The following is a 242,281-nucleotide window of genomic DNA, read 5'->3' as shown; positions in this document are numbered from 1 at the left end:
TGTGCACTGTTGTAAATCTGTATGAATCAACAACAATAATCCTTTTGTATTCACCAATCGTTATTGCATTGGTATGCCTTCAAGCTGAGGGACTGGTTATGTCACCTGACTACGTGAAAGTCACTGCATTGTTTAGTAAAACTGCTCTAAGCTAAAATATAAGAGCAGGTTCACAGAGGGTTGTGTTAAGAGTTCATCACAGTCATAGTCAGTTTTCTGCCACATCTGTAGATCATAATGAGTCTTTTTGAAATCTTTGTGCCTTAAATTTATGCTCCTCCATTCCAATGAATTAGGCCCCTTCTGAAAACCCTTTGGCTAACAGATCAAACCCTGTGTAACACCGCTACTAGTTCTTTCTTTGTCTCTATGTTTACGACATCGTGTACATGGGTTTATTCCTACATGGATGCTTGACTCTGTGACCAAGTATGCATTTCTTAGAATAGTTTTTGAGAGGACGTAGACAGATTCTGTTAATGCATTTTGACCAAGACAGCGTTCAATCGTCTAGTCTCGCTCCTCACTCGTCTGCCTTGTGCCAGAGCTCTGTGACTCATTGACGTAGACTCTAAACAACAAGAGGACTAGACAATCGTGTCATCAAATAGCTGAAAGCGACTTTTCTAACCAGTGCAGGTTTTCAGACATCAAAGGAAGATCAGACAAAACAAACAACATGTGTTGACTTCAAGCTCTCACCTTGAAGTCTTCCAACCTGCTGTTCGGTTGACACCACAGAGATTTAGTGACTTCATAAATATTCTGCATGGAAAGATCCATAGTGGCATTATCATCATCATCATCAAAGTATACACAGTTTAAGTGGCATGAAAGGCCTTTACTGATCATTTACATATGAGTTGACCCAAATTATATCCTGAATTCAAACTGACTGCAGTAACTGAGACAGTCTAGTGTAGAGAGTATATGTGGATTTGCGAAAAAGAGATTCATTATAACATTTGTTTGGATATTTTTTGAAAAAAGTGTAACTTGGAATGTGAGAAAGTCACTGTAAAACAAAAAGCAAAGCAAAAAAAAAAAAAAAAAAAAAGGTTTCTAAAGGTTTCTCTGTGTATTTGTAGGCTTACTGGCATTTCTTTATCGGTTTAGTGTTGCTTTGTGCTAATGTTGTGGAATCGATAATTTCATAGGTCTAATCTAGTCATTCATTGTTCCTGTAGCCCATTACTCATTCAGGAATAATCGAGAAACATTAGCCTGCAAATTTAGCCTCCCTCTTTGTGGTGCCCTTAAAGGAATAGAGTGACATTTTTGCACAAAGAAAGAACAGCAAATAAACAGCTAGCACAATTAAAACTCTCTGATTAACTTTGTAAATTTTATGTGAAAACTGTAATGGTAAAATGAAAATTTTAGATTTTTGTTCCAGAATTATTTCTTGATGTGGTGCGGTGTCTTTTAAGTTACATCTTCCTGTTTTTACACTAAGCTAAGCTAAGCTAAGCTAACTACCTGCCATCTCTAGTTTAATACTTAATTGACATGAGAGTTGTATCAGTCCTAAATCCATCCCTGCTTGAAAACAAATAGCAAGTAAGCATGTTTCCTAAAATGTCAGTCTATCCCTTTAATAAACTGCATTCGTTAGGAGTGTTATTAATTAGACTAGCATACAATTTAAACAGAAGGGTGGATCCATTTTAAACCAATTGGACACAACAGATACAGGAGTTTATTTGTAATGTACACTGGTTTGTCATTCAAGAAAACTTAACAAAATATCTTTGGTGTTAGACAGCTGTGAATGCTCAGAGAAACCTTACCATATTTTGTGTGACATGTGCCTTTAATTGTGGCTAGTATCACAACCTAGACATGTAAAATCAGGGATAATGAGACATTGAGACCGACCAGATGGTTAAAGATAGCTGTTTTTCTGAAGCGACTAATTTAGTTTACTCTGGGTCATCACTGGCAAAGCTGAGCATTTCTGAGCTTCCTCTAAACTCAACAGAGTGGGTGTTGATTGTAAAGGTGTCCACCAGGAAACTGCCGTCTTTTACCACCTGGTCCCCTTTAAACACTGAAGGTGTTGTATCCTTGTACAGTCAACAAACATAAGCCTGTAGCTTATGACCTGGTTCAATTGATCTGTGAAATGGATTCAGTAACTTTTGTAGAGCAGTGCAATTCATGACTGTGAGTGGCTACTTTGGCTCCGTTTAAAAGTCAAAGACAGCCGTTCTCCATGCAGACCACCTTTTTTAAAAATGAAATGTTGAGAAGTTAAGTAGTGTGACCCAGTGTGACTTTGTCCCCTATCTTTGTTTCCTTCCTGGGATGTAACTGAAGTAATGAAAGGAACTGAAAAGATTTCATAGGTTGAGCCAGGTCTTTTCTAAACCAGAGATCAGTGAACCTTCCTAGTCTTGCGATGCATGCACATCTTTTATTATGGATTTTGGAGACATTCAGTAGCTTTGAACACGTTGGGGGAAAAAAAGACATAAGTTTAGTTTTATAATCAGTGTTACTTTGTCTCATTTCTCCTAAACCCAAGACTGGCTGTAGTCGTTGGTGATGAGTAACTTCTCCTGACAACTATCAGCTTAGAGTGGGTGACACATGGGAAACTTTTACCTTTTAGAAAATGTCTCCAGAAACAGTTGAACACAAGTCATGAAACAGTTTTTTTTCCTCTCTCTCTCTCTCTTTTTTTCCAAGTTAATTTTCCTCTTTCAAATGTATTATCGGTGTCAGTTTCACTATCACTAATCTGTTAGGACTTTTGCTTTTACTTGGTGTTTACACTGCAGCCGTTTTTATCCGGTAAGCATTCTCTGCAGTGCATCGACAAACAGCTCGAGTGAAAGTCACCTCTATATTGTCAATAGAGCATCAGCAGTATGGAGTTGCTTTGTATTGTAAAAAAAAAAAAAAAACAACAACAAAAAAACTAAAACATGATGGAAAAAAGAAGGGAGGGTGGCATACTGTATATAATGATGTCATTATTTGTCTGAGAAAAGATTTGTACTATTGTTTCAAATGTGCACTTATCCTGATATTTTCTTTTTTGCTGTTTAATATCAGTTAAATGCTAGCGCTCTTGATAATAAACTTAATGATGTGTGGAAAAAATAGCAGGGTCGAGTCACACAAAGCTGTCATTAATGATGAAATGTCCTTAGTGCTACAGAACTTGAAAAATAATGTTACATGACAGAGGTGGTGAGATTTTTATTTCTTTTAACCTGGCAGGAAAAATCCACCTTAAAATTCAATCTCTAATACAATATCTAATACTAATACTTCCATACAAAATCTACAGGTATTTAAATTACACCTGTAGGTTTGGTCACTAATATAAATAGGTTTTTTCGGCATTCATAGAGAACAGAAGTAATAATTAATTATGATAAGGTTTTACAGTTCATATTGTATTTTTGCAGTAGAATGTTTAAGCATTTGGAGCATAGAGTCCATTGTAGCCGACTGAAAGCAGCAATTTTTAAACATCGTGTTTCAAGCCCACAGGACTTGAGAGTTTGATGTTAAAAACAGTTTGGGTTCACTTGTGGTCTTGGGAAACAGTAACTTTACAACAACAAAAAAAGAACATAAAGTCGTGCCCACTGATGTGTTTTTTTTTTTGTTTTTTTTTTTGAAGGCTTTAAACCACATCTCACAGTCTTCATCCACAAATGAATTTTGCCCAATCAAGGCTCTGCTCCTCTGAAGAGGACTGTGAGATTCAATATAAGCTTTAAAAAAAGGTATATTGGATCTTCTTCCATCAGCATGTACCACAGTGATTTGCCCCTTGCAGCACCTCAAGTATGTTAACAACATTTTATGGTGGATTTTTCCTTTTTTAAGATAATAAATGTATCTTGTACATTGGTCCCTGAACTTCATATATAGAGACCCAAAACATAGCTTTTTTTCAGTCACTTCATTGATGGATAATAACAAGTGTTGATTTTAGATTTTTTTTTTTAAGTTGGTGTCTTTTCTTTTGTTAAGAAAGGAGGGTTCTGGTGCTGAGACCAGTTCCCCCTGAACTAACAAAAATAGCCACATGCAAGTTTGCTGCATTGAAGGTGTTAGTGCCGCGACATCTACAAAGCTCCTACCTTCATATTTCCTCTCATATATCACATTGGTGACGATGGATATTTGCATCCGTGGCTTAAAACTGCTTGTTGTGGATTTTAATTTGTGCCTCCAAACACGTTATGTTTGACTTTTTTTTTTTTCTTTTAAATGCTGAGTGATTTTTTTAGGAGGCATGACTAACAAACCATAATGCTAGACCAAGGCTTGTACTATAGTGGAAAATGTAAATTTAGAAAAATGAAGGACTGTTGGGCTGACCGTTAGGGGTCAATGAAGAAGAAGAAGAATTGGTGCTAGGGAAGCATTTCTGCAATGAAGATTTCACTTGTAAGGAGCTCCTATAACTGACCGGTTGTGACGTTGTTATCCTACAGTATCTTGGTGTTTTCCAGTTGCCTGCAATGGGAACTCAAAACATGTCGAGCACAGATAAGATAATGACAGAAAAATAAGAAATTGTGTCTTGGTCTTGTATCTAACCTCTGGAAAACACTGATAATGTGGTCATTTAGAAAGTTGTGTCAATAGAAGTCGGTATGAAAACCATTTGGGATCCCAAAGCAAAGTTTAAGAAAAGGACCAGCATGCTAATATTTTCCTCCAACGATCATTGTGTGTACATTTTGATTCATCCTGAGAATGCAAGGTGTCATACAGGGTACCTATACTAGAAATAACTCCCAGGGATCCCAAATGGTGCAATTAAGACCACTGCTGAGGACTTCTAAGTTTTACTTCTTAAGACGCAACTCACACTTATATCTTGGTTTGTTGTATTGGTGTGACACTGTCCTTAATGCAATCCTCTGTCCTCAGCACATTAGAACAGTACTACAGTGTACATCAGGCAATGTGGTAGTCCAAAGTCGAATTACGCTACCAAATTTTTTAAAACTGTAACTTACATAAGCAAATTATTGCCACTAACATGAAGTGTTTATATTCTGTTGGCACATTTCAGAAACAGGTGCTATGAGATTGTTCATAAAACTTGCTCTGAAATGTGTTTTCTTTCAGTTCTCTGGTCTGTCAGACGCAGATAGAGGAATTGGATTTGTAGCTTCAGATATTTTGGATCTTTCCAGCATCACCACGATAAATAGACTGTTAGAACTGAAGAGTGAAATAGATTTTGACTGGGAGTTTTTTTTGTGGTTTACATGAAATATGTATTGGCAGCTGTTCACATACTTAAAATGTCCTGTCAGTTGATAAGGTTACTGATAGTTGTAGGGTTATGTTCTCATGATATCTTTGTGTGTTGAGGGTTTTTTCTTTTCTTGCAGTCTGCTCTTGTGATTGTCTTTGATTGGAGGTGTGCTGTTCTAATGTCCTGGTGAACAGAGTTTATTTTACCCAACATCCAACGGGTTGCAGGATGGATATGGTGTGAATAACATTCATTCTTCCATCACCGAGACGGTCAAATTTGAGCGACACTGAATTAACTTAAGTTGTATTCTTAAAGCTGCAACTCTGTGTTGTGTTGTCTGGTAAATGTGGTTTGGTGATGGAGGGCATAGACCCAGCGTCATCCACAAACCTTGATTATGACTCGGATGTCCCAAAGAGATTCTGTCTTAACAAGAGCAAGTGTTGTATACGCCAATCATACGAGGACAATGCAGGAAGCACAAGAATTAGACGTTAAGTTCAGAAACTTTCAGTCCTAACAACCGTAAGGTAGAACCACAGGGACCATTTTGCATCCCGCCCTCACTCAGCATGTAGTCAAGATGGGATTGCGAGTGGTTCATGTGGAACTGACATAGACAAGATGACCTGATAATTCTCTCGCTGTCATTTGACAGTTCACAGCAGATAACAGCAGTCATATACTATAACAACAACAACAACAACAACAACTAACAAGACACATTGTGTGATGTTCCACAGTGGAGTGAAGACACACAGAGAACCTGTAGATACTTAAAACCAGGGTAGTCAAAAAAGCTGTAAAACCTTGTGTGCACTTTTGGGCATTTTTTTTTTGTTTCCTTTTGTACATACTACTAGCATTTAAGATGTTTGGGTTGACATGTCTGGTTATAGTGCAATATATTTTGTATGCAAGCAGTTTCAATAAATAAAGGTCGATCTTCCTCCGTCAGCTGCGTCTCATCTCTGAGGGTTATTTATTTCAGGGTGTTTACTGCGTGGAAATGTCAAAGCTTAAGAAAGAAGATGCTTTTATAATGCAATGATGCATTATGTCTGCCTTTACATTTACGGTCAAGTCAGTAAAGGTTAATGGACACAGAATTTGAATTAATGAACACCAGAGGTTCTATCCGTCTCACAAAATAGACCTTTTTTTTTTGTGAACAGCAGAAACATACAAGGCTTAAATGCAGCAGACTCTTTAGTGTTGCTAAGTAAACCTCATGTGTTGGCTTTTAGCTGTTTCTCCCACTTGAGAAATAAAGCAACATTAACTTTAAAGTTAAGATGGATGTCAATGAACACTTCCCATTTAATACATGACTAAACAATAGTAATCATGTGGATGTGCCTTAAAGGGATACTTCACCCAAAATCGATTATTCACCAATTTTCTACTCACTGTCATGCCAAGGAAGGGTTTGATCTGATCTGTTGATGTTTGTGCGCGTGATTTGCTGGGAGATGTTCTTCCGTGTTGACATCATACATCCAATGGTTTACAACGACGAACAAACATCTCGCAGTGAATCTCGCACATGCGCACACACATCAACAGAGCCACTGGGAGCTACTGCTGCTACATCAAGGCTAAAAACAGAGATCAAATACATTTTTTCCAAACTACTTTTTCATGTGGCAGCTTCAAGACACTTGGGTCAGTACAGACGAGCAGTATGGAGGTATTTGGATGTTTCATAGTGTGTGTTTTGGACGATTCAAAAGTGAACTCTTATCTGCCGCCATTATATGAAAATCCATTGCCAGCCGGACCCCCCCTTGAACTCCACAGCGTTTTGATGACTGAAAGTTCTCCAAACCCTTCCTTGTCATGACGGTGAGTAGAAAATTGGTGAATTATTGATTTTAGGTGAAGTATCCCTTTAAGTAGGATATTCCTGATGTGTTATTGCGACAGCAAATAAAAGAAGAACAAATACACAATATTAATTTACAAACTGTGCCCTAATTTGGTTTTTAACTGTTGTACCTTGAGCTATTGTACTAGGCAGAAACCCATCTCATGAATTTAAGGTGTAATTATCTGGTACATTATTTTCATTACTGGTGTGCAATGAATCTTGGGATAGGTTGGCATTTGAAGGGGGAAGTCTAGGAACAGGACAGCCTAATTGTGCCGCTGTGATGCATTCAGTCTTCAAATGCCTAACCTCTGAAAAATGCTGCAGCTGAATTGGGACACAGCTATTAACTGCGTGAGTGGGCCCTTTCATGTTACGCAGTCATTTGATCATAAATATTAGATATAAATAAATAAATATAGAAATATAAATTGGTGTACCTTTAATGATTTTAAATCTGTGTGGTGCATTTAGTTCAAGGAGAGTATCACATTAAAGAGTGGTTGGTCTTGAACACTGTTATTGATGTACTTGCCGTCACACCAAAAACAGAAGACAACTCAAAAAAATGATGTCATCATCGTTTATTGTTGCACCTGTGGTGGCCCCAGCGCTCACTTCACTGTCACAACTTTGGACCATTTGTTACAGCTGTGTACGATAAAACACTGTGGACTTGAATAGGATCAGTATGTTCAGTCCATTAGTGAAATGACCACATGAGAATACAGAAAGAGATTGTTTTATGAGGCTCCCCTGTGGAGCCATTCACTGACAATCAAGAGCCAAGGCCAAACTGTTTCGCTCCCCTACTGCTTCTGAAATTGGACAAGGAAAAACTCTTTAATTCATTTGAGAGGAGAGCATATAAGCGTCCTGGATGATTGGATGTTAAAGATGTTAGGGACATCAAGGACACCTCAGTCTTGGATTCAAATGACAATTCAAGACAAATTAAAAGCAATCTGCTGCTTAGTAGGCTACTGAAGGCTGATTAGTCATTACACTGTTACATGAAAATGACAGTTCACTCTTGTTGACTGGCACTGGAAAAAGAGACAAACTTTCATTGTGCAATTGTTGTAACATGAGTTGTTGCCCAGGCATCTTTGGAAATATGTGTTAAGGCGGGTTAAGATTGAAGCACTAATGTAAGACCAACATAGAGGAGGTTATGAGCTGCATAAAGCTGCAGAGCTTGGTGATAATTCTCTTTCCGTGAACACCAGTGACCACTGTCACGTTACTCAATCATTTACTGAACAGTAAAGGTGATGCATTCCAGTAAATGCCAAATGAATCATCTAACCACGCTGTCTCAACCATCAAACTTTCACACATTCACATAAATGTGATAATAAGGACAAGTGAGATCAACATGCGTCAGGGTCCAAGCAGCAAGGCTCAAGAACACAGGGTGTGTAAAGCAAATTATTTATTTACAGATTAAATTAAAATTAACAAGATTAACAAACTTATTTTTCTCAAAATACAAAAACTGAGAAAAAAAAAACTAAACTAAACTAGGGCCCTATTAACTTAAACTGAAGACAACAGCAAGTGCAAATGACACCGGCTAGCCACAGAGACAAACAATTAATTTGATACTGCAAATAAATTTAATATGAACAAAGATTTAAGGCGGGGAACTATAAATATTCAAAATAACTGCAAACCATATATCAAACTTAGAGGTCTAGAGGTCAAAATAATTACATCTCAAAGAAAAGGCAGTCTCCCCTCTGGCACCTCCAAATTGGCCTCCTCCACTTCCTGCCCTGCCCCTATATGAGGCCATCTTGAATGGCGCTGCTTCCCTAATGGAACTGGGGAGAGCTGGCTAAAACCATGCAAAAGAAGAAAAAGATGGTGAGCTTTTATTCAAACAAAGACAAAAGATTAGCTGACTAAATACCTGCATGAATACGCAGGTGTCAGGTGTTCATGCTAATGTAGTATTGTGTGACACAAAAAGCTTAAATCTATGTGATCTATGTGATGATGATGACGTTCAACGTCAGTGTTGTAAACTCTATGCGCAGGCCAATATGCTTAAAAGGAAATTCAATAAGTGTACAGAGGATGTAAAGATAGCCTTGTTTAGATCATATTGTACTACACTGTACACAGCACACTTGTGGTGCAAGTACAGTGCTGCAAAAATGAGAAAACTGTTGGTAGCTTACAATGATGCATTTCGAATATTACTTAGGCGCCCAAGATGGACAAGCGCGAGTCATATGTTTGTATCTTGCAATGTATCTACCTTTCATGCTCTTTTAAGAAATTACATGTACAGGTTCAGGTGTCGACTTAACCAGTCAAGCAATAGCATCATAGTTGCACTAGTTACACACAGTGATACAAAATACTTGTCAGGTCTCTGGAGACACTGGAACAGGTGTCTGTATGTGTTTTAAATTTATGATGGTGTTTTTTTATCTTGTATTGTATGTGTTTTTGTATTGTCTCCCCATAATGGACCTGAGTCCGTAATAAAAGATTATCTATCTTAAATATAAAGGAGAGATTTGAAAATAACACATCATGGATTTTTCTGTGTTTGTCATTTATAGTTTCTGTTAAAATAGATTTACAAGATTTGCTTCAAAGTTCTAGAAAGACTTAATTGTTCTTACTCTGTCAGTCCTCTGATTGGTCGTCTTTGTCAGCAGCACTTAAAAAATGTTAATGCAATACTGTGATCAGGTATTGTTGTCATTGTCACATTGCTGACGATTGTCTTTTTTGTCTTTTTGGGAACAAGGAAAAAAGCAATATAATCTAGAAATGGAAAGAAGAGGGGACTTTACCACTTCTTCAAAGGTAGGAGGTTACCAATCTGTCACTGTCTTTGGTTTCATGGTGCTGGTCAATCTAACTAAATTACATGTTTACACTTGTTCTTGTTAAGTGAGCTGAACTGTTTAACTGTGGATTACAAATGATAGTATGACGATACTGAAAGCAAACACAGTTTATTGACACATGTCAAATAATTTCCTGTATGACAGATTATGAAAAATTATTTTTGCCCCTTTTTTGGAATAAATATCTGAGCCATTTTTCACAAGCCATAGATCCTTTTCAGCATTATCAGGAGAGAATGAACTTTACATGACCTGTTTCTGTCTCAGCAACAAACTCACATGGGATGTCGCAACAGATCTCTGTTGTTTCTGTCGGTTTTGGTCTGATTTGATTTCACTGCTGCAGATGTTGCGTTCCAAATTTTGTTATGTTTTGAACAAGCATCACGACCTTGCCTATTCAGGAGACAGGACATGTATACCATGTCATGCCACTGGTTCTGCTTGTAATGCATGGACAACTATTTTCAAACATCTCTCTGAGGCATTAAACATAGTACTGACACCGTGTGCAGACATGGCCATCTTTGGAATATGTCCACGCAGTAAAATAATTATGAGCTAACAAAAGACACAATTTGTCCCAAAGTATCTCTATGCTCTTCTTGAATCTGGATCAAATTAAAGTTTAATTGGAGTGGGGAGAAAAAAATGACAAAAAAAATGCTAACGTTCAGTAAGATGAACAAATAAATCTCTTTCAAAAAAGAAATTACATTGTGAAAATCCAGTGGAGAACTGAGCAGGGTAGTGAAGGAGTCGTCAGCTTCCTGTATACTCGTGGTAAAATGTTTGAACAGTGGTTAAAATGAATTCCAGCTTCTCAGTTCTTTGTGGTTCAAAGAAAGTAGATTTCCCCCTGGCAACTGAGAAAGAGTCTCTCTTCAGTACAGCTAAAAAAAAACCTACAACAGTCATTCATTTAGTAATTGTGCGCTGTGCTTCATGCCAAGCTTGTTGGGAGTGTCCAGTTTGAAGGTGGGCGGCACTGAGGGAATACTGAAGTCAGTATAGGTCTTGTTCAGGGATCTCTGACCTGTTTCATCTGAGAGCTGCTTTGATAAATAAAATGCACCGATAGCTCCTATTGTCTTATATTTGAATAAATATAAACAACAAACTCAAATTCATCTCTAAAGCAAATCACATTAATACAATAATCTAACAAATCTGTTACTTACATCAGACAGAAAATCATTGTTAACTTTTGTGTCGATAGCCTGAGTCATGATTTTGTCGAACCTGAACACACGAACATCATTACAAATAAGCTTTCCTAAATATAGAAAAGAGAGAGAGAGAAAAGTAAGTCCTTTGTAGTCGATCCAGTGATGGTTGTCAGTTCATCCAGTGGCAACAACCAGAAGCTAAATAATAGTAATAATAATAATGGGCAAATTATTACATGGCAACATATTTCTGGTTTGAATTTAGTTTTTTCGTTTTTTTTTTTCAGGATTTTCTTTTTATATATCTGTTGTGTCATCCAGAAGACATCAATCACTGCATGTTGTCTATCTGATGTAACCAAACTTGACAGTTGAACTCATTTGACTGACAGCTGACAAATCATTATTTTGTGTTGAAGAGCAGTGGGTGTGTCTGTGTGTTGGATTTAGTGAAGTTGTGTTGTTTAAAGTTTGTTCTATGCGTCCATGGCTTGTGCAGATATTCTCTGAGGATGTTTGGGTAAACGATGGGTTGAGCCACTGGTAACTCATGTTAGACATCCCGTGGTGTAGGAACTGAGTCCTGCATGGACCCCCTACAAGGCCTTTCATGTAAATGAGAAAAATGGGTTTTGTCCTTTGACAGCAGCGGTCGACTACTTCTCCACTTGGCGTGTACTTTAAGCCTTGCAACTTTATAGACCATTGAGTTGTACACAGAGCCAAATAACACAGGGGAACCTCAGAAGAGAATAAAAGCTCCACTTTAATCTTCGACTTCTTTCACTTGTTATATAACTTGTGTCAATAGTGGAAAGGTTTCAAGAGTGATACCTTTCTCTGGAAGCCTCTGCAAACAGGTGGTGTGCTTTGGACTTGACCACTGTTCAGATTCTTGCCATTTTTGTCAGCCTGAGCCTCACTCACTGCTGGTTCTATGCAGGTTTGATGTCAAGAGAAAATTAGTTAAGGTAAATTAGAAGAGTAAATAAGAAAACCCAGAGTCAACGCTTATATTTCACAGTGTAATACTTATATTTAACCACATGGGGGAGCTGTGGAACTGTCTCCATCACTGCTTCCCCTACACGTAGCAGAGAGAAAGAAAGAAAGAAAGAGAGAGGGAGGAGGAGAAAGCCTGGGCACATATTGAAAATTCATGACATGCACTTCTCAACTTCTGCAAGATACACAGCAACTACAATAAGCTCAAAGCTGAGAACTCGGTCCTTCCTGACTATTTTATCAGTTTGTATTTCTGTTCAGCTCCGTGTCTGTGTGTGCGTCTCTCACTCTGTGTCATCATTTAAATATACATTTCAGGCACAGATGTGGCTTTAACAACACTGAAAAAGACACTTCAAGAAAAAATGAGATCTCTGCTCCAACAGTTCTTCTGCTCGGTGTAAAGACGCCGTAATGAGCCGGGAATGAACTGATGTGGGTAGCTCTCTGTATATTGGCCCTTAATTATGTTTTATCTTGACGTCTCTTTATCTCCCTTCACCATCTCATTTTCCATCAACTCATCCTGAAATTGCTGTTTTAAATTCTGCTACGTCTTTCTATCCTTCCCTCTCCCTCTCTCCAGTCTTTCTTTGTCTCTCAGTGTCTGACCTAGTTTTGGACAAGCTTCTTACACACACACACGCAGACAGACACACACACACACACACATACACATACACACACACACACACACACAAAACCAGCGTTCCTGCAGGTGCTTAAAATCCTTGAAAATTGGTTGAATTTCGATGTGGTGTTTTTGAGGTCTGGAGATGTCTGGAATTTTGATTTGTGAGCTTGAAATGACTGGAATTGATCAAGGTCATGAAACAGCACTTTCAGACAATATTGCTTATGGCCGGCAGTGTTTCATTCCCATCATGCATGATGGCAAACTCTTCTCTTCTCTTCTCTTCTCTTCTCTTCTCTTCTCTTCTCTTCTCTTCTCTTCTGCTGTTTGTACTTGCAGTGTGATGCAGAGTAGGGCTGGCATGTTGCCCCAGACCAGACCAAAATACTCACGCACTCATGCACACACACGTACACACACAGTGACACACCACCCAAAACAGTCACATACATAAACAGACACACACACACACACACACACACACACACACACACACACACACACACACACACACACACACACACACACACACACACACACACACACACACACACACACACACACACACCAAAACACAGAACCCACACCTTCTTCACCATCTTCATATATTATTTCTAATACACTTGGTATGCCCTCTGATCACGGGGAGGAAAACATGCAGGCTTTTGTGTGGGAGGACTTTTTAAAGGAGAGGACAGTGATGTCATAGGAACCACAGCTACAGCTACTGCTACTGCACATGCTGAGTGAGAAGTTTCAACCATCTGGTCAATCATTATTCATAGCGAGGCGTAAACAGTAAAACGTGCCGCTGGGCATGAGTTGCAGCAAGTGCATGACAGAGAACGAGGATGGTGGGCTGCTAAACTGTTATTAACACGCTTGTGCGTCGGGTGATCTGAGGCAGGGGTGACATGGAGGGATAAAGACACAAAAGCAAAGGTGATAAGTGCAGTTTGTGGAGGGATTATAAAGACCACCTGGATTTTCATTTCATTTATTAGTTTATTTCATAGGGACAGTGCAGTGAAGAACTGTACAGTGTGAAGTATTTTTAGGGAACATTTGTCAGCACTAGTTTGCTGCCTTGTGCTGCCTCTCTGCATACAAGCTTGTTTCAGAAGAGCTGCACAAGGCAACCAAATTACAGAGCGGCGTGCGAACCGAGCAGTCCTGCAGTGAGTAACCATCAATAAACTGCACACACTCACGTGACCAGTCTGTGCTTTATGTGACATATAGACACCAAAGGCAAAAAAGACCATGTCGATGTGGAGTTCTCAGTCATTGCTGCCGAGGAGGCCGGAGTTTGGAGGATACAGAGGAGGAGTTGTGTGCACATCCAGTCCTATATTTAGGCCCAGTGCAGCAAAGCAGATACAGTGACGGAAAAAGCAGAGAGGAACCGCACAGTGGATTATAGCTGCTGAACTTTAATGGACTCAACAGTTCAGGTCATATCAAGCAAGTGGTAAATCAAGTCCACGGGCGAGTAAACTGAAGAGTTAAAGGGGGAAAAAACACATGTCCTCTGAACTTCAGGTTTGCAGTGTCTTTATTGTTTGGTAAAGCAGAGAAATAACAAGATTTCTCTGTCAAAGAAGGTAAATTGCTATAGGTTAAGTCATGACAGGTAGACATGGTTGAAACAAACCAAACTTGGAGCACAGTTGTTTGAACAGGAGGAAATGGGGCAGAAACAACAGCATGATAGTCCCAAAAAATAATTAATACAAGAAAAAAATTAATGTTTTCCAATTGTTAGGCCCTGTAAAAGGATAAAGATGGCCCCAAAAGGAAAATCGCAAATGAACTGGTTGGACATAATCAAATGTTTCTGGTTTTAGTTGATGATTCTTTATTGAAATTGCAAAACACAACAAAGGCAAAGGCTTTGTATGCAGAGGCATAGATAGACAATTTTAGAAACCACAGAAATCCCATCCCATTAAATCTCTTTCTAATTACTTTAAGAAAGCGACATGCACAGCCAATACAGCCAATACTAAAAGATCTTTTGAACAAGTAAATATTCAAAATTTATCAGATAATAATCTTCACTGGAGTTTTGACCTCTTTGAATCCATCAAAATAACAACAACAACAACAACAACCTCAGCTGGGCCGATGAATTCATCCCCTGTATTTATGCAGCTTTACAGGAACCTGATGACACTGTCCAACATCAGCATCAGCCTTAAACATACAATATGGTTTGATTTCTACTGGCCGTTCTCCTGATGAAGACCTGGCAGCCTCAGAGTCATGTCGGCTCAATCCAGCAAAATTTGGCGTTTTAACCCAATGTGTGCATTTGTCAGTGAAAACAGAGCCTCTGGGTTGGACCTTAGTTTTTTTTTTTTTTTTTTTTTTTTTTAGATTTTTCATCAGAGGATTCTTATAGCCTGGGTTTACATGCAGATTGTACTGGGTTTTAGAGCCTAATTCTGCTACTTTCAGAATAAAAATCCTTGTATTTTACTAATTTAGGCAAACAATCAACTGAATACAAAATTGAATTCAGATTCAGAAAATAAATCATCAGGGGATAGGATACACATGTGTTTTGGGGAATCTAATGACCTCAGCATTTCTTTAAAAAAAATCCTGGATACAGCCACTCACGTAGCACCATGTGTTCCTGCACAGCCTGGATCTGAACAAAGGAGCCTCATGAGTCAGTGAGCTGCATGTACGAACCTCACTGTCACAGCTTTGAATCAGAGGAGCCTTTCACACGTCTCGCAGAGTGCGAACAGATTAAACACAACACACCTTTTTATGGACTGTGAGGTTCTGAGGGTTCTGACTCATGAGAACATGGAGAACATCACAGCTGATGTCAGAGCAGAGACTTCTCCTCATCTCAGCTGTGTGTGTGTCACTGTGGTTTCCTTCAACCTCAATCTGATCACATGTCATGTCAAACACCCTTTAAAGGCATTTCATTCATTTTCAAGCTGTTGCCAAGTCACTGCTTCACATTAAATGACACACATTTTTGGATGTGTGTGTGTGTGTGTGTGTGTGTGTGTTGGACCACAAGGTTTATTTTGTCAGATCCTGCAATATAAATAGCCCCACTTGTTATGTAGGAACATTTTTTTTCAGTGAACATCTCAGTGAGACTTGTCTTGCACAGCCTCATTCAGTGTGTGTGTGTGTGTGTGTGTGTGTGTGTGTGTGTGTGTGTGTGTGCTCTCTCCCTCTCTCCCTCCCTCCCTCCACCTCTGCCTGGCTGTCAGCTTGCCTCGACCACGTAGCAGCTTCCTGGCAGCAGCAGCGGCTTGTGTCTACTCTCCCTCTCTCTGGCACACACACACTCTCTCTCTCTCCCTGGCTGTCTCCCTCTCTCACTCTCTCTCTCTCTCTCACACACACACACACACTCACTCAGTATCAGTAGCCTATGTAGAACCACGTAGCACCAGCTTTGGATTTTAACCACCACCACCAGCAGCAGCAGCAGCGGCAGCAGCAGCCGGAGCTGGAGCGGCTATGGATCTGTTTGAATTCGACTTTTTCAGAGACTGGGAGCTGGAACAACCATGGTGAGTCCTGCACGCGCTGCTTTATTATTATGATTATCTCCCGTGTTTATTCTTAATTGAACGCTTGTGTGTGTTTTGATGTGGCGGGTTGTTATTATTATTTTTATTATTATTTAAAGAGGGATGAGGGGATGGCATCCCATAATCAAGGCTGCGTTTTCTCTTTTTTGGGGGGATGAGGAGGCAGTCAAAGTGAGTCCCGGAGAAAACCGTGCAAACCGTCTTTCTTTGTCACCGGAAAGCTGCCGTTGTTGTTGCTTGAGACGAACCGGGAGGCATGCACACGTAGCCTGCACACACACACATACACTATACACACACACACACACACACACACACACACACACACACACACACACACACACACACACACACACACACACACACACGCCACACGGAGAGCAAGCGAAACACCGGCTTTCCACAGTGTGATTGTGATCATTAAGGAATGTTTGATTTGAACGTGAGACCGCACCGGGTTATTCTGTGGCAGAGCGGGGACGCTGCTGACTGACTGACTGACACTGTTGTAGCTACAGAGGCTGGAATTAAAAAAAGCTGAATGAATCAAACCGTCATGTTAAGAGAGGACAGAAGTTTAGTGTTTTCTGCCTTCGTGTTGATTTAACCTGACGGTCAGACGCAGATGGGAACATGCAGGTGAACAGAGTTGGAGTTCAGCCTCCGCCTTCAGCTGCACAGGTGGAGGGGCTCGGACGGGTTTGGACACACACACACACACACACACACACACACACACACACACACACACAGACACAAGATGAAGGAGTGAAGTTGTGTTGTGTTGGTGGTGCATCTGTGTGCTGGAGCTGTGCACTGGTTATTTAACGCTGGCTTCATTTGTGTCATGATGTTGACGGGGGTGGGGGGGGGTGAAGGGCTTTGAGCTTGACCTGGACACTCAGTCCTGCATGTTGGTGACAGTTGCTACTGAAGCAGTTGATCAACAGAAAATGAATCAGCAGCCACAGCAATAATTGTCTGTTTAAAAAAAGAAGAAGAAGAAAAAAAGAAAATCTTAAACACTTTATTTTCAGTGCTTCCCTGATGTGAGGATTTGCAGCCTCTCTCTGTTTTATATCAGAGTAAATGGCATATTGAATGTATTTGACTGGTGGTTGGACTTCAACAGGACATTTGAAGACTGAGGAGTCGGAGTGATGAGGGCCTCCGTGGGAAATCCAGGCCGGTTATACATCTCAGATGTTGGCTGGTAAATGACAACAAGATCTAGTTTTATACAGTGTAACCACTCTACAGATTTAAGAGACAGGTTAGTTTTCAAATGTAGAATACCCTAACTAGTCCATGTCTTGGCTGTAATGATTATAATAAGAATACTGATAATAAAGAAAATGTATAAGTAGGCTAATTATTATTATAAAAAATATCTATTCAGCCCTTGTTTATATATTTTTAAATGCAAAATACCAACATTGGTATAGGCCTTAAAATCCTGTAAACAATAACAGTGGCATTTCATAGACTTAATGTATATCAATGACACACTAATCTGTAACAGAGCTCAACTGACATGTTGGCTGATATAAGCTTATTCTATATTGCAGATGTAGTGATATCAGTGTATGTGGCAGCTAGTGGATGACAAGTAAACCCAGCACAGAATGTATTTGATGTGATTTAGACAAAGAGCAGTGACAAGCAGAGAAAGTGTGTTGCTCAATAAATATATCGTTATTAGATCCCAGCTCCCAAAATATCAACATCAGTATCAGCCTCAAATATTCTGTAGGGTTCAGGGTAGCATCTGCAATAAAAAGCAATGACTAATAAAATGTAGTAAATGTAATTGCAGTCCCTAATCCATACATTACAATCCTCAGAGAGGTGATTTGATATGCAGCACAGCACATAAGAACAAAGACTCACATGGAGAGAGGTGCTGAAGCCTTTTAACAGGAGGGAGGGGATGGGAGGGGAGTGGGGGGGGGTTGAAAAGAGGACGGTGAGGCTGTCATCTGAAAGAAGTTAAATATAATTGTGGCTCTCTGCGTGGTTTGGAATTTATTACAACGCTGATTTTGTGCAGAATTTCGGGGACGTGCTGATGTTGTTTTAGAGCAGTGTTCTGCAAGTGCAGTGCAGCTGTTCAAATGCTTATCTGCTCAGTCTCAGCCTGAGGATGTGTGAAAGTGATAGAAGGTGATGTGAAGTCCAGGCATCCTCAGGAAACCTTTATGGAATCATAAAGAAAAGGAATTTATATAAAAGCACCATCAGACATGTTTAACTACACGCTGGATTACTCCTGTAGTGGAAATCTGTCTTTCTCACATAAGGCCACAATATAGCACAGTGAACGGCGTCTCCAGCTCAACTTTGTATTATAGAGGGAGCACGATAACTTGGCAACGGCGTTGTTGTTTTGAATCCTTATTCCAGTGGGGAGACTGTGAGCGGTAAAGTGACACACACTGCTGTCCCTCAGCAGCCGCCATGGAAGGGCCCTGGAGCAAGGTACTTAACCCCCCACTGCTGGAGTGGAGCTGCTCAGGGCTCAACAACAAGCTCAGGGTGTCTACACATGTAACCCTCCCCCTGCCACCACTCCATCACGCTGCCGCTGTCAGATGGTCCTTATGGGAAATTGGGCTCACTCACAGAAATATGCTTTATTACCAAAAAGGAAACACAGACATGTGGAGCTGATTAAAAAAAAAAAGAATAATAAAAAGAGCTGCTGATGGTTTGATGAAGGGGTAGGTGAAACCTGATTGGGCAGGACTGATTATGTTGAAAAGCCCTTAATTGCCTATGTGCATGTAGAATTCAGCAAAATGGCAAAACATACTTTAGAAAAAGAGGTGATTCTGATTCAGCCTGTTAACACCATGTCTTTATTATCTCTGGGTGTGTTAGGGTCATGACCCCTCCAGTAAACCTGAGGGGTCATGAGGTTGTTCTCAGGAATAAAGGAGGAAAATATACTTATTCTGCACAATTATTATCTGTTTCAGAGACGTTTTCTGAATCTTTGCTCTTTACACGTGTAAAATATTGAGTGGTTTCATATCAACAGTCAAACAAAACAACCTGAGCTCACTAAAGAAAATCACTTTTTGGCAAAACTCCTCCAAACTTATTGACATACAGTATGCAACCTGTCACATGGGGCTTACAATGATCTTCAAGTAATATTCTTAAAGGTGTACAGAAATGGCCCGTTTGTCCTGTTTGTCGCGCCGAGTTGTCACGAGTTGCCGCACGAGTTTACCCGAGTAAGGAAAATGAATTTGATTGGTTGTTATCGAGCGTGCGGGATATTCAAAGCTTGGGGCGAGCCCGAGCTCCGTGTGTGTGTGTGTGTGTCTCAGACGTTTGATTGACGGATGACGGATCCAATATCAGTGGCTGGTGAATTGTGAGCAGGCTGACGTATAATCCGTGCGTCTGCATTATCCAATGCGAAAAAAAAATACCACACTTTCATCCCGGATTTACTCAAAAATAGAATTTTGCACAAAGTTTGGCCTACATCGTCTGATAGATGAGTTATTACACGAATTTTATGACCCAGAGTGGGCTTAAATTCAATTTTCTTTTCTGTACAGCTTTAATCGTTAAAAGTAGTTAAAAAATGGTCAGTGTAACTTCTCAGAGGTCAAGGTCATGTCCTTAAATTTCATCTCCAGGTACAGATTCTCAATATATTATCATAGATGACACAGAGAAGCTGCATGCAGAGGTTTGGCATTTTCCTTTAAGGACACGTGAAAACAATTGTTGTCATGATGTGATTTATTGTTAATGCCAAATGTCTGTCAGTCAATCAGTCTGGTCTGTGTGACCTATTGACCCTCAGAGGCTGACCTGCCATAGGGTGTCAGTATGGGTCACGTCAAACCTCTCTGTTGTCAGTGGCTGCATCTTCTGCTTCTTCTTAACTTTCTGAACCCAACAATGGAAACATCACATGTGTGCAGAGGTGAGACAGTCGGCAGGGTTTTTTCTCCTGACGCTTTTTTCTTTTCATGCTGTTCCCTCCCCGTACCTCTATCACTTTCTGTATGTGCAAACAAGTGCCACACCATAAAAGCCTTTGAGGAGAGACTGTCTGAAAGTGTGCGCTGTTATCCCCCGTCTGAACGATCCATTGTGTCGAGACTACAAAGAAGTCTCATTTCAAAGTCAGATTTCTTGAGGAGAGATCGTGGTGGAAGAAGAAGAAGAAGAAGAAGAAGAAGTAGGTTGTAGCCAGGGGAGGAGATGACAGCAGCACTGTCAAGTGTAGCCACTTGGAACAGGTACACCTTCGCCTTCAGACACAGTTGGACATCGCCTGGTACAATACTGTTCATTTCAAGCATATTCAACCTCTAAACCAGCCAGACACAAATAATAAAATAAGTCAAATGTTTCAGCCGGGGTCCAGGCCAAAGACAATACGGTGTAATGAATGTGGTCGGTTATGGAGCCAGTGCAGCGCATGATGCTCGGTTGTTAACCAGTGTCTCCTACCAACAGCGCTGTGAAGCCGCTTTGATGTATCTGGCAGCTCAGTGTTAATAAATGTTAGAATGGACATATCTGTCCAAGATTATAAGAAGAAAAACAGCACTAAAAGATGAGAACCAGGCTGAAGAGAAAGTTATTTTCAAATGGGCCTTTTTTCCCCAAATTTTTTTTTACAATGCATTACACAGGCATAAAAGGGCGACACACACCTTCAATAGAAACCATGAAAATCATTGCGATTGGAGTTAAAAGTCTGTCACTCGCCATTGAAATGCGGCTCCTGTTTGACAGTGGATTTTCCCTTTAAGGCAAAAAATGAGAGAGAAAACAATCTTGAAGCTCCCCACGCCTTTGTTAAGTCTGAACGAATCCAACACTGTAGGTCTCCTCCTCCTCCTCCTCCTGAAGAAATATCCTTTCATCTCTTCTCCTCTTTGTTGCTCTTTCTCCCTCCTCCTCCTCCTCCTCCACCTCCTCCTCCTCCTCCTTCTCCCATCTCACTCCTTGTTTCATTCTCTCACTCGGAGATCTGAGGGCTTTGTATGATTGTAATGGGCCTGGCATTGAAGGTTGCGTACTCCTCACTGTAATTGCCTATCATGTAGCTGGCTAATCATGGTGGTGGAATCTGGGGGAGATCGCTTTGAATGTTAATTGACACTGATGGTGATTGGTTGAACAATTTAAGTAGTTAATTAGGGAATTGATTACACATATCGTCAGCATGGGATCTATTGATTTTGAAACTTATATCTAACTGATTCGAATATTATCATCACTGGATCTTTGATTTGTTTGAATCTTTTGACGCAGCTTTCATTCTTTCTTTCTTTTTTTTTTTTTTGGGGGGGGGGGGGGGGGGGGGGGGGGGCATTTTTTGCCTTTATCTGATAGTACAGTTGAGAGAGACAGGAAACAGGGAGGCAGAGAGAGGGGGAATAATGCAGTAAAGGGCCATCCGATGCAGAATTTGAACCGGGGTCGACCGCAGCGAGGACTGCCTCTGCATATGGGGCGCCTGCTACACTGCACCACACGACACCCCTTAAAATAAATTCCTAAAACTTGGGTTAAAACTGTTCAGCGTTGTCGTCAAGATGCGGTTCAGACCATAAAGAACTCAGCCTGAGGTTTAGGAGAAGACGGTGACAGTCAATTTATAGCGGGTGCTTTCCAACATTCGTCCGCCATTCAATCTGCCCGTCAATCGGCTAAGTCACACGTGCGAGCTCGCGCACAATCACTCGTCGCAATGCTGAAATTTCCATCCTCGCGCCACTTGATGATACTTCACACCAAAATCATCAGTGACTCAGAGGCTGTGAAAGGAAGCTGTGTGTCATCCCCAAAACTGCCAAGAATTCACAAACAATCGCTCCAAAACTCACAGCAGATAACGCTGAAGGAAGTCCTCTGTCTGGAGAAAATCCATTTGATCCCATACTGGTGGTGCAATTATCCCTCAGGGCTGTAAAACGGGAGCGCTGTGGGCAGGTGTGAAGAAGCTGGCAGAAATCAGTCAGATCATCTGGAGCTCTTACTTCTGGATTTATTGTCAGGCTTGTTGGAAACTGAAGCCCTGATTCCTCAAAAGACCCAAGACAAACATGGATCAATTAGCACCCTGTTTAGTTTGCATTATGTAACGAAAAAAACAACTATCTTTTCATTCCACAATTAACACACATGCAAATCACAAAATTATAATTGAAATGCTGTATGTAACTATGCACGTAACTTAAACCATTTAGATCTCAATCAAAACAATAAAAAAAAAACGCTGCTGGTTGATGTCATGAAATACCGTTAGACCGTGGGAGTTGTTGTCTTCACCAGCTCCAGCTTCGTAGTGGCTGTAAAGTAAATAAATCAAACAAACCTGGGGAATATACCCATTCAAAAGCTGTTTCACATTAAATTCTGTGAACATGAGACGTCAGGGACAGGGCCATAACTTTGTTTTGATTGTCTCTCTCATAACTTATGAATCAGGATGTTCTTAACAGCAGGTGGACTATATCCAAGGAGGTTTCGGCCACTCTATAACAAATGAAGGGAAACCAGTAGAAAGGCCCATAAAGCAGTTTCACTTTAAAACCTTCTAGTGGTGCAGCGGCTCACCTGGTAGAAAGCCTAACACAAAGGCTTAGTCCTGCCTTCGGTCTTCAAGTCGTCTCCCCTGACAGTCCTGTCACTCTCTCATTGTAGCTATCTGATCTGATGCCCCCCCCCCCCCCCCCCCCCCCCCCCCCCCCCCAAAAAAAAAAAACAAAAACAAAAAAACTCATCAGTGTTTAATCAGCTCAAGTAGCCTAGATAATAACCCTGAGAGTCCCGACCAGAATGCAGCGCATCATGTGGGAGAGGGAAACAAAACAGTAAGTTCAATGCAGCCTGTCAAAACCAAAACAACTGAGCTCAAAGACACCAAAACAACCCAGTGAGTTGAGAAATTCCCTGTGGGTTTATTACTGAAATTGACAATTTTCACATCACTGTTATTTAATCCTGGTTTTTTAAAACACTGATTAAAGCAGCTTTGGCTCTAATGTATTACAGAAATATTTATTCAAATCTGTGCCAGGCAGTAATTGTGAGGACTTGTCACCGATCCACTGCAGACCGAGACTGGATTTTTTTCTTTGCCGCAAAGGGTGTAATACTATACAGATGGGCCTTTCCAGTTGTGTATACATTTTAACAAGGAAGTCTAAAGTCGTGATGAGATGGCAACTTAAAATGTCCTCAGTTTCTTGAAGGACTTCGATTGAGTGTTGATTAGAATATGGCACAAGATCACAAACAATCAGCCAGAGCTCCACATCTGTGACGTATTTGTCTACCAAAGAGAAGCTGGAGAGGAGGTGAACCATTCTCTACTGTGTTGCTCTACATGCAGTTTTTTGCATTCTTACAGGTGTGTCCTCGAAGGTATCTGTCATCATCACTTACTGCTGACAGCTTCTTATTCCCACATTTTTTTTTTTTACTATCAGAAGCTTTTAGAGATCCTGAACATGCTATAGTGAAGCAGGACAAACCGGGCTGTCAGTTATCAAAGTGGTGGCAGAGATAATAAAATGTCTCAATTTGCAGAAATCCTTAGAAATCATAATGAAGCCTTTCAGCTAATTGTTCAACAGATGATCCAAGTAAACCATTTCGTGACACTGATGGTACAAAGACAGGTTCTACTGTTGGATGAATAAATCAGTGAAGACATTTTAGGTTTTGCACATGCTCCATATTATGAGCGAAGACATCTGTTTGGTTGCTTAAGTGTCGTATAAGAAAGTAAAATAGTATCCATCTGGATACAATCCCCGGCAGAACATTTGTCTTTATCAGTGAAATTTTGCCCAACCGAGATGCAAGAAGCGTGCGGCCCCTCTCCTCCCCACCACTCCTCAGGATGAGGAGAAATGAGCGATTGCACGCAGACTTTCATTAAACTCTTCATCAAAGTCACGACAATGGCCATCTGGTCCACGGGCTTTGTTTTTCAATTTTGTATTTCTTCATCAATACAGCAGTAATGGAAGATTTCCCGTCAAGAAGGTCTTCATCAGCTCAGACACGTTATGCCTTTGTTGTGGAGGGAAATAAATCAGGAAATGGGACTGAAAATATCTGCATGTTAGACTTCAGTTCTGCTTTCCGGAATTAATCTCCATTTACTAACGTTTAACATTGACTCAAACCATTGTCAGATATGCTCCTGTACAGCCATAGACACAAACAAAATGAACTTTGAGTTCAGGTTTTTTAAGAGGACAAAGAATTGACTTGTACTCGTTATAATAAATCGCCCCTCAAGTTCAAGATATTGATAGATTTTCTGGTCAAACCCTTGAAAATCTTTTGTCTAATTTGTCAGTTCATCATAAAAATATCCAAACATTAGGACATAAAGATTAAAGCCGTTCGCTGTGCATGTTTTCTTTTTACTGAATTATGGCTACACTATTCATTGAAGATCTGCTCCTCTTCACTATTTTACAGTAGCTGCTTTTTTTCTATCGTCTGCTCCTTTAGAGAGGCCAAGTTCAAACCAGGAATCCAGGTGTGAAACTCTAAAGATTATCAACCTGGTATCACATCATGAGCAGTAGCTTTTGACACCCTATAATAATGATAATAAAAAAAATCAAAACCACATTGACATACATACAAACTCTTAACCAACAGCATAATCTCCATCTAAAGCATGAAAACGCATCAACTCATATTTAATTTCAGACTAACCCATCCAGCACAAACATTAACCTTTACAATATCCTACCTCAGCCTTGGGCTCCAGCTGCGGCAAAGTCACACCAGAGCAGAGAGGTGTTCAGCAGACAAACAAAAACAATATGTTGGATTTTAGCATTTAGTATTTAAGATGCACCGAGAGGCTGAAATGTCCAGAAACCTGCAGTCTGCCATCTGTCTTATTTGAATACTGCGACTTCTTCAGGGGTGTCGAAGGTCTTGGAGGCTTGATCAGCCATAATTTGCACCTCAGCAGGACACTGTAACGCATATGTTCTGTTATAAACTGCTCCCAGAGCTTCAAATTCACCTTGTCTAATGTTAACATGGGCCTTGTAGAAGAAATTATGAAATCTAATGAGCAGCTAAGGACATGGACTGGGATCTAGTACGGTAACCAGCCCTGAGAGAACTTTACTGGAGCAGCCACCTCCTCTCTCTTATTCTAACATCACGACTGTGGAGACTTTTAAAAGTGGCAGAACTTAATTATTAGCAACATTCATGTGAACACTGGTTGAGATTGATCACACACTTTCCCAAATAGGTTTTAGACATGATTATTACTGCACACTACACTGTCTCACCTTAAGATTCCTCACCGAGTCAGGCGGAACGGACTCCGCAGAGGTCCACACGGACTCAAAGCGGATGGCATGTCTGCGCAAAGGTTTTTACGAACACGAGACTCTGTTTATGCACACCGGTGCCACACAAAAGACTGCGCCATGACAGAAAGTGTAAACAGTGAGCAAAGATTGTGGGTAATGTTGGAAATTGGCATGATTGGGCAGTGGTACGCTTGACTATGAAAGACTATGAAACCTCAGACGACTCCAGAAGTGCCACGCGGAGTCCGGTCCGCTCACACTACGCCCGACTCTGTGGGGACTTTTAAGTTGAGCCATGTCATTGATAATAACCCAAGAAGCCACAGGGCTCAGTAAAGTATAATATAACAATAAGACACATGACACATGATTTGATTTACATCCAGTTAATAAATCAGATTTCCATTAATGTGAAAAATGTCAAGCCTTTTCTTAGATCGTCATGCATTTTCATTATGTTATTTATTGGAAAGAGAGAAGGGAAGCTCTCTGTTGTGGTTTTATTAAAGGATTAAAACTATTTTTTTTATCTTTAATAAAATGTCAAATAGATGATGGAATTAGAATAGAAACAACATGAATTGACATAGTAAATTACTGTGACATAAGAGACATTGGTGAGTGCCGCTGATGAATGCGTCCCTGAGCTGCGGTATCTTTATTAAAAACACATATAGAACAGAAGAGGCAGTGTAAAGCTGCTAAAACATTATCACGTCAGCTGCTGCAGCTCCATTGTGTCAACCAAATAAGCGGAAATGGAGCTAGTTGCACTGTTTAAAGACATTACTTTCCTATTAATGATGTGCACAAATTGCAATTGCCTTGTCAATAGATGTGACTAAAAGCCTTGTAACTACTAATTAGACTATAAAGCAGAATAGTGTACATAACTGTACTAGATCTTCCCCATGGGAGCAGATCACCAGCTGCTGTTCCAATATTGGCAGAGTCATTGTGTTCAGTGTTTCCCACCTTTTAATGCTCATATTTATCTGTGTAGTTATTGCTCCTGAGTCATTTCTTATGCCTTCTCAAAAATGACTTTTGGGGTAGTTTTCTTTATCAGACAACCCACAGAGGAGAGATAAGGGGAAGGTGAGCTGCTGTGGAGTTTTTCAACCACAGTCAAACCCACAGCACCAAGCTCACAACTGATAGGGAAATGATCAGATCCCTGTCAGCACCTATATAGACTGTAGCTCATCGCAATCATGTGGGGTGTGGAGGGGATGAAAAAATATCAAATGCATATTTTATTATTTGTGTTGATTCAGTGATACGTTTATTTCATTAGCAAACATTTGCATCAGATAATATTCATTTATTTGCTGTGAGAATTGAATTAGTAAAAGGTTAATTAGTTAATGAAGAGGTTGCTTGAAATCACATTCCCTATTATTATATTAGAGCTAATTAAGGATTAGTTAATCAAGTGTGTGTGCGTGTTTGGTTTTTTGTCCTTTTTAAACTAGTGGGGGTGAAACATTTGAAATCCACATTAAGGTGTTTGTTTTACTTGACTTATTTTACTGCCTGTTTGTGTCTGTAGACTCGTTGTATTACAGTTAGAACTCTAAAACAACATGCAGCACTACAATCTTTGTCATCACAGGTGTTGTTGTAAAGCTCCGTCTCCTGCTGTTAATCTTATGAGATCCAAACATAGTCATCATTTGGAGTTCGGTGCAGTCAGGCGCTGCCAAGATGACGACAGCAGGACAGCTCACTCCTTCACTCCATCACCGAGGCTTTGTCCATCATCACATACAGTCTGTGATTTACACCCAAATACAAAATCTCATTGTATGATGACAGTTTCTGGCAATGTGATGAGCTCTGACACACTGGTTTAGCTTTCTGTTTATAGAATTATGTCCAAAGTGCCCAGCATTATTAAATGTAATATTACAAAACATCTGTAACAGCTGTTTTCTCAAAACAAGTATCTTCTTTGTTTTTGTCCTTAGTAGCACTTACACGTATAGTCCAAGCTTTCCAGTTTTATTCTTATTCTAAAGGTTTATATGAAGGTGTTGGTTCATATATAATTCACAGCCTGATTTATAGGCTACAACATATTATTCTTAAAACATGTCTAAAATTGATTTTCTATGAATTATGACAGCATTTTTGTGATTTATAGAGTGAAAAAGAAATATTCAAAACCCCTCTCTGTAAAACTATAAAATTTGCAAACTGAAACAAGGACTTGGAACCTGAACTGTTCAGATTTTTGTTCTGGGAATGTATGCAAATGTGTGCATATTTAATTATGCATTATACTATATTTGCATATTTAAACATCATTTAAAAAAGGACTGTGACACTTTAAAAAAAAATTCTACATGTAAACCATCAACAGCGGAAGTTTCATGGTGATATTTATTAGTTAGACTTTCATTTTTCACCTGTAGTGCCTTGCTGTAATTGGTGATTAGTTTAATTACCGGCAGCATGATATTATATCATCTCACTGTGAGTTCATTTTCTACAGCATTGACCTACTGTCCAGACACAACTGGAGGTACACAGTCACCTGAGCTCCGTGTATTTCTGTAGATGATGTACGGTGCTATGATACTGCTTTAAGAACAATAAGCTTGTAATCCAAATAAGAGTTATGATAATCACTGTCATCAGGACACAGCCGTAAATTTGACTTTTTACTGCCGCACCTTATTAAAAAAACAGAATTCAATCATATATGCAATAAAAGTCGTGACTGGGCAAAGCATATCAGCAGGAGACTGTGTGTATGTGTTTTTGTATGTGTGTGTGTAGTGTGTGTATTTGTCTGTGTGTTGGAAGGTTTAGAGAAAGAGAGAGCACAAGAGAGCGAGAGACTTGGCAGTCAACACTAGGTAGCTCCTGCCCTTGTACCCCCAAGATACCAAGACAATACACACACACATACACACACGCACACACATACACACACACATCTCAGGTCCCGAGGTTGGCAGAGCCATCTGCCAAGAGGAGCATGGTGCTGAGGAATGATAACGCATGCACACAAAAACACTCACACACACAGTCTTTTTTTGAGACACACACACACACACACACACACACACACACACACACACACACACACACACACACACACACACACACACACACACACACACACACACACACACACACAGTCTGCCTTGAACCCAGTGTGCTAGTAGTTCTCTCCCCTCTGCTGTAGTTGGCACCGGCCATGTTGCTGATACCTACTTTGTGTATATCTGTGTGTGAGCACTTGAAGGTGGCGGAGAGCCGACATCATTCTTCCTCTACACAGACATATTGGAAACGCGTCTATGTGGCTGTTAGTGGGGGGTTCACCCTGCTGAACCTAAAACGTTTTAGCAGCTTTGTTCTGTCCAACATCAATATGTAAAAACATGAAGACACTGGGATGTTTCCAGCAGAGCCCTGCAAAAGGTCCACTTCAGTACACGTCCTGAACCCAGAAAGCTCACTACTGGGCCATCAACCATACCCATAATTATCTTTAAATCAAACACAGATCCAACTGCACCCCGCAAAAAATGCAGAACACAGGGTGAGCAGCTAGGGAAACTGTTTTCCATGTTTCCAATATATTATGTTCTCTTGCATTTCCACTCACTCTGACCAGCTGTTGGCAGCGGCACACACTCTGCCCACAGCGTGCACCGAGGACACTGAGGTCATGTTCGCTGGATTTCTTTCTTTTCTTGGGAATTTAGGAGTTTTAGCAACCTGGTTTCCATTTTACAGTTACTGGGAACCTCACACAAGGTTGTTTTTTAATTGGTTAATTCTAGTGTAGACCCCATTCGACCTTTATCACATTAAAGTTGACAAAATAAATGAGGTGTTCATTATTTCTGCACTGGACCTTTTATTCTGGCCTTGCAACACATCCTTGAAATTAATTTTAGACCTAATAGAACTACTATCTATTGGTCAAAGCAAAATACTACATCACTGTTTCTAAAATCCTGACTTTTGTTTATTGACTATTCATTTATTATTGAAATATTAATTTAAGAACAAATAGCAACTGACTGTCTTTCTTTACTCTAGTGTGCTGGACTGTTTCTTTTATTTTAAAGTGCATCTCCAAACCTAGGTAATTGCTTGTTGATGAATGTAAGACTTTTTTTTTTTTTAAAGAAATGGTTACTGGTAACTGAAGCGTTACTTGAATAAATGTGAAAAAAATATAGCCCACACAAAGCCAATAATTAGATTCGGCAGTTAAAGCAGAAGTAAGCGATCCGGTCGTTTTGGCTAACTTCCTGTCAGCCGATGGAGTTAGCAGTCCCCGCCCTCGTCCCTACGTCACCACATTCACGCGCATCCCTTGGCTGCACACACAGAGAGGACCGGCCCTTTATGCCGTTCTCTCTCCTCATTGGATAAAGGTTGTAGGATACAAGGAAAGTTTTCTCCTCGGCTTACAGCAGAGCAGAGTGACTGACAGACCCGTGTTTCGGACCAAACACTCTATGTAAGTGATTGCTGTCCGAAGATATAACTATTTAAGACTTATATTAACACAAACATTCAGCTTACTTCTGCTTTAAGACAATATTCAGTGTCCTGTCTGTTACCTCTGTATAGCCAAAAGGCACTGTCTGGATTGTGTTTATCTCCATGTCAGACAAATCAATACGTAATACACTTAATGTTACAACATAACAGGCAAATATGGAAAGATTGTGTACATGGGAACATTTCACTGAAGCCTATCAATCGAAAATACCTATAAATAACTCCCAACAGGGCTTCACAATTTGGTGTGTATGTGTGTGAGAGTGTGTGAATATGGCACACGGAGACAGACGGAGTGCCAGTGAACCTCACAGGACAGTAGATTAAACACTGAATTCAAAATTAAACAGAAATAATAAAAGTGAATTTGAAAGCAGAGAGACTCAGAGGAAGTGAGAGCGAGACAGAGACGGAGAGGGCTAATGACGTAGCTTTTCTAGCCGAGGCCAATTTACTGTGAGGTTTCTAAAGGTCATCTCCTACACGGAGGCCTGTCTATGACAAATTACATTATTTACACCGGGTAGAAAGAGGCAGTGAGACCCGGAGACGCACAGAGAGAGTACAAGGAGAGTGTGTGTGTTTGACTGTAATTGGTCTACACTGTTAACATGAGAACCCTAAAGACATTTGCTAACACTTTGCCTAATGATGCTCTTATCAAAGCACAACACCTGCATTTTGACATGGAGCTGTTATGTCCTCCGTACCATTATGTGATGTTTCACTGCAACATTTTAATGTTTTCATTTTTTGGTGCTATATAGCAGGATGTGTGCATGTACATTCAGTGCAGCGCTGCAGAGGCAAAGTGTATGTTAAATTGAGCATTTAAAAAAAGGGGAGATTTTCTTTGTTATTTGCACCAGTTTTATTGTCATCTCCCACTGGTTTCTATAATACCTCAGCTTTGTAACAGGCTGCCAGTTTATTAAAGTTGTCTAATTTGCTGCTATAAACACTTGATGACATGCAGGTAAGTCATTTCGGGGAAAACCCCCCCCCCGTTGAGCTAAGGAAGTGATGTGTTTAACGTTTCCCATTTGTTTGGCTGAAACTGAAGAAGAAGTGGGTAATTAGCATGAGCAGCAAGGCTGGACAGACGGAAACAAAAATAATGCCACTACCAAAAAAAAAAAAGCCTTTTTTGAGTGACAAGTGAACCTGGAAAGTGTAGTTTAGAAACTCTTTGACTGACAACTGATCCATGCTACTGCTAAAGATGAACAGACCCCCACCCCCACACCAAAACCTTAAAGGTGTACAGAAAAGAAAATTGAATTTGAGCCCACTTTGGGTCATAAAATTAATGTGATAACTCATCTTTCAGACGTTGTAGGCCAAACTTTGTGCAAAATTCTATTTTTGAGTAAATCCGGGATGAAAGTGTGTATTTTTTTTTTCGCATTGGATAATGCAGGCGCACGGATTATACGTCAGCCTGTACACGATTCACCAGCCACTGATATTGGATCCGTCATCCGTCATTCAAACGTCTGAGACACGCACACACACACGGAGCTCGGGCTCGCCCCAAGCTTTGAATATCCCGCCCGCTCGATAACGACCAATCAAATTCGTTTTCCTCACTCGGGTAAACTCGTGTTGCAGCTCGTGACAACTCGGCGCGACAAACAGGACAAACGGCCATTTCTGTACACCTTTAAGCTTTTCAAGATGCTGCTGCAATAAGTTGGACTGTATATGGAGAGCAAGATATTAAATATAACTGTGTTATTTTGCACAAACAATTTAGATTGTTTCTTTATTTTCACAGCACTCACCAAAGTCTGTCTACTACACAGTGAAATGGAGACATTTCAGTGGTTTTTATTTCCCCTGAAGGGGGAGACCCAGCTCCCCAAAGACCAGCTTAGTGTGTGTGTGTGTGTGTGTGTGTGTGTGTGTGTGTGTGTGTGTGTGTGTGTGTGTGTGTGTGTGTGTGTGTGTGTGTGTGTGTGTGTGTGTGTGTGTGTGTGTGTGTGTGTGTGTGTGTGTGTGTGTGTGTGTGTGTGTGTGTGTGTCCTGGGCTATCCATACAGGGGGAAGAGCCAAAGGGATTTGTAGTTAAATGGTTTGGGACTTGGGAATGAACAGAAATATTAATATTTAGATTTAACTTTTCTGAAAGGAAATGTCTAAATGAATAAGACTTAATATTTAATTTAGGTCCCATAGCAAGTGCTCAAAACGGTGTTTATATTATTAGATCAACCTTGTCTTTATTTGAAGTGGCAGCAACTGCTGTCTGTCTGTTGGCAGAAAACGTGTCACGATGCCTCGGCCAACCCGACTGACGAGGGAATTCTACACAATTTAATGTGTAAAAACAAAATAAAAGGTAAATATTAACAATGTTGTTTCAATTGACTATTTTGCGTGTGTACAGATGAAGCAGATACAGTGCAGCTCCAATATAGTACCATTCTCCAAATAAAGCCAAACACTGGCAATGAAGTATGAAGTTTTTACATGGATTCTATCTATCTCTCTGATACGAAAGATATCTAAAATAATAATGTTGTGACTAAATGAGGGACCTAATAGTTGTCTGTGATTTTGAAACTTTAAAAGGAACTGTGCAAGATTTTTACCTTAATTAAAAATAAAGTTGTGTGTTGCGTACGGGGGTGAAAACAAGTTTCCTTGCAAAGGACAAATAAAGCTGAATCTGAATCTGAATCTGAATCTGAAACAGCTTCAGAGTAATTGTGATGGTTAAATGGCTTGTTACGGGGAGATAGGGTGTATGAGCCAATATTATGTTAAAGAAAGTTGAGAGTTTTACTGTAGATTACAGTGTGTTTTATATTGGTTTTGGTTGTGTTATGACATTATTGCCTTTTATTGCATAGATGTCAAATTTACCACAGCACCTGAAGTAGGTGCTGCTCATGCGTACAGCGTTAGGCGCTGCACATGCGCATTGTTTTGTTATGAAGGACTTGTGAAAAGTACAAGACATGGATTAGCAGAGTGGTAATAGGTACAGGGAAATACGTTTTTTTGACCACCACTTTCAGATGTTACCGTTACGTTAAGATGTTGTGGACCGTTGTGAAAACCAAGAGAATCTTGGAATGGTGTGTATTAATGGAAATACCTGGATTCTGCAACGAGAAATAAAACAACGAAACTACGATCTGACTCTCCGGTGGTTTGTTAGTAGTTAAGGAACACAAGACAGTAACATACGAGTCGAGCTAGCTGTACCAGCCTATTGCTAATAAATTGAGTGGCTGTGGAATTAAAATCTACGTTTGCCACTACATCGGGTCTCTGCCTTCCACCTAGCATCTCTTACAAGGTCAGCTCCTCTGACCCGGTGTGCAGCGGGGGGAGGAGGGTTAGTGGTGAATTTTTACGACAGTGAAAATATGCACTCGAAAACTTGCATAGTTCCCCTTTAAGAGATGTGACTGTTCTCTTGTAGAAAAATATTATGTAGCAGGCCAAAACTCCATCAGGTAGGCTGTAATCATAATTTGCATGAACAAATACATTTAATAAGGCTCAGAGTGGGAAAAAGCAGCTAGCCTCTAATGTTGTTGTTCTAGTTTGCATGTTAGAACAATAGTAACCAAATGTGGCAGATTGTTGCTTTCCAGCTCATGTAAAGCTGAATGTCAGACTAAACTGTACTGAATACAATATTCAGCGCACGTTACCTGTTGGCACGAGGCTCAGTAGCTCACTTACCATTTCAAAGGCTGCCCTGTTTCTCCCAGCAGGAGAAAAATCATTCCTGACCTCACCACAGCATCACAAGAAGAGTCATCAAAGTTTAGTAAATAAGACTGGTAATAACTTTTTATTCAGTGCTCAAAGTTTATTATTAAGAGTATCCCAGTCCTCATTTTCTCCTCCACTGCTCCTCTGTGTCCTCTGTCTCTGTCACTCCTGCTCCACTCCAGGACATTTATTACCTCTTTATCAACTAATTCATAATTATCCTGTCTCTCCCTCTGCCTTTTTCATCAGCGTCTTCCCTCTCTTTCCTTTTTCTGTTAACCTTTTCCTATCTCGCTCACCCCTCTTCCTCTCTGTGCCTCGGCCCTGCTTCCTTCAGAGGCCCGCTAATACATTTGTTATCAACCTACTCCCTAATTAACATGCCCCCTCTCTGTCTGAGTCTCTCCTATCTCTATTACTCTGTCAAGATGTCTTCTTCACTCTCCCCTATTTCATTCTGAATTTCTCCTCTTCCCACATCCTCTCATTCTTGTCTTTTTCATTTTTTTTTTTTTTGAATAGATGAATTTCAGGATGCCTCCTCATCCTCACTTCTGAGGCTCTATTATCTACAAGCAGACAATTTGTCTGCCTGAAAGCCAGCAGGACACAGAGATCCATTTTCTGTGTGAATGTGCGAGCTCATGTATCTCCATCGCTCTCAGCTGCTCTTGCTTCAGCAGTGTGTCTCAGGATGTCTATGCTGTGTTTTTTCTCTGTGTGCGTGGTCTCAGGGTCCTTGGCAGGCTCCTATTCTGGGTTCATGGGGTGTCTGAGTGATGCCCATTAGCATTCGCTTTAAATGTTGCCCTATAACATCGGCTCCTCAGTGGAGTTGCTCCCCGGGTCCTGCATCTTGCCCTTGAAAGAAAAGGAAAACCTCATTTGTTTTGTATGTTTGAAGCTGGAAATCGGCTTCCGGCAACCTACAAGTAACATATCTCGTAGAGAAATTACTTTCATATCCTTCTTACCGGCGCCAGTGTTTCGAACAATGCTGGAAAAAAGAATGCTGCCTCCCCAAAACCTCTCCACCTCCAAGCATGCACACACAGCCACACATGCCGCCAAAACAAAATTCCCCAGCTTATTCAGCACATGTAATTTAATCTCTGTGTCACTGCTGACATGTTTGCATTTGTCATGTGCAGGTTTGACTTGAAGTGGCAGAAATGTCTCAGTGCAAGTAGTGTGACAGCTGCTGTTACACTGTGAAACACCTTCATTCTGCATGTAGCAGAACAAAGTAAATTTGTGTAATAGGTGTAGTAGTGCTAGGGAATCCATGTTAGTATGTAAAAAGATGTAGAGCAGAGGGGATCTGAGAGGTGGACTGGTGAATGGTTGAATCAGTATATGCAATTCTGATGTCCTATAGTTTCAAAATCATTTTATTATTATTATTTTTTTTTTTTTTTTAATACATTGGCTCTAGGTGATTCTGTAGATTGTAAGTATTTAACATCAGTGTTTTTATTTTTTGCTAATGATTATTTGTTCTTTCCAATCAATATTTCCCATGCAGCATATACAATCTTGTTAGGGAACATGGTGTTAGAGCTGCAAGCATCAGCCTAATAGTTGGACTGACTTGTATTCAAACCATGTGCTCAGCAAGTCACGGAAAGAGGGCGCTGTGACTGAAAAACAGTAAATCCCGACACAATGCAGGGCTTGAACTTCTCTCATGCTCTTCTTTTGTTTTCTTTTTGTTCTTTGTACAACCAATTCTGTCATGTTTTGTGTGTCCTGAGTGCAACACCATCAAAGGGGGAAGGAGAGACTCTCTGAAAGTGTGTGTCCTTATTCCCATTTGAGATACCAAAGATATGTGACAGACTCAGAGTTTGAAGAGAGGGATGAGGGAGGCAGTGATGATGCAGCTGGATGAGGCTGTAGTTGGACTCTTTACTTTTCCCTTTATGCTGATTGGATGAGATGTTTACTGTATTCCAAATGTGCATACTGAGCCCTTTACGTTTTCGTTTATTTTGTTGTGCAAAGTAGTTGCATTCTATATGATGCACACCATGGTCGTCTTCTACAGTAGGAACAGTTGTAAAATGTGACCTGGTGGTCTGTTGCATAATTATTATTGATGTTTATTGGTGCACACTATTTTGTTATCCCAGAATATTGTGTATAATTATGTAAAATCCCAACTACAGGGCTGCTAGGCTCAGTAAAGAAGATGAAAAAAAAGAAAACCTTAGTTGAGGCTCATTAACCTGTAGATAGATGGCTGTGGGTTGGTGAGGACAGACTGCAAGCTGTAAGCCTTCACCCTGCCCATACAGCCAGTGGAGAAAATGGCTAACAGGGAGCTCAATCAATACGCTAAGTGTGTGTGTGAGAGAGAGTGTCTGGCTCGTGTGTGACCGTGTGCTATTTGCATTATCTGTGTATGTGCATGTGCATCTGTAACCATGCCCAGGCTGTCAGGCGTATTGATCCCGAGGTGTTGTTTTGTGTATCTGATGCATCTGCTGTGTTTTAGTTTCATTAAGTTTGGCTCCCACACACAAACGATGACAGATGAAGTCGGCTGAAGTGTGATTGATCGGCGTGGTTTTTAAAAGCAGTCCAAGGGGCATTTTTTAACTGTTGGAAATTGGTTGCTGATGCATTTTGGGTAGTGTGTGGTGGTATGAGTTTCTTTGAGCTCCAAGTATCCACAAACACTCGCAACAAAACGCAAAACACACAACACAATAATATCTATGGGTCATTGGTCTCCTGAGGTGAATTTGATGTTGATGAAATTAATTCTTAATCTAGCAACATTTGCTGATAAATGTATATTGACATCAGTTCTACCCAGTACATACAATACGTCTGACTACCTAACTATAAATAATTTAAAAGACTAAAACATGAAGTGAATTGTCAGAGTAGTTTATGTAGTTATACTGTAGCATATAGACTTCACTCCAATATGGAAGACACATGGCAAAAGATTGATGTTGTATTTCAGTCAGATTTCAGGCAGAGAGTGTATAAAAACTAAGTGTAGTAGTGGAGAGGGGGTGATGAACCTTTTATTTCACTTGTTAAAAAGGAAAGACACTCTGTAGTCTCATTAACACCCCCTTCATTTTGACTAAAAGAGAGACAGCAGGACATTTGTATAATTGATACTTGATTCGCACCAAAATGTGTATTAAGAATAAACAAATGTATGCATTTGGAGTTTAAAATTATGTATAACCCCATTCAATAATATCATAATGTTAAAAGGAGAATACAATTTGATTTTCACTCCCTCTGCCCATGATGACTAAACAGGTCTAATGTGTAATTTGGCTATAGATAAATAATCATTCACTCCCAACATCTTCATATTTTTGGGCAAACACAAGTAGTGTTTGTTATGAGGCATTTGCACATCATTAGATATATAGTTATACACATGTCTCCAGGCTCTCGGGGGGATATTGTGAAACAGCGGGGGGAGAATAATAAGGATAATAAACCTGAGCAAAAACAATAGAGTCTCAGACCCTGTGGGGCTTGAACCTCAAAAGATAGAACGAAATAAAGAAACCAGGTCAAATTGTTAATGCTACTGTAAATAACAACACATAAACACAAGGCCTAACATACATACCACCTCCCACAAGTCCTCAGACATAAACACATAATTCCCACCATCTCTCTTTACGCTGCTAATTCAATCCTTCCTCCTCCACTCTTTGTGCTTCTTTATTCTTTTCATTTCTCTCAGGTTTCCTTCCTCTATCGCTCTTGTTCTCTGAGTATAATCACCATGTTATCAGGGTAAATCCTTCAGTCTGAAGTCTATAGGCTTCATGGGGATTTGTAATATTTTCCTCATTTATTTTAGAATATCATGCTTTAGTTATTTTAGTCAGAGATAATGTTCGACTCTCCTATTTCGAGAGACTAAAAGGGGATCTCTATAATGTTACTCAGCACTGTGCTGAGACTCCAGCTGTAATTACTTTCTGATTATTTTTTCCCCCTTTATCATCTTGGTGAATTTTCAGAAGTTGTTAGCGGGCCCTAAAAAGTCAAGAATTCCATTTTTTAGATAATGTTAAATGCATGCTTTTCACTCTCTTAACGCTTGACAGTTTTACACAGCTGATGTGGGCTTTGTATAATTGATGGTCCGTTGGTGATGCAGGGAAAAGTAGCAGATAAATCACAACTCGTAAATGTTCCTGCTGGTTGTTGCTGAAAATAAATATGAATTGTGAGAGCTTCAGTCTCGACAAAGGGGCCATCATTGCCATTTTGTCTTCTCTGGTTCCACCTGTGCTTCATCACTGAGAGAAACGGTGACCCGTGGTTGGTCCGGTGAAAAGGCCAGGGCTGTTGTTTAGCAGCTGCTTGATTCACTGCTGATTTGCCGCCTTTAGGAACCTCCGAGATGTGTGGGATACTTCCCTGTTCACTCAATGACTGGCTCATCGAGTTTGATATTTACACTGATAATCTCAGGTGTGAAAGTGAGGATAATGCCTTGTTTGTGACATTTGATAAGCCTACCTTCACTTTTCTTTTTTATTCATAGATACTTTTAGCAATGACCCGGTGTACATCAAGAGATTAGTTTTCATTCATCCATAGGCTACTCTACTGTATGACAGTCAAGTCAAAGACAGATAACGAACTTAGGAAATATACATGTTTGCTTTGATACAACTGATATGTTTATGCTTTATAAATGAACCTAGAGCCAGGAGACGGTTTGCTTACCTCAGTATATGTGTTTTGTTTAATTTATACAAAAAAACTCCTCTGTTAAAACCGCAGATTGTGCCTTTATGTGTTTAATTATTTCCTGACTAAGATCAAAACATGTTTTTTAGTAAAATAAGAACATGTTTGGATCTCAGTCAGGATAACTGTTGGTAACATTAGGTGGTTGTTTTGGCCAAGTTAAGCTTACACTGTCTTGGCTCCAGCATTTTTATTTAACAGACATATGTCAGTGTTCATCTGACCTTCTAAAAAAACACCTTTCTTTAAAATCTTAAGTATTGATCAATTTAAATACCATAAAAAAATATATATATGAAATCTGATTACTTCAGCTGGATGTTTACTGACCATAGGCTGGACATATAGATTGATGCCTATCCTATGTGATGCCATAGCCTATGTAAGTTTCTGAAGAGTGATCATTAAGCCCAGCTGTTTCCATTGGTGGTAACTGCCAAACTGTTTGCTAATCCAAAAAAAATGGTCATTGTTAGCACAGCCAGACATCTGGGCATCTTGCTCCAAGGCTAACCCCTTGGCTAATGCATTTGCTGACTAATTAGCGAGTAAGCAAGCTATAGTGAGTGTGGACACCGATGTCTGCTAATCAGTGTTATATGAATAAAGAAATACTAAGATTTACTCTTGTTGAAATACAGAAGCACCAGCATTATCGCCTCTTTTCTTTCTTTTTATTTGTCCGACATTTAATCGTTCAAAAGGCACCAACACCACAAAAATGGCTGAGAGGTCAGGTCCAGTAACTTAAATGTCATGAATGAGTAGATATGCTTTAGAGAACAAACCAGGCTGTTTACATTTTTTTTAATATCAGCTGTAACCATAGCCCATTTGTTTGTGGCAGGATTGACTTTTGGAGCCGGCCTCAAGTGGCTATTTGAGGAACTGCAGTTCCTCTCTGTTGGCTTCATCCCTCCGTCCCAGAGGACGTGCTTGGGGCTGACAAACTGATCTTTCAGTCTGAACTAGTGCACTGGTGTATTTTTTTCCTCTGGAGCTGGCTGTGTCATTGTGTAAAGCCACATCACCATGAGCCAGCCCGCCTGTGCCTGGGAAGGGATAACAACTGAAAACAGATTCCAGGTCTGCCCTGACGTTTTCACACTGACAGAACACAAAGTCCTTGTCTGTCTGAATCTGTTGAAGAACGAGGCTTCTCAAAACATCATATCCCCGGTGTGGCGACCAGGTACGTGGGTGGCCTTGATGATCTGCCATGCAGTACGAAGTGACCTAGAAAACAACGGCTATCCTGTCAGGCCCTTTCCTTGAGCCCCTAGGTACAGCTCTGCCTGTCTAGACAAACACACAGAGAGAAAGAAAAAGATTGAATGGTTATTTACTCCTCTGAGATTCATTATTTTAATTGTGTAATGTGGCATAGTACCACACATCTGAGTCACCTCAGCTCATATTTACAGTTCATTCACATCTTGTAAGCAGAATATTTGTCTTGAAAGTTTTTTTTCCTAAGGCCACTAAAAACATTTTGAACCTTGCACTGAGATTTTCTTTTTAAACGTAGATTGCGTGGGAAAGGTCTAAATGCAGAAAAAGAACCTATTGTACAATAGATTTTATATAATTCTAGCTACTTTCCCACACACTGCTGCACTCATGGCATCACTAGGCCTACTATATGTGCACTGCATAGTAACTAATTAAAGAGATTGTAGTAGACCTGGATTGTAGCACTGGCTCTAAATGCAACGTGTTATGCTTATAGGAGCTCAGAGTGGGAGCAGTTTAAGTCTTTGTAGATGAGAAGGATTCTTGTTAATATACAGTAACTTCAGCAGACTACAAAATGTCAGCCTGATAATGGTAGGAATTTGCAAATGTGGAGCAAAAATGAGCATCAGCCACCACAACTGCTCATCTTATGCCATAATGTTAAAGTGCAGGAAAACCAACATAGTATCTGGGACATCCTGACAAAAAGACCAATGTGTGTTTTGTCCTCTCATGTCTGCTCTTCCAAATTCAAGTGCAATAGGCCGTAACTCGCCGCACATCCAGGGGGTGTTCCTGAAAAAGGATTGTCCCTCTGACCCCCTCGGTGTTCCGTTCATGCTCTCAGAAAATTTGGCCTCAGTTAACCTCTTCATTAGCAGGAAAAACTAGCAAGCCATGCTGAATAGATAATAACGTCACTAAACCATCTGTAAAAGCATTTTTGTTTCAACACCACGGATAGACTAGTCACAGAGACACCGTGACACCACGGAGAGCAACATAACTTTAGCAAAAGACTGTCTGTGTGTCTCTTTCTACCAGTTTGACAACTTCTATGATGTGTGCCGTCTCATGGTCCGACTATGATATCTGTGATCATCCAATCTAACAAAGACATCACTGCAGAACACGAAAATATTGTTTATTATGTTTCTGGCGTGAGCTGTAAAAGTCACAGAGCTGAATCTATGTACCACTAGCAGACGTTTATGCTCAGTGTGAGGTATGTCATTTGAGTCCGCAGGTATTGTTCAGTCTTTCCAAAGAACCCATTTTTTTTGGTAAATGACTGCGAGGTTGGGCAAATCTTGGCTGGCGATTTTTCCACTAACAGTCTCATTTCAGGCGCAGACACAGATCCAAACCAGGGCCATGATGTCAAACCTTAACACTAATTCAATAAAACATCTGTAAAAAGTCAGTGGCACAGACATTCGCAAATGTAAACACCTGCTTTCTCTCAAGAAGAGCCTCTTTTGGCACTCTGAGAGGATCTGCTCAAGTGAAGCTCATGGCCAGTTATGGTGCTTACACTCATGCACCTGCTCAACAGCTGGAATATCTGCTGTCACATTTGACGGGGGATGTCAGGTCACACAGGAAGTCTATAACCGTTCCTTTTGTTTAGGATGCCTTCAAATAGAGATTGCTTTTTTTTTCTCTCCAGGAAGCAGAAGCACTAGCGGCACTCAGGAGCCTCTTAAACGTGTCCAGGATTACGGCGCCATCGGAGTATTTCCGAGAGAACATATTAGGGGCTGTGCTCCTGCAGTCATCTGTATGCAAAGTAAACAGCGCCGGTGATAATACAGAACCCTCTGGGCTTTTCTGCAGAGATAGATCTGATCGTGATATAGTGTGTGGAGTGCATTGAATCTGACCTGCTGTTAGGAAAGACAGAATCCACCGGATCAGCAGACTTTACATTCAGCCTAAACAGCTTGCCAACACTATAGACCTGCACCACATTTTGAGTGCACTTGAGAAGTCAACAAACGCCAGCCCTGCTCGGTTTTTATTTGTGTGGATAAGCAGGGTGATACCTGTATCGCCCGCACCCGTCTTACCTGTAAGCACGCTGGGTTCACCGAGCCACTGGCTTTGTGCATTGTGCTCATAACTGCTGAAGTTAGTGCCACCGGGGCTGGACTGCTCTTCCAGGGATAAGACTGAGGATTTCCATATACCTACAGAGAGCGATTAAAGTGCTCACATTAGATCCCTGACAGCTGTCTGTATCAGGTTTTCAACAGCCGGCTGGTCAATCTATCTGCTGTAGGTGGTTATGTGTAAAAGGAAAAAAAAGAGAAAAGAATGGAAAAGAAAGAAACAGTGTTACTGCAGTATGAATTACAAAAGGTGTTGTCATGGATAACAAAGCTAAACTTCCACAGAAAAGGTCATTTGCTTGGATCTGTCTAATTGAAATGACAGTAGTCTGGCCTCTATTTCTTTTCCCAATACAGACACACAAAAACTTCTATTTTGATTACTCTCTACTGTGAGTTTAAACAGCATGACCTTCTGATTTTAGACTTAGATACACAATATGTTATTCTACGTTCAAATATTTTTTTAAGACCAGAAATAGCAATAATTAACCAAACAACAGTAGGGATGATAGCTGGAAAAAATAAGTTAAACTTTTAAACAGCAGATTTTTTTTTGTATATTAACCATGGATCAAATGACTGTGTGAAATGTGAAAGTGCAGCTTGTACCAGTGAACCCACTGCAAATTATCAGCCAAGTCGGCTGCTCTCCTCAGCCGTACTGAGCGTTTTGGCATCATTCAGCTCATTGTTTCAGTTTTATGGCGTGTAACTTTCATGTCTTGGTTCAGTTTCACATCACTCAACTGCTTCTCCTGCCAGCTCTGATGACCCCACCACACACAGACCATGTTAGAGCTTATTTGACTTCACCAGAAAACACTGGGCTTACATTTATCAAGGGGCCACACACACACACACACACACTTTTATTTAAATAATATCCTGAAAGAGGAGTAGCTACACAATTAAGACCTGACAGGACCTTGACTTCTTCAAGCATCACAGTTTTATTTGGTTTATTTTATTAGATTTACCCATGTTTGTGAAATGTCTTTTCAGGTTTTCATGAAAATTACAGAACAGGAACACAGATTTTTGTCTAAAATTGTTATTTACTTAAAATCGTAAAAACAACACATGAATAGACTGCCAAGCTTTTTATTTTAGGCAAATAAGCATGTAGTGACTTCAGTTTCAAATAATGGTGAGGAAGGTTTGTTGTGATATTTAGACAATGTTTTGTTTATGTTTTGTGTAATGTACTGAAACATGTAATCACTAGTTAGTGTGATGACGTTAAAATATGTCAATACATTGATTCTGAACTACTTTAATGTCTCTAATTTACATTGGTTTATTGACTCTGACTCTAGTGCATATAGATATTGCAGTATTGATTTACCAATAGATGAAAAAATATTGATTCTGCGTACTTTTGGTTGAACAAGTAAATGTAAATACATTTCTATAGAGTCAGTGAGTGATGGTTTCTGGTTTTGCCAAATATGCACTAATTGAGTATAGTGAAATGATATTGTCTCAGAGTGCAGTGACAGTGAGTAGCACAGAACAAAGCCACAGCATGGTCAGCTGGTACATGGTTAGTCAGTATACAGCATGTCACACTGCTGCCTTGTAATGTGTGTGTGTGTGTGTGTGTGTGTGTGTGTGTGTGTGTGTGTGTGTGTGTGTGTGTGTGTGTGTGTGTGTGTGTGTGTGTGTGTGTGTGTGTGTGTGTGTGTGTGTGTGTGTGTGTGTGTGTGTGGTGAGACGCTGTTTTTGCAAATGTCCCAAAAAATGAGTGAATGCTATTTCACATAGTTGGCATACATGTAAGGCTGCAGAATAGCGTGCAGCGATTACAGCCAAGACCAAATGGCTCGAGGTAAAATCTCTGTGGTACAGACACCAAGCAGCTGTTAACCCTTCATGTGCCGGGACTGGATAATTGGCTGGAAAAGCCTTTGTCTGAGGGGGAGAGAGAGAGGGAGAGAGGGGGAGAGGGGGAGAGAGAGAGAGAAGAAGGTGGTGTGGAGGCATGTTATGTTTGCAATGTGTGTATCTGTGTGTGTGCGAGCGCTCGCATGTGTGTGCGTGTGTGTCGGTACGCGTGTGTGTCCTTGGGGGTCTCTATCCATCTTTCTCGCTCTCACTCTCTGGTCCGGAGCTTGTTACCATAGCAACATTGAAGAAGAGGTAATGCTGCTGGAGTCCCAAAAATTGTATTATCTTTTTCAGACACACACATGCACATGCACACACACACACACGCAAGCTGCTCCTTCGTCTATGTTGCACATATACAAACTGGCAGGGAGTAGTGAATATGTGTTTGTCTGTGTGTGTGTGTTTATCTGCGTGTGTGTGTGTGTCCAGTACAGCTTGTTCACGCTGGCAGGCAAAAACATGGAGACACACACATGCACAAAGAAAGAGAGAAGGAAAAGCAGGACAGACAGAGTGTTGCTGCAGAGTAGACGAGGTCATGTAAGAACAGCGGGAGAGTTTATTTATGCCACTGAAGGGGGATAATTGGCTTTTACTCATTTATTATTTCTAGTGTTTTCTCTAGCTGTCAGCCTATTGTACAACAGGTAGTTCTGGCTCTGCAAGGCGCCACAAAGAATGGTTTGCTGCCTCGCGACAGGTCTGCCGTAAAAAAAAAAGAAAAGAAAAAAACGAAATAAACGAATAAATAAAAAATACCACAAAACAATCTCTGGCCTTATTTTTGTTTTGTTTTAGTACACGGGGTGGTGCATTAGTATATAATAGCATTTTATTGTGGATTTTATGGGGACAGCTTTTATGTGATGGTTTCAGTTTGCCATTGTTTTCCACTCCCATGCTACAAAATTATCAAGTATATCAAATTGTAAAAGGACTTTTACTCCCATCAGGGTGGAGATTAAGCCTACAAAGAGATTTAAATGTGCACAGCAACCACTGAGAATCAATTGATGGAGCAATGATGAATATGTGTTGAACCAACTGGGAAACAACAGAAAGGAGTTTAGGTATTTAGATTATTTCAGGGACTCAAGATAAACTGCAGATGTGTCCAAATTCACCCTATCCTCCACTCTCAGTCCCTCTAAAAAAAAACAGACATTAGTTTACTTTGTAGTGGCTAGTGAATCTAGATTCCAGCATTGCCATCAACAAGTATTATGTTCATGTAACCTAGTTGCGTTACTGCTACAGTACACTAATCAGTGCTAACAAAGAAAAACAAACGGCTGAGTGTAATTTGAACGGTGTTGATCATGCTGACGAACCTTTGCATCTTTCTGCTCGTTGTTGTGGATTTAATTCTGTCTCCCCAATCTCATCAACTCTGTTTCCAGCTGCAGCTGCTGTCAGTAAAATAGCTGTGACAGACGCCCTGCACCAAACATCTGATAGGCGTCGTTAGCGACTAGCTGATGAACACAGTGGAGCATTTAGCAGCTAAAGAGGCTGATATTTACCTCAAGGGCCGGTGGAGACCAAGTCAGAGCTAAAAGGAGAGTTAATATTGTATATACGTAGATGACTTATATGACCGCTGCTGTGTTTGTTGCATGTACCGTAATTAGACAACTGTGCTTATGTTGTATATCAAGTTTTTAAAAGAGGTGTATGTAAGACATGTTTTGCGCTTGTGCAGGTCTCAGTTAATTATTGCTGGCATAAAACATTAATAAATGCTGGTGTGTGTGTGTGTATCACCTGCTTAAACATAACAGTTGAGGTAAGCTTACATTACACACTATAACATACAAGAGCAGATATGTCAACAAACCCCAGAGTTGACTGATGTGCAACTGAATTCAACATTTGATTTTAAGAGGAAGAACATTTTATGACATGTAATATTATGTACAATAGCCTTTTTTGGTTTTTGTTGGGGTTTTTTGTCACTTAAGAGTTGAATTTGATTTGTTTGTTTGTGCGAAGTTTCAACATGTTGCCTTTGGAGTTAAAACAGAATCCAGTGGTGACCCGCTGGGTTTGTCTGCCTCCAGTTCGTCATGGTGCGTGGTTTCATTCAAGAACTGTCACTTACTTATTGCCCGGTCTTACCACAGCACAATGAGGGAAGCAAACTGTGGTCAGACATCGCAAAGCCTTGTGGGATGCATGCATCTGTTTGCCTTTAAGTCTAATATAGTTTATTCTTGTTTACAGAATTCACTTCAGAATTGATCCATAACACAACATCAGACGAGCTGCAGAATTTCATCCATAATATCAGAGGTTAATGTCTCAGACTCGCCTGTTATGAATATAACGTCAATATCAACTCAATTTTCCATTCCACCTCTGATATTTTAATTTACCTGTTCCTGAGCTGCAGGCAACTCCACACACTTGTGCATGCACACACACACACACTCCTACAAACATATGTATGCATCTATGTACACGCATGTAAATGAGCGAGATTAAAGCATGAGGATTACATGGCTGTCTCTTCAATTAAATTTCCAGAATCATATAATTCCTTGACTGTGAACAGCAGAGGAGGCATGTGGAAAATGTCGCCAGTGCATTTATAGAAGTGACGGGGGGGGGGGGCGGGGGGGGCAACACTGTCACAGGATCCCAGCAGCGATGACAAGCATGTGACATCAGCGATAATGTCGCAGACAGAGATCATAAGCGTGATAATGGCTGTGATTACATTAGTAAAGCTATTATGTTCTAGATGACAGATCTCATTAACATATAAACAGGCTTAAACACTGCATTCACCGTGGAAATTAACAGGCCCACACACACATATACACACAGAGACGGAAATGCACATATATAGCCTATGTGTGTGTGTATAGTATATATGTGAGTGACAGAAATCAAAGCACAAGTATTATATTATGCTCCTATTAACAAGCATAATGCCATTAGACATGGCGACACACACAACTGTAATCAATTACTCATTACACATTACTCACTGAAAAATGAATTAGATTACTTTAGTTGTCACTCAGCAGCAGCAGACACAACATGTCACACCTCTGGTCACTTCGCTGTGATTGCTCAGCTCCAAACGGCTCCCAGTCCTCCACAGCTTTTGTCTTTACCACTTGTACAAATGGAAAACTAGACTCTGCAGTTTAAAAGGCAGGCAGCTGTACAACTTGGAGGGATTATCGGCAGCTCAGCTTAGCCTCAGGGTCTGCACACAAGGCTACAGAGGGCCTGACCTCCGACGTGAGGTTGCGCACCGTCCACCCTTTAATAAACAGGAGACGCTTTCCTCAGGAAACGTGTCGCTAACATTTGCGAAATCAGCTCGTCAAGAAGATGCAAACATTTAAATATGGAATCTTTTGAAATGCCTTGAGTCACATTTTCTCCTTCTACGCACGCACCTCAACCATTTCCCAGTCCGGGCGACCTCATCCCTCCATTCAGCTCCCAGTAAACAACAGCAAACATGTCAGCGATGAAACTACTTCAAATCGTTCCACCACCTGTTACGAATTACATAGGCTACATCTCACTAAATGATGTGTCTCTGCACCAACCTCACTGGTCAGATTTTGTGTGTCATGAACATCTGTAAACACACACAAACAAAAAGGGCAAAGTCTGTGTTCATTTAATCTAAATTTAATTCTCCTAAAATTACCTTTTTCCCCCTTTGAGTCATTTTCTGGAAGTCGTTTATGTTGCTGTGAGGACGAGGATGGTGTCTAATCTTTCTCTGTCTCTTCCTGCCCTTATGATAAACTGCCTGTCTAACATTGTTTTCTTATCACTCTCTCTCCTCCTCTGTGTGTGTGTGTTTAAAGTCGTGTATAGCATGGATGCGTGTGGGTTTGTGCAACGGTTTACCAAGTGTGTATGAGCACACAAACACCACCTAATGAATGTTTTTGTGAAAGATGGTGGGGGATACCAAGTTTGTGTGTGTGTGTGTGTGTGTGTGTGTGTGTGTGTGTGTGTGTGTGTGTGTATGTTTGTGCGTGTGCATGTGTGGATGTGTTTGTTTTAGCCAGACTCTGTCTCCAGAGCTTGGCTCTGAGAGCATTCAGAGGCAAACATTAACGTCACCAGATGCCTCGGTCTGACTCTCTCTCTCTCTCTCTCTGTCCCCCTCCCTCCCCCCTCAGCCTCCCTCTCTCCATCTTTTGTCCTTCCCTCTCTAACCTGTTATCTGATCATTTGCTGTGTGTCTCTTTCTCCTGCTCTGATTTCACAGAATACAGGATGTAGTTAAGTGTGTTCATTCATTATCTAATTAACTAATTTATCCAGCGCTAATTCTTTCTCATCAGCTAATAGTCTGTAGATTAACTATGATGTGTGTGTGTGTGAGGAGGGGGAGGGGAGGTTGTTTTTTGAGTGTTTGTTGAATTATTAACCTCTCATTATCAGGTGAAAGTAAGGACATAAAGAAAGCTCTTATCAGTGATCGGGCTAATCAGGCAATAATCGGTTTTCCTTTGAAATGGCAACAGTGTTTGTCCTCATCCCGTCTTCACTCATTGTGCATCATTTGTGTTTACAACTGTAGAAATGACCTGTAGCCATCCAGCACAAACACATTACTGTGAAATAATTACACTGACATTATTATAATGTTAGGAGTACAGTGTCATCGTTGCCCCTGCCTGCGCATTTCCTCCAATGATAACTGTCATACCATTTTTTTTTTGTTTAGTTTTTTTTGTGTGCTGTTGGAAGTCACTGGGCCTGCTGCCACATGAAAACACCCTTAAGGCAGACTGGGGAGTTACACATCAAAGGCAGAGCGGAAAGAAATCTTGAAATCTGATGATGGGAAGCAGCCCACTGTAGCGTCAAAACATTAGCTCTGCTGGGTGTAATCAGAGTTCACCGACAGCCTGTGAGGAAACCAGGGTGAAGCCAGGAGAGAGAGAGCTCACACTATAATTCAGCTAGCTGCTAATTTACTGATAACTATTAATAAGTCAGTTATAGCTTCTAAAAACAGGACCAGCAGGTTTAAAACCATATTTACAATGTGTTTCTCCCAAGTTTATAATAATAATAACAATTTTCATTATATAAAATTAGGAAAAAAAAAAAAAGAAAAAAAAAGATGAACCACAGGAAAAGTATTTTTTTTTTTTTAATTTAACCTTTATTTACCCAGGCAAGTAAATTAAGAACAAAATTCTTATTTTCAAGTGCAGCCTGAAAAAAAATCCAAAGATTTCAAATTTACTGTAAACCTAACAATGAGAGGCAGGAAACGTCTTGTTGTGTGAGCCTGTTAAAAAATATATTTGATATATGAATATTTTAAACTGAACTGGAGGGTTGAGGATGTTTTTATTTATTTATTTATTTTTTATCAGGCACAAGGATATAGATGATGAAATATCTATACATTTGTGAAGCATATTTTGGGCTTGGTTGATCATCAGCTGTTATGTTAACACGTCAAAAAGAAAAATTCCCTTTGAAATCGGTGGATATGAAGACACTGATTCAATAAAAGGATGATTAAGAACGTTTTTCAAAATGTGCCCTGCAATTGTTTTATGAAGTTTTGAAGAACCCTTACCTGAATAATTTCCACACAGTCCCTTCATGTTCATGTCTTTTGTGAATCTGTTGAGATTTTTATTTATTTATTAGTTTTAACCTTTTTTTTATATATTAGCTTGGGAGGAATTCAGTAGTTTTACTTGATTAGTTATTGGACAATATTATAATATTGTTGTTGTCTTTATTTAAACTTGGAAGTCACAGATGGGTATAATACAATGCTAAACCACATGTGCACTGAAGGTTAAGCAAATCAATTGTCTTTGCAGTGGTGGAAATAATTAAGAATATTTACTCAAAGTATTGCACTTGCACTTGATTCTCCTGGGTGGGTTATGTTCAACTTTTTAGTATCTGCAGATTTTATTCTAATATGATGTCTTGCAAAAAATCTGAGCATGTTGAGTCCACATTTCATCATTGTCTGAAAGATCTGGGCAATTATATCAACAAATTTGTGCAAACTGAGATCATGGCTTAATCCAATATCATGTTTCTGATGATTAATATCATCAGTCATCTGACTAATGTGTTTACATGTTCACCTTGAGCTGCTAATGGCCAGTTAGCAGAAACACTTCGCTGCCCGTCAATGACACAAATTACAAAACATGAAGAGAGATTGGTGGTGCCACAGTTATTTTTATTTTTTTTTGTAAAACTTGTGAAAATCCTTTCCTGCCCTTCATCTGAACATTATTCAGCAGCATCAAATTAATGAAAAGGAAGTACATGCTCCGTGATTAATGAAAACAGTACGAATCTTCACACATTAGCTGTGAATTCTCACACATCTCTGACAATGTAAAGTAGAAAGAAGAATAGGCCGCCATCATTGTGACACGTAGCACAATTGGATCAGAGTAAAAAGATCTAAAATCAAGCTTTTAAAAAATGACCCCTCTCAGGCTTCTACCCTTTGACAAGTGTGCAAAACGCACCTGTCGTAACACACTTGGGATGTAGTGAAGCCAAATAATTCGAATTGCTAAGAGGGCCGCCTTATCTGAAATGTGATCATTGTACAAAGAGCAGTGAGGGGTCATTTCAGAAATTTAGAATGAATTCTGGGACGTGACGGCCGGAGTGGGATGAGATGAGATGGCGTGAGAACGGCCTCTAGAGTCACTAGAGTCTGTGTTTGCTCTGACAATGATTCTACTCCAAAGTGTTTGCACTCGGAAATGTGCCTAAGTGGCCTGTTTTCATTGTATCACACACACTTCAACATCTCACTCTCTGTCTGTCGCCCTCTCTCTCCCTCTCTTTAATCCTTTGTTTCACTGGGCTCCAAAAGCCATTATGTTGGAGTACCTGCGACAATAGAGACACATAATTTGATACATGCACTCTCTCTCTCTCTCTCTCTCTCTCTCTCTCTCTCTCTCTCTCTCTCTCTCTCTCTCTCTCTCTCTCTCTCTCTCTCTCTCTCTCTCTATCACACACACTTTTTGATATTGTGTGAAGTTATTCATATGCTCCTGTCTCCCACATTGCAAAGGCGCTGAAGAAATGGTAACTTAATGTAACTATGACAACCCGATGCGTTGATTTTAAAGAACCACTTTCAAATCCCAGTGTCCTCTGGTTATTGTACACCCTCTTTGCTTTTTAAAATCCCCTCGCTGTTACAGTTTCAGCTTGTCGTACTGAAGTCTCTCTGACTCAGCCACCATAATAAAGTCTGCATTAATAGGAAAGGCCATAGACTCATCAGTGCTCCAGCAGGTGGATCGTTCTAGCCCAAAGGTGACACAGAGCGCGAGGGTCATGCTAATGTGTTGTCAAGGTTGCTATCGGTGACAGGTGTGGCGCCCTGTGACGTAGGGGAGACCGGGGATGGTTGTAATAAAGGGATGGTTGTAACAGCATCACTTTTACCAACAAGGGATAACATTAGAGTGATGTAAACAATCATTTGTTATCACTCCCTCACTGATATTGCATATGAATCTGAATGGCTCTATGAAGAAGTGTGTAGGTTTTACAGCCCAAAAACATTTTTTTAGGTCAGAAACTAATGTTTTAGACCAAATCCAAGTTCTGACTAGTATTGATACCGTTGCCGTTTGAATTAGGTAATTTGTATAAAATGAAAGAGCAGGTTCTTAGGTAAAATGTGAGTCATTTCATCAATGTTTATATCAAACCACCATGCTGGTACAGCTGGTCAAACAATGACTGACAGGGGTGGGGATGGTTGTAACACCTTTTATCTTTGTTGTTTTATTAAGTGTCATTTAGTGTCACCATCTTTCCTGGAATTTTACCCGGATTATGAGCTGCTTCTGACCTCCTGCTGAAGGTTTCCATTCATACACACCCTTCATTGGTATTATCAGAATATGTTCTTTAATACAGCTTTCTAATGGGATCACCACTGTCACTGCTTATTTAGCCGTCAGTGATGGGTTTTTTTTTGTTCATACTGAACCACAGGAAGATGCTTTAGTGTTGGAACATGCACAATAAACTTACATAGATCTATATTTTTTGGTTTGGTCTCAGTTGTTAGTTTTTAATCTCGCTGTTACAATTTACCCCAGGTTGTGTTACAACCTACCCCGGGTAGGTTGTAACACAATTCTGTGATATAGTTTAAGAAGTTCAAGGCACTGCTACTTGTAGTGGACAAATGAGGGTATTCTGTGTCAAAATTTGAGAGCCCTACCATGAACACTATGCAAGTTATAGGAGCTGAGACAAAAAATGTTACAACCATCCCTGGTCTCCCCTAATGATAATGGTAGACATAGCTAGTGACACAACACGATAATCCTCTGAACTGCAGTTTGGTTCTCTGCTTTCATAGACTGCGTACGTCCACAGCTACAGGCTGCACCGTAACGCTGGATGTTGCTGACATTAAAACCTGCAGACTGAACTCAGGGCTTGGAAATGGTCTCAGGGGTAAAATTAAAAAATCATTGGGCCTATACAGTACATTTTAAATCACAGTAAACATGGACCTAGAAAATCAGGCAAAGACAGTTAGCAGCCTCATCTTTTCCATGGAGAATAAAACAATGAAGATCTACACAGTCCACATACGCAGTCTGTAACTGATCATCTTGACTGTGAGAGTTCACATCCATCTGCATCTTTGCGTCACATTTCCCTTTATAAAGTTCACTTCCCTGTGATCAGAGTCCACTTATTGATTTTCATACTTTAGGGAATGAATGTAAATGAGTGTCTTTTTTTAAATGAAGCAGAAAATACAACCAACAACAAAAAAATCTAAAACTCAACAGCTGCGTTTGTCAGACTTGTTATGAAGCACATTTATGTTTAGTAAATAGTGATCTTGTAAGACCCATTCACAGTTGCACTTGAATCAGCTCTGACTTTTAACCTCTGATATTTTTATATTGACTGGATTGTTTTCCTAGGTACAAACACAAGACACAAATAAACAGCAGAAGGATATGTACTTAATGTAAATGAGAGCACTCCGTTCTATCCGTTCTATACGTCTCTGTGTCTTTGTTGTCTCGCCTCTGAAGTGACACGCACGTGAAAACCACAAAGCAGCAGAGTCCTATCTTATTCCTGCTCTGTCCTTGCTCTCGGCCTATTTATCTATCCATCAGTGTCAAATACACAGGTTTGTGTGATGTGCATGAAAACAAAGCTGGAAGGTAACAATGTGCTTGAAGGCTGTGTCTCATTATAATACCTGCTCTTATGTCAAACACACACAAAGATACAAAAGAAGTGATCTCTGATATCCCTCTTCTTACTCTCCATCCTCATACACAAACCTAAAAGCTGTATATTTTCATGTTGATGGCATTCTGGATCTTCAGCTTCTCCTCTTGCCTATCCAGGAATGCCTGCTGATGTTTCTCTGATGTCTAATGCCGTCTGAATGAACACACACACACACACACACACACACACACACATACACATACACACTCACACGAAATGCGTTGTTGAACTGACACTTCAAACAAAGCTTTTGTCTGGTAGCTGACAGCTATTCCTCTCTCCTTCCCCCTCTCCTCCTCTTCCTCCTCCTCTCATTATCCCCCTCACTTCTCCCTGTCATTCCAAAACACTCGTTCTACCCCCTCATCCCCTCACTCTCTCCCACACACACACACTCACACATTGCAAGCAAATTCAAGGGTTTATTCCTAATTGAGCTGCCTGGTTAAATGCAGGTTAAATACAAAGATTGAAAATATGAGGGCCTTTTTATAAAACCACTTGAGCTAAAAGGTATAATAATCAGCTGTGTTTATCCTCTGGATGCAATAGATTAATAACATGATTCATTTTAAAGCAAATTGTGAGAATGACTCCATTACTGGTGCAGGTGTCACTAATAAAAGCGTGGGTTGAACTTTGAAGTAAAACAAAAACAGGATCTCTCGTTAGTTTATCATGTCTGAGAGTTTTGTGAACGTGAACAAAACGTTGCGTGTTCACTTGTGTGTTCCAGGGTTAGAGTTAACCCAGGTATTATACAAGATATGATTTTTAAAAAACCCTATAGAGCTCAGTTTGTGTTTTATTTAGACATTAGTCAGATGTTTAAAGGAGGTGGAGTTATTTTAGTTTCAGAAACTCATCATTTTTCGCTGGCTGTACAGGGTTAAACTGATCCTGGTTCGGTGAAGAGAGAGGATGCTGAGTTCAACTGATGAGAGTGTGTTTGAGATGTGAAGGTTCAAGTGAATGGTTTTACAGTACGGGACGTCTGCTGAGAGTCCTAACCTTCCCGTAATAAACAGATACATCAACATTAAATCAGCAAATTACCTAAAACATAACATGGATGCAGGAGGTTGGAGAGCGGGTTTCAGTAAATGGTGCATGCAGAGAAATGGGAAGTGTCAAATGTATCTGCTGTGTGTAAATATGAATATGATTGGATGGTTACTGATCAATTTGGAGCCATTTCAATGTGAATGAGCAAATGATTGCGAGCAGCTTTTTTTTCTTTATTTAATTCTAAAAGAAACCAATATGTTGCTCCTAAAAGACACCATCCTGGTTCATGTTTTAATAATCCATAAAATAAGATTTGGCTCAGGTAGATTAAAGTAGTTGACCTCAATCTCATGAGTACTTCAACAGAGACTGATAACACTGGTAAAATATGCTAAATCATGTTTTATTTACCAGTTTACTTCAGTTTTACTCATTTTTCTTTTATTAGTTGAAGCCATATCTGCCAGTGGCTTCTTGGCGTCTGTTGGTGACATTTGATTTAATTCTATTTGCTGGTTTTATGTGGTTTGCATGTGCGAATAAGATAAATCACAATAATTAACTAGAAACATTAGAAACAAAAGCATTTAATTTCTGTATTGGTTTGGTTTTGTGTGAAAATCTCATGTTTGAAGTTACCTTTAAATCTTATTGACACACGATGAGGGGTGGATTCAATTTAGCTGCTGCGGTTTCAGTGTCCTGATGGGTTCACTGTCACACAGTCATGAGTTACTGGGACAGTTGAATGCAGCAAACCCCTCGTTATTACTGTTGGTACTGTAGCACCTGTGCTTTTCTGGCTGTGACAAGTTCTAATGTCTGCTGTGAAAAAGGCCCGTGGGAATGTTCACCGCACAAGGTGTTAACGTGCTCACCTCATGCAGATTAGTGGATCTTCTGCATGTTGTTAACCCATCACTGTCCAGTATGCTTCAAATAAATCTAATAAAAGTATTTTTTTTTTGTTACAGAACAACATTTTGAATAAAATGAATTACAATATGATTCACATATTTGCCACAGTTGAAACAAATGCTTTTTATCCTATGAGGAAGAGTATGATCTAAGCTACAGTAGAAGCGTAAAACACCACAGCACGGTGTATATCAAATGTAGAAAAGCTGATTGCAAATGACTAAAACGTACAGACGGCTTTGCTTAAAATGCCTTGATGGATTCAGATGAGTTAAAATATATTTCCAAGCGGTTGCCTTGAACTGTTCTGACAGTAATTCCCATAAGACACAAATGCAGCGTGAGTCCACAAAGTCAGGCTCCAGTAGATTTTCAATGAAGCAGCTCCAGAAACTCTCTTGATGACATATGCAGGCTGAAGCCTTTCTTCCCACTGACGACAGAACATAGAAACTTCAACATGTTCAACTCAATCCACTGACCGGCCTCAACATCTGGCTGCAGATGTGCGGTGTGCCGGAAACAGCTTTCACTTTTTCCTGGACTCAAGTGTGACTGTTCTACAGCTACATTTTCACAATAATGAATGAATGGATACAACAAAGAAAAACCAAATATCTCAGTTTTAGCACAGCTTCCCTGCACATGTTACCATTAGGACACATAAGCTGTGGTGTGAAGCAAAACCTCTCAGTTACACTTTTTTAATTTAAAATATCCTGTTGCCACTTAAAGCTGTTATAGTTAATTTTCCCCACAGTAAACCCAGTGATTAACCTTCATCCATTAGGGAATAGAGGCTGTATATCCACTGGACAGCTGCCAGAGCCTGCTGAGCTGCAGGTTCACTGCCTTGCTAAAGGGCACGGCAGCAGCAGCAGCAGCAGCAGCAGTTGGTGAAGAGTGGAGAGCGCAAAGCTGAAACACTTTGCAGTGAAAGTGAACGAGAGGATGATGAGGCTGTGTTAGAGACACTGGTGTGTGTGTGTGTGTGTGTGTGTGTGTGTGTGTGTGTTTAGTTATCAGGGGAGCACAGCATAGCTTTGCTGAGATTAAATTCCCAGAGCTTACTCTGGCTATCAGCATTACTTCAGGACACACACATACACAAACGCACACTAACATCCGCACCGAAGGAAAGCAGAGTGGTAGGAAAAGGAAGCTGCCATCACTACATTTTCATTCATGGAAAATATCAACATCAACAGTATGCCCACTGCTGATACCACCGCTGCTATTAATCCCCACCTATCCATCCGTCTGTCCATCTTTCTTTATTTCTTTTGAAAAGGAAGTGAGTGTTTTACTATTTTCAGCAGAGCAGAGTAACCAACGTCATCAACATTGCGTTGACGTCACCAAATGTGTGGCTGTGTTTTCAATAATCTTCTGACTATATTCATGATTAATGACAGTGAAATCAGAGTCCTATATTAATCCAAATTCAATGTAGCTACTAGTAGCAAATTCTCATAAGAAGATTGGATGGTAAGATCAACAATCCAAGTTGTTGTCGGTTCATTTTTGCGTGATTGATTCTTTTGACTTATTGAGCAATCATTGCAGCTCTAGATATTGCAAACAATCATATCTGTCCATACAGATATTTCACAAATCAAATTACCAGCACTGACATTGTTAGAGTGAGCCAAGAATGTGTAACCTCAGGAAAACACACAGGCTGCTACCACAGCTGGAAGAATAAACACAGTTAGATTTCTTAATGATCTACTATTTTTAGTTATTCCTTAAATGAGCGATTTGTAGATTGTACTATTACTACTTAACAAGTGTTTGCATTTACAGTTTTTACTTATTAGTCTACTTCATCAGGGCAGACTGGACACGACAGTGACTCAGTGTCAGAAAGTGATAAAACAGTCCAAATGATTAGATGATAGAAATAGAGGCACAACAAAAATTAACATTTGTGCAGGAAAATTTGATGCTGAACACTGACTATGTAGTAATAACAAAACTTAGTTCCAAAATTAATTATTACAATGAGTATAAATCAACTTTTACATTATGTTGTAACTGTTTTCATGTGTATGTCTAGAGTGGAAATGCAAAGATTTTCCTGAAATACAGAAAAAATATTTCTAAATTCAAAATCACTGTAAGCAAATTAACAATGACATCCTCGACACCCATCCACTGAGACTGTGCTCCACCGAATAGATTACAAAATTACATCAGATGAAAACCTCAGATCTGTGTGGGAGGAGACTGTGACAATCCACAAATTCAACATGAAACAAACATAAATGCTGTATTTCCATAATTGTTTCTACATTTTTGTTTTACACCATGCTACGATTGACTGCTGCTTATTTGATTTCATCATTTCATTGAGACCTGTCCTTATGCAGTGGATTAATGGCACCTCGCTGGAGAATCAGCTCCACCCACAGCTTAACAATTGCAATTTGCATAAATTTGATCATTCTTTTGATGATTTTCAGAAATTTTGGTTGAAACATCCACTACATTAGGATGGAAGTCTACCTGCTGTGTTAACCAGTTTCGTACAACCTTAAAAAACCTTGATTTGGATTTGTGACTTTTCTTTTACACCATTCTGTTTCAGCCTGTCGGCGCAGGTAGCTGTAAAGTTTCTTGCTGACCGAGCTGACCACAGCACTATGGTTCCAAAACCTGTAAAGACTAAGAGTTCAGTGAAGTGTAAAAGGATCTGGAGGCAGTCTAACCTGTGTGTGACAGATAGTGCTGCACTCTGTTCCTGCAACAAGCAGGGAAATAAATCCTGGATGTGTTAATTACCTCCTCTGACCTGATTCCCTTCATGTGAATGTCTATTGTGTGACAGACGCAGACAGAGACAGTGATATCTGGCATGGGATTGCAGCACTCTGTGTGTGTGTGTGTGTTTGCGCGTGTGTGTGTGTGTGTGCATGTGTGTCCTGGATACGTGTGTGTTTGCGTGTGTCATAGTGACAGCTCTGTCAGTTATCTCTCTGCACTGACAGGCAATGCACACGTCAACCAGCAGTCCCAGCACATGCAATGATCACATCTACGTACACTGCGTACACACACACACACACTAACACACACACACACACCTAACCTGTCAGTCATTTTGTCTGGTATTCCCTCCGCTCTCTTGTTTTTCGCCCCTCCTCTCTTTCTACTCTACGTTCTTCTCCCCATCCCTCAACCCTGTCTTTCATCATTCTGTTATTTTTTTTCCTTTTTAAGAAACTGTCTGTTGCCCTGAAACTGTGTCTTTTCTTCCTCCCCTGGGTCTGTGTGATTTTTTCTCTCTCTTTTCTGTCGTTGCCTTGCCTCTCCACTCTCTCTCTCCCTCCCACTCACATCTTGCTGATAGATTAAATGTTGGAAGAGAAGTCTGGTAGGGAAAAAGAGAGAGTCTCTTTTAATTGTGTTGATCGCTAATTACCCGGCCTGTCTCATCTCTCGGCAGTGGATGTGGTAAAACACGATGCCCTTCCCTGGGTCAGCAGGCCACAGCTTCATGCATAACTAGACTCACACACACACACACACACAGTCACACACACACTATGCTCACACATTACTTTGTACTTCTTATATTCGAGTAAGTCTGCCAGTTTGTAGATTTCTCGGTAAAAGCTGGTCACTGAGGAAGAGTAGGATGAATTGGTAACTATCCAGTAAAAATGTTTTTTGCAAAAAAAAAAAAAAAAAAAAAAACATGGTTATGTTAGAGAATTACTCTAAAAACCAGGGGTCCACGGCACTCTCTCCCTTCCTCTCAGGCAACTCTCCCTTATTTCCAGCCATTACTATCATTGTTTACTGTCAGCTGTCTCATATTTTAAATGCCACAACAAACAATCCTGCCTCAAATCCACAAGCAATAATTCAGGCTATCAAGACACCACAGTTCATAACAGGACTGTAGAAGATTAAAAGCAAATTTTATTGGGAACCATCCAGTGACATCGTGACAGGACATAAATGCATCTGGCCTTTGTAGCGTGCTGTGGTTCAGTGGGTACAGCATGTCATAAACACTGTGTGGACGAGGAGTTCAATTCCCAGTGGGCTCACCTACGTTAAAAATGAATGCACTCATGAATGAAAGTACCCGTCTAATGGCATATGTTACATCACATAAGCCTCATAGAAATAGGAAAAATTGTACAGGGTTGTCTATATGAGCTCTGGCGGATATTGTATTTGTGGTAACACTGCTTTAATTGACTTAGATCCTTATGTAAATTATGTAAAGGTGACCATTCATTCTTTATTTAGCCTACTTTAATTTCATCTATTGCTTCTGGTTTGATTTTGTTGTTCCAAGTGCCATGAACATAATACCAACTTAATTCTGGGAAATATATGTTTTAGTTACCTTCAATGAGTTAAATGTGTATGCATATCTTAGCATAGACTGGAAGTAGGGGGAACAGCTATAGCCTAGCTCTTACAAAAATGTCCACCAACACCTCTGAAACTCAACAAATTGAACTATATTAGATCTAGATAAAAAGTTATGTGTTAAATAAGATGCTTGTTACACATTATGGTGTCTCTTGTAAATGAGACACCTGTATAAATAAAGGTTAATAAAAAAATAAAAAAATAAATAACATTGTTTTGAAATAACAACAGCATTTGACTCCTGCAAAGAGATAAAATGGCACAATAAAACTGTCCGTATTTTACATTAGAGGAGACATATTATGGAAATGTCACTTTTTGAAGGCTCTTTAAAATATGGGTGTTTGTATACCTTTCGGCCCCCAAAATGTGAGAACTGACAAAAAAATCTGTAATATGCAGATTGAAATCCATGTGGTTTTATGAGCTGTTCCCTCGGTTGTCTGGCAATGATGTAACTTGTTTTCGAATTAGCATAATACCACCCCTACCTGGTACCAGTAGAAGGGGCAAGCAGTGGGTCATTTGCATTTAAAGGGACAGGCACTGAAACCAGCTGTTGTGAACAGGGCTGTTTTGAACGGATGAAAAAAGTGCTTTGGGTATTTTGACCGAAGCATGTCACAGACATCTCTTTAAGACACCTGGGAACTATTTTAATTTGTGGAAAAGGGGCATAATATGTCTCCTTTAAAGTTCTGTTGACTGCATGTAAGAGGAAGTCACAAGTAGCATGCATTTAAAATGAATTTTTATAGGGCTTTTCTAAAATGACTCCTCTAATTTATTCAAAGTAAAAGACGATTGAATAAAATAAACCCAATGTTGAGCTGATTCAAAGAGACTCGTATATAGCCTTCAGTGAAACCGGCAGTACAAACATTGAGCTACAGTATTTACATTTAATAAGGACAGGAATAACTCGGTATATTAGTTTGAGTAGAAGAATAAGGCAGTGCAAGTAATAGTGACTAAACAATACCATAACCAAAGAGGTTTGATAGGTAGCCTATCTAGATATTATTAAACTTGAATAAACTATAGCTTTCTGTTTAACAACTTTGGCATTTTTAGCATTCTTAATGTTTCCCTTTGTTAAATTCTTGTTTTTAGAGAAATATCTTTTCTTGCTGTCACTTTGAAACTAAAGATTCAGTTTTTCTATTTTTTTTTTCTTTCCCCCTTGTTTACGTGTAGCCTAATACATTTTTTAGACAGTGCTGTGACATTATCTACTTTCCTTTACTAGCTACCCGGCCAGTCTAATCACACCTCGGGAGAAGAATCTCAGTCAGTGCTCGATGCAGCTAAAAAAAAATGACTTGTTAGCTCATTAAAAACCAGTGGGTTTCTTCTGTGGCAGGATCCATGTCTGCCTCAGCAGGGGATGCTAACAAGAATTTATCTTTGTGTTTGCAGTCATCTGGAGTCGGAGCGCAGCGCCCTGAAGAGGAGAGAGTGGGAGAGGAGGAATCAGGAGGTCCAGCAGGATGAAGACCTGTTTTCAACTGGATTCAACCTGTTTGGAGAACCATACAAAGTAAGAGCTATTGTATGTCACACAGTTAATCATAATTATTTAAAAGTAATATAAAACTTGTTTTCTTTCCCACAGTTAGATGAGATGATTCATACGTATCGTATACGTTTGAGCATTGAGCTAGCTCGAGTTTATACAATGAGTTTAGCTCAGGCATTGGCAACTCAGGTGGCTGCAGGTTTTTGTTCTAACCAAAGTCTTACCAATCAACTGTCTGAAGACTGTGCTGCTGCTTGGTTGGAACAAAAAGCTGCAGCCACACCGGCCCTTTGTGGAATGAGTTGCCCATGCCTGGTCTAGTGTAAAATGAATGACTGTAAACTTATACAAAGTTATAACTCCACCTAAATCCAAATAAACAGTAAGTTTTACTTATCTTTTTGTGTACAGATAATAAATGTGGCCCGTAACAGTGTTACAGGCCAACAAAGTCTGCGTAAGAACAGTGACAAAGAGATATTTTCTTTTGAGACACTCAGGCTAACATTAACCTCCATTCTCAACTAGCTCATGAGATCATAAATGTATAATTGTCCAAAACATTTCTTAAAAGCTCATTAAACCAAAGCAGCAGTGACAAATTAATTGACCAGTTTCACACATGTAGGCTATGCAAAGTAAAAGGTAAGCTAACTGTTCATCTGCTCATGGCTGACAGAAGCCTGTAAACTCACAGGCACTGTTTGAAACATCCACTCACTCACTAAGTGAATTTGATGTATGAATAAGAAGATGTTCACAACAGTGACCAGGCTGGGCTATCATGTATTGCTGCCTGTCTCTCTTATAAACAAAGGTACTCTATTACAGTGCTGTTAAACCCATCTCGCTAAGAGGATGGCTGCTAACGTATCGGCTAGCTGCAAGCTAATGGGGATCATGATACTCCCACTAGACTAGTATTCTGCCTCCACTGTGCAGCAGCTCATCTCCTCCTTGCCCAGACTAGAGTAACAGGATTTCAAAAGATTATTATTGAAATGCCAGTCTGGATCATATTTTGAAAACAACAGTCCTACTGAGAAGTAAGAACTCATAAAAATGGTATGTAGCCTATACACAAATAAAAAGAATACACAATAGCCTACATGAAAGATGGGTAGTAATTAGTAAATATTGGATGTCTTGTAATCTTGTATTGAATTATTTAGTGCACTTTGCCTCAAATGTGATGGAAATGCTCTGTTTATTCATGCAATAGAGAGAGAGAGAGAGTAATTACTAATCTATCTACTGGCTAATTATGGAGCAGTCAAACATCTGAGTAGTGTCCAAAATACATCTGTTGCTTATCCCTCGGTGAGTCTTAGTCAGTGTGAGAAAGTGAGTTGAGTGGACAAGTTGACAATCTGAACATAACTACACACTTTTTTATACACTTCTTTACACTGAGTGCTGCTTTAGAGTGCTCTCTCTTTGCTGTTTAGGAGACAGTTTTATATTTTGCTGTTAAGTTTTGACTGATCTCTGCTAGAGGAGAACAGAAGTGGACTTACCTGACACCAGAATTTCATTCGAGTAAATGGAGTGAATTTACGACATCTTAATCAGTGAGGACGGACCACTCCCCTCTCATGCTGCCACACTGAGTGATTAAGACCCATATGAAACAATTTTACCTCATGCAAGCAATCAGTTGAAAGGAATTGTTATTGCTAAGCAACAAATATTTTTATGCCTCCAGCTGTGGCCAGGGGACATTATATTTTGGGGCTGTACGTCCTGCCCATTCTCACAAATTCATTATATCAGAAATGTCCAGAGGTAATTTCTTCACTTCTTCACTTGACTGATTCACATTTGGTTGTCAGGTCAAAACACTTTTCGGGCTACAACTCAAGAATTCAGACACTAGTGTTTCACATTTTTCAAATACTGAAATAGTGACACTTATCTTGGTAAGATAATATACTAGGTTTTCACTCCTCACTATATAAATGAGCATGTTGTTGAACTTATAGTACAACCACAAGGCGGCTGTTTGGTAGTGTATTTCACTTAAATGCTGTTTTTGTGGGTGATACTGCTAACGATGGCATATGGATCATTAGCCTATTGTAACCTTTTATTCCCTCATGATCTCCTGTGAGACCTATAGTATAACATGAGGTCCCGCTCTGTTCTGCTCGGAGGTAGATCAGATGCCATCACTTCGCTTCTCCTTAAGCTGAATGTGAACTAGTCATGCATGAAGCCCACGGCCACTCTCCTGCCCCATGTGTATAAAATTGATTTTGGTTTGTTAACTCTCATTTGCTACTGCCGGACACTTCAACACTTGGTTATGCCGCCAAGTGTATCGACCTTGAGACGCGCTGGCTTTGAATTTTGACAGGCTGTGTTTAACTGCTGCTGCGTCTAAATGCAGAGGACACAAGGGCTTCTCACTAAGACGCAGCTCAAGGTTTGGAGGGGTGGGGGGTGCGGTGGGGTGGGGTGACGGCAGTACATGAGAGGTTGTTCTGATAAATCCTTGGTGCCTCCACACTCCAACTAATTGTTTCCAACTAATTAATGGTGCTGAGGTGAGGTCAAGAGGTGCGTGTGTGTGAGGAGAGAGCAAGTATGACTGTGGGCGGCGGGGCTGTGTTATGGGTGATCACTGCTGCTATTTTAATGATGCTGGAGAGAATGATGCATCATTATATTAAATCCAAATAGGAGAATTGGATCTAATTTGTTTCCATTTTTGTAAGTACTGGAAGAACGAACAACATCTTTTCTTCATAGTGTTTTTCATCAAGTAGGAGACAGGTTACAGGTTCATACAGTTAGGTACAGGTAGTTTTGCAATGAAACAGTCTTCACTAAAGCTTTCTTTAGATCTTAATTGTTTTTTTCCTCCTGTAACAACTTCTCCTGTTTGCTTGCTGCTGTATGCCTCAGATCAAAGATTAACCAACAACCAAGAATCTGTTGAAGCACTCAGTTTCAGTTTTCCACAACATTAGCGAGTTAAAACTTAGAAATAATTTCAGCTGTGAGGGCATCTGATGATGAAAGGCCAGAAGATTATCCTAGATCCACCAGAATATAACAGGTTTATTTTAGCGCTAACTTAAGTCTCTCAATATGGATTCTTCTCTACCTTATATCCAAACAAGAATGTCTTTAGATACGTATATTTGCAGGTCCTATTGTTTGCACTTTTTGTGTTGATCCATAGGAAGATATTTGTAGTTTTAAGAACCTAAAAACCATCTCAGTGTAGTTTTTCATCTCGTCTCTCAGGCTTCTCTCTGGCTCTGTGCCCCTCTTCCGATTGGCGGACTATTCTCTGAGTCATCAAATGAAAACCAGCAGATCTCAGATAAACACTGAGAGCAACCAAATCCCCCAAGGTTGGATGGTGGGACAGAAATCTCACTTCATACAATATGCGGGGTAGGGGTAAGGTTAGGAAAAGATATAGTTTTGGCGGATAAACTGATTAGTTTCTGCAGCACATTATTACCTTCACATTGGGCATAGTAAATCTTGTTGTGCCCAATTGCCAAGTGTGGAAGCAGTTCCTATGGATACTAGCTGATACTATCCCATCATGCCTTCATTTGAGGGGACCAAAGTGTTCTGCTCTCATCTTTTACAATCATGAATTTCACAAGGGAACTATAATTGAAGATAAAACTGATACATGTGACTACCTCATTCACATGTTTACATCATCTTCCAGCTCTTTCTATCTAATCTCTTCCCTCCATAGACTTCCACAGTTTATCTTGTGTTGCTGCTAAACCTGACAAATGGCTTTGGCACACCTTGCCACTTTCCTCTACTGATTTATTCGCCACACTAACATTTTAATTTTTTTTTTTTTTCTTTTTGAAGGTGTTTCTTTTCTCCATTGAATTGAGTGGATTTACCGGAGCCAATACACCCTCACTGCACTTCCTTTGTGTCAAAGTGCTGACTGAACTTACAGAAATGCTCCTTTACAGATCTTTATCAGCCCCTCTTCATTATCACACAGGATTTATAGAACTTTTATCCTTTACCCGCACTCTTCTCTTCGTCTTCTACTTTTTTTCTTTTTTCTTTTTTTTTTGCATTTTGTCCCCCATCAATTTCCGTCCCTCTGTACAGTACCTGTGCATTTATCATGTGTCCGTCACTCTGTCTGTCTTTCGGTCTCCCTCTCCACACTGTTCATTTTCTCTGTCAGCTATTAGCTAATCCCTCTTCTAATCCTGTTAAAGAGCGTTATGCTGTTAGCAGCTATTTGGGATGATCTATTCACAGACACACTAACATACACACACACTCACACACACACATAGGTATTCATCCTCTCCTTCTCCTCTGTTTTCCATTTTGCCTCTCTGTAAATGTGTTTTCTGTTCCTCTTCAGCCACCGGATCTTTTATTCATGAGCCTGAGATGGAGAAGAGATGGGCTAATTTATTCACAGCTAACTTTGGCTTGCCACGGTGTGTAGTGTTTGTGTATGTGCGTGCGCACACAAAAAATTACATCTGTTAAGATTATTTGAATGCAGCTCTCTCCTTTCTTGTATGAATCTTTTGTAAATAAGACTTGATTCTTTGCACTGTTTCATTTTTTGGGTACTTTCATGGTTTTCCTGCTTTATTAGAGTGTAAAAATGAAGGATGCAGAGAAATGAGGAGAGACATGGTGGAGGAGATGAACGTTGCCTCCAGTCACATAGATCTGAGTTGAGGTGTTTGTGGCACACGGAGCTGTGAGGATTCGTCAAGTTAAACCCAGGCCAACCTGTGATTTGTAACCATGGCAGAGATGTGCAGTCGGTGGGTGTTCTTCGCACCGCACAAGACCAGTCGAATAAAAAGTTCAACCATTTTTCATCCAACACTTTGTTTCTTCCTCCTCCAGGCTATGAGGGGAGCAGGTTGCAGTGAAAATTATGAAATAGTTCTTTGAAATACATCAGGTGAAAATTTAGGAGTGTCATCTGGATATTGATTTAGTTCATTATTAAAGTAAAAGTTATGCCTCAGCTACCAGATAATCCTGGAAATTTGGTCTGTAAATATTAGAGAAAAGCAGAACCCTCTATAGGAACGGAAGTGTTGGTCAACAGTTGGTGTTAAATCGCTTGGTCAATCCTTCACTGTGGTCCACACTAAATAATCTCATCTATAGATAGATTGTCATTATGTAGCACATTTGGATACAGACGAGTTTTCTTACGGCACCAAAACAAGGCCTACATTTAAATGTGACCATTATTTTGATTTATGATAAGATACCTAAAACTAATGATATTCCCATCAGCTTCGACTGTGCTGTGTTTTTATTGCTGTTTTCTTGCCGAGCTTAAATGGTAAACATGGGGAACGTGCTCAACAGCTTCTTATTAACATTGTTGCTGTGAGCTTCTTAACATGCTGGTATTAGACTTTAGCTCTAAGCGCTGCTGTGCCTCTAAGTGCCTGGAAGTGCTGCCTCTCAGGTCCTGAACACAACTGGCATTAAAATGCGTCTCCAGATGCGTCACAAGTGACCACTCCTGATCTGATCCCACTTCACTGCTCCATATGCAAATAAACACCTACATCGTTCTTTCAAAGACCAAATGTGTGTGTTGTTTTATGCCAGACCAGCAAGACAGCTAGACGGGGAGAGAGAGAGAGAGAGAGACATAGAAAGAGAATGGGGCTACAAGTTAATGCCAGGTTGTGAGAGCTGTTGGCTTTACTTAAGATGCCTGATCTTTTGTCCCTATAATTTAACTTTATGTAGACTCATCAATTATGAATCAATCCAGAAATAATTGGTAGATTATAATTAATACTGGCTTCCATACAATAGTGGCACCTCAGTGCTCCAGCAGCCACAATACAGCAGTTAATCTTGAAATGATATTTACATTGCCTTCACTTGGAAGCAGTCATGTCCAACGCACACACACACACACACACACACACACACACAAGAAGACCTCATGACTCGTTGCCTGTTATTACAGTATTATTTGGTTATAGACAGAAGGTATTTGCCGTGGATAGACAGAACACACCCAGACACAGACAGGGCCGTTGCGGATTTCTGGGCCCCCTGAAAGAATACTAAAGTGGGCCCCTGCCCCCTGACTTTTCCACTTTTTTTCTTAGACTACATATGTATTATCATGTTTTATTAACTTTGTTTTGATGCTAATGCAGCATTACTATGAGTATTAGTCAGGGTCTTATGCAGAATAATTCAGTCATAAAGATCAGACTACTGGGGTATTTTGTGGGCCCCACTGGGCGCTGGGCCCCTAGAATTATCATCACCTTTCTCCCCTATACAACGGCCCTGGACACAGATATACTTGTGCCTTCTGGAGAAGTCAGGGATAAAGGATCTATGGTTCACATTCATTAACTGATACGTGTTTCTTTGATCTGCAAGATGTGAGTGTTTTTTTTTCTTTCCTTCTGATCACAGCATACATACAGTTTGACAATTGATCCTGACAGTCTCACATAGATCTGCATGATTGGTGTCAAATCCCACTACGGTCATCGTTGGGATTATTCATTACCATGTGCATATAACTCTTTGAGAAACATTACCTAAAATTAGTTAATCTCCTCCTCCCTATGAAGATAAATTCATTATTCATGAATTCATTAACCTCTCCAAATACAGGCAATTTCACCCTGTCATGAAAATTAGATAGATTAGAAATCAGTTTCTTATTCACTCCTCATACAGTGTTTCAACCTTTAAACCCACTCTACTGTGTTTGACACTATCACTCCCCGGGTGTACAGGAGGGATTAGCAGAGTGCCACTCATCAACCACCTTGCCTTCACAGACAAGAAAATCTATTGACCGATCTACAGAAGTTATGTCGGATGAAATTACTGGGTCATAGTTACCATTGATCTCACTCAGTGTTTCCAGTGTTCATCATTTGTCTATAATTCATCATGAAATGCCACGATTAAATTATAGGCTGTAGCTCTTGCATAATTCACACTTGCTCATGATTAATAGTTGCACCACAATTTGTATCACAGGTATAAAGGAAATGTCAGAGAACATGATAGAAATCTACTGTCTTCGCCTTTTCCTCCCTTTTTTTTTTTGCATGAATCTGGTTCCATATATAGAGGCTCAGGCTGCTGAAACGACTGCTGATTGCCCTTGTCCTTTCAAAAATGCCAGATGATCAAATCATATAGTTTCATCATTAAAGAGGCTGTCAGTCACTGACACTGACACTCTTGAGCTATTCTGAGGAACATCTCAGTATTACCACCAAGCAGCTGGAGGTGCTACACCGTCATACATCAGCAAGGCCCACACCGTCCTCCAAGCCGTGATTGCTTGAGAATCTGGGGTCAGGCTAATAATGATTCCTGCTCCATTAATTTAACTGCTCCAGCCTGGACTGGACCCTCTTAAGGGTGGCATGTGTTTAATTAATCATCTCGTCCTGATGTCTGGTCAGTGGTCACCCTATCCATCTCTTACTGTTCCTCTCAGGATGAATAAAGAGGGCTTTTCATTAAGTGTGGAGAAATGGAAAAATGGGAGATTTAATTAATACTCTTCTCTCTCTCTCCATCCCTCCTGTCTTTTTGTTCTTCCCTTTTCCCTCTTTCAGACTAATAAAGGTGATGCATTGGCCAGTCGCGTCCAGAACACGCTGGGCTCCTATGAAGAGATGAAAGACCTGTTAACCAGCCACTCCAACCAGAGCCACTTGGTGGGAATCCCCAAAGGCAGCAGCGCCACCAACAACCTGCAGACCCCGACCACTTCAACGACAGAAAGACCCGCCATGGAGTCCCAGCTTTTCAATGAAGCCTTAAGAGGAGGAGCAGGTGGAGGAGGAGGAGGAGGAGGAGGAGGAGCGGGCGGGGGAGGCGGGGGAGGCGGAGGAGGAGGAGGAGGAGGAGGAGCAGAGGCAGGTGGAGACAAGAGGATGGGAAACGCACCTTCATCATCTTCAGCCTCGATGCAACCTCCTGCTTCGACCACGTCGTCATCAAGCACGTCGACAATCCCACACCAGGCTTCGAAGAAGTCGCGGAGCTCCATGGACTGGTCGAGGGGGGGCCACGGACAGAGTAGCCAGGGGCCGGGCCTCGTTCTGGGGTTAGGACAGAACGGCCAGGGGCAAGCTGCAGGAGCTGCCAGCGGGAGAGGGAAAATATCTCTGTTGGAGGAACAGCAAATGCAAAGGCACGAGGAGCTGTTTAGCTCACTTAAAGATGAACTGGGCCTAAAAGAGGATTCAAGCCCCTCTTCTTCCTCTTCATCCTCTTCCTCATCTTCCTCTTCTCGAAGGCACTCTTCCCACCCCTCCAAAACCCTTTCTCTCCCTGGTAAGTCTTTCATAGAAAAAAAGCCTTAATAGGCACAGGATGACAATCTGTACTCTAAATATAAAGCTGCAAGTCACCACTATTTCCAGCTATTTTCCACTATTCCCAGTCTCAGAGCAAAGCCAATGCTGCATTTGTGCAATGTAGTTCTTTATAAATCTACTGAATCAACTGCGTTAGTGTTAATATTGGAATTTAGCTTCCAGAGTTGGCTACTGTGAAGCCATTGTATTTCTTTGTTGACACATCTGTTGATGTTTTTATCAGCTTTGTTGTATTGTCGCTGTCAGAAATGTTTAGTATCCATCTCAGGATTACATGTAGATGCCATGAACATTTTTGTCCCACTCGGTTGCTCATAATTATGATCTAAATTAAATAAAATGGTGGTGAGCGTGGAACAAGCTGCTGGTCATATGAGACAGCTGTCTGTCTTTTCATTTAACTATTATCGAGGGAATGAAAATGAGAATAACAGTCTAACTACTCTTTAAATGTAGCTAGGGATACCTCTGAATGTATTTGATTAAATTTGTCATTCAGACAACAAAAATGAGATTTCGCATATTTTAATATTTATGGAAAAACTTTGTAATTGCAAAATAGACTCTCTCACCTTTTGGGAGGGATTTCTGAAAATTAACATCTGCTTGCGATGATAACCACATCTTGCGGTTGATTTCTAAACCACCCAGCAGCCCATAATTTGTTTTGATTGTGACTGGCTCCATCCATCTGTGAGAGGGATTTTTTTTGGCATTCAACCTTCAGTAGATTTCGTCAGCTCAGAGCAAAGCAATGTTGTGCTACACCAGGTGTTGCTTTGGTGAGATTTGACTTCTCTCCTTGGGTCTCTTCTCCCCTCCTTCTCTTTCACAGATGGTGGCAATTTTCGATCCTCCACCATGGACGGTGGCCATTTCAAGTCTTCCACTAACGCGGAAAATGGTGGACATTTCAAATCCTCCCCGTTTGAAAATGAAGCGGGTTCTCACCTGTCGACATCCTCCTCCCCGCTGGCGTCCACTTCTGTTCTGACGACGCCTACTCCCGGTTTAACCACACCCACGTCTGGACTAACTACACCCACCTTCCCACCTGGTAGCCTATCAGGGAAGCCGGTCGCAGTCCAGCAAAAGCCCACCGCTTATGTTCGACCAATGGACGGCCAGGACCAGGCGCCTAGTGACTCCCCCCAGCTGAAACCCCCCCTCGTGGCCACCGAGGGGTTCAACAGCAGCAGTCAGGCCTACGGCGGAAACTCTGGAAATGTGAAGAATAAACTGCCCAAGCTGAGTCTCAGCCACACAGGGGAGGTAAGACAACAACCTCTGTGACATAAAATGAATGAATGAATGAATGAATGAATGAATGATGAATGAATGAATGAATGAATGAATGAATGAATTAATTAATTAATTAATTAATTAATATTTTCGTGTCATGCCACCATTGTGGCCCATCTCATATGGGATTACAAGACACATTTACTGACAAATCAAAAACTAGACAGTCCGTCCTGTTGGTATTGTCTGCCACACAAGTGCCACACATAAATAAACAACTCAAAAGATTACTTTCAGCTAAATCCTATATCAGCTCCTAAGCAAAGAATTATAAACATAATTTTACTCAACATCAGGCTTTGCAAGTGTATCTGTTGGCTAAAATGAATAATGAGAAATATATATAGAAACTCTTTAAAAAAAATCCAAATACATAATGTATAAACCTTTAAAGAGAAATAGCAATAATTGGAATATACATATATGCTTTCTGTCCAAGAATGACAAGAAGATCAATGTCAGCCTCTACATTCAAGTTAAGCTGCAGCCAGCTCTGAACCAGCTCTGAACCAGCTCTGACCACTGTACTGTAACTTGTGTCACAGCTGGAAGATGCTGTGCAACATCTGTGGAGGGATAAACTGAAAAGTAAAATACATGTTGTTATTTTAACATTTCCATTTTTATGTGATTTTCATGTGTGGAAACGGTCAGCATGTTGCACCTTTGGCCACAACCCAATCAGTGATGCAGCAATAGGTGTATGGTAAAAGCTTTTTGAACAATCCCATCCCTTTTACCTATGTATTTCTAATAACCAAAAATATATATATACTGTATATCAATATATATTCTTTTTTTATTGAATAAGAATTAATGATTTTATATTTCTAAAAATATCCCTATAAAAAAGGTAAAACAGACACAAACTTCAGATGCTGTTATTGTTCTGAGGAAATTTGAAAGCAGTTCATTTTCCGAGGAAAAAAAGGGACTAGAAATAAATGGACTTGCTCAAATAACCTTCTATTCTCCAGGAGTGTTGAGTTTTAGGCGGTTTGACTATGTCATATACTGTATATGGATATTCGGTATAGAGTTATTTATATTCAATATAGTCAAAAAAGAAAAGATCCCTGTGTGCTCAATTTAGAGCTGGTATTCTTGGTCTTTGACCGCTGGCATATTTTCAGTGATAACAGTAGCTCTCTCTTCTTCGAATGTCGTCCTCCGTATGATGGTGTTACGTGAAATTACAGTATGGTGAATATTCACACACTTCTCTAATTGTCAAGTCAAATGAAACTGACTTCACTACCTTCACTCCACCAAGTCTCACTCACTCCCTCAGACTCATTTAACTCTTCAATCTCTCTCTCTCTCCATCTCTCACTTACTTGCCTTTTCGAAACAGCAAGAAACACCAGGCTTGATGATGATGGTGTGTGTGTGTGTGTGTGTGTGTGTGTGTGTGTGTGTGTGTGTGTGTGTGTGTGTGTGTGTGTGTGTGTGTGTGTGTGTGTGTGTGTGTGTGTGTGTGTGCATGCGCTGTGTGAAACTAGTTGACAGGCGAGTAGTCATCCATATCGAGCAAGCCAGCTGTTCCTGTGCTTTGATAGAGCTGGTGTGTGTGTGCGTTTCAGTGTGTGTCTGTGTGTGTGTAGCACTCCAAATGAGCCCGAGATGGAGCTTTGAGCATATGGCACCGAAAAGGAGAAAGCAAGGGAGACAGAGGAGAGAGGGAGGGAATTAAAATATACTTTACTTTCAACACTTTCTGGCGGAGGGTAAGAAGGAGAGAAGTACATTCATGGCCATGAGTGGTTCTCTCTCACTTTGTTTCACCCACATATCCAAGGATGCTTCGTTATCGCCCGCTCACCATTTAGTTTTCACTCCTCTCATATTTATTCACAGAGTTTATTGGAAAGAATGTAAACTCAGTGCGGGCTAAGGAGGAGGAGGGAGGGAAGAGGGGAGAGCGATGATGAGAGATGGGGTGGGGGTAGAAGAGGGAGGAAGGAGGGGTAGAGGAAGACAATGACTGACTGATTACAGCACCTTATCATCGCTGTATTTGTTCTGGTTAGATGAGTTATTGGATGTGTTCTGCAGCTTAAACAGCAAATAGCAGCAAATCAGAGGATTGAACCGAACAGTAAATGAAAGGCTCTGAGAGAATCCTGCAGCTCGTTTCATGCCGGCAAACGAGGCTTAAAGTGTCCACATTTTAGCCTTTGATTAGTGAGTCTGTGAACTGAAAGTTTCGGCAGTCTGGAGGATAACAGCAGCGGTCCTCGAGTGTCACGTGAACGTAAACCCAGGAAAAGGAATTCCTGTGGAGTGAATCAACGTGATTGATTTTCCCTGTAACTGTTTTCAGATTAGTTCAGGTGCCGTGAATGTGTATGAAATACTCAATATTTGGCTCACAGTTGTTAAGTGTTCAGTGGTTTTGTGTGTATGTGTGTGTGTGTGTTCCGTGGTTGTGTGTGTGAGAGACTGTGTGCAATAAGCCTTTTAACTGCTGTGGAAGCTTTCTGTTAGCACTATAGAATTATTGATCTGAGTCCTTTATTCCTGTGTGTATCTGTATGTGCGTGTGTGTGTGAGAGAGAGAGAGAGAGAGAGAGAGAGAGAGAGAGAGAGAGAGAGAGAGAGAGAGAGAGAGAGAGAGAGAGGGGGGGGGGGGGGGTGATAGCACTATTGATCCTTTCCTAACAGGTACAGTAGACTAAATCTACCTCTGGACACACACATGAGCACGTGCACGCACGCACACACACACACACACACACACACACACACACACACACACACAAGCATTCACTTGTCAGCAGCTCAGAGTGAGGGAACATATGAGACTGGGTTGTTGTGATCTATAGTTATGACAGATTTATTTGTCTTGGATTTAAGTTGTATTTTTGTTCTGATCTGCTGGGTCAAATGCATCAAAGCAATTTAAGTAAAATTGAAAACATTAGAATTGCAGGCACAGGCTAATACAAGTTAAAGAGAATGAGCCCCTGAAAATGTATATTCAGTCTAGATATTTCAGCTGCCATCTGATCCTGATTCAGATTATGCGTAAATCCTGCAAACAGAAGGAAAATGTGAGATAACCAACACAGTTTCAATCATGGTAAAAAAAAAAGTAAAGTAAATTACACTGTAGTTTATGCAGAATCTCTCCTATAGTTAGATTGTGATTGAAAATCCGGTTGTCTGGTCCTTTAAAGCAGCATTCGTTTCTGCTTTGGCTGCTTCGATGGACAGTGGAAGAAGCTGTAAATACAACTAAAATGTAGATGTTACATGCCCAAAGTATTTATTTTGGAGTTATGCTTCTGTTCAGATGGTGTATGTGTTGGCCTGATTGAATATCTAACAAATGAAAACTGTAAAAAATCAAAACAATGAGCAAAAAGAGACTAAAATACAATATAGAGGAAACTGTGGCACTGAAATAGTCTGTATAGTATGAAGTAGTACTGTTTGTAGTAGGTTTGTTACTACTGTATGAGAGAGCCCATTCAAATTACATGGGATAATTTCATTCATTGTTGATTGATAGATGCAATGTTAATGTGTCTTCTTAGCAAACCTATGGACAAAAACTCTCTTGAATTGTCTTTCAAAATTCACATAACATGCAAAAATTACCTGTAAAAAGCCCTCAAACTCAAAACTCAAAACATACTCGATAGACAAGTTAAAAATGCTATAAAAACACTCTTTTTCCCTAAAAGGAAAAGAAAAAACAGCCTATAAGAAGGCACCTCACAGACACGTATATTTTTTACTAAACGGAAACACTTGCTTCACATGAGGTCAAGCCGTCACTATGCTTTTAGTGACATTCAACTGCTCTGACTTCCCCCTGTGTTCTCATTCAGGTAAACAACACTCAAGTCAAGTGGATAAACAAGTATATTTGCGAGGCTCTGTGAGTGGGGCTGCAAGAAGGTAAACATGGAGGTGACAGGTGACATTTCCAACACTACTGTGACAAGTTTTATATACATGTAGTTCAAAGTACAGAGCTGATGTAATTTCACAGTGATTTGAGGGCCCGCTGTGGTGTTCCCATCAGGCATGTGTAGAGGTGCATACAGCGCTTCGCCACTAATGTAGCGGTAAATAAGAAGCAGGGTAGACTAAGACCTCCAGTCAGTAATCACCGTGAGGCCAACACCAACCAAATCAATTCCGCTCTCAGAGAAAGCATTCATTTACGCCTTTTTTTGCATGAAAAGATCCTGCCTTTATATAATACACTGACTTGATAAAAAGGAACCTGAGAATATACATTTGTAAATATTGATGTCAGGCTAAGAAGCGGGTTCAGCTGGACCCTTTCTCCACTACGTTGCTGCCTCTTGACCTCTAGACTGTGGTCTGTTGTGTTTCACTAGAAGCTGGTTTCATTTCCTATAAACAGCAGAACGCACTTAGCAGGAATACAGAGCTGAAAAGGTCACATAGTAGCAGTAGCAGTCAGGCAGGATGATACCAGGTTCACATGAAGTTTGAAATATTTCAGTGTCTACATGCAGAAAATGACAATGTGCACATGGCATGGCAAGACATACTGTTCTAGTTTAAACTATGCAAATCATTTGCTTTCAAAAATAATGTCCACATGGTTAGAATTTAACTGACTTATACCATCATTCTCTGTTAAACATCTTGAGCACAATGATACAATTAGGAAAGGAGCCATTGTCACCTGAGCTAGCTTTGAATATTTTAGCTGCTAAGTTTAGTTCTGGTAGGTTAAATATGTAACACAAGCATCTGTGTGACAGAGACTTGAGGCAAAGCAGCTATAAGTGTTGTCGGGAGGTGCCAGGTGATGATGTCACATGCTAATTTGCATATTCATTTGCCACATCAAGCACCTATGACGTATAATAGGCCAGTGCAAATCAGCAGCAGGTGATTTACTGGCAAATGCTTGCAGAGTCATTACATTAAGATCCCTCTGCCGTGGTTAGTTGTAGTCATTTCTAGCTACATTGAACTCACAGCCAAAGTAGCTTACTGTGTATAAGTGAATTCCTCATCAATCTAGACAGCACTTAGTCACCCTGTTATCCTCCAGCTGAGCTAATCAATATATTCATATCAACAGTGGATTAAATGACTATGTGTAATGTTAGAAGGGGTTGCTTGTAGAGATGAACCCGCAGATCATTATCACCACACTCTGCAGTTCCCCCTCAGCTCCATAGATGGGTTTTTATCCTGTTTTATCACTTTCATCTCATTGCTTTGGTTTTAAGAGTCTGCAGCTTTAACGCTCTTACTGTCTGTTCCAGCTGCAGACGGACAAAGTTAGCAACTAGCTGGTCTATGTAGTGGAGCAACTAGGCTACAGTAGCAGTCCTGCTAGATGGCTAGGCTAGATTTTACCGTATTAGTGGTGTGCCAAGACACGGCAGTGCTTGACTCTGCCTGACTCTGGTGGAGTATAGAAACGTCATTGCATGCTGGTTTTTGGAAAACATCCTAAATATTCATAACTGAAAATGTCAGTTTTATAAAAAAGGGGAGGGGTGAGGGTTATGCATGAAAGTATTAAACATACTGGGTTTGGCTCACTTTTGACGCAACCCTCAAGTGGTCATTTGAGAAACTGCAGGTTTTTATCACTTTGATGTTGACTTCATCTTTATTTTCCTGGACATGTTGCTTAATTAAAATGCCAGAGAAGTGACAGTCCTTTTGCCATATTGTCAGAAACAGGACTTTGTCCTGTACAGACGTGTTGGCCATAAAGGCCTTTGTGATAACATGTGAATTGTGTTCACACACAGCATTACAGACTTCATGTTGGGCACAATGGAAAAAAAGAAAAGAAACTGTCCCTGTAACATATAGAAAACAGCACTCCTCTGTTAGCACAGTGGCTTTGTTTGGTCATGTTCGTACAGCGAGGAAGGACAGGGTGAGACGGCTTCAGAAGAACAGAGAGGAAAAGGATAGATGGATGAATGTAAATGTATTTTATTGTGTGTGCCAGTGAATCCTCTTTGATCTGAAGTGAGTGCAGAGTTGAAACCGAGGAGTTGTGGGAGATACTGGAGAGAAAACCACCACAGATAATAGATGCTACACTGAGGGAACAATGTTTCTACTAACGGGCTGAAATGAAGCGGCAGTAGCTGCAGTAGTGAAATATCTAAATTAACATGAGACAGATCCATGGAGAACTGCTCATTGTTTGTTTGTTTTTTAGTGAGCGATGGATTCACAGCCTCTGAATGATTTACTTTATACTGCAGTCAACAAATGCTTAAGGAGGCTTTCCCTGTTTGCACATTCATTACTGTAACAGTGCAGATGGATAGTCAGGCAGACGCAGGGGAATAACGGTAAAATGTGCACGGAGGGGTGTATATAAAATTACAGTCTATAGAAATACCTTCTCCGAGGAAATAAAGAGGAGGAGAGAGGATGTGGTGGGGACGAGGGAAACGGGGATAAAATATTTTCTAGAAGTAGAACTAGAAGAGAGTTATGAGGAGTCTGCCAATGCAGCAAACAGCTGGCCTCATTTGCATAATACCCATCAGACCTCTCTTTCCCTCAGGCTGCCTGTCAACTCACGACCGAGACGTACACGAACACACACACACACACACACACACACACATATGCACACACAACACAACCATTCCCTATAACAGTACTTATATATTTAAGGCAAGTCTGTGTATTATCTAGAAAGCAGTGACGCCCTATCGAGCCTCTCTGAGACTCAGTAAAAGCATTTTTAACACTTTAATTTATTTGATTTTCATAAAGGCGACTAATTGCCTCTGCAGAGAGCAGGGAGATGAAATGATTTAGCTTTTATGCTGATGATAAAATGATCATAAAATCATCTTCTAGACACAAGGAGTACAGTCCAATGAATCAAACTACCCTTGAGTGGCTGCAGTAAGGCAGAGAAGAGGGTGCTTGAGGAGAAATATACTTAAAGCCCAATAGTGTGTGTGTGTGTGTGTGTGTGTGTGTGTGGGGGGGGGGGGTTCTCCCATCAGCAAGGTGCAGTCAGAGTGTCATCACAGCAATAGCTGCCCTGCGATAAGAGAGATCACAGAGGAGAGAGGGCAGCAGCCCAGGCCGTCCCTGTGGGTTTTAAAGTTCAGTGTTATAACACTTAGATCATCATCGGTTTCGTTACAAGATCATCTGGAGATGGGCGTGCTCTGCGATAATGAGTTCCTGTGAATGGCGTTGCGTTAGATAACAACACAGTGATGTCATGTTTCATATGGCAACGTACAAGTGGAAAGAAAGCGAAAAGCATGTCAGCATCAGCCAGAACACTGCTGACGGAGTCAAAAGTACACCACTACATTTCCCTTTACATTTTCACAGATTGCTTTTCACACACACACACACACACACACACTAGTGGTTTTATGATTGCAGTTGCCACAGAGCACTTAGCTATTTAGTGTTGCTGTTTATATCGGACATAATATGATTTCAGATTAACTGTTCGCCCTCAGGATTAACATTATAGCTCTATTTACTGGATTAGCTGCAACGATCAGCATTGATCTGTGGCGTCACTGAGAGGTTGATAGCAGTGAGATGACAGCGCTCTGAGGGACCATTACACTCTAAGTAAATCCCCCCTTTCACACCATCTGAATTAGACATTTTCCAAGAGTCTTTTCACAAAAAAGAGAAAAAAACTTATTTTAAAATTTTCCGGCCGGCACGGTGCTGGTGAGTCTGAGGTCGGCGGTTCAACCCGGGGCAGGGCCAAGCACTCGACACACAGCGGCTCCCGGTGATGGCTGGCCAGGGGTCGCAGCAGTCAATCCCTGCACTTTCACAGCAGCTTCCACATCATCTGCTGGAGTGATCTGGAGGCTCAGTGTGCCAGCAGCAGCATGTACCTGATACCACGGGTTCACACGGCCAAGACTTGAATTCATAGTTTAAAACCCTGAGTGTGTGACATTTTAATAAAAGAATTATGGGCTGTGTGGTAGAAGAAGTGTTCAGTCCCAGTGTAGAAATAGTCTATTGCAAGTTAAAGTATAGGTTACTGCATTCAACATGTTAAGAAACAGCGCAGCGAGTATTATCAGCAGAATGTTATTCAAGTATCAAAAGCTCAAGGTTTATAATATTAAATAAAATAGTTGTTATTGATTTGAACATTCAAGTGTTTGTACTTGAATCAAATAACGCAAATTACACTAATGACCAGACATACAGTTAGATAAATTAAACAAGAAGTCTTTGCATAAAAAGTCTAATTTTATAAAATTGTAATGTACTGTAGTGTCAAAAATCAAAACCTATTGAGCCTATTGTCTGGCTATTTTGAATAGAAAACATTGATCTGTTATGTCTATGGATATCGGAGATATTGATCTGTTATGATGAATTAATTATAAGGTAGCATTTAGTATTCTAGTAAAATATAAGGACCTTGTACTTCATTGTATTTAATTAAACATACTTAGTTACTTCCCACCACTGATTGTGTGTGAACAGATGGCTGACAGTTCGGGCTGAGGCTCCCAGTGAGCGACTGAATCTGCTGCAGCGGCAATAGAGAAGATTGTCTCACACTGTGCGCCTCACAGTCGTGATACACAGTTAAGCTTTGAGAAAATGTAAATCCACATTTCTGATAGTTTTCCCCTGCCCTTTGTTCATTGCATCCCCACTGTATCATCTCCGCTGATCTTGCTGGAGCTGCAGCTTCTGGAAGTGCATTTATTATTTAATGTGACATTTATTGTTTCATGTGCCAACATGGTGCCAAATAAAGTGGATGGTCTAGTCCCCATTGAAAAATAGCTGTTTTATATTGTTCCAGTGATATAAGTCTTATTAAACTATTGGCTACTTCATGTAATAGATTACAGCTCTCATTGTTTGATAATAAATCGCTGAAATCTTTAATATAATTGAATAAAAGAGGGATGTAATTTTTTAAAGAATTATTCTTCAATATTTTACATTACTTCTTTTCCTGAACAAATTACTGATATGTGATTGAAATTGACACGCTGCACTGTTTTAATACAATAATATTAATTCCCCGGGACGTTAAAGTGATAAAACATCTTAGTCAGTACTTATGCATCTTGACTAGTGAAATATGATAATTTACAAGGCAACTTCATTTTGAACAATAAAAAAAAAAAAAAATGGTCCAAATGGCCAATGAAATATCTGACTATTCCATAACAGCTTATGTCTGGTGCCCATAAAAATATGGTAATAAAAATCTTTATTGCTCTTGGCGTTACAGAACAATACATGGAGAGAACCCCTACTGCTAGCTCTTTAGTATTATTCATTATGTTCTGATACAGGCCAGTGGCTGTTCCCAACTTTGTGTATGTGTTTGTGTGTCTGTGTGTGTGTTTGCGTGTGTGTGCGTGTTTGTGTGTGTGTGTGTGTGGCAAGGCCTTTTAATAAAAAATGCCCCGCTGGGCTCTGTGTTGCCAGTTTGCCAATCAGAGCATAGCCACGTTATGCAAATCACACCACACACAGACACACACACTCACACAAGCGAGCACATGCGCGCCGCACACATATTGAGAGAAGGAGTGTTTTGATCTACCAGGGCCATTACAGACATTTTAAAATCCTATGAATATAAAAAAGAGAGAGAGGGAGAAAGATGGAAGTGAGTGGAGGAAGATGAGAGAGATGGGCGAGAGTGCATTGGATACAGAGACGAGGGGGGACGAGAGAGGGAGAAGAGATATGACTAGGGAGGAAAGTGAGAGGGAGCCACATTTTCTGTTCTTTTTCTGTGTGCAACAGTTTATTATTTAGTTCTAGGGGAGAATGCATCAGAGAGATTACATGGAAGACAGACGATTAAATGGCTCCCTCAGTCTTTCTCTGCCATTTGTTTTGCATTCCTCCGTTTTTGTGTTTCGTTCCTTGATGTTATGCTGAGAAATGAACCTGGCCGTGTTCAGCACAAAGCCTGAGATTGATGGAAACGCCGGGTATCAATAAACATGAAGAGTGAGTGGTTGATTGGACAAAAGGCATCCTGCAATCAGGAAAAACGCCTCACAATTGTTAGTTGTGTGTGCCGCCGGCTACATCACTGATGATTTAACTGGACATTAATACAGGAAGAAGCAGACACTTGCAAACTCAGTCAAACAGCCATGAATGATGATTAACAAGACAGTTATTATTTGCTCAGTTTGATGAATTATTAGACTCCAGGCACCAAATCACCAACTTAGAGAGAAGAGTGGACATACTTTTATGTTTAATTATTTTTGAGGAGAGAAAGTGGGAGAGGAGAGGAGAGGAGAGGAGAGGAGAGGAGAGGAGAGGAGAGGAGAGGAGAGGAGAGGAGAGGAGAGGAGAGGAGAGGAGAGGAGAGGAGAGGAAGCGGGAGAGAAGAGGAGAGGAGAAGCTAATAGGGTGATTAAGGGGGAGGAGAGCTGCTGTTGAGAAAAAGACTTTGTGTTGGATTATTTTCTCCTCTTAGGAGCTTACAGAGAACCAGTCGGTGTTTTACACCTCAGCTCTTAACACCCTCCAAATCCCCTGATTTAGACTTAAACTGCATAGAGAGGGAAAAGAGAGGGAGAAGAGGGAGGAGAGGGAGGAGAGGAAGAAGGGAGGGTGAGGAGGAGAGGGGTAAGTGGGTGAGAGAGAGATGAGTGATGGAAAAGGGGGTAAGGAGATGGAGGGAAGTAAGAACAGGGCAAGACAACAGACGAAGAGTTGAGGAGGGAAGATTAGTAAAAGTGTTCATTTACAGTTTATACTGTTGAAGTAATCACACAAGCTCCAGCAAAGTTTGTTTGGAATAAACAAAAGAAAAAACTGAGAAAAAAAAAACTAAAACATGGAAATAAATAAATATATTTATATAAATATCAGACGGAGGTGTTATTTCTCACTGATGAAGAAAGAAGCCAAGAATTACACACACAAAAGTGTGTAGTCAGTGTTTGTGTCTCACAACTTTGATCACTTGTCATCCTGCGAGTGTGTCGGCGCCACCGTGGTGTGAAATACTGCAGCAGTGCTTCTGGCTGCAGTGTAAACACACGCAGCTTACCTGTGAAGTCACACAGGTCTCACCTCGTCCCCCAGCTTGGTGGCCGTCAGCATCCAGGCTGAGGCCAGCGGCCCGCCCCTCTGATGCTGCTGGGTCGCCCGCATAGGTGCAGCTTGTCCTTTAACACCTTCGATGTCATTTCAGTTCTCTTAGTTTGGGACCAAGTCAAAAAAAATAGTTGTGCAAGTTGTTAATCAGCACAGACTCAAATCTCACCCTGAAATCCTCCTTTCACATTGACCTTAGACTGAGGAGAGATAGAAGGCCACTGGAATAAAATCTTATCTCGACAAGCCTTTTTGCGATTTGCTGCTGCCTCTGTTGTCCGGAGCAGTTTGTTGCTGTTGTATAAGAAGATAAACCGGACAATGCTTGCTACTGTTTGACCGTGTTTTAGCATGTCACAGATTTTCTTTTAAATCCAGGGGTATACAATAAGTCTTGTAGACATGTTTTTGTGTTTCATCTGGTTCACTGAAGGACAATGTCTTTTAAGCCGATGCCATGAGAGAATCATAACTGAACGAACCGTTTTCTTGTAATTGCCACTCCAGACCACAGCTTGTATATAAAGACAGATGTAGCCTCCTTCATGTCGCCTGCAGGTTTGTGAAGAGCGGGTTTGAAGCTCAGAGTGGGCCGCTCTGCTGTCAGCGGCATGACAGCTCAACTCCCAGCTAACCAAAAAATAGTCAGAGGTGGGTTATGTAGAGAGGGCTGAGACTCAGCTTGTGGCAAGCATAATGCACCCACCTGTTACTGAAAGTAGACACTTTCTCAATTATAATTAACTTCAAACCAATGAAAATTTAAACAGATGAGTTGTACAAAAAGTCAACCCACCCCCTAAAGTCGTCATGAGGGAGGAAATTAGCTCTTTTGGTACCAGGCTGTAAACATGTTTCTTCCTGCTGTTAATATGGGAGACTATAGAGATTGTGGTTTTCAGCACGTCTGTGCCGGCTTCCTCCTTTCGGCCCCAGAGGCTGCTGCTTGCTCGACACATTGCGGCCATTGCTCAGCAAAACTGAATGGACTTGCATTAAAATTTCTAACTCAGAAAGGCACAACTACTCATGCTTTAGTTCAGTTTAGTGGTGGCAGCACTAAAAGCACTGAAATCTGAGCCATCGTGCGATTGGATCACACCTGCAGCGGTCGTGTTGAGGTCCTGACCCTTTAGTACCCAGCAGTCATTTCTGCATCGCTACAGGAGTGCTCAGTACTCATGGGTCGGACCACACCCGCCTTCAAACTAATTTTGATCTCATCTTAAAGGGATAGGCTAATTCAACATTTTGGCAAATTGGTCCATTGCCATAATCCCTAGTTTTAGGAGTAGGTTTGTTACCTTTAATTGTCGGTGCAAGCTATTTTTAGAACGGCGGAGCAGAGCCATGAGCTGCTCAGAGCTACACTATGGAGGCTAATGGGATTTCTTGGTTTCCCTCATCAAACTCATCAAATACACAATAACAACAACTCCAAAACGCTTTGGGATGCTCCGGACGGGAACGCGCATCAGCGATTTTGCATGAATTTACCTCGAAAACAACTCTGTCTCGTGACGTTCCGTTATTATCTCATAGCGTGGTGAATGTGCAGGTCACAACTTGTCCACGACAGCGTTTTGGAGTTGTTGGATTGTGTATTTGATTAGTTTGATGAGGGAAACCAAGAAATCCCAATAGCCTCCGTAGCGTAGCTCTGAGCAGCTCACGGCTCTTTTCATTTCATTTATTTAGATCTCCATTAGCTTTGGCTAAGGCCATCGCTATTCTTCCTGGAGTCTACCTTCACAGATGAACTATCCATTGCAGTCGATAAATACAAAAACACATCACACCATAAACACAATAACAACATCCATCACCACAACAACTCACAACGATCTACAGGACAAAACAAGACAAAACAACAAAATAAAAACAATACAAACATATACATATTACTGGACCTTATTCATTTCCACAGTGTAGCCAGTGTAGTCTACTCCACCGTTCTAAAAATAGCTTGCACCAAAAAATTAAAGGTAACAAACCTACTCCTAAAACTATAGGGATTATGGCAATGGGCCAATTTGCCAAAATGTTGAACTATCCCTTTAACATCTGTAAAGTTTTGAGACAGTGGTGATGCTATCATGGCAACAAAACATGTTTATACATGTGACATACGGACATATAAACACCTGCCAAAGTCATAAGTCATAATACACAAACACACAGAGAGATAAATATACAGTGCTGTTGAATGTTGACAAGATGAACAAGTGGCTCATCAGTTACCGGCCAAAGACTAACAGTAGTCACTTGTTAATGAGGGCTGTATCTTTAGACAGAGGATGAGCCAGCAGCTTGTGTTTAACAAAACACTTGATATCTTTTTGAGGATTAGATGCTCCGAGATGAGACACTTTACATCTGAAGAGACACAACATCAAAGTTAGAAAAAATCATTTGGTTGAAATGATGCCATTTATTTTGTGGACAAAAGGGGATTTATTTAGTCCTCTGGGAATTACGTATGTGTGTGTGTGTGTGTGGATAAATATACAAATGCAAACGGGAACACACACACACACACACACATGCACGCGCGCACACACACACACAGCCATACACATCTGATGCCCCATTGTACCGCTGAGGACCCCTCCACCTCCCTGCCGTCGCCGCCCCCCACCCCTCCCCTCTCAAGAGCCACTTATTTAGTTGGTACACAGACATCCTGCTGAGAGCCACACACAGACAGACCACACACACGGCGAGCGCAAACACACACACACACTCAAATGCATCCTGCCAACAGAACAAATCAAATACACTCAGCTTGAATTTTGCCTCTACACATACACACACAAACACACACACACATACTGTATGTCAATCATTCTTTTTTCCCTGCTCAGCGAACGAGGCTGCAGCATTGAGGTGTGTGGGTGTGGGTGTTGGTGTGTGTATGTGTGCCTGTGTGTGTGTTTCTTTCCACTAATTAAAACAGTGGTGAATGTGTGACTATATAAAGCCCCTTTCTTTCCATTAATATAGCTGTGTGTGCATGTGTTGTGTATATTTATAAAAGGGGTTCTATTTGCCTCTGAATGTGTGTGTGTGTGTGTGTGTGTGTGTGTGTGTGTGTGTGTGTGTGTGTGTGTGTGTGTGTGTGTGTGTGTGTGTGTGTGTGTGTGTGTGTGTGTGTGTGTGTGTGTGTGTGTGTGTGTGTGTGTGTGTGTGTGTGTGTGTGTGTGTGTAGGAGGTGTACTGTTGGCTATTAATCACAGTTGTGAATCTCTCTCCCCTTGTCGTATATAGAGATGTCATCCACAGCACCGTGTTGCCCCTCAGCTGCTGGGGAGCAAGTGCTTCAAGTATTATTGTTCATCCAAAGAGCATTTAATTACACTTCTGTGAGGTTGTTGTTGCTACTATTATACTATTCTGTGTGAACAGGATGGACAGGTTGAATTGACATTTTACAGCATAAGATAATACTATACCTTTGTTCAAGGAGATGGAACTCAACAGATATCAGTCGCCTCTAACAGCATGGCAACACTTCATTTCATCAATGACAAACTCACTATTTTAAAACTATTTTTTGGTCTCCAATAACTGCCGAGCAATTTACCTGTCAGGTGTTTGTCCTCTCCTCAGCAGCCAGCTGCTCGTTTGACACTTGGTGCTGGGTACATAGTGTATATTTGCTTGATTGAAGCTTTTGGGCTGAAAACAGCAGCCAGCGCAGAGACACCTCAGAGAGGCCGAGCTGTTGAGGAAATAGAGAGCTGAGAAAATGAGCTGTTGTTTAATCTGTTGAAATCACAGCTTTAATGTGTAATAGTGTGTGATGTAGGTTGTTATCACCACTGGGTTTAGACTCAGAATGCATGACTCACAAACGGAGATATGAGGCAAGGTCTTTAGTGCAGAAAGGTTCAGTGGTAACAGGCCACAGGCTGACAAATCCAAAGGGCGGGGCTAAACTCAAGGTGAAAGAAGTCACACCAAAGCAGTTTCGGTCAGATGCCAAAGTAAGTGGCAGAAGTGGTAGATATTACACAATAAGAAAAAAGACAACATGACTGAAGTGGCAGAATGAGACGTGACAGTTCTCAATGGTTGAATTTGTGGGCGGAGTAAAGGCATCTGTTTCTATAATAAAACAATAATAGACAAGTGATTAGAAAAAAAGACAAGAAAAGGATGGCAGAGAATCTTTATTATAAAGCACAATTTATAACTGAAAAATGCAGTCAGGCCATAGAGAGTTGGGCTAGTTGACATCCCATGTCCAGAATAAAACAGTGCTTTTAATGTAAACCTCTTTGAATTATCTTGTGGTTAGACGGTGCTACACAAACACACTTTAGCCAGGATTCAGATTAATATGACAAGGTCTAGAGATTTGACTTTTGTTTTCATCATATACGATTCCAGCTTGAACATCTGTGGAAATTAGCTTGTGTCTGGACTCCACATCCTCAGCCTCATGCTGCTCAAACATTATTTGCAGCCCTGTTTAGAGAAGTTTTAGGTTCTGATACAGAACTTGTTTTAGTCATATAAGTATAGAGTGGAATGATTATTGAGTTAACCTCATCAGAATTTCTCCCGAACAAACATGACAGAATAACAAATACGTATTTTCATCCAGGCTCGTCAATGTATGCAAATCTGTATTTTTTGGCTCCACCCTCTCAGGTGTTTTCAGTCTCTACAGATTCTCTGCATAGAAGTGTACTTGACTGACATTTGTCTTACTTGTTTGAGCATGTAACTTAATCGGAGAGATATTAGGCAGTTATGAATCACAGGGTGGTTTGTAAAAGAAAGACTACACTCAAGATAAACGAATCATGAAAATCTAATAAACACTGAGCACAGGCTTTATGTTCAATAAGGAAACACAATGGCTTAGTTGAACACTAGTTTGGATCACTAAGCTGCCAGTTGTTTAGTGACGTTATTGCAAAATATCTGCACAACAGCAGAGGAGAAAAAAACAGTTCTTGAAGTGGAGGGTTTCCTGTCATGGATCTCAAGTATTTCTCAGAGTAGATCAGCGTGAAAAGATGCCGTAATGGGGTGAGAGTGCGCTGGAATCTCTCGCCTTTGCACGCTCAATGGTGCGCCAGGTGAAGAAATGATTCAATGGAACGTCAGTGCCAATGACTGTTGATGCCGAGGAGATGATGTGCTGTACTTCTTTTCATATGTGACCGTATGTGCTCCTGTACGGATGTTGAGTGAAAGAAATCTATGTCCTCTCTGCAAAGCGAAGTGAGGAATCCAACCAGGAGAAGAAAGAGTTGTGTCAGAAAAGGACTGAATAATACAGCTGGAAACTTTGAAAGGGAGACTTTCATTTACTGAAAAAAAGTGACTTCTGCTTATGTAATAAAGAAACCAAAGACTAGGCTGAGAAAGTTAATAACAACCATCAGTTATTTTCCCCTAAAGCGACATGATAGCATTTTAACTATCAGCTAATCAATTGTGGGAAAAAAAGGGAAAAGAAGAGGAAAAAAACTTTTACTAATTTTAGTGGTAAGGCCCCTTTAGATGGATGACTCTGGGTCGTGCTAATACAGATTGAAGCGTTTAGCTTGGCTAGCTGGCTCCAGGATGTGATCCATCAGAAAACAAGGCTAATGTTTTCAGCTAACCCACTCCTGGTGCAATTACATGGTCCACTGGCATTGATCATAGCTCCTCTTCTTCAATCTATCCTCCTCGCTCCCTCTCTCGCCCCCTTTAATGGCTAAGTCAGTGTTAAATGTTTGATAAATGAGTTTTGAGACCGCTTTCCCATGGATTTATTAAAATTCTATAAAAGTGTGTGTGCGTGTGCTGGAGAGAGAACAGGATAGAAAAAGGTAGACTATTACACCATACGGGTGTGTGAATATTTAACACATACCTATACTGTAGGCTAAAGAAGAATACCCAAACAAGCTAACAGATACACAACCCCGACTTACCCATAATGTGTTAGCATTGAAAAATGTTACTGTCCTGTAATAACTGCTTAAAAATAAATTAACCTGTCAGGTGTTTTATTTTCTTCACCAGCTGCTAACTTTGTAAGTTCCTATTAGGTGTTCATGACATAGTGTTAAATTGTTTTATTCATTTTTTGTCTCGTGCTGCCTGAAACAAGGTTTGTATGAGAGGCTAGGAATCGGAAAAACTACTTCACAAAGGGCTGTGTGGCTGCAGGTTTGACCAATCAGCAGTCTGAAGACTGAGATCAGTTGATTAAATGAATTAAAGTCTTGTGTGCTGTTGCCGATTTGACTAAATCGAAAATATATAGGCTATGTTCCATGCTAAATTAATATAAAAATAAATCAATAAAGGCCAAAAGCTACATTATGTGTGAGAGCTACAGGTTGGGTGCTATAGTCCTCTGTGGCTTTGTCGTCTTTCAAATTGCACATATAGCCTTTTGATGCTATGTTAGTATGAAAAATATTCATTAACAGTTTTATAATTTTTTTTTTTTTTTAATCAAAATTGATTACTTGGTTCAGTCAGATGGTTTAGTGTTTGGAAGGAAGAATACCAGAGACAGAGCGAGGGAGCCACACATAAAACTTAGTTTGAACTCAAAATGCCCTCTTTTTTTTAAATTGGGAAAAAAAGTGTTATCCGAATCTGCTGGTCCTAAGTAAAGCATCAGATACACACAAAAAGACAAACGCGCACGCACCGAACACGAGCTCGCACACATCCTAACACATGCACATGCTATTGGAAGGCCAATTAGCGCAGGGTGAAAACGACGGGCTTATTTGAAGCAATGTTTCAATGACAACATTTAATTGGATGGTAAATCAACTCCTTATCTGCCTCTCCACAGCTTGGTGTGGGGAGCAAGAGATGAAGAGGGAGAGGGAGAGAGACTGAGAGAGAGAAAAGAGAGAGAGAAATGGAAGGGAAAAAAGAGGATGGAGAGGATGAGGGGAGGGACAGAGAACAAATGAAAAGAGATGAGAGAAAGAGGGAAAACTGGTGTATGAGGGTTCGTGCAGTCGTAGTAAACTTACCAGGCTCTAAATGTTGGAGCGGCTCTCTGCAGTGGCTCGAGCTGGGATAGTGGCCAAGGCCAACAGGAAGCAGGTAGTATAGATGACAAGAGCAGAGGAAGAGTACGGCTTTCTGACTTATCAATTACAATAACTCTTTATATGTCCTAGTGAACTATGCCAGGAGGAAAGCATGCACAACACAAGGTTCCTGTGACAGGCTCACCCCTATCAAATGCTATTATTGTTAATGTTATAAATCAAAGGTATTTTCTTTCACCAAAATGATATGTTGATGAAAACTGATATGTTTATGAATATATCAGATGCAGTTTAAAGTATCTAGAGCAATGTTTCTGGGGTCGGGGTTTAATCAGATTAGAATCCAGGATCAAATCCACTTTTTAAAACCCTTTGAGCTCCCTTATTGAATCTCATTAAGTTTTGCTTTCGTCGATTGCAGGGAACTGAAGTTATTAATCTACAGCTCAGATATTCAATTTATATCTGTGACTGGCCTGTTATTCTACTGTTACATAGCCAACATAGGCATAAGCAGCTGTTTATTTATCATTATGTCTTGCCAAGAGTCTCAGTTTTTACAATATTCCTTTGGAGCAGCACTTTTTCTTCAGGATACTGTAATACAATCTGACAAGATGATCCTAGCATGCTAAGTTCAGTAATAAGAAAATAAGTGATGGAAACAGAAGCAAAAGAGTTTACTTGAATGAGTGCTGAACTCCTAACATTTCCTCTAGACTATTAATGATGGATAAAAGCAAAACTTAGAAATAGCTAATTTAAAGGAGACATATTATGCCCCCCTTCCACAAATTAAAATAGTTCCCAGGTGTCTTAAAGACATATCTGTGACATGCTTTGGTCAAAATACCCCAAGGATCAAACATCACAGCTCTTTTCATACTCTCAAAACAGCCCTGTTCAGAACAGCTGGTTTCAGTGCCTGTCCCTTTAAATGCAAATTAACCACCCCTTCTACCGGTCCCAGGTAGGGGTGGTATAATGCAAATTCGAGTCCTAGTTACATCACTGGAAGACAACTGAGGGAACAGCTCATAAAACCACGTGGATTTCAATCTAGGGAGCCTGCACATGACAGATTTTGTCAATTCTCACATTTTGGGGGCCGGAAGGCAAATATACAGTATGTTAAAGAGCCTTAAAAAAGTGATATTTCCATAATATGTCCCCTTTATTAAAAGCATGCGTACGTGCCAACTCATTATTTTGAATCTCAATCCCAGCATTGTTCTAGCATGAAACACTTCCACTTCACATGTCAATATGGTAATACCATTGAACAGTACCCATTATTACGTTAGCCCCTGTAGCAAAAAATTCTCTTTCTGTTTGCCCGTCCATATGTTCACTGTGGTCCATACAGTACAATTAATGTGTGCATCACACTGAGCACATGGACAATCAGTGGAGATTGTAGATCTGGCTCAGTGTTGTACTACTTCCATCTGAGCTGGTGGCAGAACATGAGAAACACAGATTCCTGACAATGAAAACCACTTCACACCAAAACTAGCACATATTTTTTTTCTTTTAGCATATGAAGTGCTCTTTACAAACCACAACCACAACACAAAACCAGCGCACTTTTCATGTGAGAGGTGAGGTCGATGAAAATGTGTGGAGAGGGCACACGAGGTGATAGACCTACTTTTAAATGTTTAACCATCTTTAGATTATCAGGCAGGGTGCCTCATGCACAAACATGAGTACATATATATCAGTGCACAAATGTAATCATACGCAGACATGTTCTCTCCCTCACGACACACACACACACACACACACACACACACACACACACACACACACACACACACACACACACACACACACACACACACACTTTCCTCTGAGGGCAATGCTTGTGATCTATCTAGCATGCTGGTAATCCCAGTGATGGCGGTCACTCCAGCTCTGTAAACAGCTGAAATATGGATGATAAAAGGAGCAGATGAAACTGAATAAACGAGAAGCCCATGGACAAAAAAATCCTTGAAGATTTTCCAAACCCTGTTGGACCCCAGTCTGAACCGTACACGACTCAAAACTTCAATCGTACCAACTGCATGATTGACAGTTTTCATTTGACTTTTAACTTTTTTTTGTGTGTGTGTGACAGCAAAGCAACAGTTTCTTTCTGTGGCACACTTCGGCCTCTCCGGTGTGAAGGATGGCAGCGTCGGAAGACAATGCTCAGATACTTTGTGTAATTTATCCAACAAAGTAAACCTTCTCCTCGTCTGACTGAGAAAATATTCAGAGAAAATGGTGCTAAAATAAAACAGAAATAGGAGAGGATGAGTTAATAGCTCTCCGAGGACAGTGCAGGGGAAAGTGTTTACATTCATCAGGCTCCAGATTTGATTCTGTTTGACTTTGTCTTTGCTTATCTTTCATTTTCTTTGCTCATTATCCCCTTTCATTCTCTCTTTGTATCTCTTCTTTTCTCTTTCATCTTCTGTTTCTGCCAATCTCCAAGTCAAATGTTATCATCTCTCTGTTATTGTAGATATGAATAGACGGTATGTCTTTTGGGGTGTTTTTTATTAATTCATATTTTGTCATCCCACATGCTTTCACTGAGTCATTCATCTCTCCCTCTCTCTCTCTCTCTCTCTCTCTCTCTCTCTCTCTCTCTCTCTCTCTCTCTCTCTCTCTCTCTCTCTCTCTCTCTTTCACACACACATACAGAGAGAGGAGAGCATGTTTCTCCAGTCTTAAACACATTACTATAATTACCTCTTAATTATTTTTAATTCCAGTACAAAAGAAACAAGACGCTGGTGGATTTGAGACATGAAAAGACACCGGCATATAAAAGGAAATCATTTGAGTGGAATCACATTAAATGTGTTTGTTATGTAATTGTATCAGTGGCTGCTCGCTGTGTGTAAACTGGCTCTTCACTAATATGGAAAATTAATATAATAAGGACCTATTCAGCCAATCAGAGTGGAGTGTCAGGACAAAAGCCCCTCTGCAGTTATGAATATCATAAAAGCTATTGATGTGTATCATAGTATGATACAGATTACAATGCAAATCGTCAATCAGATTGTTGTCTGCTTTTCTCTCATTTTAGATTACACGATAACACTTCAAAAGATAATTGGTATTTCAAATATATATGGTAGCCTATATTCTTTAACTAAATGAAACTGCCTTATGCAAACCAGATTTTAACCAAATGTGTTACTGCAGTTTTGTTTTTTTGTTTTTGTTTTTTTCAAATGGAGCCTTTTATTTGGTTTCACATGAATCCAGGTGTGTTTGGTTTGAAAGCACAAATACAAAGCTGAAGTGACTATTATTAGCTAAACCCATCTGCTAATGGAAAGCAGTAAGTAAGTGATGTAATGTAAGTGGAAAAACTTAATGCTGAATGTTTTGGTAACCATGGTAACACACACTGTTGAAGTGTGGGTGGATGCTTTGTGCCTTGTACACCCGGAAGTGAAAAGGTGGGCCGTGTATTTGTTTTGTAATGGCAGTACCTTATTAAAACATAATACACCATTAATGGAACCACCATCTCCCAGATCACAGTTCTCACTGTCATTGTTCATTAACACCAGGTTCAGTTATTAATAATGATGATAATCAGTGTTATTTCAGCAGAATAAGTTTTAGGAAGATTGTTTTTTTGTTTACAAAAGTTTACCTCATTAACTCATTCAGTCATAACTGACTCATGAGGTCTTGTTAAGCAGGTCAAGGCATACATTACAGTATCTTCTTCGTCACTGCAGCTGTATGTTTTCTGTTTTACAGACTTGTGCATTAAACAGGTGTAAAAGATATTCCACTATGCAAAGTGATCAGTGAGCTGAAACAATTAGTTAATCAACAGAAAGGATATTGTCAGTTAATAATCTGATTCATCATTTAAAATGTTTTCCATAAAAAATGCCAAATATGTCTCGTTCCATCTTCTCAGGAGCCGTCACTATTTCCTTTCTGTATGTAAATTAGCTTTATTTTAGCCTATGGGGTGTTGGTGAGACAGCCACTGATAAAAAATTATAGGTCAAATAATAAATATGTGTATGAAGGAAATAATCAGCAGACTCGGTACTCAGTAATGAAGACTGTAATAACAACTCTTGGATGCAGCCTTGTGTGTCTGCATGTTTCTAAATGTGACTGTGTGTGTTTCTGTGTTTCCACATGCACACGTCTATCATGCCCGAGTACATCTACCTTTAAGTTGGTGTGTGTGAGAGAGGGTTGGTGTGTGTAGACGACGTCTATCTATCTCAGCAGCTATTTCAGAGAGAAAGGATTTCTGCATCAGTAATTGCCTCGGCTATATTTTTCCCTCTGAACCCTCTCGCTCTCTCTCTCTCTCTCTCTCTTACTCTGTCTCTCATTTTTCTTTGCTGTCTATTTTCTCTCTGAATTTTGTCCTTTCTCCTCCTGCAGACTTCCTCTCTGGCTGTCACTCATCTTTCATTTCTCTTTTATATTCTCCCCAACTCCTAGTCCTTGACATTAACCGTGATCTCACAGTAAGTACAATTAGGAGACATGCGCACAGGTATTACATGTCAAAGTCAGATGTCCATTAGAATCCATTAAAACCAGTTTCTATTCGCTGCGCTCCAAATGGACGTCTGTCTTTGCAATGACTAAGAGGTGTGTTGTTTATTATAATGCATTCTGGTTCAGGGGTCCATACTGCAAACAGGAAAACAAACACCAAGCCTTGATAGTGTCAGTGTTATGCTCCAGTGAACTAAACACAACTGTGATGGACAGGGATGGTACGAGTGAGGCAGAGAGACACAGATGTATGGACGGCTGGATAGAGACAGAAATAGACAGACTCAGCGAGCCTGAAATCATATGAGTGTTTCCATTTTTGTCTGCCAGCTGTGTTTTAAAATGAAGTGGGAAGTCACATTTAAATGTTCATGTTTGTATCCATCATATGTGGCACCTTACAGCAGTAAGCTATTAGGAAAATGACAGGAAGTATCTATTTTTGCACAAAAGGCCTTTGCACATTGATTCCAGATGAAAGCCTTTACTGTACTTCTACATTTTAAAATGTCACAGTCAAATACATTTGTAAAATTATGTAAATGTCATAGCTTAGTTTTAATTCACAATCACCATTTTCAATTTTCAATTTCTATTATGATAAATTTACAATCAGCAATTATTAATTTATAGTTTGTACAACTTATATCTGACAAGTTAAAATTTACAGTGTATAATTTATGGAATGTATATTTTACAATTCAGAATAGGCTGTTGCTAATTGACCATTTATAATTTACAGTATATTGACACTTGACTGTTGCAGAATTTGCAGTTAAACAGTTCACAATGAATAATTTAAACTTTGCAACTTGCAATTTGTAATTTACAATTCATGACTTACGGTTAAGGTAGATAGCAATAACAGTTTATTTTACTGAATGAAAACATTAGTAAGATATGTAACCAGAGCAGGTGAGGTAACATTGATCACAGGAACAGGTGAAGTGAGTCAGATATATTTTCCCTTTTCTCTCTTTCCACCATCTGCTCGTGCTTTTATAGTTTTGGGAATTTCTTTGAGCCTTTTTTCTTCAACATGGTCAACTGATACTGTTATTCATCTATTTAAATGCCACAGTGGAAAAAAAAAGTTTCTATATTGACAATGGAAAGGATGAGTGCATCACCTAAAGGGTGTCAGATAATAGTGACACACCCACAATGTATAATCACCTGTCTTTGTGGTTTCCCTCGGCTCTGTGGAGTAGTTTTTTCCAGCTTCTCATTTGACTTCTACGTCTTCTTCATCTTTACTGTTTGGTTCACTCTGACTGTCATCATTAGGATCATTTCCAATTGCAGCTGCAGCTAAGAGATGAGGAAGAGATGCTCCAAAACCAACCTGCGACTACCTGAACTACCAAACAGCAGGCAGACCAATTTAGCAGCTAGCTTGTGGCACAGAGCGGAGGGAGCATTTAGCAGATAGATAAAGAACAAAAGTGAAGTTAATATTCGACTGCTCACATGCTAAGACTGACTGTTCAGCTTTAAAATGTGCTAATGTCGGTGTGTTGTCTGCTAGATTGGTTAAGAAACATCTGTTTGCTGCTGTATGGACTTTATAAGGTGATAATGATAATGATAATAATAAGGTGTTGTGTTCGCAGCATGTTATGTTGTGGCTAACAAGGTTTCGCACACCAGCAGTGTGTAGTGCTTGTCGTAACACAGTGGCCCATCATGTACTGTACATAAACTCACACAGTGGCCGCATCTTGTCTCATCAGGAAATGCAACTGCAGGTCAACTGTCAGAAAATGAATTCCTGCTCTCTGCAACACGCTCAGTATGATTGTGTTATCAATGCACATCAAACGATGTGAGCTTCCGTGACACCGAATGATGTGTGTTGCACTTTGGATTTGAATTCAAATTATAATTTTATGTATCTCGAACCCTAAACTAAACCTTGTGTGTAGTTGAGCCTGTAATGAAAAGGATATTATTTCATTGACCAAATAACCTCTGAATACGCACAATACACATGTGGCATGTCTGTTTTATGTTGTCATTGCTCAGGGGCAATACTCTGCAAGATTTATACACTTCTTTTTTTTTTTTTTTAAGTGGCCACAAACCTTTCATTGGAAATCACACATCTGCAGCCGCCCACTCTGGTTTCCTGTTAACTCATGCAATTAATGTGCTGATGTGGAGTGATGTGATGTGCTGTGTGGGGCCACGGCTCATGTCTAGTAGGCATTCACAGGGATTTTTCACTGATAAGCTCAAGCTCTGCCTATACAGTCCCTCACACAATACACACACACATGCACACACACTATCACTTTTATTGTTTTGTTGTTTTAACAGCCAGTGATTTAAAGGGGGAATGTGATGTCATCCTTTCTCACCGGCCGTAGTTACTAAACTGTTCCCGTGTTCATGTTAGTACTATTAGTAATGGTGTGTGACAGAGGTTATGGTGCTGTAATATGTTAGACATGAGCTTTACGGTCAGTCTTTCAGTCTCTCTCTCTCTTCCTCCAGCTGTTCCTTCATCTCTTTCTTCTTTAACAAGTCTGTTTGTCGGACTGATCCAAGCCCAATCAATTGCTTTATTTTGTTTTCAATTACTTTTTGGAAGCGACAATTCAGCAACGGACATTTGTTTACTTATTTATTTGTTTTGTCTTATGACTTTCCATGTGTTGAGAGCAGTGCCACATAATGGCTTGTTAGAAATGGTATGTAAAAGAGCAACTGTCGTTTACACAAGCAGCAGTATTCATTTAGCTAAACTGACAGAAACTTTATATATTTGCAGATATTTCTGTTTTCGTTGTCTGACATGAACGTTTTGCCATGGCCATTTGAATCATGCATTTAGACACCTGTCTAAATTTTTAGCTCAGACATCTGTCATAATGTTACTTCAGTCACCAGTCCAGATCATTCCTGTCCTAAGAAAGACTTAATTGACAAGGGCACATGTTAACACAGATTAGCAGTGTGCAGCCACTGAGCTGGTAAATTCAATCAGAGTCGCTGCATATGTCTAAGCTTAAACAGTCTCTTTTTCTCCTTTAAGAAAACTCCAGTCAGTCTCATGAATTTTGTTGAGCTGAAATGACCCTGTAGTTAACACAGCATCGGCCAGACCACAGGTATTTATGGCTCTTTTCGACCATGAAACATGAAAAATCTCAGTTTTCTAAACATCACCCATTACCTTTCTCTGTGTTTGTAAATCTCTGCATTCTCCTAGGCAACTGAAAAGCACAAATGTTGTGACTTTCAAAGTGTTAATATCGATTTTCAGCACATGGAGTAATTAGCGATTTTAAATGGATGTTTTGAAATTGATGAATGCTTTGACCTTGACCAAACCTCTCCACCGCGGATGTAGGAACAGTAACAAGGCAATAAAAGCAATTCTTGGACTGCGAAGACTTCACATTTTTCAAAACCGAGCACAAATGAGCAAAAGTGTAAGGAATGGTTTAAATGGTGTGTTTATCTGCTCTGCCACAAGGTTATGTAAGCAAGTTAGCATGCTAATGATGGATTGTTACTTCCGAGGCTAAGGAGCACATCATTTATCCTTCTGTGTATTCATGTTGATTCAAGGGTCACAGGTCAACATTATGTGAAAGTCAAGCTCATTCTTTTGTTTCCTCCACTGTAGTAAAAGCAATCCTGGAAGTTCACCAAACCCACTGCAGCCTCACACAACAAAATAACAGTTTCACCTTACAGTTTCCCTTCCCATACACACAGTATGATAAGGACACGCCAGCTCTGGTCTCCATACAGGATCAGTTTTATTTAGCGTAAAATGTCTTCTCCATGACTCATGAGGATTAGTTGTTTCATGGGACATGCAGCTTTAACTTAAGTCTTTTAGAATGATGAATGTATATAGCCGACAAGAGGGTATTTAAACGTTTTTTAGGATCTATACCAGTCAGCAGGAAACATTAAAAAAAATTGAACAGAGGGTTTTCTAATAACTAATGGAGCTAATGTTAGCCTGATTCGCTTGCTATGGCTCGTAAAGTCTGAAAGTGACATTTGTCAGCTGTCTGCTCTTCCTCAGAAATCAAACACCCATTGTTTCAAAAACTATGAAACACTTTTTTTTTGTGAAATAATGAAATAAATATGCTGCTGTTACAATTTCGCTGTAAACTACCTTTGTGCCCTGTGAGAACAAAAAGCTTGAGAGGGAAAAGTTACGAGTGTGGAGCGGATGAGTCTGCTCTACTTTTCTCTTCGCTAACTCTGTTTCTGCTGTTTCACATGTATTGTAATGCTGCTATAAATGGTGTTGAAGTCAGTCTTTCTGTCTTTCTCCTTTGTTTTCTCCAGGTCAGCCTACCAAATGACTCCAGCTGTGTTGAAGAGATTTTGCGGGTATGTTGCACACACACACACACACACACACACACACACACACACACACACACACACACACACACACACAGTGAAACACACACACACTGAGTAATTGCACTGATTATCAGCTGTTTTCTGTTTGCTCACAAAGACCTTCGTCTCTCTCTCCTGAGCGTCTGATTTTGAGGGAGGGGGGCAGAGGAGAGTGAGAGAGAAAGAAAAACAGAGGAAGTAAAAAGGCAGAGGGAGAGAGAGAGGGGGATCTGTTGGCTCAGGTCAATGATTATACAAGTTTTTGTTATTGTAGGGTGACTTCATGCAGAAATCTTTTCCACAATTTTCTCCCCTCCTTCACTCTCCTCACATCTCTCCTTCTCGCTGTCCTCCTCTTTTCCTATCTGCTTGTCATCAAAATCACATCAAGCAGCACGTTTTTTCTTCTTTTCCACGGTTTCCCCTCGTCCCTCTCCTGTCTGTTTGTTTTGTTACTGTGTTCCTTCAGAGCCATGTCAAAACAGAAATGTTTCCCCACTTATCTTCTTGCCAGGCAGAAGATTTGCCACTATAAAGACAAGGACCTTCTCTGACTGCTTTATGTCAGTTTACCTCTTCCGATGCTCACCCTCTGTGTTCCTCTCTGTATTCGTCTCTATCTCTTCCCTCACCTCTGCCGTATCACTCGCCTAGCTATCGCTCTCTTTCTCTGTCTGTCTGCCTCTCCTCATCCCTCCCTGCCCTCTGTCACTCACCTCTCTCTCCCTTGCACAAATCAATATGCTGGCCAACAGGCTGTGTGACAGATACTGTGCTGTGAGCTGCATGAAAAGCCTTTGTCAATAATATTGGTGCGCTATTGAATTCAGTCTGTGGTTTTTAGCCGTGTCAAGTGGAAAAATCAGGGAGTTCAGAGTGTGAGGTGAGGTGAATCGGAGCGGGGGCCTGCGGTTCATCTTTCCCTTTCAGCTCCAAGTCGGTTGTCACAGAAACATTGTTGTTTGGGATGTTTTCACAATTCAGAGTAACTATGTGTATCAGCGATGTTGTTTACGGAGGCAAAGCCGCTCAAACCGGCTGCAATACTTCAAAAGACTCGGCTGTCTTTGTGCAGTGTTTGGACCATTTGGGCCACCGCATGATAAAAGGAGTCATCTCTCTGTCCTCACGCCATCGCATATGGTATGGCGTCTATGAACAAGAAGCAGCATCTAAGCTATAAAATATACAGTACATCATCAACCAAATCAAATACGGACTACAAGCAAATGACCTTCCTTCCAAAAATAAAGGAGGCTATGTTGTCGGCATTGATGGTATCCAGCTGTACAGAATGATATTATATACGTATATTTTATATGTTTCTATTGCCTCTCCTATACAAAGGTGCTGTGATTACAAATCCACAGACCTCACTGTGGAAAGTTTTCAGTGGAATGACTCTCTTTAAAAAAAAGAGAGAGAGATATTCTGTAAAACTTGCTACTGTGTCTTCTGTGAGGTCTGTGGATTACGCACGGTGACCACAACACTTTATGGTAAAAGATGTTGCTTTTGAAATGTTGAGATATAATCTTTTACTGCTGTGGCACCACAAATAAAATTCAATTCCCTTCCAGTGGATATTGGAAGGGAAGCAGAAATCTTGAGGACACAGATCTGAAAACCGGCACAGTCAAACCTAAACTCTCAGCAGCACAGACAGATACGACCAGTGGAAAGTGATAAAATTGCTTGTTGTAGTTCTGGTGAAGCCACCTATTAATCTGTCATTCAGATTTATTTGCGGTCAGTTTAACTCATGGTTAGGATTGTGTTTTATTGTTTTTTCTGTTGCTATGACCACCTACAGTTTCATTATCTTCACACAATCAATGGCAGCAATGTTTGAGTTCTTCCATTAATTCTCTGTCATGGACACCATCCAGCCAATCAGAAAAGAGGAGCTGTGGCTTTGGTGTTAAGGTCTTTGCTGTAAATCCTGTGGATGTCTAACTTGAGAAAACTGAATGAAGTCTTGAATGCCATGATGCATTAATCTAATGGTTACTGGTGGCAAGTGGCAACACTTGATAATGAGAAGTTAAAGAAAGAACTACAGTAGTGTAGTATTCAAAAAGATTTATTCTGAATCCACTGATGTTTTTTTTCTTTTCTTTTCTTTTTTTGAATGTCTCTCTCCTATCTTTGTCATGTTTCCAGTGTCTGTTAACAAATAGACAGTACTGAATATATATATTTCATGTTCAAAAACCTTTTAACTGTAAGTTGTATGAATTACTGCAGTATACACATGTATTATTAAAAAAAGAATTAATTTTTGCACAGTATTGGCTCAAATATAGTTTAGGATGACCTGTGTAAGATAGTCCACCTCCCTCCCTGTGTTTTGGAGAAACTTTTTTCCTGCTGGGGAAGTTCCCTAATATGCAGGAAGAGCTGACATATGAAAAACCATATATCTTGTCTATTGGTCACAGATTCATCCTCATCATCCATCACAGTCATAATCGTGGCTGTTTGACAGATTATCTCCCTGGTTCATTTCTGCAGTGAAGAGCCAGGAATGTCATGAACTTGTTTTCAGTCATCATTTTATTTCCCCCATTGCAGCAAAGCATAATGAAATGGGTGTAATGTGCGCAGATCCAGAGGTACTTTCACAGGTATTGGATCAAAAAGATTCAAGTAAAGGCAAAAGTAAGAAATAAGATCGGCACACTGTGCTGATAGCTCCCAGAAAATCCAAGTGCCCGACCAGGATCCTTGCAGATCAAAATCTTGCTCATTGGCGCTTGGTTTGAATTTCTGGGAGCTATTAGCACAGTGTGCCGACCTTTTTTCCTGACTTTGCCTTTATCAAAGCATGTTGCATTAGTCTTCTGCAGCTGCTGTTGGACAGCCGAACCAAAGTCTTCTATGCCTGACTGACTCTCAAAGGCTATAATGGGACTGAAAACACTTGCAAGCCTTCCAACATTAATGTTTATCCATCCCAAATCCAATGCTTATGCAGAGGGTAATGGTACTCTCCTTTGAAGTGGGATATGAGATATTGTCAATGCATATTTTTTAGTTTTTCTAGTCCATGTATATTTATGTGTGTGTCATGATAAAACCTTACCTTATTACTAACCCTAGTCTATATATTGTATATAACTGAGCCAGTTCAGTACAAACACAAGCACATTTTTGTGTGTTTTCTGTATTAAATTGAATGCTGTGAATGCTGGTAACTGATGGATAATATGACTAATAGATAGTGGCTGGAAAGTCATAGTGACATCTGGTCCTGTGTCATGACTGAGTAAATGACATGCAATGACTATAGTAACACATTTGTAGATATAAACACACATATTCACATAGATACACAGACACACACATCATCCAGACTGCTGCCTGTAAAAAAAAAACACAAAAATAACTCCTCTACAACGTAGGTGGGATGTGATGAGGTCAGTGGAGAGTTGTCCAGCAAGGCCAAGTGCATTGAAATTGTAGAGCAAGGAAACACACAAACACACGCACACACACACACACACACACACACACACACACACATAGATAGATATTATACTCAGGAATAAGGAATAATGTTGAACTACAAAGTTCACTCATACATAAACACATCTCCTAACAGACTGGAAAACGAAAACATGAGTCATCTGATGACTGTGAGTCATCAACTCCAGAGGGAGGAGACGCACGATGGGATGTTGAGACGTAACTTTTTAAGCCCTTTGACCTAGTGACCTGCTGGATGAGCGTGTGAAGCGGGGTGAAATGCAGCATTTGTTTAATCACAGACTCTAATGACTATTAATGATGTTTTTTATAATTTTCTTGGCGGTAAATAAGTTACAATGAGACAGAGAGGGAACGAGAGAGAAAACCTGAAAATGTGCTAAAGCTACATGGTCATTTTTCATGCAAGCGCTTTGCTTTGTGAGAATGTTTCCTAATATATGCAGAACATCACTGCACCATTGTCAAAGGGTGTATTGCTGACACGCAGTCAAATACACACTCATGTTTATACCGTTAACTAATTAAATCTTGCGTATTCAGACTGTGTGATTAGAATAGTTGAAAGGAGATGATGCTGCTGCTGCTGCTGCTTAGTTGTAATGCAACCGGCTGGAGTCAGCTTTTATTTTGGTAATTCAACAATTCTGCACTTATAGTTCACTCTCAGTACACTGATCCCCAGTGTGCCACCAACTCCCCATGCACCTCTCAGTTTATACTAGAAGTTATATTAACGTCCACTCTGATGGGGACGGTTCAGCACAACCTTGATTGAATGCTGACTCTGCTACTCTGCATCAAAGGTGTTGCGTAAGCCGTCCCTTTGCTTAAAATTTCTCCTCTTTAGTCATCATTGTTATTCACCGCGTACGTTCGACATGAGGGCAAAAACTTCCATTTACTTGGAGTTTTATAGTTTAGGCTATAGTACCAGAAAATTGTTAATCATTTGCATTTATGTGCATTGTGTGTGTGTTCAGGAGATGACCCATTCCTGGCCTCCTCCTCTCACAGCCATACACACTCCTGGGAAGGCTGACCAGACCAAGTTCCCCATCCCAAACAAGGTTTGTGAACATTTTCTCTTTCTTACTCTAAACACTTTAAATTCACCAGAGTAAAATCTCACTATCCTCTCACAATAACAGTTAATAGAGCAAGTTAACAGAACAATTTGAGATCACAAGTCTGGCAACAGATGCTTCCTCCACTGCTGTTTTATTGTCTTCTACGGCTCTGACTTCATCTTTATTTGCACATGAGTCAGTGAAACATCTTTTCCACCACTTCACTTAAAGTCCTTCCCTTATTGGTGTCTCATCATGAAACTATAACTGCAGTCTGTCACTGAAAATCTTCACTATGCTAATGAGATCTGATCCATAAATCCACTTCGGTGGTGATGGCTGTGATAAAATCAGATTACCGTTGCCTCATTCTGTGCAGCAGCGCAAGTGACAGCCAGTGAGATTACAGCATTAATTAGGGAGTGCATGTTTTATTCACCTCCTCATCATGTGTTCAGAGGTGTGGGGAAGTGGACACACGTTTTGTCAGCAGAAGTCTGTCCTGTTTTAAACTAATGCTCTACCAAAGTTGCATAAAACGTATCGTTGCCACTTTTACATAAAGCCTGCTTTAATTAAAGGGTTTAGAAGTTGCAATTAATGTCAAGAGCTTATGTCTGTCCTTCAGGAACAGGACACTTCATTTGTCTTTTAGGTTTAAGCCTATTTATTAATGATGTGTCAACGTCTATGCTGTAGGTTGCTGTTGTTAAAACCAAAAGTTACAGTACCACTATAATTAACATTATACATATTGTGTTACATTTGTATTACATTTTATTTTAAAAGCCTTGTGTCTGGAAAGTGGTTTGTTGCTTCCAGTGAAAAATAACATGAAGTGATAACAAAGTGCATTTACTGTACACAGTACATCCACTGCAATTTCAAGTAAATGACATTGATGTACCACCCACACTGTTTGTTTGACAGGAGACGTTTGAGACATGCAATGAAGAAATGACAAGAGCCATGAACAAAGACTGTCACACAATAAAAGCAGGGACTAAAGAATTGCCACTTCAGAAGATAGATGATGGAAAAGTTTCACCGACTAAAACAAAGAAGGCGTCATGAAACCTTGTAATGTAAATAGTGGAGATATTTGTCACATTAAATGCAACATAAACATTACATTCAGCATTTATCTCAGACGTGGCAATAATATCCTAACTAAAACAGCATGTAATAATTTTTCCGCCGTCGCATTCTTTTTATGATTCAATCTTAGGCAGAACACGTCACCGGTGGTAACATCAAAAGAAAAAAACAATGTAAACACAGAGGCAGTAAATCTGACCCAGCAGTTAATGAATTAGGCTTTCAGCCCCCAGCGTCACACTAATCCTGCCAGTGAGTTTCAAGAATGAGGTGGAGTGTGGACGCCGGGAGATGAGAAGATGTGAATTCTCCGTAATGGCATCATTTTACCACTGTGAAATCCATAATGACATCTGTTGGTTTATTCATTCAATTCATCTCCCTCTGGCTTTCTCTCTCCCTCTCTCTCTCTCTAGGAGTCGCAGCATGTGACCTCAGGCTACAACACCCAGAGTAAGTTTCCCAGCATCAACACTCACATACAAGCTGTATGATAAGTAACACTGGAGAGGGCATAAAGGCAATACCACCTGGAAGAGATTGCGTGAGAGGCTGCTGATGTTCAAATGAATTCATAGCCACAGGAGGACGGTCGTCTGAAAACCTCTGCTTTTATCTCTCTCTGCGTTCATCTGAACAAGTAATCAGACAAACAGGATTTCACACGAAGCGCTCAGCTGATTGCGGATTCCATGCTTTTTAATAGTAGAAACAACAAAGCATCTCAAGGACCACAGACTTTGTCCTCATTCTGTTAACGCAGATAATCAAATACACTAAATTGTATTTGGTGCCATTCATGGTCAATTACACATTTGGGCCATTTATTAACAAGTTGGTGGCGTGGTGTCTGAGCACAGACTGTTTATCAGAAGCTGGTGTTTGAACCAGAGGTGAGAAATATGAATCAAAAAGACTGTGATACTGATGTGTATTGTTGTTCTGAAAATTAAATTAAAGAGATTTACGAGATATAAAGATATGATTGTAAAACCCTATTTGGCTTCTCTTCCAGTCCCCATTTATGCATCTGAATATGGCGTTTAGATAACATGTGAATACAATATCTGATCATCCTACTGGCAGAACTAAGACCGTGAGAGCACTTTTTTAGTATATGTGATAACTAGCCTCTCTCTACACTGTGTGTGTGTGTGTATGTGTGTATTTTGCACATTGCACATGCAAGTAGCTTTGACTCCCAGTGCTGGCAGCAAATCATCAAAAGCTCTTGTGAAGTTTGTGCTCTTTTGTTAACCCCCATCTTGTAATGGGTTGAGATGTTTGTGATGTATATAAAGCTGGAATATTTCCCCACTGGCAGTTTTTTTTTCACCCTTTGCTATGAAAAGAAGAAATGCAGCTGACTAGAATATCAAATATCACTTCTAAATGTCTGTATTGCCATTTGGAAAATAAAGGAGCGGCTCTCGTTTTTTTTATCAAGCAATGAATTTTATTGTAAAGGCCCATTTGTATCATTGTGTTTTTACCCAAACTGCAGTAACCACAGCAAATCAAACACACACACACACACTGTTTTACTAGCAGGAGAGACGAGTGTCATGTTTTCCAGTGTGACAACAATAATACACGTCTGGCCCCATGTGTCATGTGCACACACACAAACACACGCAGTACCCAAGACACATGCATCACAGTGATACTTGAATGTCCTCTTGTGTTGCAGAGCGATGTAGTGTATCAGTTAACAAGCCTGCTGCTAAACCACCAACTGCACCACAGAAGTCGTAAGTATCTCTTTCTCCCTCTGACACACACACACATACACACACACAGACACACACACAAACAAGGAGTTTCTGACCCGCTGCTGCTGCTGCTGTGCTTTTGCCTCCAGGTAAAATTAAGCTTGATTCTTGGATGAAATTCACTGCTAGTAGGAGGAGGGAAAAAAAAAAAGATAGTGTGGATCAGAGCGAGAAAGTGCAGCTACATTAATTTAACGTGAGCCAGGAGCATATTGCAACATCTCTGGCTGCAGCCCACTCCACTTCACTCACACAGCTTTACAGCAGGATTCATAGCAGGGTGAAATTGGAAAGGCAGAAATTTTGGCTTGTACATCCACCTCGCAACCCTGATTTATCTTGTGCTTCACCAAAACAAGCTTAATGATTTTGTTTTGGAGACTGACAGTTCACTAAAACACCTCCACTGAAGTCATTGCTTGGAAATTGTAACTACATGGTTTTAAGACTTTACAAAATCAAAACCCAAACAATGTGTTTATTTGCTTAAAATAATTTCCAAGTCTCCTCACGTCCCACTGACCAGCTGTTGTCCTGGTTGCAAGTGAGTGCACACTGACCTTAGAATCCTGATTTTTATTGAATTTGTGAAAGTGAGCAATCCAGAGACGCCCACCAAATATATGAAACATACAAACAGGTAAAGGTGTGTTGTGTAACTAGGCTGCTAACTTGAATTTTACATTCAGCAATATTACATTATGGATCACCATGGCGGTCATAGATAATCTTTAGGTCGTGTTGTTTATGTTCACAGCTTCGACTGTGATATTGGTTTGTATGTATTTTGTCATTTAACAGTAATCCAATCCAATCCACTTTATTTATATAGCACATTTCCAAAACTGAAAAGTTTTACCTATAAGTGCTGCACGGTGATTTACATACAGGACATAGAGCACAAAATGGTTAGGAAAAATGTAATGACAATTAAAAAATAAAGAATAAAAAAAATAATTTCAAAAGAATAAAAACGTAAACAGTAATAAGCAACAACAGATAATGATGTTGTTATTGGCTCCACCAACATTGGACTTGAACTGTACTGTTGCCAAGAAACATGTAAACAGCACGGTAGCTTGCTGGCTAGTGGCTACATGTACTTTATGTAGGTCTGCCTGTTGCAGTTGGTCAGCTCTCAGTTCTTTACATCATGTAGGCTACATGTGTCATATTTCCAGTCATTGTGCAACAAGAGTCAGTGACTTTGATTGATTCCAGTGGTTGAACAGCTTGATCAGTTCATTGCTCTGTCCTTTCCTGCTCTCCGTGGTCTCCAGTCATGTTTTGGCAGCTTTTCGGTGCTGTGAGACAAGTGTTCGTCTGTATTCCCTGTGTGTTTTTTATAGAGCATCTCACCTGTGCCCACTCGCTGCCATGATCTCCTGTCCTGCATCAGACAGTTCCTGTATGGCAGTGGCTCTCAGGCTGTGGTTGGTGTAAGATGTGCATGTCCCTGACTCTTTGTACATCCTGGGTAACATCTGTGACAGCTGGTTTACTCCCAGGGGAACGGTGGCCTACCAGAAGCTGCCTGTCACAGCTGTTGTCCTCCTGGGCTGCAGATACAGGGCCTTTGCACCAGGCAGATTGCCGTTGCTCAGGTATTTTTTAAGAGATGCTACTGGGCAGAGGAGAATGTCCTGGTTCCTCCAACACAGTGACCCTTCTGGGCACTCTTTTGCAACACCTTTGAAAACATTATTAGCTGATATGAGTCCTGCATTAATTTCCATGAACAGCTAACCGCAGGCCTGAAGCCCAGAGAGGTTGCTGCTGCTCTGGAGCTCCCCTTTAGTTGTTTGGATTTATCCCTAAACTGCCCCAAGACTGTATATCCAGCCCAGTCATCTTAATGGAATGAAAGTCTGTTTATATTTGTGAGACTTCGCCATGTCTGAAAGCAGCTCAGAGCCCCAGACTGGTGAGCTCACCTCGAGGGTTGCACTGAATTATCCAGGTGTCTTTTCTTTCCGCCGCCTTCTTCAGACAATTATTCTTAATTTAACTTTCAAGTCATTTTTTGAAAAGATTCTCACAATGTAGCAAAGATAAGCTAGTGACCTTTAATATAATTACAGCATAGTGTTACATGTAGTTGGACATCCTAGTGATATTATACTCTATACTGGCAGTCACTGAATGCCTCTTGTCCAATCAAATGACTTTCTTATAGTTTTACCACCACAAACACTACAAGAACAATGATCCTCTTTTATCGTCAAGGTACTACAAAATGGATGATGGAAGTATGCAGTAGCTGAAGCTTCAGTCTTTGAGAACCATATGAATGCATGAATTATTTTGTAAGACTCTCATTGCAAAAACAAGTCAGCTGGAAGTATTTAAAAAAAATCAGCCGGAAACAGCATTCGTGAACCAACATTAGCTTAATGAGCTAGTTATCTACAGCTGATAAAATCTGCTAACAAGAGTTTAGAGATCAGCTAAGAGATGATATAAACAAAAATGAAGGGGATGCTTTTAATTGCATCTGGTCTGGAGGGCCATTTATTTGAAAGATGACTATAAGTTATGACTGTAATGTGTATTATATTGCACATATTGTACAACAGTCGGACAGGCTGAATGGGCTTAGTCATTGATTTTGTATCTCACGATACAACACTCACTCTCACTGACACAGGTGCTCAGGGTTTGAGAGGAAGTAGGATCCAAATGTTTTGGTTTTTGTTTTACATCCTTTTGCATCTGAAGAATTTAGTTTTCTTTTTCTTTTTTTTACTCTGTCTGCTGTTACATTAAAAATGTGCTCATCATCATAACTCCTGTATTTCTACCTCTAATGAGAGTTTTCAAGTGCCAAGTACAATGCATTATTTATACATTTGATGAAGCCTAATAAAAAAAGAAGGGAAAATGTGTCAGACAGCATTTAGAAAATGAACACTTGATGACCAGAAGATGATGTAAAAATCATGCAAGTATAGAAAAAGTCAAGGCAGTCATTAGTTAGCAGTAATTCAGCTCGATGGTTTGATTAAACCTCCAGGTTGCCATGTAAACTCTCATTTCCTCCTCTTTGTGTATGTAGTTAAATAGTTAATTATATCTCCATTAGGATGATGTCTGCTGGAGCTGTAGAGGTTTTTGTGGCTTATTACTCTGTTTTGTTTCCAAAGCCGATAAGCCTGTTTCTTTTGATTACTATTGTATACCCTAAGGTGTAATATTTTTCCCATTGTGTATTGAAGCATAAATGCTGCTTTGTTTATTAGGGTGAAATAATTGTTATTGGTTGCAAACAATGCCTAGTTTACTGCAGCCATTAGCCTATTCTCTGATTTTACTGTGATGCTCAACAGCGTAAAATGTTCAGGATAATGAATAGGCCCACCTCGTCTTATTCAAGAGTAATTGTCCTGTTGAGGCTAATTGCTATATTTTTTGCTCAATGTTTACCATGTCTGACCATTACAGAAAACTCATCCAACGGTAATCCCTCCTAAATAGGCTCCAAACCTTAATGCCACATTAGGAATAAATCTAAGAGATTTTTTTTCATTAGAGCAGAGGGCGCAATCTACCTCCCTGCTCCAGGAGTTTTATTACATTCTCATCTAAAGCATGATGTTCATAAAACTGCATGTATGTAACTGAGTGGAATAACTGAGTAAGACTCTCCCCTTGTCTGGAACATTAACATAATTTTATGCAGCAGGAATCTGTTATTTCTGCCTGGCTGTTCTTTTAGACCTCTTGTGAGCCCTAGGTTTGCCCCCTTTTTGCCCTTGTTGGGGTCCCAACACCCTCATTGGAAAAAACACTGCCCTAAAGTGATCTAACAGAGGCAGTGCAGCAGTGATAATGGTGTGTGACTGATTGACTGGCTGACGAACAACAGCCCAGAAATTCAGAGAATGCCATGTTTTCTCACTTTTATTATCACTGATGATTGTTCCAGTACTGCTGGATGTAATTCACAACTTTGTTCAACTCCTAAGGCGCTGACACTGCCAGGGTTGTTGGTTCAGTTCCCCATGTGGCGGCCAAAAAATGTTAACCCTGATGTCTGAGCAGTCAGAGGAGGGAAGACAATAACCAGCCAAAGTGTTAGTGGTGATCTTTTGTTTACTTTTAAATGTCACATTAATTATACACCATTATGTTTTATTGATTCGTTGTTGATCTATACACCAACAGAGAAGTGGAGGATTAACCATCTCAGTGAGTGATGCCCTCTCTCAGGCTTCTCTCTGGAGCTCTATAACAAATCAAATAAAAACAGACCAGAGTTTTGGTAAATATTCAGAGATACCAAATCTCACAAGTTTTGACAGTGAGTCCAGGTGGTGTGACATTGTTAAGTCACAGAAATCCTGACAGCTGGTTTTAAGGCTGAGAGTATAGTGTGCATTTCTATGTGGATTGAGGCTTTGATAATCCCACAGTATTATTTATCATATTATTTATTATAATGTATCAATACAGACCCTAGACCTGCTTTATAATCACACACATAGACATCTATCTTTATACAATACTAGAGCTTTAATAATGTAATCCAAATTTGAGTTTGAAACCACTTATTGTCATACACTTTGAACAGAAGCATCTGCCAAGTGAATGCAATGTAATAATGTAGCATACATTATTCATGGATATACAAATATATTCAGGAGAAAAAATACAATAAGTCTTTGTACAATATAAATATGTAATATTTTCCTTTAGTAATATGATAAAATATACGTGAAAATAGCCAGAAAGGCCTGAGCTAATAAACCTGAACACAAAGCATTATTAGTATAGCACCCCCTCCCCTTCTCAGTTGGCCCACAGTGTATCTAATACTTGCAACAAATCTAGAACGACATCCAACACAGCAAGTTCAGCCACATATGTACGTTAGTCATTAGATATCATGGAAACTCATGGATGACCAGAAAATGGCAGCCTTGCACAAAGACCTCAAAAGTCTCTGTTCAGATGTGTATGTTGTTCCAGACTGCTGCAGAATAATGAACCACAGTGGTGGTATTCAACCTCAATCCAATTCCTTTTTTTTTTCTTCTTTCATTTGTGTTTCTGGCACTCACGTCCTAAGACCAGTGGTTCTGAACATTTTTGGCTCATGACCTCCAGAAACAAAACAGTGTCTGTTTTCCCTTGTCACCAGTTGCATATGTCTCCTGACCATGGTCGACTCAGTCAGACTAACCCCCCTGTTTTATTTGAATAGTTTGTAGAAGGAAAATTCTCTAATTCACACGGAACAAAACAAAGATTGCAGAAGCAGTTGAATAATTCACTGAGACTTTGTGCGAAATATGAGTGAAAAGCAGCACAGCAGTGATCGCTGTGCTGCTGTAATGGAGTGAAGAAGTGATAAATGATAGGGGAACATAGATTTAAATACAAAGAGACAAGAAGCAGAGGGGGCCAGACAAGGCTGTGAGCTGGTCTAAATATTTGAGTCTTGATTGTGGACAATAATACAGAGACATTGGCAGGAGCCTTGTTTGGCCTGAAAGCTTGTCCTGAACGCCAGCAGAGAAAAAAAATTATGTGTGCATTTTGTTTTTGCAGTCTGAGCACATGTGCATTTGCAATTCTCTTACAGCGTAGTGTTGAGCAATTAGTCATTAACTGAGTGTGGCTTTGATTTGGCCTCGGAAAATATTAACATCCTCTCAGACAACCTTCCGCCAGGAGGAAATAGAGTCTCCATTTTATGAAGGCAACTAAGAGCATCTGCACCTTGTAGAAATTTGATACTGCGCTTTCGAAGCTCTGCATGTCATGGATGCTTTAGTCCATAACTCATTTACATCTGATTGCATCTGTCCTCATAGATGCTCATTCTCTCTGTTGCATTTTATTCCTTTCCCCCTCCATGCTCCCCTTCCTCTCTCTTCCTTTTTCTCTTTCTCTCTCTTTCTGTCTTCTCTTCCCCATCATTATCATCTCCATCTCGTCTCACTATCTCCCTCTCTCCATCTGTCCCCCTCTTATGAAATAAAATATGAATCCATTATTCATTCATTCAAACATATCTATCATCGCCGCGTGCTGCACTGTGCCCCTTATCTGCAAAGCTTTTTCTTATTGTGCTTCAGTTATTCACGACTCACGCGGTCCCATCTGAAAACACCATAACACTGGGGAGTGTTTTTTAGCGGTGCAAGCACTGACAAGAGTGGTTCGTGAGGCAGTAAAAATCCCTTTAGGGGATTCACCTGTCATAACAATAGCAGTGCCAGCTTAAAATAACAGTAGTTTGTGTGGAAGGTTTATATAAAGCAATAAAACACAGGAACTTGCCAATGCACAGCACATAAATACTGAATAATTTGTGTGGTAAAGAGCAGGTGATGCTATGAGGGAGGCCATGTTATCAACTGTGTCTTGTATATCTCTTTTATAGCCTGTATACATCTATATTGTTCCAATTTGATCTCTAGCTTCGGGAGGATAAAACAAACACAACGCATAGAGCCCCTCTTTTTTTTTTCTTCTTCTTCTTTTTTTTTGACCAGTCACAAGCCCCTAAAATATCCATGTACAGCCCCGACCGAGAGACTGATCTCGGCCGAGCACGTCCTCTGTGTTTCCAAGGAATTCTTGGCTGTAGGTCAGCAGTTGTCAGACAGAAAATTTCCAGGTGAAAAAACAATCTGGCTTCGCTCTCCAAACTCTAAAAAGCCGAACATCTGGTGAGCAGCGAAGTGCTCCATCCACTGTCCACTGCCTCATTCCCCCCCAACATGAACCACCGGCGCCGCTTTTGCTATGTAATTTATCCGTTTACCAGGAGAGGTTCTTCGGAGGGAATTGCAGATCATGACTTGCTGTATCCGACCTAATGTGAGCAGACAGGAGGTCACGGCGGCAGTAACACGTGTCTCTTTGTCTCTGCGCAGGATGTTGGAGGATGACCTGAAGATCAGCAGCGACGAGGAAGAGGCCGAACAACAGGTGAGCGCTCCGTCCATTCATTCATTCATCTCTCTCTCTCTCTCTCTCTCTCTCTCTCTCTCGCTTCCTGCTTTCCCTCCATCTGTCCCTCAATCCTTCATCCGTTCTCGTACGTCACATGACATTCATCTGTGACATTTACTGATTCATTCATGTCCAGGAATCAATTTAACCCCTCTTTCTGTACGCAGCCATTCACCATTCATCCCACTTCTCATTTACTATTTCATCAGTGGATCCATGCGTCCAATCACTCTCAGTCACTTTCTATATTGGTAACATCTCCGTTGGATGTTTAACCCTTCCAGCCCCAGGTGATATCCCATGCTCCCATTTATCTCCATTTATCTCTCCAGTCTCCTATTAGTGTCAAATGTAAATGTATCGCACATCGTCTTTTTTTTTCAGAACACCCAGGGCTAAAGTGAGGAATATTTGTGAACTGCCTTCAAAATATGATGAATTATGTACTAAACAATTAGGGATTGCCAAGAAAATTGCCTTTGAGGTTTTACTGTAGGTAAACTAACATCTGTGACAAGTGATAATGCGCAACTACGTACAAACATTCAACTACAACTTTGACACATTTCTCCAACATCATCATTTCATCAGTTTGTCTGACACTGAAGAGTCAGCATCAGGAATGTGAATATAAAAGCACTGTTACCAACAAGTAACTATCAATTAAAAATCAACAAGTCAACAAGTACTACATGGGACAATTATGACAACTCTAACAAAGCTAATGCACAATGATACATATAGGTATCAATAATACTGTATGCACAACAACAAGTTCGGTTGTGTACAGGATGTAGCCTACAAACACCTGAGCAGGTGATGTTTCTCCAATCATAGAAAGATATTAAAACATTACAATAGCTGGCCAGGTATATCAGAAACAGCGTAGACAGAAGTACATTCAATCTATATTGGAATTAAAAAAGGTTCCAGTTCAAGGTTTACACTTAAGTTGTTAAATGTTTTTGCTCTAACAGCTCAAATTTCCTTCTGTAAACACTGTGGGAAAGGGTCCCTCTTTCTCAAAAGTGCCTTTCAGCTACTCACTGCTTCCAGGAAGAGTCTCGTAGAGCAGAGAGTTTACACTTCCAGGCTGAAGTGTAAACTCTGTACCAGTGATACTTTCCCATAAATGAGCTTTTCTCCCACAGAACTGGGCATGACTGTTTTTCTCTGAAATCCACCACAGATCTCATTTCCATCATGGAAGCGTGGCACATTGTGTTTGACACTGTTATTATACTGATTACATTCATACATCACCTACTCAAAAAACTATAAAAATAGATAAACAAACATCTACTGAACAACGGAAAAGAGGAAAAACAGTTAATACAAATGAAGTTCAAGTCCACTTTTGACCTTGGAAACTGCAGCTGACAAAACAATTTCACCACAAGGTCCATTTAGCAACTGTTCCAGAGCTTTCAGATCAGAGCTGCAGTTATCATAGAGGTTTTGATTTACATTGTCTGTGAGGAGTCAAGGATCTCTCGACATGTTTGAGATCTGCATCGACAGAACAGCTGCTAAATGGATTGTGGTGAGATTGATTTTTTTTAATGGCTGTCCGTTTTCTTGCTTGTGTTGTTCCTTCCTTCCTCCCAACCATAATCTCTTTCACGCTGTAACATCCGTGTCTCTTTTTCTCGCTTTGTGTGTGTGTCTGTGTGGTCATTTTGTGCATCTTTTTAATTTTATTTGTCCCTTGTGTGATTAACTTTCTAACAAGACACTTTGACTGTCATTTCAAAAAGGTTTTGTAATCATTTCAATGCTAATGCAATTAATTAAGTCATAATTGCTTTATTAAATTGACCGGACTTATTAACTGTTCAGAATTAAACATGAGGAATACCGGTGATGGTAATTACAGGTATTTTTTGTGACTTTTGTAAAGCTGTACCTGTCACATCAGTGGATGAGGTGTCGCAGCGTCAGATCCTTCACACCTGTGTCCACTGACAGAGGAGACAGCGTTGTCACTTTGCATATGAGCGGCACAGTTGCGCTGCTTCCTCTTGTCTTGTTTTTCACTATGAAAATTGGCATGGTGGCCCTCTCTCCTCTAATCACCATCATGCACTAATGATGCCAGAGATGAGTTCAAAGCAGTCAGTGGGGGTTGAGCGGCTGCCCCCTCCCCTACTGCGCACACTGATATCAGCGCTCATCAAAGAGTCCGTGAGATATTTTCTGTTAATGAAAAGATAGCAATTCCTCTCATTCCCTTTTAACTGGCCCTCTGATTGTATAATTACCATGATGGCAGATATTATAATCATAATTGATGGCAGGTCATTTATAGTGGTTTTAGTTATTATAATTATGCTAAAAGTAGATCTGTTAATTACAGATAGTTAGTGTGCATTCAGAACTGTAGCAAGTGGCGTCCTTAATCATAGTACTTATATATGATTATTAGGATGAATCGACAGGATACAGTTCTTTCTTCTCTTTTTTTTATGTATACTTTTTGGGCTTTTTTGCCTTTAATTGACAGGACAGTTGAGAGAGAGACAGGAAATGGGAGGCAGAGAGGGGGGAATGACACGCAGGACAAGCCCGCTGGATGCGGGATTCGAACCGGGGCCGCCTGCAGTGAGGACTATAGCCTCTACACATGGCTAAACACCGCCACCAGTTCTTTCTTCTCTGTCTGTCTCTGCATATTGTTTGTTATTCTGTGCTGAATCTGTGTCATTATCTCTTCACTTGGACACAGTGAGAAAGAGCTTGTAGTCCTGGTGAAGGGTTCATTTGTTTCTTGTAGATGTCAAATATATGGGAAGTGATTTCTATCAAAAATGTGTCTCCTATAAAATGACTTAAGAAACAAGATCGCCCTGCCCACCTTATAAAACCACACCTGACCAGCTGGCTTATGGGTCATAGCCACTAGCATGGCAGTGTGTGTTTATTATGTCAGATATCTCCTCCTCCTGATCTGACGGTGTGGGTGAGGGAGGTGTGGGTGGAGGTGAACACCCACTCTAAGAAAGTCCAGTCACAGCTGAAGGATTTATTCTAAATGCCTCTCGCAACTTCACTCCGCACAGATATTTTCTGTATCACATCACAGAAGACGCTCTTTACTTCCATGTCAGTGTGTACGCGCTGTGCGCCGTGTTTAATGTGGTGACATTGCTGAAAACAGGTCACAGGAACATGAGCAGTCAGATGATCAGACAGGCTGTAAACAGAGAGGGAAGAGAAGCGAAAAGCTCCGTCACAATTCACACACAGACTTCCCGGTCGAGCTTTGACCCCATGTACTTGCCGTAGTCATGCAGGGTAGTACACTTGTTTTTGATCTTAAATAAAACATTAATTTGGCTAATGTGCGGCTTGTTTACAACCTGTCTCTGCAGCCACTTCAGTGACATCATAAACCAACTGAACTGACTGCCAAAGTTAAAAAACTGTATACACATGCAGTGGGTGACCACAGGTTTGATCTCTGAACAGGCTTCGTTGTTACCAAACCTGGCAGCCTCACTGTGACAACAAGACTTTGGTAGGTGGCCCAGTCACTACACTAAGCTGCGGTTCACCCCCAACAAAATCAAAATATGTCAGTAAGTCATCAGATCACAGAGTCAGCCTTAAAACAACTGAAGTCCAAGATACTGCGACTCTGCTCTGCGATGAGCCACATTAGCTATACAGTATGATGGGGTTGGATCTGACATTGTGTATAAGTCCTTGTGTTTAAAATTAGTCATCAAAAATATTTTAACATTTCACTGAAAGAGAAAATGGAGAGAGTGAAAAATGTTTTTTTGACTTCCATTTGGCATTTGCTAAAAGATAACCGTACAATGGAGACAGGCACACAGGGAGAACTTGGAAACTTGTTTTTTTTATATATTTTTTTTTTTTTCACTCTGTCTTCTGTGGAAAGTGTGTGTGTGTCTCAAGAAGTGTGTTTCCCCAAATGTTGGACTATATTCTTCTAAGTCTCTCTCTCTCTGTATTTTTATCTTGTCGTCCATCTCTTTCATTTTGGATGACTGTGTGAGACGGAGATGGATTGTGATTAGAATAAACAGAGAGGAAAGTGAGAAAGACAGAAAAGAAGTGAATGAGTTAGTGGGACAAAGAGGGAAAGACAAAGACAAAGACCGACGAGACGGACTGATAATGCACACAAGGAAGATGAAAAGAAAACAAGAAGAGCAAGCGAGAGACAAAGAGAAAGAGTGAGAGAGAGAGAGATAGAGTGAAAGAGAGAGAGAGGATGAATTCAGTGGCATTTTTCTGTGCATGCTGTTAACAGGCTTATAGCAAATGAGTGCATGGTGTATTATCTGGCTTTTATAGCCTGAAGTAAAACACAACACACACTCGCACACAATCAAATACACAAATGTGTGTGTGTGTATTGCACGCATGCACCCATACACACTCATACAAGCATATCCAGTGTATCCATGCAGACCTACACTCGCGAGCATTTACGCCAGCAAACACATAAATAAACACATGCTGACAGTCTCTCTTTCTCTCCAACACACACACACACACACACACACACACACACACTCACTCAGACACACTGTGTCATTAGTATGCTGTGGCACAGTGCTGTGAGGGCAGCAGAGGCAGCAGAAGAGTATGATGAATATGTTTTTGGCACAGAGCAAAGAGATGGAGGAGAGGAGGGAATTGAAAGACAGAGCAGAGGAAGGAGGGATGGAGGAGAGAGGAGAAAAGAGGAGAGGAAACGAGTGATAGTAAGAAAGAGAGAGATGTTCCTAATGACTTTAGAAACTGACAGAAAAACAGCAACCCAATTACCGCTGCAGGACCGTCCTTTGTCTCTCTATCTCGCTGTGTTTCTCTCTCTTCTCTCTGCGAGCCCGTGATGACAGATCACCTTGGTCAGAGCAAAGTCAAGCTTAAAAGCTCTGTCTTTATATAAAAGTACAGTTGCGGCTGGTAAAAATGTCCAGCACGCTGAGCGAACATGGTCGTCTACTGCACTCTTTGGCACCGTCAGCTATAGCTGCAAAAATATTTTTGAAGGCTTTCTGAGGTGTTTCCATACATGTGCAGCACATGTACTGTTTATTTAACACTAACCATTAAACCTGGGGATATGTCACAGGAGCTCAGTTTTAGCTCAAGTCTGTAGTTAAAGGCTCCCTGTGGAGTAATGACCATTGTGTTTCTAAGGGCAGGTGCCCGTTTTGTTGTGTCTTATGGTTATACACAAGAAAACACATGTGATACATATTCCTAGTGTTTTCATGCTGTTCAACAGTTGGTGGCGTCTTCCTGTCTCCCAAGTGGGCTTGGTCATCTAGACAGTAGGAGTACAACAGTTAATGTTAATAATTTATTTATTTCCTGTCTGCAGGATGCTTTGCTCCTGTTCTTACAATCTGATGCCGTGTATGTTTGGGTGTCTTTTTTTAAGTAATTTGTGGGGCCATTTCATTTGATAGGACAGTGAAGACACACAGGAAAGCAATGAGAGACACTGAGGGAATGATATGCAGTAAAGATTGTCTGGGTCGTGAGTCAAAAAAGTGATCACTGCTTCAGGCAATGCCAACAAGGGATGTGCTCTAACATCTCAGCCACCGCCTTGTTGTGTGGTCTTTAACAGGAATTAATGGACTATTGCTTGTTCTTGTCAAATTCTGGCCTATTTTTGCAACTGGTTTTTCACCTGCTGGCTGGTCACCCCACTACCAAATCATATCAATCTAATATCTTTTTTTCTCCAAAAAGGTACTAAAAACAATAACAAAAGTGGTAAAGTTTCAATCATAAATTACAGCTTCAAGTCACAACTTACGACTTTGTAGCGTTCCAGGCAACCCACTCGTGTTTTTCCGACCTGTTTTACCGGTGAAAGTCACTATAACGGCCACTCGTAACTTCCGACCCGTGAAATCGTACCAGTACGTCTTTTTGTTCAGTCTATGTACCAGATCGAACTGGTACGACTTCACAGGTCGGAAAAAAACGAGTTTCCTTGAACGCACCATAACAGTCCTCGTCCCTACGTCGCCACATTCACGGCGTTCCTTGGCTGCACACACAGCCCTGCATGCCGTTCTCTCTCCTCATTGGATAAAAACTGTAGGATACGATAAATGTTTTCTCCTCGGCTCAGAGCAGAGCAGAGTGACTGACAGACCCGTGATTCAGACCAAACACTCTATGTAAGTGATTGCTGTCGGAAGATATAACTATTTAAGACTTATATTAACACAAATATATCACTCACTTCTGCTTTAACTTTTAAGCCTGTAACCAGTGTGACCAGTGCATGGAACAACAGAAAGAAGAGTTGTGTGTTGTCATATCTAGTGAGATTGTGTTGACAGACAAATGTTGGTCTCAGAAAAAAATCTGAAAAGTCTGAAAAATGTGGTTTTAGTGTCAGAATATTTGGAAGATCTGTGGCCATGTGAAACATTGGTCCAGGTTTTACTCAGATGACTACGGGGCAAAAGACTCAGTCATAATAGGTGCTCACATCGGCACAGGAAATGAATCCTAATCTAAATAAATCTTTCTTTCTCAACTGTCTTTAGTAGATTTAGAACCAGAACAAAAGCAAACAAACAAACAAAAAAAACACAGCTATGTTCCATGAAAAGGCCTCGAAGAAGACACAAAGCAAGTAATCATAGATCCAAACAATTCAGGTCCAAAACAGTGTGTGTTTCACCAGCGCAGCACTTGTAATGTGAAGCAGCATCAGTAGGAAATGTTTGATTTGCATTAGCAGCAGCTGATGATTCAGAGTAATGAGTGTGAGGAGTAAACAGTGGGGCTGATGTTAATGAGATACAAGTAGAAACAGAGATGTTAGATTACATGCACACACTCTTTCCTGCGAGTCCCATGTATTTGAAGGTAATCTAAATCCCGAGCAGGACAATGAAAACCACTGAACACTCAGTTAATTACAGGATGTAAATATGCTGGATGGCTGGTGCTGACAGAAACAGAACCACACAATGTTTCAAATATGGAGTCTAAGTTCAGGAAAGTCTTCAGGGTCATAACTGAAAACATCCTCATTGGCTAAAAATGTTTCTTGGTTTTTAAGTTTGTTTTCTGTTGGGTTTTTCTTTTTCACCATTTCAATGGCAACTTCGCCACTGAGTATTTGAAGCATATAGTTAACAAGTGACCTCAAATCACAGTTTGGTGTGGTTTAAATGCGCAGTGGCAAAAACGTTTCATAAATAAGGAAAAAGTGAAAAAGCGAAGAAGGTGTGGATGTTTGCAGCAAAGACGAGGACACAGGGACAAAGATCAGAACGCTGCATAAGACACAGCTTTAATTAAAGAAACTCAAAACTGAATAATTCAGCTGATGTTTTTGCTTTTGTTTTTTCCAGCCTGTTGACTTTATTGTCTGTAAAATCACAATCAGTCATTGTTGAGGCAATGACAGACCTCGGTCTTAACTCATTGTGTCCCCTGGGATGTGATCAGATTATTTATTCATTTGTAGATTTCTTCATTTATTCATTCAGCCTTTATTTAAACTGTTGGGTGCATGTTGAGAGCACAGCGTCTGACCTGTTTAAATACAGTCTGTGTTTCTGACAGAGCGCTGTGTGGCTGTTTACAGCCGACTGCAGAAGTGCAGCAGATTGTATCCTGGAAAAAAAAGCAGAGTGCAGAGGCTACTAATCGACCTTGAAAGAGATAACTTGTAACAGATGGTGAGAGCAAACTCGACGGTCAGCACAAACTAAAGCAAACACAAGTGTTTGAGGTATAGAGAAGCGCTGATCAATAGGTCAAAGGGTCACAGAGTAAATGGAAGAGGTGAAAGTGACTACATGTGCTTAAAGGCAGGTGAGTAAATAGAGAAATCCCACATCTTGGATGACATGCGGCAAAGAAAAATAGTGTGGATTTGTCCAGTACTGTATGTGATTGATCATTGATGATGTATCGTTTTGCTCTAGAAAAAAAAAATTAGGGTCATGCCTTTGCTTTGAAAGACTAATATCATCTGTGGATGCGGTGAGATGCCAGTGGGAGTATAAAAGTCTGCAGTGAACCAGCTGTGTTAAATCCACCTGACAGCCGATGCAAAGATGCTAAAATTCGAGATATACTGTGTCTTTGTTTTGCACTAGTGAAAATCCAGTGGCTGCTACATTTCAAGCGGTGCAAGCTCTGTGCAAGAGTTGCATCAGAAATCCAGGATTTTGAACCCGATGTTCAGGTGTTTGAAATGCTTCATAAAGTCTCGCACGCAAACTAAAGCGACACTGTATAGACGGGCAAGGAATTCATTGTTCAGCCACAGTTGGAGATGATGCGGGGGCGTTTAAAGCCTTGTTCAAACTGCATCACCAGGCCCGATGTGAAACACGTCGATGTCTCTCGCACCCACATGAGAAAGAGGCAGAAAGAGGATATGGAGATTTTACAAATGAACATAAATCATATACAGCTCCTTACGTCTCCAAAGCTGTAAGGTGTGAATTGTCCTGCTTTCAGTGAAGCAGCTTGTCCTCTTTGTCAGGAACTACCCTCACAGCTGTGTTGCAACGGGGGAGATTGTGTGAATAAATACTGGTTGGGTTGTTCTTTATTTAAATCCAAGTAAAGCCACCAGCCAGCTAAATATATTCACACATAGATCCTCTCCATGAGCCCAGCATGTCTCCCAAAGCCAAAGATCTGAGGAGATTTGTTGTTCTAGCCTGCAGCTACGCATCGATCTATCAGAAACTTCACTGGTCCAGTTAATCACCTTATTCCTAGAGAGAGAGAGAGAGACGGAGACAAACAACAAACCAGAGGCGAAGAAAGGTCCTGCTTTTGTTTCTGTAATGCATTTTAATTGTTGGGATTCAGTGCCTGAAGATGAATTAATGGCTGATATTTGCAGAAATTGAGTTTACTGTTTTTGTTTTGTTATTCTAATTGATGTAGTCATGTACAAAATTGACTCGGAGTTGACGGAGGGAGGAATAGAGGATGAGAGGGGAGAAGGAGGGAGGGAGGAAAGGCTTCGCTGACAAACTTAATCACCCCAGTCTTTCACTGAAAGGGGGGAAAGTATGAATAGAAATCAAGAGGAAACCTCCGGGGCTGAAAAATGAAGCTAACGCAGAAAGTGCAGTTCCTCAAATGGCCACATGAGGCCGACTATAGAAACAAATCACTCCCCATAGACTCTAATGTTAAAATGTCCAACTTAACAGCAGAAATAAACATTGTTTATAACATGTTGACAATCTGTGGAATATAACATAACATAACATAAGATAACATAGTATAATATAATATAATACTTTTTCAGCATTTTCAATTAATGATAGCCTACTATAAACGTTTTGTTTTGTTGAATTAAACCATTAAAGTGTCACTTGTCTTCACAAGTAGGTCTGTGTTCATCATTCTCACAGTCTGTCAGTGTCACTACTGTGTTGCCAAACAATTCAATTGTCTCACATTTGTCATATAACATGAAATTAATCTGTCGGCAAAGAAGCAACATGCTGTCTCTCAGATGTTTGTTGTGAATCTGTTTGTGCTGCAGTTCATTTCTGTACAAGCTTGGGTACAGCAGAAACTTACCCATGTTCTTCATTCATCCATTATTGGCATTTAAGCAATAAGTAAACTGTGCTCTAAATTTAAACTGAATACATTAATATAACTCATGGTTTCTGTGTGTGTGTTGACAGGTGTCTGACAAACCCAAAGCAAGAGGCACAGCCCTGAGGTAAGACAACTCAACTCTGTGTAACTCTGTAACCTTTAATTGTTATATTTCAATTGCATTTCTGTTGTGGAGAAAAGATGGACCTACTTTGCATATACCAGCTGGTTAGATCTGCTTTTTAACATGTTTCTGTGGCTTCAAGAAATGGAAGTGAGATCTAGGTGTAACGTGCATTTGGGCATTGGTTAAATATCAGTTGAACAATCCATGAATAAATGTTGAGAGGCAGCTGTGGTCAAGGGCGAGTGAGACCCTGCTCTTTTTTCTGTGGCTGCTGTTGAAAGCAGTGTTAAGGTCAAACACATCGCTAAGAGTGTAGACCATCAGAGTCAACAGGCGGTGACATAAACCTCAGTGGAGGTGTTATAGATGCTTCTTTTTCTTCTTTTTTTCCCCCTTAAACCTAAAACACCAAGCGGCTAAGGCAAAGTATTTCAGTAGAGATTAAATCTTCTCTTTGGAAGTAGTGAGGTCGTTACCAACACAGTTTCTGTCGTGATTCTGATGTTCTGAAACATCTGTGATGGCAGGTGCCCACATGATAATCTCAGTGACTCACCTGCACACACTAAACTCTGACAACTAGGCAGCAGATGTCCTCCATACTGTTAGTATGTTGATGTGTAAATCTAAAAACTTACTGTATGCTCACCTGGTTCAAAGGATGGACCACACACACACACACACACACACACATTAGCCACAACATTAAAATTGGTGGCGGTTATGTGTACATTATGTTTGTGTTTGTGCACACATACATATACTGCATATGTACAGGATTCATATCATTAAATTGGGCTTAGCTCTGTGATCTGATCAGTGTATCCTCATGTATACTTACAGTACGGTGCATACGGCATGATCAAATATCAGTGTGTAAGATTTCCCCAGGCCTGATTTCACTAAAGGTAGTCTCATTATGTCTCAATCAGATTTAACATTTGACGTTCACTCAAAAGCAGCGAGCATATGGTGAACATATGGGTGAATACTAAGGTTGTTATGTTGTTGAAATCAAAAGCTTTGCTCTGGCTCTGAAATGACTGGGTTGTAATTTCACTTACTTTGAGATATGTCAACCATTTCCTAATGTGTAGTTGTTCATTAACTCAGGCTATGGTAATGTCATATACATAATTGTAATTTAGGTGCTTGAGATCTATCATTTGAAGCTACTTCAACTGCATTTGTATGTGTGTATTTAACACATTTTACTATATCGGCTATAAACACACAGTTAGGATTCTTTCATGAAATTGAACTGGTCAGCAGTGAGTGCATATGTGTGTACATGACATTTGTTCCCTCTGACATATTAACAAGTGACATGTACATTTGTTCAGCTGGTCAACTCCCTTGAGACATAATTGAAATGGATTCAGCAACAAAGCAACATCTGGTGGTCAGTGACAGAGCAGAAATAACACTGAAGAATTGATGAGCGGAGCAGAGCGTCGTCGCTCCGCTGCTCTGTCAATCATTCCCGCACAGCGCTGTCAGAGTCTGAAAAATAAAGCAACCCCAAGAAGTAACTGATTTCGATCTTAAACATATGAAGGACAATGTCATACCCACTATTGTAATATCTCATATCAGTGCATTGAAGATTTCAGGCTGAGGGCATGCATGAAAAATATTTGCACAGATGTTTTAACCATCACTGGCGAGTCCACTGGAGCAGCGCATGTTTGGTTTTTCATCATGTAGTTTCATCTAATTATGGCGCCAGGTATGATCTCCTCCTGCTGCCGCTGTAATATATGATTCTGCACTAATGTAAATCTAATAGACAGATCACATTAGATGAACATCTGTCAATAATATCTGCTCTCGTCCCAGTCATTTCTAGAGGTGATCCAGCCCATTTCCATAATATTAAACATTTTCCCATTTATCACATTGTGCTGTGTGAGCTACACATTATTGTCCTCTTGTTAAGTGTTAACATCTTGGGGGAATGTGTCACCTAATTAATCATTAGAGGAAATGTTAGATGCATTTGTAACATCACAGAACATTGGAGGGAATTCATGTAAACAGCTGATTTTGGCACTGAGATCAATTTTTCATAAGTTCTTTTTTTTTGCTTGGAATGTGTTGTTAAGCTCAGACTGGTGCATAAGAATATAAGAATCTTTTATAAATGAGGCTTGTGTTCACAGACTGAGGGCATTAGCATGCAAGTCTGGAGTGTGACTGTGTGTGTGTGCGTCTGTGTGTGTGTGTGTGTGTGTGTGTGTGTGTGTGTGTGTGTGTGTGTGTGTGTGTGTGTGTGTGTGTGTGTGTGTGTGTGTGTGTGTGTGTGTGTGTGTGTGTGTGTGTGTGTGTGTGTGTGTGTGTGTGTGTGTGTGTGTGTGTGTGAGACAAAGACAGACAGTGAGAGAGAGAGAGAGAGAGAGAGAGAGAGAGAGAGAGAGAGTGTGCCGTGCGTCTGTGTGTGCCCCAGGCCATGTGTTACTCTGCTACCGCTAATGAGCCCATTCACTCTGCAGCCCAATCTACAGAACACCACACACACACACACACACACACACACACACATCTACGGGGACACTGGGACTGGAGATGCTGTGAGCGATCCACTGGCTATATCCCCCATGGAAAGCAACACACACACACACACACACACACACACGCTCCCACACTCCATAGAGAGACACATTATTATTTTTTTTAATCCTTGCACTGACAACCTCACCCACATACAAATCGTTATTCTACAGCCACACACACATATACAACCACCTACCCTAACCATCCCATCGCAGTGTGTTTTAGACCACTTTGTTTTATATTGTCGTTCTGAAATTTAAAAAATCTTTAAACTATCTTCTTCCCTGTATTTTCTTCATTATGTCCTTAATAATATAGACGATGGTGAGAAAAACTGTCTGTAGTTTTATGGATTTGTCTTTTAATTCTACTTATTTTATGGCCCTATCAAACAAAATACTTGTAGTTATAGTGGAGCTGGTAATCATAGTATTATGAGATGAATGTGCTTGTGTTTATGATCAATAATGAAAACAGGCTGCTGATGCAGCGGGTCCTGTGCTGTGTGCACCAGCAGGAAGCTCAACAGAATATTTGAAGTACAGCAGGAGAATCTAGTTTAGTTCGTGTTAGATTAAATTTATAATGAGTCGAAGGAGGAGGACTCACATCCTAATTCCACTTATATTTGTTTTCTTGTGTTGCTGAACTCTGTGGGACCCTAAACATGTTCAGAGTGAACTCAAAGTGCCATGATTATATAAAAATGTCAAAGGGGAAGAAAGATGCAAGTGGATTGAAATAGACACAACGTTGCCCTGGGCAGCACATTTCAGGTGAACACATGACTGTGAGTTGAAAAGGTTTCAGTGAAAAAGTTGTGCTCGTCCTGAGGCTCAGTGACTCCAGTTCATCAACACAGAGAGACGAGAGGGAAAACAGACAGGTAGAGAGTTTTAAAAAAAAAAGAAAAGAAGGAAAAGAACAGAAAAACCAGAAGGAGTTGGACTGTTTTGTAAGTTTTGAGATCTCTGCAGAGTTCACATCATGTTGGAGAGCAGATACTCCCACTCCCACATTCCCATGTTTATGACTTGCAGACACTCAGATCAAGATGGCAGCTGTCAGTCTCCCTGTTTCACTGTTTCAGTATTAGAGGCTCCAGCTGTCGTTTCCAGTTAAGGAACTTCCTCAAACACCATCACACCACTGAGCAAGCAAACCGCTGCTTTTGATTCAGTTGCTCTAACTTGGCTCATAGAAATGAAAGTGTGCACATGTAGTCAGAGAAAAGGTTTCTTGAGGCACGTGGCAGAAAAAATCATTTCTAAATTTAATTTAAAGGTATTGCTAAGTGCAAAGCAACGACAAAAAGCAGTGATGGCAGAAAGCAACATGTGAATATACTTATTCCCAGGGGGCTTGTGCACAATTGAGGGTCTGTCTTTTCATTTTATTTCAACTTAAAGAAGAGAGCGCTTTTCTATAGACCCTCTGGATTGTTCAATGTAAAGTTTACCTAATAAAGGCACACACCAGTCTTCCACCATGACTATAAAATATTCAATCAACTGTAATAAATAAATGCCAGTTGGGGCTTGTAATCTAGGATTGTGTTGTCGATAAAGGGAGAGGAAGAGGGGGAGACTTTAGTTTGTGTGTGTATTCATGCTTGAAAAAGAGATTTTAGGATTCCCCCCTTAGTGGTAATCACAATCAAAGACCTACTGTACTATATTGAGACTTATTGTTACAAAATAGAGAAAACTGATTTCTCTTTCACTTTTTTTCCATTTGATGATCCTCTGGAGCGGACCATTTGACCCATTGTTTTGTGGTACATCTCTCTGAGGAGGATCATTTAGTCTCTCTTTCCTATCAATTCATCAATTTTGGATCCATAACTCTGCATGTCTTTATGAGAACTTCATTGGCTTGTGGTCGATGCAAGACCTAGTACGTCCAATACAAGAACAAAGATTTCCCAATAAAAATGTATCCGTGTCTCTTACCCCACGTCTACAGTAATGAAATTATAGAGAAAATAATAAGAGTGGAATTGTTTAATTGAAAATGTAATCTTAAGGATGAAATATACTGTGGAGATAATCCTTACATAAAATTTTCCCGTTGAACGAATTCCTGCAGATGTGTCCAACAAAGCACAGCTGTCCAATTAGGTATACAGTATAGCTGTCCTCTACACATATGCAACAGATGTGACAATGTTTGTCTGAATCTTTGAGCATAAAAATAACACGAGGATGAAATCCAGTCCACAGAGACAAATCCATCACTTCTGTGAACACGAACATGAAGTCAGTTTGACCTTTAGCCTTGCACGCCGCTCTGACCACCAAAATCAAGTCAGTTCATCCTCGAGTCCAAACGAACATTCGTGCCAAATTTGAAACAGACAGTGGAGTTGAGACGTCCAGAGAAAGTCCAGACTCAAATCATTCGCAGCCACATGAGAACATCACTGAGAAGCACTGACGAGTCGGCTGGAGACATGACAAGTAGTCAGCAGCCGTTAGCCGTCAGCAGCTAACCGGCTCACTAACTGTTCATTTGTAATCATGCCAGTTAATTAACCAGCAGGTTAATTAAGTCACCTAGCATGCTAGCTAGTTATGTACTGTAGTGGATTTTATTCATGAGGTGATTTGAGCCATTGACTCTTGTCTCATGAGTGCAAACTGTTGTTCTCCAGCAGAGAGGGGTCAATAAAACTGGAAGGTGCATCACTGCTAACGAGGTCTTCCTCTGTGATGGACTCAAAGGTCCTCACTGTGACGTTCACCGCCACCAAAGCTTAGCTTGATGCAAAAGTTGCAAATAAAGTTGTGTTTTACTCTGACATTTTGCCAGTAACAGCTGGCATGACTCAGCGTTTAAACTTACACCTGCTGGAAGCATATTTTGACATTTCTTTTTTTATTATTTTGGGATGTTTCGTTGTGCAGTTTAGTTTGTGGCCAGTGATCCCTGAATATGCTGTCTCTGCCTTTTTCCTAGTAGATGTATAAGCCTTAAAACACCAAAGGTTTATGGGCAAAATTGGTAAAATGTACATTTTTACTTGTTAGGACAACAACAATCACATTTATTAACCCACTGCACTTGTTTATCAGTTATTTATCAATCCACAGTAAAAAAAAAAAAAAAAAAAAAAAAACAGCTGAAAGAGGAATCTGCAGCCTCACTTCACTTGTCCTGCAGTCTAAGTCATCAGAGATGAATGTGTTCACATTTGTGATCAATACCACAAATGTGTCAGCAGGTTAAAAACGCAGACAGGTTAAACAGTGTCGTGATCAATGTCAGTCAGGTGCATTGAATGTAACATGAATTTAAATGTGAAGCTCTCCTTCAAACGTCGTCACTCCTGCTGCTCCCAGGGAGCATTACACTACATATGTAGGAATGGAAACCTATTATAGCCTTCCCCACAGTACTGCCTCAGGCAAACACACACACACACAGAAGCAGTGAAGCAACTGAGCTTTGAAAAGTGAGAAGGTTTTATTTTTCATACTTGAAATTTCTAGAAATGTTAAGATTTCCGACACATGAAAATCCAACTCAAATGATACTTTTTTTTTCTTTTTAACTTATGTTTAGGACATGTTAATTATTACAGTGCACAGAGAGACAGTGAGGTGAGAGAGACAAGGAATGACATGCAGCAAAGGGCTGCAGGGTGGATCTGAACCCATCACTGCAGTGTAAGCGTCTGTGATACTCTACCCCCTCAATATGTTTTTTTTCTGATACATTAGATGTCTTTATAGGCTATTAGTAGTATGTTTTATAATATAGGAATAATATAGGTTTTGCATGAAAATATATTTGCTCCTTTAATAATATTTTATCTTACAATAGAAAAAATAGAAAAAGAAGACAACATAATTATTTGGTGCTCAATTTTATAGCCTTCTGTAACAACACACACACACCTCTACACATAAATATACATGCATTCATTGTTCTGGGTAGATGTATGAACGGTGTCTGCTCGTGGTGCAGGTATGCTGTGGTGCCTGGTCAGGGGGTCAAATAACTGTATATGTCTGGTAGACTGCAGTGAAGAAACTGCAATGAATTCATAAATCCAGTCTTAGTTTCACATACCCAAAGTCTGATAAACAACCATGCATGCAAATATGCCTTCAGGCACGCACACATACACACACACATACACACACACACACACACACACACACACACACACACACACACACACACACACACACACACACACACACACACACACACACACACACACACACAAGCTGCAGTGTACACACATGTGACTGATGGAGAGACAGACAGAGAGAGATTGTAAAGCCAGCTGTGCAGCGGGAAGCCCTGCCAAGTGGAGGGCAGAACCAGTGAGCTGAAGGCAGATGATAAGATGACAGATGAACTGAGCCCAGATGGCCTCCACGCTGCACTTCACCGTGCCATAATACCATTAGAATTCTTCACATTTTCACTCGGTCCTTCAGCTATTTTAAGAATCTCTATTTACCTGTTTTTCAGCAACTTCCTCCTGCGTCACACCGCTCCAGCTCGTCTCTGCTGGCTGTGGTTAATCTGAGCTGCAGCCTGTCTGGCTCAGAGCCAGCACGCTCCATTGTCTTTAGGCGCTGATCAATTCAGTTTTCCAGCAGAAGTGACTGAGAGGAGAAAAAAAACTGCAACTGTCTATTGTCTGTCGATGTTGATTGCCCTCCTTACATTCAATTCCTGTCGGTCAATTAATGTTGACGCAGTCCGAACCAAGCTATACACTGTACCGCACATGGACCCTGGAGGGTTTATAAGAAAACCTGCAGGAAAGCAGAGACAGGCTGCTAGAAAAATTAAGTCCAACATTTCACATCTCAACTCCCAACAAAACTGTACAAACTCTTTGGACGTCCTCGTGAATATTTGAATAATTATGCATAATTGGGGGCGTGGCTGCCTTGAGTGACAGGTGGCTGCTGTCACAGTCTGCTGGCTGTCTGCTCGGCATCACCTCAGCTAAATCTAATCACTGAAGGCGACCTTTCTGCCGTGGTTGTGAGGTTGGTGACTTTTGGAGATTTCCAAACCAATCCGAAAAATGATGAGATTTGTTGTTTGGTTAGTTGACAAAAAGAACGTTTGGAAATCTGTGCTTCTGCTTTTTGATGAATGAATAAATAATTACCAGGTATGTTAATTAAATAGCCTTGGATTAGCCTTTGACACTAGAGGCCCAAAATGGCTTTGTTGTTTTTTTTGACACTTTGTGTATGTACAACATTATACAATATTACTTGATTTGCTATGAGTCAACGAGGTTTGTGACCTCACATTGCTGTTCCATCCCCTACTGTACTTTCACTCTTTCAATCCACAAGTTTTGTTTTTTGATATGTTATTTGGTGATAACAATAGTTGAGTAATGATTTTATGTCAATGGCTGGATATATGTAAACACGGTCAGTAATATCCTATCCTAATCATAGAGTAGTAGTCAGTCTATCTCCCCTTTCTCCCCTGATGTCCCACTATAGCCATGAGGCCACACAGTCGTGCTCCCAAATTTCTCTGTTGTATTTAATATGCAGGGAGAGAGACTTGTAGCAGAAGTTTAGCTTGTAGTTGTACAGCTTGTCTTGAGCAGTTTTGTATTTCAAGCTCCAAACTGCTTCAAGCTATTATAACATCAATCAAAATTAATGACGATAAATTACGTTAGTTGCTACTTAATACAAGCAGCTTTCCAACTCAGTTGTTATTATTGTTCCTCTATGACAACAAGCCCCAAAAAATCGTTCAGCATCCAGAGCTGAGACATTTTACTGATAAGATTGTTCAACTTATCTGTGTCAACACCACAGATAAAGATATCTCTCTTATGTAATGTGAAAGGCATTATTTGCTTTTAGCCAATTCTCTACTTGACCTTGTTGATGGCTCCAACCATGAACACTACTATAGCGTCGCTGCGGTGTGTCAGTATGTGGGTGTCGTCGTGTGGATCTTGTGAGGCCCACCGGACACATCGAACCAACAGATCATTTTGTCAGGCTTGTAAGGCTTTCATTTCCCCTGCCGTGCTTGTGATGCTATCACACAAATAAACAGACAGACAACAAAGCTCCTGCTGGAGCTTGAAGATCTGACAAAGGCTATTTTGTAAGCCTTATCTGTGTTACTTATATGCAACACTGACACAGACAGACACAGAAATTAGAATGGGGGCTCTGTCTGCTTAGCAAGCAAAAGATTTGTATTTGATTTAATAACAACTAAAAAAGAACAAAAAGACACCTGAGTCCAACACTGAAGATGAGATTGTCTCCATGCAGTATACATAGTGTACTGCTTCCCTGTAGTTCCCAAGCAGCTGGGAAACCAGTGCTGCTCAATAGACTGGCTCGGCACACTGCTGCACACTGGTACAAGTACCATCACTCAGTCAGTCAGTCAGTCAGTCAGTCAGGGACATTCACGATTATAGGGTGGCCCTGCTGTTTCAGTCCAGCCAAAAAGCTCGTCTGTTAGTCTGCACCAGCATTTGAATTTGGCTCTGACTACGCCATAAAATTACATTCAACGGTTGGTCGCTCATTCCTACGGAGAAAAAAAAGAGGAAAGTGAGCCGGATGTAATGCTTTCACACGCATTCTCATCTCCTTTCATCTTGCTCCTTCAGCACATACTGTTTATGTTGCCAGAATAAAATAGGCTAGAGAGCACTCAACTGAAAATCCCATTGAGAAGAAAAGACACTCTAAAGCTTTCCTTTAACTTCAGACAGCGCTATTTAAACAAAATACAAACATATCGCTGTGGGAAATATGGGCTTGTGTCTTACGCTTCCAGTCAATTTTATCTTTTGGTAAATGAAGGGAAGATATGAAACACCATAAAAAGACTGCCATCAAATTTGTTAAATGTTCCTCTGAATGATTTTGTCTATTATGTACAACCCATTGGACTTTCTCTCGAGGAATAAAAAAGACATTTCATTTTGTAAACATACAATAATAGACAACAAATAATATTAATGCAGCTGTGTTAAATCATTTATTTGCCTTTGCACTGCCTCAGGCTCTGGGCTCAGGGTTTGTTTATGGCTCAGCCCAACCTAAAAACCAAAAGATCTCATCCAGCATTTCCAGCAGTAATGACGAGAGAGAACAGCACACTTGTACAGAGCAGACACTTAGTTGATGTTATTTCTCGCTTTGATTTCTTGCCAGTGTTTCATCACCAATGTGGGCTAGCCCACCAGGGGAAGTAATTTGTTTTTCTGAGTTAAAATGTAGGCACTCATCAAACAATAAGGTGCACTGGATGAGAGAACCCACCAAGTGTGCCACATTATCAAGCAGTTGGGCCATATCTGTGATAAACTGGCTCGACCGGCTGCACCTCCAACACTCCCAATCAATCTGGATTTATCTCAGATAATCGTGATTCTCCAGTAAAAAATAACAGCTAGTTTTTTTGTTTCTTCTGCCTGACGAATATGTACTGAGTTTCTGTCACTGCCTTTGAGGTCATGTCCTCTGTAATTTTCTTTTGAATCTTTGGAGGTTATAATAACCTGAGGGGAGTCAAAAACTTTGACAGTTTAAAAGGATGATTTCATTATTTTCAGTCGGTTCTGCTACTCTGAAACAGCAGTTACACTTTTGGTGCAGGATTTAGTTTTGGGAATTAAATTTGTGGTATTTCCACACAGGTTTTTTTAATGTGCAGATTGAAAATGCGCATAAGAATAAGGGATGGGACTGTCTGTGTTTCTCAACAATAGCACAAACTTCAGAATCCAACTGTCCATTCAAAAAGCTGCCTGTTTTGTACAAGAATAAATAATGTTTTATGCTGTAGTCGTGGCAGAGTCTGGTCAGTAGGATTTGAAGCAGGAATAGTAATGAGTCTTCTCTCCAGCAGCGAGCTGCTGCTGACTCACTGGACTTACACATCAAAAGATTCTTTAAAGGCAATAAGGGACATAAAAAAAACAGACATAGACAGAAGTCCAAGATATCTCTGCTATCACCATCTGTCTGGCATCTCTGCCACAGTCCTGCAGGAGTCTATGCATGAACAGGCTGTTCACTGTGAAAAATCTGAAACAATGTCTGTCAATTCTGATCCAAGAAACATCACATCTCAATGATTTTTAACACATACTTCGTCAGGCTTTATCCTATTTTCATATGTGAATGCTTTTACTTTACAGCCCGCAGCTTTACTCTTTCGTTTCTCTCTAACCAGGCTCATCGTTTTCAGCAGCAGGCATTTGTTGTTGGCAAAAGAAGCTCTGATAAACCACCCACACTCAACACCACCAGCCCAGCAACACATGTCACACAAACAAAGTTACCGACCAGCATTAGCATTCATCTGTTAAATAAGCAGATATTGTTTCTCTCAGCAGTAGGTGGAGCCCAAATACAAAGCTAAAAAGCAGTGAATATCCAAATAAATTCTGACCTCTATGTGCAAGAATGTAGGCAACAGCTAAATGTTAGCCGTATAATTCAACATTTGCATTAGTTGTAGTGCCCCCATGTGGCCACAAAAAGATGAATGCAGAAAAAAGTAAACATGAAGCACAGGGCTTGAACAGCCCCCTCTTTGGCACTCCTGTCGTATGTTCTTGCTCTGCCTGCTGTGATATACTGCCAGCTTTTGTTTACATGAGCCGAGGCTCACCAATATGTTCCCCAAGGCAGGACAAAGGTTATCTAATAGATGTTTCAACAGCCCTGACATCAAACAGTAGATACAAAACTGACACCACACTGGTGGTTATTTAGAAATGATGCGGATGAAAGAAATTCAAATCCTTCTCCTTAGAGAGAAAGCTGAATTTAATGAGCGATAAGTCATTTAATGGGAATCATATCACTGACAACATTTCTTTCTTTCCTTCTTTTTTTTTATTGTAATGCAGATTTACCAGCCAGAACTAGCAATTAAAACCAAACTCTGGGAGACAACTTCTTAATATTCTCTGTCGCTGCCTTCATTGTTTAGTAAAATCAGAGCCTAACTAACTTTTTTATATTTACTCAAAGCAGTTTCCGAAGCTGCTTTAATGTTTCCAAACACACAACCGGCAGTGTTTGCATGGAGGAAGGTCTGCGTAAGAAAGAGTGGAACACAAACACGCAGGGAGTTTAACTCGTCACTTTGCCAATATTGTTTCAACTGTGATGTTAATGGAGCAAAGTGAGGTGAGGATTTAATTGAAACTGAAGCAGAGAGACAGGGAGCAACAAAGACAAGAGATGAGTAATGATAGAAGAAGAAAAACAGGGCAGAGACTGCATTCATACAGTATCTGTCACTGCATGTGTGTGTAAGTGTGTGTGTGTGTGTGTGTTGCCTGAGGAACAGTTGATGGATTTGCTGCTTGACTGCTCACACAGATTGGTGCCTGCTGTGATGGCAGCCTTGAACTGAAATTACGTGCACACTCTCACACATACACACACACGGGCACACAAAACGAGAGCTACACATAATTGCAATTTCTTTGTGTGCAAGCGCGTTTGTGTGTGTTCTTAAGGTTGGACGAGCTGTTGTGTTGCCTTTAGGAGGCCATTTCAAAGTGCTGCGCAGGATGGAAGAACACCAGCCGAAGGCCAAGCGAACAACCAGAGAGGATGAGACAATTGAACTGGTTCAAAAGGCTGTGTTTATGTGTTCGTTAATAGCAGTTTATTATCTTCTGTCAGTTGCTTTCTCATTTTCATTGAATCAGTAACAAGGTGACTGGCTTCTCCACTTGTTATCCTTTTCTCTAAAGTGGTAAAACAAGACATAAATACAACTGAATAGGAAAACAAACTTGGAGAGAGCTTCTTTTTTTTTTTACGTACAAGCTCGATGACATGTTTTTGTATGAATTATGTCCATGAATGAGATTAATGTGTTGGTGTTTGTTCCAGTGGACCAGTGTGTAGAGGGGGATTTTCTGAGTGAAGTTGTGCCAACTAGGGATGTGTGTAAGGATGGAGAAGATTGGCAGGAACATCCACCAGGGGAATTTAACTGCAGGAAGTGTTGTGAACTGAGTGGAGAGAAGGCACACAGGTTCTCCACTAAAATACAGTGTTGTCAAAAAACAAAAATAGGTTTTACTGTAAAAAAAAAAATCTGTATTTGCAGTATCATGTGGTTATAGTTGGGCTGGTAATTCAATTCTTTTTTATAAAAGTAGATAGATTTAACAACTATATGATGCAGTGGAGGGATATTACCCAGGATAAGTTCTTTCTCAGGTCAGTACTCCAAACTTAGACCAAAATCAACAGAACAGAAACACTTGGTTCAAATTAGGTTAAAGGGGGAAAGCCCAACAGACTTTGCAGAACTTCAGGCTACACAACATATAGCAAAACAAATTATTGCAAAGCTTGCACCAGGAGAACAGCAGCTGCACCGAGACTGTACTCGATGTGCAACTCTGTACTCGTATTAAATTGGCCCTGTACCAAACATACACCATAAACAGATCGATGACTGCTGTTTGGTACCCTACCTCTCACTTTATGGGAATGATAAACATATTTCAGCTAACTCGAAGGTCAGCTCATCCAAACTACAAGTAGGTAAGGAAGCTACAATCAATTAAACCAAAGGCCCAAGTAACAGGATACAGGAAAGGTGTCCCTGCAGGTGCTTTAAATACACTTTATTGAGACCAACTGGCAGGGTTAGTCAGTAAAGATGACAGGACATGTCATGAAATACATGTAAGCTTTATTTGTAAAGTTGGTTATTTTTTTCCCCATTAAGGCTGAGGGATTTAGCGGGGTTGTATGTATGCATTGTACCATATAGTAAAAGGAAGGACAATGCTCATCAAGGTGAAATGACTGGGTCCTTTGTCTATTCTGGAAGAGGTCAACCACCGACCATCCTAAATTCTGAAGTCTTGAAGATAAAGCAAAGCATCATCTGCATAATGATTGATTGTGTGGACTGGACAGTTAATTGTTTTGTTTTGTTTTTTGTGGTTCTGCAAGACAGTGCCACAAATGTGCTTGGTTTAAAAAAGTGATTTAGAGAGAGGGCACACATGTACTCTCCTCAGTTATATGTGGTGAAACTATTTTCTATTCCATTGCTATGATTTGTCCGTGTCAAACGAAGGGTTTTGTGACTTTTTTTGTCTTACCCTCTGTCTTTCATCCCTCCCTCCCTCCCATCTTTCTTGCTGTCTTTCTTTCTATTCTTTTTTTTCCAAAGTGGAGCATCAGGGAGCAGCAGCGAATCAGAGAGCAGCTCGGAGTCAGACACAGATGAATCAGAGAGCAGCTCCAGTGACAGCGAGTATAACCAGGCCTCCCGCACAAACACTCCAGAGGTGAGATGACAAGTGTGTTGTGTGAGTGTGTTGTAATGTGTTCCCTATAACTGTGTGCACATGGTGGATAACATGATAAGGAATTGTACGAAAATGGATAGCATAACCATAATGTAATTTCTTGTGCAGAAATTGGTGATGAGTTCCATGTTTTGTTTGAATGCAAGAATACATGTATTGTATATCTAAGAGAAAAATACCTCCCTAAATACTATGTTTGTCGCCCATCTATGTTTAAACTAATTTTGTTATTACAGTCTGATAAAAGAAAAGTTATTTGTAAACTAGGTGCTTTTCTGAAATGTGTTCTTCCTCTGTTTAAGTGATTTTGCTCTGTCCTGGTCAGAGATGTATGTACAAAGTATGTACAGCCTCCGCTGCCTCTTGCTATGTCTGATTATTTGTACTGTTTTATTGTTTGTGCTCCATACCACTTGCGTGGTCGTGAGAAATAAATAAAGTAAAGTAAAGTAAAGTAAAGTAAAGAAACAAGCAAATTTATTTTTGTGGTACTATCAAACAAATGTCAAATTAGCTAGCATATTAAAACTTATTTTCCATTCATTTATAAATAAATGGAAAAAGAAAGTTCTGATGATAATGTCATAATGTTGATGTCAATTTTTATGCTTTTGTGTTACATCACATCATCTTGTAGTTGGTGCTGTAGCCCATTGTGACTTAAGCTAGATGCCGTCAAGGATAGATCCCAATCACAATATCAGGAAAAAGTTGCGTTTTATTATTATCAATTTCAATTTATGGATTTTTATGTCACATGCATATTTATAACCCTAACTTGGTGACAATAAATCGCTATGAAATTCATGAAAAGTTTTGTTTATGCTGGTTGCCTTTTTTATGAAAGGCAGAAGTAATGTTGACAGTATTATGTCCCTTTTTATTCACCCTAATTTGCTACTGTTTATTTCACCACTGAGTGTGAATGTCTGTACATTAAATGGTGTAAGGTACAGTAACTCATAGAAATCCACCTGCAGAAAACTGACTGGTAGTTTTGTTTATCATATTATTTCAATAACTTCTCGCTGCCTGGTTTCAGAGACTAAAGACACAATGAAAGATAGAGAAAACTAAGAGATTTGCTTCTTTTCTTTTTTTTCCTCCACTCTAGCCTGAGCCCCCCTCCACCAACAAGTGGCAGCTGGACAGCTGGTTGAACAAGGTGCAAGCTCAAACTAAACCTCTAGTTCCCCCACAGCGAGAACATCATGGCACAGGTAGGTAGATATGGAGGATCATAGCCAGTTTGTCAGACAGTAACTGTGTCATAAAGATAAACATACTTTGGTTTGATCATAAAAACTTATGCTGGTATAATCTCCTGGTGATCAGGCTCCATCAATCAGGGTCCAGAGACTTTCTCCCCAGGGAGTGAAGCATCAGGAGTGGGTACTGCTGCCAAGGCCAAACCCTGTGGATCCAATAGCACCCCAGTTCCAGCTGCACCAGCAGTGGAGCACAAGGAGACGAGGGGAGCCTTCTGGTATTTGTTTGATAATTTGCCAAAATAACTTTTCAAATAACATCCCTAAAATCAATTACGGCTCGCTGACAGATGAATGAACAAACTCTATTGGCAACAACTGACTAAAACGTGTCTCTATCCAGAAAAGACATGAAAGAAAAACTATTTCTTGCTCCCCACAGTCCAGGCAGAGAAAAGGCCAAGGCCAAGCTCAGCCAAAAGACCTCAGGGGAGGGCCAGAGGTCGAAGATGAGGCTGTCGCCAGGCCTGTTGTCAGGGCCAGAGGTCACGAACCCACGGAGGAACACCATAGGGAAGAAGCAGCCCAGACGGACAGAGAGGTCAAACAGTGTGGAGGATAATCAAAACCAGACATGGAGCAGAGCAAACCAGCACAGGTAACAAAGGAATGAAGTCACATCTCCTTTATAGTTGTATCCATTATACAATACACAATTATCAGTGATCATTTCCTTTGCTTCTTCATTATCTCTGTATTGTTAGATAGACAGTATGATAGTAATGAAGATCAATTAAACACTGAAAGCATTCAGTTCAATCAAAAATGTAAAACATGCACATTAATAAAGTTTAAGGCTTATTTACATTGTGGATTTTGTTTGGCCATGATAGAAAGATAAAGTCAGGCTATGGTCAACAAGTCTAAGAAACTACTGTCATTGAGTTATTAGCTTCTGTGACACTAATATCAGCAGGCTCACAAATGATGCTGAGTATCCTGTAGCAGCATGATCAGCATCTTAGGTGGCTGAAACACAAAATACAGCAGAGGTTCATGGGATTTTTTTTTTTTTTTGCAAAGCATGGTAGTAATGCTTTTTTTTCTCTTTCATCTTTAAGGATATTTCATCTTCCCAAATCTAGGCAAATATTGATTAGATAGAGAAATGCATTGCTTTGTCTCAAGTAAAATGGTCAGCCCCCTTCCCCAACCTAACAATTTTCATACACTTTAAGTACTTTGAGTGCCATGGCCTCTGTGAAAAGCTGATTATCTAACATACATACTTAAATAATGAAGTAGTTATTGCTGCCATTTCTGCCTGACCTGCCTTAATTAAAAGTTCAGTCTATTTTCTCAGGTTGATGGAGCCAATAAAAATAGCATCCGTTTTCCCTGAATGGGCACAGGGTTTATTGCTACAGAGCCACATTGCAATATTCTGCAGCTTGGCACTCAGCATACTGTATAATCTGCTTTAAAATTAATGTGACATTATCAGTGTAGCATCATCTGCAAAAGAAACACATCACATGAATGGGCAGTTTTTTAATCATCAGTATATAATAAGAAAATACTAATACCGGCCCCAGAATAGTTCTCTGGGGAACCCCACAGGTTGCAGATTAGGTCATTAATACCCCCCTTTTTGATATCTACCTCTAAAATAGAATTAAACTATTCCGATGGCCACTGCAAACCCATTAAGGGTCTTTCTTTTCCACGTGTGAATCTGGCCATAATGTTCTTTTCCTTAGTCAATGAATTGTAACTGTTTTTACTTAGAACTACCGCTGTGGAAAAGTAACACAATAAAAGTCAATGGCAATCTTTTGTTAAAGAGAACAAAACAATTTTAGCATCTTAGTTTGTGTAGTTTATTATTGTGTTATTATCAGTGGTGAAACATAGTCACACCAAACTACTCAGAGTTGTCACTTACAGTAGGGCGGGTTCACACCTAAAGGTCCGTTATCTGATTCGAACCAACGCAAGGATGATACATTGTTGCAATTTTTCAATTGATCCAGTTTGCGTTCACAAAGGCCAAACTCAAACGGTCCAAGACTTTAATGCATGTACTAATACATGCATTTAGCTTATGACGCTCTGCAATCGGACGGTCATATCACAGAAGACGACAGACAGTAATGAGAACATACCACAACTTTTTTTTATTTTGTACAGCGCTCTAGAGTTCACTTGATAGCGGACCGAGACCACCCCTCCGAGGCGGACCAGAGAGCGGTTCTTTGGTCCGCACCAGAGTTCGAGGCCAGAGTTCACATCGACCCAAACGAACCGCACCGAGGGGGTGAATGCTCCAGGGTTCGGTTCAACCGGACAAGGCTGGCATGAACGCGAGTGTTCAGAGGCCTCACTGCATCACCAAGCTTTTTTGGCAGCTTACCACTGAACACATCTGTTGTGAAAAATGTTCAGACTGACTACAAGCCATACCAAATTGGCTGCTCAGCTTGGCACAAGGCTAATTAGAAAAAAAAACAGACTTCTAGCTTTTTTGAAAAAAATAGGCTACTCTTCTTCCTCTATCACTTCTTTCCTTCCTGCTTTTCATTTTTAACTTACCACATCTAAACAAGTTCAGCTGAATTCATGCTGTTTTCAATTATTTCATGCTGTCTTATATTTTTTCATTTCAACACACATTTGCCCCCCGCAGCTGACCGTAGCAAACTTCGACTAAGAGTCTTCAGAGTGAACCCGCACCACAGTGGCAGTGCCTTGCTCAAGGGTGAATCTAATTTGAATTGTAATACCTCAGCTTACTGTGTTTTATCCCACAGCAGTCCTGCAGCGAGGGAGAAGGACCTGTTGCCTCCCCCCTCCCTAGAGCACCAGAACTCCACAAGGCCGCGAAGCAAACCCCCCAGTGGGAAAACAGCCCCCAGGAAAGAACCTCGCAGTGCTACCAACTCAAACAACACCACAGCTACTCCACCAGCAGCGCTACAGCAAACCCCTATGCCAATACCTGCTGTCAGTGTAAACCAGGTTAGTTTGTGGAGCTGTGTGTTTGTTTCTGACAATCTCTTAGACACCTGAATGAATTCATAGAAGGAGAGATTACACATAGGCAGTCAGGGCAGGACTCCAGCACTGCAGGGTTTTTCACTTAAACACATCTGTAAATGGAGTCCTACACATATGTAACACATTGTTCATGTATCCTGTAATAATCATTTCATCACACAGTTTCTGGATGATTTGTCAAAAGTCATAAAACTCCCCAGCATTAAAACAGTTCTATTACATGATTATTATGGCTCAACACTGACTGGTTTTATAGAAGTATGGAACATGTGTGAGAGAGAGGGAATGAAAGAGAGCTGAATCATCGTTTGTCATTTTCACCTGTGATTAAACTTTGTGGAAAGAAAGAAAGAAAGAAAGAAAGAAAGAAAGAAAGAAAGAAAGAAAGAAAGAAAGAAAGAAAGAAAGAAAGAAAGAAAGAAAGGTATGGCAGGGTGTTATGTAACTCCTTAAATATTTTGTACACATTAGAGCATCTGACATGTCTGACTCTGCCACCTTGTCAAAAACTCTCTCCAAACTTCTCCAAAATCATTCATATATAATTCATTTTTTAATGCTCACTCTGTTTTTTAAACGATAATATATGGGAAAACAGTAAAATATAAAAACATTCCACTTCTCACTATTATTTTCAGCCAGCCTATCACACTGATGGATGTACAGTATATTGTTTATGATGGCTTAGATTCCCCTCTTCTGCTCAAACATACAACCTGAATGACCTGAACACCCAGAGGGGTGGTAACATTTAATCCACAGCCAGTCTGTCTGTAGCTGTGCAGAACAGCTGGCTAATGTTAGTGTCAAAGGAACTTTCCAGAAAAGATGGGCAGGAGAAATGAAATGCTTTTCCCAGCAGTGTAAATAATCATTCTATACTGGACAGTTATTTTCCCTTCTTTTTTTCATATTCAACAAAAACACAACATGGCATTTATTGAGAATGGATTTTTGCAGATGGCAACATGCACTGGACCAATTCCAGGAGCTTGAGAAGACTGTCGCCTCATTCCTGCCAAGAGAATGGGTTTAGTGTGTAGACTGGGAACGCTAGCAGTGTTTTCTTTGCTGCATCTGCCTCTGTAGTTGCTTTTTTGTGTGTTGATTTTACACAGACTGCTCTGCTCCTCACTTACTTTAGTTTCACAGAAGAATTGTCCTATATTTCACATCTGAATTCAAGATTTAAACATTGCAACAAAACCATTGATTGGAAACAATACAGAGCAAGAGATACAGTTGTATCTATACCACAGGAATCACCTGAACAGTTTGTGGCTGCTTGTACTGGCATACATTTTTCCCACAAGCATAAAAGGTGTATAAAATGTTGGGTGTGTATGTTAAATTGATAGCAGTGCACAAATAGCTTTAAGAAAGGTTGATTGTGTTTTTTTTTATTGTCAACAAATCCCAATACCAAGAATCATTTGATCATTAACAAGTATTTTCTTTGCTCAAGGAAGATATACGATGGCTCACTCCTCTTTGGCATAGAAGTGAGCTGCACTGCTACACTGTGTCACATGCTTCTTCAAAGCAATGAACACAGGCACTAAAACGGCAGTGTCCAGCTGTTGTAGAAAATTACGCAGCCCTTGAAAAAGTAAATAAAAGTACATGTTTGCAAGGATTTATGTCTTCAGGCGGGATACGAGTGCCACGGACAGACAGAGTGAGGCAGTTGGACTAACGCAGTGTTGGTTTTGGTATTTTTGTTTCCATTAAGTAGAAATATATGTTGGTAATGTCAGGAGCCAACAGAGGAAAGTTTTATGGAAGTCATAAACTTGACTTCTAAGACCCAACTGTGAGAGTTCAGCGTCGTACTTCACTTTGCGAGAGAGTTCTCAGGGCAAGCGGTTACTGTAGCGTTCACAAATGTATACAGCCTTCAGCGAAAGCACCACATTCCCACATTTTTGAAATCTAGACTGTGCTGATGAGTGACCTCTATCTGGACTCAGGCATTTTAGCCTCAGACTGATTCAGCAATCAGGGCTTAATATCATCGCTGCCATCAGACGACTCACTCTACAGCAGCCGTTACAGTACCAACCCTTTCCACTTCATAGCACACTTGAAAATCTAAAAAACGTTAGCAGCCTATATCCAAGACCATACAATACGGAGGCCAAATGATGCCTTCTTATAGCTCTTTTTATTTGAATGGTAATGATCAAATGTTCCAGACAGAACAGAAAACAGGGAAACATAAAGGAAGATTAGTCGATGACTTATTGACCTATCGCTGTCTCTTCACTTTCTTTTCTTTTAACCCTTCCTGTTCTCCATTTTTAGCTGCTTCAGTGTTTAAGATGGGGAAAATCATAGGTCTATCTCTGTGAAACAACATTCGTTTAACTCATTTCATTTTGAAACATTTTTTTACAACGTTTTTTTAATCTCTTGCAATTAGTCTTATTTTACCAAAATTGCAATTGATTTGTTGGCCCACTCGTAAAAACACCCTCATGGCCCACTGGTTGAGAGTCACAGCTCGACAGTGGTGGAGATATCCTGAATATACAGAGAGGACATGAACCGTGTGTGTTTTTCTCATTTCCATACTGATCTCATAGCTGCAGGTGGATAATTATGAGTCATTCTATTTATCTCCTGTATCATTTTTTGTCCATGCAGCAGGATAAGAGGAAACACCGAGGCCCGAGCACCAAAATCACCCCCAAGTCCAGAGAATTCATCGAAACAGATTCCTCCTCCTCCTCCTCAGAGTGCCAGTCGGATACAGAGGAAGCCATCAAAATCCCCGCTCTGCCGCAAACAACACGCTCTGCGATTAACACACAGACTCTGTCCAACACGCACATACACACGCCTCTTCTCCCGTGCCTCGGCTCTGCTGGCAGTATGGGCAGTCTGGGAGCATTTGGAGGGAAAGGACTACGAGTCAAAGATGGTAGCAATGTGACCACTAATGGTAGCAGCAGTAGTAACAGTAGCATCAGCAGCAGTAATAATGGCAGCAGTAATAGCTGCAACTCCCTAAGCATTAGCAACATAAGTGGTTCATTTGGCACTTCTGTTCCTGACCCTGGAGGGTTAGGAGGACAGTGCAAGGACCTGGAGTCCATGTCGCCACCTTCCAACATGGGACACACGGTGCCTCTCTCCCCCCTGAGGGAGTACCCAGAGATCCAGAGTTTATGGGTGAAGATCGACCTGATGCTGCTCAGCAGGGTGCCCGGCCAGGGTTTGGGGGAAAGGTCCAGGGTGGGACTCGCGGAAAGGGACGGGAGCGAAGGGAGAGACGCAGAGAGACAGGGCGAGAGGACAGTTGTGGCAGAGAGGGACAGGCAGAAACAGGAAGACAGAGAGTGGCCCGGGCTGAGAGAGAGACAGAAGTTAACTAAAGGAGAGAGACAGGAGGAAGAAAATGAGCGATTAGTGCCGGACAGAGAAAGGCAAGGTGACAGAGACAGATTAACGGAAAGGGAGAGGCAACCGGAGAGAGAGGACAGAGAAAGGTACGGGCTAGCAGAGAGGGAAAGGACGGCGGCGAGGGACAGGGAGAAGGTATGCATAGGTCTAGGGGTCCTGGACAACCCCCCTGCGCAAGAGCAGAGCAACCCCAGGCTGGCTGGGAGGACGGAAAGAGGAGAGAATGGAGGGAAACACCGGAGACAAGCAGCCGGGAACATGATGGCCCCTACAGAGAAACACACCAGCAAGAACAAGAGGAAACACAAGGTGTGTTGTCTCTAACCAGTCTGTCCTTTGTGTAATCTGCTCTCTTTCACTCTGTCCGTCTCTTAACTCCTGCTTTCTCCCTGTCTTCCCGTATTCCCAGTCGGACCACACTGACTCATCCGTCAACGGCAATAAGAAGCTGCGATTGGACAAAGACTGTCAGCTCCTCCCACCCTGCATCTCTCCAATACACAACCACAAGAACAGCTCCACAGAGTAAGTATTAAGAGTGTTGCCCCCCCAAAGGACTGAGCAGCAGCAGGAGCAGGAGCAGGAGGAGGAGGAGGAGGAGGAGGAGGAGGAGGAGGAGGAGGAGGAGGAGTACACAATACTGCAGTGAGGCATCAGGGAAATTGTGAGGTTTTGGCAACAGTCGCTCGGAATCAACAAGACAGACTCACAGAGGATTACGATCTAGAAGAGGAGGTAGATACTGTATCAATACCAATCCACCAGCAGCAGCCTCAATAGCCTCAATATGCCAGAATACACTGTGGATCATGGGGATATTTTTTCTAGAGCTGAATAAGCGCATGAATATCTTCACTCTTCATGGTTAAAAGCCAGAGTCAGTGCTTCATTGTGCAAAACCTCATAACACAAAATGAATATCTCCGTCAAATCAGCCACACAGTGGGTTTTTATCAGAGCGTCACAACAATGCATCATCAGTCACCGTCCCTCTTCTTCCCCTCATCCACTCACCGAATGTCACAACCTCGTGTAACTGGCGCGAGCACCAGTAGAGTTCATCAGACAAGTTTACCGGAGACGGTATTTTTAGCGAGGTTTAAATTTTTTAATGTGGTGATGAAGTCATTAGAGAGGCGAGTTCAATTCACGCTGTGACACAGGGATGACAACTGTGAATTTCAGCTTTCCATGTGAATTATTAAAAACAGACTAAGCTAAGGCTGTTGCTATAAATAAGCCTCAATTTGACAGGCACTGTGGAAATATTTTCATAGCATCTTTGTGTTATGATAGAGAATACAGTGGAGGAGAAGTGGATATGGGTGGATGGGGGGGGGGGGGGGTTGTGGAGGTGTGGGTTGACCTGGAGCTGAACCCATGACATTGTGTGGCAGACGTCTCGGCATGTCTGTGCCACCGCAGCGTCTGTTTATCACCCAGGAGGCTGTTTTATGGAAGCTGTAAACTGGATGATGAGATCACCCGGCTCAGACTCATTTAGTAATTTCTAACCTGTGCCTTTTGACAGTTATTAGCACCCTGTTTCAATCAGTTAGGTCATATTCTGACAATACATCATAAGAAGAGTCGTATTCTAATGATTGATGTGAAATCATAAGGACGGTTCTGTTTTACCCTTGCCATGTCCTCTTTTTGTTGAGCTTTTGAAAATGAGGAGAAGTGGCGGCTCCTTTAAATAGTCTTACAGGAGCTGTTTGAAAAGTTTTGCTGTTCCAAATGTCTTGTAAATACATTTTACATGGAAGGAGCGGTAGAAAAGGAGCTTTCAATCTTTCTAACAGATTATTATAAAGAGAGGGGGCCCCTTAATGAGACCAAAAGACATGAATGTGAAACATAAATACTGCCTTTTCTGGAGCCACTCCCAGCTGACATTAGGCGTGGGCAGGGTTCACCGTGATCAGGTCACCGGTCTGTCACCAGACAACCACTCATTCTCACAATTACATATACAGGCAGTTTAGAGTCAGTTGAAGTCAACCTGGGCTGCATGTCTCTGGGTTGTGAAAGGAAGCCACAGGAAACACGCAAGCAAGACAACATGCAAACTCCACACAAAAAGGCCAAACCCAGAAACTGTGAGGCAACAACACTAAACACTTCTTCGCCCTTAGAATACATTATCTAAATGTCTCCCTCTTGGGAACACAAAACACAGGGCGTGTGATTAACGGAGCTGTAGCAAAGGAAAATAATTGAATTTTAACTTTGTAAGTCTGAAATCTTCTCACTTGGCTCAGTAGCAGGTGAGTCATCGCAGATGTATCACTGAGGAATATTCGTCAGACACAGCGTGGTCGTTTTGTGATACAGGGATGTACATTTCTTGACTTATTATCCTTTTAAAAGGACTATGAAAGCTCTCACATGCACACACACACACTCACACCAGCATCCACTTAAGGATATACACACACAAACGCATGCAAATTAGTATAGTCATACACACAAACACACCAGCACACATCAATTATGCTGTACCCAGACAGGAGAGCACACGCACACACTCACACATATTGGCACACAGGCACACAAACACACACACACACAACTAATTAGTCTTTGTCTCCGTGGTTTTGTATATTATCACTAATGTCGGGGCCTGGGGCGGTGTTCTGCGAGCTCAGCAACTTTTCTCACTGCATCAAACCCCCAGAGTTTCCAGGCAGAGGAAACACATAAAAATATTATCTGTTGTGTTGCAAACAATATGAGTCACAAGAGCCACAATAAGGCAGCTGAGGGAATAATCGCCGATGCTCAAGCAGGGGAGGCAGAATTACAACAGTTTTAGAAGGAAAATATCATTCAGCAACTGCAAATGAAATGGCAACAACATAGTTAGACAATGTTAACGCAGCTTATAGAGGTAGGCTTTTAGTGTTTGTGTTGCCAGAATTAACTGATTTTCTCTCTTTTCTCTTTCTAATATTGATGAAACTTTTGGATGGTATACTGTAGAATCATGGCAGTGTAAGATAATAAAATTAAGACCAAACTACAGACAAAATGTAATATGAGAAGGGAAACGTGGATGGAACAATAGGGAGGGAGGCCGTTCAGAAAACAAAGAGTCCGTCCTCGTCAGGTGTTTCAATGTACGGGGGGGAGCAGCACAGGAAGTAGGAATAATCACAGGTTTTAGTCCCAAGTCCTAGGGAGGAAGTTCAAGAAAAAAATCCAGACAACAGTTAAATGGGGAGTTAGGTGGAGTCAGAGTTGGATGGAGGGGAAGGAGTCGGGGCAGGTTGGAGGATGTGTTTGGGAGGCGGCATGGAGAGGCCGTACACAGACACACAGCAGGACACTTGATCTGGTGAAAGCAATTTCAGAAGAACTTGTGTGAAAAAATACCACAACAAAATTATAGTTTATGATCAGTCTTCTTTCACAGCCTCTGACCCCCACAAAGTGCTCTTTACAGGAATCACATAAAAGCACACGCACGCACGCACACACACTGTAACACACTGGGCTGGAGCTGTTGAGGTTTGTGCAGTAATTGTGCCAAAAGTGAGAGAATCTAAAACCTGATCCAACCAGAAACCCTAGAGCAGATGTAGTTGTTTTGCTGAGAGGCACAGGGTAGCACAGTATGTGAAACTATATGTACCGCTATATGAATGATAAAAGCACATATTGTATAATATTAGTTGCTTTATGCTATGTTCATCTGTCTGTGCTATATGAAGTAGTGTTCTGACGTAACAGCAGTTTTGGAGCGAGTGGTTGTTGGAGCTGCTGCAGTTCTCAGACATTAGTGTTTTTTATGTTCAAAATGTTATAATTTGTTGCTATGGTTATTAACCCTCATCATTTCCTGTTGTTTTCAAGATCATTTCTGTTCCTAGTGTTTTGAGACTCTTCCAACAAGTCATACTCTTGATAATATTGTTTTATGTGGAATAATAGATACAGTATGAGCTGAATAACGACCACTGATTGGCCCTGCAGCCCTGTCTCATCCTCCGTACCGATACAGTATACTAGAGTTAATTGAAACGAGACAGCAAATTATACTTAAGCAATATGCACCAGTGACATAGATAATTACTGTAAGGATGCTACATATATAATAAACAGATAATGTTCAGAACCGTTATACTAAATGTTTGTGCCTGTGTGTGTTCAGTAGCTCTCTGAACAGGAAACAGTCTCGACGGCGCAACGAGAAGCTGCTTCCTCCTCTCCTGTCCCCGCTGTCTGACGAGCCCCCGCGTAAACGACCCTGCGACAGCAGTTCCTCTCTCAGCCAGGAGGGCGGCGCCTCAGGGATTCTGCCCTGCTCCACTACATCCATCTCCTCCTCCTCCTCCTCATCTTCCTCATCCACTCACAGACACAGGAGAGGTGAAGGCAAAGTGTTATCACACGTGAGAAACGGCAGCGTAAGTGTTTTTTGCATTCCGTGAATCACTCGACATGACATGATAGACCTGCTGGTCAGCTCACTGTACATGTACATGTTGCCCAGGTTGGTGGCTCTGGTGAATAAACTCATCGTGAGTGATAGTCAGGTAGCGGTGTTATCTTCTTGAGCTGCTCGCTCGACTCTGTTCCAGAAATAACTCTGGAGTTAATGAGGTATTCTTCTTAAAACCTATGAATCTACAGCGTGACACACATCTCCACTGGTGTGAGTCATGCTTCCTTACCTGCAATTTGTCTGAGTTTCAGGAGACAGAGTCACTAAAATATCTGAGAGTGCTTTGTGTACCGGAGGAGGTGATGCATCAAACGCAGCAGGACATGCATATACATAAAGCTGTAACTCCAATAAACCATACAGCTGTATATCACAGACCTATCCATCCTCACATACTGTGTTATCATTTTTATTGCACTGATTCTAATCATCATTATCTTTATCATCATAATGAGTATAGCTTATTCTCCATTATACTGCATTATACTTTTATTGCACTCCTACAGCTTATCTACGCATTTACATATTCTTATTGGTATTATCTAGTATTTATTTTTATTATTCTACATTTTTGTACTGTGACTGCAGCTCTAGGAGCCTCTGCAAACTGCCCCTCAGGGACACAAAGTTTTTTAATTGAACTGAAATGACCACCCGCTTCACAACATCCAGGCCGGAGCAGCAGCTCCGGCTGCAGCAAAGGTCTCATCAGGAGACCCTTTGTCCCCTCACCAGGCAGCACAACAGCCAGAGGCAATGGCTCATGACTCGGACTAGTGAACTATTGTTTATTACTGTTTAAATCACTGACTCCTGTAACTCAGCTGACTGAGTGGAGGCATCACTGTGAGTGAGAGGAGTGCAGCTGCTTGTTGAATGACGCACGCGCTAATGCTGTTCTAACCACGGATTTCAATGTCATCGTGGCAACAGGAAATGGAGGCCCACAGCGAGAAGCCCTGTGGAGACGGTTACCATGCCAACGGACAGTCGGACTCTGAGGTGTGGTCGGAACCACTGGTGGAACCTGCAGAACCTCGAAGGCCAAGACTGACGTTCACCGACACGTACGTAGACACCACACACACACACACACATTTCCGTTTACTGTAATGGTTTCCTGTTTATGCATGATCTCCCCATGACGTCTGTTCAGCAACATGAGTTTTAGACGTGTTTTTTTTTCCCTAATTATCACTGTTGTTCATAAAACCTGCAGTCTGTATGTAATTCCTCTACTTCTTTTGTTATTCCCACTTTTCCTTTGTTCGGAGACAGCAGGTGTTTCCTCTTTACATGGAAGTCTGTCTTGTTTACTCTGTAGTATAAATGGGATGCATCTTGGGTTTTTTTGTTTGTTTTTTTTGACAGAGTTTTCTTCAGTCAACATTATGATAATTACTGTAAACTCAGTGTCTTCATTGTATTTTACATTGAGGCGCTGCAGGCTGACGGTGATAGACGTGTTGCTTAATAGCACAAAGGGAGTTTGTTTTGTGGCACTGCTCCTCCAGTGTGAACGCTCTCTGGCAAACAGGGGGAGTGAGTGAAGGGCTCAGCCGCTCTACTTCTGGCAATACCGCTGGAATGAGAGAGTGGCTGCTAATTATCTCCACCATGACCCAATCCAAAATCCAGTCGACCCCAACCGACCCTAATAGAGAGAGAACAGCAGCACTGGCAGCTGCATGATGATCCACCAATTAGCCAGCAACCGCAGTCAGAAAGAATAACAATACATGTCATTTCCCCCTGAACTTTACAAGGCACTCCTGTCTGCCACCAGACCTCTGCAGCTAATCCAGAATGCTGCCGCACGTCTGCTGTTCAACACCACCAGCTCCCGCCACACCGCTGCTCTTCTCCTTTCACTACGCTGGCTGCCTGCTGCAGCTTCAGCCGGCCCAAGGCTCTGATGCTGGGCCACAGGGCAGCGAGGGGAGATGATCACTCCCACCTCCAAGCTCTTGTTCTTATCCAGTTTTTTTTTAAATTAATTTATTGTCTATTGCTTTACACATAAGCTTCTGTTAAATGAATATAATGAAACCCTCTCCATCACAAAACCATATTTTTTCCTGTGATCATTACACATTGCATGATCTGGGCTGATAGAGTCCATTCAGATACATTGGACTATTAGATGCACTGAGACACAGAAATGAGACTTTATCCAACCTGGTTACATTCACAGTGATATAGACCCTGCACAACTTTGGTGCCTTGGATAGTAGGAGCCACTAATCCAGTGTTTTTCAACCTTGGGGTCGGGACCCCACATGGGGTCGCCTGGAATTCAAATGGGGTCGCCTGAAATGTATAGTAATTGATTAAAAAAAAAATACTGATAAAAAATATTATTTAAACTAATTATTATTCTTTTTAAAATGATAATTAAAAACACCACACGCAATCTTAAACAACTGTATTCTATACGTTCACTTTCTCGAATATAAATCGAGTTCAAGTAAAATGCAGCATATACAAATATCTGAGTTGACGCATGATTGTCGGCCGCTATCACATGACTGCATGTGATCGGGGGTCGCCAGAAATTTGTGATGTCAAAATGGGGTCACAAGCCAAAAAAGGTTGGGAACCACTGCACTAATCCATTACTTTCTTCATCTACTTATTATTATTTATTGATATAATTCATCTAATTATAGGAGTGATGCCTTTATACCATTACATACATTTGGTATCTTAATAAGCAAATGGTGGCCTATTAGTGCATTGTAGGTGGAAACAGCTGTAACTACCTCACACTGATCTTTTTGTGTTGACTCCTGAAAAGATGATGCATCTTGTCTTGTTACTTATTTGTCCCAAAGGGTTTCTGCATTATTCATGAAACAACATGTTTTGTTGCTGTGCTAAGGTTACATTAAGCCTTGGGTGTGTATACGTAAATAGGCTACTGTATATAACACACTGCAAGCTAAGTCAGTGATTATGTAAACCAATAACTTGCCGGGGTTTTGTTAAATGACGTGTTGGTGCAGCCACGCTACGTTACCGTCTTAATTTTTCACTGTGTTGTTTGCAGAGTCCACAGTGCAGACTACTACATGCAGGAAGCCAAGAGACTCAAGCACAAGGCCGATGCTTTGGTGAGTCTTTCTGCAGCCGCTGAGCAACACAGGTCACACTACACACACATCGACACCTCCACGCTGGAACACACACGGGAGGCCGAGAGAAGACAAATGGTTAGATACACAGATAGAGCGAGAAAATGATTTGAAAACACACAATGTTAACTTCCACAGTCTAGACTGTGATTATGTGCGTTCTCGTTCAGACGTGCGTGTCACTGCTCGTGCTTGTGTACAGTGAGTCTCTGTAGAATGAAAACCTATTTCATATTAAGGACTGCACTGTATAATTTGTGTTATTTATTGCACTATTTGTCTCTGAGGGAACATTGCATTCAAGGACTGATGATGTCTGCGAGATTATACAATATCAAAGGAATTATCAGACCCCCACCCGCCCCCTCTCAACAATGAAATGAGATTTATTTAACTTGTTATTTATCTTATGTTTACGCATTGTTTCCTCAGATTTATCTGGGGATTTGCATCTTAGTGGGAGATTATTCAAAGAGAAGACTGAGTCATGAATCTGCCACGATGCTGTTAAGATATTCCTCATTCCATCTCTGTCTTATTCACCCCCCCTCTCCCCTCTCTCTTTCTTTCTTTTTCACTCTCTCTATCTCTCTGTGTATCCTCTTGTTACATTCCCCTTAATTTCACATTTGTCTCTGACACTCTGCATCTGTCTTTCTTTCTTCTTTCGCTTTCACTACTTGTAGATGGACAAGTTTGGTAAAGCGGTGAACTACGCGGACGGCGCCCTCTCCTTCATAGAATGTGGAAACGCTATGGAGCGAGATCCGCTGGAGGCCAAATCACCGTACACCATGTACTCAGAGACTGTGGAGCTAATCAGGTACGTATGGACCGCGTGACGTTATCAAGAGAAATGAATGGGAAGGAGATTATGAACTCTTGATCTTTTGATCCCACTGTTTGTTTTCCTCAAAGTCTCAGTTAAACAGGAAGAAGATCAGGTCACAGGAAAATGTCTCTGTACTTAGCTCTAAATTACAACCAAGCATAGAGTTTAGCAACATAGGAGAATGAGGTTAAATGAATATTCAAGGTATTTTTGATTTAGGAGTAATTTTACACTAGTGATGAGGTCATGTCACAAACCATGAGTCTTCATCTCCAACATCCACATCTGATTGTTGTTAATAAACACAAGAACTATAACACTATAATGCTACTCCACCATGTAACTGTGTTTACTGTAGTGCAGATTATGCCGTATTAATACTGTATAAGTGACACTGTTACATTCTCTCCGAAAACCCCAAATAATTGGCTCTCAATTTTTCCTGTAATTGCCACTAAATTATATTGTTTTAGAAAATATGTTTCAGGATTCATATGTAAATGTTACTGTTATCTGTTATTATCTATTATCAGCCCGACCTCACTGACCTGTTGTAGATTTAGCATAATAGCTTGAATAATGCTCCGCTGTTGCACATGGTCACCTCTCTGCCCGCAGTAAACGACAAATCAAAACTGTGTTTGAATAAAAACAAAGCCCTAATTAGCATGAAGCCAGAGATACGTTCAGAAACCACTGGACTCTCCAACATTTCCCTTTTTTTTTTTTTTTTTTTAGCCTTTATTGTCTAAAGCCTCAGAGAGCTGCAGGGCTGCTAATGAGAGCAGTGTAACTAGTGTGTGAACAGGATCTGTGCTGCTTTCAGGGCTTTTCAGCAAAGTGCAACTTAAAGAGAGCAAGCTGGGAATAACAAATGACTGCCACCTCTGAAAGCAGACAGGTTGTCAGCAGGGTGGTGTAGGTGGAGAGAGTCTTTTAACTGAAGGACTGCGGTTCAAGCTGCACTCATCCATCCTTGCTGAAGTGTCCTTGAGCAAGACGCTGAGTTGTCACCACCTGCAGAGAGCGGCTGATCTGTGTCTCTGACCTCTGACCCTTGACCTCCGTGTGGGGGGAAAGACAAGTGTTTTTTCTCCAGACATCAACAGAGGATGAAGGTGTGACACCTCTCCCATGATTCACCCGTCACCGCCGAATTTCATTTTGACTGATTAGCAGTCGCAGGGTGTCACAGGTCACCGAGGAGGCCACAGACAAACCACACAACTTTTTTATTAGTTCTTTATTGAGCAACTTACTTCATAGACAAGAGGCGATGAATCAGCTGTTGCTCAGTTTGGCATCAAGAAATTCAGGTGACGAATTACACATGTAGCTGCTTGATATTCAATCAATACATAAGAAAGAAAGAAAGAAAGAAAGAAAGAAAGAAAGAAAGAAAGAAAGAAAGAAAGAAAGAAAGAAAGAAAGAAAGAAAGAAAGAAAGAAAGAAAAGAGAGAGAGAGGGAGTCGGGAGTCTAGATGATCCTCCTCGTCAATCACTCTGACAGACTCAGATGCACTGTTACATGTTCACTCACTCAGAAGCTTTTGCCTTTACATGATACTGTGAAAATGACGGCGGTGAAGGATGTCGATTGTCTCTCGTGATTTCACGTTGTTAACAAGAAGCTGCCAAACACTGTCAAACTGAGACGGTTTGTTTCTGAAAGCAAATCTAATTTAAATGTTGAGGTGTTAATTAAGTTGCACAGTTAAATCTTAGCGGTCGAGGCGGTCGTTTTCCTCCAGCGTGTCAGGGTTTTTTTTTTTTTTTTTCTATTTTAGCTGTGACGGGGGATGAGGAGAGTAGGAGAGGAAGAGTTTTACAGAGGTGGTTAGATTGATGGTTGATTCAGATAAGCCAAACACGTCCCCTCAGCATTTATTTTGGAAGGCCTAATAAATAACCAAGGAAGAAATGTATCCCTCCACAGAGTCACATAAAGCCAACTTGCTTTGCCTTGCCTGGGGGCACGTCAGCAGGGTTGATGCTGGCTGTCAACAAGCTGAAGGAATTAATTACTAACTGGCCTGTCGCTCTTATATTCTTTATGCTCAGAAAGAGCAGCGGCTCCTTCACTTATCTTAACCTTCACTTCCTAATTAAAACGAACCTTGAGTATATACATGTATTCACGAGCGTAAGGGAAATAAAGTGTGTTTATGTGTGAGCCATAAATCATCGGAAACGTCAGCAGATGAGTAATGAGCGTCTCTCGCAGGTACGCCATGAGGCTGAAGAACTTCGCCAGCCATTCAGCTACTGTCGCTGAGAAGAAACTAGCCGTGTTGTGGTATGAGTCTCTCTTTCTTTATATGTGTGTGTGTGTGTGTGTGTGTGTGTGTGTGTGTACAACACTATCCTCATGTTGATACTCTTATTGTGCACTTTGTATTTAATTACCCACATTATCTATTATCTTGCTGTTGGTTTGGGGATGTTCAATGTTGACCATGTAACATCCTGCACAGGAGCTTTATTACATGTCATACCTTCTCCCTCCCCTCTCCTTTCCTGTCAGCTCCCTACTGTCACTGTAGATATATATACATATATTTTATTATATACAGTCTGTAAACTTTAATTCCCTTGTGTACATAGTGGTCTAGATACTGTCTCCTCCTCACTGTCAGATTTAATGTCAGGGGGAAATGCGAGGAGAAACACTCTTGGCCTCAGAATATTTATTTTTAAACTTTGCTTTTCATATTACTACCTGGAATATAATTGAATAATCAAATCAAATAATGAGCCACAACAACAAAGTCAGTCACCAGTGATAATAACTTTATTTTGTGATAACTTTATTTAGGTATATAGCACCTTTAAAAACACAAGTTTACAAAGTGCTTTACAAAAACAACATATAGAGACCACAGAAGACAAAGTCACAAGCAAGTGCCATAAAACCATAGGAGATGGACCGCCCAAGCAATATAGCAACACAGGCTATACGGTTACAGCTGATCGATGTACAAGATATAAGATTCAGTCACAGCCCGACCAAGGAAGAAAAAGAAAGAAAGCAACACCTGAAACGGAGAATGCGTATCGAGGGAATGACCTGGATCTCAGGTTAAGAGGATGTGGCAGACATTGTTATTATAGGCTTACAGAAGGTGAAGTGCGATGACCTGACAGTGGCCAGTGAAGACATTGAGGCAGCGATCTGAATTCATTAGATACAGTCATTATGCACAAGTCAAAGATGTGTTTTTATCCTGTGGAGACTTGAGGGTCTGGATTACTTGCAGCTTTCATTCATACCTAATGGTGAATGCTATGCAAATTCTCTTCAATCACCCATTCATGCCACATAAAAAACAATCTATTATTAGAAGCAGTTCTCCGTGGGAAAACACTTGCAATCTCAAGATTTTTAACAGTGAATTAGAAAATGTGTGTTTTTGTGCTTTCATTTTGCGATATCACACATTTCTCACAACCTTTACCTCACTGAAGTTCTTCCTAATCCGCCAGGACTTGCGGCGTGTGTTTGAAGTCCAGGTGCATTTTGTGTGGATGACATGAAAATAATATTGAGAAAGGAACTTTAAAGGGAATTTGTACAGAGGATTCATCTGCCGTCTAATGGTTTTGTTTCCATAGTAACCGCTGTCTGTCTCTGCTGTATCTGAGGATGTTCCATCTGAAGAAAGACCACGCTGTCAAGTACTCACGGTCGCTCATGGAGTACTTCAAGGTAGCGCGCACACACATACACGCACACACACACACTCGCACGGACATGGACTTCATTTCCTTCCTCTCTCATTTTCTCCCTCTGTGGTTGAAAAACACGCAAAGCCAATTACAACCCTCGAATACATTTCATATTCATTTTCATGGTGCCTGTGCATTAATTTTGCATGACGTTATTAAAATCCATTCTTTCTCTTTGATATTAATGTATTAATTAGCTCCATCAATCATCACAGTGGATTGTTAGGGTTTAATGTGCTTGTTTTGATTAATTATGTTTAGTTTAATTAATTACTGAGGATGTCATTATCACAGTGCCACATTTGCATTGATGGGATTGGATTTCTGGGAAGCGACTGACTGGGGGTTTAGCTGTGTATGTGTGCGCAGCCTGTGTACATAGAGTACAGTAAGTGTTGACGGAAAGAGAAGAAGCGACTGGAAATGAACTGTGCGCCGTGAAAAGAAAAAGGGCACAATAGCAGACTGTAACATACATTTACACATGGCACATTAAAGTGGATTTTAAATGCTCATCACCCAGTAACATTACATCCTTTAAACACTGTGGCTGCCATTATATTAGCATTAATGTTTTACTCATACATGCTTTTGTCTATAATAGTTTGTCATGCCAGTGTCAAGATGAAGCACTTCAATTCAAAATGAATGTGTTTGTGGAATAGAATGAAAATATGAATATTAATATAAGTTATTATATGTAAATGTAACTCAGGTGAACAGAGAGCACGACTCAGGAGGCAGATGTAAAAGTCCTCACTTACTGTAGAAAAAAACAAGGATAGAAAATTAATGATTGAATTTATTCTGCATTTACTTTTTAATTTATTTAGGAATTTAATATGTATCTCTATATTTATTTATTCACACTAGAGTCATATTTTATGTCCTTCATGATCTCTTGCTGTAGCTGCATGTAGGGTGAGATGTATTTTTTTTATTTTTTTTTTATTTTTTTTTTTTTATTTTTTTTTATTTAACCTTTATTTAACCAGGAATAATCCCATTGAGATTCAGAATCTCTTTTGCAAGGGGGTCCTGGCCAAGAAAGCAGCACAGTACATCCACATTTAAACATCAACAAAACAAACATAAAAACAGCTAAAACAATAACAGCAAATCGCATCAATACATTATAATCACCAGCTGCGTTCGGTGAGAGAACATGTGCATTCAGTAGTTAAATAGTCCTTGATCCTAGCTTTAAAATCTTCCATACTTGGGAGATAATCCAATTTAAGATGACTCTGTAATTTATACCAGGACGAGGGTGCAAATGCTTTGAAGGCACTTTCCCCAAAGACAGTCCGTGTACGAGGAATAGTATACATTATCAATCTATCGTGCCTGAGACGACAGCTTCTGGTGTTGACTTTAGGAACCAAGAGAGAACACAAATAAGGAGGCAAGTCACACAGGACGGCCTTATAAAGGAAACAATACCAGTGTTCCCATCTACGATTGTACAAAGAAGACCAACCAACACTCTCATAAAGACTACAGTGATGAGTACGAAAACCTAAATCTGTTACAAATCTTAATGCTGCATGATACACCGAATCCAGCATTTTCAGAGAGGAGAGATTTGCATGCATGTATAAGATATCACCATAGTCAAGTATTGATACAAAAGTTGCCTGAATCAGTCTTTTTCTCGCATTAAAGGAGAAACAACTTTTGTTTCTATAATAGAAACCAAGTTTAACCCTGAGTTTCTTTGTAAGACACTCAATATGATATTTAAAAGACAGATTTTCATCCAAGTAAAATCCCAAGTACTTGTAGACTGAAACTCGTTCAATCACTTTTTCATTTTGTATAACAATCTGACAAGCATCATCTGTCTTCCCTGATTTTGAAAAGCACATCAATTTAGTTTTGTCAGAATTGAGCACAAGTCTTAATTGATTAAGATTACTCTGAACGACATTAAAAGCAGATTGTAGCTTTTGTATGGCACTTGTTAATGATGAAGCAGAACAGTACAAAATAGTGTCATCTGCATAAAAGTGAAATTTGGCATCATTTACATTTTGACACAAGACATTTATATAAATAGTAAATAGAATGGGACCCAATATGGACCCCTGGGGGACACCATTTTGAGTCAACAAAGGTTTGGAGGATACACCATCAACCTGAACACTTTGTGTTCTGCCGCTCAAGTAGTTTCCAAACCACATGACAGCTTTTGAAGACATTCCAATATCTCGCAGTCTCTGGCACAGGACCAAGTGGTCAACTGTGTCAAAAGCCTTTGACAGATCTAAAAACAATGCAGCACAGTATTCTTTAGAATCAATAGCACTTATGAGATCGTTTAAGACTTTCATAGTGGCAGTGACAGTACTGTGCTTTTTTCTGAAACCAGACTGCAGTTCATTTAAAATGCTATTTGTTGTCAGAAAATCTTTCAACTGGTCACTTATAAGCCCTTCTAAAACTTTGGCTAAAGCAGACAGTTTTGATATCGGCCTATAATTATTAGGATTTGATCGGTCACCACCCTTCAATAAAGGAGTGACATATGCTGACTTCCAGACACTAGGAATTATTCCTGTTTCTATAGTCAAGTTGAAAATATATGTCAAAGGTTCTGCAATATGTTCAGCAGCAATTTTCAAGAAGTATGGGTCTAACCCATCAGGACCAGAGGATTTCTTGGTATTTAACTTAATGAGAGCATTGTATACCTCCTCTTTAGTAATGAGAGCAAGATCAAAATCACAAAGTACATTTTCACCAGACAGAGAGTAATCCACTTGACTCATATCTTGTTTCATTTCCTGCTCAAACAACAAACCAGAAGATATAAAATGCTGGTTTAAGGAATCTAACATACTTTTCTTTTCTGTAATGATCTCATCATTCAGCTTTAAAGTATTCGGAAGTGTAAAAATGGTATATCCATGGTCTCACTAAACAACATCAATAATGATAATTCCAAACTACGTAAACAATGATTTCTGGTGTGTCATCGTTTCTCTATCCTCAGTCTCCTGTGTTACTGAAGCCCATGAAATTATTGTGATAAAAATTTCTTTTTGTGACCCAGAATTCAGCCAAGAGTTCCCACCAAGCACCTTCTCCTTGGAGGACTAATGGGAAGTAAGTGTACACACACGCACACACACACACACACACACACACACACACACACACGCACACACACACAGACACACACGCGCACATCGTATCAACCCCCTTCATTCACACAGATAATTGAGAATTTATAATTCACTGGAGCTCTGCTGCAAAATACCATGCGGCCCCTGACAGCCACTTGCTCAAACAAACCCCTCAGGAAGCAAATAAAAGGATTGATTTGTTGTAGATGTGAGGAGGAGGAACACTGGAGGGGCTGCTGAGTACAGGGTGAGAAGGAGTGATGGAGGGAGTGATGATAGATGGAGGAGGAGAGGTGTGGAGGAGCTGTGGATGTGAAGCTAATGAGTTTGGACAGCTCTGACGCTGCACAACAGCAGGACTGAAGCTCCGAGTGTGTCTCCTAGGCTGTGTGTGCATGTCTGTGTGTGTGTGTGTGTGTGCATTTGTGTGTGTGCGCGGCGCAGCACTGAATAAGGCACAAGTCGTTGGGTCAGCGAGGGTCAAGGCCACATCACAGACGTTACATCACTGCCAGAGCAACACACCCAGCTGTGCAAAGCAGGGGGAGCAGTTTGTACTGGCATGACTAATGACACTACACAGTGAATATCAGAGCTGCTACACACACTCTCACACTCAACACTTTATATTGCCTTCAGGCCATGAATGGTAACTCTTTTGTTGTGTTTGCTATAGCTCCCTGCAAGGTAAAAGCCAAAACATAGCACTATTATTTTGTCAGAGAGGTGTCCACTATAATTAAACATGCAACATTAACATCAGCATACTGAGCATTGTTAATTCAGTAGATTATAATACATACCATTCAAAGATAAAAACAAACGATAGCATCTGTCTCTGTAACATGTGGTGTTTTTAGCTCTATCACTAATTTAAAGCTGCTCTCTGGATAATGTGAAAGGTGTCACTCCACAGGTGACTAGAGAAAGCTATATAGAAAACACTAACTGTGGGTTTCCACTGCCTCTCTAGTTTTAGAGTCTTTCAGGTGAAATGCATTGCTCAAGTCCAAGAGTCTGACTCGAGCCACGATGATCGAGACTCGTGACTCGACTTGGACTCTTCAAGCATTGACTTGATCTTGTACTCAGACTCGCGCTTAACCATTACAGGCTTGTACTCAATATTAAATACATGTGCTCCGTAACTGGAGCCCATGTTACAGCATTTAATCTCATCACGGCTAATTAATTGTGTGCGTTGACATGACCTTTCCAACCATACGGTAACCATCTAACCCACGATGCAAAAGTGTTGCACTGTAGAAAAAAATAACTCTAATTTAACAAGAAAAATGTGTTTCAAGTCATGCTGGAAATATTTGTGCGTAAGCGGAGAAAAAGATCATTAGCATGCTACCTACCTGCGTATCCACAGAGTTATGCGAGTAAAACCAATCAATAAATAAATTAGGTTTAACCCCAAGACACATGGCTGCTGAACATACAGAATTGCATCATTTTGCACAATAAACTTTATAAAGTTATAATACGCTTGTTCCACTGCCCCTGGAGGCTAACATATCATTACCTACAGCTTTAGCACCACATTTTCAATTAAACTTGTTGCATCCTGTCACAAATACCATATCAACATTTTGTTGGTATACAGCACTCTCTGAAGAGGGCACTGATATTTTGTTCCCATGAGCCTTTTCTCACTCACCCTGGCCCATTTACAGTTCTGTTAGAATTTGTCTGTTTTTCTGCTGTAAAGCAGCTCGACAATTAAACACAGAGAAAACTGAAATATCAAAAAAGCTGTAGTAAAAAAAAAAAAAAAAAAAAAAAGCTGTAGTAGACTTCAGAAGCTGGCGGCTTTTTTCAAATGAAGATGGTTTTCAGCAGACACATCTGTTATTGTGTTTGTAAAATATGTAATTACACTAAGCACCAGGGTGACAGATAATAGTGCACAATTTCTTCTTTGTATGTTTAGTCCAGATACAGAACCTCCCTCTTGAGTTCCTGTAAGGTGCCTCGACCTCACTGCCTCTCTCTGTGTCTCAGGGTCAATGGGACTCCATCTCCCCTCTCACTCAGCCCCTCCCCAGCCAGCAATGGAGGAGGCGGAGGAGCCGGAGGAGTAGGAGGAGGATCCGGAGGTGCCGCAGGCTCGTTAGGCAGCGTGGCTATTCCCCAACGGATTCACCACATGGCTGCCAGTCACGTTAACATCACCAACAACATCCTGCGGAGCTATGAACACTGGGAGACGGCTGACAGACTGGCCACTGATAGCCAAGGTACGATTAGTATTATTATAGACTAAACTACCGCTCACTTAAAGACAGGTATGATCGTGGAGAGTGCTTTGGTTGTGTCCAGTTATGAATAATGCCTTGTGATGCTTGGTGTGATTGCTGTGTTTTATTTCTTCAGCAGCAGCAGATCCAGTCTGCCTCAGTAACTGTGTCTCCTCCTCACCCTCCTGTAGATTTCTTCCAGGAGCTGGACTCTGTGATGGAGCCGCTGAGTCAGCAGAGCAGCATGACTGAGCTGGTCCGATACATCAGGCAGGGACTGCACTGGCTCCGCATAGAGGCTCACCTGTTGTAGAGATGGGACATGAGACATAATCTAACAAAATAAAGAAATAAAGAAATGAAAAGAAATGGGCCTGGGAGCTAGAACTGGGAAAAACAAGTAAGATGAGACTCAAGACGATGCTTCAGTTCCCACTGGGATCCTTCAAATGACACCAAACATCCAAGGATAATGCAGACTGGGGAGATTAATGGGGCTGCAATTCACCTGCAGTTTGGACTGAACAGTAACTAAGTTAGAGAGTTTTAACTGTGAATCACAGAATACAAATTAGCATATTATAAAGTCTGATTCTGTTTTTTTGGTAAAACTAATGAATCAGAGCAGGTAGCTTAAATTCCTGAAGGAACAGTAGATGTTACAAAAAGTGCTTTTACTAAGACAGGTCCATTAAAAACAAAAACAGATATGTGAGAGGCTGATGTTATTAAGGAAGGGGAGGAAATGCACTCAACAGAGGCTCATCTCCTCCAGTAGTGGCCCAGAAATGTGTCTGTGATTGGATCCACAATTAAAGCCTCTGGCTGATATCGATCCAAGTGGAAAGTACTGGTCCGGTCCACTAGATAAGGACCACGCTGGGCTCAGGTTCAGCCACTGCAGCTGAATTAATGGAGGCTAAAGTTAGTCCCCTGCTTCTTTGTCAGTCCATCATCAGTCTTAAGAGATGGGTCCTCCACTATGAACCACCTCCATTGTATATCCCTGTTGTACTTAAGCAACTTAATTATAGTCAAAGTGATCATCTTAAGTAAACAAATCTTGGAGATATTCATCACATCTGACTCTTTTTAGTTAATTATTATTTAATCTTTTTATATAGTGTGTGAAAGAGTCTGGATTCAAATGGCAAACACATGCACAGGCATTGACAAGAAATGTAATGATGTAATCCTGGAGTGATAATCCAGAACAGCTGGTCTTTGGCATTTTGAAGGATAAACATATTTGCATCAGTACAAATGCAGCTACAGTGATAAAAAACAAGAAAGAAATTGTATTTGCGATTTAAACAGATACATCAGTTGTGAGTCTTCTTCTGTTGTATTGCTGATAGAGTAGCTGCTAAAAGCTGATTTCCTTTAACTGAAAGAAATGACATTTCAAACTGAAACGACGAGTTTAACTGTTGCCACCAGTAACTACAGGTGTCACCAAAACAACTAGAAATTCAACTTTTAAGGTTTGAATCTGCAAATTCTAAATTATCTTTTAGTTTATTTACTTGCTCTCACCTGAGTATTAATAGGTCTAGTAACTGTGTGAACATTTTCTATACTATATTGATATGGTACCTGAGTATTGGCACAAGGGCTGCTCAGTTAATTGCAATATAATCAAAATAACAATATAAGCAAGTGCAATATAACCATGTGCCATGACAATGTTTGCATTGTTTGCACTATAAATGTTACAGAGATGTCCTGAACAACAAATCATAAAGGCTCATGCGTGTTTGGTACAAGACCCAGCAGAAATTACATCATCAATTTTATATTTTTTTAAGTGAAAATATAGCAAAATTAACATTTACAGTGAAATCACATATCACGCAATATCTGTCCATATAATCAGAACATAATATTGTGCAGCCCAGTACCATTATCAAAATGATATTAAAAGTTTCTCTGCAATAATGTTTTTTTTTTTTAAACTAAAGAGCCAAAAGGTATATCAAAATATACAAGAAGATTTTTTAAATTAAAGAAAAAGTCTGAAATTTTAAATTAAATCAATATTGAGACTTGGTACCTATAGTCCTCTGGTTCAGGACAGTGACACTAACATTTTTAAGTGTTAGCATTTTTTAAATACATCTATGAGCACAGTTATGCTTAGCAGGATGTTTCGTTGATGGTTTTTGCACCAGTTGTTTGTTTTAGCTGACGCTCAGATCCTGTCAGTGCAAACCAGTCAAGATAGCCTCAACATGAAGATGTGTCTAGCCAGACTGAGGATTACAAGACCTGGTCAAGTTGCAGCAGGGAGTTAATAGCGCAGCAGAACAGGCATTCAATTCACCGGTACTATAAATGAGGGCTTTTTTCCATCAAATAAAGCATTTGTCTGGTTCTTCTCTTACCAGATATGGGCTTTTGTGAAATCCCACTCAGCTCTAGTTCCCATAGTAACCCACCCACTAAGGTGTCAAACACTTACAGGGGGAAAAACTACAAGATTCAGTATGATTTGGCTCTAATTGAGCTCCCACCCATGTGGAAATCAAGTAAACAGGGTGGAAATGTCACAGCAGCTTTTCTGCCCTGATGTCAAAAAATCTGCGACTTTGTACAGCACTTAATGAGATCAAATCATCTGCTGGATATCCTGTAGTCGTTTCCCGACATTTGTCGTGTTGTGTTGTTAGTGTGTATACGTGTACAGCTAATTGTCAGGTCTGATTAAATCATGACCTGACTGGACAATAATGTTGTTTGTGTACCATAATGTACAGACTGTGACTCCTGAAAATAGTGTTTGTTTTTGTTTTTTAGTGTCTCGTGAATGATTCAATGTGAGTGGATGAGGAAGTGAAACAAGAAAAAAGGGTATCTATATATATATGTATGTGTGAGAGTGAGAGTGAGTGTGTGAATGCACATGAGTGTGTGTGTGCGTGCGTGTCCATGCGCAGACTATGGCTGCATTTACACAGCACCAAATATAATCTGATTTTTAACTCTTTGTGGCACATGAAATCAAAAAGAGATGACACTGTTTCCATGTGGTTTCTCTCCTGTTTTGTGTGGGCTATAAAGCCTTAAAATCTGGATTTTTTGTTATTTCATGGTCTCTGTAAATCCAGCTCATCAAGCATGAGTTTTTAAGTTTTGGATCATTTGACCATCGCTGAATGTGTATGGAAGACAATGCGGATGTGAAAAGTAATTTTCACTTTGACAAAAAAAAAGAAACTCAAGTGCCTCTATTTGTGTCCAGTGGGAATTGCTCTATTTATTTAAGAACAAAGAATGACTCTAAATGATTTTCCATACCATATTGGTATAAATATGAGATTGTTTTTCGTAAAATCAAATGTTTCCATAAGCTTTTTACTGGCGTTTATGACGACACCAGGGTTTGGCTTTAAGAAAAATGTGTGATTTAACGTGTCAAATTTGCATCAGTTGATGTTTTTTTTCTTTCTTTCTTTCTTTTGATGATTTGAAAGTATGGGTTTGTCTGAAATGCCTGAAAAATTAAAACCATCGCATGCAATAAATGATAGCTTCAGACCAAGAACTACTTGTGTCCATTTTGAAAAAGAAAAAAACGAAACAAAAACGATGTATTTCCTGTCACAAAGTCTTTTACAGTGTGAATGTTCTACATCACCTTAAAGTACAGAGCCGCTTTCAATGCACAACACTTAAGATATCAGTCTGATGGAGGTTTTAACATCCAATAATGTAATGGTACTTAAATCCTTCAAGGGACAGATTGATATTTATTTCTTCCTGTAAGAGTTTCGTTATCCTTAACATGAAGCTAGAACCAGTAGCTGGTTATCTTAGCTTAGCATAAAGACTGGATACAGGTAGGAACCAGCCAGCCACTCTGAAAGTAAAGTCCATCAACATGGCACATCTAACGCTGTTTCAATAACACATTATGGTCTTTTTCAAGGAATATGTTGCATACATAGCTGCTACATTGACTGTTAAACAGTTAACATGCATATGCAAACAGTCACTGACCACAGCAAAGAAGAGCATTAAATTTAACGTTAGTGAACTTTCACAACTATGAATTATTAGACGTATTAACTTAATTCTCAAACTCAAAACATAGTTGCTCCTGGGGAGCTCAGCCCCCTGTCTGGCTGCTACTTGAACATTGTGTAACATGTTTGATGCGTGCAGCTGTAGGGGCGAAGGTGAGTGGATCCTTTCTGTTTTTGTGCTAAGCTAAGTTAACCACCCACTGGTTGTAGCTTCATAATTATCACAGAGACATTGAGTGTGCCAATGCTCGGCAAGAAAGTAACGAAGGATGTTATTCCAAAAATCTGAACCTGTTCCTTAATTAAATGGACTCTGAAATGGTTCTTCCTCTGAAAGCCTGAACATGTTTGATAAAAATGCCTTTTAAAGTTTTTTCTTCCTTTTTTCTTTCCTTTTTTTTTCATTTGAGGTCATGAAGCCAAATTAGTCCCTATGAGCCAATGAAGTTCTCCTACAGCCAACAAACAGAACCCACAATCTGTTTCTGTCAGACCTCACTCTTTAAAAGTCCGTAGTTGATCCAAAGTGTTGCTCAGTCCATTTCAATGATGTTTGATGTTGTTTTGTTTTATGGTGAAACAGTGATGTTAATATATGGTTATTGTTGATTTCAGACAATGGTCCTTATTTTTATGCAGCGGTACAATATACATGATTATACAATAATATGCTGTACAAAGTCGAAAACATTGCATTGGTGACACCATGGGAAACATCTCACTATGCTACATGTCACATGATGGCTATGGTAAATGTTGAATTCATGCAACACTTCATTTATATGCAATGTCAATATGTCAGTATATTCTGAAACATTTTAGAGACAGACTGCCTCAGCATGGCCTTTTATTCTGCTGACATCTTATTAAATATCCTATTAGCTCTTGTTACATTATCACAGTTGTCAACTTGTTTATCAAAGACAGCAGAGAATCAGCGTCACTGCTGTTGCCATCACAATACTGATTAAGTCTTTGAAGACAGATGGTAACAAGCCGATAATACATTGATAATCTCTCCAGGAGTGATGAGTGTCTCTATTATGTTTGCATCTCACAAAATCACAGATACCTTAGGAAACTGCCAAAACTGCCTCATGTAATAAATGAACTAGAATTATTTATAGCATAATAGGACTTTTTTTTTTCTTCTGAAATCCCTGTATTCAACCAGAGAGCTGCTTTTATTTTGGTTTGCTCCCATTTAATTGTCCTCAGTTGTACTGTGGGAGCCTTGCAACAGTGTTGGAAACAAGCAATTGAAGCAATTTAGTGGTCAAATTATTTGTTGAGATCACTAGAAATAGACATTAATATACTCTTGCACTGGTCAGTTCAAGAAAACAACTGCTGACATGTTGTATCATGTTTCCTAATTGATGCCTAATTACTGGTAATTAATTACTTTCAAATTATTCCTGGGTAAAACAACTAATCCATGTCTTTAGCTGTAACAGACACACAACTTAGGCAAATAAGTTCCAGAGCCACTGTGCAATGCACTGTCATTACAGGAATACATTTTGTCCTTTTCACATATGTGTGTTAAGTACAGAGCTAGAAGCAGGTGCCAATTAGCCTTGCTTAGCATAAAGACAGACAGAGGAGCAAATAAATACCAAAATTCAAAAATACACATATTACCTCTGAAGCTCCACAAAGTATCATACTTTCATCCACATAACCAAAAGAAATAATTCTTACATCCAAAATCTAATTTTCCCTAAAACCACAAATTACCATTTTCAGATGAAAAAGTGTTATTTAGTGAACTATGGGGTTAGATCTTCTCCCCTGAACCTATGCTAAGCCAGGCTAAACATCCCCCGGCTCTAGTTTTGTATTTCATACACTCAGACCTTCCATGTCCCAGTAAGAAAACAGATAATAAAGCATAATGCCTCCCCTTTGTTTAGCTATGTTATTTTGATATAAAGTTCATGTGTTTAGGAAATAATATCCAACACAACAAGCTGGCGATACAGATGTGAAATTGCTACTAATCAACATCTAATCAGTAAGTCAATAAAATAGTTTATTTGTCAGTAAACGTCCAGTTTCTTTTCAGTTTTACACTGAAGGAAACTTTAAATAAAGCAGCATTTTCCCTTTGAGGTTTTGAAAGCTTCCTGATCCCATACCTCATTTATTCATGAATGTTATTTTGTTTCCCTCCTAAGAGACAAATCATGAGGCGATTCAAGAAGAAAAAAGAAAAAAAAGGTCTGAGTGGTGATGTGACCTTAACCAAGGACAGTCCAATACACAACTCTGACTCATCTTTAATGGTGCAACATGTAGCGTGCTTTAAAAGCACTTGTTCACCATCAGTGGTGTTTAATCATAAACCAAGCCACATTACAGTATGACCTGTCTGCACTTCCCTTAAGCTTTATTTGTGCAACACACCAGACAGTATTATTAATGATGCTCTATTTTGGCTCATGTATATACACAACAGAATCATGTGGAGTTTATTGATGTTAAAATAGACAGCCCCTCTAAAGTGTTGGGTGTCCCACTATGGCGAAATTTGCGCATGAAGAGCCAGACATTGGCAGCAACACAGTGCCTCTGATCCAGCCCAACAAATCTGATGTACACCACTGGCTAAAGGCAACAGTGTAAAGATTTCTACAAAGTGACATCTGAGGACACATCTGTCCAAACATGGATTGCATTGTATTTTTAAATGTGTTGCACAACTTCAGCTGTTACTTCTGTTTCTATCAGTGCTATCTTTTGGCCTTTTATATGGTTCTTTTTATAATGAAGTTGTTCTATGTGATGATCTGAAGTTGTGATGCAGTTCCATTGTTTTTAAATATTTAATGTCTCTAAAATATGGATTAAAATCTGTTTGACCCAGTGACCCTGTTGTTCTTGGTCATATGTCTCTCTTGAAGGTGAGTTATCGTCATGACTTTTTTAAGGATCCCATATTGTAAAGAGTGAGATTTTTTTTTTTATGATTATAAAGCAGGTCTAGATGTCGAATTAGAGCTGTGAAGATATCAGAGAGCTCAGTCCACAGAAAAATGCACAGGCTGTGTTGAAGTTGGGTGTTTTTATCTGAAATTTGCTCTATTTTTATTGGATCTCTCAGAAAACAGTCAGCCAATCAGAAGCTAGGATCAGAGCTCACCAATTTGTTGTTGTCAGAGCTCCAGCGCAACAGAAACTAGAAATGTAAAACTACACCGAAATAGTTTTTGGTTTTTTAAACCACAAACATATCTTGTCATTGATCAGCACATCAAATAAAAGGCACCGATTTTTGCATTCAAAATAAAGAAGTTAACCACAAGCAACAAGTATTTTCCAAACGTGCGTCATTATGGAGCTTCTTATCAAATAAAGGAAACAAGAGAAATGCAAATTATCAGAATAACTCAGTGAAATTAAACCATATAATAACAATGATAATAGTAATATAAACATTCATTGATAGCTGTATGGGAAAATGTTACCTTAAACACACATGGCCTTCTGTCCTCTGAGATCCCTGAGATGGATTTAAGTGTGAGAGAAGCAAGGAGATGAAGATAGAGTGTTGAAGTTAAAAGTAAAGTGTACATTTTCTGGGAGACATAAATCCCATCTAATTAAGTATTTCCCTAAATGAGTGAGGGGGTGGAAAGCCTATTTGCAGACCTTGGGACGTATTTCTCTCTCTCTCTCTCTCTCTCTCTCTCTCTCTCTCTCTCTCTCTCTCTCTCTCTCTCTCTCTCTCTCTCTCTCTCTCTCTCTCTGTGTGTGTGTGTGTCTTTGGTGTTGAGCCAACACACTGACAGCTTAGATTTATAGGTTTAATTGCCATAGGTAACCATGCAGTCAAATCAGCTCTCAGAGATATGGCCCAGCATCACACACACACACACACTGAACATGCATGTACATGTGCAAAGATACCCAAATGTACACACACACACATATTGTAGCAATAAGTGTCCATTAGCCCCAGAGGGAAATCTGACCTGAATCCATGAAAGCACACGAGTAAAGATGAAGACGATGATGACTTTCTCATCCCTATGAGTGTGATGCACTCGTTGTGTTGATGACCCACATCACTTACTACTCCCTACTGTATATACTCCACCATATAGTAAACTGAGTTTGTTATTTTGTGATGGGGGGGGGGGGGGGGGGGGGCACACATGATCAGTGTGAGATTTGTTGTTTGCGCTTGGAGTGTTTTTGGGGCCACAGACAAAATCTTTTTTGGAGCCACCAAAATCCTTGGACCGGCCCTGCCACAATGCATCATTAAAAAATGAGTGAGTAATTTCAGGCAACACTATTGGGGTTTACATGTGGACTGGCTCTGTAATCAAGATAGCCACTGGGAGTTTTCCTCAGTTGAGCTCAACTCACTCAGACACAGACAAACTTTTAAAGTTGGAAAAGACTCATTGTACACATTTCAATGTTACAGACATAAATTCTTATTCATCTTAATACCTGAATAAAAAGCTTTGAGCCTTTGAATAAAATTGTCTATTAGCTTTGAGGAGAAGAGAGTTGAAATATATTATAGTTCTTTTACAGCGGTAAGAGACGGACCATGAACACACCAGTTTAGTTAACATCTGCCTCTCTCTTACTGTTTTCAAAGACTCAACATCAGCTGCCAATATTTTATAAGTGCAAAAAAAAAAAAGAGTTACAATAGCAAATAACATACAATAGGATCATCTCATCAGTCCTATTGTGAACCAGGCTGAGCTCGAGGCCTGTCACCTCTGAAATCAAGCCACCCCATAAAGGATAAGTGGCAAGATAATGGGATGGACAGATGGCTGACACGTTCAGAGTGACTCATCTTTAGCATAAAAGAAGAATTAATCACACTGTGCAAACAGTATTGTCCATTTTTCTCTCGTTGATGTTGACGACAGGTTTAGGTATTTGTGCAGCCACCAAAGTGCCATGCTTCATGATACAACGAGGGCAGAGCTCAAGGCGCTGCTAATAAATGAATGATGAACAAAAGCAGATCATGATCACAGATTAGTCATTGAAATTGTTTTGTTAGTGGTGCTGTACTGTAGGATTTTGTTTTGTTTTGTTACAGAGGCAACCACCACATTTCTATTTAAAATCTTGACTTTGCTAATGATAACATTTGAATCTCATTTTCCCAACAGTAGTCAGTTATTGCTGTAATTGACATTTGACTGAAAATGCTTTTTACTCCATTTTCAAAACCACAGGTTTCCCTCAGCAGCTACCACCAAAGAGTTGATTACAGCCATTCAACTTCATTAAAAGAAACCCACTCAGTAAATTCATTCCCTCCATCTCAATGTGCAGTGGCAATTTTAATAGATTGCCCCTCCCCTCATTCTTTGCCACGTTTAAAAGTGATTTTGTTGAAATGGGGAGCTTTCTGTTCAGCTCTGTGGCTCACAGTTCCAGAGGCACTAACGAGGGAAGAGCTTGTCAGCTCTAATTGAATGACTCCTGATTAAACTGGTTTCACACTGACAGCCAGCATATCACATCTCGTCCAACTTCTAATCGCCTGTTTCCTTGATGCTCTGTTTCCTAGATACAGATGTCGACTTCGTCAGGTCAGAGGAGACACGAAAGCTCAGAAAAGCAAAATAAACTTTAAAAACCTAAAATACACAAGAATGAATGTGATGACATATTGAAATGAATTCCCAGCTGTTTTTAGTGGTCGGTGTATTCAATAATGATTTAAGATTTTTAAGATACCTGACTTGCAATTCTTGCCTTCGCTTCATCTTTTCCTATGTCAGAGTCCACTTGGAAATAAACCTGATTTGAGGTGGGAGAGGCATTTACATTATGGTTTTGATTTTAAATATAAAAACAGTTACAGCTAAAACACTCGTACAAGACCTCAGTAACAGCTCCAGCAGTCAGGGACCAGTCAACATTTCTTAATGCTCTGCCAATCAAAGTAGTAGAGGAGAAGCTAACATCGTATGTAAGCTTCAGTAAAACAGTAGCTACAGTTATCGCAGACAATATACTCAGGGCTAGTCACACATCAGGTGATAAATTATTTTAGCCTTCCACACTTTGCAAAGGTTAAGATGTTAATTGTGCCCTTTTTATATTTCTGTTAGTGTGTGGATTAAAGAAGATAATCATTGAGGTCATGATGAGGTGCTAATAGACTAACGGTTTCCATCTGATTCTATATTTTTTCTGATTCTAATGTTGGCCTGTTCTGGAAAGTATATTTCCCAAACGTAAGATTAACATCATTTTGTTTTTATTGACAATTAATATAATCTATATTGATGTTTGTAATTCCCATTTGGAACATCATCCCTCATCCTTCGAGTGTTAATGATGAAGATAACAGATTTCATGCTGACGTAAATAATAACATGGAGATTAAAATGTTACATGATTTAGTGTGTAACAACATGGAACATGTCTGTTTAGTTAGATAAAGGTGCAGACATTAATAACATTGACAGAACAGCTTTTAACGGCAAAATATAGCATAATGCTGGAATCCTGTTACAGGTGTTGTATGATTTTATCTTCATTCTTCACACAGCTCATACATCATCTGACTGAATGCTGTAGCCTACCTGATTTTTCTATCAACTGTGACACTGTGGAGCAGATCAGCATGGCTGCTGTCGTTCCAGTCGTATTCACACTGAAAATCAGAGCCTGATTGTGTCTTGGTCCATTGTTGAAGTTTCTTGAGTGTAAACCTACTGTGGCTTTTTCTCCCGGCTCTCTACAGTGTAAAATTAGCCAGATAAAACACTAAGCAGCTTAGTAGCCTCAGAAGAAGACAGCCTGGTCTATGAAATTAATTTTGGAGTTGAAGAGCAGAAAATACTCTTAAAGCACTTCTTCAGGTTCTAGGGGAGGCAGAGTACAGTCCAGTTTGTTTACTATTTCCTGATTCATTCACACACAATACACACACATGCTGAGCTAAGCAGTTTTTACACACACATACACACTCCCTCTCTCTAATGTAATTGTGTATGTCGCCAACGTTAACAGAAAGGCAATGTGACCTGCCAGAATATGAGCCCATAGCAGTAATGTCATTACCGGCATATGAAACATAATGATAGACAATGTGAGTGAGACAAAGTCAGAGTGGATTGGAGAGAAAGAGCAGGTGAGATGGAGTGACAAAAAGAAAGGGCAGCGGCAGCAGCACAAACAGGAGGGAAAGAACCAGCAGGTAAACAGTAATGTAATTGCCATTAGATCAATTTGATCGTGGTCAGAGATCTCTGCTTGTGATGATAAATATTGATTTGATAAAACCACTGAGGCAGAAATATGAGCTGACATGAATACAGGAAGAGTAGAGTGGTTACAGCTGCGCTGACTCACACTTTGTATTCACTTTGAAAATATGAACATGAAGCTGAGGCTGGTGGGGGCCGCTGAGCTGCCCATGGGAAACACACCAACCCCTGAAATGGCCCAGAAGTGAAACCAAATTTAGTTGTTTTTAACTAAAAGCTTCCAATATTAATATAGTTCGATTTATTTTTTCATGATGTGTGTAATGTGAAAGACATCACTTGTGCAGAATTATCACTCAATTCTGTGTGTTCTTCCTTGTGCTTTTGCAGCTTTTAGTCTGTCTTGTAGGCTACTTCCTACTTAATAAAACACTAGCATAGATCATTTTTGAATATTTCAAATTATTTACATCCACATTTCCCTTTCTTGCTCTTTACCATGTGACAAAGTGACATTTATCAACCACATATGGGCAGAAAAGCATTAAAACTGAAGGCAGGATTGGGCACAGTAACTTGCCTCAATGGTAATAAAAAATAAAACTCTATACTATAGAGTACTGTTGCTTCTTGTGCTCAATGATCCATTTAAATATAGTCACAAGAAGATGATAAAGGAATGTAAAACTGCAACTCGAGACAAAGTTAAATATTGATATGTGGACAAGACGGACTGAAGCTGGAGCGACATGAAAAGAGATGGTGAAAGAGGAGAGGGAGAGATGTCAGGCTCAATCCTGGTTTTTGGGAAGTTATTTGACTTTTCATTTGTAGCGTTGACTTCAATTCAAGCTGGCTTCTACACATCGTTCTGCATGATTGCTTGGAAATTGAAAACGCAGGGAAAAAAATTCAAAAGGCATGAGACTGAATTCATTCTTTATTTGAAAATGCAATTACAAGGCTTTTAACCGTTTGCATTGCCCAGACAGATCGACTCTGTGGAATCATGCACAAATTAGCAAATGTAGTTTGGTCCAAATTCTTCCAGAGCCAGAGAGCAGGCGAACGCATCCTCTGCTCCAGCGAAGAGAGAAACAGCGGAGGGAGGAAGGAGAGAAAACACCAAATAGACTGTGGAGGTCCCTGAGGAGCTCCCTCACTACTCTGCAGCTTTACACTTGTGCTGTGGGTGAGCACAAAAAGGTATTACAACAGAGCAGTGGGGAGTGTGGACAGTTACTGCAGGACATACACAGGAAGACAGACAAACACACTGGAGGGGAGTTGTGAAGTTATGAAAAACAACTTTTTCAGCATGCATTGTACAAAAACATTTTATTTTTTTTATAAACCAATCAAGACTGACATAAATATAGTAACACGTCCTTGCCAAGCTCGGACTCCAATTATTTCTACAGCATTTATTTTTTATTTTCCCTTCAGAAAGCTGGAGCTCGAGCATAAGGGAGCTCTGACGCAACCAAACTCAAGGCTCAAGTTTATTTCTCCACTGTCAGTAGCTGAATTAACAGTACATAATACTGGTCATCTCTATTGTTTGACAATAATAAAGGAGGCGAGGACAGCAGCAAACCAATGAACAGGGGTCGACCTGGAAGGAAATAAGTTCTCTGAATGATTATTTGTACCATATGATGACGAGGAACATTTTTCTTCAAGGTCCTGACATGATGGACGCCCAGTGATTACATGAGCCAAATGGATCACATTAACATGACGCTGGTGCAGCGCACGATAAAAGTTGTCAAACCAAATCCCTTTGATTCATTGCTGTACCTGGAAATCAAGCTGAAATTGTTTTCTTCTAAATTACCGCAGCACAAAAATGTGCACACATTGGAACAGCAGTAAAATACTCAGTTTCATTTGCATTGAATTAGTATGGGTAGCTTTTACACACTTCATTTCAGGCCCACAAATTGATCTGTACTGACTGTTTACAAGGAGAGAGGCAAATAGCTGCAAGTTACATCAAGCACAAATAGAAATGTAATTTTGTTCAACACTACAGTGCAAAAGCATGCAGGTCCTTCTCAGCTGTTGCACTTCAAAGTGGAGTCTACACCTGAAGCAGACTGAACGATCAATAGTACAGTGAGGAGCACTTGTTCCACGCAGGGAAACTGGTGTCACTATTAATCAAAAGAGCTAATTCCTCAGGTTTCTCAATATTCTTTCAAATGAAAAGACTTCCTACCAGATAACAGCTTGTAAAATGTAGTGTAATAATTCTCACAGAGTGTAGTAAAGCGTAGCAGCAGTGAAGTCACAGCCGGGCCCAGCGCTGTCTGTCAAGAGAACGTACGTCCTACAGGTAAATGTTTGTTTTGTAAAGTCGATTCAGCTCTCATGCACCTGTGAGCTGTGAATTAGACAAGTTAAAGGAACAGTTCAACATTTCAGGAAATGCGTGAGTTTTCCCCTTATCGAGATCTCAGAGTTATACTTAGACAACCTATACATGTGCACGTGTGTACAGCCTACGCTAAATATGAGACATTTAGCATGAAGACTGAACGAAGGGGGGGAATGGCCAGCATGGTTTTGTCAAACGTTAAAACTTCTTAATTCTACTAATTAACATGTTTATCATTTACATGAACCTGAACATTGTTTAGATTTTACAGGGAGTTACGTACAGCAGTTTTCTAAGAACTTAATGTTTCCCCATTGTTTTGTCTTTGTGAAACTAAACTAACCAGCTGTTGGTTCCAACTTCATATCTAAACATACACATAAACATGGTCGATATTAATCTTCTTATCTCACTCTTGAATAGAGAGCGAATGAGTGTGTTTTCCAAAATGTCAAACTGTTCTATTAACTACTGTAGATAATCAGAAAACTGACTGATAAATTGGAGCCATTCAAAATTGGACTGACATTTCCTCCATGCAAGTCAGTGATTACAGCCCTAAATGGCAGGTGTAAAGAGGCCAGTCACTGAAAAACACTGAAGTCCTGTTGAGCTGGATGAAGAAGAACTATTTTTTAGTTTTTGCAAAAATGTGGACATTTGTCTTCGTCAAAAATGAGAGGGTGAAATGTCTTCAAACTTATTCACTTTGCTCTGTCTGCCAATGAACAGCGCTGAACATGGAACATTAGCCTGAAGAACTGCACTTGAAAGATTAATGGTGATACCAGAGATTACCGACTCAAGTATGCATTACAGTATATTAAAAGAAATATTTAAGGAATTCTCCCTTTTTAAAAAAAAAAAAAAAAAAGAAAAGAAGTTTTTCCTTCCATCTGTCTTCCCTTTGTACTTGTCCCCATCCGTCCATCTGTTGTACTTTATTCTTGTCATCACGCCTTCCCTCTACTTGTTTTCATCCCTGCTGTGAGATAGAGGAGCTGCAGCTTCATTCTCATCTGCAGACTCACAGTCTAAACAAGTCAGAAAAGTAGTAAACAAATGATTACGTTAGAAATGAATGACAGGGTTAAAAAGAGTTGGTTTCTAAAATGAATATAAACTTACATGAGGCAGACCAACCATCTTCTTCATTAACCCACTGTGATCAGAGTCACTGTAGACGTTCCTGTCCTGACCGGGGTCGTCTGCCAACATGTACAACTCTCCAGCATGGACATCAGATACATTCACCTGTTTGTGTGTGTGGGGGGGGTGGCAGATGGATGATGGAAAAAATATAATTTGTAAACGTCATGGACAACATCCCAACATGACAAGATGGATGGATCACACACACAGAACTCTCCAGTCAGATCCGATCACATAGAGGAAAGACAGTTTGACGGAGCAGCCAGGAGGGACGACCGTCATGCTGTGCCTACCTGAAATGTTTTAGGGTTGAATCCCAGCCAGAGGGTGTATCTGTAGTCCCAAGAGCGCAGAGAGTAACCCATGATCTGTATGTCCTTCAGGTCCGGGAGGTCAGAGTTCTCCTAACAGAAGCACATTCAACTTTGAAAGCATCTTAAAACCGAGCAAAAATAAAATACCGTGGCAATAATCTCTCTGCAGTGTTGTCAGATCGGCAGCTGCCAACTCGTCCTGCTAGCCAGCCGACGAGCTAATGTCAGGCTGCCAGGCTGCTCCGTACAAAGATTAACCTGCAGCAGGTGCAGCACTCATCTGGATATTTTAATTCAAAGATGCTGAGCCTGAAGCTGGCAGCGCTCGTACAAACAGGAGCGCTTCAGAGAGCGACGGTCGTGTAAATAGTCATTCAACATGACTTAACTTTTCATGACCTTCATTGTAGTTTTGACATTTTCAATGTAATGTCATGATGCATTTACTCAAGTATCAGTGTGGCACGTTTGTTTTAATAATAAGCCTGCTTCCTGGCTGATATAAAACTATACTAACATTGGTATTAAAAATGTGCCTGGCTGATATGAGGCTTCCTGACTGATACAAAAGCTGTAGTGTTTTTACCCTTTAGCCAGCTCATGAAAGCTTTTTAATTGGCTTTTAAAACACTGTGTCTGGTACCTGCGGTGTATCAGCAGGTCGAGGGTACTGGCTGAAAGATATTGCCTCCTCGTCCTCTCCTCTCTCTCTGTGTCGGAAAGTGTGGGCCAGGTTGTCTCCCTCTGTACACAGCTCCTCCTGAAAGCAAGAAAACACACCGAGGAGTCAAGGAAATAAATGTCAGAGCCAATTAGATCACCCTCATGTTGCCCATGTTTATGGAGGGTTCACTCCTTGTTGCCATGTTGTGCTGTACAAAGATGCCTGAAAGATCTCAGTTTGCTCCGGTGTTGCAATTTTCAGAAAACAAGACTGTAATCTGAAGTAAATGACATGGCTTTGATTCCAGCCTTTTTGTGCACATTTGTTTCACCAGTAACTCATTACCTACGCTGGCTGAACAAAAAAAAAAGACCAAGTGTTCAGCCGTGCTCTGCTCACACATTCACAGTAACATTGCTGACACACTGATGTTAGCAGACCATCACCTCCACCACTAAACTTCTAGTTACACTGGACAAATAGCAACTTAATACTTCAATTAGTCCATTTGACGTGTCACATTTGTAGACGTTTTTTAACAAGGAAAACCAATTAAATGGTGTGAAATCTTTTCTTAAATTAGCTGAAGCTATCCTATTAGTGTAAATTCTGGATTCTATTTAAACTGCCACTAATGGTGGGTTTTGTAGCCAGCACCAGTGACTTGATTACATTTAATATTTTACACTTTTTTGAAATTACAGTCATGTCCGACTCTGAAATATGAATCTCTGCTTCCTACTCAGGTGCTCAAACATGTAACTACAGTTCGAATAACACAACATCAAAGCCAGTCTATTGATATTAATATTAGAAGTTCTGACGATGATCATGGCATTTGGGCTTAAATGGTTCAAAATCAAAATATATCAAAATAGCAATTTGGCAAAGAGCACTTATATATATCAGAATATAAGCAACAATGCAGGAGCTGCACTTTAAGCATTGTGGTGCTACAGCATCATCATCCTAAAAATCATATTCTCCGTATGTAAAGATCATAACGTAATAACAAATAAAATCAGCATCTTTACATTATTATCAGTAAAAATGTGATGCCAAAAATCCATACCGCATATTCATTCCTACCCATCACAATGATAACATGACGCTGGATGACACAGTAGATTATAACCACAGTTAAATGAATAAATGAATCATTCCAATGGTTAAGACATTTCAATAAAACCTAAAAATCTCAATAGATCAAAGTCTTTAAATTCATCATTCAGTTTCATGACAGTTTGTTAAGCCGTTTCACCAAACTGATGAAAGAGCCAACTGACATCGTCCTCCCTGCAGCCATTAATAAATCTAACTCGGCGAACAACTGCCACAGTTTTGAGAAGAAAAAAAATTAAGCAGTGAGCGATCACATTTTCCTCCCCTCCAACATCTACTATGATTCAACAAATGTGTTAATTTTCAAATGTCGATACCTGGAAAGAAACATCAGCACAAGGTTCAGGTGCTCTGAGGCCGGCCATGTAGGAGACGGTAGGAAAAACATCCACCAGCTCCACCACATTTTTTCTAACTTTGGCATCTGGGAGGAAGGAGGATAAGCCAGTTAGAGAAAATTACTTAAGCACCAAGAGCAAAATAGTCAAGATATCCACCAAATTTTACTAGACACCCCGCACTGAAGTTTCATCATCGTTGCACCATTTGCATTTGAACTGAAAAACTGTCTGGAGGCAAAATATCAAAGTGTATCCTTGTCTAAATACTTCTGAATTTCTCTATGTATATCAAAGACTTCATTAAAGTCAAGCTGGCATATTAATATACATTTTTACGAGGTTTATGTGAGCAATTAAAAAGCAAAAAAATTTAAATCAAAATTGAGTTCCCTTTGACTTCATATTGACGGTGCTTTTAAAAAAGGAGAAATGTGCATGTTTGGGGTTTTCAGCAGTAATTTGTTGTCAGTGGAGAGTCTTACTCCTGAAGCTGTAGTCTGGCTGGGTTAAGACATCAATAAAGGGGAAAGTAGACTCTCCCAGCCGGCCGTGGAGTGTGGTGATGCCAGGAATGTAAAAGATCAGAGGGACACGAGTTGCCACATCAAAATTTGAGTATTTAGCCCATTCGCCGTGTTCTCCCAACGACCAACCTGCAACGAGAGGGAGAGATGAAAGACGATGTTTCAAAAAGACTGCGGCAGATGGAAAAAAATAATAATAAAGAGAACAGAGTCTGTGAATCTATATCACAACATTTTAGATCGAGAGCTTTGAGGTAATCTATTTTACTGATGTTTTTCCCTCAGTCATCTTATATTTGAAAATTACGGTATTTGATTGAGCTTTACTGGGTATGTACCAAACAGTAATGAAGATGATTCACTCCAACGTTCTCCACTGAAGGAGACATTAAAAGAAATTGAGTTTCCAAGTCACAAAGTTAGGGGAAAAAAAAAAAACAGGAGGCGATGCAGAAAAAGAGGTTGATTTTTACAGAAAAATAGTGGAGGGAGGTCGAGACAACCTGCGCCGTTACAACACTGCCATCTGGTGGTCAAAGACGAGCACAGCAAAAAGTTACTTCTACAACCTCCACAAACACACATTTAGGGTGTTACCTAAAACTGTGCACATGAGCAGTCACATCTTCAAGTATCACCACCTCCTCACCGTGATCTGAGGTGAACACCACCATAGTGTTGTTGGACAGGCCGAGCTGGTCGAGAGCGGTGAGCAGCCGTCCAACCTGAGCGTCCATGTACGACACTGCAGCGAAGTAGTGCTGACGGATGCGCAGCTGGAAGACGATGGTAAACAACACTATTATTCTTACTTTTGTTTCATGAAACAATGTTACAAATTGCTTAAACAAGTTGAGTAGAGCCGGTTCATACCTGGAAGTCTTTAGGAATTGGTCCATAAGGAAAACTGATGTTTAATCTTTGGACATCGTCTCTCTTTCTCACATCCGTCCAGGGGTTGTAGGCCACGGGAGGGAGGGCTGCTGGGACATCAGGGTCAGGGGCCAAGGTCATCTGCTCTATGGGATACAGGCTCAGGTACTCCTGCAAACATACAGTACAAGGTAAACACACATACATGCATCTACAATATAAATAACAATTTAGGAATCTGGGTGTAGTGTTTTGCCAGTTTGAGCTTCAATACCAAGATCAAGCATGAGGTTCAATCCTGTTGGTTTGTTGTTGTTTTTATCAGCTCTGGGTCATTTCCAAAATCAGAATCAGTTTTTATCCATCTCTGACCTACATTAAGTTAGACATGCTTTTATCCATTCTGGTATCATCCAGGCCTCCATCCATCCACCATCCTCAACTCATGCAAAATGCTGCTGCACATCTGATTACAGGAATAAGCAAGTTCAGTCACGTGACTCTGGTGCTCGCCTTCCATCAGATTTTACATGATTAAAAATTATATCCATGACTTTTACTGCCTTAAAAAGCTCTGCCCCAAATTACATGTCTGACTCGGTAACACATTATGAGACCTGAGATCTGTCGATGGAGGCCTGTTGGTTACCCCGAGGTCTCAGGCTCGAGTCTTTACCAAGGGTGACCAGGTGGAGCGCTAATCAATCAAATTATGGTTTTAACAGCTTAATTGTTTCTACATTTAATTGCTTTTACTAGTTGCTGATTTGAGATGTTTTATGCTGTTCTAAACTTGAATTTTGTTTTTTGGAATGAGTTTGATTTTACTTGTAAAGTACATTGTAACTCTGTTGAGAAGTGCAATATGAATAAAGTTAATTATAACGGATGGATTTGCTTTATAATGAAAGAAGAATATTGCCCAGCCTTTTTAGCCCCAGATATTGTTAAATGTTATTTTCCCCCTTTTCCAGAAAATGCCTAAAAAAGAAAAAAGGTACAATCCTGACAGACAGAGAAAATGAGAGCAAACCATTGAATATTTAATCAGACTTTTAAGTAGAAAGTGTCTGGCCCTCTGATGCTTTTAGTTTGACTTTGATCATTGAGAGACTGCATCTCTTCCAGCGCTGCTCTGTTCTCTGGGCGCGTCCAGAAAGATGATGTGGGATGGATCACATGTAGCAGACATCACATGTCGACAGAGGAGCTGCCTCGACCTTTTCCCTCTTCTCAGCTCTCAGCGTACACTGCTGTACGTGGGAAACCCCTCTGGCACACTGACATTTGTCTGTGTGCCGTCACTCTCTGCTCTCATTCAACTTCCACTTCATCATGCTTTCTCCCTCCTTCATGCTGAATTGCGCCTCCGATGTATCTAGATCAGTTCTCATTTCCTTCACTTCAGAGACGATATACTCATCCCACTTCTGGATTTCAGAGGTTGCTTTCTGTCAGGTCAAGGTTTCCTCACATGACTATGAAAACCATCTGTAAATACTGTATCAATACTGGTTTTCAACTTTAATTTAACCATTAGTGTTGCATCCCAAACAGAAGTGTAAGAAAATATCTACTAAATTGTATCACTCAAAATAGCTTTGAAGCATTTTATCAATGTTTTATCAATAGTTTACATTGTGACAGTGGTTTTGAGTTGTATGATAAATAATAATTCCTGTTCAGATTGCAGGAAAAACAGTGCTGTTGGATGTTGCACACAGCCCCAATCCCAGCAGTGGGCATGGCCTACAGTTAATGACATTGAACCACGTACCTGTGGGATCCTGAAGGGGATGTGTGGTTTGTGAAAGCCCACAGCCAAGAAGAAAGGAACATCATCATCGGCGCGACTCTTCAGTAACCTCACCGCCTCGTCTGCGCTCTCCAGGTCGGGGAGCGTTCCCCCAGGCTGCTCCGTCACATTCACTGCACACAGCAGGTTGGTGTGGAGTTCACCGTCCTCTCCTTTACACATCTGGAAACAGAGGTTTCATGCACATTATTGGAAGTCACTTTTTAATGCAGTTTCTCCTGAGATTTAAAGTTCAAGGTTATTGCCTTTTGTGAACAATGAGCTGAGCTCCATAAAGCCATGAGTGTGGCAGATATGTTCATCACGGCAAGAGTCACAACATGAGGGAATCAAACCGTCTATCTCTACATATTTATGCTGTATCGCTTGTTAGTATTTTTAAATCAATCAAAATCGTACACACAGCGAAATTTTGTTGTTCTATTATTGTTGCAACAGTTTCATGGTTCATCAAAATTCTATGGCATCTATTTGCAAAAGATAGTAATTCACCCAAAACGTTTCATTTCAAAACCATTTGTGTTAGTTGGGCAGTGCCGCCAAAACAAAATGTTTGTTTTTTTTGTTATTGTTTGAGCCAAGCTGGTCAAAATGCAACAACGCTTTCTCATCATGAGAGCCAAAATACATTATAATTATGACTGACACAAAATGATATCCTAGTGAAAAAGGAAAATGAAAAATAAAAAACTCCCCAAAACAAAGTCAACTGCAGCAAAAAACAAAAAAAAACCTTTGTTCCTCTTCACTGTCAGCTACATAACACAATCTATCGACTACATGACTGGTTGAATGATTGATTGATCAGTCCATTACTGTCACAAACACTCCATGTCAGACATTTATAGCATTCACATGTATGTGTGACAGATTTTGATAAATGAAGCGTCACATGATCGTTTTTCATGTGCTGCCAAAATGACGAAAGTTTGATGATTTCACTGAGAATCAATTTGGATCAATGAGACAGTGATTTTCTTGCAGATTTACAGAGAATTGTTTTTTAATGTTTTGAACAAATGAATCTGTGCAATTTGTTTTAATGAATGAGAAAATCTGATGAGAACAACAAACTGAGTGTTCAGAGAGTTGATCTTAATGTTTTGAAAGTTGCTTTTCTCAACTGAGAATTGAGCCAAACCAAATGAGAAAAACAATAAAACATGATTCATTGATTTTATTGAGAATTTGGATATTTGACAGAATAGACAAGCCCGGTACTGTGCACCATAAATGCTGTTCATTCACCGTGTTCTGTACATCTCTCTGCACTGAACTGGGGCAATGTTGAAATCATGCATAAAGTATAAGATTAGAATAAAACTACTGTTTAAGAGACATTATTTCATATTTATACCTTTTGTTTCTCAAATCGAAATGAAGCTGGGTGGTAGGCAGGGATGGACCAGCTGTATGGATAGTCATCTGTGTGGTTAGAGGCGATGCCTGAAGGAAAATACAACACACAATCATCATTACTACTACTATAGAATTGATAGGTCCTTTTCATTAAATAATAAACTACAAGCTGGAAAAGATGCGGCTCTTACTGTGGATTTAATTATGCATATTCAGCAGTGGTCAAATTTATGTTGTACCCTGGTTCTGTAAATTGTGCTTTAACGTCGACTGACAGCTTTAATAAAAATTGATATTACTAATCTTACCTGGATGAAATACCTTGCCCACAGACATGGTGAAGTATCCTCTAGATTTAAAGTGCTGAGGCAGAGTGGTGTAGTTTCCAGAGTGGACTCTCCAGTAGGACTTGAAGTCATAGAGCCTGGTCGTATCTGGCCTGCGACTCGTCAACATGGATGTACGACTGGGAGCGCACACAGCTTGCTGCGAGACAAGATCACACATACCAAGATTTCACTGAGGCTGCATAATCCAGTTAGTCTCACACACACAGCGACTGGACTGCTCCGACAGTAAATGCACTCGGCACCGACTGACCTGCGCGTATGCGTTGAGAAACACTTGGCTTTTGGAGGCCAGCTGGTCAATGTTTGGCGATTTTACCACAGAGTCTCCATAGCAACCCAGTGATGTCCGCAGATCATCCGCCACAATGAAGAGGACGTTTCTCTTCGCTGAAAAACAAACAGACAAAGTTAATTTGTATGTTTCACTGATTTTCCTGGTAGCAAGATCAATCTGGCGCACATGCTCGTGCTCTTGTGGCTGGATCCATGACCCAAATCTGGCCCATACACACACACACATCTGGATCAATTCTGGCACAAACTAAAACCTGCAGCTGTCAGACTACAGAGGATGACAGCTACAATCTGCCAAAATAAGGAAGTACATACACATACAGGCCAGACTCTGGAGGACTGGGTTGATCCAGACACTTCATTTTGGCTCATTACAGTTTCTCCACAACTGTTAAAAACAAATTTCTTGAAACCCTTCAGTTTTGAGTTGCTGTGTCCAAGTAATGACACCTAATTTCTACAACCAGCCGGTACCATTGCTAACCACAAGTGTATCACTATGAACAATGTGTTTTAGTGAGTGAAATTGTGTTTTAGAGTTTTGCAAAAAGGTGACATAGGATCTGCAACTTGTGTTGAAGTGCTGAGAGAATCATTGCTGCTGGTGCAGAAAATTCAGAAAATTGTAAATCAATCTCAGCAGCAGTGACGTCTCTGGTGAGGTAAAAACAAATCTGAAAAACTAACTGTTGTTAAAGAGCAAGTGCTGTAGAAACCCTGAGGAACAAATAGCCTACCCCACAAAAAAGATGAACAGAAATTGACAGGTTTCACTTCAACTACTCCAAACTACAGACAGAAAGTTAAACTTACAAACAAAGCACCAGTCAGTCGGTGGGTTAAACTAATTAACGCCAGGAAGCTCCAGCTGCAGCCACAACACAAACACACTAATGGACACTTATTAACGCCAATTTCAGCCATTACTGAGATTGACTGCCTACAAACACGACGTTAACTCTACAAATCAAACAGATAACAGGACAACCCGTCAGATGGATGAGGAAGCTTCAGCCTCCATAGTTCATGACATGTTTAAAGTGAAACACAAAACAAACTCTACCTCTTCTTCTCGCGACAGCCGTGTGACTCAGTGTGTGAAGAAGCAGGAGGAGAAGAAAACATGTTTTCACGTCTGTGGACATTTTAGTTTCACGTTGAGGAGGACCACAGACAAGTCCTCTGCCCCCTGTCCGGTCTGGTGTCAAAACAAATCGGCGTGTCAGTGTCGTGCTTTATAATTTCCTGATTATCGCGTCATACGACTTCTGTGTTTTCATTGGTCACTTTAACCCTGGCCCCGCCCTCAGTGCCCGTGCTACATTGAACTCATATCTGTGCATTGAACTCATGGGTGAATTATATTCAAATGGCATCGTTTGGACCACAAACCCATGGTGTGTTTTTGATTTATTTTAATTGAGAAGTGTAGTTGAAACAACATGTTACACTGTAGTATTTCAGAGAGGCTTATCACCTGCTGCAAAGAGCAGACAGAGCTTTTATTTTGAAAATTTCGCGGGGTTTCTTGGTTCATTGTCTTGATTTGACGCCGCTTCAGTTGAGATGTGAAAAGCTGAAGTAAGCACTCACTCCGCACCTAGTTGGCCTGAGCAAATGTAGGCTAGTAGCAAATAAGCACTTAAAAAAAAAAAAAACCTTCTGTGCTTTTCTCAAAACTGCAAACACAAAACTCAATCACCCCAGGCAAACCAATCAAACGACTTTTATTTAGGCTATATCTGTGCTTCTTAAAACCAAACTTTGTTTTCAAATCACTATGATGACACAATTAATAATTTGTTGCACTCTACAGAAATGTTTATTATCTATAGGCTAATGCAAGAAATATCAATTCCCGCTCTTCTCTCTCAGCTCTCAGATCTTTTCTCTTTATTGTTTCATTCAAAAGTCAAGCTTCATTAGCCGGTGAGCTCTGACCTGGCTTATCACTTCAATTGTTAAAAGAAAAAAGTGTGAACCATTATTTTAGGTTACTGGGTGTACCGTTGTGCGCAACAAGTGTATCACTATCAGGCAGCGCACAATGCACAAAAGTTTTGCAAAAAGGTGATGATTTATGTGTCTAACTGCTGAAAATTGATAGATTAACTTGACAAAATTGGTCTCAGGCCATGAGGATTTGGTTCAGACAGGAAGCAAGAAGCAATAAGAAAATATTTCTGTATTTAACTTTTAAATGTTATCAAATTATTTTTAAATAAATGTTTATGGTTTTGTTGAATTATTCACCCAGTGAGGGCCCTTTAGGTTATCATAAAAACATCTTCAAATTTATTTGCAATGCGGGGGGGAAATGGCGCGCATAGACTGTAAAAAGAAGGGAGCGCGAGACCTACAGTGCGTTTGATACGTGCACGTGAGTCTGACACGGAGTGAGACATCCTGCTGCTGCAGATCGACGATCTTGGGCAACAAACGCTACTCCTCAGAAACAGAAACCATGGCGGACAGCTCGGCTAAACGTGAGCTAGAAGGAACAGAAACACAAGATCTGTCGCAGAAAGTGAAGAGGGCGAAAGCTGACAGCGACAATGGTAGAGGAGAAACTGGACAAGAGCCGGAAGCAGAAAATCTCCTGTCTGGGTTTAAAACATCCAGCGTGTTGAGAGAGTCGCCGCGAGAGAAAAACATCTTCATCCATGGAAAGGTAGAGGGAGCTTTAACTTTGGTATTAGCAGCTGTTTAACTCAGTCAAACTGTGGTGAAGGAGTTTATGGTGACACATTGGAGAAGAAGGAAATGATGCATTGTTATATCCATTCAAAAAAGAGCCAGTACATTTGTGAGAGGAAAGTGTAAGATTGTCTTCCGGTGTGGTATTTCAAAATAAGAGTCTTACAGCGTTCATAATATCCATTAGTGTCCTGTTGTAAATATTGACTAGAAAACAAATTGATACTACCGGGGCTGGGACAGGAAATGACATCTGTACATTGACATGTTTTGTAAAGACTGTCACATTTTCAGTCCACTGTTGAACGTGTCATCTATCCTCAGCTTGCAGAAGAGGACGCAGTGGTCATCCTGGAGAAGACTCCCATCAGAGAGGAAATCCTGGCTGAGCTCTTCACTGCCTCCAGCCTGAAGCTGGAGATGAAAAATGACATCTACAGCACATATCAGCTACAGGCCCCCCCTCACCTCAACGGTATCGTCCTAAATACATAAACTGTCAGTCCAACAGCCATATAGGGCACAGATAGAAAATAATAGTAGTAATCATCATCATCATCATCTTTATTTACATATGTTTTAAAACAAGGTTACACAGTTCTTCACAAAAAGATAAAACAACAATACAAACAAAATAAAAATACAATTCAAGCAGAAATACAAGTTTTCATAAAAAAAGAAAGTTTAACGATGACACTGAAAAACAGAATGAGCAGACCTCGTTTCTAACCTGTGTTTCTGTTTCTGTTGCAGAGATCAAGGCCACAGTGGTGTGTCCGGCCACAGAGAAGCATAAGAAGAAATACCAGTGTCAGGAGAGTTTCCTGGTGGAGGAGACGGGGACGGACTACCAGTCCATCACTCTGCCCTACATCCAGAAGCAGAGCTTCAGCGTGCAAGTCAGTGTCCAGAACTCACCTCCTCTGATTCCACATCCACTCTTAGATGTGCCGCCTTAACTGTGTCTTTGTCACAACGTTCATTCACCCTCCAGTGGGTGCACAACATCCTGGAGAAGAAGGCAGAGGCTGACAGGATAGTTTACGAAGACCCCGACCCGACAGTGGGCTTTGTCCTCCTCCCTGATTTCAAGTGGAACCAAAAGCAGGTGAGAAACCAGGAACATCTGGTAACAGTAGAAACTAAATAACCTTCTTCTTCCTGTGCCACTGAGACATTTTACTTTTCAAAGTCTAACAAGTGCTGCAGCCATAAGTACTGTAATAAGTGAGGACTGCAGATCTGACCACATTAGAAGTTTAATATGTTAGAAATTTAAAAACTGAGTTTCCCTTTAAAATGCAGAGCAGAGTAGAGTTACCCAGAGCTATAGATTTAGATTCTCAAAGAGTTAAACATGATCCGCCTTCCTCCTGCAGGTAGATGATCTGTACCTGATCGCCATTGTTCATCAGAGGGACATCAAGAGCCTGAGAGACTTGACGTCAGAGCACCTGCCACTGCTGCAGAACATCTTCAAGAAAGGAAAGGTGAGGTTACATGTCTCTCCTCCTGTCCTCGTCCTCCCTCAGCCGCCATTAAAGTGACATGTGGTCAACAACCAATCATGTGTTGTGATGGGGAACAACAGAGCTGTGTGCTACGAAGCAGGATTTGGTGGGGTAAATCACCACGGTAACTGATGTTGAGCAGGTGAACTTCAGAGGATCAGATCAAAACCTACTGACCAATCAGATCCTACAAGATCCAAAAGTGATCAATAATAATGATCACTCCTGCTGTATTCACTAGACATGGATATATTGTCACTATTATAGTTTAGTTTTAATTTACCAAAGGTTCTTTAACCCAACAGTGATGATGATTTTACTCTTCTTCATCACTGCGGCTCAGAATAACACGAGGAGACGGGAAATAAAATCTGAATCTCTGATGGCTAGAAGAATGAGCCTCACACTGATCAATATTTCCACAATAATAAATCTGATTTAAACATGAACTCCAGCTTTTATCTTCTGAAACACATGCGTATTACCGGCTTCAGGACGTATCCATAGCGGTAAACGGTAGGAAAAGATTGACGATATCTGTTTCCCTGTCACCTAGGAGACCATCCTGCAGCGCTATAACCTCGCCGCCAGTCAGCTGAGGGTCTACCTGCACTACCAGCCGTCCTACTACCACCTCCACGTCCACTTCACCAAGCTGGGCTACGAGGCTCCGGGCTGCGGCGTGGAGCGAGCTCACCTCCTGGCCGACGTCATCCACAACCTGCAGGCCCACGCCGACTACTACAGCAGCCGCACGCTCTACTTCCCCCTGAGGGCCGACGACGGACTGCTCAGCAAGTTCAAGGAGGCGGGAAGACTGTGACGTAGTGAGCTCCACGCGTTACAGGACGTCCGTCCAACTTGTGTGTGTTGTTGTTGTGTTTTTTACAGCGTCAGACCAAATGAGCATCTTTTTCTCTGGTTTTGGTCGAGAAGTGGATTTTTCTGTCTCAGCGGCAGCAACAGTTCATCATTATCAATATCTCTAAGTGGTTGTTTAGCTCATCAGTATCATCAGATGTAGTGTGTAATGTTCAGGGACATGTTGTTTAATCGTTTGAGAATTTCAAACCTCCACTAATTAATAATTACGCTTTTTTTCTGTAAGTTTCAGTCGTACATCCCCACGGTTTTTAATTGTTTTTATATTTACATGTTTTTATAATAAGGAAGAAAGAGGAAAGGAGTCAATTTGATTAATGTTAAATTTGTGGGTTGAGATTTTTTAATGATTTCGTCGAAGGTTTTCATATTTTTCTAGACGTTCACTGAGTGTTGCCAACTGAATTAAAGCTTAATGAATTTTTTCTACCCGGTCTGTTAATGTCCTTACTCAACAAAATCCACACGGCAGCGCTTTGTCCTTCAGTGTATCGGATAACCATCACACCTCATGGCCGTGCAGCAGTGTGGCAGATGGGATTTACATCGTGTTTATTTGTTCAGCTCTTTACAAATCACACTATCAAGTTTCATATTCAAACTCATCTGAGGATACAGTAAATACACATGTTAAGTCAAACCACTAGGTGGCAGTGTTAATCCTCAATCTCTCTCAGTGATGAAATGATGAAAAACAAACACTCTTGTTTTTGGTCATAAGCAGAAGTTTCTGTTTGTGTCTGTCTGAGAGCAGATACTGTGTTAGGTTTATATACTAAAGTTTTGCCAGTCAGGTAAACACAAGACTATAATTTTGGACAAAACAGTATTTAACCTGGCTCTGCTTACATTTCAGACTGAAATACCATCTTTAGCTGGACTGATACCTATAATGCCAGAGGCTCACCACTACACATATGAGTAAAAATCCCTGTTCTGCCAAGAAAAGTCAGTACAGTCTGAAACAAATCCTACGCTGTGAGAATCTGAGCTGCTTTCAGTAGTTTAGGTATTTTCACTGTGAGAGAAAAGTGTCTTTGTTTTATTCAGTTCTCACGATGTTCAGATTTGATACATAATCCAAGTGTTTGTTGGGACTTTGACAGTATTTTTTTATCTGAGGGGAGCTGGGCGTCGCTCCGAGTTGTATTTATGGTGCGTTCAGGCGTCCGTCGTAAAAAATGGTACAACTGAATAACAAGACAGAGAAGTGAGGCAAACAATTCATAATGGATCATAATATCCAGGAGCAATATGAAGACGCATTCAGTGACCCGTGGAATTCAAATGAGCTTCAATTTGTTCATTAAAAACCGTCAAGGAAAATTGGTTGAATTTCAAGTTTACATCTTGGATCAATGGATGGATATGATCACTGTGAAATATTCAAAATGATGAAAAGCCACAATGAAATGCAGACCATTTTAAAAGCCTTTGAGGCACTGAATTTGTGGGTTTTGCGGGAAAAAAATGCTAATAGGATTATTGGATTACATGATAGAATCACTTTTTTTGTATTATTTTGACAACCACAGGATTGTAATGACAAATACCAAATGTTATGTTGTCGAAAAAATGACAAATCATAAGTAGAATTGGTTAGTTGCCTGTAGTATTGTAGCTCTATCTATCTGTTATGTTACTTTTTGTGAAACTCTGTGTTACGGCTTTATGTGCCATAGCCTACTAACAAGTCAATATGATTTGCCAATACACAGTAAATGTATCACTAAACAAATGCACCAGGAACAAACACAACATTTTATCTTATTGTCTATTACTACCACCAGAACCAGCTATGGCAACATCTTTAACAGCTTTGGTGAGGTCACACAGGATGACACAGTCAGACACTGTTTCATGCTAACGTGTTTAACACCAACAATGGGTTACAGGTCTGCAACAAGAATAACAAAAGATTATGGTCTTTTTTTTTCTTTCTTTTTTTTTTTTTTACACAACTGCTCTTTGTAATAATCTGCGAATCATAATTAACCCTTCATTTTGCTTTCAACTACAACAGCGCAACTGTTTATTCCGAGGCGGCAGTGAAGGCAGCAGCGCAGGGCAGCGGAGCGGACGCCCAGGCAGCGAGAGAGACAAATAATCCAATCATCAGTTCACCGCCGCCGCTGATGTCTTGGTTGGGGTCGCTGAGGGATGACTTCACTCTGAGGCCGTTTGAGTCCGAGCAGACGACGTGAGTACCGTGTTGGTCTGGAGGTGCAAACCACACGCACTTCATATCTGCGACTAATCAACTTTGGCATTGTTTCTGCGCAAGAGATTAGTTATTGGCGCCGCGGCGGGGAGTTACGGTCGCTGTTTGGTGATCGATACATGTGTTCGATACGGTGTCCTGCGATGCATTGCATTGATTTGTTCCTCGGCTGAAGCAGCTGAGGCTGGAAAAGTGTGTTTTCTGTCCCCGGTTGGTGATCTGAGGCGGTGTGTTGGTGGGCGACGTCCTTTTAAGTTTGAGCTCAAACGTGGATCTATTGATTTCTAGTCCAGATTTGAAGTGTGTTTATTAATTTCCCCTGATGTTTTGTTTGACTTCTGTGTGAAATATTGAGTCTGGGTTCAGGTCGTCATCAGACAAAAGTTTGCCAACAAAGTAATCAGCTCTGCTCTTAGACAAACATTGCCTTTTCCATTGGATGATTCATCCCCAGTGAAATTAATTCCAGTCAGGTAACTACTCCTAATGGTTTATTCTGGATGAATTTGGGTCATTAAGAAATATTCCAGGTTAAGATCATTTGTGTAAACTGGCTTGAATTGGCCAGCTCACTGAAAATCTATCCCCTAATTGGTAAATTCCTAAAAGTGGACAGAAGCTCAGATTATCCACATTTCCTATGTACATGTGTGATGTTTTAAGACTCTGATTTGATTTCCCACTCTGTCTCTCCAGACAGCCTCCTCCACTGTGCTGTAACGCTGTCAGATCTCTGAGATCATACAGAAACAGGTCTGTGTGTATGTGTGGAGGCAGGTCAAGGACGGTCCAGATTAAACGGTTAGCGCTCACTGTGTGTGTGTGAACCGCTGTAATCCTGGACACAGACACTGAGTGATCCAGAACAGAGTGGTGTTGTCTGTCAGCGAGTCAGAGTGAAAGACTATTGATCTGCTGCTCTGATCCTCATGAGGACAAACTGTAGAGCAGAGTAGACCTCTGATTAAAGTGCGTCTTTGTGCTGTAAATGAGAGGAAACCAAACTGAAAGTGCTCTTTCAAGCCACCACAACCCCGGTAGCTACACTGTTTTGTTAGGCCGGGCATTCGCTGTAAAATCGAGTTATTATCACCACACTGGATCAGGACACATGAGTTTAAGGGCATCGGTGCTGGTAATCTGACTGAGAAGCCTCATAAATATGCCTGAGGGAGTGTGTGTGTGCATGTGAGACCTGTCAAATGTTGCAGCCGTGCTGATTAGAGGGCTGATCAGGTCATCTGTCAGTGGGTCACTGAGCAAACCCTCAGAGGTTTTACAGCCACGTCCTGTTTACTGCTCCTCTCTGTGAGGAAATCCTATCACAGCGATTCACTGATACGTAATTAGACTATCAGACATGTCTCTGCTGCTGCTGCTGCTGATGATGATGATGATGATGATGTGAATGTGTCCTGCGTCCTGCTCTGAGTTGTCCCTTTAAAAAAAGTTTTTCCTGTGCAGCCAAAGTGAAAGTTGTGTCATGTCACTGAAACATCACATGCTGAGCTCAGTCCAGCTGACATGATGTCAAAATAATGTTAAAATGAGTTTGTTTTGTTTTTTTCATCTCTTCTCCACATTACTTCTTCTAACTCCATAAATCAGTAATACAAACAATAGAAATCATAATGATTCTTTAGTCCATGTATTTTTCAACCTTGGGGTCGGGACCCCACGTGGGGTCGCCTGGAATTCAAATGGGGTCACCTGAAATGTATAGGCTATATGTTTTTAACTAATTATTATTCTTTTTAAACTTATGATTGAAAACACCACACACAAACTTAAACAACTCTATTCTATACTTTAACTTTCTCGAATTCAAATAAAATGCAGCATATAAAAATATCTGAGCTGGCGCATCTTGATTGACGTGCAGTCACGTGATTGCAGGGTCGCCAGAAATTTGTGATGTCAAAATGGGGGTCACAACTCACAAGGCAAAAAAGGTTGGGGACAACTGCTTTGGTCTGACTTCCTACGGTATTAAAGGAGCAGTTCACCAGTTCCAAAAGGTCAGCATATAGCCTACCAGTGCCACTCTGTGAAAACAATTGTGTACGCGTAAAGCTCTGGGTGGCATTGTAGCTGGTTGCATTATGGGATAGGCTATATACAGGGTATTATGTTTTAGGAATTTAAAGTCTCAATGTCTTTGCTTATGCTGTCTGTAACTCTGCCCATTCTTCTAAAACTCTGTGTCTGCAGTGCAGCACTAAGCAGCTGGAGGACGCCTGAACAATCAGAAGTGTAGGTGTTTTCAGTTTGGACCTTGATGGTGCGGTTCAGCTTTTGGACTTATTGGCTTCAACAGTCTGGAGCTGCACACTCAGATGTGTCCGTTGTGCAGATTTATGTTGACATGAATGTGACGACAGGGCTCATATTTGGAAGTATAATGTAACTTTACCTTGTGGTGACTTGTGAGCATAGACGTGATGACGATGTTTGATTATTGAAGAAGATTTAATTTGTCTAATTTGTAACGTCCTGTGTTGTGTGTGGATGAGTTACCACAGCTGCAGCTGATGATTCAGGCTGATAAACTCAGTAGTTTTTGTGTAAAAAAGTGAAATTTTGCCTGCATCGTTAACACAGTGGGTTTTCAAGCATTTTGCAGCACTGTTGTTGTTCAGACAGAGGTAATGAGCAGAGGATGTGCTGATGGAGAGATGAAAGTTGCAGTAGCCTGTTTTTTTTTTTTTTTTTTTTTTTTGCAAGTGATAATGAGTAGATTCAACAGTGAACTTCATTAGTTAAATCAATCCTGGAAGACAGTGGAGAAGAATCTGTTGTCATCTTCTCATCCTCTCTGATGCGTATGGGAATGTGTATGTGCGTATGAGAGCAGCTGTGGTTTGTCCCATCAGCCTCTCAAACAAAGTCAACATGCTCTGTTTATGACTTTGTCAGGTTGAACTTTTGCTCATGAAATAAAAATCACATCTGCAGCCATGCAATAAAGCAGATGTTTTCAGGCTGTTTCGCCGTCTCTCCATAAAACTTCAAACATGCCCAATTCCAACCTAAGGACGGTGATGAGATGAACCGTGTCGAAACCTGATCCCACAATCTGTGAGCTTTGGTGTCGTCCAACAGGTCGACGGCGTGTTACAGATATCAGAGGGGGGCAATGAGATGCGTCGTCCGTGTGTTGATCCTCCATAAAAAGATTCAGTTTGAGGTTATTAGCTTGTCGTCATTCAGTTAAACTCTTTGAATCAATTGCTCGTCGTCTGCCTCCTGTTGCTTCATCACAGAGCTGAAGAATGCTGTTTTGTTTTTATCGCTCCATAAACCTCAGCTGGGATCTGACATAGAGAGAGAGGAGAGAGAGGGGGACGTTTTCAGTTTTTTGGAGGACTGTGTGTACTGTGTGCAATCTAACACACACACATACACGCCACCCAATGCGGCAGGCTCAGGGCAGGAGTATGATTACAGGGCTATTTACATTACAACATAGAGCGACAGAGAAAGGGGGCGAGAGATTGGCAAAAAAGAGAGAAAGAAGATGGTTTCCAGATGTGAGGTGGAATTCAGAGCAACAGAGCGACTCCCCTCCTCCTCCTCCTCCTTCTCCTCCTCCTCCTTCAATCTGGTTCAGCCTGTGCATGTTGCAATGGAGAGAATAGGAGACAGAGGGAAACCACAAAAGAGGAGAGAAGGAAGAGGCGTTGCTCTGCAGGGGAGAGTGCGAGGAACTCGAGCCGGCGGAGGGAAAAGAGGAGTGGAGATGAGGAAGGGGATGGAAAAAATCTAGAAGGAGGAGGAGAGGGAAGAAAAGCAGGGCCTCATGGTTGACCACAAGTCCAAAAAATCTAAATTGAATTTCAGCTCGACGGAGGCTGCATGCTCTGTGTCGGTGAGCAACAAATCCACCAAAATCAAACAGATGTTTTCCAAAATACCATTCCGTGTTCCCCAAATGTTTGTTGCCATCTTGCTTTCACCTGAGGTTGTTTCTGGGATCCAGTGTGTCCCACATGTTGAGAATTTCTTTGAGACTGATGTGTGCACACTTTATATGAGGGCAATGTAACCCAGATTATTTAGTATAAATGCACTGAACTGAACATGATACAATTGTCCCCGGTGTCCCAAAAACACTACCCATGCAGACCATCAGCTAGCTAGAGGCAGAGAAGCCTCAAGTTCTCAGTCATAAATAGATGTGTGACGCCAATAAGTGGTTTGAAAAGAGTCTAATGTAGCGTTTACCTGAACTGAAACTGAGTTGAGTCTGGGAAACAATAGGTGTCCTAACATAGGAGGCTACATCCATCATCGGTGGTCTTACAGAGCCTCATCCAACAATGCAACTACACCGGCCAATCAAAATGGTCCAATTTTTAATGACATCTATCTTACACATGTCATGCCCAAGCAACAACATCCAGACCTGAAAAATAAGGAAGCTGACACAGACATGCCAAAACCTGCAGTTCTTTGAACGGCCACTGACCATCATTGAAATCACAGTACAACCAAGAACGACATCCAGTTTGCAGGAGCTGCAATTTTTTGATGAAGGTACAGTAAAATTAGTCACAGCACACTTCTTTTAAACGTAGTGTAAAATGTGCATTTTTAAAAAAAATCATAATCTCCAGATGGAAGGAAAACGCTGCTTTGGTACAATTTCACTTTAAAGCAGAAGTGAGTGATTCGGTCGTTTTCGCTAATGCTGCGTTCCAGGCAGGCTTTTGAAATCGTAAATTACAGCTTCAAGTCACAACTTACGACTTTGTAGCGTTCCAGGCAACCCACTCGTGTTTTTCCGACCTGTTTTACCGGTGAAAGTCACTATAACGGCCACTCGTAACTTCCGACCGGTGAACTCGTACCAGATCGAACTGGTACCACTTCACGGTCGGAAAAATACGAGTTTCCTTGAACGCACCATAACAGTCCTCGTCGCTACGTCACCACATTCACGGCGTTCCTTGGCTGCACACACAGCCCTGCATGCCGTTCTCTCTCCTCATTGGATAAAAACTGTAGGATACGATAAATGTTTTCTCTTCGGCTCAGAGCAGAGCAGAGGGACTGAGAGACCCGTGTTTCTGTCCAAACACTCTATGTAAGTGATTGCTGTCGGAAGATACAACTATTTAAGACTTATATTAACACAAATATATCACTCACTTCTGCTTTAACTATTGTAATTTTTATACAGGGTAAGTGAAATGTAAAAGTAATCATTGCAATCGTGACTAATATTGCAACTTGTAATATTCATAGAAATAATCACAATAAATGTTTATTCATTTATTGTTTGCTTATCAGAGGTCTACCTGAAAATATTTGTGTAAACCTGTAATATTTCAGTCACCTGACTTAACATTACAAGACAAAGTGATGGACTTTAAGAAGCCTGAGACCATTTGAGATGAAGACAAATGGGCCAAAGATGTTCAGGGAATAAAGTTTGGTTCTAAATTGTGCAACATATTTAATTCTAATGTTCAGAAACTCACTGTCATCTGTCTTCACTCCTCTGTGTTTTCTCAGTTAGAAACGGTCACCTTCTTAATCTCCTGCACACTCAGTTGGTCCAGACTCTGAGCCGTTTCAGGAAATACCAACATCCCCCTTTTTTTTCTCTTTTTTTTTTTTTCTTCGAAGGGAAACTGACCGACATTCCTCTTGGCTCTATAAACAGAAGGCTGTATGATTGATACATGCGTACACACATATATACAAACTCACTCCAGTGCATGTACACACATCATGGAGAACTGGTCGTGTGCTTGGATCAATTTTGACGTTTGTCAGCGTTGGGAAATTCATAAACACAGGTTCGCAGAGACAGACAGTGGATAGCTGTGTTATGAAGAACTCCTTGTGTTGATTTTTGGGAGGTAGACGCAGTGAGCAGCCAGGTGTTTCATACACTGAAATGGAGCAGAGCAGGTCATAAATCTCCCTCCACAGGGGTGTATTTAGATTCCTCTAGCAAAAGACTCCGAGCTGAGTTCATTTACCACCTAAACAGAGAAGCAGCATGCCTGGAGAGGGTGTGCTAGCTGATAACCTGAGAAGACACACACTCTCACTCGCATGATTAAAGCTGAACGGATCAAAAATGATTTATTTATCAAACCACAATGTGTTATACCGCGACAGACCTTTGCATCCGTCAATTCGTTGTTTAGGTTTTAGGTATTTTGGTTCACTCTCACTGTTTTCAGCATTGTTACTCTCCACCGCCGTACATTCAACACAGAGTGTTAAAGCAGATATCAGTGGAATGTTTTTGTTAATATAAGTCCTAAATAGTCCTATTTTCCGTCAGCAATCACTTACATGAAGTATTTCAGCCTAAACACGAGTCTCTCCGTCACTCTGCTCTGCTGTAACCCGAGGAGAAAATTTTCCTTGTGGGATACAAGTGTTATCCAATGAGGAGAGAGAACGGCATGAAGGGCTGTGTGTGCAGCCAAGGGATGCGCGTGAATGTGGTGACGTAGCACGAGGACCAATTGATGCCTGACAAGGGCGGGGGCTGCTAACTCATGGTGCGTTCAAAGAAACTCGTACTTTGTGTTTTTCCTTCCTGTGAAGTCATACCAGTTCGATCTGGTACGAGTTCACGGGTCGGAAGTTACGAGTGGCCGTTATAGGGAACTTTCACAGACAACAGGATGGTAAAAACATGAGCTACGGGTTACCTGGAACGCTACCAAGTCGTAGTTGTGACTTGAAGCTGTAACTTACGGTTTCAAAAGCCTGCCTTGAACGCAGCATTAGCCGAAACGGCCGTGAAGCTGATATCTGCTTTAATGAAAATATCAGCAAGTAGGCCTACTATTGAACAGCAAAGCATTTAGTAGCTAAAGAGGTAGATATTTCCCTCTGGAGCAGAATACAGACTCACTGAGTGAGATACTGAATCACTAGAATCAGTTCAATAATTTGTTCAAAAGAGCCATTCACAGAATCGTTCAGTGCGTAATGCATAGTCTGGGGCCGTATTTATCAAGCTTCTTAGTATCACTCCTAACAACACTGCTAAGAGTCGACTTATGAGTAAAAAAAAGAAATTTGCTGAAAGCTTAAAAGTGTAGACTTCTTTTTAATTATAGTAAAAATGTAGCATAGCCACAGGAAAATCCTGCTGCATAGTTTGTCTTTAAATCCGTGAAAAGGATGATAGCTGCTCTGTCCAAACCATATCATTTATCAACTGCTCACCATTAAAACGAAGCCAGAACGTCCTTCCTCTCCCAGAAGGTTCACACACGTCTCTCTCGCCTCAGTGCCATCCCCTTCTGGCAACTCCTAACCACTTAGGACACTTGATAAAGACGGCCTCTGACTCCCTGAACTGATACACAGTCGAACAATTCATGATTCAATTCATGACTCAGCCCTGAGGCTCACATTCACTGTGTAGTACGTTCACTAAACTAGTGATTCATGAATCACGCGGCAGTTCCGCCGCCGGCCCGCACGCTGAGGAAAAAGTAGTTCAGGAAGTGTTGGTTCACTCAAACAATTTGTTCTTTTGAACGAAACATTCGCAAACAACACGACACTATTGGCCACTATTATCCAATGAAACAATTCACTGAATTAGCCCTGGTTTTCACCCCTTGTACCACACACCATCACCTGTTACACTAGAAACACAGCGGCTCAGGGATGAAAGAGTGAGCTGCAGCCCTGAAATAAGTTTTAAAGATGCATCATGGCTAATCACAGTGTCTCGCATACATTTAGAGAAGAACCAACACAGTGACAAGATGTGACAGATCCATCTCACCAGTCTGCACAGCAGCTAGCCCTCACTCTCTCTCCACCTGCATGTATTTACCTGTAGTAAGAGTTTGAACTTTTAGTCGCTGTGTAGGAGTTATCTAATCATAGCACACCGAGTGAGTTGATCCTCAGTTATGTTGTATCGTGCTGTAGTTTATGACGCCTTCCTATTGTTTTACACCTGTATTAATGCTGATCTTAGGACATCGCAGATTCCTCACCCTCACCCTGGGATCTGCAAACAAAATATAAAACTCAATATGTCCCCTTAAAACTTGTCCACTTTTGTCATCACGTCATCAGGCTGTGGTGCATTGCTCAATCAAACCTGTGTGTTTTCTCACCTGTCAAGCAGCCGAGCTCCAACTCATCCCATCTAATTGGTTTAACCTAGTTTTATGTGAGAGGAACCAGACTGGGCGTGTTACATTTTTTTTAAATTTATTTATTTTATCTTTTTTTCTTTTTAGCCTTTTGTTTTTCGATTATTCATGTTTTATTTCAAGTTTCACTCTCAGTTCTGTGTCATTACACCGACAACCCCCTCCCCCCCCGCCTGTAGCATCAAGAGACGGTAACTAATGAAACTTGTTCCTCTGCTGAGTGAGCCCATGAGATTTATGCAACCGCTGTGTTAAATTTCCTGAGAGTCTGACATCCTTCTGGAGAAAAGACGAAGAGAGTCAGGATGGGAAATCCCAGGATCCTGGTTCCTGCGGCATTAATCTCACCCAGGCGAGGCAGCTCTGGTTGTATTGGTGGAAACGCAGATTAACACATAAATTAAAATCCAATGTCAACACTACTTCAGCCTGAGAGGGTCCTTCTTGGTGTTTTATTGTAATGGTCATGTGGTAGACGTTTCAATAGCGAGGTGTGTGTGTGTGATTTCTCAATCCCTGCGCTGAACTTAGTGACGGTGTGTTTGTGTGTTATGCTGTTAAGTGGAGCTGCTGCCCTGGAAGTGATACAGACTTGACTGTCTGTCTATGTTTACACTGACACACACACACTGACACACACACACGTACGCTCCAGTGACTCGGACAGATTCTATCAATTTCAACATGTTTGAAACGTAAAATGAATCACACGGCCTGTGTTCAGTCCAGGCATGTAGGAATTGAGAAATTCATTCCACTGCTCTTATGTGAATGGTCTGATGATTAATGTGATTTGGATTTTTTTTGTCAGTCTCTTGGGCCAATTTTCATGCAGCTGCTTCTGCACTGAAATGATATTTTCTGTATTGGTGTAATAGAATTGAGCACAGAGGTCCTCTTTGGATGAGTAAGCGTTTTTCCATGAAGCAAAACTTTAAACTTTCATGTGAAATCTCACCGCTCTGGTTCCTGGACTGGTGAAACATGTAAAAACATGCTTGTAGCTCATAGTTTCAAAAGGTCTGGATTATTTTAAACCTCTATAGTGATCATTTGAGTAAACTGGCCAGATATGTGTATGTCTGAGAGGATCGAGCAGCAGGGAATCCCGGGATCAACCCTGTCACTTCAGCCACACACACTCGTAGCTGTAGTTAGTTAAGCTCCCTGCTAATCGTGATTAGCTGTGACAGGCTGTTGCGCGACCGCTCAGCCCCTGAGACCGATAGAGCGATTATGAGGCCGCGTTTCTGTGGAATCATCCGATGGAAAAGACCAACATAGTGTTCATCATGTTTGGAGTTGGCGTGGCAGAAAAACTGATCTCAGAGACACTTTGAATATACAGCATGTCCTCTCTCATTCGCCATCAATATTTACTGGTAGTGGTGACACACATACTGTTCATGCTACGCAGATGCATTTTAAATCCATCATGGAAGTCCCATTACCAACATGTCAGCTCAGAAAAATTGATGTTGTCATCACTAAGTGCTGTATATTGATTAATTTAAAAAAAATGCAAATCCATTATATGAAAGCAGGACACTGTACCAGTGTACCATATACTGAATGGATCCATAGGACGTTCACAGTCTCATGTGTTTCTGTGTGGATGATGACCTGGTGTCCTTTAAAGAAATGATTCAACATTTTGGGAAATGCACAAGAAAAACAAGAAGAAGGATATCACTCTCAGGTCTTGATGCCAACAGTCAGTTAGCTAAGTTTAGGAAAAGGATTGTAAAGAAAGAAAGAAAGAAAAAAAAGAAAAGACATTCCTGGGAGCACCTCTTAATTTTGTTATTTTAATATAAAAATGTGTTGTTTAATCTGTTTTAAAATTGAGATATAAAGAGTCCTGGAACTATTTCTTGGCCAAACTTTAGGTTTTTAAAAAATCACTGCGCTAGCCAATAAATATCCTGGCATGTAGAATAACTCACCAAAACATCACGTCTCCACGTTATCTCCACATTTCTGCTTGTGTATGACCATAGCATTTTCTCACTGCATGTTGTTATTATAACCATATGAATTTAATCATTTTAATGGACTCGTGCTGTTTAAGTACTATTGGCCCATTTCTCCCATAAATACTGATATTTTCCTCAAAAAAATAAATAATAATAATTAATAAGTCTGTTTCCAGAACACAAAACTTTTCTTTAAGTTGTTATGTCTAAATATGTTAAGCCAAAGTAGCAAAATATTAGATTAGATTAGAATTTAAACTATTATTAAAAAATGTTAAAGAGGCTAAAACTCATGTCAATCTAGTGGCTACGTAATACCAGCTGCCTGTCAAAAATAGCTACTGTACGTAGCTCTTGCTCGCTTGATAGCTGTCTATAGGGTGATGGTAGGAATCAATCAATCAATATCACAGTGTTGTGGTGGACTGGCCTGAAGTTCAGCTTTCACTGGTATCAGTCCTGCTGTGTAGCTAACGCATGATTACATGGTGCCGCCATTCTTCAATACAGGCTGCCAGAGTTAAACAGGTTAGACGTTTACTGCTAACTAATATACATCTGTTTGTAAAGAAAAAAAGGTGTGGCAATGTCCCAGTTTATAAAGAAATCAATTTGTAACACAGTTAAACAGTAGAGGGAGAAAGGGAAGAGGAAGAGAGGAGAAAAGACTGGAGGATAGGTCATAGGTGGGGGGGCGTCTCTTGTTCCCTCTCTCCTCCTCCCTCACTCCTCCTCCTCCTTTTCTCTTCCTCCCTCCAGCCCACCCCTCTGCAGCATTACCAGTGGCGGTGACTGGGAGGAGAGGAGTGAGGCAGCAGCAGCCACTCAGTCATTTAGTCAATTGTTTTCCCTCCAGCTGACGACCACAGGACTCGTACTCTACTTCCTCTCAAAGCCGGGATACTTTGGAAAAAAGAAAACCCCCCTTTTCCTGTTTTTAAAGACCCATAAAATCTTCATTCATTTGCGGAGGACATTCCTGTTCTGCCAACTTTCGTCCTGTAATTTTGAGCTTCTTGTGTGATATTCTCTAATCCAACTTGGACTGCTGTTGTGTGTGTGACTACTGGAGCAGGATCAAATTGCCTTTCTGCTGCTGCAAAAATTTTGGAGAAATTTCTGTCTGGTGGTTGATGTAAGAGGAGCTGAGTAGGGGGAGGAACCTCACAGGATGGTTTGACTTGGAAGGGAGACTGATCTCCTCTTGTGTCTCACATCTTCTCTCCTGCAGAGAGAGAGAAGAGTCACTGGTTTTCAGGAGGGGAAAGGCAGACGGATGGTGGATTTCAGGGTTTCATATTCCACAGAGCAGAAGAAAACATAATTTACTTTTACAAAGAGCGAGGAGGATCTCTTCTACTTTTTTGTTTTCAAGTTTTGTGCTTCAGCTCAGTGTCGACGAGCATGGCTGGGATGTATGGATGCTTCAAGGGCAGGAAGTAAGTTCCACTCCCAAACAATTTCATGAAGATTGCAAAACCTTGTCGTGACATCACACACCTGACAACACAGTGTTGCTCATCCATGTTGCTACATCAAACTGCACATTCATAACATGATCATCATCTCCAAATCACTGTCAGAGCATGTGGGTGTAATTTGTCTCTTTGATTTGTCATTTTCTGACTAATATCATGTTAACAGCGACAGTACAACATGTGGCAGCTATACAACGTGAACAGAAAGACTCCGCTATCGGAGCTCTTTTCACAACCGGCTTGTGAAAAATCGTGTTGACTTCAAAGACCCACAGAAATAACAAATCTTTCTTGGAGTACATTGATTCTGATTTGCATGTTGGGTGTTTTCCAAGAGTCGACAGTATCTTTTGTTGCAGCAGTCTAATCAAGCTTTTGTTTCTCTTTTGTTTAGCGAGACAATTGATGGCTTGTAGTTGGCAGTAACAGTCAGCTGTATGACTCAGAGCTGATTGACTGAAGAGACTTGTTTTACTCTGGGAGTGATTGATTCTTGAGAAAATCTAGATTTTTTTTTCTGCTTTCTCGTTTTTACGCGAGGAGGATCAAATGGATAAACAGTTCAACAATTTCCCATAACTTTCCCTGGCACAGGATCAAGTCATGTTGTTGCTCAACTGATAGACTGCCACTTGATAGCTGTGGATTTATGATACTTTCTCTTCATTTGAATTTGAGTGGATGTTTTCTGCTCCTGCTGGCGGAAGACCTCGGTGATTTTAATGCTTTGAATTATCTAAATATAGGACTGTAGGCTTGGCGGAGCAGTCGGACCCACAGAGGGTTAGGATAATGAGTGCCCTTAGTTTTTTTTGACTTCAGTAAAGTATCTTTTTTTGTACCACAGCTGAATAGATGTGGTGTTGGATGCACTGATACCCCCGTCCACTTTCTTTCTTTGTCCTTTCAGTGTCATGACATGGCAACAATACAAGCTTTTATGGCCCACTCAGCAGAGTCCACCAAGACAAACATTTTGTTTGTGTCTGTGTGAGAGAGTGACTCAGAGAAAGAAAGTGAATGAGAAGGAGAGGGGATGCATTGCGAAGCAGCTATACAGATTAAACTAAAGAGCCACAGCTGTGTTACTCTGGAATGTATTCATAACAAAACCAAGATTAACTTCTTACCACAAAGTGGGAATATGCAGGAACGGCTGATATAAAAGAGATGACCCAGACAAACTTAAGGCTGATGGTGCCTTAAAACTGAGCTCAAAGCTGTTTTTTCAACTTGGGAGGCAAAATTCAATGCTCCTAAAATTCAAAGTCCTAAAAACACTATTGCCTTGTTATATTCTCAGAAATTTTCCTCCTTTTTTTATTCTAACTTTATTTTAAAAACCACAAAATTTAACTGAAATGTGCTCCAGTGTTTTTTACACAAGTGTTAACTCTGAGCTGTGAGCTCTGACTACCAAAACGTGAATACATGAACACATGGACTCAACTGGACTCTTCAATTGGCCATGAAATACGCAAAACTGCTTTTACACAGCTCAAACATGTCAAACCTGACCATTCGGCAGGGCAGGCCTGTCTGTCACACTGTGGATCTTAAAGTTGTAAACAAAATCGCACAGTCTAACATGCAATAATAAATTTGTTTACAATGTTTCTGGGCCAGACCTTCATTAGGCAAATTATATTACAAGTGAAACAAACTGAAAATATAAATCTAATCCAGACTTTTAATTTTCCAATTTACAGTTGCCGATTGATCAGATTAAAAGGCTAAGCCTGTTTTCGTGCCCTTATTAACCAGGTAATTTGGAGAATGCATGAGGATGGAAAGCTGGACTAGTTTAACAAACCGTGTAGTTCTACTTGATGGGAGCAGATACAGTTTATCCTTACTGGTGTTTGATTTACGTAGGATTAGCAAAACCTAAAAAGGCAGGTTTAGATTGAACCCACCTCTAGTGTGTGTGTGTGCACTTTCTCAGAAGCTCTATCTTCTTCCCCGGTGTTTCCTTGGTCCAAAAGCCATTATGTAACCACAGCAGTTTGAGTTTGTTCAGCAGGAATGGTGATGCAGCTGTAAATGAATGTAGATGGAGCAGAGTGACTGATGAGAGTGTTTGGTCAGTTTCTGTCTTGAGTCCATGTAAGGCTTGTTGCTAAGAGCACAGCCCCGTTTCACACAGGAGGGGACTGGAGATGGAGGAGAGGAGCAGAGGAAGAAGAGCTGGAAGATGAGACCAAGAGGAAAGTTTCTCAATTGTGGCCAAAAGCTTTTTTGGAATAATATTGCACTTAACAACAGTGTTTTTGTAAATGTGAAGCTGACGGGGAACTTCAGAGACTAAAAACGAGTGATGGGTCAGAGTTCTTGGTCCATAGTCATAACTAAATTCATCCATTTGGTAAAATGTGTGTCTTCTGCCCATCCTTTTTTAAAATGACAAGAATTTGAGGGATGACAAGAGTTGTTCTTGCCACAACATGTGTCCAAATGTAGGTTTGGTCTCGACACACGTTTCTTAAGGTTAAGGGGTTTTCCTGAAACTACTTTACTCTAATTGTGCAACAGCAGTCATAGGATCCATGTTGTAACCAATTACTCAGTGTTGTTTTACGTTGTTCCTACTGGATTATACACTACTAGTAAGATTAATACAGTCGGACATGCTGGACTAAGAAGCTGAGCTTTTTCTTCCTACTTATCTGGGAATCTAAATTTCTGTGCAACAAGTGGTCTGGTTTTGTTTCAGGCACTATATCACTGTAGTTTCATTAAAAAACACACTCTGTTCCAGTGTGGTGTTCGCTTTGTTTTACATTTTTCCTTAGCACACACACTGGACTTAGATCAAACCATAATTTGTCATTTTTATTTCCACAAATTGGCATCTTTGAACCTAAGGAGATGTAAGAAATGATGCTCACATTTTGTTTCTAAATCTTAAGTCATTTTTGAGCAACAAAGACTGCAGTGAAATAGACCAATACCATTATAATAGCTGAGTAGTGCATTTAGCTTCAGCTTCTTGCTGCATCATACTGTATGTTAAAGGTTGATGTAGTTCACTGGCATCTTATGAAGCCTGATAGGATTAAATTATGGCCGCCTGAATGCTAAATGCAATGCTGGGAATTTCAACGCTCATGCATTGAGGTAAAATAAGTCAGATGTTACACGTTGGACGTTTCCCCTATAGCCTACAGGTAATCCAGCATGTGTGTACTGTAGTGAGGTCATGTCACTGCAGGGTTATCAGGTTTATATACATAGTACAGAGAAATGAAGGAGTGAAAAATACAGTTTCAATGTAAATCTGCCACACCTTTGTTGTTTTTTTCATAACTTGTTCATAACTTCATAATTTCTTGTCACATAACGGTTTTAGCCTGGAGCTCTGGCTAATGTGATGCATGGAAATCCAGTGGGAAACAATAACTAGCAGCAGTGACGGCGCTGAGACACAGTTGTAGCTCTACAGGTAATGAGGAATGAATTGTGAGCGTCCCACAACATCATCCATCAGCACAGGATTAAACACACAACTGCTATTGCTACATAGCATTAGCACCTGTTTACATACCAGGCTTGTCAAGAGCATTAGCCACTGTTGTGTTTACAGCACCGGAGTTTAACACACTGCTACTTCAGAAGTAGAAATAGAAATAAAAAAACAAAACAAGAGGGTTGAAAACAGCTGTTAATGCTAACAGTGGCATATCATCGCAATAGTAAAATGGCACCTTTAAATAGATAGACATAGACTTAGGTAAACTTAGAATAACAGTGGCTTTTGTCAGAGTTCAGGACTTATATTTAATGAATAATTTCCTTCTTAGTCACTGTCTCCTGATGAAGCATCAGACATTGAATGGTTGAATGGGTCAAGAGGAAATACCTCAGTTCCAAAGGCCATGTTCCCAGTTAGGTATGTGTGCCTCATGATAATGAGACAGGAGGTAAAAGGAATGAAGAAACAACGGCGGTGGAGGGAATAAAGAAATGTTGGTGTGGAGCTGTGTTATCTGGCCACATTCTTCATATATTTCCCATATCCTTTTATGGACCGTTAGTTCAGATTGAGCTTCTTCAAATAATGGAGACGGGTTAGACAACAACAAAAAAACAAGTAAAAGTCTTTTAACAGTTTGGGAGAGAATGAAGACGTTTATCCTGGGAAGATGATGTCTTTCTACGTTACACATTCATGTTTTATGAGGCCACATGTAAGGAGACATGTCCCTGAGGTAGCAGACGTAAAACCTGCAGCGTTCACTAGTGCATCACAAAATGAACCAGATCTAGGAAGCTGTTACAGTACATTACGATGAAAATCACTGGCAAAGTCTGAAGCTCTGATTCATCTGCTCTGTTAAAGGAACTGGACATTTTATAAAGATCAATACCACTGTCGTGTCTCAATCGATGGCCTGATCCAGCCAAGAAATAGTTTCAGTAACTCTCTCCAGAGCACAACTTTCCATTTTCATATTGTGATGTATAAATTTATAAAACAAGATACTCATTACTGAACTTTGTATATAATTATTTTTTAATCCCATGGACACGGCCAGGTTAGCGTTTTATTTTTATTTTTTTTTCCATTTGCTCTTTATTAAAAATTTGCATTTCTGCCTGATTGTGGGAAATGAAAAATCGTGATAACCTGTAACTGACAGAATAGTTCTTCTTTGTCCCAGCCACAGGAACTCTTTCAGCTTGACCATCGCCCTGTTCACTTATCAGTGAGCTAAGATAATAAATGAAGATGGAGGAGGACACTGGGCAAGCAATATCTTACGTTTATCGTTTATCTAAAAGTCATCTTAGAAAAATCCAGTGATTGGGAATGAGAATCATTTAAAGTCATCAGTCTTAGCCTTAAAGCAGATATCAGTGGAATGTTTTTGTTAATATAAGTCCTAAATAGTCCTATTTTCCGTCAGCAATCACTTACATGAAGTATTTCAGCCTAAACACGAGTCTCTCCGTCACTCTGCTCTGCTGTAACCCGAGGAGAAAATTTTCCTTGTGGGATACAAGTGTTATCCAATGAGGAGAGAGAACGGCATGAAGGGCTGTGTGTGCAGCCAAGGGATGCGCGTGAATGTGGTGACGTAGCACGAGGACCAATTGATGCCTGACAAGGGCGGGGGCTGCTAACTCATGGTGCGTTCAAAGAAACTCGTACTTTGTGTTTTTCCTTCCTGTGAAGTCATACCAGTTCGATCTGGTACGAGTTCACGGGTCGGAAGTTACGAGTGGCCGTTATAGGGAACTTTCACAGACAACAGGATGGTAAAAACACGAGCTACGGGTTACCTGGAACGCTACCAAGTCGTAGTTGTGACTTGAAGCTGTAACTTACGGTTTCAAAAGCCTGCCTTGAACGCAGCATTAGCCGAAACGGCCGTGAAGCTGATATCTGCTTTAAGTATAATTTTCTGTGTAATTATATACGCACATCTTATTCCAGCATGCGGTCTAAATATTGGATTGTTTGAAACATATGAGACTAGTGCTGCAAAATGGGTCGCGCTCACCTCCTTAGACTGCAAGTTTATACTTTATGCTGTGTACACACTCAGAAGATGACATGCATTCTGCTCATGTCTGTATATACAAAGTGCGTGTCTACAGCTATATCTGTACACAGTGGTTCACCTCGGTCAGCCAAGTTTATCATTTCAGCTGTCTGGAAAAATGCCTCTCCTCCCTCCCTGTTCTGTCTCGATTCATCTCTGCATCTCCCTCTGTCTCTCTGTGGAAATTGAAGGCTTGTGGTTGGTCATAGATCCGCTAACATCATATTACAGAGGCCAATTCATCTGCATCTCCTCTGTTCAGCCTCTCATCTGTTCCCCGCCGTGCTGGGCCTCAAGCTCAGGGCTTTGTTTTTGTGTTTCAAATCCAATATGTCCAGAGAGCCGACGCGCTGAAACACTGAACTCTTATTACAGTGATCCCCAGTGTTTTTAGATGTATTACTGACTGTTGTTTTCAAAAGGTATGATCAGCCTAAATTTAAACATACATGTGAACTATCTGCAGCTGCTCTGATGGTGTGTGAATGAGCAGCTCTACTCCCGGGGGCAGGAATGTACGACAGAAAACAGAATTTCATTCATAAAGAGTGGAGGCTCGTTCTGCTCCAACAGCTTTCACATGACTGAGGTTTAGCTTTGCCGTTTGTGTACAACCACACAGCTGAGGAGTTTGTCCTGTTTGAGCCTGATGGAAAATCATTAGTGTAATTGAATCATGTTATCTAAAGGGAGACGCCATTACAAGAGTTCTTGAATTCGACGCAGTTGTGGCCACTGAAAATCTGCATCTATGGGCGCTGGATTTCATCCGTGTGTCCCTTAAAAGCCACCATACCTATAGTATCTATTTGTCCTCTGCTAAGCTCTTTGCGTCTGCTCTGCCATTGATGCATTGTAAGTCTCTTACTCTGTCGTCACTAATTGTTAGAGTAATGGAATCAGGTCCATATATTAGCCCAGTTTAAGTGCTGGTGGTACAAAAGGATTAGGATTGAAGTGGAGTGGATTTGTGTTGTAAAAGCTTGTCCAATATGGGACTGACCACTGAACACTGTCACTGGATTGGATCGCTCATTTTGGATAGACGGGAAGATATATTCTGTACACAGAGGAATCATGAATGGGTTCATGAACTGTGTTAGAAGCTTAATTTCTGACCCCGGCGATCGGTGCCGTTGGAGGGCGTTGAGTGCCGTGGCAGTCAGACATCATGTCAGACATCTGCACGTCGGTGTTGATAAGAGCCAGTTAGTCACCACCATAAGCCTGTGGTGCAACGAGTCTGCTAACACTGCTTTCATTCAGGGATTAAGGCTGGACTAGATTGGATTTGCTCTACGTCAGGGGCAGAAACCCCGCGGACAGAGTTGTGCTCATTTTCTACCCATCATTCTTTGCATTTAAACTGTTTACTCCCCTGCTAATCAGTACTGTTTTTAGACACTGGTTGTTTTCACAGTTCATACCTGGACTCTGTTCAGTCCAATCAGGATGGATCTGTGTTGTCTGGATTTGGACTCTGTTCTGTCTACATCAGCTGGACCAGACTTAACTTACAGCAGATGGTGGCACTGTAGTGTCTGTGTGTGCGCGTGCTTTTGTGCGTGTGTGTGTGTGTGTGTTCAATTGTTTGTAAGCCTCATTTGAGCGCTGATTTAAAGCCACGGACAAATATGGACATGTTTATCTTCTGTGTGTGTGTGTGCGTGCGTGTGTCTGTCAGTCAGGGCAGTGTGTGTATGTGTGTGTGTGTACTGTATGTGGGTGTTAATGAGGTTATTTCATCTGTCTAATAAAGGCAGACCCCCTACCGCTCTGAATACCTCTACTCGTTAATCCATTGTTGCGTAATGAAGCTGATACACACACACACACACACACGCAAATGCTCAGAGACACGTTCTCTCTCTCATGCACACACACACAAACTCGTCGGCTTCCAAATAAAGCTAATGATGTGCCTGAGAGTGTTTACATTGCATTTGGGTGCAACACTGCCGAAGGATTAGTATCTGAAACAAGACAGAGTTGATAAACAGCTGCCAGAAAACTGTCTTGGAACAATGTAAGATGGAAAATGTGCACAGTGTGTTAAAGTGGTCTGAAAGCAAACATGACAAAACAAGTAATTAAAGCTCTGAGATGACGGCTGTGGTTTTACATTTCATAGAATAACAAAGTTCACATCTATAAAATGATGTAACCTGCTCTTGTATGTGAGAATATAAAGTAAAGTGGGAGCTGCAAGCTTGTTAAACGTTGCAATGGGCCTGTGAAATATAGTTGACTGTTCTGAGAAATAGCTCTCTGTAGATTCATAAGGCTCCTCACACCAGGACCCACACCCTTTAATGCGTCAGTCTGTGTGATATATTTGGTTAACACAGCGCAGAAAGATTAATTTCTATATGAGTACCTCCTATATTCACGAGGAGGACAGGATATTTGAAAGGCCGTGTGCAATGTAAACACCTGGATATTACATCAGGCTCAGGATCACCTTTTCCATAATTGTGAAATAGCATTGAGCTGATTTCTGAACCAGCCTGATAATAATTCATTGTATGTTAACTACACATCAATAATGTGGGACGCTGGTTCTTCTACGATGCCAAAACTGCTAAATCATTATCTACACAAACACAGAGATGGGTTACCCCATAAACTGCTATCTCATTCTTTCTTTCATCTGGCAAATTTGCTTTTAACCACTTTATTTGTCATTTCAAATATTATTATTGAACCATTTAAATGGTCTCACAGCAGTGATTTAGATTCAGTTCAAGTTAATGTGGTTTGATTTAATAACACATAAGAAAACATGATCGAAAATAACAGTTTCATATTGTTGATGATTAACTTGTGAATTACAGAGGCTGAAATCATGACTGACGACTTCATTATTCAGAAACCTCTTTAACACTACTTTATTGAAAAATATGAAGGCAATTAGGAAGCTGATTAGCTTCATTTTACTTCATTTCATTCATTTTCCCCAAGTTTTTCTTCAACCCGTCTGTTTGCTCATTTACAGTAATGAGCGTGAGCGTGAGGGAATAATTTCACTTCTTTACTATCTTTGGTTGAAAACCTCACTGCTCTACACTGGAAGGCCTCTGTGTTTACTCTGACTCTGTTTTCCCCTTTTGTCCGTCTCCTCTTGCTAATATTCCTCTGTTTATCTAACTGAGTCTTCTCTCCTTTCATGCTGCTCTTTCCCACAACCCCTCTCTCTGACCCCATCCCTTCAATCTGTCTTGTACTTGTACCCTGTCCTCTGTTTTCTCGCCGTCTCCTCTCTCGCTCCTCCTCGTGTCCTTTACTCATCCCCTCATTTATGACTCTTTTGTCTTCCTCTCTTTTTCTCCCCTTAAATCCACCTTCCTGCCTGTCTTTCTGTTTTTGCCTCCTCCATCTCTCCGTTCCACTCCATTACACCTTCATCCCTCATCCTTCTCGTAGATGAAGAGGAGGATGTCACCATGGGGGAGTCGGCATTGGAAGTGGGCCCAGGTCAGTCATGTTGACCCCTGACCCTCTGACCTTGAGTTTGAGACTTGTCAAAAAAAAAACAACAACCAAAAAATGATGATTTTGTTCAGTTTTCCGAGCCAACACAACACAATAGTCCAGTGGTGGTGGTGCTACTCGGTGTTCAGACTGGTTTCCCTTCACTTCATCTTTTGTCTGAGTTCATGTCATAGACAACACATCGTATGAATGTCTGTTTATCTGTGTTTGTTTATGTCCGTGTGTCTCTATCTGTTTCCTAGAGACGTTATTACAGCTCTTGAAGCTGTGTGTGCATGTGCATGTGTGTGTGTGTGTGTGTGTGGTCATAGCTGTGTTGTCCTCTGTGGCATCAGGCAGGAAATGAATTAGTGCAGCACTATCAGCTCATAACGGCTGAAAACATAACAACAGCGTCGGCGTGTGTCAGTTAATGGCCACGTGAGGATGCAGCAATCATCTGATACAAACCACATGAGTTTGGTTGTTTCAGTCTCTGGGGGATGACGGTGGTTTACATGGGAGTTCAGGTAACGTTAAGGGATAATGATTATGTAATGGTAACACCGACGTAAGACCCTCGGCACGTCGATGAACTGTGGAATGTTCCATCTGTTCTATGATGCAAAATTACTGTAAACACGAGTGACGAGAAGCGCTCAGGCCGCTTCCTAATAGAGAGGCTCTAACAACAACATGGCGGTGCTGTTAGTGCTCTAAAAGGAATTGAATAATTACTTCACCATATTAAAACGCATCGTATCTTAGTGTCTTGCCAACACAATCCCACCTCGGGGTCCACTAACAACTTTATCATCACATGATCGTCATAAACGGATGGAGTTTGCTCAGTTGTCATGGAGACAGGTCCATTGATAAACAAGCTCAGTGGTTATTCACATCACCTTAAGGAGTCATGGTTAAGATTTACTCTAATGATCCCTGGCTCATCGGTTATGTAATGTGAATTATATTCATTTCAATATCATTACGAGGACTTAGTCATTTTTGGCAGCTTTTGTTATTTGTTTCTGTTAAGTGTCTTTGCTCTTGAATACAGATGGAAAAAAAAAGATCATTTTCAGAGTGTTGGATGAGTGAAGTGATACAGAGTGCGCTCTGTATGTGAGGCTGGAGCCCCTTGTGATTATTTGTTTTATTAGTTTCTTAGTCTTTATTTTGTTATTGTGCACCAAACAAAAACTAAAACATCAGTTATAACACTACATGCACTTTTCATTTTTCCCACAGGGTATTTAATGCTCTACTGGGCCCTCATAGATTTTCCATGGCCCATTAGATTTTGAAACTGTTATTTTCATGTGAAGCCAGTCTGTTATTGAATTTTGAGAAATAGTGCAAACAGATTTTTGTTTAGCTGCCCCCCCGTCGTCCTTTTGACCTGTTCCCCTCTTATGTGGGATTGCACATCTGCACAGCCTTGTAGCCCATCCCATGGATACTTGTCTGGGAAGCTCAGTGGTTCGAAGCCTAATAGTTCTCTGTTATAATGAAAAGTTCCTTATGAAGATTGGCCTAAGAAAACATCCTATCCTCTCCTCTCATCTCATCTCTCCTCTCCTTTCCTTTCCTCTCCTCCCCTCCACCTCCTCTCCTCTTTCTAACCCCTGTTCTCATGACCACCGTAGATTCTGTGGAAACGATTGCACCAAATTAAAGGTGGCACGGCAACAATTACTCTGAAATATCAATTTACTGAAAAGCATTTCAACAATGACTCAGCTTCCTGCCAAACTGCACAGGAAATCATGTGCATACAGTGCATAGCTAATTAGATTTGAGACTAGAATAAGGAGGCATGTAAAACTTGATGAATTAATGGTCCCTCTGTATGAGAGAGGAGCTAACTGGTGCAGCATGCTGGGGCTGAACTCTCACATGACCTCCAACTTCCTGCCTGCTGGAGAAGGTTCAATATAGTCCTCTGAAATAAAGTGACTGATTTCTTCATGTCACTTTGAAACGTTCCTGATCGGACGCCGTCGTCTTGCACAGTTCAGGTTGACAGAGTGAGCAGTGAAAATCTGCTGCACAAGGAGGAGGGTCGGTCTGTGATGCTACTTCACGTCTGTTTGAGTTTGTGTTAGAGGTTGCTGGGCATCTGCTGGTGCTGAGAGGTGAACAGCGGCGGATGGCAGAGCGGAGCAGATCCCTGGAAACATTGCTGAGATGCCTCTGTTGAGACTGTTTGGATTGTCGTGAAGGGGCTGCAGAAGGGATTTGGATGAGGCTGAAGTGCGGCATTGGAACAGAAGTTTAAATAACACTGGAGTTCATATCAACAATTTTAGACAGAGCACACATGTTCAGCTTTTAAGGAATGAAGAAATATGTTGATGTTGATGCATTCAAGGGTTTGTCCACCAGGTTTTGAGAATATTTTGCACTGTGGTAGCTTGTTACAGGCTAAAACGTACTGTAATCCCTGCAATGATCAGTCTTTTGTGATTTCTAGATTTTGCCAGTGCACTTTTACTAGCCAGTCACAACGCTCCCAAATGGGACTGTAATCACATTGTAATCCAGCGAGCCTGATCACATTGCAAGTGGTCAGGCTGGCATATGAGCTATATAAGGAGATAGAGGAGGATTAAGATAAATACAGTACAGCACCAGGAGACACAAAGTGGATATTTTCAGCCCAATGGACTGGCTGACGATTCAGTATTAATGATCTGTGTTATTGTCAGAAAAACATGAGCATCGTGTCTCACTGACTGTACTAATAGATCATCATGCAAAAGTGTTTAAAGGAATAGTTTATGCTCATTGTTGGTCTCTCTGTGTCGCTTTCACAGCAGTGACAGTGCTGCCATGGCATCAGGACCTCCGGATGGGATGGCCAATCAGGAGCCTGCCGAGGGCCAGGAGGAGTGCTCAGGTGAGGCTTTCATCAAATGTCCATGCAGGTTTTATCCGGTCAGGCTAATTTCATGTAATATTATGTTTTTAGAGTCGCTCCCGTCACTAACATCACATGAAAACTCTCCAATTTACATGGTTGACCCTATTTCTTTTTTGCTAAAGTGTGTATAATTAATTATATGGATCTATTTGTAATGCACAGACTAGTAGTGTGTGTATTTAAGTGATGGTTTACATATTTCTGCCCCATTAGATATTCATCAGATAATGTATTTCTTTTTGCCAATGTTTCAGCAGCTCCTAGAAAACAAAACAATTTTATACCAAGAAATCAACAAAGCAGATGAGGTGACAAATCATTTGTTTGTGTATTTCCTTTTTAATGTATCCACTGTCGGTTATTTTCCGTCCCATGTCCCTTCAGAGACTCTGCATGTGATATAAACTCAGAGTGATGTCTCAGGAACTGCAGTTTCAGCCAAGTATAAAGATAACAAACTGCATTAGCTTGAACAAGGTGGATGTGAGTACATGGAAGTCTACAATACATCAGCAACACACACACGCACACATACACACAGCGCAGGAGATCAGGTCGGCCTTATCGATGTAGATCTTCTTACTGCTGCTGGCAGGAAATAAAGGAACAGGGAAAGCTATCACCATCGTCTCCAGCTCATAGACAGACACAAACACACACTCACCGTCCGTACAGATTGACAGCAGCAAATATGATGCTGATATGATGCGGTCAAGGAAGAGGTGCTCTGGCCGGTCAGAGACACGTCCGTGTGTGGGTGAAGCCACCGTTGGAATTTTAAGTGGACTGCTGGGTGTTGGGATCGTTTCAAACAAATGTCCAAGGCCAATAGTGGGAATAATCTTTAATGCCTCATATTTAGGTCCTCCCCTAATGCTGACCTTTAAATAGAAAACTCACGTGTAGTTTTGTTTGGTTCAGTGAGTGACGTCTATATTTGGCCTCTGTGTTGAAAATCGCATGCGAGTCTGCTGCTCATGTCCATCTCAGTCCGTTGGTCTTAACCCAGTGATGGTGCCAGTTAGTTGAATCAGCAGTTTGAGAGGACTAGAGTCTGAAACGTTTGTTAAAGCAGAAGTAAGGTGAATGTTTGTGTTAATATAAGTCTTAAATAGTTATATCTTCCGACAGCAATCACTTCTATAGAGTGTTTGGTCTGAAACACAGGTCTGTCAGTCACTCTGCTCTGCTGTAAGCCGAGGAGAAAACTTTCCTTGTATCCTACAACCTTTATCCAATGAGGAGAGAGAACGGCATAAAGGGGCGGTCCTCTCTGTGTGTGCAGCCAAGGGATGCGCGTGAATGTGGTGACGTAGGGACGAGGGCGGGGACTGCTAACTCCATCGGCTGACAGAAAGTTAGCCAAAACCACCGGATCGCTTACTTCTGCTTTAAAGATTGGTACCTAGTGAAGAAGCGTCGCCGCACATCTGTTTTCTCAGGTGCGTAGGACTGGGATCCATTAGCCTGGTTGGCACGACTTTCCAATGTTGATACTCAGCATTGGGTCTGGCCAAGACGTTAAGAGAATCAATTTCTCAAAGCGCATCCTTCAAACCTGGTTTACCCGCCCCCCTCAAATGCCTCAGTCTGCTATTGGTCGAAGCCAGAATAGGCGGTGTCGAAGCTTAAACCAATCACACCGCTCTTTCCTCTGACGTATGTGAGGGTTAGGGTTAGCTGCTCTACTGCGTCACTTACTTGAACACGCCTCTACCCAGAGCCGTTGGAGAGGCTCGACGTTGATTGGCTCTCGAAAAAGAGGGTGGAGTTCCCGAAAATTCGGGAGACAGAAATCCAGTTAATAGCACGGTTGGCCAGACTAGCAGTCAGCAGCGCTTTTGCGAGGCGTGACGTCACTAGTGTGGGCGCGACCAGGCTAGGGATCCATAGGTCCGTACTGATAATGGAAAGAAAGTTTGGTACCTGACAGGCTGTCAATCCTATGATGTCATAGCCACTCATCTGACCTCTGACCCATGAAAGGAATAAAGCTAAGCTAACTAGCTAGATGCTTCCTTCCTATAAAGCTGGACAGTAATGGAGTGAGCAGCACTCAGTAGGTGTTGAAACAGCCGTTACCCCCACAACACACTCAGTATACACCTGCAAGCAAAGCTAAGTAGCTCCACAGCAAAGAGGCTTACGAAGAGATAGCGATCTGACCATTAATGATTTAACGTCTAACACTGTGTTGACTTATTAAAAGAAAGGAAAAACCGATTCATTAACTGATGACCTACACTGACACTGTCTGTTATCAGCTGCTGGGAAACACCCACTCACAGACTTGACGGTGCAATGCTGCTTCACAAATATGTCCAAACACTGCTCCTTCCTTCCTGTGAAACTGTGAAAGACAGCAGCGGTGCTGTTAAGTATTAACATTATAGTTTATTTCCGCAACACAGAATTTCCAAATGCAGCTAATCGTGTTGATGTGACAACACAAGCAAACAATACTGCTTAAGCTCCTTGAAGAGCATGAATGTAGAAATATCTCATCAATATCAACCTGTTTTCCATGCATGACCATCCACCTCTACTTCCTCTTCATCTTCTCACCTTCATCCTCTCCTCCTTTATCCTCCTCCCTGACAGTAAATAAACCACATCTTTTTTTGGAGACTTTCTGAACTGGCCAAATAGAAAAAACAGTGCTATTAGAGTCTGTGTTCATCAGCAGGAAGCTCATGACAACAACAGTGAGTTCAGCCCCCTCCCCCTGAAAATGACCATGTGCCAACTTCTTTCTAGAAATGTTTGAAGTCGCCTCTGCTGCTCCTGTTTCTCACTCTGTCCACATTGTTTCCCTGTCAAAGGTCACCATCTTCTTATTGTGTGAGCTGAGGTCAGTCTTAATACTGCCTTGAATTTCCCATGGGGCCATTGTGAGTGTGCATGCTCTCATGTTTGTCATGGACAGAGTGCACGCTGGGAAATTACTGTATTTATTACAATTACCATAGTGCCACACTGACCTTCCATTGAAGCACTGGCCTTTCACGACTCTCTGTGAGTGCAGACCTTTAGCTTAATAGTGTATTGTGACTGAAATAGCCCAATAAATGGCACTGACTGCTGGTGTTTCCCACTGATTTTTATTTTTTTTTTCATCCTGGCAGAGGCCTCTGAAGCATCACCAAGAGCATGTTGGATGCTCCTCAAGTAAACAGCGTAGTTCTGTGCTGTCAAACAAAAGAGAGGAGTAATTGTTGCAGCCAACTTTTTTTCACATAATTTGAACAAAGTGTGTTATTTGTCCGTACCTACGGTAGACAGAAGGCAGCTTGTAAGTTTGCAACAGCCCCTTACATGCATGTAAGTAAATTAAATCATAACACTAATACATCCAAGTGAATTGGGAAGTGCCCTCAGACTACATTGTGAAATAAATCAGCTTAATCATTTTGTGACGTCTTCCCGAGCAAATGACCTAGAAATTTTAAGCGTCTTGGCGGCGGGACCAGGTTTAGATTCCAGACATTTTTCAGCTGTGATTTAGCTCCAACCAGAAAGTATATTTTTAGAGAAAAGAAGGAATGCTCAAGGATTCCCTGCTGGGAGAAGGACAAAAAATGACACAGCCAGTATAAAAAGAGTGTGTCTCTTCTTTTTTTAAAGTCTCTTCTCGAGCTGTTTCATGGCCCAGGGATGTGGATTCTCAGAATAGTTAGCGGTGTTGTTGTTTTTCTTGCAGCTCCTCTTTTGTTCACGGTTCCTTTTTTTGTAGGTTTGCCTCTGTGTTGTGTCTCAACACTGTAAAGTCTCGGGGGGGCATTTATCCCATCATTTCTTCACTAGATGTTTCAACAGTTCCAAGTTTTTTGTAACCATGAGGACGTGAGGGGCGACTTTTTTAATATTGTTTATATTGTCGTCATTTACAATCTCCAGTCAGGTCACTCTTGTATTATGTGCTAGGAGGAAGTGACACTAATGAGTGCTGATGGAGAGTTGTGCAGTTAACACAGATTTATCACTTTGCTTTAGAACATTGTCAGAATAACAGATGAAGAAAACAATAATACAATTAACGCAGTGGGCCAGAGGGCGTCATTTTAAAGCCAAACACTGTTTCTCTATGTCCCCCCCCAAAGACTCAGTGCAATATCAGTTTGATTAAAGATTGAGGTGTGTTATGCTAGTAAAAGCTAACACAAACTGTACTACTCCCTAACTCTTCACATGACGAGGTAAAATGTGAGGACTTTACCTGTGAGAGCCAGAGAGCAGCTGAGCGTAAAGCACATAGAGCTGTAAGTATGGCTGTAGACTTGCATATTCCAGGATTCCTGGATCTCGCTGTGTAATGTGTTACAAGAGGTGAACAGAGCCTGAGCAGTCCAGGCAGAGGGGGACTGCTGGGTGTTTCGATCTCAGGGTGAATGCCTTGCTGACTGAAAGCTATGAAAGCACTTTGTAGCTGTTTAAGGGGTTATAAAAGAGTTGTTGAGTTTTTCCACTGTGGCGCTAATGGACGTGCACTCACAGGGGGGGGGGGGGGGTTTACAAGTACAACTCTGTGTGTGTGTATCTGTCTTTATGTCTGCGCACACACGTCAGTCTGTGTGTGGTTTCTCCTACCTGGGCCTTTACCGTCAACACAGGCCTAATTACTCAAACTAGAGTTCATATGAGGGCAGTGCATAAAGATGCTGTGTGTGTGTAATTTTCTCATTAACATATTCACTGTGCAGTTAGCTGTAATGCTACCAGGAGGATGTAGCCTAGTGACTGTGATCAGGCTTCTTTAAACAGTTTTCTTGTGTTTGTCTCTTCACTCCTCAGGAAAGAAAAAGTCCAAGTTTCAGACGTTCAAAAAGTTCTTCGCCAGGAAGAAGAAAAAGGAGCCGTCGGCCGCTGGAGCCGACGCCGGGCTTAAAGCCAGCCAATCCAGCGACAATGTCAGCAAAACGTCAGCGAACAACACGCTCACTCGATCGGAGAAGGATAAGGGTTCAGGGTAAGATCAGACTCTCTCAGCTACTGGAAAGGAAAAGTGAGACTGTTATGTGTCCATAAACACACTACAAGTGGTCATCAACAGGCCTAATTCGAGTGCTTAGAGATAGATTTAGTGTTTTTAAACTCTGCTGCATCCCTTATCTCGGCAGCTCAAACATCCCTGCAGATAAAAATCTCCTCGTGTGTTTAAAAAAGGGCAAGGAAGATCATGTTTTAACATCCATCTCCTGTTCTGCCAAGCTCACCTCAGTCCAGGCTTGTGACTTCCTGTTTTCCTGACGAGTAGCGGAGGGTCCGTTCCTGTGGACACTACTGATTTCCTCTTGTTTTTAAGAGCTCTGCCACTTCCTGCCGTGTCCACTCTTGACCCTTCCTCAGTGTCACAGGATTTAGCTTTCCCCGAAGCCATTCTGTTTCCTCCTCATGAAAATCTGAATAAATAAAACCTCTCATTTTAGTTTCACACTTTAAAACCCACTAAAATGTCAACTAATGATATTTATTTCAAACCGTTGACCCATCAAAGCATCTCCACTTGTCTTTCTGTTTGTTTACTTTTGGTTTAGAGGCTGTGTAAGATCACTTTCTGCTTTTTGTTTATTTCTTCCTCTTCCTGTTTTCCAAAGGTCGAAGATCAGCCTGGGCAGCAAGGCCTTGTCGCATGACTCTGTCTTTGTTTCTGACTCATCGGAGGCCAACGATGCTCTGGGGGCGTCTCAGGACAGCATTCACGGGAAAGTGAAATCATTACAGGTGAATACACAAACAGAAGGTTGTTTTTTGTGCTTTTGGTTTGGGAGCCTGGTGTAAACTGTTGTGTCCTCCTTAAAGCAGAAGTGAGTGATATATTTGTGTTAATATAAGTCTTAAATAGTTATATCTTCCGACAGCAATCACTTACATAGAGTGTTTGGACTGAAACACGGGTCTCTCAGTCACTCTGCTCTGCTCTGAGCCGAAGAGAAAACATTTATCGTATCCTACAGTTTTTATCCAATGAGGAGAGAGAACGGCATGCAGGGCTGTGTGTGCAGCCAAGGAACGCCGTGAATGTGGTGACGTAGCGACGAGGACTGTTATGGTGCGTTCAAGGAAACTCGTATTTTTCCGACCGTGAAGTGGTACCAGTTCGATCTGGTACGAGTTCACCGGTCGGAAGTTACGAGTGGCCGTTATAGTGACTTTCACCGGTAAAACAGGTCGGAAAAACACGAGTGGGTTGCCTGGAACGCTACAAAGTCGTAAGTTGTGACTTGAAGCTGTAATTTACGATTTCAAAAGCCTGCCTGGAACGCAGCATTAGCGAAAACGACCGGATCACTCACTTCTGCTTTAAGAAAGGTAGTAAATCTCTCTGATGCTCAGGAGGCGTAGTGACCCTGACCTCTGACCTGCCTGAGGAGGCAGGAAGGAGAAAAGAGGATTTGACTGCAGGGGTTAATAAGGAATAATGAACAAATAAAGAAGGACAGAGCATGCGTCTGGACGTCTTTGACCCTGTGTTACTCTCAGTTGTCGTGAGCGCCGTTGATCAATAGAGGAGTTGACAGTAAGACGGGAGTGGCACCAGCTGATCTCCTGTGTGATTTTTCACCTCAGGGATGTGAATGCACCGTGAACCTTGTACTGCAGTCAGGACTACATTGTAGAGCCAGTCGTACAAGTGTAAAAGCCTTATGATGTGGTCAATGTGACAGCTGAGACAGGCAGAGATGATGTGTGTTACAAAGAGAGGTCAAGACTGAGGCGCGTGTCGGAGCAGAATGAAAGGAGCGGGTGACGATGAGAAGGACAGACAAGACAGAACAAATGTCTGTCACAACACTGGTGTAAAAGAGGGAGACACGAGGCCCAGACACAGACTGACCTCTGGTTAAACTGCTCTGCTAAGCTGCCTACAGGGGCAGGGAGACTTGAACCACGTCTTGCAGAGATTTGCTGAAAAGGAAAAGTTTCTGCTGTTGCTGAAATACATAGAAAGTGTTTGGGTGTTGTTTACAGATGAGAGAGAGAGAGAGAATACCTGTCAGACATAGGCACAGTGTTTGGTAATCGGTGCAGTTATGAAACAAATTTCAAACGGAGGAGCAGAGACGTGTGGTTAGAAGCTCAGGCTTCGAGAGTAAAGCGAGAAAATACACTGATTTTGCATAAACTGAATTTACTATGGAAAACAATCTAGTAGAGATATCCTGACCTTAATCGTCACTGCGAGCAGAGCTGCCTGTCTGATAAGCTGAGCGAGGCTGCTCCAGAGCCAAATATACACACATTATGTAAGGATCAATATGTTACAGGGTGCATAGTTATTAAAAATCTGATCAGCAGTCCAACACTGTGAAACGTGTACTGGTCACTCGCTGGAGATAATGTTAGATTACGGGGATGGTCCAAACAGGTTTATGGACGCTACCCAAAGGATTAGCCATCATATCATGTAACAGTGGAGAGATTCACTGAACAAAATCATTCCACATCAAAATGAGTAACACAGGTCATAAAGAAAGAGATAAACCAGGAAATACTTTTCAGAATAAAAAGAGACAAGACCAGAGTTTACTGTGTAATGTGATGCTTTTTCAGAAATGCCTGCACTAGTTTATTTTAAGATCATGAAAGAAGTCAGTGAGCTGCAATGCAATGGATGCAGCAATTTTGACAGATTTGAAGTTTATTCATTAATTTATAACCAAAATTTAAAAATGTATGTTTACGACATAACATTTTGAACTGCGAGGCAAATTAAAGAAGAAATACAGAAAGAATATAGATGTAATAGCAGTGAGATATGCTGCTCGTACTGTATGTTCTTATTTGAACTGGAGCTCCTGATTGTCATTGTTTAAGAGTTACTGTAACAACATGGAAGTGTCAACACTGAACACTGTACTGGCCTGTGTCTGCTTTTTTTTTTTTTTTTTTTTTTTTTAATCAACGATGTAGCTTGTGCCAGTGCGGAGCTCAGCGAAAGAAAAGCTGTATTGTCCTGTGTTTGCTTTGCACCTGAGTCACTGAGTCCTTGAGTGACTGTTACAGGGTGATACGTAATGGACAGATAACAGCTCTATTAGTTTGAGTTTCTGTGATACCCGACACACACACACACACACACACACACACACACACACACAGACAGGTGGTTAAAATAAACACTTTCTCTGGTAAGTGCTGGCTGACTCTCCTCACAAGTCATTCTGTGTTAATCATACATAATCTATGGTGAGGATGTCAGGGCTGTAACTTTGTAAACAGTCAAATGTACAGAAGCATTTTATTACCACATGGAAAAAAAAAAAATAACAGTATCAGTAGGCTATCGATACAGTGTGAAACCAAATGTTCCCACTTTTAAAACATAAATCATTAAGATTATTACATACACACGTATTATGTTAGAATAATATATTAACATGAAAAACATATTGTTAGAACAATAAACTTTTCATGTTCAAACCCGATAATTAAAAAAAAATGTTTCTGCCACACAATTGGGTGTTCAAACACACTTTTAACTTTTTTTTTTTTTTCAAAAAGCTGTATTCTGTTTATTAAACAGGTTGGAAACCTGAGTCCTGGACAAAACCTTTAAGTTTGTGTCAGACAGATGAAAAACATAACGTCCAGTTCATACAAACACAAGCTGCCTGACTGTGTTTCAGTTCCAGTTGAAGCAGGCCATCAGACTGGGCTCTCCCCCATCCCTGATGTGTGTGAAGAAGACGGACGATGCGGGGGCCATGTCTGAGGATGACGGTCTACCCTGCAGTCCACCTGAATACACCACGCTTCACACTGCCATGGTAACGCGTCTTAGTTAACGGTGTCACTGACGACGCTGCGGACTGCACTGCTACCACACTGATTTCTTTGTCTCTCTCCAACTCACAGAATCAGGCCCAGAGGAACAGTTCGATCAGTCTGGAGGGAATAGACAGTGATGACGACCAGGTAAACACACACTGAACACACTCCTTTTTCCCTCGTGGCCCAGTTGTTGAAAAACGCGTGCTAAAGTGACCCCTGGGAGCCAAAACGTGTGTTAAAGTGCCCTCTTGGAAGCCAAACTGCGTGCTAAAGTGCCCTCATGGGGGCCAAAACGTGTGCTAAAGTGGCCTCTAGGAGCCAAAACACGTGCTTAAGTGCCCTCTAGGAGTCAAAACGTGTGCTAAAGTGCCCTCATGGGGGCCATAACGCATGCTAAAATGCCCTCTAGGAGCCAAAACGCGTGCTAAAGTGCCCTCTTCAGTGGCGAGGATGCACTATATGTGCCCTTTTTTTCCTTTTTGCCCCTGCCCTTCAAGTCTGTGCACGCCACTGTTGATGCCACATAACCAGACATATTTTTTATTCCATATATTCTTCCAGAACAGAGATTTGAATGCTTTATGCTAGCCGTAGTTAAGGTACCTCTTGAACTGCTAGTTGAATATGACCAAAGTCTGACATGGGGGCAAACAGACTCAGACTTAATGTGTTTTTAAGATTGTTTGCCTTCATTTGACAGTCATTTTAATAATAGTGCAGCTTCTCTTTATGTCAGGCCTCTAACTCAGCTCCGTCAGGTTTGGTTTGTCATGGACATGGTTTGTCAAAAGTCCAGGAAGAAGTCGGGGAACAAAAGTCGCCCATGACAGGATATCCAGCCTTTTATTCAGAAATTCCTGTCACAAGGAATTTAATATGTGATAGAAATTTACTGATGATGTAACTTCCACCGAGCAACACTAAATGGCTGCTGCTGGGAACCAGACTGAAACCACAACCTTTAAAGTCCAATACGTGAGGCTGAACAAACAACTTCCCATGGCATTGTGGGAGAATTCCCCGTCAGCAGCCAAGTGATCTCATGGTTCAAGTGTTATTTATAAAGGCCAGGAGGAGAAACCTCCAGGCTGTTTGGAGTGTGGAGCTTTGTGCGATTGTGTCATTTGCCTCAGGTGACGACTATGGTAAAAACATCTCATGATCCAGTCTGATCACTGCAACACCACTAAAGGCCCCTGTGTTGTGATCTCTCTCTCTCTCCCTCTATCTCTCTGCATTTCCTCTCTCGTTCCACTTTTATCATTCTCCTAAACCCCACTGTTTCTTACTCTCTTCCCTTTTCACCATATGTCAGCCTCCTGACCTACTGTGTGAGTGTTGTTTGTGGTTCAGCCCATGTGACCCTAAATGTGCCACACGCTCCCTAACAACACTATCGGTTCAAACAATTCACTAAAAGGAGCACTTTGTGGATGGATAGATGGAAAGTAGTGCCAATTCGTGATGAGACAAATGTCCTTAAAACCTCAACTATCCATTTAGACTCACTGTCTGTAATGTGGGCTAAAAGCACGGTCAGCAAAGTATGACAAATGAGCATTTAATAATAGTGCAGTCTTAGCCGTTTCAGAAGGATTTCGGGCACTGAAGTGAGCCACAAATGGCCAGCTACAAAGACATGCAGGCAAAAACCTGAAAATATCCCTTTTAAAGTGCATTCCACACACACAGGAATGTGGTAGACTGCAGTGACTTATGAATTACAGTGGCAGTGGCCATGTCTGGAGCTTTTCTATCCACTGAGAACTCATAACAGACTTGTTGGAGACACAAGTTGTTTTTTGAGATTGATTTAATTGAAAACAAAGGGAAATTAATGTTTTTTTAATATAATTTTTCAGCATTCTTAGTTTGTCCATATCAGTGTTGGCCTCTTATTTTATAAACTGAATAGTGCAGAATGAAATGTTCAGCATCATAAGAATCACATTTTATCCTATGGCTATCTCAACAAGAAGAATTTCAAGCTGCTCTAATCAGTATTTCTATATTAGCAATGGGTCAAATGTAAAGTAAAATGAAAAATGAATGACTTACGGTTAACACGTCCAGGGACCCAGCTGTGCAGTTCCTTTGCTCTAAGTAGCATTTTAGCATCTTTGAGCTCATTGTTTTGTTTTGTGTTCCCTGCAGCTTTACTGTTTAATTCACCCTCATTATCTTGTTTTCTAGCAGCAGTTTTCAGAAAATCTCACTGGTGAACATAGAGTAGGTTTACGGCCTTTGCATTTATCTCCTAATAAGTGTATAGCTTTCTCAGGACTTGGTGGAGAAGTGTGTGTAAGAAACCATACTGTATAGGCTTTTTTTTTTTTTTTACCATGTAGCAGAAAATGAAAATCTTTATTTAATTGAATAAGTGAGAACTTTCTCCTTCAGGTCTGATTTATACAGCAGTTTCACAAACACACACTGTTATTGTAGCACAGTAAATAGCTGTCATGTGCTTAGGGTGTGATGCTTGAAGATGGACCGTGTGCGCATGTGTGTGCGTGTCTTCTCTGTGTCTCTGTTAGCTTGTTTGTGTTTCTGTCTGTTTTCCCTTTCTCCTCTTTTCTCTGACTGTAATACTGTGTGTGTGTGTGTGTGTGTGTGTGTGTGTGTGTGTGTGTGTGTGTGTGTGTGTGTGTGTGTGTGTGTGTGTGTGTGTGTGTGTGTGTGTGTGTGTGTGTGTGTGTGTGTGTGTGTGTGTGTGTGTGTGTGTGTGTGTGTGTGTGTGTGTGTGTTCAGAGTGCATTCCACTGGTTTCTCTGGCAGTCAACGTGTCTGCTTGTAGCAACATTCAGAATCTGCCTCAGTTTGCCTCTCACACTGCTCTCTCTCTCTCACACACACTCACACACACTCACATACACAGAGACATTTGTGTTAATCTCCATAAATACATAAATCCAGATGTCAACAACTGCACTCCTGACCCCTACATGTTGTATCTTCAATCCAGTCCCACAACTGAACTTTAAGTCTTTTTACCCGAGTTCAGCCACAGTCTGGTCACATCTTTTACAGTTTTCATTGGTCTCCACTGGAGATGTCAAGATTTAGACAGCTCAAGCTTCTGCCACAAACCCAACACAATGGAGCTGATTTAGAGAGCACATCCTTCCATTAGCAAGGCCCTGGCTACGCAGGATAACTCACAGACCTCACTGTGTGGGTGTCGGTTCCCAAATACAGAATTCAATTTCCTGAAACTGTCATTTGGACCCTGTAGTCGGTCTAAAATCTGTTGAGCTGTCAAACTGGGAAGCATGTGGATGAGAAGAGGTTGGAATAAGTCAAAATGTGAATGTGTGGGAGCGGAGAGAGAAAGAGAGAGGGATACTTCTCCTGTGATGACAGAGTAAGTGTTGGTCCTGCAGATAAGGACAGCTAATATTTATACAGCTGGACTTCCTCTCTCTCTCTCACTCTCTCGCTTGCAGTTCGGGCTTTATTTCCTCTGGCTTCTTTATCAGCCGCCTTCATCGTTTAAGTGAAAATCCACCTTTTAACACACTCTCAACACACACTCTTCTCTCCAGCCCTGATGCTCGGCAGTTAGCTTTCATAAAGCTGGGAGCAAGACTGACGCTCAAATCTGTAGTGTGAGCAGCTGTGTCTGGAGCCTGTCCACTTGGAGACTTTAAATCTTTAAGGATACAGTGGCACATGGACATCATTTCCTCAGGACATGGGTGGACAAATCCCAGTCTCTGTCAGATGAGGACACATGATTTTGTGCTGTTTTTTTTGGGGGGGGGGTCCAGCTGTAGCAGGGGGTTAATTGACCTGTATTCACAAATGCCTGAGGAGTATTTCCTCTGTGAGCCAGTTGTTTGAGAGAGTTTTTAGTGAAACCTCATGTGTGTGTCTCTCTCTGTCTTCCCAGCTGTCCTGTGCAGCCTCCAGTAGAGCGATGAGCCCCCTGGTGGTTCCAGGGGACTTCAGTCAGCCGGCCAGTCCCTTCGGCTGTCTGGACAACTCCGCTGCCAAACACAAGCTGGGCCTGAGACACAAAGCCTGCAACAAGAGGAAACCTACCAGTGTAAGAAAAAACACACCCAAATCCACCCAATACATATCACCTGAAGGACCATCTCACTCTTAACATAACAGAGGTTGATAGTGTCTTGGTAACTGCGTAGATCTGAGCTCTGTTGACATCACTGCAACGGTCGGAGGAAGAAACACAAGCTGTCCGATGGTTGGAGCTTCACCAAAGTTAATAGACCACTGTATTTTGAAGCAAAACCAAAAGTAATAGTTCCTTACTACAGAGAACGTACTCCACCTCCACAATAAACACTAGTGGTCAAAGCTGAACTAAGAAGACACCAGTCAGTTCGGGTTTTAATGTTGGTGTCTCCCTTGACTCTGGTTAACCTGCACCTGTGTGCAATCTGTTTTTTACCCCTTCAGGATCAATTTGGTCAATATCCACATTTTATTATCATGGTGAATACAAAATTAAAAAAAAAAAGTTAAAAAGTTACCAACAGAAATGATGGCCAGAACTGAACACAAAAGATCAGGGATCTGGTGGCTTGATTATATAAATAAATAAATAAACGGATGTTTTCAGCCCTGAAGAAATGTTTATTAGATCTCTGAAGAGAACAAATTTGTGTATGTATATATTGTATTTTGTTTCTATTTTATGCCCCCTTTTTTTTTTTTTTTTTTTTTTCTCCAACTGTCTTTGTCCCCCCCCCCCCCCTTTTTATTATTAATATTCCCCTTAATATTATTATTATTAGTATCTTATTTTTTATTTTTTATTCTTATTTTACTTTTTTTTTTTTATCCATTTATTTTTCATTTTTCCTTTGATGTTTTTCACAAAAAAAATGTCATAAATGTTGCAGGAACGTGCCAGTGACTGATAAGATATGTGCTGGAATATGAACTTGAATTCTGCAATAAAAGTATTAAAAAAAAAAAAAAAAAAAAGATCAGGGATGTGAAAGACAGTAATAGAGATCTGTGATGAAGACACTGGTGATGCTTCTGGTTAAAAGTCTGTCTAACTTGAACACAGGCTTGATAACCTGATGGACACCTGAGTGGTAAATGATCATTCTGACATCGTCTTGTGTCTATGCAGAGGCTGGAGGTGAAAACAGAGGGAGAATCTTTGCTGGACGAGACCCTGAACGCCTCCATAACAGAAGTTTTGGAGGAGCAACAACAGCGGAAGCCCGAAGGTCAGCAAGTTTTTATGTGTTTGAAATAAGTCTCAGACTATCAATGGTAAAATTAAGTTATTAATTGAATTCAGTTTTACTTCCAATCAGGAGGTGTATATTCTGGAAACCAGTTTTAATTTTCAGGTTTATTAAAATAAATGATTTTCGGTTTGTTCTTGACTTAATTTCTGATCTTGAATCTCTTCCTGGTTTAAGTGTTATTGTTTTCAATCAAAATAAAAAGAAATGTGTATTTTCACGGTTAATTGAGAGGTTTCAACACAAGTTCTGTGAGAATACTATTAGTTTAGTTTAGTTCATTGGTTTAAAATATACAGACGGTGCACACTAATAAACATTTCTGTAAACCGGTTTAGCAGTGTTGGCTAATTTTCAACTGTAGTTATTAGACACTTTTACAGTTAACTAGGAATTGCCTATTTCATTTAGTGGCAGCCACAGAGCTCCATATACTTGTTGCTCCTGTGTGATATCAGATTGACCTTTTTTCTGCCTGTCATCCAGTTGTACGTTTTGATGCGCTGAAACCACCAAAAGTGAAGAGGGAAGAGGAAGAAGAAAAAGAAGACGAAAAGGAGGAAGAGCAGAAAGAGCAGCCACAGCAGTCCAGACTATCCCTGTTGAGAGATAAGGAGGAAAGGGAGGAGGGGGAGGATGAGTCGGAAGCAGAACAGGATGTTTCTCAGAGCCCGGACACTTCCTCTACTCCTCCTGAGCCAAGTCTCTCAGAGGAGGAAGCCCCCGAGGCCCAGCCCCTGCCCTCCTCCGAGCCCGGCTCCAGAGCCTCCTCTCTGGACAGTCCCAGGTGAATAGACGTGATTTCCTCCTTGTTCTCTCCTCCTCACAGCATGAACTGTTTTTGTTATCTTCCCTTGGCAATCTGACCTCTTCGTTCTTCTGTTTCCAGAGTCACACCAGAGACCCCTGCTGGTCCAAAAGAGTATCTACTGGACCCAACAGGCATCGCCTATGGAGCAGAAGATAAAGATGGGAGCGAGTTGGAGCTGAGCGCAGAGGAGGATGAAGTCCAGGAAAACAAGGAGGAGGAGGAGGAGAGCTCGTTCTTACAGGAGGTACTGAGCTCCTTGAAAACTCCTCTTTCATCTTCCTCGCTGGGTGTCGACACTGAAGGCGTTGTCCTGGAGATGGAGGAGACGCTGGGGAAAGAGGAGGATGAAGTAGAGGAGGAAGCAGAGATAGAAGATGGGGAGGAGGTGAAGGAAGAGGAGGCAGAGGTGGACGAGGGTGTCGGTTATCTGGCGGCTCCCGCTGCCTCTCTCGTAGATCACACCGCCGAGGAAGAGGAGAAGGATTCCACCGCACCCTGTCGAGACGAAACACTTCCCACGGAAGAGGCGGCACCAAGTGAAGAGGAGGAAGAAGAAGCAGAAGAAGAAGAGGAACTAGTTGTGGAACGATTCAATCAACATGATGTAAGTATTAGTGATTCATTTCTAGTTTTGTGATTTAAATGTCTTGAAAAATCTGTATTTGTGAGCATTTATCTTATTTTTAAGACAGATCAGTTGGTTTTAAATATATGACAAAGTATTACGATGGTTGTCACACAGAGCAGTTTTGTGGTGAAAGTAAGGTCAAGTTTCAAAGGTCAAAATCAAAGCGATTGACGATGCACTGGTGAGCAAACTTGATTTACGATCTAGAAGGCTTTGTCACTTTAACGTAAACAGATGTCAATTCAGATGTCATTCACAAAGCAAGGAACTGAAAAGTTGTACAAGTGTATCATAGTTTAAGAAAATGTTTAAAAAAGATGTTTCATCATCTTTAATTTTTTGAAATAGTGTATAATATTGGTGTTGATACTAAGCCAATACTATAGAAAGGGGCGGGAACTATATGTTTTTCTTCATCCTGTTCCTTTTCATTTATGGTGACTATGTGTACATAATGTGTGCAATCATGTGAAGTATGTCAACCATGAATGGAATAAATCAAAATGAAAGATGTCTCTCAAGATGTTGAAGAGCTCAGACCTCTGCTTCTCCTTATATCTTGTCTCCTTTTTCCAGCAAGCAGAAGAAGAACAAGCAGAGGAGGAGGAGGAGGAGGCAGAGGAAGTTGAACCTGAGGAGATAAACGATACACTTCCAATAAAAACTGACCTCCAGGAACAGAAAGAGAGTCAAGAGGGAGAGAATGAGGAGGCCATAGAGCTGGAGAAGGAACCAGAGGTGGAGGAGGAGGAGGGATGGGATAAGAAAGAAAAAGAGGAGGAGGAGGAGGAGGAGGAGGTGAAGTTGGTGAGAGGGAGACTGGAGGAGGCAGAGGAAGCAACTGAAGAAGAGAAGGAGGAAGCAGAGGAGGTGATGGAGACCTTCCACAACGCAGCAGCAGAAGAAGTTGGAGTTGCCGTGTCGTCACAGGAGACGGCTGAAGGAGCTGATGCTGTGGTTGGAGACGATGCTGTTTGCACCGCAAGACAAGTAAGTCACGATGAAACCCCGACAGAACAGGAGGATCAAGTGCTCGACAAAGAGCCGGAGCAGGAAGAAAACTGTGAGACAGAGGAGGAAGGTGCAAGAGTCGACCATCCGGAAGAAAAATCAGAGGAAGACAAACCCGATGTGGATGAATCTGAAGAAGAACGGGTAGTAGAATGTTTAGACACCAAGCAAGTGGAAAAAGATGAAGCTGAAGCCACAGAACAAGAACAAGCTCCTGTTCCCTCCAAGCTGCCTTCTTTGTCTCTTCCAAAGCCACAGCACGAGACCCAAACACCAGAGAGTGGGGCCGTCTCTCCCAGTAAGACCACCACCATCCACATCAACCTGGTCTCTCCCAGCTCAGAGAAAGTCACGTCCTTCTTCCAGCAGCCCACGACTCCTGCAGAGCTCCAAGAAGACGTCACCGAGTCACCTTCTCACCGACAACATCTAGCGTCTGCCGACGAGGAACAAGCAGACGCGGTGGAGCGAGTGGAAGAAGAAAAACAATCCGCCCCGGTAGAAGAAGCCACACCTGCCCCAGTGGAGGACATGGCCGACCAGCCGTCCAGTAGCTCAGACCAGAGCAAAGCCCGCTTCACCGTGGCTCCCGCCTGGCAGAGATCCCAGAGCCCGACCCCTCCCTCCTCGCCGCCTGCCTACGTCTCTTCCGCCATCGCACCGCCTGGGGCCGAGGAGGTGGAAGCGCCAACCGACGCGGATCCAGCTGTGAATACAGAGCCAGAAAGTTCACCCAAGGTTGAACTGGTGTTGAGTCCTAGTAGAGCAAGGAATGCTGGGAACGCCGCTGCCAAACCACAGAGCGATGCATCACCGTCTCCATCCTCCGCTAAACCTCAGACCTCAGCTGCTGCAGGCACAGAAGGTAGAGACATTGAACATGATCCGTTGTATAATCTCAGATGTTTGTGTTCCTCTGTTGTCGTCTTCTCGTGGGTCAGTTCAGTGTCCTCCTCGGCTGTGATTGTACGTCGTACATACGCTATGACCCACATCTTCTGTTTTCCAGTCACATGAGGTGAAATGTCTGTTTGACCTAGAATAAAAATCAAACCACAGACCCAACTCTTCCACCTCCCACCTACAGAGAGCTCCGTCATGGGGGAGGGAAACCCCGACAACCCGTTTGGAGTCCGGCTGAGGAAGACGTCAGCTCTGCACCGCTTCAGCTCCGAAGAGGAAAACGCTGAGGTGACGACCCCGACTGTCTTGTTTATAGACGACTGCATGCCACAGCTTGCTTGGTGTTCATGTTTACATCTTTAGGGACCACCCTGAGCATAGCTGTCAGATGGTTAGCATCAATAATTGAGCCACACACAGTTAATATATTATAAAAATAACTCTATTTTCTTAAATTATACACCACCTTTAAAAAAACATTGGTTAACAATCTGCTTTAACGCACAAGAACAACAACATAAAACCCATAGGAGCCCAAGAAATACAGGCAGGACCAGGAGAAACCACAGTAAGATGTAAGGTGATGTAAGGATGCAAATTAAAGGAGATGGAAATAATAAAAGAATATATAAGTGAGATAAAAAGAGATTAGACATAGATAGAATAGAAAAAAATAAACAAAAAAAGTGATAAAAGGAAATATTAAAAAATAGAAACTGATTTGAAACCATTTATAAAATAAATAAGGCAGTGAGGAATATAATAAGGATAAATGAAAGCCATAAAAAGGAAATAAAAACAAAGAGATTCAGGATTTTAGGGAATAAAAAACAAATTAAGAAAGTAAGAATACAACAATATAGGGAGTAAAAGATGATAGAAAGACAATAAGATGACATCACATGAAAGATAGTCTGTATAAGTATATATAGTATAAGTTGGTTGGTAAAAGTGATACCACAGGTTCTGCCTTATCTCCTTGGGCATGGTGCTCACCTTTAGACACACATTTGAATTGGCAGAAGACCAAGGAGAGTCAAATCCTGCCTCCGCTCACTGAAATGAGACAAACAACTTTAAAAAGAGAGTTTGTATGCACAGTCGGTATATGATGGAGGGAACAGATCATTAGCTTTTTATTCTTTATTAATCATCCATCTTTTTTTCTCTCTCTCAGTCTCCCATCGAACCTCCAGTCCAGCCAACCAGCTGTAAACCTGAGCCACCACAGCCAATCAGCATTAAGCCCACTGTAAGTCAGCCAGCCAGTAGCAAGCCTGCCCTCCCCAAGAAACCAGATGTACATGGAGACGGTGGTGGAAAAACCAAGCGCATCTCAGGTGTGTACACACACAAACACACACTGACTTTATACCTGTACAATGCTCTCATCTTTCTTATACAGCTATAGGCTACAGCGTGCTCAGCAGCAACGGAGGAGTAATGTAATGTGTGACTGTATATCTGCTGCGTTATTGATTCAGACGCAGCTGCAGCTCGTGGTGTTTCTGGTGGATCCGATTCTCCCAGCTGGATCTCTGTGGCCAAACAGAAACAGAAGATCTATAAGGAGAACTCACTGGAGGAGATCACTGTCAAGAAGGTAACCTGCGTGTGTGTGTGTGTGTGAAACAGAAACTTTATATGAATGTATGGGAGAAAGGGGTCAGAAATAATATCAGTGAAATTGATGATAAACTGCAGAGATATCAAAGGAGTCCCTAATTAATGAATTAATTGGTCCCAGGTGTGGCTTTAGCCTGAAGCTCATAGGTTGCCATAGCAACTTAAGGTGTAGCCACGACGACACACACACAGACCCCAGGCAGAGCAGGCACAAAAGCTGAAAATGTAGCCTACTGTATCCGTGCTTTCTGAACATGTTGATATGTTTTGGGTGTTTCTCAAGTACATATTTACCCATGCAAGCTAAAACCAGGAGGCACTTCTGCCTTTATGTGCCCCAAATTCTGTATTGGAGTTCATGGGCAGCTGGATGGGGACTGTGGCCACAATCAGAGGCTCATAGTTCAGATTCTGTAAGGATCTCTGCTTTTTGAGAGAGATGTTTGTCCACAACTGTGGAAGAAATCATGTGTGTAGAGTGTAACCTGTGGCCAGGAGCAGCACTTTAGCCTGAACATTATTATAATCTCAAAATGTATCCAGAATTGATCATGATCCTTGAACAGTAATTGACCAAAAACTATAAAACCTACTGAAATGTGGAAAACCACATTAATAGACTAGAGCAGTAGGAAAAAGTCCAATATTTTTTCTGTTTTTTCACCTCCTCCCATTGGTTGTTGAAATTTTTGCCAAGAAAAGTTATAGCACACTGATCCCGACTGAGCCACACATTCTGATATGGGTCCTCTCAAAGATGTAGGAGGAGTGAACTGAAATTTGATATTGAAGATGAAAAAAGAAAAAGAAACAAGCCTGATAACAATAGTTAACACAAGCCACAAAAGAATAAGAACTACACAGAAGACAGACCATTAACCGTTAAGCCAGGGATTTAAAGTTGTAAATAATAAAGTAATCAAGGCAAGAGTAAAAAATAAAATAGAGAAGTAATTAAATAATATTTATCATTTGTCAGCGGCCAATTTGTCAGCTAGAAGCCAGGATACTGAAGAGGCTGCAACGAAAAAACAGTGTTTTGAGCTTTGTGCTCCCGGGGCTTCAGATTGAGCTGCACTCAATGATGATTGTGCGCACTGTTGTTTCATATACAGTATGTGCAGTACATGAGAACACATTTTCATCTTGTACCCTAAGACTAAATGACTGTGCTGCACTCTGTTATCAGGAGGAACAAGAGAGGAAGTCTTCATTGCCCATGTACGTCAGCTCGGCCGCAAGCCGAGAGCAGAGCAACAAAACAGCTGAATCCACCAGCAAAGGTCAGAGAGCACACACACACACTCACACACATGCAAATTCATACACGTCATTTGTGTCAAGTTTCAAAATAAACTTTCAAAAGACTCATGAGTTGCATTGTGGGAGAATTATGTTGGTCTTTATTCTGGCCCCTATACTTTATTTAATTTTATATGCTGTAAAAACATCAGGTGTTTTTTACAAGTCACCTCTTCACTTTTGTTTGTTCAGACTTGTTGCATCCAATTAGGTTTTTGAACGATGCAACACTGCCCCCGTCTGTACAAACTCTGCTACTGCAACTGATCCCACAGCTGATCCCACAGCATTTCTTCACCGTCTGTCAACAATCAGACTGATGTGTTGATTATACGTCGCAGCAGACATAATTGATCAGGCTGGCAATGTGGCAGATATACAGTTTATTTGAATAGATGAGAAAGGTAAAGATAAACAAGCAAAATGACAGTGATAAAATACTCCAGGTGTCAAATGGAGAATAAAAAGCAGATGAATTATGCTGTTTTACATAATATGACTGTTCTTTACTTCACTTGTAATCAGTGTGATTGCCTCTCGTTCTTCACTGCCTCTTTTTGCCACCTGTGATACATGTCTGATTATTAGGGCTGGGACGATATGCTTTTCTCCCGATTCGATTCTTCTGTGATTTTTGGATGGCGATTCGATTTAAATTGTGATTCTACGATATTGCCGATTCTCTCGATTTTTAGTCTGCATTTTTAACATTTCTGCACACAAATACTGTAGGAGCCTATAAATTAACATACTCCATTACAAAGTGAACTTAAACCCTTTTCAAAACCTGTACTCTCTGTATGTAAAAAAGGCTAACAATATTTAAAAAAATTCAACAAAAAAAAAAAAAAAAACATTTCAAAAAAATAAATTGATTTTTGAAAAAAAAAATCGATTTAAAAATCGTCAAAAAAGATATCGCGATATTTATGTGAATCGATTTTTTCTCCCACCCCTACTGATTATGCTGCTGATGCCATATTGTTAAAAAATGAATCTTATACAGGCTCCTGCATAGGGGAGAGCGGGGTAAGTAGTGCCAATTTTTACTTAAATTGCCTTTAAAGCAAGGGGATTATAGTAACGCCCCCAACTAAAATACGTACATATAGTTTAAGATGTTGTGCATCCCTGGGAACAATCACTTTGAATCTTAAATAAACCGTGTGTTCAGGGGCGGTCCCTCATCACACATGTTAAGTTTCAAGCAAATCAGTGCCCACTGCTATGTTTCTCCTATACACAGACAGCACTGCCACTGGCACAACTTAACCCAGGCCCTTTGGCACAAATTACCCCAAACCCAGCATTTTGAAAAAAAAGGATTCCCCAACTGTTTTGAGCTGGCATCATGCTAACTGTATAGACTCATGGTGTAGCTTAATAAAGCACTAAAACATGTGTGAACTGTTTTCAAAGTTATCTATAATTGTTCAAACACGGCAACCAAAAAAACTTGATCATAGAAATTTTTACTTTAGAGGGCAAAAAATTATTTTTTGAACATAAATGTGCTTTCCTCTCAAGCCACGTGTCTCCCTTCTTAATAGGATGAGTGAAATGGATGCCTCTTCAAAAATATGTGGTCACATGACCAACTTCTTCTATGGTTTTCTAGATAATAGGGGTGGAACTACTTGCCCCATGGCACAAATTACCCCACTCTCCCCTATTTATCTGATTTGCATTGATTAAACATTTTTGAGCTCTTCCTCAAAATATCACACACTTTTGATTTGCATCAATCTTTGTAAGTGGCTGCTATAATTGTTCTGTTTACCTTTGTTTTGTAATAATCCCTTCTATCTCAGCCACTGTATATACAGACTCATTCATATTTTTAGTCATCCATTATTGCAGACTGATCCGCTGTGCATTAGGTCATTATAATAACATGTAGGCTACACTTAATGAATTATTATGGGTTACGTAATGTTTAAGTAGGGTCTCCAGAGTCCCATTCAGGCCCACAGTTTACATACAGTACCTCAATACCTGCACACAGTACAAGTACAGTTATATAACATAATGCATTAAATCTTTGTTCTGAAGTGTCTTAAAGCCTCAGCTCACGTCCTTAGACGTTGCGACGGTGCAACTCAACAAATACATGAAGGTCAATGAAAATCAAAAATCATCTGAGATGCTTCTCTCGTTTGTTTTTGTTTGACGTGTGTGTATGTGTGTGTTTCCTTTTTTCTTGCAGCGAGTTTGTCGGAGGTCAATAAGGCTCCAGTGTCTGTAGAAAAGGAGGTGAGGAGAGCTCTGTCTCCTCCAACTCCAGTGCCACCTCAGCCCTCAAAAGCCCCGTCACTGCCCTGTCCAGTCCCTCCAAAACCCCAAGTTCCTCCTGCCACCACAAAACCTCCACCCCAACCCCCCACCCCGCACCACAGATCCCTGTCCCCCCCTACACCAGTCCCTGTTCCCCAAAAACCTCCCTCCTGCACGAGCCCGCCGCCGTCGCTCTCCAAAACAGCCGCCTCCTTACCATCCCCCAAGACGACCCAACCCCAGAGCACGACGACGGCCAGTTCGGCTCCTTTTTCACCAAGAACGGCTCCGGAAAAGCCGGGCTCGAGAGCCCCGGGCGTTTCTGGTCAGACGCCACCCTCCCAGCGAGGCCTGCCTCCCCCTGCTTTGCCCCAGGATGAGCCTCCGTGGATGGCGTTGGCCAAAAAGAAGGCCAAGGCCTGGAGCGAAATGCCACAGATCGTTCAGTGACGGGACGGGTTTAAGTGAGGTTGTGTACAGGGGCCTGAGCGGGGCCGAAAATAGACTCAAAAGGCTCACATCTAAAAAAAAAAAAAAGGGGGCCGAGAGTTACCAGAATGCATTTGCACACAAAGAGTTGTCGTTTTTTGTGGTTTTTATTGTCCTGGCTTCAGGCTTCAGATTGGTACAAACTCTCCAATCACGCAGCTAAAGACAGGCTCTGTTTAACCCCGTCTGTCTTTACGTCCTTCCGCTGTACCATCATGATTTCTAAATGACAGGGTAGCACCCATGGAGTTGACGCGTCTCACTTAAAGTGGATCCAGATTTTTTTTTTCCCCAGCAGTCTTAGTATGTTATTTGGTGCCTGAATGAGAGAAAATATAACAGTAAATAATGTTTTTGATTCCAGCTGATATCACTAAACAATTCAGGGAAGGAAGAAGGACACTTTATTTTATACAGAGGAGATTTTATTCACAGAAGAACAAGACGGTGTCGATCTTTGTGTCATCTGGTCAGCGATTTGTTCATTCTGTCTGAAGAGCAAGTGGACGGGGTGTTGTTCTGTCAGTCTCAGTGTGTTTCTGTTTGTGTGTTTATTTTAAGGCAATGATACATGCTCACATTTTGAGGAATGTGGAAAATCTTCATGTCCAGAGAGTAAAACGGGACGACATCCAAGTTAAGCTGGAGAAAAATGTGCTGAACTAACTGCTGCTGGTCATGAGATCGGGTCACAGTTCCTCTGTGGATCAGGTTCTGTAGACAAACGTATTTCCTATAACACCATCCACAGATACTAAACTAACCATGTTTGTTGTGTTAGCGAGTGCCGAGTGTGTCCGACGTGTTTCGGGTCATCAATGTAAATTATATTTTTAATTTCCTCTTTTGATATTTGAATGCTTAAATCCTGTCAGCGTCCTACAGGAATCTAAAATCTCCAAAAGGTCAAGTCTGTCTGAGATTTAAGAGAAACTATCACTACACTGACCATTGTGTCTTTTTAATATTTTTTACTGCATCATCATGGCAGCGTGTTGTGGGTTATTAAATGTTTTCCCATCACAACCAAGCATGTAAATAAGTTAATATACATAATTAGCTACGTGGAGATTGGTTGGCTGCAGGATGCAAAGCAAATGTCACAGCTGAAAGTTTCCTTTGTATCAATTAATTATCTCTCTCACAGTAACTATATATATATGTTTTATGCATTTTGTTTTATTTTCTATTGCCTTTCGAGAATTTGTCTTGTACATAAAATGTGCAGTAAAGAACAAATTAAATAACGCTTGTGTGTTTTTATGTCATCTCTCTGAGTGTTTGTTATAATTTGCTTTGTAAGACTGAACTACAAGGTTATAAGGGATTGTTTCAGATGTTTGAAACACTTAAAGCATAAAACATCTATTTTCAACAGGAACCCTTTATTATTTAAGAGAAATAATTTGATAGATAAGCTGGTGCATATTCTCATTTGCCCAGGTCATAGTATTTCAAAGGAGGTTAAATCGAAAGCAACTGGACTTAGTTATTTGTCTAGGAAGACGTTTCACCTCTCATCCAAGAGGCTTCATCAGTTCATGTACGCAACTGACCAGGCTGGGACTGGTCCAACTATCTGGTGTGGAGACTCACTATTTAACCTCTTGTGTGGGTGTTCACAAGGGTGATGATGTCACTGGTTCCCTTTTGTGCTCCAAGTGCCAACGACAGTCGTTGGCACTTGGAGCACCAGTGACATCATCACCCTTATTATTATTTTGAAAGGTGCTCTTTTATTTTGAAAGTCCTTGCTTTTCTATTGATTGGTAGAGTCACTTGGTTAGGGTCACAGGTCACATCGGCTATCTTTGTGTGGCAATGTGCTCCTGAGCATCCCTTCAATCTGTAGCATCCACCACCATTGAGCTCTTCTAAAAGTTATTTGAGTTATACCTTATATTATACATGTACAGTTCATACTTTGTGAATATTGGTATTGTTTATTTCATATCATATATATACCTCAAATAACTTTTAGAAGCTAATGCTAAAAGCCCTATTTTTGTTGTATGTATTGTATTTATAGCCACTTACCTAGTTATAAATGCAGGCGGACAAAGAAAAACTGCAGAGAGTAAACAAAGCACTGCACGTGGAAAAAGAAAACCAGAAAACCTCACACTGCAGGTGGACAAAGAAAATCTGCAGAAAATCAACAATGATCTGCAGACAGGAAAAGTAAACCCGCTGACAAACGATATTCCTGTGATAGAAAAGTTGCTGAAGAACAGCACATTGCAGGTAGAAAAAGACAACCTGAAGAAGGTCAGCACAGTCCTGCAAGTGAAATACATAAACCTGCAGACGGACAACCTCACACTGTTGATGGACAAAGAAAAACTGCAAAAAGTCAACAACGACCTACAGACAGAAAAAGTAAACCTGCTGACAAACAACTTTCCTGTGACAACAGACATGCTGCTTAAGAACAGCACATTAGAGACGGAAAATGAAAACTTGAAGAAAGTCAACAAAGAGCTGCAGGTTGAAAAAGAAAACCTGCAGAAAATCAACATGGACCTTCAAGCAGAAAATCGTGAGCTTAGAATTATAAGGTTCTATCTCCGTTTTGGGTAGTTCAGAGATATTGAGCATCAAAGTTCCAACTCGGCTTGTGTTTTGGTTGATAGAACCTTTGTATTTTATGAATAACTAATCAAAAAATGTTGAAAATTTAAAAATAACACCATACAGGCATTAACAGACCACTAATGGATGATATTATGCAAAAAACTCAATTTTGAAAAAAATGGAGATAGAACCTTATAATTCTAAGCTCACGAAATGTAAACCTCCAGAGTCCAGATGGACTTCAGAAGAAAATGAGCTGGCAAACAGTCCTCTAAGGGACACTCCACTGCAGAAAAACAACACATTGCGGGTGAAAAACAAAAACCTGCACAATGTCAACAGAGAGTTGGAAAACAAAAACCTGCAATAGAAGAAGACCGATACTGGAGGCATCAAAGCAAGAACTGGAGGATCACCTGCTGAAGAAGAAGAGGAGGACCCATTTCTTCTTATTATTCCTCTTCCGTACCAAATTTGTATTCACTACTACTCCTACAATTTTGAGAGGAATTTACGGCTCAATCGGAATCATTGTGCTGTTATTTTCCCATTCAGAATATGAATGTTTTGCGACGTAAATTGCAGAAACACACACACATTTAGAGAGGTAAAAACTGAATAAATTATTGGACTTTTTCAAACCTTTTTTTTGACTTTTTAAACAATAAAATGTAGACACAAGTCTCCTCTATCCATGAATTATTCCATGTCTCAATAGGTATTGTAGTTTTTAATCAATCACTGTTCAATGACCATGTTCTTTTTTGGAGAAAATTTTAGATTATGATGGGTGTGTATTGTGTAGAATGTCTTCATCAGCTAGAGTGGGAGAAGTTGGCAACCATGAGGGACTCCTCTGATATCTCTGCAGTTAATTAACTTTGGACCCCTATCTCCCATACATTTATAAGATTAAATGTGATCACAGTTAATGCACACTGACAGGTTGACAGCTTCTCAGTGTCACAGACATGTGTCTGTCTGATTAGCTCTGTCCGTACAATATGTGACTGTTGATCTTGGTTTGATTCCCATGTTAACAGGGATCACATCACACTATTTTATGAATTAGGGACTCCTCTGATATCTCTCCAGTTCGTCAACCTCTGACCTGTTTTCCCATGCATTTATTGAAGTCTTTGTGAAACACAACCACACACACCAACACAAGCGTTCACACATACGTACAAATATACAGACAGGTTAACAGCTCCTCAATGCAACATGTGTCTCTGTTTGATATCCCTGTTGACCCCCCGGCTGCAGCCCCCGTGGCACTCTAACAATTTCTGTGAGGAAGTTATAGTTACCCAGTGTTTCCCCCTACTTCCCCCACCAGATGGTTAGACGATTTTTAGTCATGTTAGTAAAGTATCCACATTCATATGTGCTTATTTACCCACCCACTGGACAAAACTATACCACACTTTGTGAGAAAACATGTTTTTGCAGAAGGTCCAGTATAGACAAGAGTTTGCAACGCATTGTTAGTTGATATCTATCAAATACTGCCAGGTCAATGATTGGTGATTTGGTATTCAACATACTGAACCCTGTGTTCACCAGGCTTGTAGAAGCTCTGCAGACATTTCCAGAAAAACCCCTCAACCAGAAACCACAAAATATTGTAAAGCAAAAGCAGCACATTGTCACATTACATAAACTGAACAGAAATATTCAGTCTGTAAAGGAGTCCAACATGCACTAGCAGAATTTAGTTTTGTACTTTGCTCAGTTTAAATTCAAATGTTAGAGTATTCATAAGTGGAGGAAAAAGGAGAAATTCAACAATAAATCTTCAAGGCTTTGAAATTAATCATTGGAGCCAAACATCAAATGATCAAATCAAGAACGATAGCAAGAACAGAAAGAAGTGATCATACAGGCCTGCATAAACTCTATCACCTTTTGACCTCACACAAGTACACAATAAGATGCATATCCATCCAAATAAACAAAAAAAACCACGAGGCACAGATAAAAATTGTAATATATGTAACTACAAACTCATGTTTCAAAAAGTGTCAGCCTCAGTACGAGCAAGTTTAAACCAGATGTCTTTTCTGGGCGAGTTAGGTAACGCCACTGCTGCCCTACTTCTCATACACACACTATCACACACATTGAAGCTCTCAAGTGGACCAGCCAAGATGTACAATGTGTGTGTCCATGCCAAGTATCCATGGCGATGACTGCTGGGTGCTGACCTTCTCATTTACAGGTTATATAACCAAGCAACTTGGCTGAAATCAGAAGCAAGCAGGGGAGGGGAGAGGAGAGGAGAGGAGAGGAGAGGAGAGGAGAGGAGAGGAGAGGAGAGGAGAGGAGAGGAGAGGAGAGGAGAGGAGAGGAGGAGAGGGGAGGGAAGAGGAGGGGAGTTATCAATGAGAGATCACAGAAAGTTACAACATCTGAACCTAAAATTTAAAGTACTTGTGGTTCT

At 40.8% G+C, this 242,281-nt stretch overlaps 4 protein-coding genes across 6 annotated transcripts; 3 read left to right on the top strand and 1 right to left on the bottom strand.

Annotated features, from left to right (window-relative positions):
- Positions 1 to 16,285: 16,285 nt before the first annotated feature.
- On the top strand, positions 16,286 to 161,587 carry aff2 (AF4/FMR2 family, member 2; the record flags this gene model as incomplete). The annotated part of the gene is made up of 26 exons (XM_083980511.1): positions 16,286 to 16,338; positions 60,965 to 61,085; positions 68,666 to 69,389; positions 70,269 to 70,705; positions 97,696 to 97,740; positions 102,228 to 102,314; positions 103,829 to 103,865; positions 105,103 to 105,163; positions 112,069 to 112,123; positions 121,831 to 121,868; positions 135,618 to 135,735; positions 136,871 to 136,976; positions 137,092 to 137,242; positions 137,407 to 137,622; positions 139,775 to 139,982; positions 142,668 to 143,735; positions 143,836 to 143,951; positions 147,586 to 147,838; positions 148,810 to 148,943; positions 150,926 to 150,989; positions 151,697 to 151,833; positions 154,068 to 154,139; positions 155,456 to 155,549; positions 158,625 to 158,677; positions 160,708 to 160,943; positions 161,135 to 161,587. 26 exons carry the CDS (start codon positions 16,286 to 16,288, stop codon positions 161,254 to 161,256), a joined length of 4,806 nt encoding a protein of 1,601 aa, XP_083836637.1. The 3' UTR covers positions 161,257 to 161,587.
- An 11,907-nt stretch (positions 161,588 to 173,494) lies between these two features.
- ids (iduronate 2-sulfatase) lies at positions 173,495 to 184,574 on the bottom strand. The gene is made up of 13 exons (XM_083980626.1): positions 184,426 to 184,574; positions 183,319 to 183,455; positions 183,027 to 183,204; positions 182,717 to 182,805; positions 181,321 to 181,521; positions 179,544 to 179,714; positions 179,320 to 179,446; positions 178,629 to 178,799; positions 178,123 to 178,229; positions 176,663 to 176,779; positions 175,999 to 176,109; positions 175,682 to 175,807; positions 173,495 to 175,587 (listed from the first exon to the last, which is right to left on the bottom strand). Exons 1-13 carry the CDS (start codon positions 184,505 to 184,507, stop codon positions 175,507 to 175,509), a joined length of 1,698 nt encoding a protein of 565 aa, XP_083836752.1. The 5' UTR covers positions 184,508 to 184,574; the 3' UTR covers positions 173,495 to 175,506.
- Positions 184,575 to 185,823: 1,249 nt separating this feature from the next.
- Positions 185,824 to 188,724, top strand: dcps (decapping enzyme, scavenger). Its single transcript, XM_083980355.1, has 6 exons — positions 185,824 to 186,033; positions 186,384 to 186,534; positions 186,813 to 186,958; positions 187,054 to 187,167; positions 187,439 to 187,549; positions 188,127 to 188,724. The coding sequence occupies exons 1-6, from the start codon at positions 185,827 to 185,829 to the stop codon at positions 188,391 to 188,393; spliced, it is 996 nt and encodes a 331-aa protein (XP_083836481.1). The 5' UTR covers positions 185,824 to 185,826; the 3' UTR covers positions 188,394 to 188,724.
- Positions 188,725 to 190,585: 1,861 nt separating this feature from the next.
- LOC310992403 (uncharacterized protein) lies at positions 190,586 to 238,491 on the top strand. 3 transcript variants are annotated; one of them, XM_083980447.1, is made up of 16 exons: positions 190,586 to 190,652; positions 214,114 to 214,196; positions 219,012 to 219,186; positions 219,815 to 219,941; positions 222,848 to 222,988; positions 223,077 to 223,136; positions 226,885 to 227,040; positions 228,100 to 228,199; positions 228,707 to 229,007; positions 229,110 to 229,635; positions 230,236 to 231,535; positions 231,758 to 231,861; positions 232,751 to 232,913; positions 233,058 to 233,176; positions 234,389 to 234,482; positions 236,708 to 238,491. In XM_083980447.1, exons 1-16 carry the CDS (start codon positions 190,588 to 190,590, stop codon positions 237,223 to 237,225), a joined length of 4,032 nt encoding a protein of 1,343 aa, XP_083836573.1. In that variant the 5' UTR covers positions 190,586 to 190,587; the 3' UTR covers positions 237,226 to 238,491. The 3 variants fall into 3 exon arrangements, with proteins under 3 accessions (XP_083836573.1, XP_083836574.1, XP_083836575.1); XM_083980448.1 differs by having other exon boundaries at positions 229,110 to 229,639; positions 230,246 to 231,535; XM_083980449.1 differs by lacking the exon at positions 190,586 to 190,652 and adding an exon at positions 201,598 to 202,238.
- Positions 238,492 to 242,281: the final 3,790 nt, after the last annotated feature.

Source organism: Trachurus trachurus (assembly GCF_905171665.1).
Source record: "Trachurus trachurus genome assembly, chromosome: 10".
Taxonomy (NCBI): Eukaryota; Metazoa; Chordata; class Actinopteri; order Carangiformes; family Carangidae; genus Trachurus; species Trachurus trachurus.
Note: the sequence above shows the minus strand (reverse complement) of the source record. Positions and strands in the feature narration are given on the sequence as shown.

Coding starts and splice junctions, on each gene's coding strand:
- ids (XM_083980626.1), bottom strand. CDS start 184,507: ATGTCCACAGACGTGAAAACATGTTTTCTTCTCCTCCTGCTTCTTCAC. Junction 183,205..183,318: donor TTCTCAACGCATACGCGCAG/GTCAGTCGGTGC, acceptor CTTGTCTCGCAG/CAAGCTGTGTGCGCTCCCAG. Junction 176,780..178,122: donor GTGCTGATGTTTCTTTCCAG/GTATCGACATTT, acceptor TCTTGCTTTCAG/GAGGAGCTGTGTACAGAGGG.
- dcps (XM_083980355.1), top strand. CDS start 185,827: ATGGCGGACAGCTCGGCTAAACGTGAGCTAGAAGGAACAGAAACACAA. Junction 186,959..187,053: donor AGCAGAGCTTCAGCGTGCAA/GTCAGTGTCCAG, acceptor TTCACCCTCCAG/TGGGTGCACAACATCCTGGA. Junction 187,168..187,438: donor TCAAGTGGAACCAAAAGCAG/GTGAGAAACCAG, acceptor TTCCTCCTGCAG/GTAGATGATCTGTACCTGAT.
- LOC310992403 (XM_083980447.1), top strand. CDS start 190,588: ATGTCTTGGTTGGGGTCGCTGAGGGATGACTTCACTCTGAGGCCGTTT. Junction 227,041..228,099: donor ACAAGAGGAAACCTACCAGT/GTAAGAAAAAAC, acceptor GTGTCTATGCAG/AGGCTGGAGGTGAAAACAGA. Junction 229,008..229,109: donor TCCTCTCTGGACAGTCCCAG/GTGAATAGACGT, acceptor TTCTGTTTCCAG/AGTCACACCAGAGACCCCTG.